The sequence below is a fragment of the Salvelinus fontinalis genome, chromosome 23 (assembly GCF_029448725.1).
Source record: "Salvelinus fontinalis isolate EN_2023a chromosome 23, ASM2944872v1, whole genome shotgun sequence".
NCBI classification, from domain to species: Eukaryota; Metazoa; Chordata; class Actinopteri; order Salmoniformes; family Salmonidae; genus Salvelinus; species Salvelinus fontinalis.
Genome location: NC_074687.1, coordinates 278,032 through 566,389, shown reverse-complemented (window position 1 = coordinate 566,389; position 288,358 = coordinate 278,032). Strand labels below are relative to the sequence as shown.

Genomic DNA, 288,358 nt, shown 5'->3' with positions numbered 1-288,358 from the left:
TAACATCCAGCCCATTCCATGGAGATTAAAGCCCAATCCCTAACATCCAGCATCTTCCATGGAGATTAAAGCCCAATCCCACTACTAACATCCAGCCTCTTCCATAGAGACTAAAGCCTTATCACACCCCTAACATCCAGCCTCTTCCACAGAGACTAAAGCCCCACCCCTAACATCCAGCCTCTTCCAAAGAGACTAAAGCCCCACACCCAACATCAAGCCTCATACATAGAGACTAAAGCCCTTGCTCCTGACCCCTCACAGTCTGTACATAAGCCTAGCATGAGGGGTAGGGTTATAACTAGGTTAGTTTTGTTGGTTTAGGTAGGTAGTGGTAGTTACCAGGTTGTATATGCCCAGCAGCAAGGCCTCTATGCAGCCGTTGCTCTGGCGGTCCCTGCTGGCGGTGATGCGGAGGTACACCCAGACCAGCTCTGGAAGGAACTGCAGTGTGAAGCGTCTCAGGCGGTCCTCAGAGCTCCGGTACATCTCAAACAGCTGGTGACAGACAGGCTCCAGGAGCTACAAGGATAGAGTAACATATAATACAACCATTAGACTACAGGGATAGAGTAACATAACAACCATTAGACTACAGGGATAGAGTAACATATAATACAACCATTAGACTACAGGGATAGAGTAACATATAATACAACCATTAGACTACAGGGATAGAGTAACATATAATACAACCATTAGACTACAGGGATAGAGTAACATAACAACCATTAGACTACAGGGATAGAGTAACATAACAACCATTAGACTCAAAGAGCTACAGGGACAACAGGATAAAATGGTGCCATGAAGCAGCTAGGGGAGAGACAGACAGATGCTTTAGTCTGAAAGATGGATTATCACTCAGGAAAATGTGAGGTCAACACACCAGACTGCCTGGCCTTGCCATCACCTACAGGGAGACAAAAAACTAAACATGGAGGGAGATGAATGACGGAATGTGGGCCAGAAGAGTGCTGCAGTGTGTTACGCCCTACCCTGACATGGCCGGCCTGTGAGTCTGTAATAACTAACCTACCAAGAGTTTGGGAGACTGGGGTTTGCTCTTCCACCTAATTCATCACAAAGCAACACAGCAGCAACCTCCTGGGTCATATTCACTGAGAACCAGATGGAGGAAAACCAACTGAAACAGGGAGGGAGAGAAAGATGGCGCCGACAGACATGGCAGCTCTGCTTTCAGCTCAACTCTGCAGTATTTTGTTGTTGTTATTTCTTGCATTATTATCCCAGATTTTTTATTGTGCTATTAAATACAGACGGAAATTTCTTTTGGATATCAGAGCGGCGGTAACTCACCACCATTCTGACCAGGAACGCGACTTTCCCAAATTTGATATTTCGTTCGTAACCCCCCAAGGCAATTTAACTTATCCCAGAGGCTGCTCCAAGACGCCGCTGGCGGAGAAGAGGTATTCGGAGAGGACTACTAGTCTGACTCAGGAGGCGGGCACACCATCCACCGCTTTCGAGGATATTACTATCTAATGTTCAGTATATTACTATCTAATGTTCAGTATATTACTATCTAATGTTCAGTATATTACTATCTAATGTTCAGTATATTACTATCTAATGCTCAGTATATAACTATCTAATGTTCAGTATATTACTATCTGATGTTCAGTATATTACTATCTAATGTTCAGTATATTACTATCTAATGTTCAGTATATTACTATCTAATGTTCAGTATATTACTATCTAATGTTCAGTATATTACTATCTAATGTTCAGTATATTACTATCTAATGTTCAGTATATTACTATCTAATGTTCAGTATATTACTATCTAATGTTCAGTATATTACTATCTAATGTTCAGTATATTACTATCTAATGTTCAGTATATTACTATCTAATGTTATCTAATGTTCAGTATATTATTCGAGAATGTTCAGTCCCTGAACAATACAGTAGACGAGCTCAGGGCGAGGATCTCCTTCCAGAGAGACATCAGGGACAGTAACATACTCCGTTTCAAGGAATCATGGCTCTCTCCGGGTATATTGTCCCCGTCCATACAGCCAGCTGGGTTCTCAGTACATCGCGCAGACAGGAATAAAGAACTCTCCGGGAAGAAGGAAGGCAGAGGTCTATGTTTCATGATTATACTAACAATCACGGCGTGATTGTGATAACGTACAGGAACTCAAGTCCTTTTGTTCACCAGACCAAGAATACCTCACAATGAAATGCCGATCGTATTAGAGAATTCTCTTCAGTTATAGTCACAGGCCTGTATTTTCCCCCTTAAGCCGATACCACAACGGCGCTCAAGGAACTACACTGGACTTTGTGCAAATTGGAAACCACATAACCTGAGACCGCATTTATTGTAGCTGGGGACTTTAACAAAGCAAATTTGAGGAAAAAGCTACCGAAGTTCTAACACATTGACTGTAGTACTCGTGCTTTAAATACTCTGGACGGGGATGGCTACAAGGCCCTCCCTCTGCCTCCCTGTGGCAGATGAGATCACCACTCCATTCGTCATCTCCCTTCCTATAAGCAAAACATCTAAAAGGAAATACCCGTGCTAAGGGCTAATCAACGCGGTCTGACCAATTGGAATCCATGCTTCAAGATTGTTTTGATCACGCAGACAGGGCTATGTTCCGGGTTGCCTTAGAATAACATCAATGTCAAATCCAACTTTATTTGCCACATGCGCTTAATACAACAAATGTAGACTTTACCGCGAAATGCTGAATACAACAAGTGTAGACTTTACCGTGAAATGCTGAATAAAACAGGTGTAGACTTTACCGTGAAATGCTGAATAAAACAGGTGTAGACTTTACCGTGAAATGCTGAATACAACAGGTGTAGACTTTACCGTGAAATGCTGAATACAACAGGTGTAGACTTTACCGTGAAATGCTGAATACAACAGGTGTAGACTTTACCGTGAAATGCTGAATACAACAAGTGTAGACTTTACCGTGAAATGCTGAATACAACAGGTGTAGACTTTACCGTGAAATGCTGAATACAACAAGTGTAGACTTTACCGTGAAATGCTGAATACAACAGGTGTAGACTTTACCGTGAAATGCTGAATACAACAAGTGTAGACTTTACCGTGAAATGCTGAATACAACAGGTGTAGACTTTACCGTGAAATGCTGAATACAACAAGTGTAGACTTTACTGTGAAATGCTGAATACAACAGGTGTAGTAGACCTTACAGTGAAATGCTGAGTACAACAGGTGTAGACTTTACCGTGAAATGCTGAATACAACAATTGTAGACTTTACCGTGAAATGTTTACTGACAAGCCCTTAACCAACAGATCTGTTCAAGAAGAAAATATTTACCAAGTAGACTACAATAAAAAGTAATAATAAAAAGTAACACAATAAGAATAACGAGGCTATATACAGGGGGCACCGGTACCGAGTCAGTGTGCAGGTGTACAGGCTAGCTGAGGTAATCTGTACATGTCGGTGGGGGCGAAGGAAGTGACTATGCATAGGTAACAAACAGCAAGTAGCAGCAGTGTACAGGGGGGGGGGGTGTCAATGTAAATAGTCCGGGTGGCCATTTGATTAATTGTTCAGCAGTTAATGGCTTGGGGTAGAAACTGTTAACTTCTACTTGCACACAATCCCGGATCCGGGAGCACCCCCATCAGTAAAAAAGATGACTAGCATAGCCTAGCATAGCGTCACAGGTAAATACTAGCATCTAAATATCATTAAATCACAAGTCCAAGACACCAGATGAAAGATACACATCTTGTGAATCCAGCCATCATTTCTGTTTTCTGTTTTACAGGGAAGACACAATATGTAAATCTATTAGCTAACCACCATAGCAAAAGACACAACTTTTTTTTCCCATCATTTTTTTCCAGCATAGGTAGCTATCACAATTTCAACCAAATAAAGATATAAATAGTCACTAACCAAGAAACAACTTCATCAGTTGACAGTCTGATAACATATTTATTGTATAGCATATGTTTTGTTAGAAAGATGTGCATATTTCAGGTATAAATCATAGTTTTACATTGCAGCCACCATCACAACTCTCACCAAAGCAACTAGAATAACTACAGAGACCAACGTGAATTACCTAATTACTCATCATAAACCATTTATGAAAAATACACAGCGTACAGCAAATGAAAGACAAAGATCTTGTGAATCCAGCCAATATTTCAGATTTTTTAAGTGTTTTAAAAACAGCGAAAACACAATAAAGCATTATATTAGGTTACTACAATAGCCTACCACACAACAGCATTGATTCAAGCCAACAATAGCGATAACGAATAAAACAGCAAAATATATTAATTTTTTCACTAACCTTCTCAAACTTCTTCAGATGACAGTCCTATAACATCATATTACACAATACATATAGAGTTTGTTCGAAAATGTGCATATTTAGCGGCACAAATCGTGGTTATACAATATGAATAGTAGCCAAAATGCAAACAAAATGTCGGGAGAAATCTTGGGAGAGGCACCTAATCTAATCAGTAACTAATCATAAACTTGACTATAAAATACAGGTTGGACAGCAAATGAAAGATACATTAGTTCTTAATGCAACCGCTGTGTTAGATTTTTTTAATTAACGTTACTACGTCATACAGCGTGCGTTAAAGCGAGACCGCACCGAAATTAATGGCAGAATAGTAGTTTGACATTTTTTAACAGAACAACGAATTAACTTCATAAATACTTCTTACTTTTTGATGAGCTCCCATCAGAATCTTGGGCAAGTTGTCCTTTGTCCAGAGGAATCGTTGCTCGGTTGTAAATTGTCGCCTTCAACTTTGGAATTAGCAGTAAACATTAGCCATGTGGCGAAGACGTGTCCAACTCTCTATAACGCAGCACAAAGAAATATCCGAAAATCGCAATATACTGATATAAACTGATATAACTCGGTTTAAAATAACGACATTATGATGTCTTTAACACCTATATCAAATAAAATCAGAGCCGGATATATCTAAGGTCTATAACGGGAGCTTTCCAGAACGCCATCCTGAGGTCTGTCTCGCGTCATGGCGAATGTTGAAAAGACTGCACCCCACGTTCCCAGACCCTTTATATGGCCTCAGATCTGCCTAGCAACTCCATTCCAATTCTCACTACTTGCTGACATCTAGGGGAAGGCGTATGCAGTGCATCTCGACCAATAGAAGACATGAAAATTAATAAACTGACCCTAGAACAGCCTGCCTTATTTCAGATTTCTCACAGGAAGTTTGCTCCAACTAGAGTTCTGTTTTACTCACAGATATAATTCAAACGGTTTTAGAAACTAGAGAGTGTTTTCTATCCAATAGTAATAATAATATGCATATTGTACGAGCAAGAATTGAGTACGAGGCAGTTTAATTTGGGAACGACATTTTTACAAAGTGAAAACAGCACCCCCTATTGAGAAAAGGTTAAGTAGCCTTTTGGACCTAGACTTTGCTCTCCGGTACCGCTTGCCGTTCGGTAGCAGAGAGAACAGTCTATGACTTGGGTGACTGGAGTCTTTGGCAATTTTATGGGCTTTCCTCTGACACCGCCTAGTGTATAGGTCCTGTGTGGCAGGAAGCTTGGCCCCAGCGATGTACTGGGCTATACGCTCTACCCTCTGTAGCGCCTTACGGTCAGATACAGAGCAGTTGCCATACCAGCCAGTGATTCAACCGGTCAGGATACTCTTGATGGTGTAGGGCAGGAGACTTGGAGATAGGTCCCCAGATCCTCAAAATGTTCTACAGCTGCACCAACAAGAGCATCCTGATCGGTTGCATCACCGCCTGACCACTAGGCTACCTGCCGCCCCAGTTGACATAGTCTGTGTCTCCTGTAGTCTAGTGGTTGACATGGTCTGCGTCTCCTGTACTCTAGTTAGCCACCTGATGCTCCTGCATGGAGTGGTGATGGCAGTGACAGGTACATGGTGGTTACCAGGTAACAAGGCTGGCACTGCCACACGGATGTCAATCACGTCCTGAGTCCTCCAGAGACAGAGCAGACCAGCTGGTGTGGGGGAGGGGTATGCAGATTCCCAGCTCTCTGCCAGCTCCGCCCACCTCGCCACAACAGATAAGTCATTTAGCAGACGCTCGTGTCATACTTGGTACTGGTCCCCCGTGGAAATCGACTGAGTCAGACGGGACATACAGTAGTCACCTTTCCGGTAATGAAACACCATGCTGCTACCTAGGTGGGGTGGAAACAGTCTGTAGTCCATCAGTCTCACCTCACTGCTGGTGTCCTGGATGACTCTGTAGAGAGCTGGCACCAGAGACTTCTTCAGGTGAAGGCTGCCTGCATAGGTGGAGATGTGGGTTTCTGGTAGAATCTGGAGAAATAGACACAGACAGGGTTTTGGTAGAGTCTGGAGAAATAGAAACAGACAGAGAGGGTTTCTGGTAGAGTCTGGAGAAATAGAAACAGACAGGGTTTCTGGTAGAATCTGGAGAAATAGAAACAGACAGAGAGGGTTTCTGGTAGAGTCTGGAGAAATAGAAACAGACAGGGTTTCTGGTAGAGTCTGGAGAAATAGAAACAGACAGGGTTTCTGGTAGAATCTGGAGAAATAGAAACAGACAGAGAGGGTTTCTGGTAGAGTCTGGAGAAATAGAAACAGACAGGGTTTCTGGTAGAGTCTGGAGAAATATAAACAGACAGACAGGGTTTCTGGTAGAGTCTGGAGAAATAGAAACAGACAGGGTTTCTGGTAGAGTCTGGAGAAATAGAAACAGACAGGGTTTCTGGTAGAGTCTGGAGAAATAGAAACAGACAGGGTTTCTGGTAGAGTCTGAAGAATAGAAACAGACAGGGTTTCTGGTAGAGTCTGGAGAAATAGAAACAGACAGACAGGGTTTCTGGTAGAGTGTGGAGAAATAGAAACAGACAGACAGGGTTTCTGGTAGAATCTGGAGAAATAGAAACAGACAGATAGGGTTTCTGGTAGAGTCTGGAGAAATAGAAACAGACAGGGTTTCTGGTAGAGTCTGGAGAAATAGAAACAGACAGGGTTTCTGGTAGAGTCTGGAGAAATAGAAACAGACAGATAGGGTTTCTGGTAGAGTCTGGAGAAATAGAAACAGACAGATAGGGTTTCTGGTAGAGTCTGGAGAAATAGAAACAGACAGACAGGGTTTCTGGTAGAGTCTGGAGAAATAGAAAGAGACAGGGTTTCTGGTAGAGTCTGGAGAAATAGAAACAGACAGGGTTTCTGGTAGAGTCTGGAGAAATAGAAACAGACAGGGTTTCTGGTAGAGTCTGGAGAAATAGAAACAGACAGGGTTTTTGGTAGAGTCTGGAGAAATAGAAACAGACAGGGTTTCTGGTAGAGTCTGGAGAAATAGAAACAGACAGGGTTTCTGGTAGAGTCTGGAGAAATAGAAACAGACAGGGTTTCTGGTAGAGTCTGGAGAAATAGAAACAGACAGGGTTTCTGGTAGAGTCTGGAGAAATAGAAACAGACAGGGTTTCTGGTAGAGTCTGGAGAAATAGAAACAGACAGGGTTTCTGGTAGAGTCTGGAGAAATAGAAACAGACAGGGTTTCTGGTAGAGTCTGGAGAAATAGAAACAGACAGGGTTTCTGGTAGAGTCTGGAGAAATAGAAACAGACAGGGTTTCTGGTAGAGTCTGGAGAAATAGAAACAGACAGGGTTTCTGGTAGAGTCTGGAGAAATAGAAACAGACAGGGTTTCTGGTAGAGTCTGGAGAAATAGAAAGAGATAAGAGTATAAACATCCCTTCACAGTATAAGTGTAGTCCAGTTGTCACGAGTTACTATTCATCTACTAGCGTAATCATGCTGAAAGAGCGACAGCCTTTAAAAAAGCAACAAATCCTTTTGAAAACGACCTGCGTGTCATCAATAAGAGTCAGAAAGTTATTCTAGTGTCAAACGTGAGTGTAAATATAGCGACAGGAGAATTCTGGTCATAAAGGCTGGTGTCAAACAGAGACTGGAACATCCGTGTGTCTCAACAGCTAAATGAAGGTTGGGTTTTGATTTGACGATGTCCACTAACATGGGGTGAACAGCTGTGGGGATGGCTCTCTATCCAATATCAGACATCGAGACAGACATGCTCAGCAGCTCCAACTGTTTCCATAAGACAACACATCACACACGTGTTAACTTGAGAAATACTGCATCAAACACCTTACATGTCAAACTGCTCAACTAAAACATCCTCAGCAAAAAACATCATTAATGACACATTTCTTGAATTATCTTCAATTGATTCTGTGGCTTTTGAGGAAGTGAAATAGGCTTTTGCGTCTACAGTGGCTCATGGGGACAAGCATCATCAAGCACACGCAAAATCGGTCAGGAAACACCTTCAAGACTGAAATCTAGTTTTCCTAATGAGCAACCGAAAAACACATATGTCAATCAGAATGTTCGGTGGAGAGAGAGAGGAGGCAGCCTTCACCCTCTGTACTGCCAGGCCACTAGAGTGAGAGGAGGCAGCCTTTACCCTCTGTACTGCCAGGCCAGCAGAGGGAGAGGAGGCAGCCTTCACCCTTTGTACTGCCAGGCCAGCAGAGAGACAGGAAGCAGCCTTCACCCTCTGTACTGCCAGGCCAGTAGAGGGAGAGGAGGCAGCCTTTACCATTTGTACTGCCAGGCCACTAGAGTGAGAGGAGGCAGCCTTTACCATTTGTACTGCCAGGCCACTAGAGTGAGAGGAGGCAGCCTTTACCCTATGTACTGCCAGGCCAGCAGAGGGAGAGGAGGCAGCCTCCACCCTTTGTACTGCCAGGCCAGCAGAGGGAGAGGAGGCAGCCTTCACCCTTTGTACTGCCAGGCCAGTAGAGGGAGAGGAGGCAGCCTTCACCCTTTGTACTGCCAGGCCAGTAGAGGGAGAGGAGGCAGCCTTCACCCTTTGTACTGCCAGGCCAGTAGAGGGAGAGGAGGCAGCCTTCACCCTTTGTACTGCCAGGCCAGTAGAGGGAGAGGAGGCAGCCTTCACCCTTTGTACTGCCAGGCCAGTAGAGGAGGCAGCCTTCACCCTTTGTACTGCCAGGCCAGTAGAGGAGGCAGCCTTCACCCTTTGTACTGCCAGGCCAGTAGAGGAGGCAGCCTTCACCCTTTGTACTGCCAGGCCAGTAGAGGAGGCAGCCTTCACCCTTTGTACTGCCAGGCCAGTAGAGGAGGCAGCCTTCACCCTTTGTACTGCCAGGCCAGTAGAGGAGGCAGCCTTCACCCTTTGTACTGCCAGGCCAGTAGAGGAGGCAGCCTTCACCCTTTGTACTGCCAGGCCAGTAGAGGAGGCAGCCTTCACCCTTTGTACTGCCAGGCCAGTAGAGGAGGCAGCCTTCACCCTTTGTACTGCCAGGCCAGTAGAGGAGGCAGCCTTCACCCTTTGTACTGCCAGGCCAGTAGAGGAGGCAGCCTTCACCCTTTGTACTGCCAGGCCAGTAGAGGAGGCAGCCTTCACCCTTTGTACTGCCAGGCCAGTAGAGGAGGCAGCCTTCACCCTTTGTACTGCCAGGCCAGTAGAGGAGGCAGCCTTCACCCTTTGTACTGCCAGGCCAGTAGAGGAGGCAGCCTTCACCCTTTGTACTGCCAGGCCAGTAGAGGAGGCAGCCTTCACCCTTTGTACTGCCAGGCCAGTAGAGGAGGCAGCCTTCACCCTTTGTACTGCCAGGCCAGTAGAGGAGGCAGCCTTCACCCTTTGTACTGCCAGGCCAGTAGAGGAGGCAGCCTTCACCCTTTGTACTGCCAGGCCAGTAGAGGAGGCAGCCTTCACCCTTTGTACTGCCAGGCCAGTAGAGGAGGCAGCCTTCACCCTTTGTACTGCCAGGCCAGTAGAGGAGGCAGCCTTCACCCTTTGTACTGCCAGGCCAGTAGAGGAGGCAGCCTTCACCCTTTGTACTGCCAGGCCAGTAGAGGAGGCAGCCTTCACCCTTTGTACTGCCAGGCCAGTAGAGGAGGCAGCCTTCACCCTTTGTACTGCCAGGCCAGTAGAGGAGGCAGCCTTCACCCTTTGTACTGCCAGGCCAGTAGAGGAGGCAGCCTTCACCCTTTGTACTGCCAGGCCAGTAGAGGAGGCAGCCTTCACCCTTTGTACTGCCAGGCCAGTAGAGGAGGCAGCCTTCACCCTTTGTACTGCCAGGCCAGTAGAGGAGGCAGCCTTCACCCTTTGTACTGCCAGGCCAGTAGAGGAGGCAGCCTTCACCCTTTGTACTGCCAGGCCAGTAGAGGAGGCAGCCTTCACCCTTTGTACTGCCAGGCCAGTAGAGGAGGCAGCCTTCACCCTTTGTACTGCCAGGCCAGTAGAGGCAGCCTTCACCCTTTGTACTGCCAGGCCAGTAGAGGAGGCAGCCTTCACCCTTTGTACTGCCAGGCCAGTAGAGGAGGCAGCCTTCACCCTTTGTACGGCCAGGCCAGTAGAGGAGGCAGCCTTCACCCTTTGTACGGCCAGGCCAGTAGAGGAGGAAGCCTTCACCCTCTGTACGGCCAGGCCAGCATAGGAGGCAGCCTTCACCCTTTGTACTGCCAGGCTAGTAGAGGGAGAGGAGGCAGCCTTCACCCTTTGTACTACCAGGCCAGCAGAGAGACAGGAAGCAGCCTTCACCCTCTGTACTGCCAGGCCAGTAGAGGGAGAGGAGGCAGCCTTTACCATTTGTACTGCCAGGCCACTAGAGTGAGAGGAGGCAGCCTTTACCCTCTGTACTGCCAGGCCAGCAGAGGGAGAGGAGGCAGCCTTCACCCTTTGTAGCCAGGCCAGTAGAGGAGGCAGCCTTCACCCTTTGTACTGCCAGGCCAGTAGAGGAGGTAGCCTTCACCCTTTGTACTGCCAGGCCAGTAGAGGAGGCAGCCTTCACCCTTTGTACTGCCAGGCCAGTAGAGGAGGCAGCCTTCACCCTTTGTACTGCCTGGCCAGTAGAGGAGGCAGCCTTCACCCTTTGTACTGCCAGGCCAGTAGAGGAGGCAGCCTTCACCCTTTGTACTGCCAGGCCAGTAGAGGAGGCAGCCTTCACCCTTTGTACGGCCAGGCCAGTAGAGGAGGAAGCCTTCACCCTTTGTACGGCCAGGCCAGTAGAGGAGGAAGCCTTCACCCTCTGTACGGCCAGGCCAGCATAGGAGGCAGCCTTCACCCTTTGTACTGCCAGGCTAGTAGAGGGAGAGGAGGCAGCCTTCACCCTTTGTACTGCCAGGCCAGCAGAGAGACAGGAAGCAGCCTTCACCCTCTGTACTGCCAGGCCAGTAGAGGGAGAGGAGGCAGCCTTTACCATTTGTACTGCCAGGCCACTAGAGTGAGAGGAGGCAGCCTTCACCCTCTGTACTGCCAGGCCAGTAGAGGGAGAGGAGGCAGCCTTTACCCTCTGTACTGCCAGGCCAGTAGAGGGAGAGGAGGCAGCCTTTACCCTCGTACTGCCAGGCCAGTAAGGGTCAGTAGAGGGAGAGGAGGCAGCCTTTACCCTCTGTACTGCCAGGCCAGTAAGGGTCAGTAGAGGGAGAGGAGGCAGCCTTTACCCTCTGTACTGCCAGGCCAGTAAGGGTCAGTAGAGGGAGAGGAGGCAGCCTTTACCCTCTGTACTGCCAGGCCAGTAGAGGGAGAGGAGGCAGCCTTCACCCTCTGTACTGCCAGGCCAGTAGAGGGAGAGGAAGCAGCCTTCACCCTCTGTACTGCCAGGCCAGTAGAGGGAGAGGAGGCAGCCTTCACCCTCTGTACTGCCAGGCCAGTAGAGGGAGAGGAGGCAGCCTTCACCCTCTGTACTGCCAGGCCAGTAGAGGAGGCAGCCTTCACCCTTTGTACTGCCAGGCCAGTAGAGGAGGCAGCCTTCACCCTCTGTACTGCCAGGCCAGTAGAGGAGGCAGCCTTCACCCTCTGTACTGCCAGGCCAGTAGAGGAGGCAGCCTTCACCCTCTGTACTGCCAGGCCAGTAAGGGTCAGTAGAGGGAGAGGAGGCAGCCTTCACCCTTTGTACTGCCAGGCCAGTAGAGGAGGCAGCCTTCACCCTCTGTACTGCCAGGCCAGTAGAGGAGGCAGCCTTCACCCTCTGTACTGCCAGGCCAGTAAGGGTCAGTAGAGGGAGAGGAGGCAGCCTTTACCCTCTGTACTGCCAGGCCAGTAGAGGAGGCAGCCTTCACCCTCTGTACTGCCAGGCCAGTAAGGGTCAGTAGAGGGAGAGGAGGCAGCCTTCACCCTCTGTACTGCCAGGCCAGTAGAGGAGGCAGCCTTCACCCTCTGTACTGCCAGGCCAGTAGAGGAGGCAGCCTTCACCCTCTGTACTGCCAGGCCAGTAGAGGAGGCAGCCTTCACCCTCTGTACTGCCAGGCCAGTAGAGGAGGCAGCCTTCACCCTCTGTACTGCCAGGCCAGTAAGGGTCAGTAGAGGGAGAGGAGGCAGCCTTCATGTAACTAGATGGACCCCCCCCATCACTGGTATGTATGGGGGGGGGGGGGGGGTCTGAGTCATGTCTGTGTGTATATAAATATTGTTCCATGTAACTAGATGGACCCCCCCATCACTGGTATGTATGGGGGGGGGGGGTCTGAGTCATGTCTGTGTATATATTTAATTTTTTTAATTTTTAATTTTACCGTTATTTTACCAGGTAAGTTGACTGAGAACACGTTCTCATTTGCAGCAACGACCTGGGGAATAGTTACAGGGGAGAGGAGGGGGATGAATGAGCCAATTGTAAACTGGGGATTATTAGGTGACCATGATGGTTTGAGGGCCAGATTGGGAATTTTAGCCAGGACACCGGGGTTAACACCCCTACTCTTACGATAAGTGCCATGGGATCTTTAATGACCTCAGAGAGTCAGGACACCCGTTTAACGTCCCATCCAAAAGACGGCACCCTACACAGGGCAGTGTCCCCAATCACTGCCCTGGGGCATTGGGATATTTTATTAGACCAGAGGAAAGAGTGCCTCCTACTGGCCCTCCAACACCACTTCCAGCAGCATCTGGTCTCCCATCCAGGGACTGACCAGGACCAACCCTGCTTAGCTTCAGAAGCAAGCCAGCAGTGGGATGCAGGGTGGTATGCTGCTGTTCCATGTAACTAGATGGACCCCCCCCCCCCATCACTGGTATGTATGGGGGGGGGGGGGGGGGTCTGAGTCATGTCTGTGTGTATATAAATATTGTTCCATGTAACTAGATGGACCCCCCCCCCCCCCCCCATCACTGGTATGTATGGGGGGGGTCTGAGTCATGTCTGTGTGTATATAAATATTGTTCCATTTAACTAGATGGACCCCCCCCCCATCACTGGTATGTATGGGGGGGGGGTCTGAGTCATGTCTGTGTGTATATAAATATTGTTCCATGTAACTAGATGGACCCCCCCATCACTGGTATGTATTGGGGGGGGGGGGGGGTCTGAGTCATGTCTGTGTGTATATAAATATTGTACCATGTAACTAGATGGACCCCCCCATCACTGGTATGTATGGGGGGGGGGTCTGAGTCATGTCTGTGTGTATATAAATATTGTTCCATGTAACTAGATGGACCCCCCCCCCCCCCATCACTGGTATGTATGGGGGGGTCTGAGTCATGTCTGTGTGTATATAAATATTGTACCATGTAACTAGATGGACCCCCCCCCCCCCCCCATCACTGGTATGTATGGGGGGGGGGGGGGGGGTCTGAGTCATGTCTGTGTATATAAATATTGTTCCATGTAACTAGATGGACCCCCCCATCACTGGTATGTATGGGGGGGGGGGGGGTCTGAGTCATGTCTGTGTGTATATAAATATTGTTCCATGTAACTAGATGGACCCCCCCATCACTGGTATGTATGGGGGGGGGGGGGGGGTCTGAGTCATGTCTGTGTGTATATAAATATTGTACCATGTAACTAGATGGACCCCCCCCCATCACTGGTATGTATGGGGGGGGGTCTGAGTCATGTCTGTGTATATAAATATTGTACCATGTAACTAGATGGACCCCCCCATCACTGGTATGTATGGGGGGGGGGTCTGAGTCATGTCTGTGTATATAAATATTGTACCATGTAACTAGATGGACCCCCCCCATCACTGGTATGTATGGGGGGGGTCTGAGTCATGTCTGTGTGTATATAAATATTGTTCCATGTAACTAGATGGACCCCCCCCATCACTGGTATGTATGGGGGGGTCTGAGTCATGTCTGTGACCCACCTTGAATTCTGACAGCCATTCCTCCACCACTCCTCCCTGCTCCGAGCCCAGCATCTTCCTCACACACCTAGAGCAAGAGAGGATTGAGGAGAAAGAGAGAGATAGGAGAGAGAAGACAGGAGAGAGGGGGGCGAGAGGAGAGGAGAGAGAGGGAAGAGAGGAGAGGAGAGAGAGGGAAGAGAGGAGAGGAGAGAGAGGGAAGAGAGGAGAGGAGAGAGAGGGAAGAGAGGAGAGGAGAGAGAGGGAAGAGAGGAGAGGAGAGAGAGGGAAGAGAGGAGAGGAGAGAGAGGGAAGAGAGGAGAGGAGAGAGAGGGAAGAGAGGAGAGGAGAGAGAGGGAAGAGAGGAGAGGAGAGAGAGGGAAGAGAGGAGAGGAGAGAGGGGGGCGAGAGGAGAGGAGAGAGAGGGAAGAGAGGAGAGAGATAGTAGAGAGGGGAGGGAAGAAGGGAGAGAGGGGAGAGATAGGAGAGAGGGGAGAGGAGAGACAACATGTTAACTCATTAGAACTGTTTACATTTACATTTTAGTCATTTAGCAGACGCTCTTATCCAGAGCGACTTACAGTAGAGTGCATACATTTTATTACATTTTACATACTGAGACAAGGATATCCCTACCGGCTAAACCCTCCCTAACCCGGACGACGCTATGCCAATTGTGCGTCGCCCCACGGACCTCCCGGTTGCGGCCGGCTGCGACAGAGCCTGGGCGCGAACCCAGCCCAGCCTGGGCGCGAACCCAGAGACTCTGGTGGCGCAGCTAGCCCTAGACCACTGCCCCACCCGGGAGGTACATGTCTGTGTGTCTGAACTGTTAACAGACTTGTTTTACTAACAATATGTGTCAATATCGCATAATCAACTTGTCTACAACCTGTTGTGGTATTCGCTTGACTGTTGTCATCAACGAGAAACCGTTGATGCTGTCATTTGACTTCATTACTTAAAATGACATCGCCGAAGCAGACATTACTTTTCACAGTGAAAGAGGCTTTATCTATGTTGGCTGGTGATAGGGATTCGGACACGGCCTTGCACTTTAAAAAGAGATGACGTTGAGGTGAGTGAAATAAGTAAACATCGGATATGTGTTTGGTGTTGTGGATGTTGGATGCTGTGAAACATGGGGAATAGCTCTCAGATCAGCAAGTCAACTTTGTTGGTACTGGTGAGCACATCAGCGGTGGAGCTCAAATGATTGTTCTCGGTCTAATAGCTGACTATATACAACTAAACACTGCAACTAACTAGTTGGTTGTTCGGTCTTGTTTCTGTTTTTGTTTGTGACCGATACAATTTGATTTGAGAGGTGTTATCTACATGTCTGGTCTGAATCTTATTGAGGTGTTATCTACATGTCTGGTCTGGTCTAAATCTTATTGAGGTGTTATCTACATGTCTGGTCTGGTCTAAATCTTATTGAGGTGTTATCTACATGTCTGGTCTGGTCTAAATCTTATTGAGGTGTTATCTACATGTCTGGTCTGGTCTAAATCTTATTGAGGTGTTATCTACATGTCTGGTCTGGTCTGGTCTAAATCTTATTGAGGTGTTATCTACATGTCTGGTCTGGTCTAAATCTTATTGAGGTGTTATCTACATGTCTGGTCTGGTCTAAATCTTATTGAGGTGTTATCTACATGTCTGGTCTGGTCTGAATCTTATTGAGGTGTTATCTACATGTCTGGTCTGGTCTAAATCTTATTGAGGTGTTATCTACATGTCTGGTCTGGTCTGGTCTAAATCTTATTGAGGTGTTATCTACATGTCTGGTCTGGTCTGGTCTAAATCTTATTGAGGTGTTATCTACATGTCTGGTCTGGTCTGAATCTTATTGAGGTGTTATCTACATGTCTGGTCTGGTCTAAATCTTATTGAGGTGTTATCTACATGTCTGGTCTGGTCTAAATCTTATTGAGGTGTTATCTACATGTCTGGTCTGGTCTAAATCTTATTGAGGTGTTATCTACATGTCTGGTCTGGTCTGAATCTTATTGAGGTGTTATCTACATGTCTGGTCTGGTCTAAATCTTATTGAGGTGTTATCTACATGTCTGGTCTGGTCTGGTCTAAATCTTATTGAGGTGTTATCTACATGTCTGGTCTGGTCTGAATCTTATTGAGGTGTTATCTACATGTCTGGTCTGGTCTGAATCTTATTGAGGTGTTATCTACATGTCTGGTCTGGTCTAAATCTTATTGAGGTGTTATCTACATGTTGTGTCTGGTCTGAATCTTATTGAGGTGTTATCTACATGTCTGGTCTGGTCTGAATCTTATTGAGGTGTTATCTACATGTCTGGTCTGGTCTGAATCTTATTGAGGTGTTATCTACATGTCTGGTCTGGTCTAAATCTTATTGAGGTGTTATCTACATGTCTGGTCTGGTCTAAATCTTATTGAGGTGTTATCTACATGTTGTGTCTGGTCTGGTCTGGTCTAAATCTTATTGAGGTGTTATCTACATGTCTGGTCTGGTCTAAATCTTATTGAGGTGTTATCTACATGTTGTGTCTGGTCTGGTCTGGTCTAAATCTTATTGAGGTGTTATAATTTGTCATTGTGATTTGTTCTTTGTTTTTGAGCTATGTCTGTTTGAAAAGTGAGAAAATGAGCTTCATCTTGAAAATTCTCAGTAATCTACAACAGCATTGTAGAATTGTATTGGGACCTAAAGGTTTAGAGTGCAACACAGCAACATGCCACGTTTCTCCATGATGCTTTGTCCTGATGTAAAGACGACTGTGTCTGGGTAGTATTAGCAGGTTCAAGGTGAGGTTCGTTCAAGGTGATGGCTAACAAATCATTACACATTAACTGACAGTCAGAGGCCCGTGAGAAGACGGGAGATTCACCACCTACATAAGCAGGCCCTCACCTGTCACTATAAATTTAACAATATGAATCTACTGTACACCAACCGTTAAAGCCTGCTGCCCTTGAACCGAGACAGTAGGGTGACTGACCAACAAACTGAACATTCCAGAACATGAAGCTGTAGATGGGGTTTATCATTAGGAGGATAACATGTTTTTGATAGATCTTTATTTTATCATTTTGTATCCTTGGATGTTTTAAAACATTTACTAAAATGTTATGCAAACCATCTAACCACCACCCCAGAACATCTCCCCCAGAACATCTAAGCACCACCCCAGAACATCTAAGCACCACCCCCAGAACATCTAAGCACCACCCCCAAAACATCTAAGCACCACCCCCAAAACATCTAAGCACCACCCCCAAAACATCTAAGCACCACCCCAAAACATCTAAGCACCACCCCAAAACATCTAAGCACCACCCCAAAACATCTAAGCACCACCCCAAAACATCTAAGCACCACCCCAAAACATCTAAGCACCACCCCAAAACATCTAAGCACCACCCCAAAACATCTAAGCACCACCCCAAAACATCTAAGCACCACCCCAAAACATCTAAGCACCACCCCAAAACATCTAAGCACCACCCCAAAACATCTAAGCACCACCCCAAAACATCTAAGCACCACCCCAAAACATCTAAGCACCACCCCAAAACATCTAAGCACCACCCCAAAACATCTAAGCACCACCCCAAAACATCTAAGCACCACCCCAAAACATCTAAGCACCACCCCAAAACATCTAAGCACCACCCCAAAACATCTAAGCACCACCCCAAAACATCTAAGCACCACCCCAAAACATCTAAGCACCACCCCCAAAACATCTAAGCACCACCCCCAAAACATCTAAGCACCACCCCAAAACATCTAAGCACCACCCCAAAACATCTAAGCACCACCCCAAAACATCTAAGCACCACCCCCAAAACATCTAAGCACCACCCCAAAACATCTAAGCACCACCCCCAGAACATCTAACCACCACCCCCAGAACATCTAACCACCACCCCCAGAACATCTAACCACCACCCCCAGAACATCTAACCACCACCCCCAGAACATCTAACCACCACCCCAGAACATCTAACCACCACCCCAGAACATCTAACCACCACCCCAGAACATCTAACCACCACCCCAGAACATCTAACCACCACCCCCCGAACATCTAACCACCAGCCCCAGAACATCTAACCACCACCCCCAGAACATCTAACCACCACCCCCCGAACATCTAACCACCACCCCCCGAACATCTAACCACCACCCCCAGAACATCTAACCACCACCCCAGAACATCTAACCACCACCCCCCGAACATCTAACCACCAGCCCCAGAACATCTAACCACCACCCCCAGAACATCTAACCACCACCCCCAGAACATCTAACCACCACCCCAGAACATCTAACCACCACCCCCAGAACATCTAACCACAACCCCCAGAACATCTAACCACCACCCCCAGAACATTTAACCACCACCCCCAGAACATCTAACCACCACCCCCAGAAAATCTAACCACCACCCCAGAACATTTAACCACCACCCCAGAACATTTCCCAGAACATCTAACCACCACCCCAGAACATCTAACCACCACCCCTAGAAAATCTAACCACCACCCCCAGAAAATCTAACCACCACCCCCAGAAAATCTAACCACCACCCCCAGAAAATCTAACCACCACCCCCAGAAAATCTAACCACCACCCCCAGAAAATCTAACCACCACCCCCAGAAAATCTAACCACCACCCCCAGAAAATCTAACCACCACCCCAAGAAAATCTAACCACCACCCCAGAACATTTAACCACCACCCCAGAACATTTCCCAGAACATCTAACCACCACCCCCAGAAAATCTAACCACCACCCCCAGAACATCTAACCACCACCCCCAGAACATCTAACCACCACCCCCAGAACATCTAACCACCACCCCCAGAAAATCTAACCACCACCCCCAGAAAATCTAACCACCACCCCCAGAAAATCTAACCACCACCCCCAGAAAATCTAACCACCACCCCCATAAAATCTAACCACCACCCCCAGAAAATCTAACCACCACCCCCAGAAAATCTAACCACCACCCCCAGAAAATCTAACCACCACCCCAGAACATCTAACCACCACCCCAGAACATCTAACCACCAGCCCCAGAACATCTAACCACCAGCCCCAGAACATCTAGCCACCACCCCCAGAACATCTAGCCACTACCCCAGAACATCTAACCACCACCCCAGAACATCTAACCACCACCCCAGAACATCTAACCACCACCCCAGAACATCTAGCCACCACCCCCAGAACATCTAGCCACTACCCCAGAACATCTAACCACCACCCCAGAACATCTAACCACCACCCCAGAACATCTAACCACCACCCCAGAACATCTAACCACCACCCCAGAACATCTAACCACCACCCCAGAACATCTAACCACCACCCCAGAACATTTCCCAGAACATCTAACCACCACCCCCAGAAAATCTAACCACCACCCCCGAACATTTAACCACCACCCCAGAACATTTCCCAGAAAATCTAACCACCACCCCCGAACATTTAACCACCACCCCAGAACATTTCCCAGAACATCTAACCACCACCCCCAGAAAATCTAACCACCACCCCCAGAAAATCTAACCACCACCCCCAGAAAATCTAACCACCACCCCCAGAAAATCTAACCACCACCCCCAGAAAATCTAACCACCACCCCCAGAAAATCTAACCACCACCCCCAGAAAATCTAACCACCACCCCCAGAAAATCTAACCACCACCCCAGAACATCTAACCACCAGCCCCAGAACATCTAACAACCAGCCCCAGAACATCTAACCACCAGCCCCAGAACATCTAACCACCAGCCCCAGAACATCTAGCCACCACCCCCAGAACATCTAGCCACTACCCAAGAACATCTAACCACCACCCCAGAACATCTAACCACCACCCCAGAACATCTAACCACCACCCCCAGAACATTTCCCAGAACATCTAACCACCACCCCCCGAACATCTAACCACCACCCCCAGAACATCTAACCACCACCCCCAGAACATCTAACCACCACCCCCAGAACATTTCCCAGAACATCTAACCACCACCCCAAAACAACTAACCACCACCCCAAAACAACTAACCACCACCCACGAACATCTAACCACCACCCCCGAACATCTAACCACCACCCCCAAACATCTAACCACCACCCCCAGAACATCTAACCACCACCCCCAGAACATCTAACCACCACCCCCAGAACATCTAACCACCACCCCCAGAACATCTAACCACCACCCCCAGAACATCTAACCACCACCCCCAGAACATCTAACCACCACCCCCAGAACATCTAACCACCACCCCCAGAACATCTAACCACCACCCCCAGAACATCTAACCACCACCCCCAGAACATCTAACCACCACCCACAGAACATCTAACCACCACCCTCAGAACATCTAACCACCACCCCTGAACATCTAACCACCACCCCAGAACATCTAAACACCACCCCAGAACATCTAACCACCACCCCAGAACATCTAACCACCACCCCAGAACATTTCCCAGAACATTTCCCAGAACATCTAACCACCACCCCAGAACATCTAAGCACCACCCCAGAACATCTAACCACCAGCCCCAGAACATCTAACCACCACCCCCAGAACATCTAACCACCACCCCCAGAACATCTAGCCACCACCCCAGAACATTTAACCACCACCCCAGAACATTTAACCACCAACCCAGAACATCTACCCACCACCCCCAGAACATCTAACCACCAGCCCCAGAACATCTAACCACCACCCCAGAACATCTAACCACCACCCCAGAACATCTAACCACCACCCCAGAACATCTAACCACCACCCCCAGAACATTTCCCAGAACATCTAACCACCACCCCCTAACCACCACCCCAGAACATTTCCCAGAACATCTAACCACCACCCCAGAACATCTAACCACCACCCCCAGAACATTTCCCAGAACATCTAACCACCACCCCAAAACATCTAACCACCACCCCCGAACATTTCCCAGAACATCTAAGCACCACCCCCAGAACAACTAAGCACCACCCCCAGAACATCTAACCACCACCCCCAGAACATTTCCCAGAACATCTAACCACCACCCCCCAAACATCTAACCACCACCCCAGAACATTTCCCAGAACATCTAACCACCACCCCAGAACATCTAACCACCACCCCAGAACATCTAACCACCACCCACGAACATCTAACCACCACCCCCAGAACATCTAACCACCACCCCCAGAACATCTAACCACCACCCACGAACATCTAACCACCACCCCAGAACATTTCCCAGAACATCTAAGCACCACCCCCAGAACATCTAAGCACCACCCCCAGAACATCTAAGCACCACCCCCAGAACATCTAAGCACCACCCCAAGAACATCTAAGCACCACCCCCAGAAAATCTAAGCACCACCCCCAGAACATCTAAGCACCACCCCCAGAACATTTCCCAGAACATCTAACCACCACCCCCGGAACATCTAACCACCACCCCCAGAACATCTAAGCACCCCCCCAGAACATCTAACCACCACCCCCCGAACATCTAACCACCACCCCCAAAACATCTAAGCACCACCCCCAAAACATCTAAGCACCACCCCCAAAACATCTAAGCACCACCCCAAAACATCTAAGCACCACCCCAAAACATCTAAGCACCACCCCAAAACATCTAAGCACCACCCCAAAACATCTAAGCACCACCCCAAAACATCTAAGCACCACCCCAAAACATCTAAGCACCACCCCAAAACATCTAAGCACCACCCCCAGAACATTCCCCAGAACATCTAAGCACCACCCCAAAACATCTAACCACCACCCCAAAACATCTAAGCACCACCCCAAAACATCTAAGCACCACCCCAAAACATCTAAGCACCACCCCAAAACATCTAAGCACCACCCCAAAACATCTAAGCACCCCCCCAAAACATCTAAGCACCCCCCCAAAACAACTAAGCACCACCCCAAAACACCTAAGCACCACCCCAAAACACCTAAGCACCACCCCAAAACACCTAAGCACCACCCCCAAAACATCTAAGCACCACCCCCAGAACAGCTAAGCACCACCCCCAAAACAGCTAAGCACCACCCCCAAAACAGCTAAGCACCACCCCCAGAACATCTAAGCACCACCCCCAGAACATCTAAGCACCACCCCCAGAACATTTCCCAGAACATCTAACCACCACCCCCAGAACATTTCCCAGAACATCTAACCACCAGCCCCAGAACATCTAACCACCAACCCCAGAACATCTAACCACCACCCCCAGAACATCTAACCACCACCCCCAGAACATCTAACCACCACCCCCAGAACATCTAACCACCACCCCAGAACATCTAACCACCACCCCCAGAACATCTAACCACCACCCCCAGAACATCTAACCACCACCCCCAGAACATCTAACCACCACCCCCAGAACATCTAACCACCACCCCCAGAACATCTAACCACCAACCCCAGAACATCTAACCACCACCCCAGAACATTTCCCAGAACATCTAACCACCACCCCCAGAACATCTAACCACCACCCCAAGAAAATCTAACCACCACCCCCAGAAAATCTAACCACCACCCCCAGAAAATCTAACCACCACCCCCAGAACATCTAACCACCACCCCAGAACATTTCCCAGAACATCTAACCACCACCCCAGAACATCTAACCACCACCCCCAGAACATCTAACCACCACCCCCAGAACATCTAACCACCAGCCCCAGAACATCTAACCACCACCCCCAGAACATCTAACCACCACCCCCAGAACATCTAACCACCACCCCCAGAACATCTAACCACCACCCCCAGAACATCTAACCACCACCCCAGAACATCTAACCACCACCCCAGAACATCTAACCACCACCCCAGAACATCTAACCACCACCCCAGAACATTTCCCAGAACATCTAACCACCACCCCCAGAACATCTAACCACCACCCCAGAACATCTAACCACCACCCCCCGAACATCTAACCACCACCCCCAGAACATCTAACCACCACCCCCAGAACATCTAACCACCACCCCAGAACATCTAACCACCACCCCCCGAACATCTAACCACCACCCCCAGAACATCTAACCACCACCCCCAGAACATCTAACCACCACCCCCAGAACATCTAACCACCAGCCCCAGAACATCTACCCACCACCCCCAGAACATCTAACCACCACCCCCAGAACATCTAACCACCACCCCAGAACATTTCCCAGAACATCTAACCACCACCCCCAGAACATCTAACCACCACCCCCAGAACATCTAACCACCACCCCCAGAACATCTAACCACCACCCCCAGAACATCTAACCACCACCCCAGAACATTTCCCAGAACATCTAACCACCACCCCAGAACATTTCCCAGAACATCTAACCACCACCCCCAGAACATCTAACCACCACCCCCAGAACATCTAACCACCACCCCCAGAACATCTAACCACCACCCCCAGAACATCTAACCACCACCCCCAGAAAATCTAACCACCACCCCCAGAAAATCTAACCACCACCCCCAGAACATCTAACCACCACCCAGAACATTTCCCAGAACATCTAACCACCACCCCCAGAACATCTAACCACCACCCCCAGAACATCTAACCACCACCCCCAGAACATCTAACCACCACCCCCAGAACATCTAACCACCACCCCCAGAACATCTAACCACCACCCCCAGAACATCTAACCACCACCCCAGAACATCTAACCACCACCCCAGAACATTTCCCAGAACATCTAACCACCACCCCCAGAACATCTAACCATCACCCCCAGAACATCTAACCACCACCCCCAGAACATCTAACCACCACCCCCAGAACATCTAGCCACCACCCCCAGAACATCTAGCCACTACCCCAGAACATCTAACCACCACCCCAGAACATCTAACCACCACCCCCAGAACATTTCCCAGAACATCTAACCACCACCCCCCGAACATCTAACCACCACCCCAGAACATTTCCCAGAACATCTAACCACCACCCCCAGAACATTTCCCAGAACATCTAACCACCACCCCAAAACAACTAACCACCACCCCCAGAACATCTAACCACCACCCCCAGAACATCTAACCACCACCCCCAGAACATCTAACCACCACCCCCAGAACATCTAACCACCACCCCCAGAACATCTAACCACCACCCCCAGAACATCTAACCACCACCCCCAGAACATCTAACCACCACCCCCAGAACATCTAACCACCACCCCCAGAACATCTAACCACCACCCCCAGAACATCTAACCACCACCCCCAGAACATCTACCCACCACCCCCAGAACATCTAACCACCACCCCCAGAACATCTAACCACCACCCCCAGAACATCTAACCACCACCCCCAGAACATCTAACCACCACCCCAGAACATCTAACCACCACCCCAGAACATCTAACCACCACCCCAGAACATTTCCCAGAACATTTCCCAGAACATCTAACCACCACCCCAGAACATCTAACCACCACCCCAGAACATCTAACCACCACCCCAGAACATCTAACCACCACCCCAGAACATCTAACCACCACCCCAGAACATTTCCCAGAACATTTCCCAGAACATCTAACCACCAGCCCCAGAACATCTAACCACCACCCCCAGAACATCTAACCACCACCCCCAGAACATTTAACCACCACCCCAGAACATTTAACCACCACCCCAGAACATCTACCCACCACCCCCAGAACATCTACCCACCACCCCCAGAACATTTCCTAGAACATCTAACCACCACCCCCCAAACATCTAACCACCACCCCAGAACATTTCCCAGAACATCTAACCACCACCCCAGAACATCTAACCACCACCCCCAGAACATTTCCCAGAACATCTAAGCACCACCCCCAGAACATCTAAGCACCACCCCCAGAACATCTAACCACCACCCCCAGAACATCTAACCACCACCCCCAGAACATTTCCTAGAACATCTAACCACCACCCCCCAAACATCTAACCACCACCCCAGAACATTTCCTAGAACATCTAACCACCACCCCCCAAACATCTAACCACCACCCCAGAACATTTCCCAGAACATCTGACCACCACCCCAGAACATCTAACCACCACCCCCAGAACATTTCCCAGAACATCTAAGCACCACCCCCAGAACATCTAAGCACCACCCCCAGAACATCTAACCACCACCCCCAGAACATCTAACCACCACCCCCAGAACATTTCCTAGAACATCTAACCACCACCCCCCAAACATCTAACCACCACCCCAGAACATTTCCCAGAACATCTAACCACCACCCCAGAACATCTAACCACCACCCCCAGAACATTTCCCAGAACATCTAACCACCACCCCAAAACATCTAACCACCACCCCCAGAACATCTAACCACCACCCCCAGAACATTTCCCAGAACATCTAAGCACCACCCCCAGGATATCTAAGCACCCCCCCCAGAACATCTAACCACCACCCCAAAACATCTAACCACCACCCCCAGAACATCTAACCACCAACCCCAGAACATTTCCCAGAACATCTAACCACCACCCCCAAAACATCTAACCACCACCCCAGAACATCTAACCACCACCCCCAAAACATCTAACCACCACCCCCAGAACATTTCCCAGAACATCTAACCACCACCCCCAGAACATCTAACCACCCCCCCCAGAACATCTAAGCACCCCCCCCAGAACATCTAACCACCACCCCCAAAACATCTAACCACCACCCCCAAAACATCTAACCACCACCCCCAAAACATCTAACCACCACCCCCAAAACATCTAACCACCACCCCCAAAACATCTAAGCACCGCCCCAGAACATCTAAGCACCGCCCCAAAACATCTAAGCACCGCCCCAAAATATCTAAGCACCGCCCCAAAACATCTAAGCACCGCCCCAAAACATCTAAGCACCGCCCCAAAACATCTAAGCACCGCCCCAAAACATCTAAGCACCGCCCCAAAACATCTAAGCACCGCCCCAAAACATCTAAGCACCGCCCCAAAACATCTAAGCACCGCCCCAAAACATCTAAGCACCACCCCCAGAACATCTAAGCACCACCCCCAGAACATCTAAGCACCACCCCCAGAACATTTCCCAGAACATCTAACCACCACCCCCAGAACATCTAAGCACCACCCCCAAAACATCTAAGCACCACCCCCAAAACATCTAAGCACCACCCCCAGAACAGCTAAGCACCGCCCCAGAACATCTAAGCACCGCCCCAAAACATCTAAGCACCGCCCCAAAATATCTAAGCACCGCCCCAAAACATCTAAGCACCGCCCCAAAACATCTAAGCACCGCCCCAAAACATCTAAGCACCGCCCCAAAACATCTAAGCACCGCCCCAAAACATCTAAGCACCGCCCCAAAACATCTAAGCACCGCCCCAAAACATCTAAGCACCGCCCCAAAACATCTAAGCACCGCCCCAAAACATCTAAGCACCACCCCCAGAACATCTAAGCACCACCCCCAGAACATCTAAGCACCACCCCCAGAACATTTCCCAGAACATCTAACCACCACCCCCAGAACATCTAAGCACCACCCCCAAAACATCTAAGCACCACCCCCAGAACATCTAAGCACCACCCCCAGAACAGCTAAGCACCACCCCCAGAACAGCTAAGCACCACCCCCAGAAAATCTAACCACCACCCCCAGAACATCTAACCACCACCCCCAGAACATCTAACCACCACCCCAGAACATTTCCCAGAACATCTAACCACCACCCCCAGAACATCTAACCACCACCCCCAGAACATCTAACCACCACCCCAGAACATTTCCCAGAACATCTAACCACCACCCCCAGAACATCTAACCACCAGCCCCAGAACATCTAACCACCACCCCCAGAACATCTAACCACCACCCCCAGAACATCTAACCACCACCCCCAGAACATCTAACCACCAACCCAGAACATCTAACCACCACCCCAGAACATCTAACCACCACCCCAGAACATCTAACCACCACCCCAGAACATCTAACCACCACCCCAGAACATTTCCCAGAACATCTAACCACCACCCCCAGAACATCTAACCACCACCCCAGAACATCTAACCACCAACCCCAGAACATCTAACCACCAACCCCAGAACATCTAACCACCAACCCCAGAACATCTAACCACCAACCCCAGAAAATCTAACCACCACCCCAGAACATTTCCCAGAACATCTAACCACCACCCCCAGAACATCTAGCCACCACCCCCAGAACATCTAACCACCACCCCCAGAACATCTAACCACCACCCCCAGAACATCTAACCACCACCCCCAGAACATCTAACCACCGCCCCCAGAACATCTAACCACCGCCCCCAGAACATCTAACCACAGCCACCAGAACATCTAACCACCACCCCAGAACATCTAACCACCGCCCCCGAACATCTAACCACCACCCCAGAACATCTAACCACCACCCCCAGAACATTTCCCAGAACATCTAACCACCACCCCAGAACATTTAACCACCACCCCAGAACATTTAACCACCACCCCAGAACATCTAACCACCACCCCAGAACATCTAACCACCAACCCCAGAACATCTAACCACCACCCCCAGAACATCTAACCACCACCCCCAGAAAATCTAACCACCACCCCAGAACATCTAACCACCAGCCCAGAACATCTAACCACCAGCCCCAGAACATCTAACCACCACCCCAGAACATCTAACCACCACCCCAGAACATCTAACCACCACCCCAGAACATCTAACCACCACCCCCAGAACATTTCCCAGAACATCTAACCACCACCCCAAAACATCTAACCACCACCCCCAGAACATCTAACCACCACCCACGAACATCTAACCACCACCCCAGAACATTTCCCTGAACATCTAAGCACCACCCCCAGAACATCTAAGCACCACCCCCAGAACATCTAAGCACCACCCCCAGAACATCTAAGCGCCACCCCCAGAACATCTAAGCACCACCCCCAGAACATTTCCCAGAACATCTAACGACCACCCCCGGAACATCTAACCACCACCCCCAGAACATCTAACCACCACCCCCAGAACATCTAACCACCACCCCCAGAACATCTAACCACCACCCGCAGAACATCTAACCACCACCCGCAGAACATCTAACCACCACACGCAGAACATCTAACCACCACCCCCAGAACATCTAACCACCACCCCCAGAACATCTAACCACCACCCCCAGAACATCTAACCACCACCCCCAGAACATCTAAGCACCACCCCCAGAACATCTAAGCACCACCCCCAGAACATCTAACCACCACCCCCAGAACATCTAACCACCACCCCCAGAACATCTAACCACCACCCCCAGAACATCTAACCACCACCCCCAGAACATCTAACCACAACCCCCAGAACATCTAACCACCACCCCCAGAACATCTAACCACCAGCCCCAGAACATCTAACCACCACCCCCAGAACATCTAACCACCACCCCAGAACATCTAACCACCACCCCAGAACATCTAACCACCACCCCAGAACATCTAACCACCACCCCAGAACATCTAACCACCAGCCCCAGAACATCTAACCACCACCCCCAGAACATCTAACCACCACCCCAGAACATCTAACCACCACCCCAGAACATTTAACCACCACCCCAGAACATCTAACCACCAGCCCCAGAACATTTAACCACCACCCCAGAACATCTAACCACCACCCCAGAACATTTAACCACCACCCCAGAACATCTAACCACCACCCCAGAACATCTAACCACCAGCCCCAGAACATCTAACCACCAGCCCCAGAACATCGAACCACCACCCCAGCACATCTAACCACCAGCCCCAGAACATCTAACCACCAGCCCCAGAACATCGAACCACCACCCCAGCACATCTAGCCACCACCCCAGAACATCTAACCACCACCCCAGAACATCTAACCACCACCCCAGAACATCTAACCACCACCCCAGAACATCTAACCACCACCCCAGAACATCTAACCACCACCCCAGAACATCTACCCACCACCCCCAGAACATCTAACCACCACCCCAGAACATCTAACCACCACCCCCAGAACATCTTACCAACACCCCCAGAACATTTCCCAGAACATCTACCCACCACCCCCCAAACATCTAACCACCAACCCCCGAACATCTAACCACCAACCCCCGAACATCTAACCACCACCCCCCGAACATCTAACCACCACCCCCCGAACATCTAACCACCACCCCCCGAACATCTAACCACCACCCCCCGAACATCTAACCACCACCCCAGCACATTTACCAGAACATCTAACCACCACCCCAGAACATCTAACCACCACCCCCAGAACATTTCCCAGAACATCTAACCACCACCCCAAAACATCTAACCACCACCCACGAACATCTAACCACCACCCACGAACATCTAACCACCACCCACGAACATCTAACCACCACCCCAGAACATTTCCCAGAACATCTAAGCACCACCCCCAGAACATCTAAGCATCACCCCCAGAACATCTAACCACCACCCCCAGAACATCTAACCACCACCCCCAGAACATCTAACCACCACCCCAGAACATTTCCCAGAACATCTAACCACCACCCCAAAACAGCAAAGCACCATCCCAAAACAGCAAAGCACCATCCCAAAACAGCAAAGCACCATCCCAAAACAGCAAAGCACCATCCCAAAACAGCAAAGCACCACCCCAAAACAGCAAAGCACCACCCCAAAACAGCAAAGCACCACCCCAAAACAGCTAAGCACCACCCCAAAACAGCTAAGCACCACCCCAAAACAGCTAAGCACCACCCCAAAACAGCTAAGCACCACCCCAAAACATCTAAGCACCACCCCAAAACATCTAAGCACCACCCCAAAACATCTAAGCACCACCCCAAAACATCTAAGCACCACCCCAAAACATCTAAGCACCACCCCAAAACATCTAAGCACCACCCCAAAACATCTAAGCACCACCCCAAAACATCTAAGCACCACCCCAAAACATCTAAGCACCACCCCAAAACATCTAAGCACCACCCCAAAACATCTAAGCACCACCCCAAAACATCTAAGCACCACCCAAAAACATCTAAGCACCACCCCAAAACATCTAAGCACCACCCCCAAAACATCTAAGCACCACCCCTAAAACATCTATGCATCACCCCCAAAACATCTAAGCACCACCCCCAAAACATCTATGCACCACCCCCAAAACATCTAAGCACCACCCCCAAAACATCTAAGCACCACCCCCAGAACATTTCCCAGAACATCTAACCACCACCCCTAGAACATCTAAGCACCACCCTCAGAACATCTAACCACCACCCCTAGAACATCTAACCACCACCCCTAGAACATCTAACCACCACCCCCAGAACATCTAACCACCACCCCCAGAACATCTAACCACCACCCCCAGAACATCTAACCACCAGCCCCAGAACATCTAACCACCAGCCCCAGAACATCTAACCACCAGCCCCAGAACATCTAACCACAAGCCCCAGAACATCTAACCACCAGCCCCAGAACATCTAACCACCAGCCCCAGAACATCTAACCACCAGCCCCAGAACATCTAACCACCAGCCCCAGAACATCTAACCACCAGCCCCAGAACATCTAACCACCAGCCCCAGAACATCTAACCACCAGCCCCAGAACATCTAACCACCAGCCCCAGAACATCTAACCACCACCCCAGAACATCTAACCACCACCCCAGAACATCTAACCACCACCCCAGAACATCTAACCACCACCCCCAGAACATTTCCCAGAACATCTAAGCACCACCCCCAGAACATCTAAGCGCCACCCCCAGAACATCTAAGCACCACCCCAGAACATCTAACCACCACCCCCAGAACATCTAACCACCACCCCCAGAACATCTAACCACCACCCCCAGAACATCTAACCACCACACCAGAACATCTAACCACCACCCCCAGAACATCTAACCACCACCCCAGAACATCTAACCACCACTCCAGAACATTTAACCACCACCCCAGAACATTTAACCACCACCCCAGAACATCTAACCACCACCCCCAGAAAATCTAACCACCACCCCAGAACATCTAACCACCAGCCCCAGAACATCTAACCACCACCCCAGAACATCTAACCACCACCCCAGAACATCTAACCACCACCCCAGAACATCTAACCACCACCCCAGAACATCTAACCACCACCCCCAGAACATCTAACCACGACCCCCAGAACATCTAACCACCACCCCCAGAACATCTAACCACCACCCCAGAACATCTAACCACCACCCCAGAACATCTAACCACCACCCCAGAACATTTCCCAGAACATCTAAGCGCCACCCCCAGAACATCTAAGTGCCACCCCCAGAACATCTAAGCGCCACCCCCAGAACATCTAAGCGCCACCCCCAGAACATCTAAGCGCCACCCCCAGAACATCTAAGCGCCACCCCCAGAACATCTAACCACCAGCCCCAGAACATCTAACCACCACCCCCAGAACATCTAACCACCACCCCAGAACATCTAACCACCAGCCCCAGAACATCTAACCACCAGCCCCAGAACATCTAACCACCAGCCCCAGAACATCTAACCACCAGCCCCAGAACATCTAACCACCAGCCCCAGAACATCTAACCACCAGCCCCAGAACATCTAACCACCAGCCCCAGAACATCTAACCACCAGCCCCAGAACATCTAACCACCACCCCCAGAACATCTAACCACCACCCCCAGAACATCTAACCACCACCCCCCGAACATCTAACCACCACCCCCCGAACATCTAACCACCACCCCCCGAACATCTAACCACCACCCACGAACATCTAACCACCACCCCCCGAACATCTAACCACCACCCCCCGAACATCTAACCACCACCCCCCGAACATCTAACCACCACCCACGAACATCTAACCACCACCCCCAGAACATTTCCCAGAACATCTAAGCACCACCCCCAGAACATCTAACCACCACCCCCAGAACATCTAACCACCACCCCCAGAACATCTAACCACCAGCCCCAGAACATCTAACCACCAGCCCCAGAACATCTAACCACCACCCCCAGAACATTTCCCAGAACATCTAAGCACCACCCCCAGAACATCTAAGCGCCACCCCCAGAACATTTCCCAGAACATCTAACCACCACCCCCAGAACATCTAAGCGCCACCCCCAGAACATCTAAGCGCCACCCCCAGAACATCTAAGCGCCACCCCCAGAACATCTAAGCGCCACCCCCAGAACATTTCCCAGAACATCTAACGACCACCCCCGGAACATCTAACCACCACCCCCAGAACATCTAACCACCACCCCCAGAACATCTAACCACCAGCCCCAGAACATCTAACCACCACCCCCAGAACATCTAACCACCACCCCCCGAACATCTAACCACCACCCACGAACATCTAACCACCACCCCCAGAACATTTCCCAGAACATCTAAGCACCACCCCCAGAACATCTAACCACCACCCCCAGAACATCTAACCACCACCCCCAGAACATCTAACCACCAGCCCCAGAACATCTAACCACCAGCCCCAGAACATCTAACCACCACCCCCAGAACATTTCCCAGAACATCTAAGCACCACCCCCAGAACATCTAAGCGCCACCCCCAGAACATTTCCCAGAACATCTAACCACCACCCCCAGAACATCTAAGCGCCACCCCCAGAACATCTAAGCGCCACCCCCAGAACATCTAAGCGCCACCCCCAGAACATCTAAGCGCCACCCCCAGAACATTTCCCAGAACATCTAACGACCACCCCCGGAACATCTAACCACCACCCCCAGAACATCTAACCACCACCCCCAGAACATCTAACCACCAGCCCCAGAACATCTAACCACCACCCCCAGAACATTTCCCAGAACATCTAAGCACCACCCCCAGAACATCTAAGCGCCACCCCCAGAACATCTAAGCGCCACCCCCAGAACATCTAAGCGCCACCCCCAGAACATCTAAGCGCCACCCCCAGAACATCTAAACACCAGCCCCAGAACATCTAACCACCAGCCCCAGAACATCTAACCACCAGCCCCAGAACATCTAACCACCAGCCCCAGAACATCTAACCACCAGCCCCAGAACATCTAACCACCAGCCCCAGAACATCTAACCACCAGCCCCAGAACATCTAACCACCAGCCCCAGAACATCTAACCACCAGCCCCAGAACATCTAACCACCACCCCAGAACATCTAACCACCACCCCAGAACATCTAACCACCACCCCCAGAACATTTCCCAGAACATCTAACCACCACCCCCCGAACATCTAACCACCACCCCCGAACATCTAACCACCACCCACGAACATCTAACCACCACCCCAGAACATCTAACCGCCACCCCCAGAACATCTAAGCGCCACCCCCAGAACATCTAAGCGCCACCCCCAGAACATCTAACCGCCACCCCCAGAACATCTAAGCGCCACCCCCAGAACATCTAAGCGCCACCCCCAGAACATCTAACCACCACCCCCAGAACATCTAACCACCACCCCCAGAACATCTAACCACCACCCCAGAACATCTAACCACCACCCCAGAACATCTAACCACCACCCCAGAACATCTAACCACCACCCCAGAACATCTAACCACCACCCCCAGAACATCTAACCACCACCCCCAGAACATCTAACCACCACCCCAGAACATCTAACCACCACCCCAGAACATCTAACCAACACCCCAGAACATCTAACCACCACCCCCAGAACATCTAACCACCACCCCCCGAACATCTAACCACCACCCCCCGAACATCTAACCACCACCCCCAGAACATTTCCCAGAACATCTAAGCACCACCCCCAGAACATCTAAGCACCACCCCCAGAACATCTAAGCGCCACCCCCAGAACATCTAAGCGCCACCCCCAGAACATCTAAGCGCCACCCCCAGAACATCTAAGCGCCACCCCCAGAACATCTAACCACCAGCCCCAGAACATCTAACCACCAGCCCCAGAACATCTAACCACCAGCCCCAGAACATCTAACCGCCAGCCCCAGAACATCTAAGCGCCACCCCCAGAACATCTAAGCGCCACCCCCAGAACATCTAAGCACCACCCCCAGAACATCTAACCACCAGCCCCAGAACATCTAACCACCAGCCCCAGAACATCTAACCACCAGCCCCAGAACATCTAACCACCAGCCCCAGAACATCTAACCACCAGCCCCAGAACATCTAACCACCAGCCCCAGAACATCTAACCACCAGCCCCAGAACATCTAACCACCAGCCCCAGAACATCTAACCACCAGCCCCAGAACATCTAACCACCAGCCCCAGAACATCTAACCACCAGCCCCAGAACATCTAACCACCAGCCCCAGAACATCTAACCACCAGCCCCAGAACATCTAACCACCAGCCCCAGAACATCTAACCACCAGCCCCAGAACATCTAACCACCAGCCCCAGAACATCTAACCACCAGCCCCAGAACATCTAACCACCAGCCCCAGAACATCTAACCACCAGCCCCAGAACATCTAACCACCAGCCCCAGAACATCTAACCACCAGCCCCAGAACATCTAACCACCAGCCCCAGAACATCTAACCACCAGCCCCAGAACATCTAACCACCAGCCCCAGAACATCTAACCACCAGCCCCAGAACATCTAACCACCAGCCCCAGAACATCTAACCACCAGCCCCAGAACATCTAACCACCAGCCCCAGAACATCTAACCACCAGCCCCAGAACATCTAACCACCAGCCCCAGAACATCTAACCACCAGCCCCAGAACATCTAACCACCAGCCCCAGAACATCTAACCACCAGCCCAGAACATCTAACCACCACCCCAGAACATCTAACCACCACCCTCAGAACATCTAACCACCACCCCAGAACATCTAACCACCACCCCAGAACATCTAACCACCACCCCCAGAACATCTAACCACCACCCCCAGAACATCTAACCACCAGCCCCAGAACATCTAACCACCACCCCCAGAACATTTCCCAGAACATCTAACCACCACCCCCAGAACATCTAACCACCACCCCCAGAACATCTAACCACCAGCCCCAGAACATCTAACCACCAGCCCCAGAACATCTAACCACCACCCCCAGAACATCTAACCACCACCCCCAGAACATCTAACCACCACCCCCAGAACATCTAACCACCACCCCCCGAACATCTAACCACCACCCCCCGAACATCTAACCACCACCCACGAACATCTAACCACCACCCCCAGAACATTTCCCAGAACATCTAAGCACCACCCCCAGAACATCTAAGCGCCACCCCCAGAACATCTAAGCGCCACCCCCAGAACATCTAAGCGCCACCCCCAGAACATCTAAGCGCCACCCCCAGAACATCTAAGCGCCACCCCCAGAACATTTCCCAGAACATCTAACGACCACCCCCGGAACATCTAACCACCACCCCCAGAACATCTAACCACCACCCCCAGAACATCTAACCACCAGCCCCAGAACATCTAACCACCAGCCCCAGAACATCTAACCACCACCCACGAACATCTAACCACCACCCCCAGAACATTTCCCAGAACATCTAACCACCACCCCCAGAACATCTAAGCGCCACCCCCAGAACATCTAAGCGCCACCCCCAGAACATCTAAGCGCCACCCCCAGAACATCTAAGCGCCACCCCCAGAACATCTAACCACCACCCCCCGAACATCTAACCACCACCCCCCGAACATCTAACCACCACCCACGAACATCTAACCACCACCCCCCGAACATCTAACCACCACCCCCCGAACATCTAACCACCACCCACGAACATCTAACCACCACCCCCAGAACATTTCCCAGAACATCTAAGCACCACCCCCAGAACATCTAACCACCACCCCCAGAACATCTAACCACCACCCCCAGAACATCTAACCACCAGCCCCAGAACATCTAACCACCAGCCCCAGAACATCTAACCACCACCCCCAGAACATTTCCCAGAACATCTAAGCACCACCCCCAGAACATCTAAGCGCCACCCCCAGAACATTTCCCAGAACATCTAACCACCACCCCCAGAACATCTAAGCGCCACCCCCAGAACATCTAAGCGCCACCCCCAGAACATCTAAGCGCCACCCCCAGAACATCTAAGCGCCACCCCCAGAACATTTCCCAGAACATCTAACGACCACCCCCGGAACATCTAACCACCACCCCCAGAACATCTAACCACCACCCCCAGAACATCTAACCACCAGCCCCAGAACATCTAACCACCACCCCCAGAACATTTCCCAGAACATCTAAGCACCACCCCCAGAACATCTAAGCGCCACCCCCAGAACATCTAAGCGCCACCCCCAGAACATCTAAGCGCCACCCCCAGAACATCTAAGCGCCACCCCCAGAACATCTAAACACCAGCCCCAGAACATCTAACCACCAGCCCCAGAACATCTAACCACCAGCCCCAGAACATCTAACCACCAGCCCCAGAACATCTAACCACCAGCCCCAGAACATCTAACCACCAGCCCCAGAACATCTAACCACCAGCCCCAGAACATCTAACCACCAGCCCCAGAACATCTAACCACCAGCCCCAGAACATCTAACCACCACCCCAGAACATCTAACCACCACCCCAGAACATCTAACCACCACCCCCAGAACATTTCCCAGAACATCTAAGCACCACCCCCAGAACATCTAAGCGCCACCCCCAGAACATTTCCCAGAACATCTAACCACCACCCCCAGAACATCTAAGCGCCACCCCCAGAACATCTAAGCGCCACCCCCAGAACATCTAAGCGCCACCCCCAGAACATCTAAGCGCCACCCCCAGAACATTTCCCAGAACATCTAACGACCACCCCCGGAACATCTAACCACCACCCCCAGAACATCTAACCACCACCCCCAGAACATCTAACCACCAGCCCCAGAACATCTAACCACCACCCCCAGAACATTTCCCAGAACATCTAAGCACCACCCCCAGAACATCTAAGCGCCACCCCCAGAACATCTAAGCGCCACCCCCAGAACATCTAAGCGCCACCCCCAGAACATCTAAGCGCCACCCCCAGAACATCTAAACACCAGCCCCAGAACATCTAACCACCAGCCCCAGAACATCTAACCACCAGCCCCAGAACATCTAACCACCAGCCCCAGAACATCTAACCACCAGCCCCAGAACATCTAACCACCAGCCCCAGAACATCTAACCACCAGCCCCAGAACATCTAACCACCAGCCCCAGAACATCTAACCACCACCCCAGAACATCTAACCACCACCCCAGAACATCTAACCACCACCCCCAGAACATTTCCCAGAACATCTAACCACCACCCCCCGAACATCTAACCACCACCCCCGAACATCTAACCACCACCCACGAACATCTAACCGCCACCCCAGAACATCTAACCGCCACCCCCAGAACATCTAAGCGCCACCCCCAGAACATCTAAGCGCCACCCCCAGAACATCTAACCGCCACCCCCAGAACATCTAAGCGCCACCCCCAGAACATCTAAGCGCCACCCCCAGAACATCTAACCACCACCCCCAGAACATCTAACCACCACCCCCAGAACATCTAACCACCACCCCAGAACATCTAACCACCACCCCAGAACATCTAACCACCACCCCAGAACATCTAACCACCACCCCAGAACATCTAACCACCACCCCCAGAACATCTAACCACCACCCCCAGAACATCTAACCACCACCCCAGAACATCTAACCAACACCCCAGAACATCTAACCACCACCCCCAGAACATCTAACCACCACCCCCCGAACATCTAACCACCACCCCCCGAACATCTAACCACCACCCCCAGAACATTTCCCAGAACATCTAAGCACCACCCCCAGAACATCTAAGCGCCACCCCCAGAACATCTAAGCGCCACCCCCAGAACATCTAAGCGCCACCCCCAGAACATCTAAGCGCCACCCCCAGAACATCTAAGCGCCACCCCCAGAACATCTAACCACCAGCCCCAGAACATCTAACCACCAGCCCCAGAACATCTAACCACCAGCCCCAGAACATCTAACCACCAGCCCCAGAACATCTAACCACCAGCCCCAGAACATCTAACCGCCAGCCCCAGAACATCTAACCGCCAGCCCCAGAACATCTAACCGCCAGCCCCAGAACATCTAACCGCCACCCCCAGAACATCTAAGCGCCACCCCCAGAACATCTAAGCGCCACCCCCAGAACATCTAACCACCAGCCCCAGAACATCTAACCACCAGCCCCAGAACATCTAACCACCAGCCCCAGAACATCTAACCACCAGCCCCAGAACATCTAACCACCAGCCCCAGAACATCTAACCACCAGCCCCAGAACATCTAACCACCAGCCCCAGAACATCTAACCACCAGCCCCAGAACATCTAACCACCAGCCCCAGAACATCTAACCACCAGCCCCAGAACATCTAACCACCAGCCCCAGAACATCTAACCACCAGCCCCAGAGCATCTAACCACCAGCCCCAGAGCATCTAACCACCAGCCCCAGAACATCTAACCACCAGCCCCAGAACATCTAACCACCAGCCCCAGAACATCTAACCACCAGCCCCAGAACATCTAACCACCAGCCCCAGAACATCTAACCACCAGCCCCAGAACATCTAACCACCAGCCCCAGAACATCTAACCACCAGCCCCAGAACATCTAACCACCAGCCCCAGAACATCTAACCACCAGCCCCAGAACATCTAACCACCAGCCCCAGAACATCTAACCACCAGCCCAGAACATCTAACCACCACCCCAGAACATCTAACCACCACCCTCAGAACATCTAACCACCACCCCAGAACATCTAACCACCACCCCAGAACATCTAACCACCACCCCCAGAACATCTAACCACCACCCCCAGAACATCTAACCACCAGCCCCAGAACATCTAACCACCACCCCCAGAACATTTCCCAGAACATCTAACCACCACCCCCAGAACATCTAACCACCACCCCCAGAACATCTAACCACCAGCCCCAGAACATCTAACCACCAGCCCCAGAACATCTAACCACCACCCCCAGAACATCTAACCACCACCCCCAGAACATCTAACCACCACCCCCCGAACATCTAACCACCACCCCCCGAACATCTAACCACCACCCACGAACATCTAACCACCACCCCCAGAACATTTCCCAGAACATCTAAGCACCACCCCCAGAACATCTAAGCGCCACCCCCAGAACATCTAAGCGCCACCCCCAGAACATCTAAGCGCCACCCCCAGAACATCTAAGCGCCACCCCCAGAACATCTAAGCGCCACCCCCAGAACATTTCCCAGAACATCTAACGACCACCCCCGGAACATCTAACCACCACCCCCAGAACATCTAACCACCACCCCCAGAACATCTAACCACCAGCCCCAGAACATCTAACCACCAGCCCCAGAACATCTAACCACCAGCCCCAGAACATCTAACCACCACCCACGAACATCTAACCACCACCCCCAGAACATTTCCCAGAACATCTAAGCACCACCCCCAGAACATCTAAGCGCCACCCCCAGAACATCTAAGCGCCACCCCCAGAACATCTAAGCGCCACCCCCAGAACATCTAAGCGCCACCCCCAGAACATCTAAGCGCCACCCCCAGAACATCTAACCGCCAGCCCCAGAACATCTAACCGCCAGCCCCAGAACATCTAACCACCAGCCCCAGAACATCTAACCACCAGCCCCAGAACATCTAACCACCAGCCCCAGAACATCTAACCACCAGCCCCAGAACATCTAACCACCAGCCCCAGAACATCTAACCACCAGCCCCAGAACATCTAACCACCACCCCCAGAACATCTAACCACCACCCCCCGAACATCTAACCACCACCCACGAACATCTAACCACCACCCCCAGAACATTTCCCAGAACATCTAAGCACCACCCCCAGAACATCTAAGCGCCACCCCCAGAACATCTAAGCGCCACCCCCAGAACATCTAAGCGCCACCCCCAGAACATCTAAGCGCCACCCCCAGAACATCTAAGCGCCACCCCCAGAACATTTCCCAGAACATCTAACGACCACCCCCGGAACATCTAACCACCACCCCCAGAACATCTAACCACCACCCCCAGAACATCTAACCACCAGCCCCAGAACATCTAACCACCAGCCCCAGAACATCTAACCACCACCCACGAACATCTAACCACCACCCCCAGAACATTTCCCAGAACATCTAAGCACCACCCCCAGAACATCTAAGCGCCACCCCCAGAACATCTAAGCGCCACCCCCAGAACATCTAAGCGCCACCCCCAGAACATCTAAGCGCCACCCCCAGAACATCTAAGCGCCACCCCCAGAACATCTAACCGCCAGCCCCAGAACATCTAACCGCCAGCCCCAGAACATCTAACCACCAGCCCCAGAACATCTAACCACCAGCCCCAGAACATCTAACCACCAGCCCCAGAACATCTAACCACCAGCCCCAGAACATCTAACCACCAGCCCCAGAACATCTAACCACCAGCCCCAGAACATCTAACCACCACCCCCAGAACATCTAACCACCACCCCCCGAACATCTAACCACCACCCCCCGAACATCTAACCACCACCCACGAACATCTAACCACCACCCCCAGAACATTTCCCAGAACATCTAAGCACCACCCCCAGAACATCTAAGCGCCACCCCCAGAACATCTAAGCGCCACCCCCAGAACATCTAAGCGCCACCCCCAGAACATCTAAGCGCCACCCCCAGAACATCTAAGCGCCACCCCCAGAACATTTCCCAGAACATCTAACCACCAGCCCCAGAACATCTAACCACCAGCCCCAGAACATCTAACCACCAGCCCCAGAACATCTAACCACCAGCCCCAGAACATCTAACCACCAGCCCCAGAACATCTAACCACCAGCCCCAGAACATCTAACCACCAGCCCCAGAACATCTAACCACCAGCCCCAGAACATCTAACCACCAGCCCCAGAACATCTAACCACCAGCCCCAGAACATCTAACCACCAGCCCCAGAACATCTAACCACCAGCCCCAGAACATCTAACCACCAGCCCCAGAACATCTAACCACCAGCCCCAGAACATCTAACCACCAGCCCCAGAACATCTAACCACCAGCCCCAGAACATCTAACCACCAGCCCCAGAACATCTAACCACCAGCCCCAGAACATCTAACCACCAGCCCCAGAACATCTAACCACCAGCCCCAGAACATCTAACCACCAGCCCCAGAACATCTAACCACCAGCCCCAGAACATCTAACCACCACCCCAGAACATCTAACCACCACCCCAGAACATCTAACCACCACCCCAGAACATCTAACCACCACCCCAGAACATTTAACCACCACCCCAGAACATTTAACCACCACCCCAGAACATTTAACCACCACCCCAGAACATCTAACCACCACCCCAGAACATCTAACCACCACCCCCAGAAAATCTAACCACCACCCCAGAACATCTAACCACCAGCCCCAGAACATCTAACCACCACCCCCAGAACATCTAACCACCACCCCCAGAACATCTAACCACCACCCCAGAACATCTAACCACCACCCCCAGAACATTTAACCACCAGCCCCAGAACATTTAACCACCACCCCAGAACATCTAACCACCAGCCCCAGAACATCTAACCACCACCCCAGAACATCTAACCACCACCCACAGAACATCTAACCACCACCCCCAGAACATTTAACCACCACCCCCCGAACATCTAACCACCACCCCCCGAACATCTAACCACCACCCACGAACATCTAACCACCACCCCCAGAACATTTCCCAGAACATCTAAGCACCACCCCCAGAACATCTAAGCGCCACCCCCAGAACATCTAAGCGCCACCCCCAGAACATCTAACCGCCACCCCCAGAACATCTAACCACCACCCCCAGAACATCTAACCACCACCCCCAGAACATCTAACCACCAGTCCCAGAACATCTAACCACCACCCCCAGAACATCTAACCACCACCCCCAGAACATCTAACCACCACCCCCAGAACATCTAACCACCACCCCAGAACATTTAACCACCACCCCAGAACATTTAACCACCACCCCAGAACATTTAACCACCACCCCAGAACATCTAACCACCAGCCCCAGAACATCTAACCACCACCCCAGAACATCTAACCACCACCCCAGAACATCTAACCACCACCCCAGAACATCTAACCACCACCCCCAGAACATTTCCCAGAACATCTAACCACCACCCCCAGAACATCTAACCACCACCCCCAGAACATCTAACCACCACCCCAGAACATCTAACCACCACCCCCAGAACATCTAACCACCACCCCCAGAACATCTAACCACCACCCCCAGAACATCTAACCACCACCCCCAGAACATCTAACCACCACCCCCAGAACATCTAACCACCACCCCCAGAACATCTAACCACCACCCCCAGAACATCTAACCACCACCCCCAGAACATCTAACCACCACCCCAGAACATCTAACCACCACCCCAGAACATCTAACCACCACCCCAGAACATCTAACCACCACCCCAGAACATCTAACCACCACCCCAGAACATCTAACCACCACCCCAGAACATCTAACCACCACCCCAGAACATCTAACCACCACCCCAGAACATCTAACCACCACCCCCAGAACATCTAACCACCACCCCCAGAAAATCTAACCACCACCCCAGAACATCTAACCACCACCCCAGAACATCTAACCACCAGCCCCAGAACATCTAACCACCACCCCAGAACATCTAACCACCACCCCAGAACATCTAACCACCACCCCAGAACATCTAACCACCACCCCCAGAACATTTCCCAGAACATCTAACCACCACCCCAAAACATCTAACCACCACCCCCAGAACATCTAACCACCACCCACGAACATCTAACCACCACCCCAGAACATTTCCCTGAACATCTAAGCACCACCCCCAGAACATCTAAGCACCACCCCCAGAACATCTAAGCACCACCCCCAGAACATCTAAGCGCCACCCCCAGAACATCTAAGCACCACCCCCAGAACATTTCCCAGAACATCTAACGACCACCCCCGGAACATCTAACCACCACCCCCAGAACATCTAACCACCACCCCCAGAACATCTAACCACCACCCCCAGAACATCTAACCACCACCCGCAGAACATCTAACCACCACCCGCAGAACATCTAACCACCACCCGCAGAACATCTAACCACCACCCGCAGAACATCTAACCACCACCCGCAGAACATCTAACCACCACACGCAGAACATCTAACCACCACCCCCAGAACATCTAACCACCACCCCCAGAACATCTAAGCACCACCCCCAGAACATCTAAGCACCACCCCCAGAACATCTAACCACCACCCCCAGAACATCTAACCACCACCCCCAGAACATCTAACCACCACCCCCAGAACATCTAACCACCACCCCCAGAACATCTAACCACCACCCCCAGAACATCTAACCACCACCCCCAGAACATCTAACCACCACCCCCAGAACATCTAACCACCACCCCAGAACATCTAACCACCACCCCCAGAACATCTAACCACAACCCCCAGAACATCTAACCACCACCCCCAGAACATCTAACCACCACCCCCAGAACATCTAACCACCACCCCCAGAACATCTAACCACCACCCCAGAACATCTAACCACCAGCCCCAGAACATCTAACCACCACCCCCAGAACATCTAACCACCACCCCAGAACATCTAACCACCACCCCAGAACATTTCCCAGAACATTTCCCAGAACATCTAACCACCAGCCCCAGAACATCTAACCACCACCCCCAGAACATCTAACCACCACCCCAGAACATCTAACCACCACCCCAGAACATTTAACCACCACCCCAGAACATCTAACCACCAGCCCCAGAACATTTAACCACCACCCCAGAACATCTAACCACCAACCCAGAACATTTAACCACCACCCCAGAACATCTAACCACCACCCCAGAACATTTCCCAGAACATTTCCCAGAACATCTAACCACCAGCCCCAGAACATCTAACCACCACCCCCAGAACATCTAACCACCACCCCAGAACATCTAACCACCACCCCAGAACATTTAACCACCACCCCAGAACATCTAACCACCAGCCCCAGAACATTTAACCACCACCCCAGAACATCTAACCACCAACCCAGAACATTTAACCACCACCCCAGAACATCTAACCACCACCCCAGAACATCTAACCACCAGCCCCAGAACATCTAACCACCAGCCCCAGAACATCGAACCACCACCCCAGCACATCTAGCCACCACCCCAGAACATCTAACCACCACCCCAGAACATCTAACCACCACCCCAGAACATCTAACCACCACCCCAGAACATCTACCCACCACCCCCAGAACATCTAACCACCACCCCCAGAACATCTAACCACCACCCCAGAACATCTAACCACCACCCCCAGAACATCTTACCAACACCCCCAGAACATTTCCCAGAACATCTAACCACCACCCCCCGAACATTTAACCACCAACCCCCGAACATCTAACCACCACCCCCCGAACATCTAACCACCACCCCCCGAACATCTAACCACCACCCCCCGAACATCTAACCACCACCCCAGCACATTTCCCAGAACATCTAACCACCACCCCAGAACATCTAACCACCACCCCCAGAACATTTCCCAGAACATCTAACCACCACCCCAAAACATCTAACCACCACCCACGAACATCTAACCACCACCCACGAACATCTAACCACCACCCCAGAACATTTCCCAGAACATCTAAGCACCACCCCCAGAACATCTAAGCATCACCCCCAGAACATCTAACCACCACCCCCAGAACATCTAACCACCACCCCCAGAACATCTAAGCACCACCCCCAGAACATCTAAGCACCACCCCCAGAACATTTCCCAGAACATCTAACCACTACCCCAGAACATCTAACCACCACCCCCAGAACATCTAACCACCACCCCAGAACATTTCCCAGAACATCTAACCACCACCCCCAAAACATCTAAGCACCACCCCAAAACATCTAAGCACCACCCCAAAACAGCAAAGCACCACCCCAAAACAGCAAAGCACCACCCCAAAACAGCAAAGCACCATCCCAAAACAGCAAAGCACCATCCCAAAACAGCAAAGCACCACCCCAAAACAGCAAAGCACCACCCCAAAACAGCAAAGCACCACCCCAAAACAGCAAAGCACCACCCCAAAACAGCTAAGCACCACCCCAAAACAGCTAAGCACCACCCCAAAACAGCTAAGCACCACCCCAAAACAGCTAAGCACCACCCCAACAGCTAAGCACCACCCCAAAACAGCTAAGCACCACCCCAAAACAGCTAAGCACCACCCCAAAACATCTAAGCACCACCCCAAAACATCTAAGCACCACCCCAAAACATCTAAGCACCACCCCAAAACATCTAAGCACCACCCCAAAACATCTAAGCACCACCCCAAAACATCTAAGCACCACCCCAAAACATCTAAGCACCACCCCAAAACATCTAAGCACCACCCCAAAACATCTAAGCACCACCCCAAAACATCTAAGCACCACCCCAAAACATCTAAGCACCACCCCAAAACATCTAAGCACCACCCCAAAACATCTAAGCACCACCGCAAAACATCTAAGCACCACCCCAAAACATCTAAGCACCACCCCAAAACATCTAAGCACCACCCCAAAACATCTAAGCACCACCCCAAAACATCTAAGCACCACCCCAAAACATCTAAGCACCACCCCAAAACATCTAAGCACCACCCCAAAACATCTAAGCACCACCCCAAAACATCTAAGCACCACCCCCAAAACATCTAAGCACCACCCCTAAAACATCTATGCATCACCCCCAAAACATCTAAGCACCACCCCTAAAACAACTATGCACCACCCCCAAAACATCTAAGCACCACCCCCAAAACATCTAAGCACCACCCCCAGAACATTTCCCAGAACATCTAACCACCACCCCCAGAACATTTCCCAGAACATCTAACCACCACCCCTAGAACATCTAACCACCACCCCTAGAACATCTAACCACCACCCCTAGAACATCTAACCACCACCCCTAGAACATCTAACCACCAGCCCCAGAACATCTAACCACCAGCCCCAGAACATCTAACCACCAGCCCCAGAACATCTAACCACCAGCCCCAGAACATCTAACCACCAGCCCCAGAACATCTAACCACCAGCCCCAGAACATCTAACCACCAGCCCCAGAACATCTAACCACCAGCCCCAGAACATCTAACCACCAGCCCCAGAACATCTAACCACCAGCCCCAGAACATCTAACCACCAGCCCCAGAACATCTAACCACCAGCCCCAGAACATCTAACCACCAGCCCCAGAACATCTAACCACCAGCCCCAGAACATCTAACCACCAGCCCCAGAACATCTAACCACCAGCCCCAGAACATCTAACCACCAGCCCCAGAACATCTAACCACCACCCCAGAACATCTAACCACCACCCCAGAACATCTAACCACCACCCCAGAACATCTAACCACCACCCCCAGAACATTTCCCAGAACATCTAACCACCACCCCCCGAACATCTAACCACCACCCCCGAACATCTAACCACCACCCACGAACATCTAACCACCACCCCCAGAACATTTCCCAGAACATCTAACCACCACCCCCCGAACATCTAACCACCACCCCCGAACATCTAACCACCACCCACGAACATCTAACCACCAATCCAGAACATTTCCCAGAACATCTAACCACCACCCCAGAACATCTAACCACCACCCCCAGAACATCTAACCACCACCCCAGAACATCTAACCACCACCCCAGAACATTTAACCACCACCCCAGAACATTTAACCACCACCCCAGAACATCTAACCACCACCCCCAGAACATCTAACCACCACCCCAGAACATCTAACCACCAGCCCCAGAACATCTAACCACCACCCCAGAACATCTAACCACCACCCCAGAACATCTAACCACCACCCCAGAACATCTAACCACCACCCCCAGAACATCTAACCACCACCCCCAGAACATCTAACCACCACCCCCCGAACATCTAACCACCACCCACGAACATCTAACCACCACCCCCAGAACATTTCCCAGAACATCTAAGCACCACCCCCAGAACATCTAAGCGCCACCCCCAGAACATCTAAGCGCCACCCCCAGAACATCTAAGCGCCACCCCCAGAACATCTAAGCGCCACCCCCAGAACATTTCCCAGAACATCTAACCACCAGCCCCGGAACATCTAACCACCAGCCCCAGAACATCTAACCACCAGCCCCAGAACATCTAACCACCAGCCCCAGAACATCTAACCACCAGCCCCAGAACATCTAACCACCAGCCCCAGAACATCTAACCACCAGCCCCAGAACATCTAACCACCAGCCCCAGAACATCTAACCACCAGCCCCAGAACATCTAACCACCAGCCCCAGAACATCTAACCACCAGCCCCAGAACATCTAACCACCAGCCCCAGAACATCTAACCACCAGCCCCAGAACATCTAACCACCAGCCCCAGAACATCTAACCACCAGCCCCAGAACATCTAACCACCAGCCCCAGAACATCTAACCACCAGCCCCAGAACATCTAACCACCAGCCCCAGAACATCTAACCACCAGCCCCAGAACATCTAACCACCAGCCCCAGAACATCTAACCACCAGCCCCAGAACATCTAACCACCAGCCCCAGAACATCTAACCACCACCCCAGAACATCTAACCACCACCCCAGAACATTTAACCACCACCCCAGAACATCTAACCACCACCCCAGAACATCTAACCACCACCCCAGAACATCTAACCACCACCCCCAGAAAATCTAACCACCACCCCAGAACATCTAACCACCAGCCCCAGAACATCTAACCACCACCCCAGAACATCTAACCACCACCCCAGAACATCTAACCACCACCCCCCGAACATCTAACCACCACCCCCCGAACATCTAACCACCACCCCCCGAACATCTAACCACCACCCACGAACATCTAACCACCACCCCAGAACATTTCCCAGAACATCTAAGCACCACCCCCAGAACATCTAAGCGCCACCCCCAGAACATCTAAGCGCCACCCCCAGAACATCTAAGCGCCACCCCAGAACATCTAACCACCACCCCCAGAACATCTAACCACCACCCCCAGAACATCTAACCACCAGTCCCAGAACATCTAACCACCACCCCCAGAACATCTAACCACCACCCCAGAACATTTAACCACCACCCCAGAACATTTAACCACCACCCCAGAACATTTAACCACCACCCCAGAACATTTAACCACCACCCCAGAACATCTAACCACCACCCCAGAACATCTAACCACCACCCCAGAACATCTAACCACCAGCCCCAGAACATCTAACCACCACCCCAGAACATCTAACCACCACCCCAGAACATTTAACCACCACCCCAGAACATCTAACCACCAGCCCCAGAACATCTAACCACCACCCCAGAACATCTAACCACCACCCCAGAACATCTAACCACCACCCCAGAACATCTAACCACCACCCCAGAACATCTAACCACCACCCCCAGAACATTTCCCAGAACATCTAACCACCACCCCCAGAACATCTAACCACCACCCTCAGAACATCTAACCACCACCCTCAGAACATCTAACCACCACCCTCAGAACATCTAACCACCACCCTCAGAACATCTAACCACCACCCTCAGAACATCTAACCACCACCCTCAGAACATCTAACCACCACCCCCAGAACATTTAACCACCACCCCAGAACATCTAACCACCACCCCAGAACATTTAACCACCACCCCAGAACATCTAACCACCACCCCCAGAACATCTAACCACCACCCCAGAACATCTAACCACCACCCCAGAACATCTAACCACCACCCCAGAACATTTCCCAGAAATTCTAACCACCACCCCAGAACATCTAACCACCACCCCCAGAAAATCTAACCACCACCCCCAGAAAATCTAACCACCACCCCCAGAAAATCTAACCACCACCCCAGAACATTTAACCACCACCCCAGAACATCTAACCACCACCCCAGAACATTTCCCAGAAATTCTAACCACCACCCCAGAACATCTAACCACCACCCCCAGAAAATCTAACCACCACCCCCAGAAAATCTAACCACCACCCCCAGAACATCTAACAACCAGCCCCAGAACATCTAACCACCAGCCCCAGAACATCTAACCACCAGCCCCAGAACATCTAACCACCAGCCCCAGTACATCTAACCACCACCCCAGAACATCTACCCACCACCCCAGAACATCTACCCACCACCCCAGAACATCTACCCACCACATCTACCCACCACCCCAGAACATCTACCCACCACCCCAGAACATCTACCCACCACCCCCAGAACATCTTACCACCACCACCAGAACATTTCCCAGAACATCTAACCACCACCCCCCAAACATCTAACCACCACCCCAGAACATCTAACCACCACCCCCAGAACATCTAACCACCACCCCCAGAACATCTAACCAACACCCCAGAACATTTCCCAGAACATCTAACCAACACCCCCAAAACATCTAAGCACCACCCCAAAACAGCTAAGCACCACCCCCAGAACAGCTAAGCACCACCCCCAGAACAGCTAAGCACCACCCCAAAACAGCTAAGCACCACCCCAAAACAGCTAAGCACCACCCCAAAACAGCTAAGCACCACCCCAAAACAGCTAAGCACCACCCCAAAACAGCTAAGCACCACCCCAAAACAGCTAAGCACCACCCCAAAACAGCTAAGCACCACCCCAAAACAGCTAAGCACCACCCCAAAACAGCTAAGCACCACCCCAAAACAGCTAAGCACCACCCCAAAACAGCTAAGCACCACCCCAAAACAGCTAAGCACCACCCCAAAACAGCTAAGCACCACCCCAAAACAGCTAAGCACCACCCCAAAACAGCTAAGCACCACCCCAAAACAGCTAAGCACCACCCCAAAACAGCTAAGCACCACCCCAAAACATCTAAGCACCACCCCAAAACATCTAAGCACCACCCCAAAACATCTAAGCACCACCCCCAGAACATTCCCCAGAACATCTAACCACCACCCCCAAAACATCTAACCACCACCCCAGAACATCTAACCACCACCCCCAGAACATCTTACCACCACCCCCAGAACATCTAACCACCACCCCCAGAACATCTAGCCACCACCCCCAGAACATCTAACCACCACCCCCAGAACATCTAACCACCACACCAGAACATCTAACCACCAGCCCCAGAACATCTAACCACCACCCCCCGAACATCTACCCAACACCCCAGAACATCTAACCACCACCCCAGAACATCTAACCACCACCCCCCGAACATCTAACCACCACCCCCCGAACATCTAACCACCACCCCCCGAACATCTAACCACCACCCCCCGAACATCTAACCACCACCCCAGAACATCTAACCACCACCCCCCGAACATCTAACCACCACCCCAGAACATTTCCCAGAACATCTAACCACCACCCCAGAACATCTAACCACCACCCCAGAACATCTAACCACCACCCCCAGAACATCTAACCACCACCCCCAGAACATCTAACCACCACCCCCAGAACATCTAACCACCACCCCAGAACATCTAACCACCACCCCCAGAACATTTCCCAGAACATCTAACCACCACCCCCCGAACATCTAACCACCACCCCCGAACATCTAACCACCACCCCCGAACATCTAACCACCACCCCCCGAACATCTAACCACCACCCCAGAACATTTCCCAGAACATCTAACCACCACCCCAGAACATTTCCCAGAACATCTAACCACCACCCCAGAACATTTCCCAGAACATCTAACCACCACCCCAGAACATCTAACCACCACCCCCAAAACATCTAAGCACCACCCCCAGAACATCTAAGCACCACCCCCAGAACATCTAAGCACCACCCCCCGAACATCTAAGCACCACCCCCCGAACATCTAACCACCACCCACGAACATCTAACCACCACCCCAGAACATTTCCCAGAACATCTAAGCACCACCCCCAGAACATCTAAGCACCACCCCCAGAACATCTAAGCACCACCCCCAGAACATCTAAGCACCACCCCCAGAACATCTAAGCACCACCCCCAGAACATCTAAGCACCACCCCAAAACATCTAAGCACCACCCCAAAACATCTAACCACCACCCCCAGAACATCTAACCACCACCCCCAGAACATCTAACCACCACCCCCAGAACATCTAACCACCACCCCAGAACATCTAACCACCACCCCCAGAACATCTAACCACCACCCCCAGAACATCTAACCACCACCCCCAGGACATCTAACCACCACCCCCAGAACATCTAACCACCACCCCCAGAACATCTAACCACCACCCCCAGAACATCTAACCACCACCCCCAGAACATCTAACCACCACCCCCAGAACATCTAACCACCACCCCCAGAACATCTAACCACCACCCCCAGAACATCTAACCACCACCCCCAGAACATCTAACCACCACCCCCAGAATATCTAACCACCACCCCAGAATATCTAACCACCACCCTCAGAACATCTAACCACCACCCTCAGAACATCTAACCACCACCCCAGAACATCTAGCCACCACCCCAGAACATCTAGCCACCACCCCCAGAACATCTAGCCACCACCCCCAGAACATCTAACCACCACCCCAGAACATCTAACCACCACCCCAGAACATCTTACCACCACCCCAGAACATTTAACCACCACCCCAGAACATCTAACCACCACCCCAGAACATCTAACCACCACCCCAGAACATTTCCCAGAACATCTAACCACCACCCCCCAAACATCTAACCACCACCCCCCGAACATTTCCCAGAACATCTAACCACCACCCCCAAAACAGCTAAGCACCACCCCCAAAACAGCTAAGCACCACCCCCAAAACAGCTAAGCACCACCCCAAAACAGCTAAGCACCCCCCCAAAACATCTAAGCACCCCCCCAAAACATCTAACCACCCCCCCAAAACATCTAACCACCCCCCCAAAACATCTAACCACCCCCCCAAAACATCTAACCACCCCCCCAAAACATCTAACCACCCCCCCCAGAACATCTAAGCACCACCCTCAGAACATCTAACCACCAGCCCCAGAACATCTAACCACCACCCCAGAACATCTAACCACCACCCCAGAACATCTAACCACCACCCCAGAACATCTAACCACCACCCCCAGAACATCTAACCACCACCCCAGAACATCTAACCACCACCCCCAGAACATCTAACCACCACCCCCAGAACATCTAACCACCACCCCCAGAACATCTAACCACCACCCCAGAACATCTAACCACCACCCCCAGAACATCTAACCACCACCCCCAGAACATCTAACCACCAGCCCCAGAACATCTAACCACCACCCCAAAACATCTAACCACCACCCCCAGAACATCTAACCACCACCCCCAGAATATCTAACCACCACCCCCCGAACATCTAACCACCAGCCCCAGAACATCTAACCACCACCCCAAAACATCTAACCACCACCCCAAAACATCTAACCACCACCCCCAAAACATCTAACCACCACCCCCAGAACATCTAACCACCAACCCCAGAACATCTAACCACCACCCCCAGAACATCTAAGCACCACCCCAGAACATCTAACCACCACCCCCAGAACATCTAACCACCACCCACAGAACATCTAACCACCAGCCCCAGAACATCTAACCACCATCCCCAGAACATCTAACCACCAGCCCCAGAACATCTAAACACCACCCCAGAACATTTCACAGAACATTTAACCACCACCCCCAGAACATTTCCCAGAACATCTAACCGCCACCCCAGAACATTTCCCAAAACATCTCATTCGATTTCCAGGTAATGTATAAATGCAACAAAAATATAAAATTCAACATGAAAAATTGCTAGTCCCATGTTTCATGAGCTGAAATATCACAGAAATGTTCCATATAGCCACAAAAAAAAGTATCTTTCAAATTTGGTGCACAAATAAGATAATCCATACACCTGACAGGTGTGGCATATCAAGCTGCTGATTAAACAGCATCATTACACAGGTGCACCTTGTGCTGGGGACAACACAATGCCACAGATGTCTCAAGTTGAGGGAGTGTGCAATTAGACATTCCTGCAGTCATCATTCTATCAGAGCTGTTGCCAGATAATAGAATTTTAATTTCTCTACCATATGGAGCATCCAACGTCGTTTTAGAGAATATGACAGTATGTCCAACATGCCTCACAACCGCAGACCACATGCAACCACGCCAGCCCAGGACCTTTACATTAGGCTTCTTCACATGGGTTAGCCCTAACCCTAACCCATCCACGCCAGCCCAGGACCTTCACATGGGTTAGCCCTAACCCTAACCCTACCACGCCAGCCCAGGACCTTCATATTAGGCTTCTTCACATGGGTTAGCCCTAGCCCTAACCCCAACACTAACCACGCCAGCCCAGGACCTTCACATTAGGCTTCTTCACATGGGTTAGCCCTAGCCCTAACACTAACACTAACCACGCCAGCCCAGGACCTTCACATTAGGCTTCTTCACATGGGTTAGCCCTAGCCCTAACCCCAACACTAACCACGCCAGCCCAGGACCTTCACATTAGGCTTCTTCACATGGGTTAGCCCTAACCCAACCACGCCAGCCCAGGACCTTCACATTAGGCTTCTTCACATGGGTTAGCCCTAACCCAACCACGCCAGCCCAGGACCTTCACATTAGGCTTCTTCACATGGGTTAGCCCTAACCCAACCACGCCAGCCCAGGACCTTCACATGGGTTAGCCCTAACCCTAACCCAACCACGCCAGCCCAGGATTTTCACATTAGGCTTCTTCACATGGGTTAGCCCTAACCCTAACCCTAATCCAACCACGCCAGCCCAGGACCTTCACATTAGGCTTCTTCACATGGGTTAGCCCTAACCCTAACCCTAATCCAACCACGCCAGCCCAGGACCTTCACATTAGGCTTCTTCACATGGGTTAGCCCTAACCCTAATCCAACCACGCCAACCCAGGACCTTCACATTAGGCTTCTTCACATGGGTTAGCCCTAACCCAACCACGCCAGCCCAGGACCTTCACATTAGGCTTCTTCACATGGGTTAGCCCTAACCCTAACCCTAATCCAACCACGCCAGCCCAGGACCTTCACATTAGGCTTCTTCACATGGGTTAGCCCTAACCACCCCACGCCAGCCCAGGACCTTCACATTAGGCTTCTTCACATGGGTTAGCCCTAACCACCCCACGCCAGCCCAGGACCTTCACATTAGGCTTCTTCACATGGGTTAGCCCTAACCCAACCCCGCCTGGGCCCTCCGTTTCCAATGTTTCAAGTTCTTTGCAGACGGGATAGATAAGTTTAATTTCAATTATAATAACATCTTCGTATCTCAAAATATAGGCGATTTTGTTAAAACACATGGGGTGTGGTGTGTCTGGTCAATTTTTAAACATGTATTTTTCCAATCGATTAATCGAAAGAACAGCCCACTCTAGGTCGACAAAGACTTTAAAAAATTGGGTCGGGGACAGCCCTAGTGCCCCCTACTGAGGCTACGGGACAGTGAAGAAATCTGTACAACATAAGCCCCCAAAACAGACTAACAGAGAAAGATCATTGGACACATGACCCAGACACTAAGTTTTTTTTTTTTTTTACTGAGTGGAGTGAGAAAAACATCAGTCTGGCCCTTCACCCCTGACCTCACCTCACTCTTCCAGAGTTCAGACGTCCACCAGGTGAAAAAGCTGGGTGCCCGTGATGTCACTCATCTGTCGCTTCGCTCAGTCACCTAGAAAAGGAGAGAAAAATCATTCAGGTTGGTTGGTATTGAGGGGATCTATGGTGTAAATGGATGCCAGTTCTGGTCTAGTAAAGCTACATTACATTACATTTACATTTAAGTCATTTAGCAGACGCTCTTATCCAGAGCGACTTACAAATTGGTGCATTCACCTTATGACATCCAGTGGAACAGCCACTTTACAATAGTGCATCTAGATCTTTTAAGGGGGGGGGGGGGGGGGGGGGGGGGGCAGAAGGATTGCTTTATCCTAGGTATTCCTTGAAGAGGTGGGGTTTCAGGTGTCTCCGGAAGGTGGTGATTGACTCCGCTGTCCTGGCGTCGTGAGGGAGTTTGTTCCACCATTGGGGTGCCAGAGCAGCGAACAGTTTTGACTGGGCTGAGCGGGAACTGTACTTCCTCAGTGGTAGGGAGGCGAGCAGGCCAGAGGTGGATGAACGCAGTGCCCTTGTTTGGGTGTAGGGCCTGATCAGAGCCTGAAGGTACTGAGGTGCCGTTCCCCTCACAGCTCCGTAGGCAAGCACCATGGTCTTGTAGCGGATGCGAGCTTCAACTGGAAGCCAGTGGAGAGAGCGGAGGAGCGGGGTGACGTGAGAGAACTTGGGAAGGTTGAACACCAGCCGGGCTGCGGCGTTCTGGATGAGTTGTAGGGGTTTAATGGCACAGGCAGGGAGCCCAGCCAACAGCGAGTTGCAGTAATCCAGACGGGAGATGACAAGTGCCTGGATTAGGACCTGCGCCGCTTCCTGTGTGAGGCAGGGTCGTACTCTGCGGATGTTGTAGAGCATGAACCTACAGGAACGGGCCACCGCCTTGATGTTGGTGGAGAACGACAGGGTGTTGTCCAGGATCACGCCAAGGTTCTTAGCGCTCTGGGAGGAGGACACAATGGAGTTGTCAACCGTGATGGCGAGATCATGGAACGGACAGTCCTTCCCCGGGAGGAAGAGCAGCTCCGTCTTGCCGAGGTTCAGCTTGAGGTGGTGATCCGTCATCCACACTGATATGTCTGCCAGACATGCAGAGATGCGATTCGCCACCTGGTCATCAGAAGGGGGAAAGGAGAAGATTAATTGTGTGTCGTCTGCATAGCAATGATAGGAGAGACCATGTGAGGTTATGACAGAGCCAAGTGACTTGGTGTATAGCGAGAATAGGAGAGGGCCTAGAACAGAGCCCTGGGGGACACCAGTGGTGAGAGCGCGTGGTGAGGAGACAGATTCTCGCCACGCCACCTGGTAGGAGCGACCTGTCAGGTAGGACGCAATCCAAGCGTGGGCCGCGCCGGAGATGCCCAACTCGGAGAGGGTGGAGAGGAGGATCTGATGGTTCACAGTATCGAAGGCAGCCGATAGGTCTAGAAGGATGAGAGCAGAGGAGAGAGAGTTAGCTTTAGCAGTGCGGAGCGCCTCCGTGATACAGAGAAGAGCAGTCTCAGTTGAGTGACTAGTCTTGAAACCTGACTGATTTGGATCAAGAAGGTCATTCTGAGAGAGATAGCAGGAGAGCTGGCCAAGGACGGCACGTTCAAGAGTTTTGGAGAGAAAAGAAAGAAGGGATACTGGTCTGTAGTTGTTGACATCGGAGGGATCGAGTGTAGGTTTTTTCAGAAGGGGTGCAACTCTCGCTCTCTTGAAGACGGAAGGGACGTAGCCAGCGGTCAAGGATGAGTTGATGAGCGAGGTGAGGTAAGGTAGAAGGTCTCCGGAAATGGTCTGGAGGAGAGAGGAGGGGATAGGGTCAAGCGGGCAGGTTGTTGGGCGGCCGGCCGTCACAAGACGCGAGATTTCATCTGGAGAGAGAGGGGAGAAAGAGGTCAAAGCACAGGGTTGGGCAGTGTGAGCAGAACCAGCGGTGTCGTTTGACTTAGCAAACGAGGATCGGATGTCGTCGACCTTCTTTTCAAAATGGTTGACGAAGTCGTCTGCAGAGAGGGAGGAGGGGGGGGGAGGGGGAGGAGGATTCAGGAGGGAGGAGAAGGTGGCAAAGAGCTTCCTAGGGTTAGAGGCAGATGCTTGGAATTTAGAGTGGTAGAAAGTGGCTTTAGCAGCAGAGACAGAAGAGGAAAATGTAGAGAGGAGGGAGTGAAAGGATGCCAGGTCCGCAGGGAGGCGAGTTTTCCTCCATTTCCGCTCGGCTGCCCGGAGCCCTGTTCTGTGAGCTCGCAATGAGTCGTCGAGCCACGGAGCGGGAGGGGAGGACCGAGCCGGCCTGGAGGATAGGGGACATAGAGAGTCAAAGGATGCAGAAAGGGAGGAGAGGAGGGTTGAGGAGGCAGAATCAGGAGATAGGTTGGAGAAGGTTTGGGCAGAGGGAAGAGATGATAGGATGGAAGAGGAGAGAGTAGCGGGGGAGAGAGAGCGGAGGTTGGGACGGCGCGATACCATCCGAGTAGGGGCAGTGTGGGAAGTGTTGGATGAGAGCGAGAGGGAAAAGGATACAAGGTAGTGGTCGGAGACTTGGAGGGGAGTTGCAATGAGGTTAGTGGAAGAACAGCATCTAGTAAAGATGAGGTCAAGCGTATTGCCAGCCTTGTGAGTAGGGGGGGAAGGTGAGAGGGTGAGGTCAAAAGAGGAGAGGAGTGGGAAGAAGGAGGCAGAGAGGAATGAGTCAAAGGTAGACATGGGGAGGTTAAAGTCACCCAGAACTGTGAGAGGTGAGCCGTCCTCAGGAAAGGAGCTTATCAAGGCATCAAGCTCATTGATGAACTCTCCAAGGGAACCTGGAGGGCGATAAATGATAAGGATGTTAAGCTTGAAAGGGCTGGTAACTGTGACAGCATGGAATTCAAAGGAGGCGATAGACAGATGGGTAAGGGGAGAAAGAGAGAATGACCACTTGGGAGAGATGAGGATCCCGGTGCCACCACCCCGCTGACCAGAAGGTCTCGGGGTGTGCGAGAACACATGGGCAGACGAAGAGAGAGCAGTAGGAGTAGCAGTGTTATCTGTGGTGAGCCATGTTTCCGTCAGTGCCAGGAAGTCGAGGGACTGGAGGGACGCATAGGCTGAGATGAGCTCTGCCTTGTTGGCCGCAGATCGGCAGTTCCAGAGGCCACCGGAGACCTGGAACTCCACGTGGGTCGTGCGGGCTGGGACCACCAGGTTAGGGTGGGCGCGGCCACGCGGTGTGAAGCGTTTGTATGGTCTGTGCAGAGAGGAGAGAACAGGGATAGACAGACACATGGTTGACAGGCTACAGAAGAGGCTACGCTAATGCAATGGAGATTAGAATGACAAGTGGGCTACACGTCTCGAATGTTCAGAAAGTTAAGCTTACGTTGCAAAAAGATAAAAATAAAATACAAGATCTTATTGACTAAAATGATATAGTACTGCTGGCTGGTGAAGTAGCCTGGCTAGCAGTGGCTACGTTGTTGAAAGTGAAGCTGGCTAGGTAACCTCGACAATTTCACTAAATTTCTCTAAACTACACAATTATCATGGATACAAGGACAGCAAAGACAACTAGCTAACACTACGCTAATCAAGTCGTCCCGTTGTAGTGTAAGTTTCTACAGTGCTGCTATTCGGTAGAAGTTGGCTAGCTAGCAGTGTTGGCTAGGTAGGAGGACGGCAGCGCGGCAGGCGAAAAATAGCTGGCTAGCTAACCGATAATTACTCAAAGCTACACAATTATCTTAGATAAAAAGATAGCAAAGAAAACTATGTAGCTAGCTAACACTACACAAGTCAAGTCGTTCCGTTGTAATGTAATCGTTTCTACCGTGCTGCTAATCGGTGGCTAGCTGGCTAGTTAGCAGGGTTGACTACGTTACGTTACGTTAGGGCGAGAATACCTGGCTAGCGAACCTCAGCGAACCTTGATAACTACACAAGTATCACCGATACAAAGACGGCTATGGAGCCAGCTAAGTAGCTAGCTAAGATCGAACAAATACAAATCAAAGATAGCAAAGACAACTGTGTAGTCAGCCAACACTACACTGATCAAGTCGTTCCGTTGTAATGCACTCGTTTCTACAATGCTGCTATTCGGTGGCAAGCTGGCTAGCTAGCAGTGTTTGCTACGTTGCGTTACGTTAGGGCGAAAATAGCTGGCTGGCGAACCTCAATAACTACACAATTATGCTAGTTAACATCGTTATCAGGAAGTATTCCAAAAGCATGGACATGTGCTGCCACTTCATTAGGGTTGGGATACAAATGATAACTATCACCCCATTTCAAGACTACCTTGTTAAGCTGAGATTCTTCAATCCTTGGTTAATGTACAACTTCATTCTTTTAAGTCTGTCAATTGTACTTTTAATATTAACCAATCAGGGTTTAGGCCTGGGCATAGTACTACCACAGCAACCACGCTAGTTGTTAATGATCTTGTCAATGCCTTGGATGCTAGAAAGAACTGTGCTGCCTTGTTCAAAAGGCGTTCAACACTGTTGGTTATTCTGTTTTGCTGAAGAAATGATCAAGAGTAGGCCTGGGATATACAGCCTGTTTATGGTTTCAGAATGATCTCAATGACAGAACTCAGGCCATCTTGATAGATGGGGTTAAATCAGAATGATCTCAATGACAGAACTCAGGCCATCTTGATAGATGGGGTTAAATCAGAATGATCTCAATGACAGAACTCAGGCCATCTTGATAGATGGGGTTAAATCAGAATGATCTCAATGACAGAACTCAGGCCATCTTGTTTGATGGGGTTTAATCTGAATGTCTTGAAAATCAAAAAGGTGTTCCTCAGGGTTCACGTTGTATATTAATGACATAGGGAACACTTAATACGTGTAACATTCATCTCTATGCCCCTCAGGGTTCACGTTGTATATTAATGACATAGGGAACACTGTTAATTCTCTTAGCATTCTATGCCCCTCAGGGTTCACGTTGTATATTAATGACATAGGGAACACTTAATACGTGTAACATTCATCTCTATGCCCCTCAGGGTTCACGTTGTATATTAATGACATAGGGAACACTGTTAATTCTCTTAGCATTCTATGCCCCTCAGGGTTCACGTTGTATATTAATGACATAGGGAACACTTAATACGTGTAACATTCATCTCTATGCAGATGACACAGTTTTGTGTTCCTGTGCCACCTCAGGGTTAGTATTAGGGTCAGGGTCAGGGTCAGGGTTAGTGTTAGGGTCAGGGTCAGGGTTAGTGTTAGGGTCAGGGTCAGGGTTAGTGTTAGGGTCAGGGTTAGTGTTAGGGTCAGGGTCAGGGTAATGGTCAGGGTCAGGGTCAGTGTTAGGGTCAGGGTCAGTGTTAGGGTCAGGGTCAGTGTTAGGGTCAGGGTCAGGGTAATGGTCAGGGTCAGGGTCAGTGTTAGGGTCAGGGTCAGTGTTAGGGTCAGGGTCAGTGTTAGGGTCAGGGTCAGTGTTAGGGTCAGGGTCAGGGTCATGGTCAGGGTCAGGGTCAGTGTCAGGGTCAGGGTCAGGGTCAGTGTTAGGGTCAGGGTCAGTGTTAGGGTCAGGGTCAGTGTTAGGGTCAGGGTCAGTGTTAGGGTCAGGGTCAGTGTTAGGGTCAGGGTCAGTGTTAGGGTCAGGGTCAGTGTTAGGGTCAGGGTCAGTGTTAGGGTCAGGGTCAGTGTTAGGGTCAGGGTCAGTGTTAGGGTCAGGGTCAGTGTTAGGGTCAGGGTCAGTGTTAGGGTCAGGGTCAGTGTTAGGGTCAGGGTCAGTGTTAGGGTCAGGGTCAGTGTTAGGGTCAGGGTCAGTGTTAGGGTCAGGGTCAGTGTTAGGGTCAGGGTCAGTGTTAGGGTCAGGGTCAGTGTTAGGGTCAGGGTCAGTGTTAGGGTCAGGGTCAGTGTTAGGGTCAGTGTTAGGGTCAGGGTCAGTGTTAGGGTCAGGGTCAGTGTTAGGGTCAGGGTCAGTGTTAGGGTCAGGGTCAGTGTTAGGGTCAGGGTCAGTGTTAGGGTCAGGGTCAGTGTTAGGGTCAGGGTCAGGGTCAGGGTCAGTGTTAGGGTCAGTGTCAGTGTTAGTGTCAGGGTCAGGGTCAGTGTTAGGGTCAGTGTTAGGGTCAGGGTCAGTGTCAGTGTCAGGGTCAGTGTCAGGGTCAGGGTCAGGGTCAGTGTTAGGGTCAGGGTCAGTGTTAGGGTCAGGGTCAGGGTCAGGGTCAGTGTTAGGGTCAGGGTCAGGGTAATGGTCAGGGTAATGGTCAGGGTAATGGTCAGGGTAATGGTCAGGGTCAGGGTCAGGGTCAGTGTTAGGGTCAGTGTTAGGGTCAGTGTTAGGGTCAGGGTTAGGGTCAGGGTTAGGGTCAGGGTCAGTGTTAGGGTCAGTGTTAGGGTCAGGGTCAGGGTCAGTGTTAGGGTCAGGGTCAGGGTCAGTGTTAGGGTCAGGGTCAGTGTTAGGGTCAGGGTCAGGGTCAGGGTCAGGGTCAGTGTTAGGGTCAGGGTCAGTGTTAGGGTCAGGGTCAGGGTCAGGGTCAGGGTCAGTGTTAGGGTCAGGGTCAGGGTAATGGTCAGGGTAATGGTCAGGGTAATGGTCAGGGTAATGGTCAGGGTCAGGGTCAGGGTCAGTGTTAGGGTCAGTGTTAGGGTCAGTGTTAGGGTCAGGGTTAGGGTCAGGGTTAGGGTCAGGGTCAGTGTTAGGGTCAGTGTTAGGGTCAGGGTCAGGGTCAGTGTTAGGGTCAGGGTCAGGGTCAGTGTTAGGGTCAGGGTCAGTGTTAGGGTCAGGGTCAGTGTTAGGGTCAGGGTCAGTGTTAGGGTCAGTGTTAGGGTCAGGGTCAGTGTCAGTGTTAGGGTCAGGGTCAGTGTTAGGGTCAGGGTCAGTGTTAGGGTCAGTGTTAGGGTCAGTGTTAGGGTCAGGGTCAGTGTTAGGGTCAGGGTCAGTGTTAGGGTCAGTGTTAGGGTCAGTGTTAGGGTCAGGGTCAGTGTTAGGGTCAGGGTCAGTGTCAGGGTCAGGGTCAGTGTTAGGGTCAGGGTCAGTGTCAGGGTCAGTGTCAGGGTCAGTGTCAGGGTCAGGGTCAGGGTCAGGGTCAGGGTCAGGGTCAGGGTTAGGGTCAGGGTCAGGGTCAGTGTTAGGGTCAGTGTTAGGGTCAGGGTCAGGGTCAGTGTCAGGGTCAGGGTAATGGTCAGGGTAATGGTCAGGGTCAGGGTCAGGGTCAGGGTCAGGGTCAGGGTCAGGGTCAGGGTCAGTGTTAGGGTCAGTGTTAGGGTCAGTGTTAGGGTCAGTGTTAGGGTCAGTGTTAGGGTCAGTGTTAGGGTCAGTGTCAGGGTCAGTGTCAGGGTCAGTGTTAGGGTCAGGGTCAGTGTTAGGGTCAGGGTCAGGGTCAGTGTTAGGGTCAGGGTCAGGGTCAGTGTTAGGGTCAGGGTCAGGGTCAGTGTTAGGGTCAGTGTTAGGGTCAGGGTCAGTGTTAGGGTCAGGGTCAGTGTTAGGGTCAGGGTCAGTGTTAGGGTCAGGGTTAGGGTCAGGGTCAGGGTCAGGGTCAGGGTCAGGGTCAGGGTCAGGGTCAGTGTTAGGGTCAGGGTCAGTGTTAGGGTCAGGGTCAGTGTTAGGGTCAGGGTCAGTGTTAGGGTCAGGGTCAGTGTTAGGGTCAGGGTCAGTGTTAGGGTCAGGGTCAGTGTTAGGGTCAGGGTCAGGGTCAGTGTTAGGGTCAGGGTCAGGGTCAGTGTTAGGGTCAGGGTCAGTGTTAGGGTCAGTGTTAGGGTCAGGGTCAGTGTTAGGGTCAGGGTCAGTGTTAGGGTCAGGGTCAGTGTTAGGGTCAGGGTCAGTGTTAGGGTCAGGGTCAGTGTTAGGGTCAGGGTCAGTGTTAGGGTCAGGGTCAGTGTTAGGGTCAGGGTCAGGGTCAGTGTTAGGGTCAGGGTCAGTGTTAGGGTCAGGGTCAGGGTAATGGTCAGGGTCAGGGTCAGTGTTAGGGTCAGGGTCAGGGTAATGGTCAGGGTCAGTGTTAGGGTCAGGGTCAGGGTAATGGTCAGGGTCAGGGTAATGGTCAGGGTAATGGTCAGGGTAATGGTCAGGGTAATGGTCAGGGTCAGTGTTAGGGTCAGGGTCAGTGTTAGGGTCAGGGTCAGTGTTAGGGTCAGGGTCAGTGTTAGGGTCAGGGTCAGTGTTAGGGTCAGGGTCAGTGTTAGGGTCAGGGTCAGTGTTAGGGTCAGGGTCAGTGTTAGGGTCAGGGTCAGTGTTAGGGTCAGGGTCAGTGTTAGGGTCAGGGTCAGGGTCAGGGTCAGTGTCAGGGTCAGGGTCAGTGTTAGGGTCAGGGTCAGTGTTAGGGTCAGGGTCAGTGTTAGGGTCAGGGTCAGGGTCAGTGTTAGGGTCAGGGTCAGTGTTAGGGTCAGGGTCAGTGTTAGGGTCAGTGTTAGGGTCAGGGTCAGTGTTAGGGTCAGGGTCAGGGTCAGTGTTAGGGTCAGTGTTAGGGTCAGTGTTAGGGTCAGGGTCAGTGTTAGGGTCAGTGTTAGGGTCAGGGTCAGTGTTAGGGTCAGGGTCAGTGTTAGGGTCAGGGTCAGTGTCAGGGTCAGTGTCAGGGTCAGGGTCAGTGTTAGGGTCAGTGTTAGGGTCAGGGTCAGGGTCAGGGTAATGGTCAGGGTAATGGTCAGGGTCAGGGTCAGGGTAATGGTCAGGGTAATGGTCAGGGTAATGGTCAGGGTAATGGTCAGGGTAATGGTCAGGGTAATGGTCAGGGTAATGGTCAGGGTTAGGGCTGACCCTCAGGCCATTCGTGGACTTCAGCATGACTTTGATTCTGTTCAGAAATCACTTACAGATCTTTAGTGTTAAATACAAGTAAAACCAAGCTCATGCTGTTCTCTAGGTCATGAAATGTTGACCCTGAGGAACTGCATATCTGCCCTATAAATGGATCCCAAACTGAGCTTGTTTCTCAATATAAGTACCTGGATTGATGACAAGGTGTACTTCGGAGAACATCTGACTAAGAAGCTAAGATCCAAGATTGTTTTTTTATATCGATATAAATCATGCCATAGTATTAAAAATATGAGAAAGACTGTTCAAACAACATTTCTCCATGTATTGGATTTCGGTGATATTGTTTGCATGCATGCGGAAACCCATAAATCAAAGTCTACCATTCAGCAATACGTTTTACCACAGGGGACAATTTTAGGACTCATTGTAGTCTGTATAAAATGTGGGATGGACCTCTGTAATAAGAAATCTTTCTCTTTTATTTATTTACAAAGCAATCTGACAGAAACTCCCTCGATATGTAACATCATTAACTAAGATAAGAATCATTAGTTACCAAACCCGTTCACAGGAATGGATGACACTAGAGATCCCTTTTGACCCTAAATTGTGGAACAATCTGCAGAGTTCACTGCAGTTAGATGTGCTGGTGCCACTCAGGAAGTTTACATTATTGATTGAAAACCTCTATGTAGTTGAATGGGATTGCTTTAATTAAATATGTTTATTTTTGCTTATTGTGCTGCATTATATTGTTTTATACGCATGAATGTTGTTTTAACATTCTGTTTTTATTGTAATGTGTACAGGGCTCTCTTGTAAGATATTTTTAATCTCAATATGACTCAATATGAGGTTAAATAAGAAATACCCACAAACCCCTTTGCTGCTATAACAGCCTCCACTCTTCTGGGAAGGCTTTCCACTAGATGTTGGAACATTGCTGCTATAACAGCCTCCACTCTTCTGGGAAGGCTTTCCACTAGATGTAGGAACATTGCTGCTATAACAGCCTCCACTCTTCTGGGAAGGCTTTCCACTAGATGTAGGAACATTGCTGCTATAACAGCCTCCACTCTTCTGGGAAGGCTTTCCACTAGATGTTGGAACATTACTGCAAGGACTTGCTTCCATTCAACCACAAGATCATTAGTGAGGTCTGGCACAGATGTTGGGCGATTAGGCCTAGCTCGCAGTCAGTGTTCCAATCCATCCCAAAGGTGTTTGATGGGGTTGAGGTCAGGGCTCTGTGCAGGCCAGTCAAGTTCTTCCTCACCGACCTATGAAAGGGGGAATCGTCATGCTGAAACAGGAAAGGGCCTTCCCCAAACTGCTTTGGCAACAGCTAATGGGGATCCGTAATAAATACAAACTGTTGCCACAAAGTTGGAAGCACAGAATCATCTAGAATGTCATTGTATGCTGTAGCGTTAAGGTTCTCTCTTCACTGGAACTAAAGGACCTAGCCCGTAACAATGAAAAACATCCCCAGACCATTATTCCTCCACCAAACTTTACAGTTGGCAGTACGCAGTCGGGCAGGTAACGTTATCCTGGCATCCACTAAACCCAGATTATTCCGTCGGACTGCCAGATGGTGAAGCGTGATTCATCACTCCAGAGAACACGTTTCCACTGGTCCAGAGTCCAATGGCGGCGAGCTTTACACCACTCCAGCTGACGCTTGGCATTGTGATCTTAGGCTTGTGTGCGGCTGCTCGGCCATGGAAACCGATTTCATGAAACTCCTGACGAACAGTTCATGTGCTGACGTTGCTTACAGGGGCAGTTTGGAATTTGGTAGTGAGTGTTGCAACCGAGGACAGACAATGTTTACTCACTACGTGCTTCAGCGGTCCTGTTCTGTGAGCTTGTGTGGTCTACCACTTCGCGGCTGAGCCGTTGCTGCTCCTAGACATTTCCACTTCACAATAACAGCACTTACAGTTGAATGGGGCAGCTTTAGCAGTGCAGACAATTGATGAATTGGCTTGTTGGAATGGTGGCATCCTATGACGGTGCCACGTTGAAAATCAGTGAGCTCTTCAGTAAGGGCATTCTACTGCCAATGTTTTTTAGATTGCTTGGCTGTGTACTACATTTTATACACCTGTCAGGAACGGGTGTGGCTGAAATAGCCGAATCTACAAATTTTTTACGTGTGTCCACATGCTTTGTATACATAGTGTAGGTGGACTCAACCCAGCCCCCCTCCTTCAGTCACAACAGACCAGACCCCCTCCTTCAGTCACAACAGACCAGACTCCCTCTGCTGCAACAGGCACGATAACAGGAGATAACAGGAGGGGGAAGCAGCGTGATTGTAACTGCTGTGTGTAGTGTACTGTCTATGTAGCGGTATGGAGTGGGCTGGAAGTCTTGTTGGCCTGATTGTGTAGGAGTCTGCTCTCTGCAGCGAACAAACTGAAGTCTCTGACATCACAGATCCACTCAGCATTGAGCAGGATGGGGACAGACTAGTCCTATTCTACTAGACAGAGAACATGCTAAATCAAATTGTAATTGTCACAGGCGCCGAATATAACAGGTGTAGACTGTACAAAAAAAATGCTAAATTAAAGAGCCCTTTCCCAACAATGCCGAGTACGGAGAAAAAGTATAACAATAACGAGGCTATATACAAGCGTACCGGTACGGAGTCAATGTGCAGGGGTATAAGGTAGTTGAGGTAATATGTACATATAGGTAGGGCTGTGAACTGAGTCAATGTGCAGGGGTAGAAGGTAGTTGAGGTAATATGTACATATAGGTAGGGCTGTGAACTGAGTCAATGTGCAGGGGTAGAAGGTAGTTGAGGTAATATGTACATGTAGGTAGGGCTGTGAACTGAGTCAATGTGCAGGGGTAGAAGGTAGTTGAGGTAATATGTCCATATAGGTAGGGCTGTGAAGGTGATTGAACCGTGACGGTTATGGATGAAGACTTTCATGAAAATAAAATAAATCAAAACCGTTTGAATAGGCCTTTTTTATTTAATAACTTGATTTTCATGTAGATCAACATAGCGAGAGTGTTTACTAATGGTTATAAACAGTTGTTTTGCTAACTTAGTCTACATCTCCTTCCAACTGTCGTTTGACATTGGAGAAGATCATTCGCTAGATGTGAGGGGGTGTAGAAGCGCTTGTCTATAGGCCAGGGATTATTAAACATTTAGCCTTAAAGAAGGCTTTTCCTGGGACCGAAGCTTATGAAAGCAATAGTTTATCCCCCTCATCAATCTACATCCCTCTCCTGCTGTCCATCCATCCATCCAAAAGGTTGCTGGATCGAATCCCTGAGATGACAAGGTACAAAATCTGTCGTTCTGCCCCTGAACAAGGCAGTTAACCCTCTGTTCCTAGGCCGTCATTGAAAATAAGAATTTGTTCTTAACTGACCTGCCTAGTTAAATAAAGGTTAAATACAAATTGTTTTTGGGTTATCACTTTACGATGATTATTTTTCACATCTTTTACTTCACTACTTCACTGTCAACTGTGGTACGTTATATAGACAGGTATGTGCCTTTCCAAATCATGTCCAATCACGCTTCAAGACTGCTTCGATCACGTGGATTGGGATATGTTCCGCATTACGTCCAACAACAACATTGATGAATACGCTGATTCTGTGAGCGAGTTCCTTAGAAAGTGCATCGGCGACATTATACCCACAGCAAGGATTAAAACATTCCCAAACCAGAAACCGTGGATTGATGGCAGCATTCGCACGAACCACTGCTTTTAACCAGGGCAAGGTGACCGGAAACATGACCGAATACAAACTGTGTAGCTATTCCCTCAGCAAGGCAATCAAACAATCTAAGTCCCAGTATAGAGACAAAGTGGAGGCGCAATTCAACAACTCAGACACAAGAGGTATGTGGCAGGGTCTACAGTCAATCACGGATTACAAAAAGAAAACCAGCCCCGTCGCGGACCAGGATGTCTTGCTCCCAGACAGACTAAATAACTTTTTTGCTCGCTTTGAGGACAATACAGTGCCACTGACACGGCCCGCCACCAAAACCTGCGGGCTCTCCTTCACTGCAGCCGAGGTGAGTAAAACATTTAAACGTGTTAACACTCGGAAGGCTGCCGGCCCAGACGGCATTCCCAGCCGCATCCTCAGAACATACGCAGACCAGCTGACTGGTGTGTTTACGGACATATTCAATCAATCCTTATCCCAGTCTGCTGTTCCCACATGCTTCAAGAGGGCCACCATTGTTCCTGTTCCCAAGAAAGCTAAGGTAACTGAGCTAAATGACTATCGCCCCGTAGCACTCACTTCCGTCATCATGAAGTGCTTTGAGATCCTAGTCAAGGACCATATCACCTCCACCCTACCTGACACCCTAGACCCACTCCAATTTGCTTACTGCCCCAATAGGTCCACAGACGACGCAATCGCAACCACACTGCCCTAACCCATCTGGACAAGAGGAATACCTATGTGAGAATGCTGTTCATCGACTACAGCTCAGCATTTAACACCATAGTACCCTTCAAACTCGTCATCAAGCTCGAGACCCTGGGTCTCGACCCCGCCCTGTGCAACTGGGTACTGGACTTCCTGACAGGCCGCCCGAAGGTGGTGAGGGTAGGTAACATCTCCACCCCGCTGATCCTCAACACTGGGGCCCCACAAGGGTGCGTTCTAGGCCCTCTCCTGTACTCCCTGTTCACCCACGACTGCGTGGCCATGCACGCCTCCAACTCAATCATCAAGTTTGCGGACGACACTACAGTGGTAGGCTTGATTACCAACAACGACGAGACGGCCTACAGAGAGGAGGTGAGGGCCCTCGGAGTGTGGTGTCAGGAAAATAACCTCACACTCAATGTCAACAAAACAAAGGAGATGATCGTGGACTTCAGGAAACAGCAGAGGGAGCACCCCCTTATCGACATCGACGGGACAGTAGTGGAGAGGGTAGAAAGTTAAGTTCCTCGGCGTACACATCACGGACAAACTGAATTGGTCCACCCACACAGACAGCGTTGTGAAGAAGGCGCAGCAGCGCCTCTTCAACCTCAGGAGGCTGAAGAAATTCGGCTTGTCACCAAAAACACTCACAAACTTCTACAGATGCACAATCGAGAGCATCCTGTCAGGCTGTATCACCGCCTGGTACGGCAACTGCTCCGCCCACAACCGTAAGGCTCTCCAGAGGGTGGTGAGGTCTGCACAACGCATCACCGGGGGCAAACTACCTGCCCTCCAGGACATTTACACCACCCGATGTCACAGGAAGGCCATAAAGATCATCAAGGACAACAACCACCCGAGCCACTGCCTGTTCACCCCGCTATAATCCAGAAGGCGAGGTCAGTACAGGTGCATCAAAGCAGGGACCGAGAGACTGAAAAACAGCTTCTATCTCAAGGCCATCAGACTGTTAAACAGCCACCACTAACATTTAGTGGCCGCTGCCAACATACTGACTCAACTCCAGCCACTTTAATAATGGGAATTGATGGAAATTATGTAAAAATGTATCACTAGCCACTTTAAACTATGTCACTTTATGTTTGCATACCCTACATTACTCATCTCATATGTATATATGGTACTCTATACCATCTACTGCATCTTGCCATCTTTATGTAATACATGTATCACTAGCCACTTTAAACTATGCCACTTTATGTTTACATACCCTACATTACTCATCTCATATGTATATACTGTACTCTATACCATCTACTGCATCTTGCCTATGCCGTTCTGTACCATCACTCATTCATATATCTTTATGTACATATTCTTTATCCCTTTACACTTGTGTGTGTATAAGGTAGTAGTTGTGGAATTGTTAGGTTAGATTACTTGTTGGTTATTACTGCATTGTCGGAACAGGAAGCACAAGTATTTCGCTACACTCGCATTAACATCTGCTAACCATGTGTATGTGACAAATAAAATGTGATTGGATTTGATCAATTGAATTTACCACAGGTAGACTTCAAATCAAGTTGTAGAAACATTTTAAGGATGATCAATGGAAACAGGACACACCTGAGCTCAATTTTGATTCTCATAGCAAAGGGTCTGAATACTTGTAAACAAGGTATGTTTTTTATTTTTAATACACTTGCAATAATTTCTAAAAACCTGTTTTCATTTCCTCATTATGGGGTATTGTGTGTAGATTGATGAGGATTTGTATTTATTTAATCCATTTTACAGTAAGGCCGTGACGTAACATAATGTGGAAAAAATCAAGGGGTCTGAATACTTTCCGAAGGCACTATGGTATGGGTCTATTTACATATATGCCTACTGCAGGTCTGATTATACAGACCGGTAAGGCATAAACAGAGTACAGGCTGAGTAGTGCGTGGCAATAGAATTCTACTCCAATGCGTTCTGCCTACAACAAAATCTGTTGCATTGTTTGTTTTGTTGCAGTATGTGGCCTTGAAAGTGGCTAATATTGTGTGTCACAATTGCCACACAAAAAGGGAAACGTTGGATAGGGGGAAGCATTCGGAATTTTGGATGAGAAGCGTGCCCAAATGAAACTAACTGCTACTCAGGCCCAGAAGCTAAGATATGCATATTATTAGTAGATTTGGATAGAAAACACTCTGAAGTTTCTAAAACGGTTTGAATCATGTGTGCGTATAACAGACCTTATTTGGCAGACGAAACCCCGAGGACAAACCATTCAGATTTCTTTTTTTTAGGTCACTCTTTTCAATGGGATTTCATTGGGAATCCAGATTTCTACTCAACTTTCTTGCAGTTCCTAATCGCTTCCACTGGATGTCAACAGTATTTAGAAATGAGTTAAGGTTTTTCCTTTGAGAAATGAAGAAGAGGTACTGTTGAGAACGCGGCTCGAGGGAAGTGTAATCTTTGTTAGAGGCTCGCTACACATTGTTTTACTCCGGTATTGAACACAGTATATCCCGTCTTTAATTTTATCAATTATTTACGTAAAGAAAATACATAAAGTTGTATTAGGAAGTAGTTTTTCTGGATCAAGCGCGCCAAATAAAAGGACATCTTGGATATATATCAACGGAATTAATCGAACAAAAGGACCATTTGGTATGTTTATGGGACATATTGGAGTGCCAATAGAAGAAGCCCGTCAAAGGTAAGGCATGAATTATATCTTTATTTCTGCGTTTTGTGTCGCGCCTGGAGGGTTGAAATATGGTCTGTTTGTGTTTGCTGGGGTGCTGTCCTCTGATAATAGCATTGTTTGCTTTCGCCGTAAAGCCTTTTTGAAATCTGACACGTTGGCTGGATTTACAACAAGTGTAGCTTTAATTTGGTGTATTGCATGTGTGATTTCATGAAAGTTTAATTTTTATAGTAATTTATTTGAATTTGGCGCTCTGCATCTTCACTGGATGTTGGCCAGGTGGGACGCTAGCGTATCCTAGAGAGGTTAACAGGGAAAACTCTATAACAGTGGTCACCAACCTTTTCTGAGTCAAGATCAAGGAGTCAAAATGCAAGTCAAGATCTACCTCAGTTTTTATTAAACATGACTTTAAAAAAAAAAAACATAGGCCTATGCCAAATTAACTAATTAAAAACAGTACTGTAGCAATGAGGTTTGAGAAGCAAGCTATAGGCCCAAAGCATTACCACCGCAAAATTTGAGCTAGGCTATATGATCGCACCAGTAATTGATCCGTTGTTGTATTACTTGTGAAACACAGCTGAGTGAACATACATTTAAATCATTTGCTGTTTACTTTTATTTTACAGGGCTGATGCCTGCATCTCAGCGGAGAGAGAGAGGAGCAGACTGAGGGTCCACCTCTCATTTGTGCCTCGTACAAATTCATGTTGTTACTCCCATAAAACAGAGAAAGTGAAATATTCCTCAACATTAAAAAAGACCCAATCCCCTAATAATAACGCAAGCCTATAGATACACGTTCCTACTCATTCATTACTGCTGCAGTGCTGGTTGTAGCACTGAGTGGAAATAGGAAGAATGCGCTTTTTATGGCTTATGAAAGTCAACACTTTGTACATTTACATTCAAGTCATTTAGCAGACGCTCTTATCCAGAGCGACTTACAAATTGTATTCTACACTAGGAACTTAAACATGAACTCACTCAAAGCAGCAGCACTTTGCTGTATTCATTGACAATCTCTCCCCAGTCATAGTTTTAAACCTATCAACTTCTCTGTAGCTTTTTTTTTATGCCCGCTACGTTACTGCAGACACGGTCATCTGAGCCATCCGATTGAACTTCATTGAGGCCTACCGCTGGCCAATCTCATGCTTCTCACTGTGGGCCGATATTTCTACGGGGCATTCAGGAGGCTGAGCGGCAGTCTCAGGGCTACAGCACGCAGCTTAGAGGGAACAATGCCATGGACATAACTACATTGTATGATATATACAGTAAATAGCAAAGGGATATAGGAGATTGACTTTATTAAGTCATTTAGACACCTTTTGTAAAATAGTCAACAAGCTGTTCGGTCGTCAATCAAAGAACATTAAATAGCCTATGTGCCCGACTCCGTGGCTGGCTATAGGCCTACGAAACACGCAAAATAAGAATAAATTAATGTGCCAACAAAACAATAAGGAAGTGGATTTCAACTCATTACATGGACATGTAAATCACTCACAGGCGATGAAGAAGCATCTCCCTCCTCCATGAAAATACATTTGACCGCAGTCAACCAAACTCTGCTCCAACTAGTGACAGAACTACATACAGAACCCGGTCCAACTAGTGACAGAACTACATACAGAACCTGCTCCAACTAGTGACAGAACTACATACAGAACCTGCTCCAACTAGTGACAGTACTACATACAGAACCTGCTCCAACTAGTGACAGTACTACATACAGAACCTGGTCCAACTAGTGACAGTACTACATACAGAACCTGCTCCAACTAGTGACAGTACTACATACAGAACCTGCTCCAACTAGTGACAGTACTACATACAGAACCTGGTCCAACTAGTGACAGTACTACATACAGAACCTGGTCCAACTAGTGACAGTACTACATACAGAACCTGGTCCAACTAGTGACAGTACTACATACAGAACCTGGTCCAACTAGTGACAGTACTACATACAGAACCTGGTCCAACTAGTGACAGTACTACATACAGAACCTGGTCCAACAAGTGACAGTACTACATACAGAACCTGGTCCAACTAGTGACAGTACTACATACAGAACCTGGTCCAACTAGTGACAGTACTACATACAGAACCTGGTCCAACTAGTGACAGTACTACATACAGAACCTGGTCCAACTAGTGACAGTACTACATACAGAACCCGGTCCAACTAGTGACAGTACTACATACAGAACCCGGTCCAACTAGTGACAGTACTACATACAGAACCCGGTCCAACTAGTGACAGTACTACATACAGAACCCGGTCCAACTAGTGACAGTACTACATACAGAACCTGCTCAAACTAATGACAGTACTACATACAGAACCTGCTCAAACTAATGACAGTACTATATACAGATATTACTTCCATGATGAATGGGAAGGAATTGGTTTCTGAGTCATTGTAAGCAGAATGTAATTTAGAGATAAGATGAATAGACCAGTTCTGCCCCCAAGGGACTCCATATGCACACAAAGCAGAAAGGAGTTAAAGTTACATTGTTTCTGGAGGTCTTGAAAAGCACAGAAATAGTACCCTTCAGTGATATGAGATAGAGGGATTCATACTGTCAGAACATTAATGAAAAGAGCCAGCTAGGTGGAGCGCATGGTTGTGAAATAAAATAATCAAATCAAATCGTATTTGTCACATGTGCCAAATACAACAGGTATAGACCTCAGTGAAAAGCTCACTTACAAGCCCTTAAACAATGCAGTTAGCTTCTTATTGCTGCATGGGGCAGTATTGAGTAGCTTGGATGAAAAGGTCCCAGAGGTCCCAGAGTAAACTGCCTGCTCCTCAGTCCCAGTTGCTAATATATGCAGATTATCAGTAGTATTTGATAGAAAACACTCCGAAGTTTCTAAAACTGTCTGAATGATGTCTGTGAGTATAACAGAACTCATATGGCAGGCGAAAACCTGAGAAAAAAATCCAACCAGGAAGTGGGAAATCTGAGTTGTAGGTTTTCAACTCATCGCCTATCGAATACACAGTGGGATATGGGTCAGTTTGCACTTCCTACGGCTTCCACTAGATGTCAACAGTCTTTAGCACCTTGTCTGATGCTTCTACTGTGAAGTGGGGCCGAAGGAGAGGGGAATGAGTAAGGTCTGCCATGAGCTGACCATGCACATTCACATGAGAGCGAGCTCTGTTCCATCACACTTCTGAAGTCAATGGAATTCTCCGGTTGGAACATTATTGAAGATTTATGTTAAAAACAGCCTAAAGATTGATTCAATACATCGTTTGACATGTTTCTACAGACTGTTACGAAACTTTTTGACATTTCATCTGCTTTTAGCGAACGCGCTTCGTGACTTTGGATTTGTTTACCAAACGCTTACCAAATGTTTACCAAACCAAAACCACTTTGTCAAAATTAGAAATGTGTAATATCTGAAAATGTAGCTAGCTATAATATCTTACCAGTATACATCATGGTTGATGTGTCTCTTGTCTGGTGCCATGCATGGTTGCCCTTAGTTTGAAGATGTACTCCAGACTGGTGTGTTCTCCATCTCCTTAACTATCATACTTCAATGCCACTGATTTCAAAACGTGGTCCTCCAGAAAGTGGAAAGCAGCCAGCTAACGTCAACTAACTAACAGTACACTAACTTGACAGGTTTATGCAGTTTTACTACACAAAAAAAAAGATTAAAAGCCGCATGTGACACGATTACCTAGACATACTGACCAGCTCAAATAGACAGGCGCGTGCTATATGGCAGACCAATCCAAACTCATCTCTTGGCATGTCCAACCCTCTCATTATCTCAGCCAATCATGGCTAGCGGGACAGTTGCTCACTTACTTTAACAAATGTATTTGTATTTACAGATGGTACATAAGTTTGATATTAAGGCACATGAAAGTGCACATGTTCGAGAAGGCATTTCTGCCAAAAAAGTCTTTAATGGCGTTCAAACAGCTCTCTTGTGAAGTCGTGACTTGCGACATACACCTAGTTTCCTGAAACAGGTCACAAAAATGCCGCAGAATTTTCCAGCCTACGTGACTCTTGCATTTCGTAACCCGACCGGGAGACGAAGGTAGGAAACCAAACCGTCAGGAGTGACAAAAGCAGACAACTATTTGGTGCGCTGAGTGAGAGGAACTTGCTAACATACTTAGCAGCGCCAACGCAGTGCACACAATGGATAGGATACAAGCCCGACAGTTTCCAAAAATGTTAAAACCGCATAGACCCATCCGCCTTAGGTACTAATATACAGGGAGAACTCCAGGGACTGTTGCCCTGTTGTGCAATGCTGTGCTCAAGCATTAACTCCACCTCACTGCGGAGCTTCACTCTAGTTTCAGGATTCACTCGATAGACATGTTTAATTGAGGCAGAGTGCCCAACGTCAATATCCTGCTATAGTACATTTGTCTGAGTTGGCACATTGATGAATAAACCCTGATATTGTTTCACTGCTTTTAGAATGTCGCCTTTTTCCTCCGGAGAAGGAAAAAAAAAAAAAAAAAAGTCTTTCTAGAATCTAAGTTATTCAGCTGTCCCACTGGCACAGGGTATATTGGGCTTTCCTCGTGCTCAACGGCGTCCGCAGTGGCTACAGGCAGAACATCACTACTGGTTTCCACTGACTTCTCCGCCCGATCGTAGTGGGTGAAATACAGTTTCAACATGTTGACAAGAGTTTTTCTTCCTGCGCTCTGGTGTGGCAATGTAATACAGATTACCAATTTATTTCACTACGGCGTAAGGGCCTGAAAAGTGAGCTTGCAACAGTGACCACAGAACAGGCAACAAACCAGGACACCGAAGTACGGTTTCGGGACTTTAGATCGTACTAAACTTTCATTTCCGTTTACGCCTTCTCCAGATTCTCACAGGTGCGATGCAATCTGTATCGTGAAGCACTAACGTACCCCAAGAGATTTGTTTTTAAGGTGTTGCCCTGCAACAACCTCTCTTGCAGCAAGCGCAAAGGACTTGTGACATGATGTCCAAACAAGCTCATTTGGACTAACAGAGATTCCTGAACAACCTACCGCGCTGCAAAAGGCACAAGACGGACTGGAATGAACGGGTCTTTCTCAATCAGTTTCTCTTCACCATCATGTGTGCTGCAATTCAATTCCCTGAAGCCATTCCACTGAGGAAAATAACAGCTCCCAGTATTATTAAGGCCCTGGTGAAATTATTTTCAACATTTGGGCTTCCACAGGTAATGCAATCAGACCAAGGTTTGAATTTCAACAGTTGAGTGTAACCCATTGCCCCTCTAGTACCTACCACCCAAGGTGCTCTTAGGAGATTTCAGACTTTGAAGTCTATGTTGAGAGCTACCTGCTTTGTTTGCCACTCGTGGCTTTGGAGGGATACAAGGTTAATGAAGGGTTAGAGGCTGGATAGATAGAGGAAGGATTAACACAGTTCACCAGAACCCTGCTGAAATGTTTCTAAAAAGCAGGAATCGGTCTTGAATGGTTTACCCATCCGCTGGCAAACGCAACAGGGTATCTTGAATGGTTTACCCATCCGCTGGCAAACGCAACAGGATATCTTGAATGGTTTACCCATCCGCTGGCAAACACAACAGGAACATCTTGAATGGTTTACCCATCCGCTGGCAAACGCAACAGGACATCTTGAATGGTTTACCCATCCGCTGGCAAACGCAACAGGACATCTTGAATGGTTTACCCATCCGCTGGCAAACGCAACAGGGTATCTTGAATGGTTTACCCATCCGCTGGCAAACGCAACAGGAACATCTTGAATGGTTTACCATCCGCTGGCAAACGCAACAGGATATCTTGAATGGTTTACCATCCGCTGGCAAACGCAACAGGATATCTTGAATGGTTTACCATCCGCTGGCAAACGCAACAGGATATCTTGAATGGTTTACCCATCCGCTGGCAAATGCAACAGGATTTACAGTAAGCCACATCTTGTTTCAGACCAGAAGAAGTTACGCAAAATGCAGTCATACGTCTTGTCGACCACAAGATGGCCTGCCATACTACCATCGTGAGCCAACCTCAGTATCTCGTCAAAGTGTAACTGGAACGATAAGAGACTCACTGGGCCAATTGCCCAAAAGTGTCGCGAGATTGCCATTTCCTCATTAGAACACCACCTCTGTCAAAGTAACCCACTTCACAAACCTCCTCCCAGGGATCTCAGCATAAACCTCCTCCCAGGGATCTCAGCATAAACCTCCTCCCAGGGATCTCAGCATAAACCTCCTCCCAGGGATCTCAGCATAAACCTCCTCCCAGGGATCTCAGCATAAACCTCCTCCCAGGGATCTCAGCATAAACCTCCTCCCAGGGATCTCAGCATAAACCTCCTCCCAGGGATCTCAGCATAAACCTCCTCCCAGGGATCTCAGCATAAACCTCCTCCCAGGGATCTCAGCATAAACCTCCTCCCAGGGATCTCAGCATAAACCTCCTCCCAGGGATCTCAGCATAAACCTCCTCCCAGGGATCTCAGCATAAACCTCCTCCCAGGGATCTCAGCATAAACCTCCTCCCAGGGATCTCAGCATAAACCTCCTCCCAGGGATCTCAGCATAAACCTCCTCCCAGGGATCTCAGCATAAACCTCCTCCCAGGGATCTCAGCATAAACCTCCTCCCAGGGATCTCAGCATAAACCTCCTCCCAGGGATCTCAGCATAAACCTCCTCCCAGGGATCTCAGCATAAACCTCCTCCCAGGGATCTCAGCATAAACCTCCTCCCAGGGATCTCAGCATAAACCTCCTCCCAGGGATCTCAGCATAAACCTCCTCCCAGGGATCTCAGCATAAAACTCCTCCCAGGGATCTCAGCATAACACTCCTCCCAGGGATCTCAGCATAACACTCCTCCCAGGGATCTCAGCATAAAACTCCTCCCAGGGATCTCAGCATAAAACTCCTCCCAGGGATCTCAGCATAAAACTCCTCCCAGGGATCTCAGCATAAAACTCCTCCCAGGGATCTCAGCATAAAACTCCTCCCAGGGATCTCAGCAAAAAGATGAGACGGAAACGTCTTTACTCCGTTCTTCAATCAGCTGCTTCCTAGGCATCAAAGTGTCAACAGTGGGAACCCTCACTTCCTTCAGTGGTCCTACACACTCGCTTACCTGTTTTCAAAGGAGAGGTCAACACAGGAGGTTCGCCCACAAACGACTCAGAGATTGACCATAGTGGGATCGCTGACATCCTCCTCAACACTAGAATTGCTCCCGGCGACTTTTAGACATAGCACGTGTAACGACAAACACTGGGAACACTCTAGGGTAGAGGTCGACCGATTAATCGGAATGGCCAATTAATTCGGTAATTTTAGTAATTTTGGATGCCGATTTAGTCCCCAAAAATGTTATTTAACCTTTAACTAGGCAAGTCAGTTAAGAACACTTTCTTATTTTCAATGACGGCCTAGGAACGGTGGTTTAACTGCCTTGTTCAGGGGCAGAACGACAGATTTTTACCTTGTCAGCTCGGGGATTCAATCTTGCAACCTTACAGTTAACTAGTCCAACGCTCTAACCACCTGCCTCACGAGGAGCCCGCCTGTTACGCGAATGCAGTAAGAAGCAAAGGTAAGTTGCTAGCTGGCATTAAACTTATCTTATAAAAAACAATCAATCAATCATAATCACTAGTAATAACTACACATGGTTGATGATATTACTAGTTATTCTAGCGTGTCCTGCGTTGCATATGATCGATGCAGTGCGCATTCGCGAAAAAGGACTGTCGTTGTGCCAACGTGTACCTAACCAAAAACATCAATGCCTTTCTTAAAAATGTATACTTCTGTGTATTGATTTTAAACCTACATAGTTAGCTAAAAGAAATCCAGGTTAGCAGGCAATATTAACCAGGTGAAATTGTGTCACTTCTCTTGCGTTCATTGCACACAGAGTCAGGGTATATGCAACAGTTTGGGCCGCCTGGCTCGTTGCGAACTAATTTGCCAGAATTTTAAGTAATTATGACATACCATTGAAGGTTGTGCAATGTAACAGGAATATTTAGACTTATGGATGCCACCCGTTAAATAAAATATGGAATGGTTCCGTATTTCACTAAAAGAATAAACTTTTTGTTTTCTAAATGATAGTTTCCGGATTCGACCATATTAATGACCAAAGGCTCGTATTTGTGCGTTTTTATGTTATAATTAAGTCTATGATTTGACAGTTGATAGAGAAATCTGACTGAGCGATGGTAGGCAGCAGCAGGCTCGTAAGCATTCATTCAAACAGCACTTTAGTGCGTTTTGCCAGCAGCTCTTCGCAATGCTTCAAGCATTGCGCTGTTTTTGACTTCAAGCCTATCAACTCCCGAGATTAGGCTAGTGTAACCGATGTGAACTGGCTAGCTAGTTAGCGGGGTGCCCGCTAATAGCGTTTCAAACATCACTCGCTCTGAGACTTGGAGTAGTTTTTCCCCTTGCTCTGCATGGGTAACGCTGCTTCGAGGGTGGCTGTTGTCGATGTGTTCCTGGTTCGAGCCCAGGTAGCAGCGAGGAGAGGGATGGAAGCTATACTGTTACACTGGCAATACTAAAGTGCCTATAAGAACATCCAATAGTCAAAGGTATATGAAATACAAATCGTATAGAGAAATAGTCCTATAATAACTACAACCTAAAACTTCTTACCTGGGAATATTGAAGTCTCATGTTAAAAGGAACCACCAGCTTTCATATGTTCTCATGTTCTGAGCAAGGAACTTAAACGTTAGCTTTCTGACATGGCACATATTGCACTTTTACTTTCTTCTCCAACACTTTGTTTTTGCATTATTTAAACCAAATTGAATATGTTTCATTATTTGAGGCTAAATTCATTTTATTGATGTATTATATTAAGTTAAAATAAGTGTTGATTCAGTATTGCTGTAATTGTCATTATTAATTTTAAAATTAAAATAAATGTAAAAAATTATTTATAAAAAAATTATGAATTTTAAAAAATATTAAAAAATAATAATAAAATACAAATTGGCCGATTAATCGGTATCGGCTTTTTTGGTCCTCCAATACTTGGTATCTGGGATTTTGGTCCTCCAATAATCGGTATCGGCGTTGAAAAATCATAACCGGTCGACCTCTACTCTAGGGTGCTTTTCTGATAACCAATCAGGTTCCTTACAAAAACGACATGATTTGGCACAACCTTCCCTCCAGCCAAATAGTTTCCCAAAATGAATGAGACCCCTTCACCAGTAGGCCAGGCATCAGTCCAACGACGACGGAACCAGAAATAAGATAAGGCAAAACCCCCTGCAATATTAAGGGCTGCCCGGTGTCTCGCAGTATCTTCACCGGCTGCTCAATTAGCAGCGTTGCCACTCTGCAGAGACACTAACCCGTCTGAATCAAAGGGTTCATACTAGTGCTCACTGGCGTGGGAAACTGAGTGCCCAGAATATTTTATACAATGTTGCTAATGCACTAGCACAAGCTTCAGGCTGGACCCAAGTTAATAGTTGAGTCAATGTTTCAAGTTCGTTGCAGACAGGCCATGCGTAGCCAATGTGATTTATAGGATATATATATATATATATATATATATATATATATATATATATATATATATATATATATATATATATATATTTGTTTTTAAAATCAGGATATTTTCTACCTGCAGGCTGCAATGTTTTTACTTGTTGGCTATGGAAATAGAAGTTACTTTCTAGGTTTGTGTCATTTAGATATACATTTTGATTTACCAAGTGACAATGATTTTGAGCAATGAATACATTATAAAAGAAATCAAACTGTTACAGGAAAATGTGCATATGAAAACCATAACTGGCACCCAGATGGGTATAAATGGTAAGATAAACTGGTATCCCACATGAGAAAGGTTGCCGACTCCTCGTGAAGCCTATTACCGGCAACTTCAGGAGAGTAATGGCAGAATATGTGAAAGCCAGCAGGAGGAGAAGGGTTGGGTCAGGTTAAGTCGGCGGCGGGAGAAGAATAGTTGGGTCAGGTTAAGTCGGCGGCGGGAGAAGAATAGTTGGGTCAGGTTAAGTCAGCAGGAGCGGGAGGAGAATGGTTGGGTCAGGTTAAGTCGGCAGGAGCGGGAGGAGAATGGTTGGGTCAGGTTAAGTCGGCAGGAGCGGGAGGAGAATGGTTGGGTCAGGTTAAGTCGGCAGGAGCGGGAGGAGAATGGTTGGGTCAGGTTAAGTCGGCAGGAGGGGGAGGAGAATGGTTGGGTCAGGTTAAGTCGGCAGGAGGGGGAGGAGAATGGTTGGGTCAGGTTAAGTCGGCAGGAGGGGGAGGAGAATGGTTGGGTCAGGTTAAGTCGGCAGGAGGGGGAGGAGAATGGTTGGGTCAGGTTAAGTCGGCAGGAGGGGGAGGAGAATGGTTGGGTCAGGTTAAGTCGGCAGGAGGGGGAGGAGAATGGTTGGGTCAGGTTAAGTCGGCAGGAGGAGAATGGTTGGGTCAGGTTAAGTCGGCAGGAGGAGAATGGTTGGGTCAGGTTAAGTCGGCAGGAGGAGAATGGTTGGGTCAGGTTAAGTCGGCAGGAGGAGAATGGTTGGGTCAGGTTAAGTCGGCAGGAGGAGAATGGTTGGGTCAGGTTAAGTCGGCAGGAGGAGAATGGTTGGGTCAGGTTAAGTCGGCAGGAGGAGAATGGTTGGGTCAGGTTAAGTCGGCAGGAGGAGAATGGTTGGGTCAGGTTAAGTCGGCAGGAGGAGAATGGTTGGGTCAGGTTAAGTCGGCAGGAGGAGAATGGTTGGGTCAGGTTAAGTCGGCAGGAGGAGAATGGTTGGGTCAGGTTAAGTCGGCAGGAGGAGAATGGTTGGGTCAGGTTAAGTCGGCAGGAGGAGAATGGTTGGGTCAGGTTAAGTCGGCAGGAGGAGAATGGTTGGGTCAGGTTAAGTCGGCAGGAGGAGAATGGTTGGGTCAGGTTAAGTCGGCAGGAGGAGAATGGTTGGGTCAGGTTAAGTCGGCAGGAGGAGAATGGTTGGGTCAGGTTAAGTCGGCAGGAGGAGAATGGTTGGGTCAGGTTAAGTCGGCAGGAGGAGAATGGTTGGGTCAGGTTAAGTCGGCAGGAGGAGAATGGTTGGGTCAGGTTAAGTCGGCAGGAGGAGAATGGTTGGGTCAGGTTAAGTCGGCAGGAGGAGAATGGTTGGGTCAGGTTAAGTCGGCAGGAGGAGAATGGTTGGGTCAGGTTAAGTCGGCAGGAGGAGAATGGTTGGGTCAGGTTAAGTCGGCAGGAGGAGAATGGTTGGGTCAGGTTAAGTCGGCAGGAGGAGAATGGTTGGGTCAGGTTAAGTCGGCAGGAGGAGAATGGTTGGGTCAGGTTAAGTCGGCAGGAGGAGAATGGTTGGGTCAGGTTAAGTCAGCAGGAGCGGGAGGAGAATGGTTGGGTTAGGTTAAGTCAGCAGGAGGAGAATGGTTGGGTTAAGTGAGCAGGAGGAGAATGGTTGGGTCAGGTTAAGTCAGCAGGAGCAGGAGGAGAATGGTTGGGTTAGGTTAAGTCAGCAGGAGGAGAATGGTTGGGTCAGGTTAAGTCAGCAGGAGCAGGAGGAGAATGGTTGGGTTAGGTTAAGTCAGCAGGAGGAGAATGGTTGGGTCAGGTTAAGTCAGCAGGAGGAGAATGGTTGGGTCAGGTTAAGTCAGCAGGAGGAGAATGGTTGGGTCAGGTTAAGTCAGCAGGAGGAGAATGGTTGGGTCAGGTTAAGTCAGCAGGAGGAGAATGGTTGGGTCAGGTTAAGTCGGCAGGAGCGGGAGGAGAATGGTTGGGTCAGGTTAAGTCAGCAGGAGCGGGAGGAGAATGGTTGGGTCAGGTTAACTTATTGCCACTAGGGGGGTGCCATTTCGACATAGCACAAATGTGTACCCAATGTAAACGGCCTCGTACTCAATTCTTGCTCGTACAATATGCATATTATTCTTACTATTGGATAGAAAACACTCTATAGTTTCTAAAACCGTTGGAATTATGTCTGTAAGTGAAACAGAACTCGACTTACACCACTTTTCCTATGTCTGTGTGAGAATGGCAAATTTTATCATCTGCTTTGAGACCTGTCTTTAACTTTGCCTGTCTTCTATTGGTTGAGATGCACTGCATACGCCTTCCCCTGGCTGTTAGCGAATAGGGAGAGTTGAAATGCCGTCTCTACGTAGTTCCCAAAGTTTATAAATTGATTGGAACCGAGGTGTCCAGCCTTTTGGGACTTCGCGCTGACGCAGAAAGGGTCTTGGCATGTCTTTTTAGAACGTCTGGTTTTAGCTCCTAGATGTATCCGGCTCTGTTTTTATTCGCTATAGGCTTTAAAGACATCAGAATCTTGTTATTTTGAACCGAATTATACCAGTTTAGGTCAGTATATTGCGATTTTCAGGTATTTATTTCCATGGCGCTGTAGAAACTTGGGTGTCTCTCTCTCGAATGCCATTCTGTACTGCTAATTGCAACGTGGAAGGAAACATTCTCCAACCCAGCAACGATTCTTTTGGCCAACGGACACCTTTCCCAAGATTCTGATGGGAGTTCAGCTAATAGTAAGTACTATTTATGCTGATAAAACGTTGTTCTGTTGAAAAAGAAAAATGTATTAGACGCCATTATTTTCCGTGTAGCGTTGCGCTATCGCACCCTGTATTGTACCCAGTATTGCGCAGTAAGGTTAATTTTAAAAATGTAATTCAGCGATTGCATTAAGAACTAATTTGTCTTTCAATTGCTGTCCAACCTGTATTTTTTTAGTCAAGTTTATGAATAGTTTGATAAGATTAGGTGCCTTTCCAAAATGGCGCCGGACAGATTGCTTGATTTTTTGCCCACTAATCACGGTGTGTAACCACGAATTGTGCGGCTAAATATGCACATTTTCGAACTAACTCTATATGAATTGTGTAATATGATGTTACAGGAGTGTCATCTGAAGAATTCTGAGAAGGTTAGTGAAAAAATTAATAGCGTTTGGTGGTTTATAACGTTATTGCTATTTTTGCCTTGAATCAATGCTGCTGTGTGACTGACTTGTAGTAAGCTAAGATAACGATATGTGTTTTTGCTGTAAAACACTTAGAAAATCTGAAATATTGTCTTGATTCACAAGATCTGTGTCTTTCAATTGCTGTACGCTGTGTATTTTTAAGAAATGTTTTATGATGAGTAATTAGCTAATACACGATGGTCTCTGTAGTTATTCTAGTCATTTTAGTGATAGTTGTGACAGGGGCTGCAATTGTAAACTATGATTTATACCTGAAATATGCACATTTTTCTAACAAAACCTATGCTATACAATAAATATGTTATCAGACTGTCATCTGATGAGGTTTGTTTCTTGGTTAGTGGCTAATTATCTTTATTTGGTCGAATTTGTGATAGCTACTGATGCAGTAAGAAAATGGTGGAGTAAGAAAATTGTTGTCTTTTGCTAAGGTGGTTAGCTAATAGATTTACATATTGTGCCTTCCCTGTAAAACATTTTAAAAATCAGAGATGATGGCTTGAATCACAAGATCTGTATTTCATTTGGTGTCTTGGACTTGTGATTTCATGAACATTTTATTTTATGATATCCCTGTAACTTTAGCTAGTCAGCTTTCGTGATGGGGGCGATCCCGGATCCGGGTTTGTGAGGTGTTAGAGGTTAAAGCATATCTATATATGGAAAAATACACCTTAAAACATTTTTGACCAATCGATTGGTTCGAAAGAACAGACTACTGTCAGTCGACCAAGATTTATTTATTTATATTTATTTTGTATTGTCAGGGACAGTCCTAGTTCATACACATCTGATTTAGGAGATACACCAGCCCCCACCAGAGACTTAATGTGCTGGAGTGTTCCCAGTCCCAACCAGAGACTTAATGGGCTGGAGTGTTCCCAGTCCCAACCAGAGACTTAATGGGCTGGAGTGTTCCCTACCAGAGACGTAATGGACTGGAGTGTTCCCAGTCCCAACCAGAGACTTAATGGGCTGGAGTGTTCCCAGTCCCAACCAGAGACGTAATGGGCTGGAGTGTTCCCAGTCCCAACCAGAGACTTAATGAGGGATGAGGAGGGAATGAGGGGAGGGACGGGAGGAGGGGAGAGGGTGGGAGGAAGGACAAGGGGGGGTGAGGGGAGGGACGAGCGAGGGTGGTGGGGAGGGACGAGGAGGGGGTGAGGAACAGATAAGGGGAAGGAGGGAGGAGCGAGGTGGGGACGGACAGAGGGAGAAGAGGGGGGAGGGAGGGATGAGAGGGATAAGGGAGGGATGAGAGGGGAGGAAGGGAGGGATGGGGGATGAGGGGAAGGATAACGGGAGGGGGGAAGAACGGGATGTTTTTGTATTTTTCGATCTGCATTGTTGCGAAGTCAGCATTTCACTGTTAGTCTACACCTGTTGTTAATGAAGCACGTCTCAAATAACATTTGAATTGAGTGGTTCATTTATGTATTCACTAAATGGCTTATGGGGGAGGGCAGCTCAAGAGGACAACACCAGGCTCCAGGCAGAACCTTGTTGCTGATAGAGCTCGGGTCACCCCCAGCATTAGAAACACGCTCAGTACTCTGAGCGTTGTCAATACCCTCCAGGGGAATACAATACTGGAGTTTTGCCACGTCACTCACTGGGACTCAATGAGCACATCTATTTCCACTCCGATAGTGAGCTAGACGTAGGCCACTTCTAACACACAGATGTAATACAGGGATATTTGGTTACGATGCCAGTCACAAAGGAGACCAGTCCCTCTCCGTTCTTCTCCTCAGCCAGCCAGGGCAACAGCCAGCCAGGGCAACAGCCAGCCAGGGCAACAGCCAGCCAGGGCAACAGCCAGCCAGGGCAACAGCCAGCCAGGGGAACAGCCAGCCAGGGGAACAGCCAGCCAGGGGAACAGCCAGCCAGGGGAACAGCCAGCCAGGGGAACAGCCAGCCAGGGGAACAGCCAGCCAGGGGAACAGCCAGCCAGGGGAACAGCCAGCCAGGGGAACAGCCAGCAGGAGAACCAGGCAGGGAAGGGAAGTGAGGCGGAGGGACACAGCAGCAGCGTCTATATTTAGCTCTGCTGCAGCTGCAGGGCCAGACAGACATGTTGGACCGGGCTAATAGAGAACGGACCATGAGGCAGAGGGATGCAGCAGCAGCAGAATGAGCGGAGTAACACACACACACTGGGGGTCAGGGAGAACAGACAGATGAGGCCCAGGAGCATAGCTCTGCCTGGAAACTGAAAGTTCTCTCATTGGTCTCCGTCTCAGTCCAAACACACCAACCAGGGTTTCCGTTTGCCGATAATAGCTGGCTTTTGGCTGATATCTTATTTTTTAAACGATCAAACTGGCGCCATAAAATGTTCCATTGCAAAATAATACTTTTTATCCAATACATTTGACCGGTCATGCTTGTCAGTCTTTAGGCTAATTTGCATAATTGTGTGGAATTACATTGCCACGGGTGTATATTCGCTATGCATTTATCACACGCTCACAGCACAGGAGATGATTGTGGACTACAAGAAAAGGAGGACTGAGCACGTCCCCCATTCTCATCGACGGGGCTGCAGTGGAAAAGGTTGAGAGCTTCAAGTGCCTTGGTGTCCACGTCAAACTATCATGGTCCAAACATACCAAGACAGTCGTGAAGAGGGCGTGACAAAGCCTATTCCCCCTCAGGAGACTGAAAAGATTTGGTATGGGTCCTCAGATCCTCCAAAGGATCTACAGCTGCACCATCGAGAGCATCCTGACTGGTTGCATCACTGCCTGGTACGGCAACAGCTCGGCCTCGGACCGCAAGGCACTACAGAAGGTAGTGCGTACGGCCCAGTAATTCACTGGGGCCAAGCTTCCTGCCATCCAGGACCTCTATACCAGGCGGTGTCAGAGGAAGGCCCTAAAAATGGTCAAAAACTCCAGCCACGCTAGTCAAACACTGTTCTCTCTGCTACCGCACGGCAAGGCAACAGCTTCTACCCCCAAGCTATAGGACTCCAGATGCTGCACTTGACACATTTATGAAATTGCTTATTCCAGTTACTAATAAGCACGCACCCATTAAGAAAATGACAAAAAAATTGTTAAAACACCTTAGATTGAAGAGAAATTGAAAAATTGTATGGTTGAGGCATGAGGCAAAAGTTATGGCAAATAAGTCTGGCAGCCCAACTGATTGGCAAACGTACTGCAAATGAAGAAGTCATGTGACTAAGCTAAATAAAAATAAACTGTACTATGAGACAAAGATAACTGATATAAAGAATGACAGTAAAAAGCTTTGGAGCACCTTAAATGACATTTTGGGGGAAAAGGCAAACTCAGCTCAATCATTCATTGAATCAGATGGCTAATTTATTACAAAACCCACTGATATTGGCAACTAATTGAATTACTTTTTCATTGGCAAGATAAACAAACTTAGGGATGACATGACAGCATTAAACGCTGACACTACACATCCAAGTATATCTGACCAAATTCTAAAAAGAGACGAATACTTTTGAAATCAGTGTGGAAGAGGGTAAAAAATAGTCTATCAACAATGACAAGCCACCGGGGTCTGACAATCTAGATGGAAAATTCCTGAGGATAATAGCGGACGATGTTTCCACATCTTCAATTTAAGCCTACTAGAAAGTGTGCCCCCTCAGGCCTGGAGGGAAGTTAACTTCTCTAGGGTAGGGGGCAGCATTCGGAATTTTGGATGAAAAGCATGCCCAAATTAAACTGCCTGCTTCTCGGGCCCAGAAGATATGCAATGCATATAACTGGTAGATTTGGATAGAAAACACTAAAGTTTGCAAAACTGTTAAAATAGTGTCTGAGTATAACAGAACTGATTTGGCAGGCAAAAACATGAGAAAAATCCCTTCAGGAAGTAGTTTTCTATTTCTATTCAATGCCATTACAGTATCCATTGACTTAGGACTCAAATTGCAGTTCCTATGCCTTCCTGTTTCAGGCGTGTATTCTGCAAAATTAGGAAGTAAGAGCAGTCTGAATGAGTGGACCCTAAAGTGTCACAGAGCTTTTTCATGCGCGACCGATAGAGTGACTTTCTTGTTTACCTTTTAAATTGACAACGTTATTGTCCGGTTGAAATATGATTTAATATTTAGGCTAAAAACAACCTGAAGATTGGATATAAACATCGTTTGACATGTTTCTATGAACTTTACGGATCCATTTTGGATTTCTTTGTCTGCCCGTTTTGACTGCGTTTGAGCCTGTGGATTACTGAAGAAAACGCGAACAAAACTGAGGTTTTTGGATAAAAAGAGACTATTGAACAAAAGGAACATTTGAGTAAATGAATGTCTGCTGAGTGCAACCATATGAAGATCATCAAAGGTAAGGGATTAATTTTATCTCTATTTCAGACTTGTGTAACTCTTCTACTTGGCTGGTTACTGTAATGATTTGTCTAGTGGGCTATGTTCTCAAATAATCGTACGGTATGCTTTTGCCGTAAGGCATTTTTCATAACAGACCCCTCAGCGCCGCTATAACAGACCCCTCAGCGCCGCTATAACAGACCCCTCAGCGCCGCTATAACAGACCCCTCAGCGCCGCTATAACAGACCCCTCAGCGCCGCTATAACAGACCCCTCAGCGCCGCTATAACAGACCCCTCAGCGCCGCTATAACAGACCCCTCAGCGCCGCTATAACAGACCCCTCAGCGCCGCTATAACAGACCCCTCAGCGCCGCTATAACAGACCCCTCAGCGCCGCTATAACAGACCCCTCAGCGCCGCTATAACAGACCCCTCAGCGCCGCTATAACAGACCCCTCAGCGCCGCTATAACAGACCCCTCAGCGCCGCTATAACAGACCCCTCAGCGCCGCTATAACAGACCCCTCAGCGCCGCTATAACAGACCCCTCAGCGCCGCTATAACAGACCCCTCAGCGCCGCTATAACAGACCCCTCAGCGCCGCTATAACAGACCCCTCAGCGCCGCTATAACAGACCCCTCAGCGCCGCTATAACAGACCCCTCAGCGCCGCTATAACAGACCCCTCAGCGCCGCTATAACAGACCCCTCAGCGCCGCTATAACAGACCCCTCAGCGCCGCTATAACAGACCCCTCAGCGCCGCTATAACAGACCCCTCAGCGCCGCTATAACAGACCCCTCAGCGCCGCTATAACAGACCCCTCAGCGCCGCTATAACAGACCCCTCAGCGCCGCTATAACAGACCCCTCAGCGCCGCTATAACAGACCCCTCAGCGCCGCTATAACAGACCCCTCAGCGCCGCTATAACAGACCCCTCAGCGCCGCTATAACAGACCCCTCAGCGCCGCTATAACAGACCCCTCAGCGCCGCTATAACAGACCCCTCAGCGCCGCTATAACAGACCCCTCAGCGCCGCTATAACAGACCCCTCAGCGCCGCTATAACAGACCCCTCAGCGCCGCTATAACAGACCCCTCAGCGCCGCTATAACAGACCCCTCAGCGCCGCTATAACAGACCCCTCAGCGCCGCTATAACAGACCCCTCAGCGCCGCTATAACAGACCCCTCAGCGCCGCTATAACAGACCCCTCAGCGCCGCTATAACAGACCCCTCAGCGCCGCTATAACAGACCCCTCAGCGCCGCTATAACAGACCCCTCAGCGCCGCTATAACAGACCCCTCAGCGCCGCTATAACAGACCCCTCAGCGCCGCTATAACAGACCCCTCAGCGCCGCTATAACAGACCCCTCAGCGCCGCTATAACAGACCCCTCAGCGCCGCTATAACAGACCCCTCAGCGCCGCTATAACAGACCCCTCAGCGCCGCTATAACAGACCCCTCAGCGCCGCTATAACAGACCCCTCAGCGCCGCTATAACAGACCCCTCAGCGCCGCTATAACAGACCCCTCAGCGCCGCTATAACAGACCCCTCAGCGCCGCTATAACAGACCCCTCAGCGCCGCTATAACAGACCCCTCAGCGCCGCTATAACAGACCCCTCAGCGCCGCTATAACAGACCCCTCAGCGCCGCTATAACAGACCCCTCAGCGCTGCTATAACAGACCCCTCAGCACTGCTATAACAGACCCCTCAGCACTGCTATAACGGGCCGGCGCTGAGCGAGGGATGGGGGGGTGAGGGTAAGGGGGGTCTGAGGAAGAAACAGGGACAGTGAAAGGGAGGGAGGCCTTGTTACTATGTTGCCCCAACTGATGCCAGCAGGGACCCCAAATAAAATGCTGATCACCAGCGAAACAGTGCCAGCTCACCTGCCTGCAGTACAAACTACAGAGGCCAGTTACACCCCTGAGACTGACTTTCAGCCATCTAATAATCAAATGGATATTAACTAACGCAGGCCGACTGGAAAATACGTTGTCTTCGTCCACCACAGCAGTGAAGTCGGACTGACCCTTCAAGACTACAGAGAAATGATAACAGCAACTCTGGAACGATTGCTGCTCTGAAATGAATGCTAAGGAATCACCACCTCCTCCTCTAACCCCTGATGCTTCCATCCTCAGTTGGAAATGAATTCCCAGCCTAGCGGGGAGCCCAGACCTGCTGTACAGCACAGCCTGGCTTTGTACCAAATGGCACCCTATTCCCTATATAGTGCACTATTAGCCGTATGGGCACTGGTTAAAAATAGTAGTGGAGCCATTTGTAGGGCAATACAAAATCTGCTTTGTGGAGAACGCGAACAGAATCCCAACTTTATTGACAAAGATAAAATACACTGATGCTATTTGTTTAATTTCCTTAGAGGCAACAGGAATTTCCCTGTTTCGGTGTGTGTACATGATGCTCATGTATTTAAAAATTGTTTTCTGGTAGATGGAAAGGCTTTCCCGAAAACATTTAATTTATTATGTTAACTACAAAGTAGCCTATGCCTATCTGGCAGAATGACATGATTATTTGCATAAATTCAGTGGCCATTACTTTTGCAAACTCTGCAATCACATGAGAGCTAGACACATCACTAGCCAAACAAAGGTCTCTGGCTGGTGTGCAGTTGAATTAAAGGGTAACTACAACTAAAAATGAAAAGCCATTCGATTTCTCAGACCTCCTGATGTAGTTGAAGCGTTGTTGTGGATTTAGAACAGCTAAAAAATATTTACATTTTTTAAAGTGGGAACTATAACCCTCAACAAAACAGAATCAGGCAACAAATAAAAATAGGACCCTACATTTGGGGCACAGGCCCTCTCTCAGCACCAACATAATCCAGTTAGAGTCAGGAATTCCCCAGGGCGGCTGTCTAGGCCCCTTACTTTTTTCAATCTTTACTAATGACATGCCACTGGCTTTGCATAAAGAATGTCTATGTATGTGGATGACTCAACACTATACACGTCAGCTACTACATCGACTGAAATAACTGCAACACTCAACAAAGAGTTGCAGTTGGTTTCAGAATGGGTGGCAAGGAAAACAGATATATACACACACACCTTATGGAACAGCGGGGACTGAAGCAACACATGTATAGACACACAATAACATACGCACTATACACACACACACATGGATTTTGTACTGTAAATATGTGGTAGTGGTGGAGTAGGGGCCTGAGGGCACACAGTGTGTTGTAGATATGTGGTAGTGGTGGAGTAGGGGCCTGAGGGCACACAGTGGGTTGTAGATATGTGGTAGTGGTGGAGTAGGGGCCTGAGGGCACACAGTGTGTTGTAGATATGTAGTAGTGGTGGAGTAGGGGCCTGAGGGCACACAGTGTGTTGTAGATATGTGGTAGTGGTGGAGTAGTGGCCTGAGGGCACACAGTGTGTTGTAGATATGTGGTAGTGGTGGAGTAGGGGCCTGAGGGCACACAGTGTGTTGTAGATATGTGGTAGTGGTGGAGTAGGGGCCTGAGGGCACACAGTGTGTTGTAGATATGTGGTAGTGGTGGAGTAGGGGCCTGAGGGCACACAGTGTGTTGTAGATATGTGGTAGTGGTGGAGTAGGGGCCTGAGGGCACACCGTGTGTTGTAGATATGTGGTAGTGGTGGAGTAGGGGCCTGAGGGCACACCGTGTGTTGTAGATATGTGGTAGTGGTGGAGTAGTGGCCTGAGGGCACACAGTGTGTTGTAGATATGTGGTAGTGGTGGAGTAGGGGCCTGAGGGCACACCGTGTGTTGTAGATATGCGGTAGTGGTGGAGTAGGGGCCTGAGGGCACACAGTGTGTTGTAGATATGTGGTGGAGTAGGGGCCTGAGGGCACACAGTGTGTTGTAGATATGTGGTAGGGGTGGAGAAGGGGCCTGAGGGCACACAGTGTGTAGTAGATATGTGGTAGTGGTGGAGTAGGGGCCTGAGGGCACACTGTTATACAATTTTAACACAATCAAATACATTCATAACTGCCTTGACCCAGTCAGCCAAAGCCTCAGATCCATCACTCCCCTGGAATCATCTAATTGGCAGCAGTTCAACTCTGGGCTCTGAGTCGTGACTGGCACAGTAAACAGGACAGGCCTCAGTTTAGACATAAAATACAGAGACATGGAGCTCTCAGGTACCTACCGTTATTGCACTGTGATGTACCTTGCTGGTCTGTGTCACAGTGGAAATACAGTGCATTCGGAAATGATTGATTCCCCATTTACTTTTTCCACAATGTGTTACGTTACAGCCTTTTTCTAAAATGGATTAAAAAAATGTAATCCCCCTCAACAATTTACACACAATACCCCATGACACAGCCAAAACAGGTTGATGGATGCCACCGATCTTGGGTTTCTATTTACATTTTTTTAAATAGATTTGCCACAATTTCTAACAACCTGTTTTTGCTTTGTCATTATGGGGTACAGTGTATATTTATTTCACTTACTTGCTGTTTCGTTCATTTGTTCAGTCGTTTCTTTATCAACCAGAATTTCATCATATATGTCAAGCAGTAAAAGTTTCAGCTCCGTGGCCTCTCTTCCTCGGCGCACACTGTCACTGTGTCCGTTTCCATCTTGTCCAGCTGTGTCTAACATTGCACATAAAGCCCGTTTGTCTGCATCGAAGTACCGGTCCTTGTACATAGCGTCGAGCACGGTGGAGACACAGCAAAGAGGCTCAGAGACAATGCCACCAAATCGCTTTTTCACAGCGTCTTGTAGAGTACTTTTCCAAGTTAACCCCACAGTCTGTGTCGGCAGTTTTGTTGAGCAGAGGGTATCACGTCTGCTGCAGACAGTTGATTCGCTTATTTCTCGAGTCAGTTGTTCAAATGGCACTAGGAGTGTGCTCATGTTTCAAACATGTTCTCAAATGCCATTGAAATGCAACGCAATACGGCTTTCCTCAGTACGAAATCCTCGTCGACCCACTGTGCTGTCAGACTCAGCATGCTCATGGGGCTGACGTCGCTGGTCCAAATATCAGTCGTGAAGCTAATAGCAGTGACGCCCATAGCAAGTAGCTCATGGATGTGAGTTTCAACAATACTGTTTAACTCCGGTAGGGCAACATCTGAAAAATAGCGCCTACTTGGTAGTGTGTACCGGGGCTCGAGGTGCTCGACCAGTCAGCGAAAGCCAACATCATCCACGACAGAGAACGGTTGATTGTCAAGGGCAATGAATTCCATTTTCTTGGCGTAAATGGATTTTGACTTGTCTCGCTGAAATTCTCTTTCAAATGACTGCAAAGTCCACAGAGCAGACATTGTGGGCTCGGAATGCTGTGTTGCACGTGTAGCGCTATATTTTTTGTGACGTCATTACGCCATCTACCTACGTTATACAGGTATGCACGTCAGCTTTGACATTACCTCATCTACCTACGTTATACAGCTATGCACGTCAGCTTTGACATTACCTCATCTACCTACGTTATACAGGTATGCACGTCAGCTTTGACATTACCTCATCTACCTACGTTATACAGGTATGCATGTCAGCTTTGACATCGGTTTTGCACATCTGTGTTAAACTAGACATCGGGCCGATGCCTTTGTTGGCATTTTTAGCTAATATCAGCCGATTCCGATATGCTTACCGATATATCATGCATCCCTAATGTATTGTCTACATTGGTTTTTGCCACGTTTATTCCATTACAGACACCTAATGCATACTTTTACATGATATGTGAGCTAAACGTAAATGGAAAAGACTTTAATCCACGTTAAGGACAAAACTACATTGAAATCAAATACTTCAGGATTCTACTCATTCCTATGGAGGACTGCCAATAAGCTGCTCCTGATCATTCCTATGGAGGACTGGCAATAAGCTGCTTCTGATCATTCATATGGAGGACTGGCAATAAGCTGCTTCTGATCATTCCTATGGAGGACTGGCAATAAGCTGCTCCTGATCATTCCTATGGAGGACTGCCAATAAGCTGCTTCTGATCATTCCTATGGAGGACTGCCAATAAGCAACTTCCCAAATGGCACCCTATTCCCTATGAACCCTGGTTCAAAAGTAGTGCACTATGTCAGGAATAGGGTGCCATTTGGGAAACAGGCCCTTCCCTGGTGAGTATAGGATGAAACCCACATAACTTACCCCAAAACCACTTCCCTGGGAATCACATCCGTCGCAGAAGGCTGTCTGTCTGTGTGTCCAGCTACTAGTCGTATTCCCAAACTGCGTCACATGAATCCAGAAATACCAGGCGAGTAATACGCTTCTGAAATCACTGATGCAACAGAATAATCAGGAGACATGTTGCTCTTCCTCAGTGCTGCTCTGACAGTGTAATCCAGAGAGAACCCTAGTGTGTCTCAATAGGGGTACAATCCTCACCATAGGAGGGAGATTATAACACACAGATGTGACAGAGCTGACAGCCAGGCCTCCTGCCCGTCTCTATCAGTGGGACTCAGCAGGCTGGACTCCGCTCCCTCTGTCTACGCACATGTTCAGCTGGCCCGGTCCGTTCAGTACCCTTCACATGACTTGTGTGATTAACCTGTTCAGTGCTTCCTCTAACGGATTCAGTCAGTTAGGAATCTCCCATTTCTGCAGTTTAAATCCTAAAATGACACAACAGCCTTAGATACAATCTAGGCCTAAAAGAGGACCTGTTAACCCACGACAGGGTAATTAAAGCACTGATCCCCTGGGCAGGTATCCCTCGGGTGGTGGAGGAGGGCATGATGTATGGTTGGGACTCTGCATAGCCCTGGGGATATAACTTCAGTAGGGTAAATCCATTTGAATTCAATCACTTTGACAGCATCACTTTAGATTTAAACCAAAACAACTTCCCATTCATGGTGGCCGATGGAAGAAGTGGTCAGAAAGGGACTTGTTTTTACTTGACTGCCAAAACATCCCGGAGATAAAGGTGCTCTGAGTAGTTCCGGAGATAAAGGTGCTCTGAGTAGTTCCGGAGATAAAGGTGCTCTGAGTAGTTCCGGAGATAAAGGTGCTCTGAGTAGTTCCAGAGATAAAGGTGCTCTGAGTAGTTCCAGAGATAAAGGTGCTCTGAGTAGTTCCGGAGATAAAGGTGCTCTGAGTAGTTCCGGAGATAAAGGTGCTCTGACCCATTTTGAAAACCCTTCTTCACCGGGAAATATAACTGGTTGAGGTTGGCATCATTTAAACACACACAAACAGTGCTGTCCAACTAGAATATTTATTGAAAAGAATATTGCATGCCAGCAGCATACCACCCTGCATACCACTGCTGGCTTGCTTCTGAAGCTAAGCAGGGTTGGTCCTGGTCAGTCCCTGGATGGGAGACCAGATGCTGCTGGAAGTGGTGTTGGAGGGCAATTTAGACCCCATTTCACATCTGAGAGTTTTGTGTTCATCAGTTGAGATAACATGCTCTTAAATACAGGGTGTGTGTCATTTCAACTACAGAAATCATAGACTGGACCTGTCCCTTCAGACCACTGCAATTTAGCTGGGAGACCATTACAAATTTACTTAAAATGTTAAAAAGGTACTACACAGGATTTTTTTTAATTGTAATTTCACAAAAATGTCCATAATATATCTGCAGTAATAGTGTAATGATAGCGTTGGCTGTGATTTTCACCTATTCATTTCTCCCACCGGAGTGGCAACTGTGGTCAAAATGGGAAATCGGTTTTGACAGTGTGGCTGTGTTATCTAGTGGAAATCAACTCAGTGACCAAAAATAATGCAACAATTTCACTGAGTTACAGTTCATGTCACCCACCACCGCTTTTTAGTCTAATGTAGCAACATTACAATTGTGCTTTTTACATTGGATAAAAGTAGAGACTCAGAGCTACAAATCATACTGCAAAGATGAGGAACAACAGGAAAGTAATTCTGATTTGAAAGTTGATAAACTTGTAACTTTTGAGAAAATGGCCCTTGAATGCTTGGGTACGTCTACTGTAGAAGTCTTCATTCCTAACGGCCCTGAATACCTCTGTTGATCCTACAGCTATTGCATGCAGAAATCATGTGCCTATGAACCAGAGTTACACTGTTAGCACTGAGGCAGAAGACCACTTACGCTTCGAACACACCGACTGCGTCATTGCATCACTGCTGCATAACATTTTGCGCAGCTAGGCAACAATACTGATGCAGGTACCTTTTGCAAATGGTCGCATGCGGTTGGACACATGGAGGAGAGAATCATTTTCGCAGTATCCTCAAAACCGTGTCTTTTTGACACAACTGCTGACAGCTACAGGGACATAAACACAAAAAATGCTGCTTGGAGACAAGTGTCCACGATAGTAAGATTGCCAGGTCAGTTTAGTAGTGAGCTTGTGCTAGATGTGGCTAGTTAGCGTTAGAAAGCTTTCGGCGGGGCTGTTCCCGGCCCAACAGCGTGATCAAGACCACCTTCCTCAACGTTGGTCTCATTGTTGAAAGAGCCTACTCTGCCTATCTTGACTATTTATTATTGCATTTCGCTCCAAAACTGCATTTGAGGGAAATTATATTATAGGCTCTCACAATTAATTTGAGGATGTCATCGAATAAATAATATACTTGGCAAATAAATAATTAAAAAATGTAAAGAAATTATGCAATCAAACTGTTTTTATGTAATCCCAATTTTTTTACTGAATGCGTGCAAAAAAAAATCTACATTCATATTTTGCTACTTTCTGTCAAGTCCACTCCTACAATTTGATGCATACGTTCGATTTATCGAAGGTATGCACCACGCAGAACGCACTGCAACTGCCTCTGCAACGCAATGCTGCAAGGCAAATGCAGCGTTCCATTGGAAATGAATGTCCTTCTGGTGTATCGAAACGCAATGACGCAGTCGGTGTGTTCGAAGCGTTAGTGCAGGGTGAGCAGCACAATCAGCTCCAATGTAAATAACATGAGGAAGTCTACCTCTGAAAAGCTTCCCAGTAAAGTATTCAAAACAATCAAGCAACCCAGAAAAGTGAAAAATAGCCCATATTAACACATGCAGCCTGAGAAACAAGGTCCATGAAGACAATAACTTGCTCGTAACAGATGACATTCATATTCTGACTATCTCTGAAACTCATTTAGATAATACCTTTGATGATACAGTGGTAGCAATACATGGTTATAACATCTACCGAAAAGACAGAAATGCCAACAGAGGCGGTGTTGCTGTCTATATTCAGAACCACATTCCTGTAAAGATTAGAGAGGATCTCATGTTAAATACTGTTGAAGTAATATGGCTACAGGTTCATCTGCCTCACCTAAAGCCCATTCTGGTGGGAAGCTGCTATAGACCACCAAGTGATAACAGGTTCATCTGCCTCACCTAAAGCCCATTCTGGTGGGAAGCTGCTATAGACCACCAAGTGTTAACAGGTTCATCTGCCTCACCTAAAGCCCATTCTGGTGGGAAGCTGCTATAGACCACCAAGTGATAACAGGTTCATCTGCCTCACCTAAAGCCCATTCTGGTGGGAAGCTGCTATAGACCACCAAGTGTTAACAGTAAGTATCTGGACAACATGTGTGAAATGGTTGATAATGTATGTGATGTCAACAGAGAGGTATATTTTCTGGGTGATTTAAATATTGCCTGGCTTTCATCAAGTTGCCCACTCAAGAAAAAGCTTCAAACTGTAACCAGTGTCTGCAACCTGGTTCAGGTTATCAGTCAACCTACCAGGGTAGCTACAAACAGCACAGGAGTTATCAGTCAACCTACCAGGGTCGTTACAAACAGCACAGGAGTTATCAGTCAACCTACCAGGGTCGTAACAAACAGCACAGGAGTTATCAGTCAACCTACCAGGGTCGTTACAAACAGCACGGGAGTTATCAGTCAACCTACCAGGGTCGTTACAAACAGCACGGGAGTTATCAGTCAACCTACCAGGGTCGTTACAAACAGCACGGGAGTTATCAGTCAACCTACCAGGGTCGTTACAAACAGCACGGGAGTTATCAGTCAACCTACCAGGGTCGTTACAAACAGCACGGGAGTTATCAGTCAACCTACCAGGGTTGTTACAAACAGCACGGGAATTATCAGTCAACCTACCAGGGTCGTTACAAACAGCACAGGAGTTATCAGTCAACCTACCAGGGTCGTTACAAACAGCACAGGAGTTATCAGTCAACCTACCAGGGTCGTTACAAACAGCACAGGAGTTATCAGTCAACCTACCAGGGTCGTTACAAACAGCACGGGAGTTATCAGTCAACCTACCAGGGTCGTTACAAACAGCACGGGAGTTATCAGTCAACCTACCAGGGTCGTTACAAACAGCACGGGAGTTATCAGTCAACCTACCAGGGTCGTTACAAACAGCACGGGAGTTATCAGTCAACCTACCAGGGTCGTTACAAACAGCACGGGAGTTATCAGTCAACCTACCAGGGTCGTTACAAACAGCACGGGAGTTATCAGTCAACCTACCAGGGTCGTTACAAACAGCACGGGAGTTATCAGTCAACCTACCAGGGTCGTTACAAACAGCACGGGAGTTATCAGTCAACCTACCAGGGTCGTTACAAACAGCACGGGAGTTATCAGTCAACCTACCAGGGTCGTTACAAACAGCACGGGAGTTATCAGTCAACCTACCAGGGTCGTTACAAACAGCACGGGAGTTATCAGTCAACCTACCAGGGTCGTTACAAACAGCACGGGAGTTATCAGTCAACCTACCAGGGTCGTTACAAACAGCACGGGAGTTATCAGTCAACCTACCAGGGTCGTTACAAACAGCACGGGAGTTATCAGTCAACCTACCAGGGTCGTTACAAACAGCACGGGAGTTATCAGTCAACCTACCAGGGTCGTTACAAACAGCACGGGAGTTATCAGTCAACCTACCAGGGTCGTTACAAACAGCACGGGAGTTATCAGTCAACCTACCAGGGTCGTTACAAACAGCACAGGAGTTATCAGTCAACCTACCAGGGTCGTTACAAACAGCACAGGAGTTATCAGTCAACCTACCAGGGTCGTTACAAACAGCACAGGAGTTATCAGTCAACCTACCAGGGTCGTTACAAACAGCACGGGAGTTATCAGTCAACCTACCAGGGTCGTTACAAACAGCACGGGAGTTATCAGTCAACCTACCAGGGTCGTTACAAACAGCACGGGAGTTATCAGTCAACCTACCAGGGTCGTTACAAACAGCACGGGAGTTATCAGTCAACCTACCAGGGTCGTTACAAACAGCACGGGAGTTATCAGTCAACCTACCAGGGTCGTTACAAACAGCACGGGAGTTATCAGTCAACCTACCAGGGTCGTTACAAACAGCACAGGAGTTATCAGTCAACCTACCAGGGTCGTTACAAACAGCACAGGAGTTATCAGTCAACCTACCAGGGTCGTTACAAACAGCACAGGAGTTATCAGTCAACCTACCAGGGTCGTTACAAACAGCACAGGAGTTATCAGTCAACCTACCAGGGTCGTTACAAACAGCACAGGAGTTATCAGTCAACCTACCAGGGTCGTTACAAACAGCACAGGAGTTATCAGTCAACCTACCAGGGTCGTTACAAACAGCACAGGAGTTATCAGTCAACCTACCAGGGTCGTTACAAACAGCACAGGAGTTATCAGTCAACCTACCAGGGTCGTTACAAACAGCACAGGAGTTATCAGTCAACCTACCAGGGTCGTTACAAACAGCACAGGAGTTATCAGTCAACCTACCAGGGTCATTACAAACAGCACAGGAGTTATCAGTCAACCTACCAGGGTATTTACAAACAGCACAGGAGTTAAATCATCAACATTTATTGATCACATCTTTACTAACGCTGCAGAAAGTTGCTTTAAAGCAGTATCCAGATGCATAGGATGTAGTGATCACAATATAGTAGCCATATCTAGGAAAACCAAAGGCTGGGCCTAATATAGTGTATAAGAGGTCAGGCTGGGCCTAATAGTGTATAAGAGGTCAGGCTGGGCCTAATATTGTGTATAAGAGGTCATACAATAAGTTTTGTAGTGATTCATATGTTTGTTGGTCCGTGGTGTGTAATAAGGAGCAAACAGACGCACGCTGAACTTGACATTTATGAATTTGCTTATCCCAGCTGCTAATAAGCATGCACCCATTACGAAAATGACTGCCTTCCGAGTGGCGCAGTGGTCTAAGGCACTGCATTGCAGCGCTAGCTGTGCCACTAGAGATCCTGGTTCGAGTCCGGGCTGGCAGGAACTCTAAGAAAACTTATGAGGACAGGGAGTACTTCTCAAGGTTTCCCTAATCTCGTGGGAATGGAACTGTCGGCTGGGCAGTGATACACAGTGGTGAGAACTACAGAGATAAAACTCACCTACTGTTTGCGTGGAAGTATGTGCGTAGGATACCTACCACTGACAATCAATAGCTCTGACCAATATCCATTTTTTAGCTGTGCACATACTTCCACACAAACAGTATGTGCGCAGCTAAAAAATGGATGTCTTTGTATAATGGACTTTAGTACAGTTTATTCAGAGAGCGTTCTATCTTTTTGCATAAGCTGAGTCTTTGACTAATTATTATTCAACCCATGGTCTTACAGATCTCGGGGATTGGTCAGAGGTATTGATTGTCAGTTATTATCATTGGGATTGAAAATTCTCTTGACAAAAACCGACTGATTTTGCCAAATACTTTAATGATTTTTTTCATTGCAAAGATTAGCAAAATTAGCAACAAACGCTTACACTACTTAGAGACATGGCAACATGGAACTCTATTCCACATCAGGTAACTGATGCAGCAGTAGAATCAGATTTAATAAACAGATATAAATACACCTTATGGAACACCGGGGACTGTGAAGACACACAAAAAGGTACCGACACGTATACGCACACAAGCGCTAACACACGCACTCTCTACACATACATTGTAATATTGTTGTATTATACATATGTAGTGGTGTAATAATGTTATATGATGTACTGTTTTATATGCAAGTACTTAATGTGTTTGGACACCAGGAAGAGTAGCTGCTGCCTTGGCAACAGCTAAAAGGGATCCTTAATAATTACAAAAAGATAAGGTGCAAAGGTACAGTGAAATGTTTACTTGCAAATTTTCATAGTAGCAATTAGAGGTCGACCGATTAGGATTTTTCAACGCCGATACCGATGCCGATTATTGGAGGACCAAAAAAGCCGATACCGATTAATCGGCCAATTTTTTTAAATGTATTTGTAATAATGACAATTACAACAATAGTGAATGCACACTTATTTTAACTTAATATAATACATCAATAAAATGAATTTAGCCTCAAAATGAAACATGTTCAATTTGGTTTAAATAATGCAAAAACAAAGTGTTGGAGAAGAAAATTTGCTTTCTTACATGGCACATATTGCACGCTAACGTTTAAGTTCCTTGCTCAGAACATGAGAACATATGAAAGCTGGTGGTTCCTTTTAACATGAGTCTTCAATATTCCCAGGTAATAAGTTTTAGGTTGTAGTTATTATAGGGATTATAGGACTATTTCTCTCTTTACCATTTGTATTTCATATACCTTTGACTATTGGATGTTCTTATAGGCACTTTAGTATTGCCAGTGTAACAGTATAGCTTCCATCCCTCTCCTCGCCGCTACCTGGGCTTGAACCAGGAACACATCGACAACAGCCACCCTCGAAAAAGCGTTACCCATGCAGAGCAAGGGGAACAACTACTCCAAGTCTCAGAGCGAGTGACGTTTGAAACGCTATTAGCGCGCACTCCGCTAACTAGCTAGTCATTTGACATCGGTTACACCAGCCTAATCTCGGGAGATGATAGGCTTGAAGTCATAAACAGCGCAATGCTTGAAGCATTGCGAAGAGCCGCTGGCAAAGGGCACTAAAGTGCTGTTTGAATGAATGCTTACGAGCCTGCTGCTGCCTACCATCGCTCAGTCAGACTGCTCTATCAAATATCAAATCATAGACTTAATTATAACATAAAAACACACAAATACGAGCCGTTGGTCATTAATATGGTCGAATCCGGAAACTATCATTACGAAAACAAAACGTTTATTCTTTCAGTGAAATACGGAACCGTTCCGTGTTTTATCTAACGGGTGGCATCCATAAGTCTAAATATTCCTGTTACATTGCACAACCTTCAATGTAATGTCATAATTACGTAAAATTCTGGCAAATTAGTTCGCAACAAGCCAGGCGGCCCAAACTGTTGCATATGCAATGAACGCAAGAGAAGTGACACAATTTCACCTGGTTAATATTGCATGCTAACCTGGATATCTTTTAGCTAAATATGCAGGTTTAAAAATATATACTTCTATGTATTGCTTTTAAGAAAGGCATTGATGTTTATGGTTAGGTACACGTTGGAGCAACGACAGTCCTTTTTCGCGAATGCGCACTGCATCGATTATATGCAACGCAGGACACGCTAGATAAACTAGTAATATCATCAACCATGTGTAGTTATTACTAGTGATCATGATTGATTTATTGTTTTTTATAAGATAAGTTTAATGTCTCAACTGATGGCGGGCACAGCACAAAAACCTTAGATTACGTAAATTAGTGTCTAAGCTACAAAAAAATAATACATTTGGGTTTACTGGTTTTTAGATAGACGTTAAAAGGTTAAAAAAATATATTTCCCCAGAAATTCAAAAAACTATTTTGACAACCCTGTTTGTAAGCTTTTAAATTAACCACATACGTTTACCCAATCCAGTGCTGAAGACATTGGTGCTGTGAAAAAGGGATTGGATTTACCCAGTAAGCACAACCCTTGCTCTGTCTAGCAACACACATATATATATATACACACATATAAAACCCAGACTACACGTCCTTATTGTCATTATTATTATTGCAATTGAGGCGAAAGGCACAATACATTCACATGATACAATACATTTACATTTTAAACAAGTTAAACAGCGCCGTCCAGGTGTGGCCGGGGGAGGCCGTCATTGTAAATAAGAATTTGTTCTTAACTGACTTGCCTAGTTAAATAAAGGTTAAATATTGTAAATAAACAAAATTAACACATCGCTTGCGGTAAGGTTTTGGAAGCATAAGGACCTTATCTTTCATGTCAGCGAGAAAAGGAAACCTTTATATAGGTTTAGGGCTCCCAACAGCCATATTTCCATGTTACAGCGCTTGTTTACAGAAAAGACGGCGTGGACTACCTGTGCTAATTACAGTATTGAAAATAAAATGTTTCAAGGACAAAATTACATGTATTTAAGTATTTTTTTGGTTGTAGTGGGGCCAGAAAAATAATTAAAAAAAACATTTGTATATTTGTTTCTTTTTAAAATTGCCATGTTTGGATCACATATTATAATTTTAAAGTATGCATTACGGTGTCTGTAATAGAATAAACGTGTCAAAACAAATGTAGACATTAATGCATTTCTATAGATTCCAAAATATATATTTTTTTTACAATTGAGTACCACCAAGATGGCTGCGTAGTGGCTTCAATAAAGCGCCCCCCATCAGTCAAGGGGTTATAAACATCATTGGTTAAAACAGTGTAAGTGTGTATTTCGCATTTGTTACATTATTTGGATGTGATATGAAAGTAACGTTAGAGGGATTTATGTTTCTAAAACTTTACCGTAATTGAGAATCGATTGACGTTTAGATGGGACTATTAGGCTGTTTCGGCTTCCAGAGCCAATTCACCTTTAAAACAGAACATGTAACGTTAAGGTTTTAGGACGAACGTTAGACTCCGTTAGTCAATTATTGCGCTAACCAGCGTACCTCAACCTCGTTAGCTAATTTCACCGACGACTCAGAGGAGCGCTAGCTAGCTAGCCGTTAGGTAACGTCAATGTTAGCAATGGGTGTGCTGCTTTTAATGGAGCTAGCTTGATGAAGGTTGGCTCCAAGTTTTATAGGTTTCAGTATTGCCCTCGGGCAGGCAACGTCACGGTTCAACAACATATCAACATATTCTGCGGTTTTAATTGTGTAATATAGCAGCTAGTAATAATGTCTGGCTTTGCAGCACGAACAAATCTGTTTGGTTTCATGCCCGGCTAACGTCACGATATGTTGACACGTAGCTGGCTGGGTAACGTTAGGATATACTAGCTAACCAAAACCACGAAGACATCCAGAAACTAGTGTTACAAACGATTCAAAAAGGTCAAATTAGCTTACCATCAAGTTAGCATCCAATGACAAGGTCGAGAAACTAGAAACCAGGCTCCTAGTTAACGTAACGTTACCTAGTTAAAACCGTAAAGGTGTTCACTCCTGCCTCGTTACAAAAAAATAATCCCAGTGTGAAATCCAACTAGCTACGTTGTTAGTCAGCGGTGCGTAGCTAGATAGAGAAATATAACTTACCCAATTTGTCATGCGTTAACAGCAGATATCACATGAATTCAGCCAACGAAGCTAGCAATTTCTGTAGTTTTCATTTAATCATTGCGTGTATGTCGTGTCCCCTGAACATTAAGCTGACTCCCCAACCTATTCTCCAATCACCTCGCCTCCCCGCTATGCTGCTGCACTTCTATTGGACAATCTCAGCCCAGAAATGCTTCACTATAGGTGAAGCAAATATTGCGGGTAGGATGTGTGGACTATCCGATGAGCTATAATTAGAACGAGACTATCCTATAAATCTATGGGAATTATTCTAAAGATTATTTTCCATCAAAAATGTGTACCATTCAATTTGAAGCAGTACTAGATAGGGCATTCATTTGCATTTTGCTGTGAGGCCTGGCCATTTGATTTGGTAGCACCAGACAGTACAGTATGTTCTTCCAGATACGTTGTGTATTTTCACCTCACCTGTGAAGAGGATTTTCAGCAGCTATTGGGCGCAGTGGAAATTCAGCAGGGTCTCACAGATTGGTAAATTAAAGAGGATTTTATACATTTCTATATAGCTTCCTATTGGTCAGACTTTTGCAACGAACTCATTTAACAACATGCTTTGTGTCGTATCCCATTATGATTGGTACCTGAGCCCATAGGAGGCCATTTCGAATATATAAAACCCTCCTCCATTATTATTAAAAGTCTAAACGGATTCCTCGGGACCTCCCAAGGCTGTAGTTATAATTTAAAACGGTTAGGGTTATGGTTAGGGACGGCCCACGGATCTCGTATAGCACCAACATTTACTTGTTCTGTCTGTAAAACCCTGGGCCCGATGAATGTTGTTGGGTGCACTTTTATCAACTTCCACAGTTCTCCAAGATTTCCTACATTTTCTCTTCACGAATTTTGCTCCTCATTTCATGCACCTTGATTGAAGAGTGAGGTAGTGACAGCCTTAATCCAGAATTTTTTTGTTGTTGTTTAAATTTAACCTTGATTTAACTTGGCAAGTCAGTTTGGTGGGGTAGGCCATCATTGTAAATAAGAATTTGCCTAGTTAAATGAAGGTTAAATAAAAGGTTAAATAAAATAACAAATTCTTATTTACAATGACGGCCTACACCGGCCAAACCCGGACAACGCTGGGCCAATTGTGCGCTGCCGATGGGACACCCAATCACGGCCGGTTGTGATACAGCCTGGAATTGAACCAGGGTGTCTGTAGTGACTTTCACTGGGGACAGGGGAGACATCCCCCCCCACATTCAAAAATTGCATTTTTGTATATATCAATCAATCAAATTTATTTATAAAGCCCTATTTACATATATATATATATAAACTCAGCAAAAAAGAAACGTCTCTTTTTCAGGACCCTGTCTTTCAATGATAATTCGTAAAAATCCAAATAATTTCACAGATCTTCATTGTAAAGGGTTTAAACACTGTTTCCCATGCTTGTTCAATGAACCATAAACAATTAATGAACATGCACCTGTAACAGTATAACTTTAAACCGTCCCCTCGCCCCGACACGGGTGCGAACCAGGGACCCTCTGCACACATCAACAACAGTCACCCACGAAGCATCGTTACCCATCGCTCCACAAAAGCCGCGGCCCTTGCAGAGCAAGGGGCAACAGTACATCTAGGTTTCAGAGCAAGTGACGTAACTGATTGAAACGCTACTAGCGCGTACCCGCTAACTAGCTAGCCATTTTACATCCGTTACACTCACCCCCCTTTCAACCTCCTCCTTTTCCGCAGCAACCAGTGATCCGGGTCAACAGCATCAATGTAACAGTACAACTTTAAACCGTCCCCTCGCCCCGACACGGGCGCGAACCAGGGACCCTCTGCACACATCAACAACGGTCGCCCACGAAGCACAGTCGTTACCCATCGCTCCACAAAAGCCGCGGCTCTTGCAAAGCAAGGGGCAACACTACTTAAGTCTCAGAGCAAGTGACGTAACTGATTGAAATGCTACTAGCGCGCACCCGCTAACTAGCTAGCCATTTCACATCCGTTACACTCACCCCCCTTTCAACCTCCTCCTTTTCCGCTGCAACCAGTGATCCGGGTCAACAGCATCAATGTAACAGTATAACTTTAAACCGTCCCCTCGCCCCGACACGGGCGCGAACCAGGGACCCTCTGCACACATCGACAACGGTCGCCCACGAAGCACGGTCGTTACCCATCGCTCCACAAAAGCCGCGGCCCTTGCAGAGCAAGGGGCAACAGTACATCTAGGTTTCAGAGCAAGTGACGTAACTGATTGAAACGCTACTAGCGCGTACCCGCTAACTAGCTAGCCATTTCACATCCGTTACACACCTGTGGAGGATCGTTAAGGCACTAACAGCTTACAGATGGTAAGCAATTAAGGTCACAGTTATGAAAACTTAGGACACTAAAGAGGCCTTTCTACTGACTCTGAAAAACACCAAAAGAAAGATGCCCAGGGTCTCTGCTCATCTGCGTGAACGTGCCTTAGGCATGCTGCAAGGAGGCATGAGGACTGCAGATATGGCCAGGGCAATAAATTGCAATGTCCATACTGTGAGACGCCTAAGACAGCGCTACAGGGAGACAGGACGGACAGCTGATCGTCCTCGCAGTGGCAGACCAGGTGTAGCAACACCTGCACAGGATCGGTACATCCGAACATCAAACCTGCGGGACAGGTACAGGATGGCAACAACAACTGCTCGAGTTACACCAGGAACGTACAATCCCTCCATCAGTGCTCAGACTGTCCGCAATAGGCTGAGAGAGGCTGGACTGAGGGCTTGTTGTAAGGCAGGTCCTCATCAGACATCACCGGCAACAACGTCGCCTATGGACACAAATCCACCATCGCTGGACCAGACAGGACTGGCAAAAAGTCGCAGTTTTGTCTCAACAGGGGTGATGGTCGGATTTGCGTTTATCGTCGAATGAATGAGCGTTACACCGAGGCCTGTACTCTGGAACGGGATCGATTTGGAGGTGGAGGGTCTGTCGGGGTCTGGGGCGGTGTGTCATCGGACTGAGCGTGTTGTCATTGCAGGCAATCTCAACGCTCTGCGTTACAGGGAAGACATCCTCCTCCCTTCCTGCAGGCTCATCCTGACATGACTCTCCAGCGTGACAATGCCACCAGCCATACTGCTCGTTTTGTGCGTGATTTCCTGCAAGACTGGAATGTGAGTGTTCTGCCATGGCCAGCGAAGAGCCCGGATCGCAATCCCATTGAGCACGTGGATCATTGGATTGGATTGGAGGGTGAGGGCTAGGGCCATTCCCCCCAGAAATGTCCGGGAACTTACTTGGTGACTTGGTGGAAGAGCGGGGTAACATCTCACAGCAAGAACTTGCAAATCTGGTGCAGTCCATGAGGAGGACATGCACTGCAGTACTTAATGCAGCTGGTGGCCACACCAGATACTGACTTTTGATTTTGACCCCCCCTTTGTTCAGGAACACATTATTCCATTTCTGTTAGTTACATGTCTGTGGAACTTTTTCAGTTTATTTCTCAGTTGTTGAATCTTGTTATATTCATACAAATATTTACACATGCTGAAAATAAACGCAGTTGATAGTGAGAGGACGTTTCTTTTTTTGCTGAGTATACACAGATGAAGTCCGAAGTTTACATACACCTTAGCCAAATACATTTAAACTCAGTTTCACAATTCCTGACATTTATTCCGAGTAAAGGTTCCCTGTCTTAGGTCAGTTAGGATCCCCGCTTTATTTTAAGAATGTGAAATGTCAGAATAATAGTATAGAGAAGGATTTATTTCAGATTTGATTTCTTTCATCACATTCCCAGTGGGTCAGAAGTTTACGTACACTCAATTAGTATTTGGTAGCATTGCCTTTAAATTCTTTAACTTGGGTCAAACGTTACGGGTGGCCTTCCACAAGCTTCCCACAATAAGTTGGGTGAATTTTGGCCCATTCCTCCTGACAGAGCTGGTGTAACCGAGTCAGGTTTGTAGGCCTCCTTGCTTGCACACGCTTTTTCAGTTCTGTCCACAAATGTTCTATAGGATTGAGATCAGGGCTTTGTGATGGCCACTCCAATACCTTGACTTTGTTGTCCTTAAGCCATTTTGCCACAACTTTGGAAGAATGCTTGGGGTCATTGTCCATTTGGCAGACCCATTTGCTACCAAGCTTTAACTTTCTGACTGATGTCTTGAGATGTTGCTTCAATATATCCACATCATTTTTCTGCCTCATGATGCCATCTATTTTGTGAAGTGCACCAGTACTTCCTGCAGCAAAGCACCCCCACAACATGATGCTGCCACCCCCGTGCTTCATGGTTGGGATGGTGTTCTTCGGCTTGCAAACATCCCCCTTTTTCCTCCAAACATAATGATCATTATGACCAAACAGTTCTATTTTTGTTTCATCAGTCCAGAGGACATTTCTCCAAAAAGTACGATCTTTGTCCCCATGTACAGTTGCAAACCGTAGTCTGGCTTTTTTATGGTAGTTTTGGAGCCTTGGCTTCTTCCTTGCTGAGTGGCCTTTCAGGTTGTGTTGATATAGGACTCGTTTTACTGTGGATATAGATACTTTTGTACCTGTTTCCTCCAGCATCTTCACAAGGTCCCTTGATGTTGTTCTGGGATTGATTTGTACTTTTCGCACCAAAGTACTTTCATCTCTAGGAGACAGAACGCGTCTCCTTCCTGAGCGCTATGACGGCTGTGTGGTCCCATGGTGTTTATACTTGCGTACTATTGTTTGTAAAGATGAACGTGGTACCTTCAGGTGTTTGGAAATTGCTCCCAAGGATTAACCAGACTTGTGGAGGTCGACAATTTGTTTTCTGAGGTCTTGGCTGATTTCTTTTGATTTCCTCATCATGTCAAGCAAAGAGGCACTGAGTTTGTAGGTAGGCCTTGAAATACATTCACAGGTATATCTCCAATTGACTCAAATGATGTCAATTAGCCTATCAGAAGCTTCTAAATCCACAACATCATTTTCTGGAATTTTCGAAGCTGTTGAAAGGCACAGTCAACTTAGTGTATGTAAACTTCTGACCCACTGGAATTATGATACAGTGAATTTTAAGTGAAATAATCTGTCTGTAAACAATTGTTGGAAAAATGACTTGTGTCATGCACAAAGTAGATGTCCTAACCGACTTTCCAAAACTATAGTTTGTTAACAAGAAATTGTTGAGTGGTTGAAAAACAAGTTTTAATGACTCCAACCTAAGTGTATGTAAACTTCCGACTTCAACTGTATGTATATGTATACTATATATATATATTTATTTATATAATAGAATATATATACATTTACCTCAAAAATATATGGGGGATTGGAAATGATGCAGACAATTACATTGATGGAAGCGACAATCTATCCGCAATATTAAAGCGGATCCACCCCTAAAAAAAAAAAAAGTATGGCATATCAAGGAGCTGACAAAAACAACATTATCATTACACAGGTGCACCTTGTGCTGGGGATGATAAAAGGCCACTCTAAAATGTGCAGTTTTGTCACACAACAATGCCACAGATGTATCAAGTTAAGGGAGCATGCAATTGGCATTCTGACTGCAGGAATGTCCACCACAGCTGTTGCCAGATAAATGAACATTAAATTATCTACAATAAGCTTCCTCCAAAGTCATTTTAGAGAATTTGGCAGCACGTCCAAACGGCCTCACAACCTCAGACAACGTGTATGGCGTTGTGTAGGTGAGCTGTTAACGTTGTGCACAGAATGCCCTATGGTGGCGGTGGGGTTATGGTATGGGCAGGCAAAAGATACCGACAACAAACACAATTGTATTTTATCAATGGCAATTTGAATGCACAGAGATACTGTGAAGAGCTCCTGAGGCCCATTGTTATACCGTTCATCCGCCACCAATCCCCTCATGCTTCATCATTATAATGCACAGCCCCATGTCGCAAGGATCTGTACACAAATTCCTGGAAGCTGAAAATGTCTTCCATGGCCTGCATACTCACCAGACATGTCACCCTGTCACGTTCCTGACCTATTTCTGTTAGTTTGTTGTATGTGTTAGTTGGTCAGGACGTGAGTTTGGGTGGGCATTCTATGTTGTCTGTTTCTATGTTGGTTTAAGGGTTGCCTGGTATGGCTCTTAATTAGAGGCAGGTGTTTGGCGTTCCTCTAATTGAGAGTCATATTTAGGTAGGTTGTTTCACTGTGTTCGTTGTGGGTGGTTGTCTCCCGTGTCAGTGTTTGTCGCACCATACGGGACTGTTCGGTTTGTTTTGTACATCGTCATTTTGTGTAGTCTATTTTCCTGTTCGTGCGTTCTTCGTGTTTAATGTAAGTTCGTCGTCCAGGTCTGTCTACTCCGTTTGTTGTTTTGTTAGTTATAGTGAAGTTCGTGTTTTTTCGTCTTTTCTTTTAATAAATTATGTGTTCACAACCCGCTGCGCCTTGGTTCCATCACTACTCCTCCTCTTCGGTTGAAGAGGAGGTGGACAACCGTTACACACCCATTGAGCATGTTTGGGATGCTCTTGATCAACGTGTACAACAGAGTGTTCCAGTTCCCGCCAATATCCAGCTACTTCACACAGACATTGAAGTGGGACAACATACCATAGGCCACAATTAACAGCCTGATCAATTCTATACGAATGAGTTGTGTCGCACCAAATTGTGGTCACACTAGATACTGACTGGTTTTCTGATCTATGCCTCTCTTTTTTTAAGGTACAAGTATTCAGACACCTTCACTTTTTCCACATTTTCTAATGTTGCAGCCGTATTCTAACATGCCGACTAGGCCGGGCACCATCCCACGCATGTTGATTTCATCCATCCACACCAGATGCAATCAGGACACACAGGTTAAAATATCAAAACCAACTCTGAACCAACTATATTAATTTGGGTACAGGTCAAAACGCATAAAACATTCATGGCAATTTAGCAAACTAGCTTGCTGTTGCTAGCTAATTTATCCTGGGATATAAACATTGGGTTGTTATTTTACCTGAAATGCACAAGGTCCTCTACTCTGACAATTAATCCACAGATTTAAAGGGTTAACCAAGTTAGTTTAGTAATCTAGTAAATTCCTGAGTGAGGCAGCAGTCTAAGGCACTGCATCTTAGTGCACAAGGTGTCACTGCAGTCCCTGGTTCAAATCTAAATCCAGGCTGCATTACATGCTGTGTTTGGAAGTCGCATGGAGTGATGCACAATTGGCCTAGTGTCATCTGGGGTAGGCTGTCATTGTAAATAAGAATTTGTTCTTAACTGATTTGCTTGGTTATTTAAATGACATATCTTCTTCTTTGGACTTTATATGCGGTTAGCAACCAATGTTAAGGTGCATTAACACCGCCAACTGGACAGGAGTGTGGACCTCAGTTCATCTTTCTTTTTTATTTATTTTTATTTTGTACTTTTTTTTGCCCCTTTTTCTTCCCAATTTTGTGGTATCCAATTAGTAGTAGTTACTGTCTTGTCTCATCGCTGCAACTCCCGTACGGACTCAGGAGAGGCAAGGTCGAGAGCCATGCGTCCTCCGAAACACAACCCAACCAAGCCGCGCTGCTTCTTGACACAATGCCCACTTAACCCGGTAGCCAGCCACACCAATGTGTTGGAAGAAACACCGTACACCTAGCGACCTGGTCAGCGTGCACTGCGCCAGGCCCGCCACAGGAGTCGCTAGTGTGCGATGAGACAAGGATATCCCTGCAGGCCAAACCCTCCCCTAACCCGGACGACGCTGAGCCAATTGTGCGTCGCCCCATGAGCCTCCCGGTTGCGGCCGAAACACAACCATCTCTGCAGCACTCTACCGATCAGGCCTTTATGGTAGAGAGGCCAGATGGAATCCTCAGTAAAAGGCACATGACAGCCCACTTGGAGTTTGCCAAAAGGCTCCTAAAGGGCTCTCAGACCATGAGAAACAAGATGCTCTGGTCTGATGAAATCAAGATTGAATTCTTTGACCTAAATGCCAAGAGTCACGTCTGGAGGAAACCAGGCAACGCTCATCACCTGGCCAATACCATCCCTACGGTAAAGCATGGTGGTGGCAGCATCATGCTGTGGGGATGTCTTTCAGCGGCAGGGACTGGGAGGCTAGTCAGAATCGAGGGAAATATGAATGGAGCAAAGTACAGAGAGATCCTTGATGAAAACCTGCTCCAGAGTGCTCAGGACCTCAGACTGGGGCGAAGGTTCACCTTCCAACAGGACAACGACCCTAAGCACAAAGCCAAGACAATGCAGGAGTGGCTAACGGAACAAGTCTCTGAATGTCCTTGAGTGGCCCAGCCAGAGCCCGGACTTGAACCCGATCAAACATCTCTGGAGAGACTTGAAAATAGCTTTGCGATGACGCTCCCCATCCAACCTGACAGAGCTTGAGAGGATCTGCTGAGAAGAATGGGAGAAACCTCCCAAATACAGGTGTCCTAAGCTTGTAGCGTCATACCTAAGAAGTCTCTAGGCTGTAAACGCTGTCAAAGGTGCTTCAACAAAGTACTGAGTAAAGGGTCTGAATACTTAAGAAATGCTCTTATGCACAATTTAGAAGGCCAGCATCCTGGAGTCACCTCTTCACTGTTGACATTGAGACTGGTGTTTTGCGGGTACTATTTAATGAAGCTGCCAGTTGAGGGCTTGTGAGGCATCTGTTTCTCAAACTAGACACATAATTGCAAAAGGGTTTTCTAATTATCAATTAGCCTTTTAAAATTATAAACTTGGACTAGCTAACACAACGTGCCATTGGAACACAGGAGTGATGGTTGCTGATAATGGGCCTCTGTACGCCCATGTAGATATTCCATAAAAAATCTGACGTTTCCAGCTACAATAGTCATTTGCAACATTAACAATGGACACTGTACTGTCTACACTCAGTTTGTTGTTTACATTAAAACAGTTTCATTAAATCAATTTTAATCGGAACTAAGGTTTTGTTACTAAGGATTCCACAACCTTTACGGCTGGGACTGCAAGTTTGTGTTCCTTATTCTTGTGTGGATTCCGCGAGTGCTAGCTGGCTGTACTACAGACACCTGTCATCGTTTTGGGAAAGACTCATTGTTATCTTATCGTAAAACAACTGGTTGCAGTATAGAGCCAATCTGGATACCAAGCAGATCCTGAAGGAAATCGCCGAGTACCAACAGCTTTACGCTATGGAGGAACAACATACTCCTTCGTGGAAAGATCCGACCACCTCACAAAATAACTTTAACGCGACAAAAAAAAGAAAAAAAGATGAATCTACAGACACGGACGATTTACTTACCATTGAGGTAGAGGCTAGTGCTCTGGCTGGAATCCATGCAACAACGGAAAAGTTGTGTGAGAAGGTAGCAGGGCTGAGGGGGAGTTTGGATTTCAGCCAGAGTGAAATTCTCAAGCTCCAAAGAGAAAACAAGACACTCACAGCCAAGGTAAAAATACACGATTCCAACATAGATGGTCTACTCAGGAAAACAGGTTGATGAAGGAGATGCTACTAGACATACAAAGTCGTAGCATGCGTGAAAATCAAATTTTTTCTGGTATTCCTGAGGACGCATCGAATAATCCAGGGGGTGCGATCAGAGAATTCATGCAATCCGTCTTGAAACTTCCTATAGAGACTGTAAACAAGATGGCTTTCCACCGAGTACACAGTCTTGGAGTTCGGATCGACAAGACCAAGGGTCCCCGACCGATCATTGCAAAATTTGAACACTACCAACAAAAGGAGCTGATCAAAAGCAGAGGAAGGGAGCTTATAAAGGGACCAAATTAATGACCAATTTCCAAGGGAGATAAACGAACGTTGTAAGAGACTGTATCCAGTACAGAGGCAACAAAGGGAGAAGGGTAAGCGATCCTTTCTCATTGTGGACCAACTCAGCTCCATAACACCGTGACTGTACAAATTATATAGCGACTTCAGGTTACGAAAAAAAAGAAGGTATGGCAACTGTAAAAATATCTGAACATTATGAAGTGGATATGAACACACACGTACTCAACTACTTGCTCGCTTACACATACAGACTTATACATACACACACCTGATCTCGCTCTCTTCTCTCACTCATTCTCTCTTTCTCTTCTCTCCCTCTCTCTATTGTCGAGAACTGTTTTATAATTTAATGTGTGTATTGTTTGTCTATCTTTTTTATGTATTTGTCTATAAGTTTATATACGTTTACAACAAGCAAGGGGAAGATATCAGAATAGGGGCATTGGGGAATAATAACATATTGTACGGAATACATTTGTACTGTAGTGAAGCCGTCTCTAAAGGTCTCTTTCATGGTCATGTGAAACGTCAATTGGTATGGAAATGCTGGGATGTGTTTTTCAATTATGTTAAAGGTAATTGAGTGCAACTATGGTGATACGATATGGATTACAATTATCATCATGAATATTTAGGCTATATGCACTACATGTTACACACATAGACACTCAACCATGCAAATTGGCAGAGTTATTATTTATTTGGACATCACACATTATAGTCTTACTCTTATACAGACATCATACACTCTCATTATATCACATCCAATATCATACACATCAACCTACTAAGATTTGTTCACACATAATATCTTGTCTCAATTTTCTAACATCTGTGACATTGGCTCACAGGCAAACAGGTAAGGGAATAAAACAAATATTGGAACCTATTTCTTGGAATCTAAATATAAGACATTTGAAAGCTCTAGTTTTGACCGTCATAATACCTCTGATGGCAGGAACTTTACAAGCACTAATTATGGTCAATTTAGCCTGAGAATAGTATCTAGTTATGGTAAGGGGTGAAATAAGTATAGCTAGTTATAATTGCAACGGTTTGGCAGATTATAAAAAAAGAAGTTCAGTCTTTACATGGCTAAAAGAAAAGGAATATAACAGCACCATCATGTGTCCAATAGGCAGAAATACAAGAAACAAGAGCTGAGTTAAAATAGTTATGGATCTATGTATTATTAGTTGATAATGTGTTAAGTACCTCAATGGACCGTAAAGGTAATCACTCTACAAACTATCATCACCGTGCCCTTAAGGAAATCACAAATATTATGGACACATTAGAAATAGTGGATATTTGGAGACTAAAAAATCCCGACCTAGTGAGATATACATGGAGGAGGTTTAATACCCTGACCTAGTGAGATATACATGGATGAGGTTTAATACCCTGACCTAGTGAGATATACATGGAGGAGGTTTAATACCCTGACCTAGTGAGATATACATGGAGGAGGTTTAATATCCTGACCTAGTGAGATATACATGGAGTAGGTTTAATACCCTGACCTAGTGAGATATACATGGAGGAGGTTTAATACCCTGACCTAGTGAGATATACATGGAGGAGACTTAATACCCCGACCTAGTGAGATATACATGGAGGAGGTTTAATATCCTGACCTAGTGAGATATACATGGAGGAGACTTAATACCCCGACCTAGTGAGATATACATGGAGGTTTAATATCCTGACCTAGTAAGATATACATGGAGGAGGTTTAATACCCTGACCTAGTGAGATATACATGGAGGAGACTTAATATCCTGACCTAGTGAGATATACATGGAGGAGACTAAAAAAACCTGACCTAGTGAGATATACATGGAGGAGGTTTAATACCCTGACCTAGTGAGATATACATGGAGGAGACTTAATATCCTGACCTAGTGAGATATACATGGAGGAGACTAAAAAAACCTGACCTAGTGAGATATACATGGAGGAGGTTTAATATTCCAACCTAGTGAGATATACATGGAAGAGACTTAATATCCTGACCTAGTGAGATATACATGGAGGAGGTTTAATACCCTGACCTAGTGAGATATACATGGAGGAGGTTTAATATCCTGACCTAGTGAGATATACATGGAGGAGGTTTAATACCTAGTGAGATATACATGGAGGAGACTTAATATCCTGACCTAGTGAGATATACATGGAGGAGGTTTAATATCCTGACCTAGTGAGATATATATGGAGGAGGTTTAATATCCTGACCTAGTGAGATATACATGGAGGAGGTTTAATATCCTGACCTAGTGAGATATACATGGAGGAGGTTTAATATCCTGACCTAGTGAGATATACATGGAGGAGACTTAATATCCTGACCTAGTGAGATATACATGGAAGAGGTTTAATATCCTGACCTAGTGAGATATACATGGAGGAGGTTTAATATCCTGACCTAGTGAGATATACATGGAGGAGGTTTAATACCTAGTGAGATATACATGGAGGAGACTTAATACCCTGACCTAGTGAGATATACATGGAGGAGGTTTAATACCCTGACCTAGTGAGATATACATGGAGGAGACTTAATATCCTGACCTAGTGAGATATACATGGAGGAGGTTTAATATCCTGACCTAGTGAGATATACATGGAGGAGGTTTAATATCCTGACCTAGTGAGATATACATGGAGGAGGTTTAATATCCTGACCTAGTGAGATATACATGGAGGAGGTTTAATATCCTGACCTAGTGAGATATACATGGAGGAGGTTTAATATCCTGACCTAGTGAGATATACATGGAGGAGGTTTAATATCCTGACCTAGTGAGATATACATGGAGGAGGTTTAATATCCTGACCTAGTGAGATATACATGGAGGAGGTTTAATATCCTGACCTAGTGAGATATACATGGAGGAGACTTAATATCCTGACCTAGTGAGATATACATGGAGGAGGTTTAATACCTAGTGAGATATACATGGAGGAGGTTTAATATCCTGACCTAGTGAGATATACATGGAGGAGACTTAATACCCCGACCTAGTGAGATATACATGGAGGAGACTTAATCAAGCTAGTCGTCTTGACTACTTGTCTCTTTCTCTCTTGCATCAAAGGTTACATTTTTTTAATAGGAGACAGAATGCGATCGGATCATCATCTAATTGGCAGTCACAAAACTCTTATAGATTTTCCACGTGGACGGGGATATTGGATATGTAATCACAGTTTATTGGAGGACAACTTATTTTTAACTAAGACAAAATAATTTATAACTGCATTTTTCCAGTATAATATAGGTTCAGCAAATCCCCTTATTGTTTGGGATACCTTTAAATGTACCTTCAGGGGTCATTCATTTCAATATTCATCAATAATAAAAAGCAGTTTCTGTCTAAAGAGACAAGACTAACAAGGGAAATCCATGAACTAATAGTACAGGTAGACGGCAATAAAAATGATACTACAGAGATACAAAATAAGTTAGAGGAAAAACAAAAAGAACTGGAGGAACATATTCAAGAACGATCTAATGTAATCTATTACAGAAATAAAGCAAACTGGATGGAATACGGAGAAAAATGCACAACATTCTTCCTGAATCTCCAATACAGGAACGCTAACATAAATAATTTGCAGAAACTCTTTACTGAAGACGGAGTCATCAAATCGATTTCAATCACCCTTCTTACATCAGCTGACATCTCAAAGTGCTGAAACCCAGCCTAAAACCCCCAACAGCAAGCAATGCAAGGGGTAGAAGCACCTAGAAAGTCCAAAACCTAGGAAGAAACCTAGAGAGGAACCAGGCTATGAGGGGTGGCCAGTCTTCTTCTGGCTGTGCCGGGTGGAGATTATAACAGAACATGGCAAAGATGTTCAAATGTTCATAAATTACCAGCATGGTCAAATATTAATAATCACAGTAGTTGTCTGAGAATTTATAGCACGACTTTTGATGCTACTTGGTTGGGGTCTGAGGAGATTATTTGTTGCGATTGCAAACGTAATAAAATGGTGGTCTGATAGTCCAGGATAATGAGGAAAAACATTAAGATCCACAACATTTATTCCATGGGACAAAACTAGGTCAGGAGTATGACTGTGACAGTGAGTAGGTCCAGAGACATGTTGGACAAAACCCACTGAGTCGATGATGGCTCCGAAAGCCTTTTGGAGTGGGTCTGTGGACTTTCCATGTGAATATTAAAGTCACCAAAAATGTGAATATTATCTGCTATGACTACAAGGTCTGATAGGAATTCAGGAAACTCAGTGAGGAACGCTGTATATGGCCCAGGAGGCCTGTAAACAGTAGCTATAAAAAGTGATTGAGTAGGCTGCATAGATTTCATGACTAGAAGCTCAAAAGACGAAAACGTCATTTTCTTTTTTGTAAATTGAAATTTGCTATCATAAATGTTAGCAACACCTCTGCTTTTGCGGGATGCGCGGGGGATATGGTCCCTAGTGTAACCAGGAGGTGAGGCCTCGTTTAACACAGTAAATTCATCAGGCTTAAGCCATGTGTCAGTCAGGCCAATCACATCAAGATTATGATCAGTGATTAGTTCATTGACTATAACTGCCTTGGAAGTGAGGGATCTAACATTAAGTAGCCCTATTTTGAGATGTGAGGTATCATGATCTCTTTCAATAATGGCAGGAATGGAGGAGGACTTTATCCTAATAAGATTGCTAAGGCGAACAACGCCATGTTTAGTTTTGCCCAACCTAGGTCGAGGCACAGACACAGTCTCAATGGGTATGGTTGAGCTGACTACACTGACTGTGCTAGTGGCAGACTCCACTAAGCTGGCAGGTTGGCTAACAGCCTGCTGCCTGGCCTGCACCCTATTTCATTGTGGAGCTAGAGGAGTTAAAGCCCTGTCTATGTTGGTAGATAAGATGAGAGCACCCCTCCAGCTAGGATGGAGTCCGTCACTCCTCAGCAGGTCAGGCTTGGTCCTGTTTGTGGGTGAGTCCCAGAAAGAGGGCCAATTATCTACAAATTCTATCTTTTGGGAGGGGCTGAAAACAGTTTTCAACCAGCGATTGAGTTGTGAGACTCTGCTGTAGAGCTCATCACCCCCCTAACTGGGAGGGAGCCAGAGACAATTACTCGATGCCGACACATCTTTCTAGCTGATTTACAGGCTGAAGCTATGTTGCGCTTGGTGACCTCTGACTGTTTCATCCTAACATCGTTGGTGCCGACGTGGATAACAATATGTTTATACTCGCCAGTTTTAGCTTTAGCCAGCACCATCTTCAGATTAGCCTTAACGTCGGTAGCCCTGTCCCCTGGTGAACAGTGTATGATCGCTGGATGATTCGTTTTAAGTCTAATACTGCGGGTAATGGAGTCGCCAATGACTAGGGTTTTCAATATGTCAGAGCTAATGGTGGGAGCCTTCGGCATCTCAGACCCCGTAACGGGAGGAGTAGAGACCAGAGAAGGCTCGGCCTCAGACTCCGACTCGCTGCTTAGTGGGGAAAACCGGTTGAACGCTTCTGTCGGCTGAATGAGCGACACCGGTTGAGTATTCCTACAGCATTTCCCTCCAGAAGCCATGATCTATGATTCTCCGAATGATACTTTAAAAGAGGAAGCTAATTATTTTAGGCAGATGTTCTCTTTTCCGTCTCGTCCTTTCCCACTGAATGAAGATTATGGTAAGGAATTCTTTCCAAATAATATAAAAAATGGAAAATTAACAAATGTACAGAAAGATCAGAGCGAAGGCCAAATTACAGAGGAACTTTTTGAGGCTATTAAATCATTTCAATCTGGAAAAACCCCAGGGCTTGTTGGCATACCAGTAGAGGTATATCAAGTATTTTTTGATATACTAAAAGCTCCATTATTAGATTGTTTTAACTACTCCTATAGAAATGGCAGTCTGTCAGGTACTCAGCAGGAAGGTCTGATTTCTCTATTATTTAAACAAGAACCAGATGGCAAATATAAAGACCCAGTCTATCTAAAAAACTGGAGGCCCCTTACACTTCAATGTTGTGATGCAAAAATACTAGCAAAATGCATAGCACTCAGAATTAAAAGGGTTTTTACCAGGTATTGTTCATCCTGATCAGACAGGTTTCTTACATGGATGACACATTGGAGATAATATACGACAACTACTAGAAATAATAGAACATCATGAAACATATAAGAAGTCAGGAATGGTATTCATAGCAGATTTTGAAAAGGCATTTGATAAAGTAGGATTGGATTTTATTTATAAATGCCTGGATTTTTTTTTTTTTTGTAATTCTCTTAGAAAATGGGTAAAAAATTATGTATAGCAACCCCAGATGTAAAATAGTAAATAACGGTTACTTCTCAGAGAGTTTTGAATTGTCAAGAGGAGTTAAACAAGGATGTCCGCTGTCACCATATCTATTCGTTATGGCCATCGAAATGCTAGCTGTTAAAATCAGATCCAATAACAACATTAGAGGATTAGAAATCCAAGGCTTAAAAACAAAGGTGTCCATGTATGTCGACGACTCAAGTTTTATGTTAAGTCCTCAAGCTAGATCCCTGCAATGTCTCATTAAAGATCTAGATAACTTTTCTATACTCTCTGGACTAAAACCTAATTATGATAAGTGTACAATATTACGTATTAATATTACAACTTTTACATTACCCTGCAGTTTACCTATAAAATGGGCTGATAGTGAAGTAGACATACTCGGTATTCATATCACAAAATATATAAATAAGCTCTAGAAAACTTGTAAAAATAGACAAGATCCTGCAACCATGGAGAGGTAAATACCTGTCTGTTTATGGAAAAATTGCCCTGATTAACTCCTTAGTCATATCTCAGTTTACTCACCTACTCCTGATGATTCGTTTTCAAATCATATGAGCAAACAACATTTCGCTTTATCTGGGACTGTTACAGCTCTCGTTGGTGGAATGATGAAGAATGAACCAAGGCGCAGGGTGGTAGGCGTACATCGTAACTTTATTGATGACACCAAACAAAATAACAAAATCAAAAAACGAAAGCGCACAGTTCTGTAAGGCTAAGAAACTATACAGAAAACAAGATCCCACAAAACCCAAAAGGCAAATGACAACTTATATATGATCCCCAATCAGAGACAACGATAGACAGCTGCCTCTGATTGGGAACCACACTCGGCCAAAAACAAAGAAAACATAGAGTTTCCCACCCGAGTCACACCCTGACCTAACCAAACATAGAGAATAATAAGGATCTCTAAGGTCAGGGCGTAACAGGGACGCTAAACCAGGCAAAATAAAACAAGCGTATCTATATCATGATTTGGGTTAAAACGAGCGTGTCTATATAATGATTTGGGTTAAAACGAGCGTGTCTATATAATGATTTGGGTTAAAACGAGCGTATCTATATAATGAATATGATTTGGGTTAAAACGAGCGTATCTATATAATGATTTGGGTTAAAACGAGCGTGTCCATATAATGATTTGGGTTAAAACGAGCGTGTCTATATAATGATTTGGGTTAAAACGAGCGTATCTATATAATGAATATGATTTGGGTTAAAACGAGCGTATCTATATAATGATTTGGGTTAAAACGAGCGTATCTATATAATGATTTGGGTTAAAACGAGCGTGTCTATATAATGATTTGGGTTAAAACGAGCGTATCTATATAATGATTTGGGTTAAAACGAGCGTATCTATATCATGATTTGGGTTAAAACGAGCGTGTCTATATAATGATTTGGGTTAAAACGAGCGTGTCTATATAATGAATATGATTTGGGTTAAAACGAGCGTGTCTATATAATGAATATGATTTGGGTTAAAACGAGCGTGTCTATATAATGATTTGGGTTAAAACGAACCTATCTATATAATGATTTGGGTGGGTTGAGATTATTAAATATAAAAGCACTAAACCTCTCTCTAAAAGCTTCACTCATTCAAAAGTTTTATTTGAACCCTAAATGATTCTCAAGTAGATTAATAAGAAAAGCTCATCCATTGTTTAAAAATGGCCTTTGTGCAGATTGCCATGTCTCATTTTCGATTAATTGAAAATTATACTTTTTTCAAAGTATCTGTCTTTTTCAAACAAGCATTGCAGAGCTGGCTACAATTTCGATTTCATCCCCCTGAAAAGATAAAACAAATATTACAACAAATATTATGGCTGAACTCAAATGTGCTGGTTGATAAAATACCTGTATTTATGGGAAAGATGTTTGAAAAGGGTATTTTGTTCTTAAAACCTGTTGAGGCTGGGGGCGCTGTTGTCACTATTTATGGTAATCGTGTAATTTTTTAAACGGCTTCCTACAAAATTCTTGATCGTACAATATGCATATTATTATTATTATTGGATAGAAAACAGTCTATAGTTTCTATAGGAGTTGAAATTTTGTCTCTAAGTGGAACAGAACCCATTCTACAGCAATTTCCGTGACATGGAGTCAGATTTCAGAAATGTTGGCACCTGATCTGGAGTCAGTTAAAAGGCCACTGTTATTGCTATGAGTATACGGACACTGCTTACGTCTTCCCCTGGATGCCTTTACGTGATGACGATTTGAATGGGGTCGATTGCGCGTTCACAGGCACTATAAATTAAAAAACCCTGTAGCTAGTAAGTCTTTTGGAGCTGCGTTATGCGCGTGGAGGACACCGACCCGCACCTGTTCCAAGCATTAGTGTTGGGAGTAATCTTTCTCCGGTCATGTTAAGACTCGTCATAGGAGTTAAAAACATCATAAGGTAGTTAATTTAAAGCGTTTTATAGCAATTTATATCCGTTTAGTGCGATTTTGGGACATTTATTTCTGAAACGCTGTGAATCGCTGGGCACGCTTCCAGTTCATGCTGAACGCAGTTGGCATTTCCACATGGCAAGAGGACAGCTTTCCACCAAAAGACGATTAGACCCAAGAAAGGATCCTTTGCCCAAGATACTGATGGAAGAACAGCTCAAAGTAGGACATTTTTATTATGATAAATCGTGTTTCTGTCGAAAAATGTTAGTGGCTTAGGACGCCATGTTTTTTGACGTAGCTTCGCTTGGCGCAAACTGTATTGAAAAGTAAGGATAATTTAAAAAATGTAATTCCGCGATTGTATTAAGAATTAAATTGTCTATCAATCGCTGTCCACCCTATATTTTTTAGTCACGTTTATGAGTATTTATGTATACGAGTAGATCACTGTCTAATGTGGCGCACGGACATTTTCTCACCAGCTGGGCTACTTTCCCCATTGTCTAACCATGATTTTGGTGGCTAAATATGCACATTTTCGAACAAACTGTATATGCATGTTGTAATGTGATGTTACAGGGGTGTCATCTGAAGAATTCTGAGAAGGTTAGTGAAAAAAATAATATATTTTGGCGATGTTTACGTTATCGCTCACTTTGGCTAGAATTAATGCTGGGGTAATGTTTGCACATGTGCTATGCTAATATAACGATTTATTGTGTTTTCGCTGTAAGACACTTAGAAAATCTGAAATATTGTCTGTATTCACAGGATCTGTGTCTTTCGATTAGTGTATGCTGTGTATTTTTACGAAATGTTTGATGATTAGTAAGTAGGTAAACACGTTGCTCTATGTAGTTATTCTAGTCCATTTGTGACGGTGGGTGCAATTGTAACCTATGCCATCTACCTGAAATATGCACATTTTTCTGACAAAACCTATCCCATACCATAAATATGTTATCAGTCTGTCATCTGATGAGTTTTTTTCTTGGTTAGGGGCTATAAATATCTTAGTTTAGCCGAATTGGTGATAGCTACTGGTGTTGGTGGACAAATAAAAGATGGTGGATTATGCTAATGTATTTTTAGGTAATAGATGTACATCTTTACATATTGTGTCTTCCCTGTAAAACATTTTAAAAATCGGACATGTTGGCTGGATTCACAAGATCTGTGTCTTTCATTAGCTGTATTGGACTTTAATGTGTAAAAGTTAAATATTTAAAACAAATATTTTTTTTGAATTTCGCGGCTCTGCCTTTTCAGTGGGGGTGGGGGGGGGAGTGCCGCTAGCGGCACCCTAGTCCTAGACAGGTTAAATGATATTATAAATTGTAATGGTAGAGTTATATCCTTCATGGAGTTATCAGAATTGCACAGGAAGGTCTGCTCAATCCAAGAGTACAACCAATTGATTATATTCAACAACCCAGGTCCCAGACACCATCCAGACATATTAAACAACCCAGGTCCCAGACACCATCCAGACATATTCAACAACCCAGGTCCCAGACACCATCCAGACATATTCAACAACCCAGGTCCCAGACACCATCCAGACATATTCAACAACCCAGGTCCCAGACACCATCCAGACATATTAAACAACCCAGGTCCCAGACACCATCCAGACATATTCAACAACCCAGGTCCCAGACACCATCCAGACATATTCAACAACCCAGGTCCCAGACACCATCCAGACATATTAAACAACCCAGGTCCCAGACACCATCCAGACATATTCAACAACCCAGGTCCCAGACACTATCCAGACATATTCAACAACCCAGGTCCCAGACACCATCCAGACATATTAAACAACCCAGGTCCCAGACACCATCCAGACATATTAAACAACCCAGGTCCCAGACACCATCCAGACATCAACCCAGGTCCCAGACACCATCCAGACATATTCAACAACCCAGGTCCCAGACACCATCCAGACATATTCACAGGAGATTTGTAGTTTTCTATCGCTTTCTTTCTTTTTCCAGTCATGATGGTAAATAAATTCCTCCTCTCCCTTCATCTCTTATCCCCAACATTCCAACACCAGACAGTACGAGAGCTTTCTACGCCCTCTAGTGGTGGGGTAGTATAATGTTGGTATATAATAAAGATATGAGAAAGTGTTTTATTCAACCTCATGGTGGTGCTGAAGACACACTCATTTCTAGTTTGGTGATGCAGTTTATTCAGAACTCTATCTCAATGGTTTACAGATAAGAGTGTATATGTATGAAGGCCTAAATAAAACAGTCATTGTGTCTGACAACATGTAAAACATACACTGCATGACCACGGTCCAAGTCCAAAAACTCTGCTGTGTAAAGAATAGCCTGGACCTACAATGTAATAGTCTAAGGCAGGGAGTGAGTGGGCTGGCAGGCTAACTGTAACAATGTAAAAAATAAATAATAATAATAATATTAATCCTCTATTATGATTAAAAATATATTTTTTTATCATAGCTTACTAGTACACCCTTGTGGTTGAATATATATATCTATTGGACGTCTTGTGAAACAACAATGAATAATGTTGAACTAACAAATATCATTAAAAAAACAAACAAGCATGTCATGAGTTGACATGCTCCTCACCCCTCCCTGTTCCTCCTAGGTACACCCTCTAACCCTAACCCTAACCCAGCTCCTCACCCCTCCCTGTTCCTCCTAGGTACACCCTCTAACCCTAACCCTAACCCAGCTCCTCACCCCCTCCCTGTTCCTCCTAGGTACACCCTCTAACCCTAACCCTAACCCAGCTCCTCACCCCTCCCTGTTCCTCCTAGGTATACCCTCTAACCCTAACCCAGCTCCTCACCCCTCCCTGTTCCTCCTAGGTACACCCTCTAACCCTAACCCAGCTCCTCACCCCTCCCTGTTCCCCTAGGTACACCCTCTAACCCTAACCCTAACCCAGCTCCACACCCCTCCCTGTTCCTCCTAGGTACACCCTCTAACCCTAACCCAGCTCCTCACCCCCTCCCTGTTCCTCCTAGGTACACCCTCTAACCCTAACCCAGCTCCTCACCCCTCCCTGTTCCTCCTAGGTACACCCTCTAACCCTAACCCAGCTCCTCACCCCTCCCTGTTCCTCCTAGGTACACCCTCTAACCCTAACCCAGCTCCTCACCCCTCCCTGTTCCTCCTAGGTACACCCTCTAACCCTAACCCAGCTCCTCACCCCTCCCTGTTCCTCCTAGGTACACCCTCTAACCCTAACCCAGCTCCTCACCCCTCCCTGTTCCTCCTAGGTACACCCTCTAACCCTAACCCTAACCCAGCTCCTCACCCCTCCCTGTTCCTCCTAGGTACACCCTCTAACCCTAACCCAGCTCCTCACCCCCTCCCTGTTCCTCCTAGGTACACCCTCTAACCCTAACCCAGCTCCTCACCCCTCCCTGTTCCTCCTAGGTACACCCTCTAACCCTAACCCTAACCCAGCTCCTCACCCCTCCCTGTTCCTCCTAGGTACACCCTCTAACCCTAACCCAGCTCCTCACCCCTCCCTGTTCCTCCTAGGTACACCCTCTAACCCTAACACAGCTCCTCACCCCTCCCTGTTCCTCCTAGGTATACCCTCTAACCCTAACCCAGCTCCTCACCCCTCCCTGTTCCTCCTAGGTACACCCTCTAACCCTAATCCAGCTCCTCACCCCTCCCTGTTCCTCCTAGGTACACCCTCTAACCCTAACCCAGCTCCTCACCCCTCCCTGTTCCTCCTAGGTACACCCTCTAACCCTAACCCAGCTCATCACCCCTCCCTGTTCCTCCTAGGTACACCCTCTAACCCTAACCCAGCTCCTCACCCCTCCCTGTTCCTCCTAGGTACACCCTCTAACCCTAACCCAGCTCCTCACCCCTCCCCGTTCCTCCTAGGTACACCCTCTAACCCTAACCCTAACCCAGCTCATCACCCCTCCCTGTTCCTCCTAGGTACACCCTCTAACCCTAACCCAGCTCCTCACCCCTCCCTGTTCCTCCTAGGTACACCCTCTAACCCTAACCCAGCTCCTCACCCCTCCCTGTTCCTCCTAGGTACACCCTCTAACCCTAACCCAGCTCCTCACCCCTCCCTGTTCCTCCTAGGTACACCCTCTAACCCTAACCCAGCTCCACGCCCCTCCCTGTTCCTCCTAGGTACACCCTCTAACCCTAACCCAGCTCCTCACCCCTCCCTGTTCCTCCTAGGTACACCCTCTAACCCTAACCCAGCTCCTCACCCCTCCCTGTTCCTCCTAGGTACACCCTCTAACCCTAACCCTAACCCAGCTCATCACCCCTCCCTGTTCCTCCTAGGTACACCCTCTAACCCTAACCCAGCTCCTCACCCCTCCCTGTTCCTCCTAGGTACACCCTCTAACCCTAACCCAGCTCCTCACCCCCTCCCTGTTCCTCCTAGGTACACCCTCTAACCCTAACCCAGCTCCTCACCCCTCCCTATTCCTCCTAGGTACACCCTCTAACCCTAACCCAGCTCCTCACCCCTCCCTATTCCTCCTAGGTACACCCTCTAACCCTAACCCAGCTCTTACCCCTCCCTGTTCCTCCTAGGTACACCCTCTAACCCTAACCCTAACACAGCTCCTCACCCCTCCCCGTTCCTCCTAGGTACACCCTCTAACCCTAACCCAGCTCCTCACCCCTCCCTGTTCCTCCTAGGTACACCCTCTAACCCTAACCCAGCTCCTCACCCCTCCCTGTTCCTCCTAGGTACACCCTCTAACCCTAACCCTAACCCAGCTCCTCACCCCTCCTCGTTCCTCCTAGGTACACCCTCTAACCCTAACCCTAACACAGCTCCTCACCCCTCCCTGTTCCTCCTAGGTACACCCTCTAACCCTAACCCAGCTCCTCACCCCTCCCTATTCCTCCTAGGTACACCCTCTAACCCTAACCCAGCTCCTCACCCCTCCCTATTCCTCCTAGGTACACCCTCTAACCCTAACCCAGCTCCTCACCCCTCCCTGTTCCTCCTAGGTACACCCTCTAACCCTAACCCTAACCCAGCTCCTCACCCCTCCCCGTTCCTCCTAGGTACACCCTCTAACCCTAACCCTAACCCAGCTCCTCACCCCTCCCTGTTCCTCCTAGGTACACCCTCTAACCCTAACCCAGCTCTCACCCCTCCCTGTTCCTCCTAGGTACACCCTCTAACCCTAACCCAGCTCCTCACCCCTCCCTGTTCCTCCTAGGTACACCCTCTAAACCTAACCCAGCTCCTCACCCCTCTCTGTTCCTCCTAGGTACACCCTCTAACCCTAACCCAGCTCCTCACCCCTCCCTGTTCCTCCTAGGTACACCCTCTAACCCTAACCCAGCTCCTCACCCCTCCCTGTTCCTCCTAGGTACACCCTCTAACCCTAACCCAGCTCCTCACCCCTCCCTGTTCCTCCTAGGTACACCCTCTAACCCTAACCCAGCTCCTCACCCCTCCCTGTTCCTCCTATGTACACCCTCTAACCCTAACCCAGCTCCTCACCCCTCCCTGTTCCTCCTAGGTACACCCTCTAACCCTAACCCAGCTCCACGCCCCTCCCTGTTCCTCCTAGGTACACCCTCTAACCCTAACCCAGCTCCTCACCCCTCCCTGTTCCTCCTAGGTACACCCTCTAACCCTAACCCAGCTCCTCACCCCTCCCTGTTCCTCCTAGGTACACCCTCTAACCCTAACCCAGCTCCTCACCCCTCCCTGTACCCCTAGGTACACCCTCTAACACTAACCCAGCTCCTCACCCCTCCCTGTTCCTCCTATGTACACCCTCTAACCCTAACCCAGCTCCTCACCCCTCCTTGTACCCCTAGGTACACCCTCTAACCCTAACCCTAACCCAGCTCCTCACCCCTCCCTGTTCCTCCTAGGTACACCCTCTAACCCTAACCCAGCTCCTCACCCCTCCCTGTTCCTCCTAGGTACACCCTCTAACCCTAACCCAGCTCCTCACCCCACCCTGTTCCTCCTAGGTACACCATCTAACCCTAACCCAGCTCCTCACCCCTCCTTGTTCCTCCTAGGTACATCCTCTAACCCTAACCCTAACCCAGCTCCTCACCCCTCCCTGTTCCTCCTAGGTACACCCTCTAACCCTAACCCAGCTCCTCACCCCTCCCTGTTCCCCTAGGTACACCCTCTAACCCTAACCCAGCTCCTCACCCCTCCCTGTTCCTCCTAGGTACACCCTCTAACCCTAACCCTAACCCAGCTCCTCACCCCTCCCCGTTCCTCCTAGGTACACCCTCTAACCCTAACCCTGCTCCTCACCCCTCCCTGTTCCCCTAGGTACACCCTCTAACCCTAACCCAGCTCCTCACCCCTCCCTGTTCCTCCTAGGTACACCCTCTAACCCTAACCCTAACCCAGCTCCTCACCCCTCCCTGTTCCTCCTAGGTACACCCTCTAACCCTAACCCAGCTCCTCACCCCTCCCTGTTCCTCCTAGGTACACCCTCTAACCCTAACCCAGCTCCTCACCCCTCCCTGTTCCTCCTAGGTACACCCTCTAACCCTAACCCAGCTCCTCACCCCTCCCTGTTCCTCCTAGGTACACCCTCTAACCCTAACCCAGCTCCTCACCCCTCCCTGTTCCTCCTAGGTACACCCTCTAACCCTAACCCAGCTCTCACCCCTCCCTGTTCCTCCTAGGTACACCCTCTAACCCTAACCCAGCTCCTCACCCCACCCTGTTCCCCTAGGTACACCCTCTAACCCTAACCCAGCTCATCACCCCTCCCTGTTCCTCCTAGGTACACCCTCTAACCCTAACCCTAACCCAGCTCCTCACCCCTCCCTGTTCCTCCTAGGTACACCCTCTAACCCTAACCCAGCTCCTCACCCCTCCCTGTTCCTCCTAGGTACACCCTCTAACCCTAACCCAGCTCCTCACCCCTCCCTGTTCCTCCTAGGTACACCCTCTAACCCTAACCCAGCTCATCACCCCTCCCTGTTCCTCCTAGGTACACCCTCTAAACCTAACCCAGCTCCTCACCCCACCCTGTTCCCCTAGGTACACCCTCTAACCCTAACCCAGCTCCTCACCCCTCCCTGTTCCTCCTAGGTACACCCTCTAACCCTAACCCAGCTCCTCACCCCACCCTGTTCCTCCTAGGTACACCCTCTAACCCTAACCCTAACCCAGCTCCTCACCAGCACCCTGTTCCCCTAGGTAGACTTTAAAGGAAAGTCTCTGTGTGCACAGACAGAGGAGCGGAATCTTTGAATGCGGGGCGGTTAATGCGCATTGAGACAAACTCTCAACTACTGAGAGGAGACTCTGCGCTGCACACTAGAGTAGGAGACTCTAATCTACAGCGTTCGCTGACAACATAGTGCATGCTCTGTTGCAAAACATCATTTAACCAAGACAATGTGTGTAATCGCTTTTTGAAATTGCTGCTCGTGAAAAAGTAAAAAAAAAAAAAAAAAGAGCAGACAGATGGGAAATAGGCTTTAAGGCTGGACTCACCGGAAGATTAAGTATTGTCTCAATCAAGACACCGAATGCAGTCACTGGAAATGAAATTCAACCCAATTCTCTGGTAGAATTAGCAGGTTTTTCCCCAATGAAAAAGAGGTATCTGCTTCGGAACAGTGAAACCAGTTGATACGTCGTCAGCGGTCTGGAACCTGGGCGGACTGCTCTCCTGAATTGCATGGATTCATGGTCCCGAAAAGGTATTGCGTTTGGGGGAAAAAGTTCAGGTGGATTTGAATGTGATTAGTAATGCATGTATTTTATTCATCCACAGTATTGTGAGGTTATGTAGCCTACTCTAAATGTATTTTTAATGAATGAAAAACGATTTTAGTGGAAGGTTTGGGCTTGACTGCTATTCTTCATATAACGGACAGTAACAGGGTGATTGATGCATTTGATCCATGTGTCGTGTGTACATACTTATTAATATTAGTAGGATACAGTACCTCTCTAATATGTTTGTGGTGTTTCTATTCTGTCCACAGCCGATCACCGCAATGACATCTGCACGTGCGTCCTCTTGTCCCAAAACGTTCCAAAGTGGATTTAATCGTCATTCCTCCTAAATAAAGTTATCAAACATGAGAACACCAAGCTCACTCCTGATCATTTTCCTCCTACACCAGGTGAGTGATTTCATGTTTAGTAAACTATTTTCTCTCTGCAGGTGTTAGGAATAAGATACAGTCGAAAATGCACAAAGACATTATTTTGTTAATTCAGTGTATTCATATCCAAGATATGACATGGTCAAATGTCATTGCAAGGTCATTTAGGCTCAGTAAGAATCTGGTTGCGATTTAATATATACTTTGTAAATCATGGCAAATATATACATAGATTGTCAGATAATAATTGTTTAGTTTAATATTACTGTATTAATAGCAAGTTAAACGTGGTAATATTGTCCTTTGATATTTGCAAGCCACCTACAAAAAAGTCTGTATTCAATGTATACATTTTACTTTACAGAAATAATTTGAAATAAATAAATTACAGAAATAGTTGAAAATTGGTCTCAATTGTCACTGTGTTGATGGTAAAGATAACAGTAATGATAATTGTAGCTTTACAGTAGAAGTCTATTTAATACAACTAATTATAATAACCATGTCATTATTTATAAATTGCAGAAATTATATAATACAAACTCTATATTCTCCATCTAGTAGAGTTTTCTATTAGAACCTCTATATTCTCCATCAGGTAGAGTTCTCTATTAGAACCTCTATATTCTCCATCTAGTAGAGTTCTCTATTAGAACCTCTATATTCTCCATCTAGTAGAGTTCTCTATTAGAACCTCTATATTCTCCATCAGGTAGAGTTCTCTATTAGAACCTCTATATTCTCCATTTAGTAGAGTTCTCTATTAGAACCTCTATATTCTCCATCTAGTAGAGTTCTCTATTTGAACCTCTATATTCTCCATCTAGTAGAGTTCTCTATTAGAACCTCTATATTCTCCATCAGGTAGAGTTCTTTATTAGAACCTCTATATTCTCCATTTAGTAGAGTTTTCTATTAGAACCTCTATATTCTCCATATAGAGAGTTCTCTATTAGAACCTCTATATTCTCCATCAGGTAGAGTTCTCTATTTGAACCTCTATATTCTTCATCTAGTAGAGTTTTCTATTAGAACGTCTATATTCTCCATCTAGTAGAGTTTTCTATTAGAACCTCTATATTCTCCATCTAGTAGAGTTCTCTATTAGAACCTCTATATTCTCCATCTAGTAGAGTTCTCTATTAGAACCTCTATATTCTCCACCAGGTAGAGTTCTCTATTAGAACCTCTATATTTTCCATCTAGTAGAGTTCTCTATTAGAACCTCTATATCTAGTAGAGTTCTCTATTAGAACCTCTATATTCTCCATCAGGTAGAGTTCTCTATTAGAACCTATATATCTAGTAGAGTTCTCTATTAGAACCTCTATATTCTCCATCAGTTAGAGTTCTCTATTAGAACCTCTATATTTTCCATCTAGTAGAGTTCTCTATTAGAACCTCTATATTTTCCATCTAGTAGAGTTTTCTATTGCTACTCATCGTAAAGCATCCCATCCATATGGTGTATACAGAGGAAATATATACAGAGGAAATATCACAATATGCTGGTGCTTGTTAGCACATGATATTCTGCGTTCATGAGTTATTAATGTTAATTTTACAGTACAATGTGATAATAGTAAGAATCTCCAGAACATACAGAGCTAATTAGTGAAGGTGCTGGAAGCAAAACGCTAAACTGGAGAAAAAGGAAAAAGTCACCACACATGGGTCATGTCTCAGAACAGCTTCAGTGTTAATGGGTCATGTCTCAGAACATCTTCAGTGTTAATGGGTCATGTCTCAGTGTTAATGGGTCATGTCTCAGTGTTAATGGGTCATGTCTCAGAACATCTTCAGTGTTAATGGGTCATGTCTCAGTGTTAATGGGTCATGTCTCAGTGTTAATGGGTCATGTCTCAGAACATCTTCAGTGTTAATGGGTCATGTCTCAGTGTTAATGGGTCATGTCTCAGAACAGCTTCAGTGTTAATGGGTCATGTCTCAGAACATCTTCAGTGTTAATGGGTCATGTCTCAGAACATCTTCAGTGTTAATGGGTCATGTCTCAGAACATCTTCAGTGTTAATGGGTCTAGATGCTTCAACATTCTATGGTTATAATTTACATTCCATATTACCAGCTCTTTGTGGGTTGCACTGCAGATGCATGGATGATTTATTTACAGGTTCTGGGGCAATATCTTCCAGCAACACCAATGAGATAAGGATGGCTGTTAACCCTCTGCTAAAGACATGCAATTAATATAATTGTTTTAATTTAATGGATTTGAACAAGACTTAACCCTTGGATGTAATCCTTAATGATCGGCCTGTTCAGACGAAAGTCAAGTGTTTGTGTTATTTTATAATACTGAGAGACACGCATCACATCAATCGACTGACACACAACAGAGCCTGCTCAAATAATAATCATATTTGACCACAAGGGCTTTCTGAACCTTACAGTTCATCTTCTCTTCTAGAATATATGATTTGAAGATAAATCTGTGTAAATCCAGGGAATTTATTCCTGTATTTACCAGAGATTGTTCATCTTAATCTGAGTAAAGCCCTCTGTGACCCGATGCTGTTTTCCCTGCAGGACGCTTTAATCTCTCCAAAGATAGATCAGAAGATTTAAAGAAATAAAACTCCACATTATTCACTGTTAGTATTTAAATGTTGCTTTGCAGTAGCAGTACAGATGTCGGATTTTAATTTTACCTGTTTCATTGCAGGAAGAAAATAATCCTGCAGCCCAAGGTTTCAAATATCTGAATAAATATTTAGAATCTGTGTGTCAGGACCCGGTGCGAGAAACAGTCACTAATAATCGGCAGAACCCAGAAGATGAGGCAGACACAGCAGTACTAGAGATGGTGGTTTAATAAAAGAACAAGATCTTCAGGCAAAGAATAAAAATCCACAACATCCAAAATAAAGCCAAGAGGCAAAAAATGGATATCTTCCAAAATACAAAGAAAATCCACAAAGTGGTAAGAACAGCAAGGGAAAAATCAAACCTCAAAAGACTAATCCAAAATACACAAGAACAAAACCAGAGAACCCCTGGAAAATCCAACAAGAGAAAATATATGTTCACAACAAGGCTTGGGCTGGGGCTGGGTGCTAACATACAAACATTGAGCAAAGAACTGAGGAACACACAGGGTTTAAATACCAACAAGGGAACGACACACAGGTGCAAACAATAATTAGAGCAAGGAAAAAACAAAAGGTTCAAAAAAGGTGCAATGGGGACATCTAGTGACCAAAAACCAGAACAGTCCTGGCCAAAACCTGACACTGTGTTCGTATACAATGCAGTACCGTACCTACATTATGTACAGTGCATTCGGAAAGTATTCAGACTCCTTGACTTTTTCCACATTATGTTACGTTACAGCCTTATTCTAAAATGTATGAAATAGTTTTTTCCCCTCATCAATTTACACACAATACCCCATATTGACAAAGAAAAAACTTTTTTTTTTTTCATTTTTTTTCAGACCCTTTACTCAGCACTTTGTTGAAGAACATTTGGCAGCGATTACAGCCTCGAGTGTTCTTGGGTATGTCGCTACAAGCTTGGCCCACCTGTATTTGGGGGGCTCCTGAGTGGCTCAGCGGTCTAAGGCACTGCATCTCAGTGCTAGAGGCTTCACTACAGACCCGTGTTCGATCCCGGGCTGCATCACAACTGGCAGTGATCGTAGGGCGGCGCACAATTGGCCCAGCATCGACTTGGTTAGGGAAGGGTTTGGCTGTCATTGTGAAATAAGAATTTGTTGTTAACTGGCTTGCCTAGTAAAATAAAGGTTAAATAAAAAAATATATATTTGGGGAGTTTCTCCCATTCTTCTCTGCAGATCCTCTCGAGCTCTATCAGGTTGGATGGGGAGCTTTGCTGCACAGCTATTTTCAGGACTCTCCAGAGATGTTTGATCAGGTTCAAGCCCGGGTTCTGGCTGGGCCAATCAAGGATATTCAGAGACTTGTCCCCAAACCACTTCTGCGTTGTTATGGCTGTGTGCTTAGGGTCGTTGTCCTGTTGGAAGGTGAACCTTCGCCCCAGTCTGAGGTCCTGAACACTCTGGAGTAGGTTTTCATCAAGTATCTCTCTGTACTTTGCTCTGTTCATCTTTCTCTCGATCCTAACTAGTCTCCCAGTCCCTGCCACTGAAAAAAATCCCCACAACGTGATGCTGCCACCACCATGCTTCACCGTAGGGATTGTACCAAGTTTCCTCCAGACGTGACGCTTGGCATTCAGGCCAAGAGTTCAATCTTGGTTTCATCAGACCAGAGAATCTTTTCTCAACGTCTGAAAGTCCTTTAGGTGCCTTTTGGCAAACTCCTAGGGGCTGTCATGTATCGTTTACTGAGGAGTGGCTTCCCTCAGGCCTGATTTGGTTTTAAATGTACTTAAGTATCAAAAGTAAAAGTATATATAATTTATAATGTCTTATATTAAGAAAACCAGAGAACATGAATTTCTTGTTTTTAAATTTACAGATAGCCAGGGGCACAGTTCAACACTCAGACACAATTTACAAACAAAGCATTTGTGTTTAGTGAGTCTGCCAGGTCAGAGGCAATAGGAATGACGAGGGATGTTCTCTTGATAAATGTGTTAATTAGACAGTTTTCCTGTCCTGCTAAGCATTCAAAATGTAACGAGTACTTTTGGCTGTTAGGGAAAATGTAAGGAGTAAAAAGTATATTATTTTCTTTAGGAATATAGTGGAGTAAAAGTAAAAGTTGTCAAAAATAATAATAGTGAAGTACAGATACCCCAAAAACCGACTTAAGTAGTGCTTAAAAGTATTTTTCTTAAGTACTTTACACCACTGACTGTGGGACCTTATATAGACCTTATATAGAAAGGTGTGTGCCTTTTCCAAACCATGGCCAATCAATTTACCACAGGAGTTGTAGAAACATCTCGAGGATGATCAATGGAAACAGGAGCTCCATTTCGAGTCTCATAGCAAAACGTCTGCTTAAGGTATATATATATATGTGTTACAATCAATGAGGACAATTGTAAGGAGTCAGGCGCAGAGAGCAAAGGTAATGGGGAAAACCACTCTTTAATGTCCAACCAGATGAACAACTGGTAACGTCAAAAACATTGGCGTAAAAATCCGACTTGAATAAAGTACAAACTGGAAAATAAATCCAGACTGTGGAAAAACCCCAATGTGAAAATAACAACCTCATATACAAAACAGAGAGACAAGCCCGCACAAACAGGAACGGGCTAAACGAACTTAAATAACACCACCCTAACAACCAAACAATAAACAGGTGAAATCAATTAGTCAAAACCAAACGAAAAGGAAAAAGGGATCGGTGGCAGCTAGTAGGCCGGCGACGACGACCGCCGAGCGCCACTCGAACAGGAAGGGAGGCCACCTTCGGTAATACTCGTTACAGTACCCCCCTCCTGACGCGCAGCTCCCGCAGCGCGCCGACGCCGGCCTCGAGGACGACCTGGGGGCCGAGGCGCAGGGCGATCCGGATGGAGGCGATGGAACTCTCTCAGCATAGATGGATCCAATATATCCCCCACCGGGACCCAGCACCTCTCCTCCGGACCGTACCCCTCCCAGTCCACGAGGTACTGCAGGCCCCTCACCCGGCGTCTGGAATCCAGAATGGACCTTATCCTGTACGCCGGGGACCCCTCTATATCCAGAGGGGGTGGAGGGACCTCCGGCACCTCACCTTCCTGCATGGGACCAGCTACCACCGGCCTGAGGAGAGACACATGAAATGAGGGGTTAATACGATAATAAGAAGGAAGTAACAATCGGTAACACACCTCATTTATTCTCCTCAGGACTTTAAATGGCCCTACACACTGCGGACCCAGCTTCCGGCAGGGCAAGCGGAGGGGCAGGTTTCGGGTCGAGAGCCAGACCCTATCCCCCGGTGCAAACACGGGGGCCTCACTGCAGTGACGGTCAGCGCTCTTCTTCTGCCGTCTACTCGCCTGACGCAGAGACTCCTGGACGGCTCTCCAAGTCTCCTTAGAGCGCTGTACCCACTCCTCCACCGCAGGAGCCTCGGTCTGACTCTGATGCCATGGTGCCAGAACCGGCTGATACCCCAACACACACTCAAATGGTGACATGTTGGTAGAGGAGTGGCTTAGTGAGTTCTGAGCAATCTCTGCCCAGGGGATGTATCTTGACCACTCCCCTGGCCGGTCCTGGCAATACGACCGCAGAAACCTACCCACCTCCTGGTTCACTCTCTCCACCTGCCCATTACTCTCCGGGTGATACCCCGATGTAAGGCTGACCGAGACCCCCAAATGCTCCATAAACGCCTTCCATATTCTGGAAGTGAACTGGGGACCCCGATCAGAAACAATATCCTCGGGCACCCCGTAGTGCCGGAAGACATGGGTAAATAATGCCTCCGCAGTCTGCAGGGCCGTAGGGAGACCGGGCAACGGGATAAGACGGCAGGACTTAGAGAACCGATCCACAACGACCAGGATCGTAGTGTTCCCCTGAGATGGAGGTAAGTCAGTCAGAAAATCTACCGAAAGATGAGACCATGGCCGTTGTGGAACGGGGAGGGGTTGTAACTTCCCTCGAGGCAGGTGCATAGGAGCCTTACTCTGAGCGCACACCGAACAGGAAGAGACATAGAATCGCACATCCCTCTCCAAGGTGGGCCACCAGTACTTCCCCCTAAGACCTCGCACTGTCCTCGAAATACCCGGGTGACCTGACGAGAGTATACCATGAGCCCATCGAATCAATTGATCACGAACAGCGAGCGGTACATACCTACGCCCCTCCGGGCACTGTGGAGGCGCAGGTTCCTCCCTTAATGCCCGCTCGATGTCCGCGTCCACCTCCCATACTATCGGTGCCACCAACTTGGCCGCCGGAATGATGGGAGTAGGATCGATGGACCGCTCCTCTGAGTCATAGAGGCGAGACAGCGCGTCGGCCTTAGTGTTAAGGGAACCTGGTCGATACGAGATCGTAAAACGAAATCTGGTGAAATACATGGCCCACCTTGCCTGACGCGGATTCAGTCTCTTAGCTGATCGGATATACTCCAGGTTACGGTGGTCAGTCCAGATGAGGAAAGGGTGCTTAGCCCCCTCAAGCCAGTGTCTCCACACCTTCAGGGCTTTAACCATAGCCAACAACTCCCTATCCCCCACATCATAATTCCGCTCCGCTGGCCCGAGTTTTTTCGAAAAAAAAGCACAAGGGCGGAGTTTTGGTGGCACACCCGAGCGCTGTGAGAGCACCGCTCCAACCCCAGCCTCGGATGCGTCCACCTCTACTATAAACGCCAAAGAAGGGTCCGGATGCGCCAACACTTGCGCCTCGGTAAACAGCACCTTCAACCTACAGAAGGCCCTGTCTGCCTCTACCGACCACTGCAAACGCACCGGCCCCCCCTTCAGCAGTGAGGTAATAGGGGCTGCTACCTGACCAAAACCCCGGATAAACCTCCGGTAGTAATTGGCAAACCCTAAGAACCGCTGCACCTCTTTTACCGTGGTCGGAGTCGGCCAATTACGCACGGCTTTTACGCGGTCACCCCCTATATCCACCCCCGAGCTGGAAATGCGATAACCCAGGAAGGAAACGGCTTGTTTAGAAAACTCACATTTCTCCGCCTTCACGTACAGGTCATGCTCCAGCAGTCGCCCAAGAACCTTGAGCACCAGAGACACATGCGCGGCGTGTGTAGCGGAGTAGATCAAAATATCGTCAATATACACCACCACATCCTGTCCGTGCAGGTCTCTGAGAATCTCGTCAACAAAGGATTGAAAGACAGCTGGAGCATTCTTTAACCCGTACGGCATGACGAGGTACTCATAATGGCCCGATGTAGTACTAAACGCGGTTTTCCACTCATCTCCCTCCCGAATACGCACCAGATTATACGCGCTCCTGAGATCTAGTTTCGTGAAGAACCGTGCTCCGTGGAATGATTCCATCGCCGTAGCGATGAGAGGTAGTGGGTAACTAAAACCCACCGTGATGGAATTGAGACCTTGATAATCAATACACGGACGCAACCCACCATCCTTTTTCTTCACAAAAAAGAAACTCGAGAAAACGGGTGACATGGAGGGCCGAATGAATCCCTGTCCCAGAGCTTCCGTGACATATGTCTCCATAGCCAACGTCTCCTCCTGGGACAAAGGATACACATGACTCCTGGGAAGTGCAGCGTTTACCTGGAGGTTTATCACGCAATCCCCCTGTCGATGGGGAGGTAATTGGGTCGCCTTCTTTTTACTGAAAGCGATAGCCAAATCGGCATACTCAGCGGGAATGCGCACGGTGGAAACCTGGTCTGGACTCTCCACCGTTGTCGCACCGATGGAAACTCCTACACACCTGCCTGAACACTCATCAGACCACCCCTGTAGAGCTCCCTGTTTCCACGAAATCGTCGGATTGTGAATAGCCAGCCAGGGAATCCCCAGCACCACCGGAAACGCAGGTGAATCGATAAGAAACAGACTAATTCGTTCCTTATGATTCCCCTGCGTAATCATCTCCAAAGGAATTGTGGCCTCCCTGACCAGCCCTGACCCTAACGGTCGACTATCTAAGGAGTGCACAGGGAAAGGGGGGTCTACCTTAACTAACGGAATCCTCAACCTCTGAGCGAGTCCGCGATCTATAAAGTTCCCAGCTGCGCCTGAATCGACTAGCGCCTTATGCTGGAGAGAGGGAAAAAATTGAAGGAAACATATTAACAAAAACATGTGACCAACAGGAAGCTCTGGGAGAGTGTGGTGCTGACTCACCTGAGGTGACCGAGGAGTGTTCTGCCTGCCCTCTCGATTCCCAGATGAACTCCTCCAGCACCGACCGGAAGTGTGCCCTCTTCGGCCACAACTGGTACAGGAGGAGCCTCCTCCCATCTCCCTAGATGCTGCCCCTCCTAGCTCCATCGGGATGGGAGCAGGAGGGTCAGGAGATGGAACGGACAGGACCCTTTCAGAACGTCCACGAGCAGCTAGCAGATGGTCTAACCGGATAGACATGTCTATTAGTTCATCCAAACTTAGCGTAGTGTCCCGACAAGCCAGCTCTCTGCGGACGTCCTCTCTCAGGCTACACCTGTAATGGTCTATCAGGGCCCTGTCGTTCCACCTTGCTCCAGCGGCCAAGGTCCGGAAATCCAGCGCGAAGTCCTGCGCGCTCCTCGTCTCCTGTCGTAGATAGAACAATCTCTCACCCGCCGCTCGGCCATCTGGAGGGTGATCGAACACGGCCCGAAAACGGCGGGTGAACTCCGGGTAGTGGCCCCTCGCTGAGTCGGCCCCGTTCCAGACCGCATTGGCCCACTCTAGGGCTCTACCCGTCAGGCAGGAGACGAGGACACTCACGCTCTCTTCGTCCGAGGGAGCTGGTCGGACGGTGGCCAGGTACAGATCTAATTGTAGCAGGAATCCCTGGCACCCCGCCACCGCTCCATCGTACTGGCTTGGAGGCGTAATACGCAAGGCGCTGGTACCGGGTCCCGCTGGAGGAGATGGTATAGTTGCTGGAGGGAGGGTAGGTGGGTTAGTAGGGAGACCACTCCTCTCCCAACGATCCATCCTCTCCATCATAAGATCCATAGCTGATCCGATGCGATGGAGGATGGACGTGTGATGAAGGACTCTCTCCTCCATCGTGGGGAGAGGGGTGGTCGCTGCTCCTGCTGGCTCCATAATTAGGGTGCGGGCTTCTGTTACAATCAATGAGGACAATTGTAAGGAGTCAGGCGCAGAGAGCAAAGGTAATGGGGAAAACCACTCTTTAATGTCCAACCAGATGAACAACTGGTAACGTCAAAACAATTGGCGTAAAAATCCGACTTGAATAAAGTACAAACTGGAAAATAAATCCAGACTGTGGAAAAACCCCAATGTGAAAATAACAACCTCATATACAAAACAGAGAGACAAGCCCGCACAAACATAAACGGGCTAAACGAACTTAAATAACACCACCCTAACAACCAAACAATAAACAGGTGAAATCAATTAGTCAAAACCAAACGAAAAGGAAAAAGGGATCGGTGGCAGCTAGTAGGCCGGCGACGACGACCGCCGAGTGCCACTCGAACAGGAAGGGAGGCCACCTTCGGTAATACTCGTTACAATATGTTTTATTATAAATTCGCTAACATTTCTAATAACCGGTTTTGTCTTTGTCTTTATGGGCTATGGTGTGTAGATTGATGAGAGAAATAGTAATTTAATACATTTTAGAATAAGGCTGTAACGTAAGAAAATGTGGAAAAAGTCAAGGGGTCTGAATTTCCGAATGCCCTGTGTACAATGATGAAAAATACACTGCTCAAAAAAATAAAGGGAACACTTAAACAACACAATGTAACTCCAAGTCAATCACACTTCTGTGAAATCAAACTGTCCACTTAGAAAGCAACACTGATTGACAATAAATTGCACATGCTGTTGTGCAAATGGAATAGACAAAAGGTGGAAATTATAGGCAATTAGCAAGACACCCCCAAAAAAGGAGTGATTCTGCAGGTGGTGACCACAGACCACTTCTCAGTTCCTATGCTTCCTGGCTGATGTTTTGGTCACTTTTGAATGCTGGCGGTGCTCTCTCTCAAGTGGTAGCATGAGACGGAGTCTACAACCCACACAAGTGGCTCAGGTAGTGCAGTTCATCCAGGATGGCACATCAATGCGAGCTGTGGCAAAAAGGTTTGCTGTGTCTGTCAGCGTAGTGTCCAGAGCATGCAGGCGCTACCAGGAGACAGGCCAGTACATCAGGAGACGTGGAGGAGGCCGTAGGAGGGCAACAACCCAGCAGCAGGACCGGTACCTCCGCCTTTGTGCAAGGAGGTGCACTGCCAGCGCCCTGCAAAATGACCTCCAGCAGGCCACAAATGTGCATGTGTCTGCTCAAACGGACAGAAACAGACTCCATGAGGGTGGCATGAGGGCCCGACGTCCACAGGTGGGGGTTGTGCTTACAGCCCAACACCGTGCAGGACGTTTGGCATTTGCCAGAGAACACCAAGATTGGCAAATTCGCCACTGGCGCCCTGTGCTCTTCACAGATGAAAGCAGGTTCACACTGAGCACATGAGCACATGTGACAGACGTGACAGAGTCTGGAGACGCCGTGGAGAATGTTCTGCTGCCTGCAACATCCTCCAGCATGACCGGTTTGGCGATGGGTCAGTCATGGTGTGGGGTGGCATTTCTTTGTGGGGCCGCACAGCCCTCCACGTGCTCGCCAGAGGTAGCCTGACTGCCATTAGGTACCGAGATGAGATCCTCAGACCCCTTGTGAGACCATATGCTGACACATGCACATTTGTGGCCTGCTGGAGGTCATTTTGCAGGGCGCTGGCAGTGCACCTCCTTGCACAAAGGCGGAGGTAGCGGTCCTGCTGCTGGGTTGTTGCCCTCCTACGGCCTCCTCCACGTCTCCTGATGTACTGGCCTGTCTCCTGGTAGCGCCTCCATGCTCTGGACACTACGCTGACAGACACAGGAAACCTTTTTGCCACAGCTCGCATTGATGTGCCATCCTGGATGAACTGCACTACCTGAGCCACTTGTGTGGGTTGTAGACTCCGTCTCATGCTACCACTAGAGTGAGAGCACCGCCAGCATTCAAAAGTGACCAAAACATCAGCCAGGAAGCATAGGAACTGAGAAGTGGTCTGTGGTCACCACCTGCAGAATCACTCCTTTTTTGGGGGTGTCTTGCTAATTGCCTATAATTTCCACCTTTTGTCTATTCCATTTGCACAACAGCATGTGCAATTTATTGTCAATCAGTGTTGCTTCCTAAGTGGACAGTTTGATTTCACAGAAGTGTGATTGGCTTGGAGTTACATTGTGTTGTTTAAGTGTTCCCTTTATTTTTTTGAGCAGTGTATATACGCAACATGCAACAATTTCAAAGATTTTAATGAGTTACAGTTAATATAAGGAAGTCAGTCAAATTAGATAAATAAATAACGCCATAATCGATAGATTTCACATGACTGGGCAGGGATCCAGCCATGGATGGGCCTTGGAAGGCATAGGCAGTAGGAAGGCCTTGGAAGGCATAGCAGTAGGAAGGCATAGCAGTAGGAAGGCCTTGGAAGACATAGCAGTAGGAAGGTCTTGGAAGACATAGCAGTAGGAAGGTCTTGGAAGGCATAGCAGTAGGAAGGCCTTGGAAGGCATGGCAGTTGGAAGGCATAGCAGTAGGAAGGCCTTGGAAGGCATAGCAGTAGGAAGGTCTGGGAAGACATAGCTTTAGGAAGGTCTTGGAAGACATAGCAGTAGGAAGGTCTTGGAAGACATAGCAGTAGGAAGGCCTTGGAAGACATAGCAGTAGGAAGGCATAGCAGTAGGAAGGCCTTGGAAGGCATAGCAGTAGGAAGGCCTTGGAGGGCATAGCAGTAGGAAGGCATAGCAGTAGGAAGGTCTTGGAAGGCATAGCAGTAGGAAGGCCTTGGAAGGCATAGCAGTAGGAAGGCCTTGGAAGCAATAGCAGTAGGAAGGTCTTGGAAGGCATAGCAGTAGGAAGGCCTTGGAAGACATAGCAGTAGGAAGGTCTTGGAAGACATAGCAGTAGGAAGGCCTTGGAAGACATAGCAGTAGGAAGGCCTTGGAAGGCATAGCAGTAGGAAGGTCTTGGAAGACATAGCAGTAGGAAGGCATAGCAGTAGGAAGGCCTTGGAAGGCATAGCAGTTGGAAGGCATAGCAGTAGGAAGGCCTTGGAAGGCATAGCAGTAGGAAGGTCTTGGAAGACATAGCAGTAGGAAGGCATAGCAGTAGGAAGGTCTTGGAAGACATAGCAGTAGGAAGGCATAGCAGTAGGAAGGCCTTGGAAGGCATAGCAGTTGGAAGGCATAGCAGTAGGAAGGCCTTGGAAGGCATAGCAGTAGGAAGGTCTGGGAAGACATAGCTTTAGGAAGGTCTTGGAAGGCATAGCAGTAGGAAGGCCTTGGAGGGCATAGCAGTTGGAAGGCATAGCAGTAGGAAGGTCTTGGAAGACATAGCAGTAGGAAGGCATAGCAGTAGGAAGGCCTTGGAAGGCATAGCAGTAGGAAGGCCTTGGAGGGCATAGCAGTAGGAAGGCATAGCAGTAGGAAGGTCTTGGAAGGCATAGCAGTAGGAAGGCCTTGGAAGGCATAGCAGTAGGAAGGTCTTGGAAGGCATAGCAGTAGGAAGGCATAGCAGTAGGAAGGTCTTGGAAGGCATAGCAGTAGGAAGGCCTTGGAAGGCATAGCAGTAGGAATGTCTTGGAAGGCATAGCAGTAGGAAGGCCTTGGAGGGCATAGCAGTAGGAAGGCATAGCAGTAGGAAGGTCTTGGAAGACATAGCAGTAGGAAGGCATAGCAGTAGGAAGGCCTTGGAAGGCATAGCAGTAGGAAGGCCTTGGAACGCATAGCAGTAGGAAGGCATAGCAGTAGGAAGGCCTTGGAAGGCATAGCAGTAGGAAGGCCTTGGAGGGCATAGCAGTAGGAAGGCATAGCAGTAGGAAGGTCTTGGAAGACATAGCAGTAGGAAGGCATAGCAGTAGGAAGGCCTTGGAAGGCATAGCAGTTGGAAGGCATAGCAGTAGGAAGGCCTTGGAAGGCATAGCAGTAGGAAGGTCTGGGAAGACATAGCAGTAGGAAGGTCTTGGAAGGCATAGCAGTAGGAAGGTCTTGGAAGACATAGCAGTAGGAAGGCCTTGGAAGACATAGCAGTAGGAATGTCTTGGAAGACATAGCAGTAGGAAGGCATAGCAGTAGGAAGGCCTTGGAAGGCATAGCAGTAGGAAGGCCTTGGAAGGCATAGCAGTAGGAAGAAATAGTAGTAGGAAGACATAGCAGTAGGAAGGCCTTGGAAGGCATAGCAGTAGGAAGGCCTTGGAAGACATAGCAGTAGGAAGGCCTTGGAAGACATAGCAGTAGGAATGTCTTGGAGGACATAGCAGTAGGAAGGCATAGCAGTAGGAAGACATAGCAGTAGGAAGGCCTTGGAAGGCATAGCAGTAGGAAGGCCTTGGAAGGCATAGCAGTAGGAAGGCATAGTAGTAGGAAGACATAGCAGTAGGAAGGCCTTGGAAGGCATAGCAGTAGGAAGGCCTTGGGAAACATAGCAGTAGGAAGGCCTTGGAAGACATAGCAGTAGGAAGGCCTTGGAAGACATAGCAGTAGGAAGGCCTTGGAAGATATAGCTTTACGAAGGCCTTGGAAGGCATAGCAGTAGGATGGCCTTGGAAGGCATAGCAGTAGGAAGGCCTTGGAAGGCATAGCAGTAGGAAGGCCTTGGAAGGCATAGCAGTAGGAAGGCCTTGGAAGACATAGCAGTAGGAAGGCCTTGGAAGGCATAGCAGTAGGATGGCCTTGGAAGACATAGCAGTAGGAAGGCCTTGGAAGGCATAGCAGTAGGAAGGCCTTGGAAGACATAGCAGTAGGAAGGCCTTGGAAGGCATAGCAGTAGGAAGGCCTTGGAAGGCATAGCAGTAGGAAGGCCTTGGAAGGCATAGCAGTAGGAAGGCATAGCAGTAGGAAGGCCTTGGAAGGCATAGCAGTAGGAAGGCCTTGGAAGGCATAGCAGTAGGAAGGTCTTGGAAGGCATAGCAGTAGGAAGACATAGCAGTAGGAAGGCCTTGGAAGGCATAGCAGTAGGAAGGCCTTGGAGGGCATAGCAGTAGGAAGGCATAGCAGTAGGAAGGTCTTGGAAGGCATAGCAGTAGGAAGGCCTTGGAAGACATAGCAGTAGGAAGGTCTTGGAAGGCATAGCAGTAGGAAGGCCTTGGAAGACATAGCAGTAGGAAGGTCTTGGAAGGCATAGCAGTAGGAAGGCCTTGGAAGACATAGCAGTAGGAGGGCCTTGGAAGGCATAGCAGTAGGAAGGCATAGCAGTAGGAAGGCATAGCAGTAGGAAGGCCTTGGAAGACATAGCAGTAGGAAGGCCTTGGAAGGCATAGCAGTAGGAAGGCATAGCAGTAGGAAGGCCTTGGAAGGCATAGCAGTAGGAAGGCCTTGGAAGGCATAGCAGTAGGAAGGCCTTGGAAGGCATAGCGTTAGGAATGCCTTGGAAGGCATAGCAGTAGGAAGGTCTTGGAAGGCATAGCAGTAGGAAGGCCTTGGAAGGCATAGCAGTAGGATGGCCTTGGAAGGCATAGCAGTAGGAAGGTCTTGGAAGACATAACAGTAGGAAGGCCTTGGAAGACATAGCAGTAGGAAGGTATAGCAGTAGGAAGGCCTTGGAAGGCATAGCAGTAGGAAGGCATAGCAGTAGGAAGGTCTTGGAAGACATAGCAGTAGGAAGGCCTTGGAAGACATAGCAGTAGGAATGTCTTGGAAGACATAGCAGTAGGAAGGCATAGCAGTAGGAAGACATAGCAGTAGGAAGGCCTTGGAAGGCCAAGCAGTAGGAAGGCCTTGGAAGGCATAGCAGTAGGAAGGCATAGTAGTAGGAAGACATAGCAGTAGGAAGGCCTTGGAAGGCATAGCAGTAGGAAGGCCTTGGGAAACATAGCAGTAGGAAGTCCTTGGAAGACATAGCAGTAGGAAGGCCTTGGAAGACATAGCAGTAGGAAGGCCTTGGAAGACATAGCAGTAGGAAGGCCTTGGAAGACATAGCAGTAGGAAGGCCTTGGAAGACATAGCAGTAGGAAGGCCTTGGAAGGCATAGCAGTAGGAAGGCCTTGGAAGACATAGCAGTAGGAAGGCCTTGGAAGGCATAGCAGTAGGAAGGCCTTGGAAGACATAGCAGTAGGAAGGCCTTGGAAGGCATAGCAGTAGGAAGGCCTTGGAAGGCATAGCAGTAGGAAGGCCTTGGAAGACATAGCAGTAGGAAGGCCTTGGAAGGCATAGCAGTAGGAAGGCCTTGGAAGACATAGCAGTAGGAAGGCCTTGGAAGACATAGCAGTAGGAAGGCCTTGGAAGACATAGCAGTAGGAAGACATAGCAGTAGGAAGGCATAGCAGTAGGAAGGCCTTGGAAGGCATAGCAGTAGGAAGGCCTTGGAAGGCATAGCAGTAGGAAGGCCTTGGAAGACATAGCAGTAGGAAGGCCTTGGAACGCATAGCAGTAGGAAGGCATAGCAGTAGGAAGGCCTTGGAAGGCATAGCAGTAGGAAGGCCTTGGAAGGCATAGCAGTAGGAAGGCCTTGGAAGACATAGCAGTAGGAAGGCATAGCAGTAGGAAGACATAGCAGTAGGAAGGCCTTGGAAGGCATAGCAGTAGGAAGGCATAGCAGTAGGAAGGCCTTGGAAGACATAGCAGTAGGAAGGCATAGCAGTAGGATGGCCTTGGAAGGCATAGCAGTAGGAAGGCCTTGGAAGGCATAGCAGTAGTTAAGTAGTAAAGGTAAAGTATTAATGTAGTGTTGTTGTAGCAGCAGTAATGTTGTAAAATAGTAATGTAGCGTAGTGGTAGCAGTAGTAATGGTGTAAAGTAGTAATGTATCATATTGGTAGCAGTTGCAGTAGTAATGTTGTAAAGAAGCAATGTTGTGCAGTGGTAGCAGTAGCAATGCTGTAAGGTAGTATTGTAGCGTAATGGTACTGTAGCAGTAGTAATGTTGTAAGATTGTAATGGAGCATAGTGGTAGCAGTAGCACTAGTAATGTTGTAAAATAGTAATATAGCGTAGTGGAAGTAGTAGTAGTAGTAAAGTAGTAATGTAGCATAGTAGTAGCAGTATTACTGTAGCATAGTGGTAGCATTAGTAATGTTTTAAAGTAATAATGTAGTGTAGTGGTAGCAGTAGCAATGTTATAAAATAGATATGTAGCGTAGTGGTAGCAGTAGTAATGTTGTAAAGTAGTAATGTAGCATAGCATTAGCAGTATTAATGTAGCATAGTAGTAGCAACAGTAATGTTCTAAATTAGTAATGTAGCATAGAGGTAGCAGTATTAATATAGCATAGTGGTAGCAACAGTAATGTTCTAAATTAGTAATGTAGCATAGTGGTAGCAGTATTAATGTAGCATAGTGGTAGCAACAGTAATGTTCTAAATTAGTAATGTAGCATAGTGGTAGCAGTATTAATGTAGCATAGTGGTAGCAACAGTAATGTTCTAAATTAGTAATGTAGCATAGTGGTAGCGGTAGTAATGTTCTAAATTAGTAATGTAGCATAGTGGTAGCAGTATTAATGTAGCATAGTGGTAGCGGTATTAATGTAGCATAGTGGTAGCAACAGTAATGTTCTAAATTAGTAATGTAGCATAGTGGTAGCAGTATTAATGTAGCATAGTGGTAGCAACAGTAATGTTCTAAATTAGTAATGTAGCATAGTGGTAGCGGTAGTAGAGTTCTAAAGTAAAACTGTACCATATTGCAGTAGTAATGTTGTAAAATAGTAATGTAATGTAGTAGTAGCAGTAGTAATGTTGTAAAGTATTAATGTAGCATAGTGGTAACAGAGGACTGTAGCAGAGGACTGCAGCAGAGGACTGATTTACAATGCTATCACATTAATTATTCACAGGTTACACTTGTGTAGGGCTGTAAAGATATTTAAACTGCATTAAAGTTGCTTTCGATGCCCTGTGCAGCGCTATGTGTGGCTATGGCCCTATTCTCACTTCCCATCCTCCCCGTAGCCCCAACTAGCCTCCCTGTGGGCCTCCTGTCCCCTGGCTCCCTCCCTGCGTACCCTCGCTGTCTATGGACATATTGTCTGTGCCCCACACACACACGCACACACACACACGCGCACGCGCGCGCACACACACACACACACACACACACACACACACACACACACACACACACACACACACACACACACACACACACACACACACACACACACACACACACACACACACACACACACACACACACACACACACACACACACACAGTGTAGCCACAGCATCTGTGCAGTCCCCTAGGGAGAGATAGGGGGTCAGAGTCTTCACAGGAACCCTTCTCTCTGTGACATCTGCTGCAGTCCCCTAGGGAGAGATAGGGGGTCAGAGTCTTCACAGGAACCCTTCTCTCTGTGACATCTGCTGCAGTCCCCTAGGGAGAGATAGGGGGGTCAGAGTCTTCACAGGAACCATTCTCTCTGTGACATCTGCTGCAGTCAGTGCCTGATCATCTGACAGCACAACAATGTATCGGAGGACAAAACCACTTGAGCTCTGCTCTCTAATGTTCTACTGTATTAGTAGATCATGTATCACTGTTCTAGTTCTATAGTGTACATGATGTGTCATGGAATGTTGGGACAAAAAGGTTTACTGTTCAGGATTACTAATGAGAAGATGACGACATTCACCATGTCTTAATGGAGTATCTCACTACGAAGCTCGGTGATGCTTTATGTCACAACCCAAACATCCACAACGCAGCTGGATGCACGTAACTGAGCTATGGTACAGTCTCTACTATAAACTATTACGACTCATTCTGGTGTGCACAGAGTCATGGGATGAACTCCCTGCTGGAGATGTAGTATTCTATAAAGAGATGTAGTATTCTATAAAGAGATGCTGTGTTCTGTAAAGAGATGTAGTATTCTATTAAGAGATGCTGTGTTCTGTAAAGAGATGTAGTATTCTATAAAGAAATGTAGTATTCTATAAAGAAATGTAGTATTCTATAAATGTAACGATTTTCCTCCTCCTCTCCATTTTCGGAGAAGGAGGAGTATTGAGGGAACCAAGGCGCAGCGAAGGTTGAACACATAATGATTTATTAAACATAAGACGAAAACACGAACTTCACTATAAACTAACAAAATAACAAAACGAAAGTAGACAGACCTGAACGACGAACTTACATACAACGTGAAGAACGAAATGAACAAACCGTATACAGTCCCGTATGGTGCAAACATAGACACAGACACAGGAGACAACCACCCACAAACACACAGTGATAATGCCCTACCTAAATATGACTCTTGATTAGAGGAAAATGCAAACCACCTGCCTCTAATCAAGAGCCATACCAGGCAAACCGAAACCCACATAGAAACAGATAACATAGACTGCCCACCCAAAACACATGCCCTGACCATAAACACATAAAAAACAACATAAAACAGGTCAGGACTGTTACAGTACCCCCCCCTCAAGATGCGCACGCCGGGCGCACAAGCACAAAGTCCAGGGGAGGGTCCGGGTGGGCAGTTGACCACGGTGGTGGTTCCGGCTCAGGACGCTGTCCCCTTACCACCTTAGTCACTCCCCTCTTCTGTCTACCCCTTCTAATGACCACCCAAACATTAGCTTCCCCTAAATAAACAGCTAGCACCGGGACAAAGGGCAGCACCGGGACAAGGGGTAGCACCGGGACAAGGGGCAGCACCAGAACAAGGGGCAGCACCAGGATAAGGACCATCACTGGAATAAGGGGCAGCACCGGGACAAGGGGCAGCACCGGGACAAGGGGCAGCACCGGGACAAGGGGCAGCACCGGGACAAGGGGCAGCACCGGGACAAGGGGCAGCACCGGGACAAGGGGCAGCACCGGGACAAGGGGCAGCACCGGGACAAGGGGCAGCACCGGGACAAGGGGCAGCACCGGGACAAGGGGCAGCACCGGGACAAGGGGCAGCACCGGGACAAGGGGCAGCACCGGGACAAGGGGCAGCACCGGGACCAGGGGCAGCACCGGGACAAGGGGCAGCACCGGGACAAGGGGCAGCACCGGGACAAGGGGCAACACCGGGACAAGGGGCAGATCCCGGCTGAAGGACTCTGGCAGGTCCTGTTTGGACGGCTCTGGCAGGTCCATGCTGGCTGACGGCTCTCGACGCTCATGGCAGACTGACGGCTCTCGACGCTCATGGCAGGCTGACGGCTCTCGACGCTCATGGCAGACTGACGGCTCTCGACGCTCATGGCAGGCTGACGGCTCTCGACGCTCATGGCAGGCTGACGGCTCTCGACGCTCATGGCGCTCTGACGGCTCTGGCTGCTCATGGCTCACTGACGGCTCTGGCTGCTCATGGCTCACTGACGGCTCTGGCTGCTCATGGCTCACTGACGGCTCTGGCTGCTCATGGCTCGCTGGCGGCTCTGGCAGATCCTGTCTGGTTGGCGGCTCTGGCAGATCCTGTCTGGTTGGCGGCTCTGGCAGATCCTGTCTGGTTGGCGGCTCTGGCAGATCCTGTCTGGTTGGCGGCTCTGGCAGATCCTGTCTGGTTGGCGGCTCTGGCAGATCCTGTCTGGTTGGCGGCTCTGGCAGATCCTGTCTGGCTGACGGCTCTAGCGGCTCCTGTCTGGCTGATGGCTCTAGCGGCTCCTGTCTGGCTGACGGCTCTGTAGGCACATGGCAGACGGGCGGCTTTGCAGGCTCATGGCAGACGGGCGGCTTTGCAGGCTCCTGGCAGACGGATGGCTCAGATGGCGCTGGGGAGACGGATGGCTCAGATGGCGCTGGAGAGACGGATGGCTCAGATGGCGCTGGGGAGACGGATGGCTCAGATGGCGCTGGGGAGACGGATGGCTCTGGCCGGATATGGCGCACTGTAGACCTGGTGCGTGGTGCCGGAACTGGAGGCACCGTGCTACTGACAAGCACCTTCCTACTAGTGCGGGGAGCAGGGACAGGGCACACTGTATTCTCAAAGCCTACTCTATCCCTGATGCGTGGTACCGGCACTGGTGACGCCGGGCTGAGGACAAGCACATCAGGATTAGTAGGGGGAGAATATACAGTGTGTACAGGGCTCTGGAGACGCACTGGTAGCTTAGTGCGTGGGCCCGGAACTGGAGGCACCGGGCTAAATACACGCACCACAGGGAGAGTGCGTGGAGGAGGAACAGGGCTCAGGATACGCACTGGTAGCCTAGTGCATAGTGTAGACACTGTAGGTACTAGGCTGGGGCGGGGAGGTGGTGCCGGAAATACCGGACCGTGGAGGCGTACTGGCACTCTTGAGCATTGAACCTGCCCAACCTTACCTGGTTGAATGCTCCCGGTTGCCCGACCAGTGCGGGGAGGTGGAATAACCCGCACCGGCCTATGTAGGCGAACCGGGGAAACCATGCGTAAGGCAGGTGCCATGTATGCCGGCCCGAGGAGACGCACTGGAGACCAGACGCGTTGAGCCGGCCTCATGACACCTGGCTCAATGCCCAATCTAGCCCTCCCAGTGCGGGGAGGTGGAATAACCCGCACCGGGCTATGCACTCGTACAGGAGACACCGTGCGCTCTACTGCGTAACACGGCGCCTGCCCGTACTCCCGCTCTCCACGGTAAGCCCGGGAAGTGGGCGCAGGTCTCCTACCTGCCCTTGGCCCACTACCCTTTAGCCCCCCCCCAAGAAATTTTTGGGAGTTACTCACGGGCTTTTTCGGCTTCCGTGCCAGACGCGTTCCCTCATAGCTCCGGTTCCTCTCTCCGGTAGCCTCTGCTCTCCGCAGTGCCTCCAGCTGTTCCCATGGGAGGCGATCTCTACCAGCTAGGATCTCCTCCCATGTGTAGACACCCTTTCCATCCAGAACATCGTCCCATGTCCATTGCTCCTTCTTTTCCTGTCCCTTTCTCCTTTGACTCCGCTGCTTGGCTCTGGAGAGGTGGGTGGTTCTGTAACGATTTTCCTCCTCCTCTCCATTTTCGGAGAAGGAGGAGTATTGAGGGAACCAAGGCGCAGCGAAGGTTGAACACATAATGATTTATTAAACATAAGACGAAAACACGAACTTCACTATAAACTAACAAAATAACAAAACGAAAGTAGACAGACCTGAACGACGAACTTACATACAACGTGAAGAACGAAATGAACAAACCGTATACAGTCCCGTATGGTGCAAACATAGACACAGACACAGGAGACAACCACCCACAAACACACAGTGATAATGCCCTACCTAAATATGACTCTTGATTAGAGGAAAATGCAAACCACCTGCCTCTAATCAAGAGCCATACCAGGCAAACCGAAACCCACATAGAAACAGATAACATAGACTGCCCACCCAAAACACATGCCCTGACCATAAACACATAAAAAACAACATAAAACAGGTCAGGACTGTTACAATAAAGATATGTAGTATTCTATAAAGAGATGCTGTGCTCTGTAAAGAGATGTAGTATTCTATAAAGAGATGTAGTATTCTATAAAGAAATGTAGTATTCTATAAAGAAATGTAGTATTCTATAAAGAAATGTAGTATTCTATAAAGAGATGCTGTGTTCTGTAAAGAGATGAAGTATTCTATAAAGAAATGTAGTATTCTATAAAGAAATGTAGTATTCTATAAAGATATGTAGTATTCTATAAAGAGATGCTGTGTTCTGTAAAGATATATAGTATTCTATAAAGAGATGTAGTATTCTGTAAAGTAATGTAGTCTTCTATTAAGAAATGTACTATTCTATAAAGAGATGTAGTACTCTATAAGGAGATGTAATGTCCTATAAAGCAATACAAGTATTCTATAAAGAGATATAGTATTCTATAACGAGATGTAGTATTCTATAAAGAGATGTAGTGTCCTATAAAGATATGTCGTATTCTATAAAGAGATGTAATGTCCTATAGAGATGTAGTATTCTGTAAAGTAATGTCGTATTCTATAAAGAGATGTAGTATTCTATATAGAGATGTAGTACTCTATAAAGAGATGTAGTATTCTATAAAGAGATGTATTATTCTATAAAGAGATGTAGTGTCCTATAAAGAGATGTAGTGTCCTATAGAGATGTAGTTTTCTAGAAAGAGATGTAGTGTTCTATAAAATATCTAATGTTCTATAAAGAGATGTAGTATTCGATAAAGAGATGTAGTGTTCTATAGAGATGTAGTATTCAATAAAGAGATGTAGTATTCTATAAAATATAGAATGTTCTATAAAGAGATGTAGTATTCTATAAAGAGATGTAGTGTCCTATAAAGAGATGTAGTGTCCTATAAAGAGATGTAGTGTCCTATAGAGATGTAGTTTTCTAGAAAGAGATGTAGTGTTCTATAAAGAGATGTATTATTCTATAAAGAGATGTAGTATTCTATAAAGAGATGTAGTGTCCTATAAAGAGATGTAGTGTCCTATAGACATGTAGTTTTCTAGAAAGAGATGTAGTGTTCTATAAAGAGATGTATTATTCTATAAAGAGATGTAGTGTCCTATAAAGAGATGTAGTGTCCTATAGAGATGTAGTTTTCTATAAAGAGATGTAGTATTCTATAACGAGATGTAGTGTTCTATAAAGACATGTAGTATTCTATAACGAGATGTAGTGTTCTATAAAGAGATGTAGTATTCTATATAGAGATGTAGTATTCTATAAAGAGATGTAGTATTCTATAAAGAGATGTAGTATTCAATAAAGATATGTAGTGTCCTATAAAGAGATGTAGTGTCCTATAGAGATGTAGTTTTCTAGAAAGAGATGTAGTGTTCTATAAAGAGATGTGTTATTCTATAAAGAGATGTAGTGTCCTATAAAGAGATGTAGTGTCCTATAGAGATGTAGTGTTCTATAAAGAGATGTAGTATTCTATAACGAGATGTAATGTCCTATAGAGATGTAGTATTCAATAAATAGATGTAGTGTTCTATAAAATATCGAATGTTCTATAAAGAGATGTAGTATTCTATAACGAGATGTAATGTCCTATAGAGATGTAGTGTTCTATAAAATATCGAATGTTCTATAAAGAGATGTAGTATTCTATAAAGAGATGTAGATTTCTGTAAAGATATGTAGTATTCTATAAAATATCTAATGTTCTATAAAGAGATGTAGTATTCTAGAAAGAGATGTAGATTTCTGTAAAGACATGTAGTGTTCTATAAAATATCTAATGTTCTATAAAGAGATGTAGTATTCTATAAAGAGATGTAGTGTTCTATAAAGAGATGTAGTATTCTATAAAAATATGTAGTGTTCTATAAAGAGATGTAGTGTCCTATAGAGATGTAGTGTTCCATAAAGCGATGTAGTATTCTATAAAGAGATGTATTATTCTATAAAGAGATGTAGTGTTATATAAAGCGATGTAGTGTCCTATAGAGATGTAGGTTTCTAGAAAGAGATGTAGTGTTCTATAAAATATCTAATATTCTATAAAGAGATGTAGTGTTCTATAAAATATCGAATGTTCTATAAAGAGATGTAGTATTCTATAAAGAGATGTAGTGTTCTATAAAGAGATGTAGTGTTCTATAGAGATGTAGTATTCTATAAAGAGATGTAGTGTTCTATTAAATATCTAATGTTCTATAAAGAGATGTAGTATTCTATAAATAGATGTCGTGTTCTTTAGAGATGTAGTATTCCATAAAGAGATGTAGTGTTCTATAAAATAGTGAATGTTCTATAAAGTGATGTAGTGTTATATAAAGAGATGTAGTGTCCTATAGAGATGTAGTTTACTGTAAAGATATGTAGTGTTCTATAATGTGTCTAATGTTCTATAAAGAGATGTAGTATTCTATAAAGAGATGTAGTTTTCTGTAAAGATATGCAGTGTTCTATAAAATATCTAATGTTCTATAAAGAGATATAGTATTCTATAAAGAGATGTTGTGTTCTATAAAATATCTAATGTTCTATAAAGAGATGTAGTATTCTATAAAATATGTAGTGTTCTATAAAGAGATGTAGTGTCCTATAAAGAGATGTAGTATTCTATAAAAATATGTAGTGTTCTATAAAGAGATGTAGTGTCCTATAGAGATGTAGTGTTCCATAAAGCGATGTAGTATTCTATAAAGAGATGTATTATTCTATAAAGAGATGTATTATTCTATAAAGAGATGTAGTGTTATATAAAGCGATGTAGTGTCCTATAGAGATGTAGGTTTCTAGAAAGAGATGTAGTGTTCTATAAAATATCTAATATTCTATAAAGAGATGTAGTATTCTATAAAGAGATGTAGTGTTCTGTAGAGATGTAGTATTCTATAAAGAGATGTAGTGTTCTATTAAATATCTAATGTTCTATAAAGAGATGTAGTATTCTATAAATAGATGTAGTGTTCTATAGAGATGTAGTATTCCATAAAGAGATGTAGTATTCTATAAAAAATATGTAGTGTTCTATAAAGAGATGTAGTGTCCTATAGAGATGTAGTGTTCCATAAAGCGATGTAGTATTCTATAAAGAGATGTATTATTCTATAAAGAGATGTAGTGTTATATAAAGCGATGTAGTGTCCTATAGAGATGTAGGTTTCTAGAAAGAGATGTAGTGTTCTATAAAATATCTAATATTCTATAAAGAGATGTAGTGTTCTATAAAGTGTCTAATGTTCTATAAAGAGATGTAGTTTTCTGTAAAGATATGTAGTGTTCTATAAAATATCTAATGTTCTATAAAGAGATGTAGTATTCTATAAAGAGATGTAGTGTTCTATAAAATATCTAATGTTCTATAAAGTGATGTAGTATTCTATAAAGATATGTAGTGTCCTATAAAGAGATGTAGTCTTCTATAAAGAGATGTAGTGTGCTATAAAGAGATGTAGTACTCTATAAAGAGATGTAATGTCCTATAAAGAGATGTAGTATTCTATAAAGAGATGTAGTGTTCTTTAGAGAGATGTAGTGTCCTATAAAGATATGTAGTATTCTATAAAGAGATGTAGTATTCTATAAAGACATGTAGTATTCTATAAAGAGATGCAGTATTCTATAAAGAGATGTAGTATTCTATAAGAAATGTAGTATTCTATAAAGAGATGTAGTATTCTATAAGAAATGTAGTATTCTATAAAGAGATGTAGTATTCTATAAAGAGATGTAGTATTCTATAAAGAGATGTAGTGTTATATAAAGAGATGTAATGTCCTATAGAGATGTAGTGTCCTATAGAGATGTAGTGTTCCATAAAGCGATGTAGTATTCTATAAAGAGATGTAGTATTCTATATAGAGATGTAGTATTCTATAAAGAGATGTAGTGTTATATAAAGAGATGTAATGTCCTATAGAGATGTAGTGTCCTATAAAGATATGCAGTGTTTTATAAATGTATGTAGTATTACATATATAATATGTAATTATATATATAATTACCTTTTATTGTGGCATTAATTCAACCTGTCGTGTTTTCATCTGATTGTCAATAAATCACTTCAAAGGTCTCCTTTACTAGGCTATATGTTCATCCACTCGCAACATATTTCCAGCCTCCAAACAGTGGTGAATGGAAAGAGACATATTTCACACAAAACACCAGAAAGTGCAGGTCTAATGACATTTGGCTGACTGTCATTGGCCCGGAATGTATGCGTCCACTGCTGTCCGTGCGTGTCTCGGTTCAGCTACTCATCTCTACCTTGGCAAAATGTCACTGTTCTTGTCTAACCACATCGCATTTTGGAGTGTAGGCTTTACCACCCGTTTTCAAGTCCATTCGCTAATGTGTCATGCCTCTGTCATGCCTCTGTCATGTTTTACCAGTACGGTGTACCCCCACAATTTATTTTGCCATTACGCCATACCGCCTTACTTTCACCCTGGTTGCACACGCCCTTTTGCCCTCAGAACAGCCTCAATTCGTTGGGGCATTGACTCTACAAGGTGTTGAAAGCGTTCCACAGGGATGCTGGCCCATGTTGACTCCAACGCTTCCCACAGTTGTCAAGTTGTCTGGATGTCCTTTGGGTGGTGGACCATTCTTGATACACACAGGAAACTGTTGAGTGTGAAAAACACAGCAGCTTTGCAGTTCTTGACACAAACCGGTGCACCTGGCACCTACTACCATACCCTGTTAAAATGCACTTAAATCTTTTGTCTTGCCCTTCACCCTCTGAATGGCACACATACACAATCCATGTCTTAATTGTCTCAAGGCTTAAAAATACTTTCTTTAAAACCTGTCTCCTCCCCTTAATCTACATTGATTGAAGTGGATTTAACAAGTGACATCAATAAGGGATCATAGCTTTCATCTGGATTCACCTGGTCAGTCTATGTCATGGAAAGAGCAGGTATTTCTTAATGTTTTGTGTGTATGTACAGATTTATTGCATTACGCCATAAAGTATACTGCGAATGGTTTACTTAAAATGGACCATTTTTGCTTAAATGTTGCAAGAAAATGGAAGCCAGTGTTAGACAGAGACAGTGGAAGTGAAAGTTGAAGGGGTTCGTCAAGGACACCAGTTTGAGTCCCGTCTTCATAATAAACCATACATTGTATCTAAACTAAAGTCTCTCCAGGGCATGCTCAGCTCTCCTCTTCAGCCCTCTTCCCTTCCCTGGGCACAATTAGCTCTGCTTTCATTCTTTATTTATTGTATATTTAAAGGCAACTAACAGTGGCAGTGTAATAACTGTACTCTTGAGGATTAGGAGCTGCAGCTTTAATCTCATGCTTCTAATAATGCTGCATGGACTGATTGATTAGTTTTTCAGGAAGCTTATGTCAGAAAAACTAATCCGTCTTTGGATTGTGCCAGGCTTGTACGGTTTTCCGCTCCGCCACTTTATCATTGCAGTGAATTCCAGAGCTGCTGGGCTGTGATAAGGCTGGTTTCTTTCTCAGTCCCTTCCCCACGGACAATCAAAATACTGTTTATATTCTTGTGAAGTGGCTGTAGCATCGACGGCAGCCCCGGCTTCACATCACCCTCTCCCAGGACTGGCCTTCTGAGGCACGGCAACTTTTCCTCTCCATAACGTCCGACAAGCCAAATGGGAGAGAAATATATTGGAGGAAACGGTAGTTGGTCAAGCCAGCAACCCAGGAATGGCTCTTTTAAAAGTGATTAAATTAGGATTTGAGTGAGTTTGTAAAGACGAGAGGCTTATAAGGTGCTGATGTGTATCAGAGCTCATATTGGGGTCACAGTGTTGTAGCTAGAAGGCCTGACTAAATCCCTCATAAACAGTCACCGTGTTGTAGCTAGAGAGCCTGACTAAACCCCTCATAAACAGTCACAGTGATGGAGCCAGAGAGCCTGACTAAACCCCTCATAAACAGTCACAGTGTTGTAGCTAGAGAGCCTGACTAAACCCCTAATAAACAGTCACAGTGTTGTAGCTAGAGAGCCTGACTAAACCCCTCATAAACAGTCACAGTGTTGGAGCTAGATGGCCTGACTAAACCCCTAATAAACAGTCACAGTGTTGTAGCCAGAGAGCCTGACTAAACCCCTCATAAACAGTCACAGTGTTGTAGCTAGAGAGCCTGACTAAATCCCTCATAAACAGTCACAGTGTTGTAGCCAGAGAGCCTGACTAAACCCCTCATAAACAGACAGTGTTGTAGCTAGAGAGCCTGACTAAACCCCTCATAAACAGTCACAGTGTTGTAGCTAGAGCGCCTGACTAAACCCCTCATAAACAGTCACAGTGATGGAGCCAGAGAGCCTGACTAAACCGCTCATAAACAGTCACAGTGTTGTAGCAAGAAGGCCTGACTAAACCCCTCATAAACAGACACAGTGATGGAGCCAGAGAGCCTGACTAAACCCCTCATAAACAGTCACAGTGATGGAGCTAGATGGCCTGACTAAACCCCTCATAAACAGTCACAGTGTTGTAGCTAGAGGGCCTGACTAAACCCCTCATAAACAGTCACAGTGATGGAGCCAGAGAGCCTGACTAAACCCCTCATAAACAGTCACAGTGTTGTAGCTAGAGAGCCTGACTAAACCCCTCATAAACAGTCACAGTGTTGTAGCTAGAGAGCCTGACTAAACCCCTCATAAACAGTCACAGTGTTGGAGCTAGATGGCCTGACTAAATCCCTAATAAACAGTCACAGTGTTGTAGCCAGAGAGCCTGACTAAACCCCTCATAAACAGTCACAGTGTTGTAGCTAGAGAGCCTGACTAAATCACACATAAACAGTCACAGTGTTGTAGCCAGAGAGCCTGACTAAACCCCTCATAAACAGACAGTGTTGTAGCTAGAGAGCCTGACTAAACCCCTCATAAACAGTCACAGTGTTGTAGCTAGAGAGCCTGACTAAATCCCTCATAAACAGTCACAGTGATGGAGCCAGAGAGCCTGAATAAACCCCTCATAAACAGTCACAGTTTTGTAGCTAGAGCGCCTGACTAAACCCCTCATAAACAGTCACAGTGTTGTAGCCAGAGAGCCTGACTAAACCGCTCATAAACAGTCACAGTGTTGTAGCAAGAAGGCCTGACTAAACCCCTCATAAACAGACACAGTGATGGAGCCAGAGAGCCTGACTAAACCCCTCATAAACAGTCACAGTGATGGAGCTAGATGGCCTGACTAAACCCCTCATAAACAGTCACAGTGTTGTAGCTAGAGGGCCTGACTAAACCCCTCATAAACAGTCACAGTGATGGAGCCAGAGAGCCTGACTAAACCCCTCATAAACAGTCACAGTGTTGTAGCTAGAGAGCCTGACTAAACCCCTCATAAACAGTCACAGTGTTGTAGCTAGAGAGCCTGACTAAACCCCTCATAAACAGTCACAGTGTTGTAGCTAGAGAGCCTGACTAAACCCCTCATAAACGTTCACAGTGATGGAGCCAGAGAGCCTGACTAAACCCCTCATAAACAGTCACAGTGTTGTAGCTAGAGGGCCTGACTAAACCCCTCATAAACAGTCACAGTGTTTTAGCTAGATGGCCTGACTAAACCCCTCATAAACAGTCACAGTGTTGTAGCTAGAGGGCCTGACTAAATCCCTCATAAACAGTCACAGTGTTGTAGCTAGACAGCCTGACTAAACCCCTCATAAACAGTCACAGTGTTGTAGCTAGAGAGCCTGATTAAACCCTTCATAAACAGTCACAGTGTTGTAGCCAGAGAGCCTGACTAAACCCCTCATAAACAGTCACAGTGTTGTAGCTAGAGGGCCTGACTAAACCCTTCATAAACAGTCACAGTGATGGAGCCAGAGAGCCTGACTAAACCACCTCATAAACAGTCACAGTGTTGTAGCTAGAGAGCCTGATTAAACCCCTCATAAACAGACACAGTGATAGAGCCAGAGAGCCTGACTAAACCCCTCATAAACAGTCACCGTGTTGTAACTAGAAAGAATGACTAAACCCCTCATAAACAGTCACAGTGTTGTAGCTAGAGGGCCTGACTAAACCCCTCATAAACAGTCACAGTGTTGTAGCCAGAGAGCCTGACTAAACGCTTCATAAACAGTCACAGTGTTGTAGCCAGAGAGCCTGACTAAACCCCTCATAAACAGTCATAGTGTTGTAGCTAGAGAGCCTGACTAAACCCCTTATAAACAGTCACAGTGTTGTAGCCAGAGAGCCTGACTAAACCCCTCATAAACAGTCACAGTGATGGAGCAAGAGAGCCTGACTAAACCCCTCATAAACAGTCACAGTGTTGTAGCTAGAGAGCCTGACTAAACCCCTTATAAACAGTCACAGTGATGGAGCCAGAGAGCCTGACTAAACCCCTAATAAACAGTCACAGTGTTGTAGCCAGAGAGCCTGACTAAACCCCTCATAAACAGTCACAGTGTTGTAGCTAGAGAGCCTGACTAAACCCCTCATAAACAGTCACAGTGTTGTAGCTAGAGAGCCTGACTAAACCCCTCATAAACAGTCACAGTGTTGTAGCTAGAGAGCCTGACTAAACCCCTCATAAACAGTCACAGTGATGTAGCCAGAGAACCTGACTAAACCCCTCATAAACAGTCACAGTGTTGGAGCTAGATGGCCTGACTAAACCCCTCATAAACAGTCACAGTGTTGTAGCTAGAGAGCCTGACTAAACCCCTCATAAACAGTCACAGTGATGGAGCCAGAGAGCTTGACTAAACCCCTAATAAACAGTCACAGTGTTGTAGCCAGAGAGCCTGACTAAACCCCTCATAAACAGTCACAGTGTTGTAGCCAGAGAGCCTGACTAAACCCCTCATAAACAGTCACAGTGTTGTAGCTAGAGAGCCTGACTAAACCCCTCATAAACAGTCACAGTGTTGTAGCTAGAGAGCCTGACTAAACCCCTCATAAACAGTCACAGTGTTGGAGCTAGATGGCCTGACTAAACCCCTAATAAACAGTCACAGTGTTGTAGCCAGAGAGCCTGACTAAACCCCTCAGAAACAGTCACAGTGTTGTAGCTAGAGAGCCTGACTAAACCCCTCATAAACAGTTACAGTGTTGTAGCCAGAGAGCCTGACTAAACCCCTCATAAACAGTCACAGTGTTGTAACTAGAGAGCCTGACTAAACCCCTCATAAACAGTCACAGTGTTGTAGCCAGAGAGCCTGACTAAACCCCTCATAAACAGTCACAGTGATGGAGCAAGAGAGCCTGACTAAACCCCTCATAAACAGTCACAGTGTTGTAGCTAGAGAGCCTGACTAAACCCCTCATAAACAGTCACAGTGATGGAGCCAGAGAGCCTGACTAAACCCCTAATAAACAGTCACAGTGTTGTAGCCAGAGAGCCTGACTAACCCCCTCATAAACAGTCACAGTGTTGTAGCTAGAGAGCCTGACTAAACCCCTCATAAACAGTCACAGTGTTGTAGCTAGAGAGCCTGACTAAACCCCTCATAAACAGTCACAGTGTTGTAGCTAGAGAGCCTGACTAAACCCCTCATAAACAGTCACAGTGATGGAGCCAGATAGCCTGACTAAACCCCTCATAAACAGTCACAGTGTTGGAGCTAGATGGCCTGACTAAACCCCTCATAAACAGTCACAGTGTTGTAGCCAGAGAGCCTGACTAAACCCCTCATAAACAGTCACAGTGTTGTAGCTAGAGAGCCTGACTAAACCCCTCATAAACAGTCACAGTGTTGTAGCCAGAGAGCCTGACTAAACCCCTCATAAACAGTCACAGTGATGGAGCAAGAGAGCCTGACTAAACCCCTCATAAACAGTCACAGTGTTGTAGCTAGAGAGCCTGACTAAACCCCTCATAAACAGTCACAGTGATGGAGCCAGAGAGCCTGACTAAACCCCTAATAAACAGTCACAGTGTTGTAGCCAGAGAGTCTGACTAAACCCCTCATAAACAGTCACAGTGTTGTAGCTAGAGAGCCTGACTAAACCCCTCATAAACAGTCACAGTGTTGTAGCCAGAGAGCCTGACTAAACCCCTCATAAACAGTCACAGTGTTGTAGCTAGAGAGCCTGACTAAACCCCTCATAAACAGTCACAGTGTTGTAGCTAGAGAGCCTGACTAAACCCCTCATAAACAGTCACAGTGTTGGAGCTAGAAGGCCTGACTAAACCCCTAATAAACAGTCACAGTGTTGTAGCCAGAGAGCCTGACTAAACCCCTCAGAAACAGTCACAGTGTTGTAGCTAGAGAGCCTGACTAAACCCCTCATAAACAGTCACAGTGTTGTAGCCAGAGAGCCTGACTAAACCCCTCATAAACAGTCACAGTGTTGTAGCTAGAGAGCCTGACTAAACCCCTCATAAACAGTCACAGTGTTGTAGCTAGAGAGCCTGACTAAACCCCTCATAAACAGTCACAGTGTTGTAGCTAGAGAGCCTGACTAAATCCCTCATAAACAGTCACAGTGATGGAGCCAGAGAGCCTGAATAAACCCCTCATAAACAGTCACAGTGTTGTAGCTAGAGCGCCTGACTAAACCCCTCATAAACAGTCACAGTGATGGAGCCAGAGAGCCTGACTAAACCGCTCATAAACAGTCACAGTGTTGTAGCAAGAAGGCCTGACTAAACCCCTCATAAACAGACACAGTGATGGAGCCAGAGAGCCTGACTAAACCCCTCATAAACAGTCACAGTGATGGAGCTAGATGGCCTGACTAAACCCCTCATAAACAGTCACAGTGTTGTAGCTAGAGGGCCTGACTAAACCCCTCATAAACAGTCACAGTGATGGAGCCAGGAGCCTGACTAAACCCCTCATAAACAGTCACAGTGTTGTAGCTAGAGAGCCTGACTAAACCCCTCATAAACAGTCACAGTGTTGTAGCTAGAGAGCCTGACTAAACCCCTCATAAACAGTCACAGTGTTTTAGCTAGAGAGCCTGACTAAACCCCTCATAAACATTCACAGTGATGGAGCCAGAGAGCCTGACTAAACCCCTCATAAACAGTCACAGTGTTGTAGCTAGAGGGCCTGACTAAACCCCTCATAAACAGTCACAGTGTTGTAGCTAGATGGCCTGACTAAACCCCTCATAAACAGTCACAGTGTTGTAGCTAGAGGGCCTGACTAAATCCCTCATAAACAGTCACAGTGTTGTAGCTAGAGAGCCTGACTAAACCCCTCATAAACAGTCACAGTGTTGTAGCTAGAGAGCCTGACTAAACCCTTCATAAACAGTCACAGTGTTGTAGCCAGAGAGCCTGACTAAACCCCTCATAAACAGTCACAGTGTTGTAGCTAGAGGGCCTGACTAAACCCTTCATAAACAGTCACAGTGATGGAGCCAGAGAGCCTGACTAAACCACCTCATAAACAGTCACAGTGTTGTAGCTAGAGAGCCTGACTAAACCCCTCATGAACAGACACAGTGATAGAGCCAGAGAGCCTGACTAAACCCCTCATAAACAGTCACCGTGTTGTAACTAGAAAGAATGACTAAACCCCTCATAAACAGTCACAGTGTTGTAGCTAGAGGGCCTGACTAAACCCCTCATAAACAGTCACAGTGTTGTAGCCAGAGAGCCTGACTAAACGCTTCATAAACAGTCACAGTGTTGTAGCCAGAGAGCCTGACTAAACCCCTCATAAACAGTCATAGTGTTGTAGCTAGAGAGCCTGACTAAACCCCTTATAAACAGTCACAGTGTTGTAGCCAGAGAGCCTGACTAAACCCCTCATAAACAGTCACAGTGATGGAGCAAGAGAGCCTGACTAAACCCCTCATAAACAGTCACAGTGTTGTAGCTAGAGAGCCTGACTAAACCCCTCATAAACAGTCACAGTGATGGAGCCAGAGAGCCTGACTAAACCCCTAATAAACAGTCACAGTGTTGTAGCCAGAGAGCCTGACTAAACCCCTCATAAACAGTCACAGTGTTGTAGATAGAGAGCCTGACTAAACCCCTCATAAACAGTCACAGTGTTGGAGCTAGATGGCCTGACTAAACCCCTCATGAACAGACAGTGTTGTAGCTAGAGAGCCTGACTAAACCCCTCATAAACAGACAGTGTTGTAGCCAGAGAGCCTGACTAAACCCCTCATAAACAGTCACAGTGTTGTAGCTAGAGAGCCTGACTAAACCCCTCATAAACAGTCACAGTGTTGTAGCTAGAGAGCCTGACTAAACCCCTCATAAACGTTCACAGTGATGGAGCCAGAGAGCCTGACTAAACCCCTCATAAACAGTCACAGTGTTGTAGCTAGAGGGCCTGACTAAACCCCTCATAAACAGTCACAGTGTTTTAGCTAGATGGCCTGACTAAACCCCTCATAAACAGTCACAGTGTTGTAGCTAGAGGGCCTGACTAAATCCCTCATAAACAGTCACAGTGTTGTAGCTAGACAGCCTGACTAAACCCCTCATAAACAGTCACAGTGTTGTAGCTAGAGAGCCTGATTAAACCCTTCATAAACAGTCACAGTGTTGTAGCCAGAGAGCCTGACTAAACCCCTCATAAACAGTCACAGTGTTGTAGCTAGAGGGCCTGACTAAACCCTTCATAAACAGTCACAGTGATGGAGCCAGAGAGCCTGACTAAACCACCTCATAAACAGTCACAGTGTTGTAGCTAGAGAGCCTGATTAAACCCCTCATAAACAGACACAGTGATAGAGCCAGAGAGCCTGACTAAACCCCTCATAAACAGTCACCGTGTTGTAACTAGAAAGAATGACTAAACCCCTCATAAACAGTCACAGTGTTGTAGCTAGAGGGCCTGACTAAACCCCTCATAAACAGTCACAGTGTTGTAGCCAGAGAGCCTGACTAAACGCTTCATAAACAGTCACAGTGTTGTAGCCAGAGAGCCTGACTAAACCCCTCATAAACAGTCATAGTGTTGTAGCTAGAGAGCCTGACTAAACCCCTTATAAACAGTCACAGTGTTGTAGCCAGAGAGCCTGACTAAACCCCTCATAAACAGTCACAGTGATGGAGCAAGAGAGCCTGACTAAACCCCTCATAAACAGTCACAGTGTTGTAGCTAGAGAGCCTGACTAAACCCCTTATAAACAGTCACAGTGATGGAGCCAGAGAGCCTGACTAAACCCCTAATAAACAGTCACAGTGTTGTAGCCAGAGAGCCTGACTAAACCCCTCATAAACAGTCACAGTGTTGTAGCTAGAGAGCCTGACTAAACCCCTCATAAACAGTCACAGTGTTGTAGCTAGAGAGCCTGACTAAACCCCTCATAAACAGTCACAGTGTTGTAGCTAGAGAGCCTGACTAAACCCCTCATAAACAGTCACAGTGATGTAGCCAGAGAACCTGACTAAACCCCTCATAAACAGTCACAGTGTTGGAGCTAGATGGCCTGACTAAACCCCTCATAAACAGTCACAGTGTTGTAGCTAGAGAGCCTGACTAAACCCCTCATAAACAGTCACAGTGAGGGAGCCAGAGAGCTTGACTAAACCCCTAATAAACAGTCACAGTGTTGTAGCCAGAGAGCCTGACTAAACCCCTCATAAACAGTCACAGTGTTGTAGCCAGAGAGCCTGACTAAACCCCTCATAAACAGTCACAGTGTTGTAGCTAGAGAGCCTGACTAAACCCCTCATAAACAGTCACAGTGTTGTAGCTAGAGAGCCTGACTAAACCCCTCATAAACAGTCACAGTGTTGGAGCTAGATGGCCTGACTAAACCCCTAATAAACAGTCACAGTGTTGTAGCCAGAGAGCCTGACTAAACCCCTCAGAAACAGTCACAGTGTTGTAGCTAGAGAGCCTGACTAAACCCCTCATAAACAGTTACAGTGTTGTAGCCAGAGAGCCTGACTAAACCCCTCATAAACAGTCACAGTGTTGTAACTAGAGAGCCTGACTAAACCCCTCATAAACAGTCACAGTGTTGTAGCCAGAGAGCCTGACTAAACCCCTCATAAACAGTCACAGTGATGGAGCAAGAGAGCCTGACTAAACCCCTCATAAACAGTCACAGTGTTGTAGCTAGAGAGCCTGACTAAACCCCTCATAAACAGTCACAGTGATGGAGCCAGAGAGCCTGACTAAACCCCTAATAAACAGTCACAGTGTTGTAGCCAGAGAGCCTGACTAAACCCCTCATAAACAGTCACAGTGTTGTAGCTAGAGAGCCTGACTAAACCCCTCATAAACAGTCACAGTGTTGTAGCTAGAGAGCCTGACTAAACCCCTCATAAACAGTCACAGTGTTGTAGCTAGAGAGCCTGACTAAACCCCTCATAAACAGTCACAGTGATGGAGCCAGATAGCCTGACTAAACCCCTCATAAACAGTCACAGTGTTGGAGCTAGATGGCCTGACTAAACCCCTCATAAACAGTCACAGTGTTGTAGCCAGAGAGCCTGACTAAACCCCTCATAAACAGTCACAGTGTTGTAGCTAGAGAGCCTGACTAAACCCCTCATAAACAGTCACAGTGTTGTAGCCAGAGAGCCTGACTAAACCCCTCATAAACAGTCACAGTGATGGAGCAAGAGAGCCTGACTAAACCCCTCATAAACAGTCACAGTGTTGTAGCTAGAGAGCCTGACTAAACCCCTCATAAACAGTCACAGTGATGGAGCCAGAGAGCCTGACTAAACCCCTAATAAACAGTCACAGTGTTGTAGCCAGAGAGTCTGACTAAACCCCTCATAAACAGTCACAGTGTTGTAGCTAGAGAGCCTGACTAAACCCCTCATAAACAGTCACAGTGTTGTAGCCAGAGAGCCTGACTAAACCCCTCATAAACAGTCACAGTGTTGTAGCTAGAGAGCCTGACTAAACCCCTCATAAACAGTCACAGTGTTGTAGCTAGAGAGCCTGACTAAACCCCTCATAAACAGTCACAGTGTTGGAGCTAGATGGCCTGACTAAACCCCTAATAAACAGTCACAGTGTTGTAGCCAGAGAGCCTGACTAAACCCCTCAGAAACAGTCACAGTGTTGTAGCTAGAGAGCCTGACTAAACCCCTCATAAACAGTCACAGTGTTGTAGCCAGAGAGCCTGACTAAACCCCTCATAAACAGTCACAGTGTTGTAGCTAGAGAGCCTGACTAAACCCCTCATAAACAGTCACAGTGTTGTAGCTAGAGAGCCTGACTAAACCCCTCATAAACAGTCACAGTGTTGTAGCTAGAGAGCCTGACTAAATCCCTCATAAACAGTCACAGTGATGGAGCCAGAGAGCCTGAATAAACCCCTCATAAACAGTCACAGTGTTGTAGCTAGAGCGCCTGACTAAACCCCTCATAAACAGTCACAGTGATGGAGCCAGAGAGCCTGACTAAACCGCTCATAAACAGTCACAGTGTTGTAGCAAGAAGGCCTGACTAAACCCCTCATAAACAGACACAGTGATGGAGCCAGAGAGCCTGACTAAACCCCTCATAAACAGTCACAGTGATGGAGCTAGATGGCCTGACTTTACCCCTCATAAACAGTCACAGTGTTGTAGCTAGAGGGCCTGACTAAACCCCTCATAAACAGTCACAGTGATGGAGCCAGAGAGCCTGACTAAACCCCTCATAAACAGTCACAGTGTTGTAGCTAGAGAGCCTGACTAAACCCCTCATAAACAGTCACAGTGTTGTAGCTAGAGAGCCTGACTAAACCCCTCATAAACAGTCACAGTGTTTTAGCTAGAGAGCCTGACTAAACCCCTCATAAACATTCACAGTGATGGAGCCAGAGAGCCTGACTAAACCCCTCATAAACAGTCACAGTGTTGTAGCTAGAGGGCCTGACTAAACCCCTCATAAACAGTCACAGTGTTGTAGCTAGATGGCCTGACTAAACCCCTCATAAACAGTCACAGTGTTGTAGCTAGAGGGCCTGACTAAATCCCTCATAAACAGTCACAGTGTTGTAGCTAGAGAGCCTGACTAAACCCCTCATAAACAGTCACAGTGTTGTAGCTAGAGAGCCTGACTAAACCCTTCATAAACAGTCACAGTGTTGTAGCCAGAGAGCCTGACTAAACCCCTCATAAACAGTCACAGTGTTGTAGCTAGAGGGCCTGACTAAACCCTTCATAAACAGTCACAGTGATGGAGCCAGAGAGCCTGACTAAACCACCTCATAAACAGTCACAGTGTTGTAGCTAGAGAGCCTGACTAAACCCCTCATGAACAGACACAGTGATAGAGCCAGAGAGCCTGACTAAACCCCTCATAAACAGTCACCGTGTTGTAACTAGAAAGAATGACTAAACCCCTCATAAACAGTCACAGTGTTGTAGCTAGAGGGCCTGACTAAACCCCTCATAAACAGTCACAGTGTTGTAGCCAGAGAGCCTGACTAAACGCTTCATAAACAGTCACAGTGTTGTAGCCAGAGAGCCTGACTAAACCCCTCATAAACAGTCATAGTGTTGTAGCTAGAGAGCCTGACTAAACCCCTTATAAACAGTCACAGTGTTGTAGCCAGAGAGCCTGACTAAACCCCTCATAAACAGTCACAGTGATGGAGCAAGAGAGCCTGACTAAACCCCTCATAAACAGTCACAGTGTTGTAGCTAGAGAGCCTGACTAAACCCCTCATAAACAGTCACAGTGATGGAGCCAGAGAGCCTGACTAAACCCCTAATAAACAGTCACAGTGTTGTAGCCAGAGAGCCTGACTAAACCCCTCATAAACAGTCACAGTGTTGTAGATAGAGAGCCTGACTAAACCGCTCATAAACAGTCACAGTGTTGTAGCTAGAGAGCCTGACTAAACCCCTCATAAACAGTCACAGTGATGGAGCCAGATAGCCTGACTAAACCCCTCATAAACAGTCACAGTGTTGGAGCTAGATGGCCTGACTAAACCCCTCATAAACAGTCACAGTGTTGTAGCCAGAGAGCCTGACTAAACCCCTCATAAACAGTCACAGTGATGGAGCAAGAGAGCCTGACTAAACCCCTCATAAACAGTCACAGTGTTGTAGCTAGAGAGCCTGACTAAACCCCTCATAAACAGTCACAGTGATGGAGCCAGAGAGCCTGACTAAACCCCTAATAAACAGTCACAGTGTTGTAGCCAGAGAGCCTGACTAAACCCCTCATAAACAGTCACAGTGTTGTAGCTAGAGAGCCTGACTAAACCCCTCATAAACAGTCACAGTGTTGGAGCTAGATGGCCTGACTAAACCCCTCATGAACAGACAGTGTTGTAGCTAGAGAGCCTGACTAAACCCCTCATAAACAGACAGTGTTGTAGCCAGAGAGCCTGACTAAACCCCTCATAAACAGTCACAGTGTTGTAGCCAGAGAGCCTGACTAAACCCTTTATAGACAGTCACAGTGATGGAGCTAGATGGCCTGACACAACCCCTCATAAACAATCACAGTGATGTAGCTAGAGAGCCTGACTAAACCCCTCATAAACAGTCACAGTGATGGAGCCAGAGAGCCTGACTAAACCCCTCATAAACAGACAGTGTTGTAGCTAGAGAGCCTGACTAAATCCCCCATAAACAGTCACAGTGTTGTAGCTAGAGGGCCTGACTAAATCCCCCATAAACAGACAGTGTTGTAGCTAGAGAGCCTGACTAAACCCCTCATAAACAGTCACAGTGATGGAGCCAGAGAGCCTGACTAAAGCCCCCATAAGCAGTCACAGTGTTGTAGCTAGATGGCCTGACTAAACCCCTCATAAACAGTCACAGTGTTGTAGCTAGAGAGCCTGACTAAACCCCTCATAAACAGTCACAGTGTTGTAGCCAGAGAGCCTGACTAAACCCCTCATAAACAGTCACAGTGTTGTAGCTAGAGAGCCTGACTAAACCCCTCATAAACAGTCACAGTGTTGTAGCTAGAGAGCCTGACTAAACCCCTCATAAACAGTCACAGTGTTGTAGCTAGAGAGCCTGACTAAATCCCTCATAAACAGTCACAGTGATGGAGCCAGAGAGCCTGAATAAACCCCTCATAAACAGTCACAGTGTTGTAGCTAGAGCGCCTGACTAAACCCCTCATAAACAGTCACAGTGATGGAGCCAGAGAGCCTGACTAAACCGCTCATAAACAGTCACAGTGTTGTAGCAAGAAGGCCTGACTAAACCCCTCATAAACAGACACAGTGATGGAGCCAGAGAGCCTGACTAAACCCCTCATAAACAGTCACAGTGATGGAGCTAGATGGCCTGACTAAACCCCTCATAAACAGTCACAGTGTTGTAGCTAGAGGGCCTGACTAAACCCCTCATAAACAGTCACAGTGATGGAGCCAGAGAGCCTGACTAAACCCCTCATAAACAGTCACAGTGTTGTAGCTAGAGAGCCTGACTAAACCCCTCATAAACAGTCACAGTGTTGTAGCTAGAGAGCCTGACTAAACCCCTCATAAACAGTCACAGTGTTTTAGCTAGAGAGCCTGACTAAACCCCTCATAAACATTCACAGTGATGGAGCCAGAGAGCCTGACTAAACCCCTCATAAACAGTCACAGTGTTGTAGCTAGAGGGCCTGACTAAACCCCTCATAAACAGTCACAGTGTTGTAGCTAGATGGCCTGACTAAACCCCTCATAAACAGTCACAGTGTTGTAGCTAGAGGGCCTGACTAAATCCCTCATAAACAGTCACAGTGTTGTAGCTAGAGAGCCTGACTAAACCCCTCATAAACAGTCACAGTGTTGTAGCTAGAGAGCCTGACTAAACCCTTCATAAACAGTCACAGTGTTGTAGCCAGAGAGCCTGACTAAACCCCTCATAAACAGTCACAGTGTTGTAGCTAGAGGGCCTGACTAAACCCTTCATAAACAGTCACAGTGATGGAGCCAGAGAGCCTGACTAAACCACCTCATAAACAGTCACAGTGTTGTAGCTAGAGAGCCTGACTAAACCCCTCATGAACAGACACAGTGATAGAGCCAGAGAGCCTGACTAAACCCCTCATAAACAGTCACCGTGTTGTAACTAGAAAGAATGACTAAACCCCTCATAAACAGTCACAGTGTTGTAGCTAGAGGGCCTGACTAAACCCCTCATAAACAGTCACAGTGTTGTAGCCAGAGAGCCTGACTAAACGCTTCATAAACAGTCACAGTGTTGTAGCCAGAGAGCCTGACTAAACCCCTCATAAACAGTCATAGTGTTGTAGCTAGAGAGCCTGACTAAACCCCTTATAAACAGTCACAGTGTTGTAGCCAGAGAGCCTGACTAAACCCCTCATAAACAGTCACAGTGATGGAGCAAGAGAGCCTGACTAAACCCCTCATAAACAGTCACAGTGTTGTAGCTAGAGAGCCTGACTAAACCCCTCATAAACAGTCACAGTGATGGAGCCAGAGAGCCTGACTAAACCCCTAATAAACAGTCACAGTGTTGTAGCCAGAGAGCCTGACTAAACCCCTCATAAACAGTCACAGTGTTGTAGCTAGAGAGCCTGACTAAACCGCTCATAAACAGTCACAGTGTTGTAGCTAGAGAGCCTGACTAAACCCCTCATAAACAGTCACAGTGATGGAGCCAGATAGCCTGACTAAACCCCTCATAAACAGTCACAGTGTTGGAGCTAGATGGCCTGACTAAACCCCTCATAAACAGTCACAGTGTTGTAGCCAGAGAGCCTGACTAAACCCCTCATAAACAGTCACAGTGATGGAGCAAGAGAGCCTGACTAAACCCCTCATAAACAGTCACAGTGTTGTAGCTAGAGAGCCTGACTAAACCCCTCATAAACAGTCACAGTGATGGAGCCAGAGAGCCTGACTAAACCCCTAATAAACAGTCACAGTGTTGTAGCCAGAGAGCCTGACTAAACCCCTCATAAACAGTCACAGTGTTGTAGCTAGAGAGCCTGACTAAACCCCTCATAAACAGTCACAGTGTTGGAGCTAGATGGCCTGACTAAACCCCTCATGAACAGACAGTGTTGTAGCTAGAGAGCCTGACTAAACCCCTCATAAACAGACAGTGTTGTAGCCAGAGAGCCTGACTAAACCCCTCATAAACAGTCACAGTGTTGTAGCCAGAGAGCCTGACTAAACCCTTTATAGACAGTCACAGTGATGGAGCTAGATGGCCTGACACAACCCCTCATAAACAATCACAGTGATGTAGCTAGAGAGCCTGACTAAACCCCTCATAAACAGTCACAGTGATGGAGCCAGAGAGCCTGACTAAACCCCTCATAAACAGACAGTGTTGTAGCTAGAGAGCCTGACTAAATCCCCCATAAACAGTCACAGTGTTGTAGCTAGAGGGCCTGACTAAATCCCCCATAAACAGACAGTGTTGTAGCTAGACAGCCTGACTAAACCCCTCATAAACAGTCACAGTGATGGAGCCAGAGAGCCTGACTAAAGCCCCCATAAGCAGTCACAGTGTTGTAGCTAGATGGCCTGACTAAACCCCTCATAAACAGTCACAGTGTTGTAGCTAGAGGGCCTGACTAAACCCCTCATAAACAGTCACAGTGATGGAGCCAGAGAGCCTGACTAAACCCTTCATAAACAGTCACAGTGTTGTAGCCAGAGAGCCTGACTAAACCCCTCATAAACAGTCACAGTGATGGAGCCATAGAGCCTGACTAAACCCTTCATAAACAGTCACAGTGTTGTAGCCAGAGAGCCTGACTAAACCCCTCATAAACAGTCACAGTGTTGTAGCCAGAGAGCCTGACTAAACCCCTAATAAACAGTCACAGTGTTGTAGCTAGAGAGCCTGACTAAACCCCTCATAAACAGACACAGTGATAGAGCCAGAGAGCCTGACTAAACCCCTCATAAACAGTCACAGTGTTGTAGCTAGAGAGCCTGACTAAACCCCTCATAAACAGTCACAGTGATGGAGCCAGAGAACCTGACTAAACCCCTCATAAACAGTCACAGTGTTTGAGCTAGATGGCCTGACTAAACCCCTCATAAACAGTCACAGTGTTGTAGCCAGAGAGCCTGACTAAACCCCTCATAAACAGTCACAGTGTTGTAGCTAGAGAGCCTGACTAAACCCCTCATAAACAGTCACAGTGTTGTAGCCAGAGAGCCTGACTAAACCCCTCATAAACAGTCACAGTGATGGAGCAAGAGAGCCTGACTAAACCCCTCATAAACAGTCACAGTGTTGTAGCTAGAGAGCCTGACTAAACCCCTCATAAACAGTCACAGTGATGGAGCCAGAGAGCCTGACTAAACCCCTAATAAACAGTCACAGTGTTGTAGCCAGAGAGTCTGACTAAACCCCTCATAAACAGTCACAGTGTTGTAGCTAGAGAGCCTGACTAAACCCCTCATAAACAGTCACAGTGTTGTAGCCAGAGAGCCTGACTAAACCCCTCATAAACAGTCACAGTGTTGTAGCTAGAGAGCCTGACTAAACCCCTCATAAACAGTCACAGTGTTGTAGCTAGAGAGCCTGACTAAACCCCTCATAAACAGTCACAGTGTTGGAGCTAGATGGCCTGACTAAACCCCTAATAAACAGTCACAGTGTTGTAGCCAGAGAGCCTGACTAAACCCCTCAGAAACAGTCACAGTGTTGTAGCTAGAGAGCCTGACTAAACCCCTCATAAACAGTCACAGTGTTGTAGCCAGAGAGCCTGACTAAACCCCTCATAAACAGTCACAGTGTTGTAGCTAGAGAGCCTGACTAAACCCCTCATAAACAGTCACAGTGTTGTAGCTAGAGAGCCTGACTAAACCCCTCATAAACAGTCACAGTGTTGTAGCTAGAGAGCCTGACTAAATCCCTCATAAACAGTCACAGTGTTGGAGCTAGATGGCCTGACTAAACCCCTCATAAACAGTCACAGTGTTGTAGCCAGAGAGCCTGACTAAACCCCTCATAAACAGTCACAGTGATGGAGCAAGAGAGCCTGACTAAACCCCTCATAAACAGTCACAGTGTTGTAGCTAGAGAGCCTGACTAAACCCCTCATAAACAGTCACAGTGATGGAGCCAGAGAGCCTGACTAAACCCCTAATAAACAGTCACAGTGTTGTAGCCAGAGAGCCTGACTAAACCCCTCATAAACAGTCACAGTGTTGTAGCTAGAGAGCCTGACTAAACCCCTCATAAACAGTCACAGTGTTGGAGCTAGATGGCCTGACTAAACCCCTCATGAACAGACAGTGTTGTAGCTAGAGAGCCTGACTAAACCCCTCATAAACAGACAGTGTTGTAGCCAGAGAGCCTGACTAAACCCCTCATAAACAGTCACAGTGTTGTAGCCAGAGAGCCTGACTAAACCCTTTATAGACAGTCACAGTGATGGAGCTAGATGGCCTGACACAACCCCTCATAAACAATCACAGTGATGTAGCTAGAGAGCCTGACTAAACCCCTCATAAACAGTCACAGTGATGGAGTCAGAGAGCCTGACTAAACCCCTCATAAACAGACAGTGTTGTAGCTAGAGAGCCTGACTAAATCCCCCATAAACAGTCACAGTGTTGTAGCTAGAGGGCCTGACTAAATCCCCCATAAACAGACAGTGTTGTAGCTAGAGAGCCTGACTAAACCCCTCATAAACAGTCACAGTGATGGAGCCAGAGAGCCTGACTAAAGCCCCCATAAGCAGTCACAGTGTTGTAGCTAGATGGCCTGACTAAACCCCTCATAAACAGTCACAGTGTTGTAGCTAGAGGGCCTGACTAAACCCCTCATAAACAGTCACAGTGATGGAGCCAGAGAGCCTGACTAAACCCTTCATAAACAGTCACAGTGTTGTAGCCAGAGAGCCTGACTAAACCCCTCATAAACAGTCACAGTGATGGAGCCATAGAGCCTGACTAAACCCTTCATAAACAGTCACAGTGTTGTAGCCAGAGAGCCTGACGAAACCCCTCATAAACAGTCACAGTGTTGTAGCCAGAGAGCCTGACTAAACCCCTAATAAACAGTCACAGTGTTGTAGCTAGAGAGCCTGACTAAACCCCTCATAAACAGACACAGTGATAGAGCCAGAGAGCCTGACTAAACCCCTCATAAACAGTCACAGTGTTGTAGCTAGAGAGCCTGACTAAACCCCTCATAAACAGTCACAGTGATGGAGCCAGAGAACCTGACTAAACCCCTCATAAACAGTCACAGTGTTGGAGCTAGATGGCCTGACTAAACCCCTCATAAACAGTCACAGTGTTGTAGCCAGAGAGCCTGACTAAACCCCTCATAAACAGTCACAGTGTTGTAGCTAGAGAGCCTGACTAAACCCCTCATAAACAGTCACAGTGTTGTAGCCAGAGAGCCTGACTAAACCCCTCATAAACAGTCACAGTGATGGAGCAAGAGAGCCTGACTAAACCCCTCATAAACAGTCACAGTGTTGTAGCTAGAGAGCCTGACTAAACCCCTCATAAACAGTCACAGTGATGGAGCCAGAGAGCCTGACTAAACCCCTAATAAACAGTCACAGTGTTGTAGCCAGAGAGTCTGACTAAACCCCTCATAAACAGTCACAGTGTTGTAGCTAGAGAGCCTGACTAAACCCCTCATAAACAGTCACAGTGTTGTAGCCAGAGAGCCTGACTAAACCCCTCATAAACAGTCACAGTGTTGTAGCTAGAGAGCCTGACTAAACCCCTCATAAACAGTCACAGTGTTGTAGCTAGAGAGCCTGACTAAACCCCTCATAAACAGTCACAGTGTTGGAGCTAGATGGCCTGACTAAACCCCTAATAAACAGTCACAGTGTTGTAGCCAGAGAGCCTGACTAAACCCCTCAGAAACAGTCACAGTGTTGTAGCTAGAGAGCCTGACTAAACCCCTCATAAACAGTCACAGTGTTGTAGCCAGAGAGCCTGACTAAACCCCTCATAAACAGTCACAGTGTTGTAGCTAGAGAGCCTGACTAAACCCCTCATAAACAGTCACAGTGTTGTAGCTAGAGAGCCTGACTAAACCCCTCATAAACAGTCACAGTGTTGTAGCTAGAGAGCCTGACTAAATCCCTCATAAACAGTCACAGTGATGGAGCCAGAGAGCCTGACTAAACCCCTCATAAACAGTCACAGTGTTGTAGCTAGAGCTCCTGACTAAACCCCTCATAAACAGTCACAGTGATGGAGCCAGAGAGCCTGACTAAACCGCTCATAAACAGTCACAGTGTTGTAGCAAGAAGGCCTGACTAAACCCCTCATAAACAGACACAGTGATGGAGCCAGAGAGCCTGACTAAACCCCTCATAAACAGTCACAGTGATGGAGCTAGATGGCCTGACTAAACCCCTCATAAACAGTCACAGTGTTGTAGCTAGAGGGCCTGACTAAACCCCTCATAAACAGTCACAGTGATGGAGCCAGAGAGCCTGACTAAACCCCTCATAAACAGTCACAGTGTTGTAGCTAGAGAGCCTGACTAAACCCCTCATAAACAGTCACAGTGTTGTAGCTAGAGAGCCTGACTAAACCCCTCATAAACAGTCACAGTGTTTTAGCTAGAGAGCCTGACTAAACCCCTCATAAACATTCACAGTGATGGAGCCAGAGAGCCTGACTAAACCCCTCATAAACAGTCACAGTGTTGTAGCTAGAGGGCCTGACTAAACCCCTCATAAACAGTCACAGTGTTGTAGCTAGATGGCCTGACTAAACCCCTCATAAACAGTCACAGTGTTGTAGCTAGAGGGCCTGACTAAATCCCTCATAAACAGTCACAGTGTTGTAGCTAGAGAGCCTGACTAAACCCCTCATAAACAGTCACAGTGTTGTAGCTAGAGAGCCTGACTAAACCCTTCATAAACAGTCACAGTGTTGTAGCCAGAGAGCCTGACTAAACCCCTCATAAACAGTCACAGTGTTGTAGCTAGAGGGCCTGACTAAACCCTTCATAAACAGTCACAGTGATGGAGCCAGAGAGCCTGACTAAACCACCTCATAAACAGTCACAGTGTTGTAGCTAGAGAGCCTGACTAAACCCCTCATGAACAGACACAGTGATAGAGCCAGAGAGCCTGACTAAACCCCTCATAAACAGTCACCGTGTTGTAACTAGAAAGAATGACTAAACCCCTCATAAACAGTCACAGTGTTGTAGCTAGAGGGCCTGACTAAACCCCTCATAAACAGTCACAGTGTTGTAGCCAGAGAGCCTGACTAAACGCTTCATAAACAGTCACAGTGTTGTAGCCAGAGAGCCTGACTAAACCCCTCATAAACAGTCATAGTGTTGTAGCTAGAGAGCCTGACTAAACCCCTTATAAACAGTCACAGTGTTGTAGCCAGAGAGCCTGACTAAACCCCCCATAAACAGTCACAGTGATGGAGCAAGAGAGCCTGACTAAACCCCTCATAAACAGTCACAGTGTTGTAGCTAGAGAGCCTGACTAAACCCCTCATAAACAGTCACAGTGATGGAGCCAGAGAGCCTGACTAAACCCCTAATAAACAGTCACAGTGTTGTAGCCAGAGAGCCTGACTAAACCCCTCATAAACAGTCACAGTGTTGTAGCTAGAGAGCCTGACTAAACCCCTCATAAACAGTCACAGTGTTGTAGCTAGAGAGCCTGACTAAACCCCTCATAAACAGTCACAGTGAAGGAGCCAGATAGCCTGACTAAACCCCTCATAAACAGTCACAGTGTTGGAGCTAGATGGCCTGACTAAACCCCTCATAAACAGTCACAGTGTTGTAGCCAGAGAGCCTGACTAAACCCCTCATAAACAGTCACAGTGATGGAGCAAGAGAGCCTGACTAAACCCCTCATAAACAGTCACAGTGTTGTAGCTAGAGAGCCTGACTAAACCCCTCATAAACAGTCACAGTGATGGAGCCAGAGAGCCTGACTAAACCCCTAATAAACAGTCACAGTGTTGTAGCCAGAGAGCCTGACTAAACCCCTCATAAACAGTCACAGTGTTGTAGCTAGAGAGCCTGACTAAACCCCTCATAAACAGTCACAGTGTTGGAGCTAGATGGCCTGACTAAACCACTCATGAACAGACAGTGTTGTAGCTAGAGAGCCTGACTAAACCCCTCATAAACAGACAGTGTTGTAGCCAGAGAGCCTGACTAAACCCCTCATAAACAGTCACAGTGTTGTAGCCAGAGAGCCTGAATAAACCCTTTATAGACAGTCACAGTGATGGAGCTAGATGGCCTGACACAACCCCTCATAAACAATCACAGTGATGTAGCTAGAGAGCCTGACTAAACCCCTCATAAACAGTCACAGTGATGGAGCCAGAGAGCCTGACTAAACCCCTCATAAACAGACAGTGTTGTAGCTAGAGAGCCTGACTAAATCCCCCATAAACAGTCACAGTGTTGTAGCTAGAGGGCCTGACTAAATCCCCCATAAACAGACAGTGTTGTAGCTAGAGAGCCTGACTAAACCCCTCATAAACAGTCACAGTGATGGAGCCAGAGAGCCTGACTAAAGCCCCCATAAGCAGTCACAGTGTTGTAGCTAGATGGCCTGACTAAACCCCTCATAAACAGTCACAGTGTTGTAGCTAGAGGGCCTGACTAAACCCCTCATAAACAGTCACAGTGATGGAGCCAGAGAGCCTGACTAAACCCTTCATAAACAGTCACAGTGTTGTAGCCAGAGAGCCTGACTAAACCCCTCATAAACAGTCACAGTGATGGAGCCATAGAGCCTGACTAAACCCTTCATAAACAGTCACAGTGTTGTAGCCAGAGAGCCTGACTAAACCCCTCATAAACAGTCACAGTGTTGTAGCCAGAGAGCCTGACTAAACCCCTAATAAACAGTCACAGTGTTGTAGCTAGAGAGCCTGACTAAACCCCTCATATACAGACACAGTGATAGAGCCAGAGAGCCTGACTAAACCCCTCAAAAACAGTCACAGTGTTGGAGCTAGATGGCCTGACTAAACCCCTCATAAACAGTCACAGTGTTGTAGCCAGAGAGCCTGACTAAACCCCTCATAAACAGTCACAGTGTTGTAGCTAGAGAGCCTGACTAAACCCCTCATAAACAGTCATAGTGTTGTAGCCAGAGAGCCTGACTAAACCCCTCATAAACAGTCACAGTGATGGAGCAAGAGAGCCTGACTAAACCCCTCATAAACAGTCACAGTGTTGTAGCTAGAGAGCCTGACTAAACCCCTCATAAACAGTCACAGTGATGGAGCCAGAGAGCCTGACTAAACCCCTAATAAACAGTCACAGTGTTGTAGCCAGAGAGCCTGACTAAACCCCTCATAAACAGTCACAGTGTTGTAGCTAGAGAGCCTGACTAAACCCCTCATAAACAGTCACAGTGTTGGAGCTAGATGGCCTGACTAAACCCCTCATGAACAGACAGTGTTGTAGCTAGAGAGCCTGACTAAACCCCTCATAAACAGACAGTGTTGTAGCCAGAGAGCCTGACTAAACCCCTCATAAACAGTCACAGTGTTGTAGCCAGAGAGCCTGACTAAACCCTTTATAGACAGTCACAGTGATGGAGCTAGATGGCCTGACACAACCCCTCATAAACAATCACAGTGATGTAGCTAGAGAGCCTGACTAAACCCCTCATAAACAGTCACAGTGATGGAGCCAGAGAGCCTGACTAAACCCCTCATAAACAGACAGTGTTGTAGCTAGAGAGCCTGACTAAATCCCCCATAAACAGTCACAGTGTTGTAGCTAGAGGGCCTGACTAAATCCCCCATAAACAGACAGTGTTGTAGCTAGAGAGCCTGACTAAACCCCTCATAAACAGTCACAGTGATGGAGCCAGAGAGCCTGACTAAAGCCCCCATAAGCAGTCACAGTGTTGTAGCTAGATGGCCTGACTAAACCCCTCATAAACAGTCACAGTGTTGTAGCTAGAGGGCCTGACTAAACCCCTCATAAACAGTCACAGTGATGGAGCCAGAGAGCCTGACTAAACCCTTCATAAACAGTCACAGTGTTGTAGCCAGAGAGCCTGACTAAACCCCTCATAAACAGTCACAGTGTTGTAGCTAGAGGGCCTGACTAAACCCTTCATAAACAGTCACAGTGATGGAGCCAGAGAGCCTGACTAAACCCCTAATAAACAGTCACAGTGTTGTAGCTAGAGAGCCTGACTAAACCCCTCATAAACAGACAAAGTGATAGAGCCAGAGAGCCTGACTAAACCCCTCATAAACAGTCACCGTGTTGTAACTAGAAGGAATGACTAAACCCCTCATAAACAGTCACAGTGTTGTAGCTAGAGGGCCTGACTAAACCCCTCATAAACAGTCACAGTGTTGTAGCCAGAGAGCCTGACTAAACCCCTCATAAACAGTCACAGTGTTGGAGCTAGAGAGCCTGACTAAACCCCTCATAAACAGTCACAGTGTTGTAGCCAGAGAGCCTGACTAAACCCCTCATAAACAGTCACAGTGATGGAGCAAGAGAGCCTGACTAAACCCCTAATAAACAGTCACAGTGTTGTAGCCAGAGAGCCTGACTAAACCCCTCATAAACAGTCACAGTGTTGTAGCTAGAGAGCCTGACTAAACCCCTCATAAACAGTCACAGTGTTGTAGCCAGAGAGCCTGACTAAACCCCTCATAAACAGTCACAGTGTTGTAGCTAGAGAGCCTGACTAAACCCCTCATAAACAGTCACAGTGATGGAGCCAGAGAGCCTGACTAAACCCCTCATAAACAGTCACAGTGTTGGAGCTAGATGGCCTGACTAAACCCCTCATAAACAGTCACAGTGTTGTAGCCAGAGAGCCTGACTAAACCCCTCATAAACAGACAGTGTTGTAGCTAGAGAGCCTGACTAAACCCCTCATAAACAGTCACAGTGTTGTAGCTAGAGAGCCTGACTAAACCCCTCATAAACAGTCACAGTGATGGAGCCAGAGAGCCTGACTAAACCCCTCATAAACAGTCACAGTGTTGTAACTAGAGGGCCTGACTAAACCCCTCATAAACAGTCACAGTGATGGAGCTAGAGAGCCTGACTAAACCCCTCATAAACAGTCAGAGTGTTGTAGGCAGAGGGGCTGACTAAATCCCTCAGAAACTGGGGATGTAACAGTAGGTATTAGTGGTATAATATATTAGTGATGTAACAGTAGGTTTTAGTGGTATAATATATTAGTGATGTAACAGTAGGTATTAGTGGTGTAACAGTAGGTATTAGTGGTATAATATATTAGTGATGTAACAGTAGGTATTAGTGGTATAATATATTAGTGATGTAACAGTAGGTATTAGTGGTATAATATATTAGTGATGTAACAGTAGGTATTAGTGGTATAATATATTAGTGATGTAACAGTAGGTATTAGTGTCATAATATATTAGTGATGTAACAGTAGGTATTAGTGGTATAATATATTAGTGATGTAACTGTAGGTATTAGTGGTATAATATATTAGTGGTGTAACAGTAGGTATTAGTGATGTAACATTAGGTATTAGTGGAGTAATATATTAGTGATGTAACAGTAGGTATTAGTGGTATAATATATTAGTGATGTAACAGTAGGTATTAGTGGTATAATATATTAGTGATGTAACAGTAAGTATTAGTGGTGTAACAGTAGGTATTAGTGGAGGAATATATTAGTGGTGTAACAGTAGGTATTAGTGGTATAATATATTAGTGATGTAACAGTAGGTATTAGTGGTATAATATATTAGTGATGTAACAGTAGGTATTAGTGGTATAATATATTAGTGATGTAACAGTAAGTATTAGTGGTGTAACAGTAGGTATTAGTGGAGGAATATATTAGTGATGTAACAGTAGGTATTAGTGGTATAATATATTAGTGATGTAACAGTAGGTATTAGTGGTATAATATATTAGTGATGTAACAGTAAGTATTAGTGGTGTAACAGTAGGTATTAGTGGTATAATATATTAGTGATGTAACAGTAAGTATTAGTGATGTAACAGTAGGTATTAGTGATGTAACAGTAGGTATTAGTGGTATAATATATTAGTGATGTAACAGTAGGTATTAGTGGTGTAACAGTAGGTATTAGTGGTATAATATATTAGCGATGTAACAGTAGGTATTAGTGGTATAATACATTAGTGATGTAACAGTAGGTATTAGTGTTATAATATATTAGTGATGTAACAGTAGGTATTAGTGGTATAATATATTAGTGATGTAACAGTAGGTATTAGTGGTATAATATATTAGTGATGTAACAGTAGGTATTAGTGGTATAATATATTAGTGATGTAACAGTAGGTATTAGTGGTATAATATATTAGTGATGTAACAGTAGGTATTAGTGGTATAATATATTAGTGATGTAACAGTAGGTATTAGTGGTATAATATATTAGTGATGTAACAGTAGGTATTAGTGGTATAATATATTAGTGATGTAACAGTAGGTATTAGTGGTATAATATATTAGTGATGTAACAGTAGGTATTAGTGATGTAACAGTAGGTATTAGTGATGTAACAGTAGGTATTAGTGATATAATATATTAGTGATGTAACAGTAGGTTTTAGTGGTATAATATATTAGTGATGTAACAGTAGGTATTAGTGATGTAACAGCAGGTATTAGTGGTATAATATATTAGTGATGTAACATTAGGTATTAGTGATGTAACAGTAGGTATTAGTGTTATAATATATTAGTGGTGTAACAGTAGGTATTAGTGGTATAATATATTAGTGATGTAACAGTAGGTATTAGTGGTATAATATATTAGTGATGTAACAGTAGGTATTAGTGGTATAATATATTAGTGATGTAACATTCGGTATTAGTGTTATAATATAGTAGTGGTGTAACAGTAGGTATTAGTGGTATAATATATTAGTGATGTAACTGTAGGTATTAGTGGTATAATATATTAGTGATGTAACAGTAGGTATTAGTGGTATAATATATTAGTGATGTAACAGTAGGTATTAGTGGTATAATATATTAGTGATGTAACAGTAGGTATTAGTGGTATAATATATTAGTGATGTAACAGTAGGTATTAGTGTCATAATATATTAGTGATGTAACAGTAGGTATTAGTGGTATAATATATTAGTGATGTAACAGTAGGTATTAGTGGTATTATATATTAGTGATGTAACAGTAGGTATTAGTGGTATAATATAGTAGTGGTGTAACAGTAGGTATTAGTGGTATAATATATTAGTGATATAACTGTAGGTATTAGTGGTATAATATATTAGTGATGTAACAGTAGGTATTAGTGATGTAACATTAGGTATTAGTGTTATAATATATTAGTGATGTAACAGTAGGTATTAGTGGTATAATATATTAGTGATGTAACAGTAGGTATTAGTGGTATAATATATTAGTGATGTAACAGTAGGTATTAGTGGTATAATATATTAGTGATGTAACAGTAGGTATTAGTGTCATAATATATTAGTGATGTAACAGTAGGTATTAGTGGTATAATATATTAGTGATGTAACAGTAGGTATTAGTGGTATAATATATTAGTGATGTAACTGTAGGTATTAGTGGTATAATATAGTAGTGGTGTAACAGTAGGTATTAGTGGTATAATATATTAGTGATGTAACTGTAGGTATTAGTGGTATAATATATTAGTGATGTAACAGTAGGTATTAGTGATGTAACATTAGGTATTAGTGTTATAATATATTAGTGATGTAACAGTAGGTATTAGTGGTATAATATATTAGTGATGTAACAGTAGTTATTAGTGGTATAATATATTAGTGATGTAACAGTAGGTATTAGTGGTATAATATATTAGTGATGTAACAGTAGGTATTAGTGGTATAATATATTAGTGATGTAACAGTAAGTATTAGTGGTATAATATATTAGTGATGTAACAGTAGGTATTAGTGTTATAATATATTAGTGATGTAACAGTAGGTATTAGTGGTATAATATATTAGTGATGTAACAGTAGGTATTAGTGGTATAATATATTAGTGATGTAACAGTAGGTATTAGTGGTATAATATATTAGTGATGTAACAGTAGGTATTAGTGGTATAATATATTAGTGATGTAACAGTAGGTATTAGTGGTATAATATATTAGTGATGTAACAGTAGGTATTAGTGGTATAATATATTAGTGATGTAACAGTAGGTATTAGTGGTATAATATATTAGTGATGTAACAGTAGGTATTAGTGATGTAACAGTAGGTATTAGTGATGTAACAGTAGGTATTAGTGATATAATATATTAGTGTTGTAACAGTAGGTATTAGTGGTATAATATATTAGTGATGTAACAGTAGGTATTAGTGATATAATATATTAGTGATGTAACAGTAGGTATTAGTGGTATAATATATTAGTGATGTAACAGTAGGTATTAGTGATGTAACAGTAGGTATTAGTGGTATAATATATTAGTGATGTAACAGTAGGTATTAGTGATGTAACAGTAGGTATTAGTGGTATAATATATTAGTGATGTAACAGTAGGTATTAGTGGTATAATATATTAGTGGTGTAACAGTAGGTATTAGTGGTATAATATATTAGTCATGTAACAGTAGGTATTAGTGATGTAACAGTACGTATTAGTGGTATAATATATTAGTGGTGTAATATATTAGTGGTATCATATATTAGTGATGTAACAGTAGGTATTAGTGATGTAACAGTAGGTATTAGTGGTATAATATATTAATGATGTAACAGTAGGTATTAGTGGTATAATATATTAGTAATGTAATATATTAGTGCTATAATATATTAGTGATGTAACAGTAGTTATTAGTGGTATAATATATTAGTGGTGTAATATATTAGTGGTATAATATATTAGTGATGTAACAGTAGGTATTAGTGATGTAACAGTAGGTATTAGTGGTATAATATATTAGTGATGTAACAGCAGGTATTAGTGGTATAATATATTAGTGATGTAACAGTAGGTATTAGTGGTATAATATATTAGTGATGTAACAGTAGGTATTAGTGGTATAATATATTAGTGATGTAACAGTAGGTATTAGTGGTATAATATATTAGTGATGTAACAGTAGGTATTAGTGGTATAATATATTAGTGATGTAACAGTAGGTATTAGTGTTATAATATATTAGTGATGTAACAGTAGATATTAGTGGTATAATATTTTAGTGATGTAACAGTAGGTATTAGTGGTATAATATATTAGTGATGTAACAGTAGGTATTAGTGGTATAATATATTAGTGATGTAACAGTAGGTATTAGTGGTATAATATATTAGTGATGCAACAGTAGGTATTAGTGGTATAATATATTAGTGATGTAACAGTAGGTATTAGTGGTATAATATGTTAGTGATGTAACAGTAGGTATTAGTGGTATAATATGTTAGTGGTGTAACAGTAGGTATTAGTGGTATAATATATTAGTGATGTAACAGTATGTATTAGTGGTATAATATTTTAGTGATGTAACAGTAGGTATTAGTGGTATAATATATTAGTGATGTAACATTAGGTATTAGTGATGTAACAGTAGGTATTAGTGGTATAATATATTAGTGATGTAACAGTAGGTATTAGTGGTATAATATATTAGTGATGTAACAGTAGGTATTAGTGGTATAATATATTAGTGATGTAACAGTAGGTATTAGTGGTGTAACAGTAGGTATTAGTGGTATAATATATTAGTGATGTAACAGTAGGTATTAGTGGTATAATATATTAGTGATGTAACAGTAGGTGTTAGTGGTATAATATATTAGTGATGTAACAGTAGGTATTAGTGTTATAATATATTAGTGGTGTAACAGTAGGTATTAGTGGTATAATATATTAGTGATGTAACAGTAGGTATTAGTGGTATAATATATTAGTGATGTAACAGTAGGTATAAGTGGAGTAATATATTAGTGATGTAACGGTAGGTATTAGTGGTATAATATATTAGTGATGTAACAGTAGGTATTAGTGGTATAATATATTAGTGATGTAACAGTAGGTATTAGTGGTATAATATGTTGGTGATGTAACAGTAGGTATTAGTGGTATAATATATTAGTGATGTAACAGTAGGTATTAGTGGTATAATATGTTGGTGATGTAACAGTAGGTATTAGTGGTATAATATATTAGTGATGTAACAGTAGGTATTAGTGGTATAATATATTAGTGATGTAACAGTAGGTATTAGTGGTATAATATATTAGTGATGTAACAGTAGGTATTAGTGGTATAATATATTAGTGATGTAACAGTAGGTATTAGTAGTATAATATATTAGTGATGTAACAGTAGGTATTAGTGGTATAATATATTAGTGATGTAACAGTAGGTATTAGTGGTATAATATATTAGTGATGTAACAGTAGGTATTAGTGGTATAATATATTAGTGATGTAACAGTAGGTATTAGTGGTATAATATATTAGTGATGTAACAGTAGGTATTAGTGGTATAATATATTAGTGATGTAACAGTAGGTATTAGTGGTATAATATATTAGTGATGTAACAGTAGGTATTAGTGATGTAACAGTAGGTATTAGTGATGTAACAGTAGGTATTAGTGGTATAATATATTAGTGATGTAACAGTAGGTATTAGTGGTATAATATATTAGTGATGTAACAGTAGGTATTAGTGATATAATATATTAGTGATGTAACAGTAGGTATTAGTGGTATAATATATTAGTGATGTAACAGTAGGTATTAGTGATGTAACAGTAGGTATTAGTGGTATAATATATTAGTGATGTAACAGTAGGTATTAGTGATGTAACAGTAGGTATTAGTGGTATAATATATTAGTGATGTAACAGTAGGTATTAGTGGTATAATATATTAGTGGTGTAACAGTAGGTATTAGTGGTATAATATATTAGTCATGTAACAGTAGGTATTAGTGATGTAACAGTACGTATTAGTGGTATAATATATTAGTGGTGTAATATATTAGTGGTATCATATATTAGTGATTTAACAGTAGGTATTAGTGATGTAACAGTAGGTATTAGTGGTATAGTATATTAGTGATGTAACAGTAGGTATTAGTGGTATAATATATTAGTGATGTAATATATTAGTGCTGTAATATATTAGTGATGTAACAGTAGTTATTAGTGGTATAATATATTAGTGGTGTAATATATTAGTGGTATAATATATTAGTGATGTAACAGTAGGTATTAGTGATGTAACAGTAGGTATTAGTTGTATAATATATTAGTGATGTAACAGCAGGTATTAGTGGTATAATATATTAGTGATGTAACAGTAGGTATTAGTGGTATAATATATTAGTGATGTAACAGTAGGTATTAGTGGTATAATATATTAGTGATGTAACAGTAGGTATTAGTGGTATAATATATTAGTGATGTAACAGTAGGTATTAGTGGTATAATATATTAGTGATGTAACAGTAGGTATTAGTGGTGTAATATATTAGTGATGTAACAGTAGGTATTAGTGGTGTAACAGTAGGTATTAGTGGTATAATATATTAGTGATGCAACAGTAGGTATTAGTGGTATAATATATTAGTGATGTAACAGTAGGTATTAGTGGTATAATATATTAGTGATGTAACAGTAGGTATTAGTGGTATAATATATTAGTGATGTAACAGTAGGTATTAGTGGTATAATATATTAGTGATGTAACAGTAGGTATTAGTGGTATAATATATTAGTGATGTAACAGTAGGTATTAGTGGTATAATATATTAGTGATGTAACAGTAGGTATTAGTGGTATAATATATTAGTGATGTAACAGTAGGTATTAGTGATGTAACAGTAGGTATTAGTGATGTAACAGTAGGTATTAGTGGTATAATATATTAGTGATGTAACAGTAGGTATTAGTGGTATAATATATTAGTGATGTAACAGTAGGTATTAGTGGTATAATATATTAGTGATGTAACAGTAGGTATTAGTGGTATAATATATTAGTGATGTAACAGTAGGTATTAGTGGTATAATATATTAGTGATGTAACAGTAGGTATTAGTGATGTAACAGTAGGTATTAGTGATGTAACAGTAGGTATTAGTGATATAATATATTAGTGATGTAACAGTAGGTATTAGTGGTATAATATATTAGTGATGTAACAGTAGGTATTAGTGATGTAACAGTAGGTATTAGTGGTATAATATATTAGTGATGTAACAGTAGGTATTAGTGATGTAACAGTAGGTATTAGTGGTATAATATATTAGTGATGTAACAGTAGGTATTAGTGGTATAATATATTAGTGGTGTAACAGTAGGTATTAGTGGTATAATATATTAGTCATGTAACAGTAGGTATTAGTGATGTAACAGTACGTATTAGTGGTATAATATATTAGTGGTGTAATATATTAGTGGTATCATATATTAGTGATGTAACAGTAGGTATTAGTGATTTAACAGTAGGTATTAGTGGTATAATATATTAGTGATGTAACAGTAGGTATTAGTGGTATAATATATTAGTGATGTAATATATTAGTGCTATAATATATTAGTGATGTAACAGTAGTTATTAGTGGTATAATATATTAGTGGTGTAATATATTAGTGGTATAATATATTAGTGATGTAACAGTAGGTATTAGTGATGTAACAGTAGGTATTAGTGGTATAATATATTAGTGATGTAACAGCAGGTATTAGTGGTATAATATATTAGTGATGTAACAGTAGGTATTAGTGGTATAATATATTAGTGATGTAACAGTAGGTATTAGTGGTATAATATATTAGTGATGTAACAGTAGGTATTAGTGGTATAATATATTAGTGATGTAACAGTAGGTATTAGTGGTATAATATATTAGTGATGTAACAGTAGGTATTAGTGGTATAATATATTAGTGATGTAACAGTAGGTATTAGTGGTATAATATTTTAGTGATGTAACAGTAGGTATTAGTGGTATAATATATTAGTGATGTAACAGTAGGTATTAGTGGTATAATATATTAGTGATGTAACAGTAGGTATTAGTGGTATAATATATTAGTGATGTAACAGTAGGTATTAGTGGTATAATATATTAGTGATGTAACAGTAGGTATTAGTGGTATAATATATTAGTGATGTAACAGTAGGTATTAGTGGTATAATATATTAGTGATGTAACAGTAGGTATTAGTGGTATAATATATTAGTGATGTAACAGTAGGTATTAGTGGTATAATATATTAGTGATGTAACAGTAGGTATTAGTGGTATAATATATTAGTGATGTAACATTAGGTATTAGTGATGTAACAGTAGGTATTAGTGGTATAATATATTAGTGATGTAACAGTAGGTATTAGTGGTATAATATATTAGTGATGTAACAGTAGGTATTAGTGGTATAATATATTAGTGATGTAACAGTAGGTATTAGTGGTGTAACAGTAGGTATTAGTGGTATAATATATTAGTGATGTAACAGTAGGTATTAGTGGTATAATATATTAGTGATGTAACAGTAGGTATTAGTGGTATAATATATTAGTGATGTAACAGTAGGTATTAGTGGTATAATATGTTAGTGGTGTAACAGTAGGTATTAGTGGTATAATATATTAGTGATGTAACAGTAGGTATTAGTGGTATAATATATTAGTGATGTAACAGTAGGTATTAGTGGTATAATATATTAGTGATGTAACAGTAGGTATTAGTGGTATAATATATTAGTGATGTAACAGTAGGTATTAGTGGTATAATATATTAGTGATGTAACAGTAGGTATTAGTGGTATAATATATTAGTGATGTAACAGTAGGTATTAGTGGTATAATATATTAGTGATGTAACAGTAGGTATTAGTGGTATAATATATTAGTGATGTAACAGTAGGTATTAGTGGTATAATATATTAGTGATGTAACAGTAGGTATTAGTGGTATAATATATTAGTGATGTAACAGTAGGTATTAGTGGTATAATATATTAGTGATGTAACAGTAGGTATTAGTGGTATAATATATTAGTGATGTAACAGTAGGTATTAGTGGTATAATATATTAGTGATGTAACAGTAGGTATTAGTGGTATAATATATTAGTGATGTAACAGTAGGTATTAGTGGTATAATATATTAGTGATGTAACAGTAGGTATTAGTGGTATAATATATTAGTGATGTAACAGTAGGTATTAGTGGTATAATATATTAGTGATGTAACAGTAGGTATTAGTGGTATAATATATTAGTGATGTAACAGTAGGTATTAGTGGTATAATATATTAGTGATGTAACAGTAGGTATTAGTGGTATAATATATTAGTGATGTAACAGTAGGTATTAGTGGTATAATATATTAGTGATGTAACAGTAGGTATTAGTGATGTAACAGTAGGTATTAGTGGTATAATATATTAGTGATGTAACAGTAGGTATTAGTGGTATAATATATTAGTGATGTAACAGTAGGTATTAGTGGTATAATATATTAGTGATGTAACAGTAGGTATTAGTGGTATAATATATTAGTGATGTAACAGTAGGTATTAGTGGTATAATATATTAGTGATGTAACAGTAGGTATTAGTGGTATAATATATTAGTGATGTAACAGTAGGTATTAGTGGTATAATATATTAGTGATGTAACAGTAGGTATTAGTGGTATAATATATTAGTGATGTAACAGTAGGTATTAGTGGTATAATATATTAGTGATGTAACAGTAGGTATTAGTGGTATAATATATTAGTGATGTAACAGTAGGTATTAGTGGTATAATATATTAGTGATGTAACAGTAGGTATTAGTGATGTAACAGTAGGTATTAGTGGTATAATATATTAGTGATGTAACAGTAGGTATTAGTGGTATAATATATTAGTGATGTAACAGTAGGTATTAGTGGTATAATATATTAGTGATGTAACAGTAGGTATTAGTGATGTAACAGTAGGTATTAGTGGTATAATATATTAGTGATGTAACAGTAGGTATTAGTGGTATAATATATTAGTGATGTAACAGTAGGTATTAGTGGTATAATATATTAGTGATGTAACAGTAGGTATTAGTGATGTAACAGTAGGTATTAGTGGTATAATATATTAGTGGTGTAATATATTAGTGGTATAATATATTAGTGATGTAACAGTAGGTATTAGTGATGTAACAGTAGGTATTAGTGGTATAATATATTAGTGATGTAACAGTAGGTATTAGTGGTATAATATATTAGTGATGTAACTAGTATTAGTGGTATAATATATTAGTGATGTAACAGTAGGTATTAGTGGTATAATATATTAGTGATGTAACAGTAGGTATTAGTGGTATAATATATTAGTGATGTAACAGTAGGTATTAGTGATGTAACAGTAGGTATTAGTGGTATAATATATTAGTGATGTAACAGTAGGTATTAGTGGTATAATATATTAGTGATGTAACAGTAGGTATTAGTGGTATAATATATTAGTGATGTAACAGTAGGTATTAGTGGTATAATATATTAGTGATGTAACAGTAGGTATTAGTGGTATAATATATTAGTGATGTAACAGTAGGTATTAGTGGTATAATATATTAGTGATGTAACAGTAGGTATTAGTGGTATAATATATTAGTGATGTAACAGTAGGTATTAGTGGTATAATATATTAGTGATGTAACAGTAGGTATTAGTGGTATAATATATTAGTGATGTAACAGTAGGTATTAGTGGTATAATATATTAGTGATGTAACAGTAGGTATTAGTGGTATAATATATTAGTGATGTAACAGTAGGTATTAGTGGTATAATATATTAGTGATGTAACAGTAGGTATTAGTGATGTAACAGTAGGTATTAGTGGTATAATATATTAGTGATGTAACAGTAGGTATTAGTGGTATAATATATTAGTGATGTAACAGTAGGTATTAGTGGTATAATATATTAGTGATGTAACAGTAGGTATTAGTGGTATAATATATTAGTGATGTAACAGTAGGTATTAGTGGTATAATATATTAGTGATGTAACAGTAGGTATTAGTGGTATAATATATTAGTGATGTAACAGTAGGTATTAGTGGTATAATATATTAGTGATGTAACAGTAGGTATTAGTGGTATAATATATTAGTGATGTAACAGTAGGTATTAGTGATGTAACAGTAGGTATTAGTGGTATAATATATTAGTGATGTAACAGTAGGTATTAGTGGTATAATATATTAGTGATGTAACAGTAGGTATTAGTGGTATAATATATTAGTGATGTAACAGTAGGTATTAGTGGTATAATATATTAGTGATGTAACAGTAGGTATTAGTGGTATAATATATTAGTGATGTAACAGTAGGTATTAGTGGTATAATATATTAGTGATGTAACAGTAGGTATTAGTGGTATAATATATTAGTGATGTAACAGTAGGTATTAGTGGTATAATATATTAGTGATGTAACAGTAGGTATTAGTGGTATAATATATTAGTGATGTAACAGTAGGTATTAGTGGTATAATATATTAGTGATGTAACAGTAGGTATTAGTGGTATAATATATTAGTGATGTAACAGTAGGTATTAGTGATGTAACAGTAGGTATTAGTGGTATAATATATTAGTGATGTAACAGTAGGTATTAGTGGTATAATATATTAGTGATGTAACAGTAGGTATTAGTGGTATAATATATTAGTGATGTAACAGTAGGTATTAGTGATGTAACAGTAGGTATTAGTGGTATAATATATTAGTGATGTAACAGTAGGTATTAGTGGTATAATATATTAGTGATGTAACAGTAGGTATTAGTGGTATAATATATTAGTGATGTAACAGTAGGTATTAGTGATGTAACAGTAGGTATTAGTGGTATAATATATTAGTGGTGTACAGTAGTATTAGTGGTATAATATATTAGTGATGTAACAGTAGGTATTAGTGATGTAACAGTAGGTATTAGTGGTATAATATATTAGTGATGTAACAGTAGGTATTAGTGGTATAATATATTAGTGATGTAACAGTAGGTATTAGTGGTATAATATATTAGTGATGTAACAGTAGGTATTAGTGGTATAATATATTAGTGATGTAACAGTAGGTATTAGTGGTATAATATATTAGTGATGTAACAGTAGGTATTAGTGATGTAACAGTAGGTATTAGTGGTATAATATATTAGTGATGTAACAGTAGGTATTAGTGGTATAATATATTAGTGATGTAACAGTAGGTATTAGTGGTATAATATATTAGTGATGTAACAGTAGGTATTAGTGGTATAATATATTAGTGATGTAACAGTAGGTATTAGTGGTATAATATATTAGTGATGTAACAGTAGGTATTAGTGGTATAATATATTAGTGATGTAACAGTAGGTATTAGTGGTATAATATATTAGTGATGTAACAGTAGGTATTAGTGGTATAATATATTAGTGATGTAACAGTAGGTATTAGTGGTATAATATATTAGTGATGTAACAGTAGGTATTAGTGATGTAACAGTAGGTATTAGTGGTATAATATATTAGTGATGTAACAGTAGGTATTAGTGGTATAATATATTAGTGATGTAACAGTAGGTATTAGTGGTATAATATATTAGTGATGTAACAGTAGGTATTAGTGGTATAATATATTAGTGATGTAACAGTAGGTATTAGTGGTATAATATATTAGTGATGTAACAGTAGGTATTAGTGGTATAATATATTAGTGATGTAACAGTAGGTATTAGTGGTATAATATATTAGTGATGTAACAGTAGGTATTAGTGGTATAATATATTAGTGATGTAACAGTAGGTATTAGTGGTATAATATATTAGTGATGTAACAGTAGGTATTAGTGGTATAATATATTAGTGATGTAACAGTAGGTATTAGTGGTATAATATATTAGTGATGTAACAGTAGGTATTAGTGGTATAATATATTAGTGATGTAACAGTAGGTATTAGTGGTATAATATATTAGTGATGTAACAGTAGGTATTAGTGGTATAATATATTAGTGATGTAACAGTAGGTATTAGTGGTATAATATATTAGTGATGTAACAGTAGGTATTAGTGGTATAATATATTAGTGTGTAACAGTAGGTATTAGTGGTATAATATATTAGTGATGTAACAGTAGGTATTAGTGGTATAATATATTAGTGATGTAACAGTAGGTATTAGTGGTATAATATATTAGTGATGTAACAGTAGGTATTAGTGGTATAATATATTAGTGATGTAACAGTAGGTATTAGTGGTATAATATATTAGTGATGTAACAGTAGGTATTAGTGGTATAATATATTAGTGATGTAACAGTAGGTATTAGTGGTATAATATATTAGTGATGTAACAGTAGGTATTAGTGATGTAACAGTAGGTATTAGTGGTATAATATATTAGTGATGTAACAGTAGGTATTAGTGATGTAACAGTAGGTATTAGTGGTATAATATATTAGTGATGTAACAGTAGGTATTAGTGGTATAATATATTAGTGATGTAACAGTAGGTATTAGTGGTATAATATATTAGTGATGTAACAGTAGGTATTAGTGGTATAATATATTAGTGATGTAACAGTAGGTATTAGTGGTATAATATATTAGTGATGTAACAGTAGGTATTAGTGGTATAATATATTAGTGATGTAACAGTAGGTATTAGTGGTATAATATATTAGTGATGTAACAGTAGGTATTAGTGGTATAATATATTAGTGATGTAACAGTAGGTATTAGTGATGTAACAGTAGGTATTAGTGGTATAATATATTAGTGATGTAACAGTAGGTATTAGTGGTATAATATATTAGTGATGTAACAGTAGGTATTAGTGGTATAATATATTAGTGATGTAACAGTAGGTATTAGTGATGTAACAGTAGGTATTAGTGGTATAATATATTAGTGATGTAACAGTAGGTATTAGTGGTATAATATATTAGTGATGTAACAGTAGGTATTAGTGGTATAATATATTAGTGATGTAATATGTTAGTGATATAATATATTAGTGATGTAACAGTAGGTATTAGTGGTATAATATATTAGTGATGTAACAGTAGGTATTAGTGGTATAATATATTAGTGATGTAACAGTAGGTATTAGTGATGTAACAGTAGGTATTAGTGGTATAATATATTAGTGATGTAACAGTAGGTATTAGTGGTATAATATATTAGTGATGTAACAGTAGGTATTAGTGGTATAATATATTAGTGATGTAACAGTAGGTATTAGTGGTATAATATATTAGTGATGTAACAGTAGGTATTAGTGGTATAATATATTAGTGATGTAACAGTAGGTATTAGTGGTATAATATATTAGTGATGTAACAGTAGGTATTAGTGGTATAATATATTAGTGATGTAACAGTAGGTATTAGTGGTATAATATATTAGTGATGTAACAGTAGGTATTAGTGGTATAATATATTAGTGATGTAACAGTAGGTATTAGTGGTATAATATATTAGTGATGTAACAGTAGGTATTAGTGATGTAACAGTAGGTATTAGTGGTATAATATATTAGTGATGTAACAGTAGGTATTAGTGGTATAATATATTAGTGATGTAACAGTAGGTATTAGTGGTATAATATATTAGTGATGTAACAGTAGGTATTAGTGGTATAATATATTAGTGATGTAACAGTAGGTATTAGTGGTATAATATATTAGTGATGTAACAGTAGGTATTAGTGGTATAATATATTAGTGATGTAACAGTAGGTATTAGTGGTATAATATATTAGTGATGTAACAGTAGGTATTAGTGGTATAATATATTAGTGATGTAACAGTAGGTATTAGTGATGTAACAGTAGGTATTAGTGGTATAATATATTAGTGATGTAACAGTAGGTATTAGTGGTATAATATATTAGTGATGTAACAGTAGGTATTAGTGGTATAATATATTAGTGATGTAACAGTAGGTATTAGTGGTATAATATATTAGTGATGTAACAGTAGGTATTAGTGGTATAATATATTAGTGATGTAACAGTAGGTATTAGTGGTATAATATATTAGTGATGTAACAGTAGGTATTAGTGGTATAATATATTAGTGATGTAACAGTAGGTATTAGTGGTATAATATATTAGTGATGTAACAGTAGGTATTAGTGGTATAATATATTAGTGATGTAACAGTAGGTATTAGTGGTATAATATATTAGTGATGTAACAGTAGGTATTAGTGGTATAATATATTAGTGATGTAACAGTAGGTATTAGTGGTATAATATATTAGTGATGTAACAGTAGGTATTAGTGGTATAATATATTAGTGATGTAACAGTAGGTATTAGTGGTATAATATATTAGTGATGTAACAGTAGGTATTAGTGGTATAATATATTAGTGATGTAACAGTAGGTATTAGTGGTATAATATATTAGTGATGTAACAGTAGGTATTAGTGGTATAATATATTAGTGATGTAACAGTAGGTATTAGTGGTATAATATATTAGTGATGTAACAGTAGGTATTAGTGGTATAATATATTAGTGATGTAACATTAGGTATTAGTGATGTAACAGTAGGTATTAGTGGTATAATATATTAGTGATGTAACAGTAGGTATTAGTGGTATAATATATTAGTGATGTAACAGTAGGTATTAGTGGTATAATATATTAGTGATGTAACAGTAGGTATTAGTGGTATAATATATTAGTGATGTAACAGTAGGTATTAGTGGTATAATATATTAGTGATGTAACAGTAGGTATTAGTGGTATAATATATTAGTGATGTAACAGTAGGTATTAGTGGTATAATATATTAGTGATGTAACAGTAGGTATTAGTGGTATAATATATTAGTGATGTAACAGTAGGTATTAGTGGTATAATATATTAGTGATGTAACAGTAGGTATTAGTGGTATAATATATTAGTGATGTAACAGTAGGTATTAGTGGTATAATATATTAGTGATGTAACAGTAGGTATTAGTGGAGTAATATATTAGTGATGATACAGTAGGTATTAGCGGTATAATATATTAGTGATGTAACAGTAGGTATTAGTGGTATAATATATTAGTGATGTAACAGTAGGTATTAGTGGTATAATATATTAGTGATGTAACAGTAGGTATTAGTGGTATAATATATTAGTGATGAAACAGTAGGTTTTAGTGGTATAATATATTAGTGATGTAACAGTAGGTATTAGTGGTGTAACAGTAGGTATTAGTGGTATAATATATTAGTGATGTAACAGTAGGTATTAGTGGTATAGTATATTAGTGATGTAACAGTAGGTATTAGTGGTATAATATATTAGTGATGTAACAGTAGGTATTAGTGGAGTAATATATTAGTGATGTAACAGTAGGTATTAGTGGTATAATATATTAGTGATGTAACAGTAGGTATTAGTGATGTAACAGTAGGTATTAGTGGTATAATATATTAGTGATGTAACAGTAGGTATTAGTGGAGTAATATATGAGTGGTGTAACAGTAGGTATTAGTGGTATAATATATTAGTGGTATAATATATTAGTGATGTAACAGTAGGTATTAGTGTTGTAACAGTAGGTATTAGTGGTATAATATATTAGTGATGTAACAGTAGGTATTAGTGATGTAACAGTAGGTATTAGTGGTATAATATATTAGTGATGTAGCAGTAGGTTTTAGTGGTATAATATATTAGTGATGTAAAAGTAGGTATTAGTGGTGTAACAGTAGGTATTAGTGGTATAATATATTAGTGATGTAACAGTAGGTATTAGTGGTATAATATATTAGTGATGTAACAGTAGGTATTAGTGGTATAATATATTAGTGATGTAACAGTAGGTATTAGTGGTATAATATATTAGTGATGTAACAGTAGGTATTAGTGGAGTAATATATTAGTGATGTAACAGTAGGTATTAGTGGTATAATATATTAGTGATGTAACAGTAGGTATTAGTGGTATAATATATTAGTGATGTAACAGTAGGTATTAGTGGTATAATATATTAGTGATGTAACAGTAGGTATTAGTGGTATAATATATTAGTGATGTAACAGTAGGTATTAGTGGTATAATATATTAGTGATGTAGCAGTAGGTTTTAGTGGTATAATATATTAGTGATGTAACAGTAGGTATTAGTGGTGTAACAGTAGGTATTAGTGGTATAATATATTAGTGATGTAACAGTAGGTATTAGTGGTATAATATATTAGTGATGTAACAGTAGGTATTAGTGGTATAATATATTAGTGATGTAACAGTAGGTATTAGTGGTATAATATATTAGTGATGTAACAGTAGGTATTAGTGGTATAATATATTAGTGATGTAACATTAGGTATTAGTGGTATAATATATTAGTGATGTAACAGTAGGTATTAGTGGTATAATATATTAGTGATGTAACAGTAGGTATTAGTGGTATAATATATTAGTGAAATAACAGTAGGTATTAGTGGTGTAACAGTAGGTATTAGTGGTATAATATATTAGTGATGTAACAGTAGGTATTAGTGGTATAATATATTAGTGATGTAACAGTAGGTATTAGTGGTATAATATATTAGTGATGTAACAGTAGGTATTAGTGGAGTAATATATTAGTGATGTAACAGTAGGTATTAGTGGTATAATATATTAGTGATGTAACAGTAGGTATTAGTGGAGTAATATATGAGTGGTGTAACAGTAGGTATTAGTGCTATAATATATTAGTGATGTAACAGTAGGTATTAGTGGTATAGTATATTAGTGATGTAACAGTAGGTATTAGTGGTATAATATATTAGTGATGTAACAGTAGGTATTAGTGGTGTAATATATTAGTGATGTAACAGTAGCTATTAGTGGAGTAATATATTAGTGATGTAACAGTAGGTATTAGTGGTATAATATATTAGTGATGTAACAGTAGGTATTAGTGGTATAATATATTAGTGATGTAACAGTAGGTATTAGTGGTATAATATATTAGTGATGTAACAGTAGGTATTAGTGGTATAAGATATTAGTGATGTAACAGTAGGTATTAGTGGAGTAATATATTAGTGATGTAACAGTAGGTATTAGTGGTATAATATATTAGTGATGTAACAGTAGGTATTAGTGGTATAATATATTAGTGATGTAACAGTAGGTATTAGTGGTATAATATATTAGTGATGTAACAGTAGGTATTAGTGGTATAATATATTAGTGATGTAACAGTAGGTATTAGTGGTATAATATATTAGTGGTGTAACAGTAGGTATTAGTGGAGTAATATATTAGTGATGTAACAGTAGGTATTAGTGGTATAATATATTAGTGATGTAACAGTAGGTATTAGTGATGTAACAGTAGGTATTAGTGGTATAATATATTAGTGATGTAACAGTAGGTATTAGTGGAGTAATATATTAGTGATGTAACAGTAGGTTTTAGTGATATAATATATTAGTGATGTAACAGTAGGTATTAGTGGAGTAATATATTAGTGATGTAACAGTAGGTATTAGTGGTATAATATATTAGTAATGTAACAGTAGGTATTAGTGATGTAACAGTAGGTATTAGTGGTATAATATATTAGTGATGTAACATTAGGTATTAGTGGTGTAATATATTAGTGATGTAACAGTAGGTTTTAGTGGTATAATATATTAGTGATGTAACAGTAGGTTTTAGTGATATAATATATTAGTGATGTAACAGTAGGTATTAGTGATGTAACAGCTGGTATTAGTGGTATAATATATTAGTGATGTAACAGTAGGTATTAGTGGTATAATATATTAGTGATGTAACAGTAGGTATTAGTGGTGTAACAGTAGGTATTAGTGGTATAATATATTAGTGGTATAATATATTAGTGATGTAACAGTAGGTATTAGTGTTGTAACAGTAGGTATTAGTGGTATAATATATTAGTGATGTAACAGTAGGTATTAGCGATGTAACAGTAGGTATTAGTGGTATAATATATTAGTGATGTAGCAGTAGGTTTTAGTGGTATAATATATTAGTGATGTAAAAGTAGGTATTAGTGGTGTAACAGTAGGTATTAGTGGTATAATATATTAGTGATGTAACAGTAGGTATTAGTGGTATAATATATTAGTGATGTAACAGTAGGTATTAGTGGTATAATATATTAGTGATGTAACAGTAGGTATTAGTGGTATAATATATTAGTGATGTAACAGTAGGTATTAGTGGAGAAATATATTAGTGATGTAACAGTAGGTATTAGTTGTATAATATATTAGTGATGTAACAGTAGGTATTAGTGGTATAATATATTAGTGATGTAACAGTAGGTATTAGTGGTATAATATATTAGTGATGTAACAGTAGGTATTAGTGGTATAATATATTAGTGATGTAACAGTAGGTATTAGTGGTATAATATATTAGTGATGTAGCAGTAGGTTTTAGTGGTATAATATATTAGTGATGTAACAGTAGGTATTAGTGGTGTAACAGTAGGTATTAGTGGTATAATATATTAGTGATGTAACAGTAGGTATTAGTGGTATAATATATTAGTGATGTAACAGTAGGTATTAGTGGTATAATATATTAGTGATGTAACAGTAGGTATTAGTGGTATAATATATTAGTGATGTAACAGTAGGTATTAGTGGTATAATATATTAGTGATGTAACATTAGGTATTAGTGGTATAATATATTAGTGATGTAACAGTAGGTATTAGTGGTATAATATATTAGTGATGTAACAGTAGGTATTAGTGGTATAATATATTAGTGAAATAACAGTAGGTATTAGTGGTGTAACAGTAGGTATTAGTGGTATAATATATTAGTGATGTAACAGTAGGTATTAGTGGTATAATATATTAGTGATGTAACAGTAGGTATTAGTGGTATAATATATTAGTGATGTAACAGTAGGTATTAGTGGAGTAATATATTAGTGATGTAACAGTAGGTATTAGTGGTATAATATATTAGTGATGTAACAGTAGGTATTAGTGGAGTAATATATGAGTGGTGTAACAGTAGGTAATAGTGCTATAATATATTAGTGATGTAACAGTAGGTATTAGTGGTATAGTATATTAGTGATGTAACAGTAGGTATTAGTGGTATAATATATTAGTGATGTAACAGTAGGTATTAGTGGTATAATATATTAGTGATGTAACAGTAGCTATTAGTGGAGTAATATATTAGTGATGTAACAGTAGGTATTAGTGGTATAATATATTAGTGATGTAACAGTAGGTATTAGTGGTATAATATATTAGTGATGTAACAGTAGGTATTAGTGGTATAATATATTAGTGATGTAACAGTAGGTATTAGTGGTATAATATATTAGTGATGTAACAGTAGGTATTAGTGGAGTAATATATTAGTGATGTAACAGTAGGTATTAGTGGTATAATATATTAGTGATGTAACAGTAGGCATTAGTGGTATAATATATTAGTGATGTAACAGTAGGTATTAGTGGTATAATATATTAGTGATGTAACATTAGGTATTAGTGGTATAATATATTAGTGATGTAACTGTAGGTATTAGTGGTATAATATATTAGTGGTGTAACAGTAGGTATTAGTGGAGTAATATATTAGTGATGTAACAGTAGGTATTAGTGGTATAATATATTAGTGATGTAACAGTAGGTATTAGTGATGTAACAGTAGGTATTAGTGGTATAATATATTAGTGATGTAACAGTAGGTATTAGTGGAGTAATATATTAGTGATGTAACAGTAGGTTTTAGTGATATAATATATTAGTGATGTAACAGTAGGTATTAGTGGAGTAATATATTAGTGATGTAACAGTAGGTATTAGTGGTATAATATATTAGTGATGTAACAGTAGGTATTAGTGATGTAACAGTAGGTATTAGTGGTATAATATATTAGTGATGTAACATTAGGTATTAGTGGTGTAATATATTAGTGATGTAACAGTAGGTATTAGTGATGTAACAGCTGGTATTAGTGGTATAATATATTAGTGATGTAACAGTAGGTATTAGTGGTATAATATATTAGTGATGTAACAGTAGGTATTAGCGGTGTAACAGTAGGTATTAGTGGTATAATATATTAGTGATGTAACAGTAGGTATTAGTGGGATAGTATATTAGTGATGTAACAGTAGGTATTAGTGCTATAATATATTAGTGATGTAACAGTAGGTATTAGTGGTATAATATATTAGTGATGTAACAGTAGGTATTAGTGGTATAATATATTAGTGATGTAACAGTAGGTATTAGTGTTGTAACAGTAGGTATTAGTGGTATAATATATTAGTGGTGTAACAGTAGGTATTAGTGGTATAGTATATTAGTGATGTAACAGTAGGTATTAGTGGTATAATATATTAGTGATGTAACAGTAGGTATTAGTGGTATAATATATTAGTGATGTAACAGTAGGTATTAGTGGTATAATATATGAGTGGTGTAACAGTAGGTATTAGTGATGTAACAGTAGGTATTAGTGGTGTAATATATTAGTGATGTAACAGTAGGTATTAGTGGTGTAATATATTAGTGATGTAACAGTAGGTATTAGTGGTATAATATATCAGTGGTATAATATATTAGTGATGTAACAGTAGGCATTAGTTCTATAATATGTTAGTGATGTAACAGTAGGCATTAGTGGTATAATATATTAGTGATGAAACAGTAGGTATTAGTGATGTAACAGTAGGTATTAGTGGTATAATATATTAGTGATGTAGCAGTAGGTTTTAGTGGTATAATATATTAGTGATGTAACAGTAGGTATTAGTGGTGTAACAGTAGGTATTAGTGGTATAATATATTAGTGATGTAACAGTAGGTATTAGTGGTATAATATATTAGTGATGTAACAGTAGGTATTAGTGGTATAATATATTAGTGATGTAACAGTAGGTATTAGTGGAGTAATATATTAGTGATGTAACAGTAGGTATTAGTGGTATAATATATTAGTGATGTAACAGTAGGTATTAGTGGTATAATATATTAGTGATGTAACAGTAGGTATTAGTGGTATAATATATTAGTGATGTAACAGTAGGTATTAGTGGTATAATATATTAGTGATGTAGCAGTAGGTATTAGTGGTATAATATATTAGTGATGTAACAGTAGGTATTAGTGGTGTAACAATAGGTATTAGTGGTATAATATATTAGTGATGTAACAGTAGGTATTAGTGGTATAGTATATTAGTGATGTAACAGTAGGTATTAGTGGTATAATATATTAGTGATGTAACAGTAGGTATTAGTGGAGTAATATATTAGTGATGTAACAGTAGGTAATAGTGGTATAATATATTAGTGATGTAGCAGTAGGTTTTAGTGGTATAATATATTAGTGATGTAACAGTAGGTATTAGTGGTGTAACAGTAGGTATTAGTGGTATAATATATTAGTGATGTAACAGTAGGTATTAGTGGTATAATATATTAGTGATGTAACAGTAGGTATTAGTGGTATAATATATTAGTGATGTAACAGTAGGTATTAGTGGTATAATATATTAGTGATGTAGCAGTAGGTATTAGTGGTATAATATATTAGTGATGTAACAGTAGGTATTAGTGGTGTAACAGTAGGTATTAGTGGTATAATATATTAGTGATGTAACAGTAGGTATTAGTGGTATAGTATATTAGTGATGTAACAGTAGGTATTAGTGGTATAATATATTAGTGATGTAACAGTAGGTATTAGTGGAGTAATATATTAGTGATGTAACAGTAGGTATTAGTGGTGTAATATATTAGTGATGTAGCAGTAGGTTTTAGTGGTATAATATATTAGTGATGTAACAGTAGGTATTAGTGGTGTAACAGTAGGTATTAGTGGTATAATATATTAGTGATGTAACAGTAGGTATTAGTGGTATAATATATTAGTGATGTAACAGTAGGTATTAGTGGTATAATATATTAGTGATGTAACAGTAGGTATTAGTGGTATAATATATTAGTGATGTAACAGTAGGTATTAGTGGTATAATATATTAGTGATGTAACAGTAAGTATTAGTGGTATAATATATTAGTGATGTAACAGTAGGTATTAGTGGTATAATATATTAGTGATGTAACAGTAGGTATTAGTGGTATAATATATTAGTGATGTAACAGTAGGTATTAGTGGAGTAATATATTAGTGATGTAACAGTAGGTATTAGTGGTATAATATATTAGTGATGTAACAGTAGGTATTAGTGGTATAATATATTAGTGATGTAACAGTAGGTATTAGTGGTATAATATATTAGTGATGTAACAGTAGGTATTAGTGGTATAATATATTAGTGATGTAGCAGTAGGTTTTAGTGGTATAATATATTAGTGATGTAACAGTAGGTATTAGTGGTGTAACAGTAGGTATTAGTGGTATAATATATTAGTGATGTAACAGTAGGTATTAGTGGTATAGTATATTAGTGATGTAACAGTAGGTATTAGTGGTATAATATATTAGTGATGTAACAGTAGGTATTAGTGGAGTAATATATTAGTGATGTAACAGTAGGTATTAGTGGTATAATATATTAGTGATGTAACAGTAGGTATTAGTGATGTAACAGTAGGTATTAGTGGTATAATATATTAGTGATGTAACAGTAGGTATTAGTGGAGTAATATATGAGTGGTGTAACAGTAGGTATTAGTGGTATAATATATTAGTGGTATAATATATTAGTGATGTAACAGTAGGTATTAGTGTTGTAACAGTAGGTATTAGTGGTATAATATATTAGTGATGTAACAGTAGGTATTAGTGGTGTAACAGTAGGTATTAGTGGTATAATATATTAGTGATGTAACAGTAAGTATTAGTGGAGTAATATATGAGTGGTGTAACAGTAGGTATTAGTGGTATAATATATTAGTGGTATAATATATTAGTGATGTAACAGTAGGTATTAGTTCTATAATATGTTAGTGATGTAACAGTAGGTATTAGTGGTATAATATATTAGTGATGTAACAGTAGGTATTAGTGGTATAATATATTAGTGATGTAACAGTAGGTATTAGTGGTATAATATATTAGTGATGTAACAGTAGGTATTAGTGGTATAATATATTAGTGATGTAACAGTAGGTATTAGTGATGTAACAGTAGGTATTAGTGGTATAATATATTAGTGATGTAGCAGTAGGTTTTAGTGGTATAATATATTAGTAATGTAACAGTAGGTATTAGTGGTGTAACAGTAGGTATTAGTGGTATAATATATTAGTGATGTAACAGTAGGTATTAGTGGTATAATATATTAGTGATGTAACAGTAGGTATTAGTGGTATAATATATTAGTGATGTAACAGTAGGTATTAGTGGTATAATACATTAGTGATGTAACAGTAGGTATTAGTGGAGTAATATATTAGTGATGTAACAGTAGGTATTAGTGGTATAATATATTAGTGATGTAACAGTAGGTATTAGTGGTATAATATATTAGTGATGTAACAGTAGGTATTAGTGGTATAATATATTAGTGATGTAACAGTAGGTATTAGTGGTATAATATATTAGTGATGTAACAGTAGGTATTAGTGGTATAATATATTAGTGATGTAGCAGTAGGTTTTAGTGGTATAATATATTAGTGATGTAACAGTAGGTATTAGTGGTGTAACAGTAGGTATTAGTGGTATAATATATTAGTGATGTAACAGTAGGTATTAGTGGTATAATATATTAGTGATGTAACAGTAGGTATTAGTGGTATAATATATTAGTGATGTAACAGTAGGTATTAGTGGTATAATATATTAGTGATGTAACATTAGGTATTAGTGGTATAATATATTAGTGATGTAACATTAGGTATTAGTGGTATAATATATTAGTGATGTAACAGTAGGTATTAGTGGTATAATATATTAGTGATGTAACAGTAGGTATTAGTGGTATAATATATTAGTGATGTAACAGTAGGTATTAGTGGTGTAACAGTAGGTATTAGTGGTATAATATATTAGTGATGTAACAGTAGGTATTAGTGGTATAATATATTAGTGATGTAACAGTAGGTATTAGTGGTATAATATATTAGTGATGTAACAGTAGGTATTAGTGGAGTAATATATTAGTGATGTAACAGTAGGTATTAGTGGTATAATATATTAGTGATGTAACAGTAGGTATTAGTGGAGTAATATATGAGTGGTGTAACAGTAGGTATTAGTGCTATGATATATTTGTGATGTAACAGTAGGTATTAGTGGTATAATATATTAGTGATGTAACAGTAGGTATTAGTGGTATAATATATTAGTGATGTAACAGTAGGTATTAGTGGTGTAACAGTAGGTATTAGTGGTATGATATATTAGTGATGTAACAGTAGGTATTAGTGGTATAATATATTAGTGATGTGACAGTAGGTATTAGTGGTATAATATATTAGTGATGTAACAGTAGGTATTAGTGGTATAATATATTAGTGATGTAACAGTAGGTATTAGTGGTATAATATATTAGTTATGTAACAGTAGGTATTAGTGGTGTAACAGTAGGTATTAGTGGTATAATATATTAGTGATGTAACAGTAGGTATTAGTGGTATAGTATATTAGTGATGTAACATTAGGTGTTAGTGGTATAATATATTAGTGATGTAACAGTAGGGATTAGTGGAGTAATATATTAGTGATGTAACAGTAGGTATTAGTGGTATAATATATTAGTGATGTAACAGTAGGTATTAGTGGTATAATATATTAGTGATGTAACAGTAGGTATTAGTGGTATAATATATTAGTGATGTAACAGTAGGTATTAGTGATGTAACAGTAGGTATTAGTGGTATAATATATTAGTGATGTAACAGTAGGTATTAGTGGTATAATATATTAGTGATGTAACAGTAGGTATTAGTGGTATAATATATTAGTGATGTAACAGTAGGTATTAGTGGTATAATATATTAGTGATGTAACAGTAGGTATTAGTGGTATAATATATTAGTGATGTAACAGTAGGTATTAGTGGTATAATATATTAGTGATGTAACAGTAGGTATTAGTGGTATAATATATTAGTGATGTAACAGTAGGTATTAGTGGTATAATATATGAGTGGTGTAACAGTAGGTATTAGTGATGTAACAGTAGGTATTAGTGGTGTAATATATTAGTGATGTAACAGTAGGTATTAGTGGTGTAATATATTAGTGATGTAACAGTAGGTATTAGTGGTGTAACAGTAGGTATTAGTGGTATAATATATTAGTGATGTAACAGTAGGTATTAGTGGTATAATATATTAGTGATGTAACAGTAGGTATTAGTTCTATAATATGTTAGCGGTGTAACATTAGGTATTAGTGGTATAATATATTAGTGATGTAACAGTAGGTATTAGTGGTATAATATATTAGTGATGTAACAGTAGGTATTAGTGGTATAATATATTAGTGATGTAACAGTAGGTATTAGTGGTATAATATATTAGTGATGTAACAGTAGGTATTAGTTCTATAATATGTTAGTGGTGTAACATTAGGTATTAGTGGTATAATATATTAGTGATGTAACAGTAGGTATTAGTGGTATAATATATTAGTGATGTAACAGTAGGTATTAGTGGAGGAATATATTAGTGATGTAACAGTAGGTATTAGTGGTATAATATATTAGTGATGTAACAGTAGGTATTAGTGGTATAATATATTAGTGATGTAACAGTAGGCATTAGTGGTATAATATATTAGTGATGTAACAGTAGGTATAAGTGATGTAACAGTAGGTATTAGTGGTATAATATATTAGTGATGTAGCAGTAGGTTTTAGTGGTATAATATATTAGTGATGTAACAGTAGGTATTAGTGGTATAATATAGTAGTGATGTAACAGTAGGTATTAGTGGTATAATATATTAGTGATGTAACAGTAGGTATTAGTGATGTAACAGTAGGTATTAGTGGTATAATATATTAGTGATGTAACAGTAGGTATTAGTGGTATAATATATTAGTGATGTAACAGTAGGTATTAGTGGTATAATATATTAGTGATGTAACAGTAGGTATTAGTGGTATAATATATTAGTGATGTAACATTAGGTATTAGTGGTATAATATATTAGTGATGTAACAGTAGGTATTAGTGGTGTAACAGTAGGTATTAGTGGTATAATATATTAGTGGTGTAACAGTAGGTATTAGTGATGTAACAGTAGGTATTAGTGGAGTAATATATTAGTGATGTAACATTAGGTATTAGTGGTATAATATATTAGTGATGTAACAGTAGGTATTAGTGATGTAACAGTAGGTATTAGTGGAGTAATATATTAGTGATGTAACAGTAGGTATTAGTGATGTAACAGTAGGTATTAGTGGTATAATATATTAGTGATGTAACAGTAGGTATTAGTGGTATAATATATTAGTGATGTAACAGTAGGTATTAGTGGTATAATATATTAGTGATGTAACAGTAGGTATTAGTGGTATAATATATTAGTGATGTAACATTAGGTATTAGTGGTATAATATATTAGTGATGTAACAGTAGGTATTAGTGGTATAATATATTAGTGATGTAACAGTAGGTATTAGTGGTATAATATATTAGTGATGTAACATTAGGTATTAGTGGTATAATATATTAGTGATGTAACAGTAGGTATTAGTGGTATAATATAGTAGTGGTGTAACAGTAGGTATTAGTGGTATAATATATTAGTGATGTAACAGTATGTATTAGTGGTGTAACAGTAGCCCTGTTCCTCCTCCATGCACTCTCCCTATGGTGCGTGTCTCCAGCCCAGTGCCTCCAGTTTCGGCACGCATATAGTTTACAGCTGTGGGAACACAGTCTTCCTTCCCTGATATAGGTTACAGCTGTGGGAACACAGTCTTCCTTCCCTGATATAGGTTACAGCTGTGGGAACACAGTCTTCCTTCTCTGATATAGGCTACAGCTGTGGGAACAGTCTTCCTTCCCTGATATAGGTTACAGCTGTGGGAACACAGTCTTCCTTCCCTGATATAGGTTACAGCTGTGGGAACACAGTCTTCCTTTTTCACTGATATAGGTTATAGCTGTGGGAACACAGTCTTCCTTCCCTGATATAGGTTACAGCTGTGGGAACAGTCTTCCTTCCCTGATATAGGTTATAGCTGTGGGAACACAGTCTTCCTTCCCTGATATAGGTTACAGCTGTGGGAACGCAGTCTTCCTTCCCTAATATAGGTTACAGCTGTGGGAACACAGTCTTCCTTCCCTGATATAGGTTACAGCTGTGGGAACACATTCTTCCTTCCCTGATATAGGCTTCAGCTGTGGGAACACAGTCTTCCTTCCCTGATATAGGTTACAGCTGTGGGAACACATTCTTCCTTCCCTGATATAGGTTACAGATGTGGGAACACAGTCTTCCTTCCCTGATATAGGTTACAGCTGTGGGAACACAGTCTTCCTTCCCTGATATAGGCTTCAGCTGTGGGAACACAGTCTTCCTTCCCTGATATAGGTTACAGCTGTGGGAACAAAATCTTCCTTCCCTGATTTGGTTACAGCTGTGGGAACACAGTCTTCCTTCCCTGATATAGGTTACAGCTGTGGGAACACAGTCTTCCTTCCCTGATATAGGTTACAGCTGTGGGAACACAGTTTTAGGGGGGATTTTCGACTCTAACTAAGCGTGTGGTAAATGGAAATTCATTTTCTTTTTATGCACTTTTTTCCTACGCGTATTCTGACCTTTATTTTAAGCATGAGAATAGCATGCCATTAATTTGGGGTGGATATCAAAGAAATGAAGGTGTGTCTGCAGATACACTGTATTCTGACCTCATTATTCCACCACGTTTACGCTTGATGAAATGATCAATAAGGTGGAGCAACCTTTCGGTTCCAAGTGGAACAGCAACTTCTTTATTTTTTCTGACACTGTAATTTACAACTTGATAAGAGCTATTGATTAGAGCTGGGTAAATTAGTAAGCCGCTTGGATCAGGGAATTGTAAATATAAATGACAATTGTTTTAGATCTATTTGACCTTATAATCGCTGGAGACAAATGTGAAACCAGTCACATGGCAGCAAACTGAAGCATATCAACATGTCACCTTTCCCACAGTGAAGTTTATGAAATGCGGGTCTTACAATTTGCAAGGATGACATTTGGAGACCAAAGCTGTAGGCTTCTGTAGCCATGCGCAAATGACAGTGTAGTGCCAAACCTACCGAGTTGATTTAATCTAGAATGGAGGGTTTTCAGGGAAGCACAAGGGAACCGCACCTGTAAAGCCCATTACGCACCTGCAGAAGGTAAATCTGAATACCAACCCCTGAGAAGTGCGTACATTTCCTAAGGCTGAATCGTGCCATTACTGCACATCATCATCCAATGCAAATTGTCACATTGTCAAGAAACAACATTTTTCATTTATTTCTAAATCCTCTTTGTAACCTCTTGCTGCCAATTTCAAATAACACAAAGCTTATTGATCTTGCAGTCCAATACATGTGAGACGGTGTTGATATTTCTCTAGAGATTGTTACCAATGTGAGCTCTATTGGGGTGTGTGTCAACCACAGTGAGATTCGGTGAAACACGTTGATAGCCTTTTCAATCACACCTCTGATCTATTGATGTGTGCTAGCAACGAATATGTGCTAGGTATTCACAGTGCTATGTGCTAGCTGGGTATTCATAGTGCAGTGTGCTAGCTGAATGCAGGCGCTGTGCTAGCGGTGTGCTAGTTGTGTGCTAGCTGTGTGGTAGCAGGGTACTAGCTGTGTGCTATCTGTGTGTTAGCAGGGTACTAGTGATGTGCTAGCTGTGTGTTAGCAGGGTACTAGCGGTGTGCTAGCTGTGTGTTAGCTGTGTGCTAGCGGTGTGCTAGCTGTGTGTTAGCAGGGTACCAGCGATGTGCGTGCTAGCCGTGTGCTAGCGGTGTGCTAGCTGTGTGTTAGCAGGGTACTTGGGGTGTGTGTGCTAGCGGTGTGCTAGCTGTGTGCTAGCTGTGTTAGCAGGGTACCAGCGATGTGCGTGCTAGCTGTGTGCTAGCGGTGTGCTAGCTGTGTGTTAGCAGGGTACTTGGGGTGTGTGTGCTAGCGGTGTGCTAGCTGTGTGTTAGCAGGGTACTTGGGGGGTGTGTGCTAGCGGTGTGCTAGCTGTGTGCTAGCTGTGTGTTAGCAGGGTACCAGCGATGTGCGTGTTAACTGTGTGCTAGCGGTGTGCTAGCTGTGTGTTAGCAGGGTACTTGGGGTGTGTGTGCTAGTGGTGTGCTAGCTGTGTGCTAGCTGTGTGTTAGCAGGGTACCAGCGATGTGCGTGCTAGCTGTGTGCTAGCGGTGTGCTAGCTGTGTGTTAGCAGGGTACTTGGGGTGTGTGCTAGCGGTGTGCTAGCTGTGTGCTAGCTGTGTTAGCAGGGTACCAGCGATGTGCGTGCTAGCTGTGTGCTAGCGGTGTGCTAGCTGTGTGTTAGCAGGGTACTTGGGGTGTGTGTGCTAGCGGTGTGCTAGCTGTGTGCTAGCTGTGTGTTAGCAGGGTACCAGCGATGTGCGTGCTAGCTGTGTGCTAGCGGTGTGCTAGCTGTGTGCTAGCTGTGTGTTAGCAGGGTACTTGGGGGGTGTGTGCTAGCGGTGTGCTAGCTGTGTGCTAGCTGTGTGTTAGCAGGGTACCAGCGATGTGCGTGTTAGCTGTGTGCTGGCGGTGTGCTAGCTGTGTGTTAGCAGGGTACTTGGGGTGTGTGTGCTAGCGGTGTGCTAGCTGTGTGCTAGCTGTGTGTTAGCAGGGTACCAGCGATGTGCGTGCTAGCTGTGTGCTAGCTGTGTGCTAGCTGTGTGTTAGCAGTGTACATGGGGTGTGTGTGCAAGCGGTGTGCTAGTGTAACGGATGTGAAATGGCTAGCTAGTTAGCGGGTACGCGCTAGTAGCATTTCAATCAGTTACGTCACTTGCTCTGAGACTTAAGTAGTGTTGCCCCTTGCTTTGCAAGGGCCTCGGCCTTTGTGGAGCGATGGGTAACGACCGTGCTTCGTGGGCAACCGTTGTTGATGTGTGCAGAGGGTCCCTGGTTCGCGCCCGGGTCGGGGCGAGGGGACGGTTTAAAGTTATACTGTTACATTGATGCTGTTGACCCGGATCACTGGTTGCTGCGGAAAAGGAGGAGGTTGAAAGGGGGGTGAGTGTAACGGATGTGAAATGGCTAGCTAGTTAGCGGGTACGCGCTAGTAGCATTTCAATCAGTTACGTCACTTGCTCTGAGACTTAAGTAGTGTTGCCCCTTGCTTTGCAAGAGCCGTGGCTTTTGTGGAGCGATGGGTAACGCTGCTTCGTGGGTGACTGTTGTCGATGTGTGCAGAGGGTCCCTGGTTCGCGCCCGTGTCGGGGCGAGGGGACGGTTTAAAGTTATACTGTTACACTAGCTGTGTGCTAGCTGTGTGTTAGCAGGGTACCAGCGATGTGCGTGCTAGCTGTGTGCTAGCTAAGTGCCACCAGGCTCTTCACAGTGCGCTCATATGGCTCATACCTTCACCAGACTGTGGTAATAATTACCACCTGATGTTAGGGAAGGGCAGCCTATCACAATGCATGTCAGAGCTTTGTAAAATGATTGACCTTTTTAATTACGTCACTATTGCGTTCTTCTACGAGACAGCTTTATAATAACAGGATAGCAGCTTTAGAATAAGAATGATAAATCTCAGCTGATTATTGTCTGTTTTCATTTTTCTCTTCTCTGTGGTTTCTTTGAGGGTTCTCTTTCAGCTTGTCATTCCCAGCCTAACAAAGCGCTTTCAGCTCCTCTCTGTCTGTGCATATTTCTTCTGAAGTACCTACCTGTCTACATACAGCAGAGAGAAATGGAAGTTGTGCCTCTCTTCTGTCTCTGTCTTCAAAGGAACTGTCTCTCCTGTCTGAGTCAAGGTGCTATCAGCTCAAAGAGCAGGAACATAAGTTTTATCAGACTGGGCTCATCCAGGGTTAGGGAATCAAGGAAACCTAATTTCACCCACATTTCAATATGGCAAAATGTTTACGCTGGGTTTTTGAAAAGAACAAAAATAACTTTAAATTGCAGTTGAAATTGCAGTGAGAAATACTTGTCTAAAAAAAAAAGTAAATGTAATTTTAGATTTGCAAAAGAAGAGAAACTAACATGTAGCCTTGAATGATAAAATGATTGTGGGGGCTGTCTCGTTAGACTTCTGTGCAGCTTTTGACATTATCGATCATAGTCTGCTGCTGGAAAAACTTATGTGTTTTGACTTTATTGTGGATAAAGAGTTACTTGTCTAACTTAATGGAAGCCTCTCAAACGCAATCCAGGTAGAATCAGGAATTCCCCAGGGTAGCTGTTTAGGCCCCTTGCTTTTTTCAATCTTTACTAACGACGTGCCACTGACTTTGATTAAAGTGTCTATGTTTGCGGATCAACACTATACACCTCAGCTACTACAGCGACTGAAATGACTGCAACACTTAACAAAGAGTTGCAGTCAGTTTCAGAGTGGGTGGCAAGGAATAAGTTAGCCCTAAATATTTCTGAAACTAAAAGCATTGTATTTGTGACAAATCATTCACTCAATGTGGAAATTGTAAATTGAGCAAGTTGAGATGACTAAACTGCTTGGAGTAACCCTGGATTGTAAACTGTCATGGTCAAAACATATTGATACAACAGGAGCTAAGATGGGGTGAAGTCTGTCTATAATACAGCGCTGCTCTGCCTTCACTATCAACAAGGAAGGTCCTACAGGCCCTAGTTTTGTTGCACATTGACTACTGTTCAGTCGTGTGGTTAGGTGCCACAAAAAAAAGACTTTGCAAAATTGCAATTGATTCAGAACAGGGCAGCACGGCTGGCCCTTGGATGTACAGAGAGAGCTAATATTAATAATATGCATGTCAATCTCTCCTGGCTCAAAGTGGAGGAGAGACTGACTTCATCACTACTTGTGATGTTGAATGCACCGAACTGTCTGTTTGAACTACTGGCACACAGCTTGGAAACCCATGCATACCCCACAAGACATGTCACAAGAGGTCTCTTCACAGTCCCCAAGTCCAGAACAGACTATGGGAGGCACACAGTACTACATAGAGCTATGATTACATGGATCTCTATTCCACATCAAGTAACTGATGCAGCAGTAAAATTTGATTTAAAAAACAGATATAAATACACCTTACGGAACACCCGGGACAGTAAAATTAGATTTAAAATACAGGTATAAATACACTGCATGGAACAGTGGGAACTGTGAAGCAACACAAAAATTGGCACAGACACATGCATACACACACACGATAACATACACACTATACACACACATACACATGTATTTAGTACTGTAGATATGTGACCCGAATCAGGAAACTAGGCATATGTCGCAAGTCACGACTTCACAGGAGAGTCATTTGAAAGTAAAACAATTTTTAAAAATCAAAATGCATTTTTTTGGGCAGAAATGCCTTCTCGAACATATGAACTTTCATGTGCCTTAAAAATAAACTTGCAATCTATAAATATGAATAAAATTGTTAAATTACAAGCCTTGTTGTTTCAGCCACAGAAAATAGTGGTGCAACCTTCACACTAGCCGTGATTGGCTGAGATAATGAGTGGGCTGGACATTCCGAGAGAGGTTTTCGGATTGGTCTGCCATATAGACGGCTTCTCTCTATTTGAGCTCGTCAGTCTGTGTTGGTAATCCTGTTGAACACAGCTTTTTAAAAATGTATTGTGTAGTGGAGCTGCATAGGTGTTCCTCTCCACTTTCTAGAGGATCAAGTTTTGAAATCAGTGGAATTAGAGTATGATAGCTAAAGAGATTAAGTAAACACCTGTCTCTGGATTACATCGTCAAACTAAGGGCAACCGTGGTATGGCATTCCTGACAGGGAGACGTGTCCATCATGCATGATGATGTATACAGGTAAGATAGTCTAGAGTTAGCTAGCTACATTTTCAGATATTACACGTTTCTAATTTTGACATAAAGTGGTTTCATTTCAAGCTAAAGTGTACTGCTAGCTAGCTAACATTATCTGGCTGGCTCCCTAGCTGACATTATTATTTGTTTCCCAGAGCTGTTTGCTTTTCTAGTTATAGCCTAATGTTAGCTAGCTAACATTGAACCTGGTTGGTTAGCTCCCAGCACTGTGGCATTGTTGGCACTTTTTTCATTGTTGTTTAACTAGCTAACGTTAGCTGGCTGGCTCATTAGCTAATGTTACATGATGTGTGCGATCTTAATTGTTGTTTACCTGGCAAGGTTCATTGTTTACCAAGCTAGCTATATGTCTTAAGCTAAAGTGTACTGTTAGCTAGCTAGCTAACTTTAGCTGGCTGGTTCCCTAGCTGACATTATTCGTTTCCCAGAGCCATTTGCTGTTCTAGTTAGAGCCTAATGTTAGCTAGCTAACAATGAACCTGGTTGGTTAGCTCCCAGTACTCTGGCATTGTTGGCACTGTTCATTGTTGTTTAACTAGCTAACGTTAGCTGGCTAGCTTAGCTGTTACGTGATGTGTGTACAACACCCGTTGAATATGGCCGGTGTCAGTAAACATCTGCAAAAAAAAGCATAATGAAGTTGTTGCCAGCAGAGCTGGTTAGGTTGTTTTCATGTTAGGTAAACAAATCATCGTCCAGAGCATCAAGTGTGCGCTCCGAGAGCGAAACGAAATGGGTGGGGCTAAAGCTTAAGAGGGTGTGAGCGATGCTGAATGGGTGTAGACAAAGAGGAGCTCTTCACTAGATAGATGAGTCACGTATAGTTGAAGTCGGATTTACATACACTTAGGTTGGAGTCATTAAAACTTGTTTTTCAACCACTCCACAAATTTCTTGCTATAGTTTTGGCAAGTCGGTTAGGACATCTATTTTGTGTATGACAAGTCATTTTTCCAACAATAGTTTACAGACAGATTATTTCACTTATAATTCATTGTATCACAATTCCAGTATGTCAGAAGTTTACATTCACTAAGTTTAAACTGCTTGGAAAATTCCAGAAAATGATGTCATGGCTTTAGAGGCTTCTGATAGGCAAATTGACACAATTTGAGTCGATTGGAGGTGTACCTGTGGATGTATTTCAAGGCCTACCTTCTCAGTTTCTCTTTGCTTGACAAATCAATCCCAGAACAACAGCAAAGGACCTAGTGAAGATGCTGGAGGAAACAGGTACAAAAGTATCTACACTGCTCAAAAAAATAAAGGGAACACTTAAACAACACAATGTAACTCCAAGTCAATCACACTTCTGTGAAATCAAACTGTCCACTTAGGAAGCAACACTGATTGACAATAAATTTCACATGCTGTTGTGCAAATGGAATAGACAACAGGTGGAAATTATAGGCAATTAGCAAGACACCCCCAATAAAGGAGTGGTTCTGCAGGTGGTGACCACAGACCACTTCTCAGTTCCTATGCTTCCTAGCTGATGTTTTGGTCACTTTTGAATGCTGGCGGTGCTTTCACTCTAGTGGTAGCATGAGACAGAGTCTACAACCCACACAAGTGGCTCAGGTAGTGCAGCTCATCCAGGATGGCACATCAATGCGAGCTGTGGCAAGAAGGTTTGCTGTGTCTGTCAGCGTAGTGTCCAGAGCATGGAGGCGCTACCAGGAGACAGGCCAGTACATCAGGAGACGTGGAGGAGGCCGTAGGAGGGCAACAACCCAGCAGCAGGACCGCTACCTCCGCCTTTGTGCAAGGAGGAGCACTGCCAGAGCCCTGCAAAATGACCTCCAGCAGGCCACAAATGTGCATGTGTCTGCTCAAACGGTCAGAAACAGACTCCATGAGGGTGGTATGAGGGCCCGACGTCCACAGGTGGGGGTTGTGCTTACAGCCCAACACCGTGCAGGACGTTTGGCATTTGCCAGAGAACACCAAGATTGGCAAATTCGCCACTGTGCTCTTCACAGATGAAAGCAGGTTCACACTGAGCACATGTGACAGACGTGACAGAGTCTGGAGACGCCGTGGAGAACGTTCTGCTGCCTGCAACATCCTCCAGCATGACCGGTTTGGCGGTGGGTCAGTCATGGTGTGGGGTGGCATTTCTTTGGGGGGCCGCACAGCCCTCCATGTGCTCGCCAGAGGTAGCCTGACTGCCATTAGGTACCGAGATGAGATCCTCAGACCCCTTTTGAGACCATATGCTGGTGCGGTTGGCCCTGGGTTCCTCCTAATGCAAGACAATGCTAGACCTCATGTGACTGGAGTGTGTCAGCAGTTCCTGCAAGAGGAAGGCATTGATGCTATGGACTGGCCCGCCCGTTCCCCAGACCTGAATCCAATTGAGCACATCTGGGACATCATGTCTCGCTCCATCCACCAACGCCACGTTGCACCACAGACTGTCCAGGAGTTGGCGGATGCTTTAGTCCAGGTCTGGGAGGAGATCCCTCAGGAGACCATCCGCCACCTCATCAGGAGCATGCCCAGGCGTTGTAGGGAGGTCATACAGGCACGTGGAGGCCACACACACTACTGAGCCTCATTTTGACTTGTTTTAAGGACATTACATCAAAGTTGGATCAGCCTGTAGTGTGGTTTTCCACTTTAATTTTGAGTGTGACTCCAAATCCAGACCTCCATGGGTTGATAAATTTGATTTCCATTGATCATTTTTGTGTGATTTTGGTGACAGCACATTCAACTATGTAAAGAAAAAAGTATTTAATAAGAATATTTCATTCATTCAGATCTAGGATGTGTTATTTTAGTGTTCCCTTTATTTTTTTGAGCAGTGTATATCCACATTAAAACGAGTCCTATATCGACATAACCTGAAAGGCCGCTCAGCAAGGAAGAAGCCACTGCTCCAAAACTGCCATAAAAAAGCCAGACTATGGTTTGCAACTGCACATGGGGACAAATATCGTACTTTTTGGAGAAATGTCCTCTGGTCTGATGAAGCAAAAATAGAACTGTTTGGCCATAATGACCATCGTTATGTTTGGAGGAAAAATGGGGAGGCTTGCAAACCGAAGAACACCATCCTAACCGTGAAGCACGGGGCAGGCAGCATCATGTTGTGGGGGTGCTTTGCTGCAGGAGGGACTGGTGCACTTCACAAAATAGATGGCATCATGAGGCAGGAAAATTATGTGGACATATTGAGCAACATCTCAAAACATCAAATCAAATCAATGTTTATTTGTCACGTGCGCTGAATACAACAGGTGTAGTTGAAATAAAACAGTGAAATGCTTACTTACAGGCTCTAACCAATTGTGCATAAAAGGTATTAAATGAACAATAGGTAGGTAAAGAAATAAAACAACAGTAAAAAGACAGGCTACATACAGACACCGGTTAGTCAGGCTGCTTGAGGTAGTACGTACATGTAGATATGGTTAACGTGACTATGCATATATGATAAACAGAGAGTAGCAGTAGCGTAAAAGAGGGGTTGGCGGGTGGTGGGTGGGACACAATGCAGATAGCCTGGTTGGCCAATGTGCGGGAGCACTGGTTGGTCGGCCCAATTGAGGTAGTATGTACATGACTGTATAGTTAAGGTGACGATACATATATGATTAACAGAGAGTAGTAGCAGCTTAAAAAGAGGGGTTGGGGGGGCACACAATTCAAATAGTTCGGGTAGCCATTTGATTACCTCTTCACGACTGTCTTGGTGTGTTTGGACCATTCTAGTTTGTTGTTGACGTGGACACCAAGGAACTTGAAGCTCTCAACCTGCTCCACTACAGCCCTGTCGATGAGAATGGGGGCGTGTTCGGCCCTCCTTTTCCTGTAGTCCACAATCATCTCCTTAGTCTTGGTTACATTAAGGGATAGGTTGTTATTCTGGCACCACCCAGCCAGGTCTCTGACTTCCTCCCTATAGGCTGTCTCGTCGTTGTCGGTGATCAAGCCTACCACTGTTGTGTCATCTGCAAACTTAATGATGGTGTTGGAGTCGTGCCTGGCCATGCAGTCGTGGGTGAACAGGGAGTACCGGAGGGGACTAAGCACGCACCCCTGGGGAGCTCCAGTGTTGAGGATCAGCGTTGCAGATGTGTTGCTACCTACCCTCACCGCCTGGGGGAGGAAGTTAATGCTTGGTTGCAAATGATCTTTCAAATGGACAATGACCCCAAGCATACTTCCAAAGTTGTGGCAAAATGGCTTAAGGACAACAAAGTCAAGGTATTGGAGTGGCCATCACAAAGCCCTGACCTCAATCCAATAGAACATTTGTGAGCAGAACTGAAAAAGCGTGCGCAAGCAAGGATGCCTACAAACCTAACTCAGTTACACCAGCTCTGTCAGGAGGAATGGGCCAAAATTCACCCAACTTATTGTGGGAAGCTTGTGGAAGGCTACCCATAACGTTTGACCCAAGTTAAACCATTTAAAGGCAATGCTACCAAATACTAATTGAGTGTATGTAAACTTCTGACCCACTGGGAATGTGATGAAAGCTGAAATAAATAATTCTCTCTACTATTATTCTGACATTTCACATTCTTAAAATAAGGTGGTGATCCTAACTGACCTAAGAGAGGGAATGTTGACTAGGATTAAATGTCAGGAAATGTTAAAAACTGAGTTTAAATGTATTTAGCTAAGGTGTATGTTAACTTCCGACTTCAACTGTATGTGGTAATTTGTGGAGTAGGGGCCTGAGGGCACACAGTGTGTTGGGAAATCGGTGAATGTATTGTAATGTTTTTAAAATTGTATTAACTGCCTTAATTTTGCTTGAGCAGCTAATGGGATCGATAATATATTCAAATACAAATACTGTAGCAACTTTTTCTGTGATCATGAATGAAGATATTATGAAATTCCAACAATTTCACAAATACAGTATATCTTTTACAGTTTGATAATTTTTGTACATCATTTTTTGTTGTGGTTGATCATCTCCCCAGTCAGCCGTAATGGAGTTGGAGTCAGATGGAGTGAGAAGGCATTGTAAATTAGGGTATAGAGGAGGTTCTCAGGATAGTTTAGGGTGTAGAAAAGGGAGGTTAGAAGGGGGTGTAGTGAAGGGAGAGTAGAGAGGGGTAGAGAAGGGAGGGTAAAGGCGGAAAAAGAATACAGAGGGCAGCTGTGCAGCCATGCTTCTAGCCCCTAGGCAACTTTGCAGTATTTTGTTTTTTTATGTGTTATTTCTTACATTATTCGGCCAGAATTTTTTTTGTGTTATTACATACAGCCGGGAAGAACTTTTGGATATCAGAGCGCTGGTTACTCACCAGCATTACGACCAGGAATACGACTTTCCGAAATCGGATCCTTTGTTCGTACGCCCCAGGGCAATTGAACTGATTCTGGAGGCTGCTCCAAAACATTGCAGGCAGAGAAGAGGTATTCAGAGTGACTTCTAGTCCACCACTTCCGAGTTTATTATTCGCTAATGTTCAGTTTCTGGATAATAAAGTTGACGAGCTCAGGGTGAGGATTTCCTTCCAGAGAGACATCAGGGATTGTAACATACTCTGTTTCACGGAAACATGGCTCTCTCGGGATATGTTGGCTGAGTCCGTACAGCCAGTTGGGTTCTCAGTTCATCACGCAGTAATAAATATCGTAATAACGTAATAACGTTATTACCTAACGTAATAAATATCTGTCCGGGAAGAAGAAGGGCGGGGGTGTTTCATGATGAACTACTCGTGGTATGATTGTGATAACATACAGGAACTCAAGTCCTTTTGTTCACCCGACCTAGAATACCTCACAATCAAATGCCGACCCTATTACCCACCAAGAGAATTCTCTTCAGCTATAGTCAGCCGTGTATATTCCCCCTCAAGCCGATACCAGAACGGCCCTCAAAGACCTTCACTGGACTTTATGCAAACTGGAAACCACATATCCTGAGGCCGCATTTACTGTAGCTGGGGATTTGAACTTCTCTGGGATATGTGGGACGCTAACGTCCCACTTGGCCAAAAGCCAGTAAAAATGCAGAGCGCCAAATTCAAATAAATTACTATAAAAATCTAACTTTCATGAAATCACGCATGCAATATACCAAATTAAAGCTACACTGGTTGTGAATCCAGCCAACATGTCAGAATTCAAATAGGCTTTTCGGCGAAAGCAAACGATGCTATTATCTGAGGATAGCACCATAGTAAACAAAGAGAGAGAAGCATATTTCAACCCTGCATGCGCGACACAAAACGCAGAAATAAAAATATAATTCATGCCTTACCTTTGACGAGCTTCTGTTGTTGGCACTCCAATATGTCCCATAAACATCACAAATGGTTCTTTTGTTCGATTAATTCCGTCGATATATATCCAAAATGTCCATTTATTTGGCGCGTTTGATCCAGAAAAACACTGGTTCCAACTTGTGCAACGTGATAACAAAATATCTCAAACGTTACCTGTAAACTTTGCCAAAATATTTCAAACTACATTTGTAATACAACTTTAGGTATTTTCTAACGTAAATAATCGATCAAATTTAAGACGGGATAATCTGTGTTCAATACAGGATTAAAACAAACTGTAGCTAGCTTTCTGGTCACGTGCCTCTATCTAACAGTACACTTCAAGTGACCCTCATTCAAGATGGCCGTACTTCTTCATTACACAAAGGAAAAAAACCTAAACCAATTTCTAAAGACTCTTGACATCCAGTGGAAGCGGTAGGAACTGCAAGAAGGTCAATTAGAAATCTGGATTCCCAATGAGATTGAAAAGAGAGTGACCTAAAAAAAAAAGATTCTGAATGGTTTATCCTCGGGGTTTCGCCTGCTAAATAAGTTCTGTTATACTCACAGATATGATTCAAACAGTTTTAGAAACTTCAGAGTGTTTTCTATCCAAATCTACTAATGATATGCATATCTTATCTTCTGGGGATGAGTTGCTGGCAGTTGAATTTGGGTATGCTTTTCATCCAAACGTGAAAATGCTGCCCCCTATCCTTGAGAAGTTTTAACAAAGCAAATTTGAGGAAAGTGCTACCAATGTTCTATCAAATCAAATCAAATCGAATGTATTTATATAGCCCTTCTTACATCAGCTGATATCTCAAAGTGATGTACAGAAACCCAGCCTAAAACCCCAAACAGCAAGCAACGCAGGTGTAGAAGCACAGTGGCTTGGAAAAACTCCCTAGAAAGACCAAAACATTTGAGGAACCAGGCTATGAGGGGTGGCCAGTCCTCTTCTGGCTGTGCCGGGTGGAGATTAAAACAGAACATGGCCAAGATGTTCAAATGTTCATAAATGACCAGCATGGTCAAATAATAATAATCACAGTAGTTGTCGAGGGTGCAGCAAGTCAGCGCCTCAGGAGTAAATGTCAGTTGGCTTTTCATAGCCGATCATTAAGAGTATCTTGACAACTCCTGCTGTCTCTAGAGAGTTGAAAACAGCACGGTTTGGCTGTCAGATCTGCCAGGATGAGATAACAACAAGAATTCTCCTTCCTTACCTGATTACCTGACGTCTCTCCACCTCTCCTCTTTCCTCCACCCCTTATGGTTCATTGTAACCATTGTTAGCATGTAGTAGCCCTGACCCCAAACCGAAACGCCTGACACTAAACCCACACCCTTGACCCTAAACCATACCCCTGACCCTAAACCCACACCCCCGACCCTAAACCCACACCCCTGGCCCTAAACCCACACCTCTGACCCTAAACCCTAAACCCACACCTCTGACCCTAAACCCACACCTCTGAACCTAAACCCACACCTCTGACCCTAAACCCAAACCTCTGACCCTGAACCCACACCTCTGGCCTTAAACCCTAAACCCACACCTCTGACCCTAAACCCACACCTCTGACCCTAAACCCACACCTCTGACCCTAAACCCACACCTCTGACCCTAAACCCACACCTCTGGCCCTAAACCCACACCTCTGACCCTAAACCCACACCTCTGACCCTAAACCCAGACCTCTGGCCCTAAACCCACACCTCTGACCCTAAACCGACACCTCTGACCCTAAACCCTAAACCCACACCTCTGACCCTAAACCCACACCTCTGGCTCTAAACCCACACCTCTGGCCCTAAACCCACACCTCTGACCCTAAACCCTAAACCCACACCTCTGGTCCTAAACCCTAAACCCACACCTCGGGCCCTAAACCCTAAACCCACACCTCTGACCCTAAACCCACACCTCTGGCCCTAAACCCTAAACCCACACCTCTGACCCTAAACCCTAAACCCACACCTCTGGCCCTAAACCCACACCTCTGACCCTAAACCCACACCTCTGACCCTAAACCCACACCTCTGACCCTAAACCCTAAACCCACACCTCTGGCCCTAAACCCACACCCCTGGCCCTAAACCCTAAACCCACACCTCGGGCCCTAAACCCTAAACCCAAACCTCTGACCCTAAACCCTAAACCCACACCTCTGAACCTAAACCCACACCTCTGACCCTAAACCCACACCTCTGACCCTAAACCCTAAACCCACACCTCTGACCCTAAACCCTAAACCCACACCTCTGACCCTAAACCCACACCTCTGGCTCTAAACCCACACCTCTGGCCCTAAACCCACACCTCTGACCCTAAACCCACACCTCTGACCCTAAACCCACACCTCTGACCCTAAACCCTAAACCCACACCTCGGGCCCTAAACCCTAAACCCACACCTCTGACCCTAAACCCTAAACCCACACCTCTGGCCCTAAACCCACACCTCTGACCCTAAACCCTAAACCACACCCCTGACCCTAAACCAACACCTCTGACCCTAAACCCTAAACAAACACCTCTGACCCTAAACCCTAAACCCACACCTCTGACCCTAAACCCTAAACCCACACCTCTGACCCTAAACCCTAAACCCACACCTCTGGCCCTAAACCCACACCTCTGACCCTAAACCCTAAACCCACACCTCTGACCCTAAACCCACACCTCTGACCCTAAACCCACACCTCTGACCCTAAACCCACACCTCTGACCCTAAACCCACACCTCTGGCCCCAAACCCTAAACCCACACCTCTGGCCCTAAACCCTAAACCCACACCTCTGGCCCTAAACCCTAAACCCACACCTCTGTCCCTAAACCCTAAACCCACACCTCTGACCCTAAACCCACACCTCTGACCCTAAACCCTAAACCCACACCTCTGGCCCTAAACCCTAAACCCACACCTCTGGCCCTAAACCCACACCTCTGGCCCTAAACCCACACCTCTGCCCCTAAACCCGCACCTCTGACCCTAAACCCTAAACCCTAAACCCACACCTCTGGCCCTAAACCCACACCTCTGACCCTAAACCCTAAACCCTAAACCCACACCTCTGGCCCTAAACCCTAAACCCACACCTCTGGCCCTAAACCCACACCTCTGACCCTAAACCCACACCTCTGGCCCTAAACCAACACCTCTGGCCCTAAACCAACACCTCTGGCCCTAAACCCACACCTCTGACCCTAAACCCTAAACCCACACCTCTGGCCCTAAACCCTAAACCCACACCTCTGACCCTAAACCCACACCTCTGGCCCTAAACCCACACCTCTGGCCCTAAACCCACACCTCTGGCCCTAAACCCACACCTCTGGCCCTAAACCCGCACCTCTGGCCCTAAACCCTAAACCCACACCTCTGGCCCTAAACTCACACCTCTGACCCTAAACCCACACCTCTGGCCCTAAACCCACACCTCTGGCCCTAAACCCACACCTCTGACCCTAAACCCTAAACCCACACCTCTGGCCCTAAACCCACACCTCTGACCCTAAACCCACACCTCTGGCTCTAAACCCACACCTCTGGCCCTAAACCCTAAACCCACACCTCTGGCCCTAAACCCTAAACCCACACCTCTGACCCTAAACCCTAAACCCACACCTCTGGCCCTAAACCCTAAACCCACACCTCTGGCCCTAAACCCACACCTCTGGCCCTAAACCCACACCTCTGGCCCAGACCTCTGGCCCTAAACCCACACCTCTGACCCTAAACCCACACCTCTGGCCCCAAACCCTAAACCCACACCTCTGGCCCTAAACCCTAAACCCACACCTCTGTCCCTAAACCCTAAACCCACACCTCTGACCCTAAACCCACACCTCTGACCCTAAACCCTAAACCCACACCTCTGACCCTAAACCCTAAACCCACACCTCTGGCCCTAAACCCACACCTCTGGCCCTAAACCCACACCTCTGGCCCTAAACCCACACCTCTGGCCCTAAACCCGCACCTCTGACCCTAAACCCTAAACCCTAAACCCACACCTCTGGCCCTAAACCCACACCTCTGACCCTAAACCCTAAACCCTAAACCCACACCTCTGGCCCTAAACCCTAAACCCACACCTCTGGCCCTAAACCCACACCTCTGACCCTAAACCCACACCTCTGGCCCTAAACCAACACCTCTGGCCCTAAACCCACACCTCTGACCCTAAACCCTAAACCCACACCTCTGGCCCTAAACCCTAAACCCACACCTCTGACCCTAAACCCACACCTCTGGCCCTAAACCCACACCTCTGGCCCTAAACCCACACCTCTGGCCCTAAACCCACACCTCTGACCCTAAACCCACACCTCTGGCCCTAAACCCACACCTCTGGCCCTAAACCCACACCTCTGACCCTAAACCCTAAACCCACACCTCTGGCCCTAAACCCACACCTCTGACCCTAAACCCACACCTCTGGCTCTAAACCCACACCTCTGGCCCTAAACCCTAAACCCACACCTCTGGCCCTAAACCCACACCTCTGACCCTAAACCCTAAACCCACACCTCTGGCCCTAAACCCTAAACCCACACCTCTGGCCCTAAACCCACACCTCTGGCCCTAAACCCACACCTCTGGCCCAGACCTCTGGCCCTAAACCCACATCTCTGACCCTAAACCCACACCTCTGGCCCTAAACCCACACCTCTGACCCTAAACCCACACCTCTGACCCTAAACCCAAACCTCTGACCCTGAACCCACACCTCTGGCCTTAAACCTTAAACCCACACCTCTGACCTTAAACCTTAAACCCCAGACCTCTGGCCCTAAACCCACACCTCTGACCCTAAACCCACACCTCTGACCCTAAACCCACACCTCTGACCCTAAACCCACACCTCTGGCCCTAAACCCACACCTCTGACCCTAAACCCTAAACCCACACCTCTGACCCTAAACCCACACCTCTGACCCTAAACCCTAAACCCACACCTCTGACCCTAAACACTAAACCCACACCTCTGGCCCTAAAACCACACTCCTGACTCTAAACCCACACCTCTGACCCTAAACCCTAAACCCACACCTCTGACCATAAACCCACACCTCTGGCCCTAAACCCTAAACCCACACCTCTGACCCTAAACCCACACCTCTGACCCTAAACCCACACCTCTGGCCCTAAACCCTAAACCCACACCTCTGGCCCTAAACCCTAAACCCACACCTCTGGCCCTAAACCCACACCTCTGACCCTAAACCCACACCTCTGGCCCTAAACCCACACCTCTGGCCCTAAACCCGCACTCCTGACCCTAAACCCACACTCCTGACCCTAAACCCACACCTCTGGCCCTAAACCCACACCTCTGGCCTTAAACCCTAAACCCACACCTCTGACCTTAAACCCACACCTCTGGCCCTAAACCCTAAACCCACACCTCTGACCCTAAAGACACATCTCTGGCTCTAAACCCACACCTCTGGCCCTAAACCCACACCTCTGGCCCTAAACCCACACCTCTGGCCCTAAACCCACACCTCTGACCCTAAACCCTAAACCCACACCTCTGACCCTAAACCCACACCTCTGACCCTAAACCCACACCTCTGGCCCTAAACCCAGATCTCTGGCCCTAAACCCACACCTCTGGCCCTAAACCCACACCTCTGGCCCTAAACCCACACCTCTGACCCTAAACCCTGAACCCACACCTCTGACCCTAAACCCACACCTCTGACCCTAAACCCTAAACCCACACCTCTGACCCTAAACCCACACCTCTGACCTTAAACCCTAAACCCACACCTCTGGCCCTAAACCCACACCTCTGACCCTAAACCCACACCTCTGGCCTTAAACCCTAAACCCACACCTCTGACCCTAAACCCACACCTCTGGCCTTAAACCCTAAACCCACACCTCTGGCCCTAAACCCGCACTCCTGACCCTAAACCCACACCTCTGACCCTAAACACACACCCCTGGCCCTAAACCCACACCTCTGACCCTAAACCCACACCTCTGGCCCTAAACCCTAAATCCACACTCCTGACCCTAAACCCACACCTCTGGCCCTAAACCCTAAACCCACACCTCTGGCCCTAAACCCTAAACCCACACCTCTGACCCTAAACCCACACCTCTGACCCTAAACCCACATCTCTGGCCCTAAACCCTAAACCCACACCTCTGGCCCTAAACCCTAAACCCACACCTCTGGCCCTAAACCCACACCTCTGACCCTAAACCCACACCTCTGGCCCTAAACCCACACCTCTGGCCCTAAACCCGCACTCCTGACCCTAAACCCACACCTCTGGCCCTAAACCCACACCTCTGGCCCTAAACCCACACCTCTGACCCTAAACCCTAAACCCACACCTCTGACCCTAAACCCACACCTCTGACCTTAAACCCTAAACCCACACCTCTGGCCCTAAACCCACACCTCTGGCCCTAAACCCACACCTCTGGCCCTAAACCCACACCTCTGGCCCTAAACCCACACCTCTGGCCCTAAACCCACACCTCTGACCCTAAACCCTAAACCCACACCTCTGACCCTAAACCCACACCTCTGACCCTAAACCCTAAACCCACACCTCTGACCCTAAACCCACACCTCTGACCTTAAACCCTAAACCCACACCTCTGGCCCTAAACCCACACCTCTGGCCCTAAACCCACACCTCTGACCCTAAACCCACACCTCTGGCCTTAAACCCTAAACCCACACCTCTGGCCCTAAACCCTAAACCCACACCTCTGACCCTAAAGACACACCTCTGGCTCTAAACCCACACCTCTGGCCCTAAACCCACACCTCTGGCCCTAAACCCACACCTCTGACCCTAAACCCTAAACCCACACCTCTGACCCTAAACCCACACCTCTGGCCTTAAACCCTAAACCCACACCTCTGTCCCTAAACCCTAAACCCACACCTCTGGCCCTAAACCCACACCTCTGGCCCTAAACCCACACCTCTGGCCCTAAACCCACACCTCTGGCCCTAAACCCACACCTCTGGCCCTAAACCCACACCTCTGACCCTAAACCCTAAACCCACACCTCTGACCCTAAACCCACACCTCTGACCCTAAACCCTAAACCCACACCTCTGACCCTAAACCCACACCTCTGACCTTAAACCCTAAACCCACACCTCTGGCCCTAAACCCACACCTCTGGCCCTAAACCCACACCTCTGACCCTAAACCCACACCTCTGACCCTAAACCCACACCTCTGGCCTTAAACCCTAAACCCACACCTCTGACCCTAAACCCACACCTCTGGCCCTAAACCAACACCTCTGGCCTTAAACCCTAAACCCACACCTCTGACCCTAAACCCACACCTCTGGCCTTAAACCCTAAACCCACACCTCTGACCCTAAACCCACACCTCTGGCCCTAAACCCACACCTCTGGTCCTAAACCCACACCTCTGGCCCTAAACCCGCACTCCTGACCCTAAACCCACACATCTGACCCTAAATACACACCCCTGGCCCTAAACCCACACCTCTGACCCTAAACCCACACCTCTGGCCCTAAACCCTAAACCCACACTCCTGACCCTAAACCCACACCTCTGGCCCTAAACCCTAAACCCACACCTCTGGCTCTAAACCCACACCTCTGGCCCTAAACCCGCACTCCTGACCCTAAACCCACACCTCTGGCTCTAAACCCACACCTCTGGCCCTAAACCCGCACTCCTGACCCTAAACCCTAAACCCACACCTCTGACCTTAAACCCACACCTCTGACCCTAAACCCTAAACCCACACCTCTGGCCCTAAACCCACACCTCTGGCCCTAAACCCACACCTCTGGCCCTAAACCCACACCTCTGGCCCCAAACCCACACCTCTGACCCTAAACCCACACCCCCAACCCTAAACCCACACCTCTGACCCTAAACCCACACCTCTGACCCTAAACCCTAAACCCACACCTCTGACCCTAAACCCTAAACCCACACCTCTGGCCCAGACCTCTGGCCCTAAACCCACACCTCTGACCCAGACCTCTGACCCTAAACCCACACCTCTGGCCCTAAACCCGCACCTCTGACCCTAAACCCACACCTCTGGCTCTAAACCCACACCTCTGGCTCTAAACCCACACCTCTGGCCCTAAACCCTAAACCCGCACCTCTGACCCTAAACCCACACCTCTGGCTCTAAACCCGCACCTCTGGCCCTAAACCCACACCTCTGGCCCTAAACCCGCACTCCTGGCTCTAAACCCACACCTCTGGCTCTAAACCCACACCTCTGGCCCTAAACCCGCACTCCTGGCTCTAAACCCACACCTCTGACCCTAAACACACCCCCCGGTCCCAATATATGTATATATATATACACTGCTCAAAAAAATAAAGGGAACACTAAAATAACACATCCTAGATCTGAATGAATGAAATATTCTTATTAAATACTTTTTTCTTTACATAGTTGAATGTGCTGACAACAAAATCACACAAAAAGTATCAATGGAAATCAAATTTATCAACCCATGGAGGTCTGGATTTAGAGTCACACTCAAAATTAAAGTGGAAAACCACATTACAGGCTGATCCAACTTTGATGTAATGTCAAAATGAGGCCTCCACGTGCCTGTATGACCTCCCTACAACGCCTGGGCATGCTCCTGATGAGGTGGCGGATGGTCTCCCGAGGGATCTCCTCCCAGACCTGGACTAAAGCATCCGCCAACTCCTGGACAGTCTGTGGTGCAACGTGGCGTTGGTGGATGGAGCGAGACATGATGTCCCAGATGTGCTCAATTGGATTCAGGTCTGGGGAACGGGCGGGCCAGTCCATAGCTTCAATGCCTTCCTCTTGCAGGAACTGCTGACACACTCCAGCCACATGAGGTCTAGTATTGTCTTGCATTAGGAGGAACCCAGGGCCAACCGCACCAGCATATGGTCCAGAGCATAGAGCACTGCCGGGCCCTCATACCACCCTCATGGAGTCTGTTTCTGACCGTTTGAGCAGACACATGCACATTTGTGGCCTACTGGAGGTCATTTTGCAGGGATCTGGCAGTGCTCCTCCTTGCACAAAGGCGGAGGTAGCGGTCCTGCTGCTGGGTTGTTGCCCTCCTACGGCCTCCTCCACGTCTCCTGATGTACTGGCCTGTCTCCTGGTAGTGCCTCCATGCTCTGGACACTACGCTGACAGACACAGCAAACCTTCTTGCCACAGCTCGCATTGATGTGCCATCCTGGATGAACTGCACTACCTGAGCCACTTGTGTGGGTTGTAGACTCCGTCTCATGCTACCACTAGAGTGAAAGCACCGCCAGCATTCAAAAATGACCGAAACATCAGCCAGGAAGCATAGGAACTGAGAAGTGGTCTGTGGTCACCACCTGCAGAATCACTTATTTATTTGGGGTGTCTTGTTAATTGCCTATAATTTCCACCTTTTGTCTATTCCATTTGCACAACAGCATGTGCAATTTATTGTCAATCAGTGTTGCTTCCTAAGTGGACAGTTTGATTTCACAGAAATGTGATTGACTTGGAGTTACATTGTGTTGTTTAAGTGTTCCCTTTATTTTTTTGAGCAGTGTATATATATATATATACAGATGAAGTCAGAAATTGACATACACCTGAGCAAAATACATTTAAACTCAGTTTTTCACAATTCCTGACATTTAATCTTCGTAAAAATTCCCTGTCTTAGGTCAGTTAGGATCACCACTTTATTTTAAGAATGTGAAATGTCAGAATAATAGTAGAGAGAATGATTTATTTAAGCTTTTATTTCATTCATCACATTCCCAGTGGGTCTGAAGTTTACATACACTCAATTAGTATTTGGTAGCATTGCCTTTAATTTGTTTAACTTGTGTCAAACGTTTCGGGTAGCCTTCCACAAGCTTCCCACAATAAGTTGGGTGAATTTTGGCCCATTCCTCCTGACAGAGCTGGTGTAACTGAGTCAGATTTGTAGGCCTCCTTGCTCGCACACGCTTTTTCAGTTCTGCCCACAAATTTTCTATAGGATTGAGGTCAGGGCTTTGTGATGGCCACTCCAATACCTTGACTTTGTTGTTCTGAAGCCATTTTGCCACAACTTTGGAAGTATGTTTGGGATCATTGTCCATTTGGAATACCCATTTGCGACCAAGCTTTAACTTCCTGACTGATGTCTTGAGATGTTGCTTCAATATATCCACATAATTTTCCTGCCTCATGATGCCATCTATTTTGTGAAGTGTACCAGTACTTCCTGCAGCAAAGCACCCCCACAACATGATGCTGCCACCCCCGTACTTCACGGTTGGGATGGTGTTCTTCGGTTTGCAAGCCTCCCCCTTTTCCCTCCAAACATAACGATGGTCATTATGGCCAAACAGTTCTATTTTTGTTTCATCAGACCAGAGGACATTTCTCCAAAAAGTACGATATTTGTCCCCATGTGCAGTTGCAAACTGTAGTCTGGCTTTTTTATGGCGGTTTTGGAGCAGTGGCTTCTTCCTTGCTGAGCGGCCTTTCAGGTTATGTCGGTATCGGACTCGTTTTACTGTGGATATAGATACTTTTGTACCTGTTTCCTCCAGCATCTTCACAAAGTCGTTTGCTGTTGTTCTTGGATTCATTTGCACTTTTCGTACCAAAGTATGTTCATCTCTAGGAGACAGAACGCGTCTCCTTCCTGGGCGGTATGACGGCTGTGTGGTCCCATGGTGTTTATACTTGCATACTATTGTTTGTACAGATGGACGTGGTACCTTTAGGTGTTTGGAAATTGATCCAAAGATGAACCAGACTTGTGGTGGTCCACAATTTGTTATCTGAGGTCTTGGCTGATTTCTTTTTGATTTTCCCATGATGTCAAGCAAAGAGGCACTGAGTTTGAAGGTAGGCCTTGAAGTACATCCACAGGTACACCTCCAGTTGACTTAAATTATGTCAATTTGCCTATCAGAAGCTTCTAAAGCCATTACATCATTTTCTGGAATTTTCCAAGCTGTTGAAAGGCACAGTCAACTTAGTGTATGTAAACTTTTGACCCACTGGAATTGTGATACAGTGAATTATAAGAGAAATAATCTGTAAACAATAGTTGAAAAAATGACTTGTGTCATGCTCAAAGTAGTTGTCCTAACCGACTTGCCAAAACTATAGTTTGTTAACAAGAAATTTGTGGAGTGGTTGAAAAACGAGTTTTAATGACTCCAACCTAAGTGTATGTAAACTTCCAACTTCAACTGTGAACAGAGACAGTCAAAAGTTTGGACACACCTACTCATTCCAGGGGTTTTCTTTATTTTTTCTATGTTCTACATTGTAGAATAATAGTGAAGACATCAAAACTTTTAAATAACACATATGGAATCATGTAGTAACCAAAAAGGTGTTAAACAAATAGCCACCCAAATAGTGGATTTGCCTTGATGACAGCTTAGCACACTCTTGGCATTCTCTCAACCAGCTTCATGAGGTAGTTACCTGGAATGCATTTCAATTAACAGGTGTGCGTTGTTAAACATTGACTTGTGGAATTATTTCCTTCTTAATGAGTTTGAGCCAATTATTTGTGTTGTGACAAGGTAGGGGTGGTATACAGAAGATAGCCCTATTTGGTAAAATACCAAGTCCATATTATGGCAAGAACAGCTGAAATAAGCAAAGAGAAACGACAGTCCATCATTACTTTAGGGTGAGGAGAATGGGGGAGAGTGGGGGGTGAGGGGTGAGGAGGATGGGGAGAGTGGGGGTGAGGAGGATGGGGGAGAGTGGGGGGTGAGGAGGATGGGGGGAGTGGGGGGTGAGGGGTGAGGAGGATGGGGAGAGTGGGGGTGAGGGGTGCGGAGAATGGGGGAGAGTGAGGGGTGAGGAGGATGGGGGAGAGTGGGGGGTGAGGGGTGAGGAGAATGGGGGAGAGTGAGGGGTGAGGAGGATGGGGAGAGTGGGGGTGAGGAGGATGGGGAGAGTGGGGGTGAGGAGGATAGGGGAGAGTGGGGGGTGAGGAGGATGGGGGAGAGAGGGGGTGAGGAGGATGGGGAGAGTGAGGGTGAGGAGGATGGGGGAGAGAGGGGGTGAGGAGGATGGGGAGAGAGGGGGTGAGGAGGATGGGGAGAGTGGGGGTGAGGAGGATAGGGGAGAGTGGGGGGTGAGGAGGATGGGGGAGAGAGGGGGTGAGGAGGATGGGGAGAGTGGGGGTGAGGAGGATGGGGGAGAGAGGGGGTGAGGAGGATGGGGGAGAGAGGGGGTGAGGAGGATGGGGAGAGTGGGGTTGAGGAGGATGGGGATTCATGTACGGTCGTGGCCAAAAGTTTTGAGAATTACACAAATATTAATTTTCACAAAGTTTGCTGCTTCAGTGTCTTTAGATATTTTTGTCAGATGTTACTATGGAATACTGAAGTATAATTACAAGCATTTCATAAGTGTCAAAGGCTTTTATTGACAATTACATGAAGTTGATGCAAAGAGTCAATATTTGCAGTGTTGACCCTTCTTTTTCAAGACCTCTGCAATCCGCCCTGGCATGCTGTCAATTAACTTCTGGGCCACATCCTGACTGATGGCAGCCCATTCTTGCATAATCAATGCTTGGAGTTTGTCAGAATTTGTGGGTTTTTGTTTGTCCACCCGCCTCTTGAGGATTGACCACAAGTTCTCAATGGGATTAAGGTCTGGGGAGTTTCCTGGCCATGGACCCAAAATATCAATGTTTTGTTCCCCAAGCCACTGTCATAAGGTGAATGCACCAATTTGTGATGTCATAAGGTGAATGCACCAATTTGTAAGTCGCTCTGGATAAGAGCGTCTGCTAAATGACTTAAATGTAAATGTAAATGTTAGTTATCACTTTTGCCTTATGGCAAGGTGCTCTATCATGCTGGAAAGGCAGTTCGTCACCAAACTGTTCCTGGATGGTTGGGAGAAGTTGCTCTCGGAGGATGTGTTGGTACCATTCTTTATTCATGGCTGTGTTCTTAGACAAAATTGTGAGTGAGCCCACTCCCTTGGCTGAGAAGCAACCCCACACATGAATGGTCTCGGGATGCTTTACTGTTGGCATGACACAGGACTGATGGTAGCGCTCACCTTGTCTTCTCCGGACAAGCTTTTTTCCGGATGCCCCAAAAATGACTTTACCCCAGTCCTCAGCAGTCTAATCCCTGTACCTTTTGCAGAATATCAGTCTGTCCCTGATGTTTTTCCTGGAGAGAAGTGGCTTCTTTGCTGCCCATCCTCCAAAAGTCTTGGCCTCACTGTGCGTGCAGATGCACTCACACCTGCCTGCTGCCATTCCTGAGCAAGCTCTGTACTGGTGGTGCACCGATCCCGCAGCTGAATCAACTTTGGGAGACGGTCTTGGCGCTTGCTGGACTTTCTTGGGCGTCCTGAAGCCTTCTTCACAACAATTGAACCGCTCTCCTTGAAGTTCTTGATGATCCGATAAATTATTGATTTAGGTGCAATCTTACTGGCAGCAATATCCTTGCCTGTGAAGCCCTTTTTGTGCAAAGCAATGATGCCGGCACGTGTTTCCTTGCAGGTAACCATGTTTGACAGAGGAAGAACAATGATTCCAAGCACCGCCCTCCTTTTGAAGCTTCCAGTCTGTTATTCGAACTCAATCAGCATGACAGAGTGATCTCCAGCCTTGTCCTCGTCAACACTCACACCTGTGTTAACGAGAGAATCACTGACATGATGTCAGCTGGTCCTTTTGTGGCAGGGCTGAAATGCAGTGGAAATGTTTTTGGGGGATTCAGTTAATTTGCATGGCAAAGAGGGACTTTGCAATCAATTGCAATTCATCTGATCACTCTTCATAACATTCTGGAATATATGCAAATTGCCACCATACAAACTGAGGCAGCAGACTTTGTGAAAATTAATATTTGTGTCATTCTCAAAACTTTTGGCCACGACTGTAGTTAGCCTGTCATGTTGGGTTCTTCAAAACAGGAGTCAGCAGAACCTGTGAATCCAGTCCAGTATGACCACTGTTCATTGACTATGCGAGTCTGGTCTATACTGTTCACTGACTGTGGAACTGAGGACATAGTTACTGTGTGACGACACCATTTCCTATGTCCAGCGTTTCCCTATAAAGACAGGAAGTAAGTTAATAAAGATTCAGGCACAGAGACTTAGCAGGGAAATGGATTGCAGCAAAGAAGTCAGGTCCATTTCCATCCTTTAGATAAATCCATGCAGCACAGAAGTCAGGTCAATTTCCATCCTGTAGATAAATCCATGCAGCACAGAAGTCAGGTCAATTTCCATCCTGTAGATAAGTCCATGAGAAACAGAAGTCAGGTCAATTTCCATCCTGTAGATAAATCCATGCAGCACAGAAGTCAGGTCAATTTCCATCCTGTAGATAAGTGCATGAGAAACAGTTCAGTGCTTCACTGGAGCCAGAACCCCCGGCCAGCCTGCTTCTCTCTGCTGCTCTGATACTCAGGTTCATTAGTCGTTATATTGTAGAGAGAAAATAGGTCTGGAGCTACTGAACAAATTATCTACAGAAACACAACTATCTGCAAACAGTGTTACACTCTAGCAATACAGCAGCAGCTTTTATGTTAGCTAGAGTGTGTAAGGACGCAAACCCTGTCACAACCTGGTCTGAAAAAATATATATAAAAATCGGACAATAAGCAGGTGCCATGCTGTCTCTAGAACACTATTAGTCAATGAAAAGAGAGAGGGAGGCCATAAAAAGGACAAAAAAAGGACAGAAGCGAGGGATGGAGGTAGAGAAATAGAGGAGAGGGAGTTGAAGAAAAGAGAACAGAATGGAATGAAACAGACTCCATCCTGCCAGGGCAGCCTGCGCCAGGAGAGTGGGCAGCCTGCGGCAGAGAACCATCACTGTGGCACCGCTCACCACCCTGCCAGGAGAGTGGGCAGCCTGCGGCAGAGAACCATCACTGTGGCACCGCTCACCACCCTGCCAGGAGAGTGGGCAGCCTGCGGCAGAGAACCATCACTGTGGCACCGCTCACCACCCTGCCAGGAGAGTGGGCAGCCTGCGGCAGAGAACCATCACTGTGGCACCGCTCACCACCCTGCCAGGAGAGTGGGCAGCCTGCGGCAGAGAACCATCACTGTGGCACCGCTCACCACCCTGCCAGGAGAGTGGGCAGCCTGCGGCAGAGAACCATCACCTTGGCACCGCTCACCACCCTGCCAGGAGAGTGGGCAGCCTGCGGCAGAGAACCATCACTGTGGCACCGCTCACCACCCTGCCAGGAGAGTGGGCAGCCTGCGGCAGAGAACCATCACTGTGGCACCGCTCACCACCCTGCCAGGAGAGTGGGCAGCCTGCGGTAGAGAACCATCACTGTGGCACCGCTCACCACCCTGCCAGGAGAGTGGGCAGCCTGCGGCAGAGAACCATCACTGTGGCACCGCTCACCACCCTGCCACCCTGCCAGACAACACTAACACCCCTCATATCTCTCTGACAACACTAACACCCCTCATATCTCTCTGACAACACTAACACCCCTCATATCTCTCTGACAACACTAACACCCCTCATATCTCTCTGACAACACTAACACCCCTCATATCTCTGGCAACACTAACACCCCTCATATCTCTATGGCAACACTAACACCCCTTATATTTCTCTGGCAACATTAACACCCCTCATATCTCTCTGACAACACTAACACCCCTCATATCTCTATGGCAACACTAACACCCCTCATATCTCTGGCAACACTAACACCCCTCATATCTCTCTGGCAACACTAACACCCCTCATATCTCTATGGCAACACTTACTAACACCCCTCATATCTCTATGGCAACACTAACACCCATCATATCACTATGGCAACACTAACACCCCTCATATCTCTCTGACAACACTAACACCCCTCATATCTCTCTGACAACACTAACACCCCTCATATCTCTCTGACAACACTAGCGCCTCTGGAAGCTCCGGACTGAAGGGCGCCTCTGGAAGCTCCGGACTGAAGGGCGCCTCTGGAAGCTCCGGACTGAAGGGCACCTCTGGAAGCTCCGGACTGAAGGGCACCTCTGGAAGCTCCGGGCTGGAGGGCGAATCTGGAGACTCCGGGCTGGAGGGCGACTCTGGAGGCTCCGGACTGGAGGCCGTTTCTGGAGGCTCCGGGCTGGAGACCGTCGCTGGAGGCTCCGGACTGGAGACCCCCGTTGGAGGCTTTGTGCCATGTCTCACCCCTGGAGGCTTCGTACCATGGATCGTCACTGGAGGCTTCGTGCCATGGATCATCACTGGAGGCTTCGTGCCATGGATCATCCCTGGAGGCTTCGTGCCATGGATCATCACTGGAGGCTTCGTGCCATGGATCATCACTGGAGGTTTCGTGCCATGGATCATCACTGGAAGCTTCTTGCCATGGATCACCACTGGCGGCTTCGTGCCATGGATCATCACTGGAGGCTTCGTGCCATGGATCACCACTGGCGGCTTCGTGCCATGGATCATCACTGGAGGCTTCTTGCCATGAATCATCACTGGAGTGGAGAGACTCACAGGAGGCCTGGCTCTGGGAGCAGGCACAGGACTCACCAGGCTGGGGAGACATGCAGGACGATTAGTTCTTAGCACAGGCACGGGACTCACCAGGCTGGGGAGACATGCAAGAGGCCCTGTCCTTGGCCGAGGCACGGATACACTGGGCCGTGGAGGCGCACTGGAGGTCTCGAGCTAAGAGCCTGCACAACCCGTCCTGGCTGGATGGTTACTTTCGTACAGGACGAACTGGGCTGTGCAGACGCACTGGAGACACAGTGCGCAGAGCCGGCGTAGGATATCCTGGGCCGTAGAGACGTACTGGAGGTCTGGAGAGCAGGGCTGGCACAATCCTTCCTGGCTAGATGCTCACCCTAGCCCAGCAGATGCGGGGAGCTGGGATGTAGCGCACTGGGCTAAGAACGCGTACCGGAGACACCGTGCGCTCCACCGCATAACACGGTGCCTGACCAGTACGACGCCCGCCACGGTAAGCACGGGGAGTTGGCTCAGGTCTCCCACCTGACTCCGCCACACTCCCCGTGTGCTGCCTCTCGGGCTTCCTTGCCAGCCGTGTTCCCTCATAACGCCGGTTCCCTTTTCCTGCTGCCTCCTCTCTCCTGGCTGCCTCCACCTGTCCCCATGGGAGGCGATCCCTTCCAGCCAGGATCTCCTCCCATGTGTAGGATCCCTTGGCATCCAGGATGTCTTCCCGTGTCCAGTCCTCTCTTCCACGCTGCTTGGTCCTTTGGTGTTGGGTAGTTCTGTCATGCTTCTCGTGGGCTGAAGGAAGAGTGGACCAAGGTGCAGCGTTTAAAGTGTTCATGATTTAATTAAAAAAACACCAATCGAACAAAAACAACAAACAGGAGAATGAAAGCGAAACAGTTCTGTCATGCAAACAAAACAGCTAAACAGAAAATAACTACCCACAAAAACCATGTGGGAAAAAGATACCTAAGTATGGTTCTCAATCAGAGACAACGATAGACAGCTGCCTCTGAGAACCACACCCGGCCAAACACACAGAAATACAAATCATAGAAAAAGGAACATAGAATGCCCACCCAAATCCCACACACCAAACCAAAATAGAGACATAAAAGCTCTCTACGGTCAGTGCGTGACAATGTTATTAGTCACATGCGCCGAATACAACAGATGTAGACCTTACAGGGAAATGCTGAATACAACAGATGTAGACCTTACAGGGAAATGCTGAATACAACAGGTGTAGACCTTACAGGGAAATGCTGAATACAACAGATGTAGACCTTACAGGGAAATACTGAATACAACAGGTGTAGTAGACCTCACAGTGAAATGCTGAATACAACAGGTGTAGTAGACCTCACAGTGAAATGCTGAATACAACAGGTGTAGTAAACCTTACAGTGAAATGCTGAATACAACAGGTGTAGACCTTACAGTGAAATGCTGAATACAACAGGTGTAGTAGACCTCACAGTGAAATGCTGAATACAACAGGTGTAGTAGACCTTACAGTGAAATGCTGAATACAACAGGTGTAGTAGACCTCACAGTGAAATGCTGAATACAACAGGTGTAGTAGACCTCACAGTGAAATGCTGAATACAACAGGTGTAGACCTCACAGTGAAATGCTGAATACAACAGGTGTAGTAGACCTCACAGTGAAATGCTGAATACAACAGGTGTAGTAGACCTCACAGTGAAATGCTGAATACAACAGGTGTAGTAGACCTCACAGTGAAATGCTGAATACAACAGGTGTAGTAGACCTCACAGTGAAATGCTGAATACAACAGGTGTAGTAGACCTCACAGTGAAATGCTGAATACAACAGGTGTAGTAGACCTCACAGTGAAATGCTGAATACAACAGGTGTAGACCTCACAGTGAAATGCTGAATACAACAGGTGTAGTAGACCTCACAGTGAAATGCTGAATACAACAGGTGTAGTAGACCTCACAGTGAAATGCTGAATACAACAGGTGTAGTAGACCTCACAGTGAAATGCTGAATACAACAGGTGTAGTAGACCTCACAGTGAAATGCTGAATACAACAGGTGTAGACCTCACAGTGAAATGCTGAATGCAACAGGTGTAGTAGACCTCACAGTGAAATGCTGAATAGAACAGGTGTAGTAGACCTTACAGTGAAATGCTGAATACAACAGGTGTAGACCTCACAGTGAAATGCTGAATAGAACAGGTGTAGTAGACCTTACAGTGAAATGCTGAATACAACAGGTGTAGACCTCACAGTGAAATGCTGAATACAACAGGTGTAGACCTCACAGTGAAATGCTGAATACAACAGGTGTAGTAGACCTCACAGTGAAATGCTGAATACAACAGGTGTAGTAGACCTCACAGTGAAATGCTGAATACAACAGGTGTAGTAGACCTCACAGTGAAATGCTGAATACAACAGGTGTAGTAGACCTCACAGTGAAATGCTGAATACAACAGGTGTAGTAGACCTTACAGTGAAATGCTGAATACAACAGGTGTAGTAGACCTCACAGTGAAATGCTGAATACAACAGGTGTAGTAGACCTTACAGTGAAATGCTGAATACAACAGGTGTAGTAGACCTCACAGTGAAATGCTGAATACAACAGGTGTAGTAGACCTCACAGTGAAATGCTGAATACAACAGGTGTAGTAGACCTTACAGTGAAATGCTGAATACAACAGGTGTAGTAGACCTCACAGTGAAATGCTGAATACAACAGGTGTAGTAGACCTTACAGTGAAATGCTGAATACAACAGGTGTAGTAGACCTTACAGTGAAATGCTGAATACAACAGGTGTAGTAGACCTTACAGTGAAATGCTGAATACAACAGGTGTAGTAGACCTTACAGTGAAATGCTGAATACAACAGGTGTAGTAGTCCCCACAGTGAAATGCTGAATACAACAGGTGTAGTAGACCTCACAGTGAAATGCTGAATACAACAGGTGTAGTAGACCTTACAGTGAAATGCTGAATACAACAGGTGTAGTAGACCTCACAGTGAAATGCTGAATACAACAGGTGTAGTAGACCTCACAGTGAAATGCTGAATACAACAGGTGTAGTAGACCTCACAGTGAAATGCTGAATACAACAGGTGTAGTAGACCTTACAGTGAAATGCTGAATACAACAGGTGTAGTAGACCTTACAGTGAAATGCTGAATACAACAGGTGTAGTAGACCTTACAGTGAAATGCTGAATACAACAGGTGTAGTAGACCTCACAGTGAAATGCTGAATACAACAGGTGTAGTAGACCTCACAGTGAAATGCTGAATACAACAGGTGTAGTAGACCTTACAGTGAAATGCTGAATACAACAGGTGTAGTAGACCTCACAGTGAAATGCTGAATACAACAGGTGTAGTAGTCCTCACAGTGAAATGCTGAATACAACAGGTGTAGTAGACCTCACAGTGAAATGCTGAATACAACAGGTGTAGTAGTCCTCACAGTGAAATGCTGAATACAACAGGTGTAGTAGTCCTCACAGTGAAATGCTGAATACAACAGGTGTAGTAGACCTCACAGTGAAATGCTGAATACAACAGGTGTAGTAGACCTCACAGTGAAATGCTGAATACAACAGGTGTAGTAGACCTTACAGTGAAATGCTGAATACAACAGGTGTAGTAGTCCTCACAGTGAAATGCTGAATACAACAGGTGTAGTAAACCTCACAGTGAAATGCTGAATACAACAGGTGTAGTAAACCTCACAGTGAAATGCTGAATACAACAGGTGTAGTAGTCCTCACAGTGAAATGCTGAATACAACAGGTGTAGTAGACCTCACAGTGAAATACTGAATACAACAGGTGTAGTAGACCTTACAGTGAAATGCTGAATACAACAGGTGTAGACCTCACAGTGAAATGCTGAATACAACAGGTGTAGTAGACCTCACAGTGAAATGCTGAATACAACAGGTGTAGTAGTCCTCACAGTGAAATGCTGAATACAACAGGTGTAGTAGACCTTACAGTGAAATGCTGAATACAACAGGTGTAGTAGACCTTACAGTGAAATGCTGAATACAACAGGTGTAGTAGACCTTACAGTGAAATGCTGAATACAACAGGTGTAGTAGACCTTACAGTGAAATGCTGAATACAACAGGTGTAGTAGACCTTACAGTGAAATGCTGAATACAACAGGTGTAGTAGACCTCACAGTGAAATGCTGAATACAACAGGTGTAGTAGACCTTACAGTGAAATGCTGAATACAACAGGTGTAGTAGACCTTACAGTGAAATGCTGAATACAACAGGTGTAGTAGTCCTCACAGTGAAATGCTGAATACAACAGGTGTAGTAGACCTTACAGTGAAATGCTGAATACAACAGGTGTAGTAGACCTTACAGTGAAATGCTGAATACAACAGGTGTAGTAGTCCTCACAGTGAAATGCTGAATACAACAGGTGTAGTAGACCTTACAGTGAAATGCTGAATACAACAGGTGTAGTAGACCTTACAGTGAAATGCTGAATACAACAGGTGTAGTAGACCTCACAGTGAAATGCTGAATACAACAGGTGTAGTAGACCTTACAGTGAAATGCTGAATACAACAGGTGTAGACCTCACAGTGAAATGCTGAATACAACAGGTGTAGTAGACCTCACAGTGAAATGCTGAATTCAACAGATGTAGTAGACCTTACAGTGAAATGCTGAATACAACAGGTGTAGTAGACCTTACAGTGAAATGCTGAATACAACAGGTGTAGTAGACCTCACAGTGAAATGCTGAATACAACAGGTGTAGTAGACCTCACAGTGAAATGCTGAATACAACAGGTGTAGTAGTCCTCACAGTGAAATACTGAATACAACAGGTGTAGTAGACCTTACAGTGAAATGCTGAATACAACAGGTGTAGTAGACCTTACAGTGAAATGCTGAATACAACAGGTGTAGTAGACCTTACAGTGAAATGCTGAATACAACAGGTGTAGTAGACCTTACAGTGAAATGCTGAATACAACAGGTGTAGTAGACCTTACAGTGAAATGCTGAATACAACAGGTGTAGTAGACCTCACAGTGAAATGCTGAATACAACAGGTGTAGTAGACCTTACAGTGAAATGCTGAATACAACAGGTGTAGTAGACCTTACAGTGAAATGCTGAATACAACAGGTGTAGTAGTCCTCACAGTGAAATGCTGAATACAACAGGTGTAGTAGACCTTACAGTGAAATGCTGAATACAACAGGTGTAGTAGACCTCACAGTGAAATGCTGAATACAACAGGTGTAGTAGACCTCACAGTGAAATGCTGAATACAACAGGTGTAGTAGACCTCACAGTGAAATGCTGAATACAACAGGTGTAGTAGTCCTCACAGTGAAATGCTGAATACAACAGGTGTAGTAGACCTTACAGTGAAATGCTGAATACAACAGGTGTAGTAGACCTTACAGTGAAATGCTGAATACAGCAGGTGTAGTAGACCTTACAGTGAAATGCCGAATACAACAGGTGTAGTAGACCTTACAGTGAAATGCTGAATACAACAGGTGTAGTAGACCTCACAGTGAAATGCTGAATACAACAGGTGTAGTAGACCTCACAGTGAAATATTTACGAGCCCCTAACCAACAATGCAGTTAAAAAAAATATGGATAAGAAATACAAGTAACAAGTAATTAAAGAGCAGCAGTATAATAACAATAGCGAGACTACTGTATATACAGGGGGTACCGGTACAGAGTCAATGTGGAGGCTATATACAGGGTGTTACGGTACAGAGTCAATGTGGAGGCTATATACAGGGTGTTACGGTACAGAGTCAATGTGGAGGCTATATACAGGGGGTACCGGTACAGAGTCAATGTGGAGGCTATATACAGGGTGTTACGGTACAGAGTCAATGTGGAGGCTATATACAGGGTGTTACGGTACAGAGTCAATGTGGAGGCTATATACAGGGGGTACCGGTACAGAGTCAATGTGGAGGCTATATACAGGGGGTACCGGTACAGAGTCAATGTGGAGGCTATATACAGGGGGTACCGGTACAGAGTCAATGTGGAGGCTATATACAGGGGGTACCGGTACAGAGTCAATGTGGAGGCTATATACAGGGGGTACCGGTACAGAGTCAATGTGGAGGCTATATACAGGGTGTTACGGTACAGAGTCAATGTGGAGGCTATATACAGGGTGTTACGGTACAGAGTCAATGTGGAGGCTATATACAGGGTGTTACGGTACAGAGTCAATGTGGAGCCTATATACAGGGTGTTACGGTACAGAGTCAATGTGGAGGCTATATACAGGGGGTACCGGTACAGAGTCAATGTGGAGGCTATATACAGGGGGTACCGGTACAGAGTCAATGTGGAGGCTATATACAGGGGGTACCGGTACAGAGTCAATGTGGAGGCTATATACAGGGTGTTACGGTACAGAGTCAATGTGGAGGCTATATACAGGGTGTTACGGTACAGAGTCAATGTGGAGGCTATATACAGGGTGTTACGGTACAGAGTCAATGTGGAGCCTATATACAGGGTGTTACGGTACAGAGTCAATGTGGAGGCTATATACAGGGGGTACCGGTACAGAGTCAATGTGGAGGCTATATACAGGGTGTTACAGTACAGAGTCAATGTGGAGGCTATATACAGGGGGTACCGGTACAGAGTCAATGTGGAGGCTATATACAGGATGTTACGGTACAGAGTCAGTGTGGAGGCTATATACAGGGTGTTACGGTACAGAGTCAATGTGGAGGCTATATACAGGGAGTACCGGTACAGAGTCAATGTGGAGGCTATATACAGGATGTTACGGTACAGAGTCAATGTGGAGGCTATATACAGGGTGTTACGGTACAGAGTCAATGTGGAGGCTATATACAGGGGGTACCGGTACAGAGTCAATGTGGAGGCTATATACAGGGGGTACCGGTACAGAGTCAATGTGGAGGCTATATACAGGGGGTACCGGTACAGAGTCAATGTGGAGGCTATATACAGGGTGTTAACGGTACAGAGTCAATGTGGAGACTATATACAGGGTGTTACAGTACAGAGTCAATGTGGAGACTATATACAGGGGGTACCGGTACAGAGTCAATGTGGAGACTATATACAGGGTGTTACGGTACAGAGTCAATGTGGAGACTATATACAGGGGGTACCGGTACAGAGTCAATGTGGAGGCTATATACAGGGTGTTACAGTACAGAGTCAATGTGGAGGCTATATACAGGGGGTACCGGTACAGAGTCAATGTGGAGGCTATTTACAAGGGGTACCGGTACAGAGTCAATATGGAGGCTATATACAGGGGGTACCGGTACAGAGTCAATGTGGAGACTATATACAGGGGGTACCGGTACAGAGTCAATGTGGAGGCTATATACAGGGGGTACCGGTACAGAGTCAATGTGGAGGCTATATACAGGGGGTACCGGTACAGAGTCAATGTGGAGGCTATATACAGGGGGTACCGGTACAGAGTCAATGTGGAGGCTATATACAGGGGGTACCGGTACAGAGTCAATGTGGAGGCTATATACAGGGTGTTACGGTACAGAGTCAATGTGGAGGCTATATACAGGGTGTTACGGTACAGAGTCAATGTGGAGGCTATATACAGGGTGTTACGGTACAGAGTCAATGTGGAGCCTATATACAGGGTGTTACGGTACAGAGTCAATGTGGAGGCTATATACAGGGGGTACCGGTACAGAGTCAATGTGGAGGCTATATACAGGGTGTTACAGTACAGAGTCAATGTGGAGGCTATATACAGGGGGTACCGGTACAGAGTCAATGTGGAGGCTATATACAGGATGTTACGGTACAGAGTCTGTGTGGAGGCTATATACAGGGTGTTACGGTACAGAGTCAATGTGGAGGCTATATACAGGGAGTACCGGTACAGAGTCAATGTGGAGGCTATATACAGGATGTTACGGTACAGAGTCAATGTGGAGGCTATATACAGGGTGTTACGGTACAGAGTCAATGTGGAGGCTATATACAGGGGGTACCGGTACAGAGTCAATGTGGAGGCTATATACAGGGGGTACCGGTACAGAGTCAATGTGGAGGCTATATACAGGGGGTACCGGTACAGAGTCAATGTGGAGGCTATATACAGGGTGTTAACGGTACAGAGTCAATGTGGAGACTATATACAGGGTGTTACAGTACAGAGTCAATGTGGAGACTATATACAGGGGGTACCGGTACAGAGTCAATGTGGAGGCTATATACAGGATGTTACGGTACAGAGTCAATGTGGAGGCTATATACAGGGTGTTACGGTACAGAGTCAATGTGGAGGCTATATACAGGGGGTACCGGTACAGAGTCAATGTGGAGGCTATATACAGGGGGTACCGGTACAGAGTCAATGTGGAGGCTATATACAGGGGGTACCGGTACAGAGTCAATGTGGAGGCTATATACAGGGTGTTAACGGTACAGAGTCAATGTGGAGACTATATACAGGGTGTTACAGTACAGAGTCAATGTGGAGACTATATACAGGGGGTACCGGTACAGAGTCAATGTGGAGACTATATACAGGGTGTTACGGTACAGAGTCAATGTGGAGACTATATACAGGGGGTACCGGTACAGAGTCAATGTGGAGGCTATATACAGGGTGTTACAGTACAGAGTCAATGTGGAGGCTATATACAGGGGGTACCGGTACAGAGTCAATGTGGAGGCTATTTACAAGGGGTACCGGTACAGAGTCAATATGGAGGCTATATACAGGGGGTACCGGTACAGAGTCAATGTGGAGACTATATACAGGGGGTACCGGTACAGAGTCAATGTGGAGGCTATATACAGGGGGTACCGGTACAGAGTCAATGTGGAGGCTATATACAGGGGGTACCGGTACAGAGTCAATGTGGAGGCTATATACAGGGGGTACCGGTACAGAGTCAATGTGGAGGCTATATACAGGGGGTACCGGTACAGAGTCAATGTGGAGGCTATATACAGGGTGTTACGGTACAGAGTCAATGTGGAGGCTATATACAGGGTGTTACGGTACAGAGTCAATGTGGAGGCTATATACAGGGTGTTACGGTACAGAGTCAATGTGGAGCCTATATACAGGGTGTTACGGTACAGAGTCAATGTGGAGGCTATATACAGGGGGTACCGGTACAGAGTCAATGTGGAGGCTATATACAGGGTGTTACAGTACAGAGTCAATGTGGAGGCTATATACAGGGGGTACCGGTACAGAGTCAATGTGGAGGCTATATACAGGATGTTACGGTACAGAGTCTGTGTGGAGGCTATATACAGGGTGTTACGGTACAGAGTCAATGTGGAGGCTATATACAGGGAGTACCGGTACAGAGTCAATGTGGAGGCTATATACAGGATGTTACGGTACAGAGTCAATGTGGAGGCTATATACAGGGTGTTACGGTACAGAGTCAATGTGGAGGCTATATACAGGGGGTACCGGTACAGAGTCAATGTGGAGGCTATATACAGGGGGTACCGGTACAGAGTCAATGTGGAGGCTATATACAGGGGGTACCGGTACAGAGTCAATGTGGAGGCTATATACAGGGTGTTAACGGTACAGAGTCAATGTGGAGACTATATACAGGGTGTTACAGTACAGAGTCAATGTGGAGACTATATACAGGGGGTACCGGTACAGAGTCAATGTGGAGACTATATACAGGGTGTTACGGTACAGAGTCAATGTGGAGACTATATACAGGGGGTACCGGTACAGAGTCAATGTGGAGGCTATATACAGGGTGTTACGGTACAGAGTCAATGTGGAGGCTATATACAGGGGGTACCGGTACAGAGTCAATGTGGAGGCTATTTACAAGGGGTACCGGTACAGAGTCAATATGGAGGCTATATACAGGGGGTACCGGTACAGAGTCAATGTGGAGACTATATACAGGGGGTACCGGTACAGAGTCAATGTGGAGGCTATATACAGGGGGTACCGGTACAGAGTCAATGTGGAGGCTATATACAGGGGGTACCGGTACAGAGTCAATGTGGAGACTATATACAGGGGGTACCGGTACAGAGTCAATATGGAGGCTATATACAGGGGGTACCGGTACAGAGTCAATGTGGAGGCTATATACAGGGGGTACCGGTACAGAGTCAATGTGGAGACTATATACAGGGGGTACCGGTACAGAGTCAATGTGGAGGCTATATACAGGGGGTACCGGTACAGAGTCAATGTGGAGGCTATATACAGGGGGTACCGGTACAGAGTCAATGTGGAGGCTATATACAGGGTGTTACGGTACAGAGTCAATGTGGAGACTATATACAGGGTGTTACAGTACAGAGTCAATGTGGAGACTATATACAGGGGGTACCGGTACAGAGTCAATGTGGAGACTATATACAGGGTGTTACGGTACAGAGTCAATGTGGAGACTATATACAGGGGGTACCGGTACAGAGTCAATGTGGAGGCTATATACAGGGGCTACCGGTACAGAGTCAATGTGGAGGCTATATACAGGGGGTACCGGTACAGAGTCAATGTGGAGACTATATACAGGGGGTGCCGGTACAGAGTCAATGTGGAGGCTATATACAGGGGGTACCGGTACAGAGTCAATGTGGAGGCTATATACAGGGGGTACCGGTACAGAGTCAATGTGGAGGCTATATACACGGGGTACCGGTACAGAGTCAATGTGGAGACTATATACAGGGGGTACCGGTACAGAGTCAATGTGGAGGCTATATACAGGGGGTACCGGTACAGAGTCAATGTGGAGGCTATATACAGGGGGTACCAGTACAGAGTCAATGTGGAGGCTATATACAGGGGGTACCGGTACAGAGTCAATGTGGAGACTATATACAGGGGGTACCGGTACAGAGTCAATGTGGAGGCTATATACACGGGGTACCGGTACAGAGTCAATGTGGAGGCTATATACAGGGGGTACCGGTACAGAGTCAATGTGGAGGCTATATACAGGGGGTACCGGTACAGAGTCAATGTGGAGACTATATACAGGGGGTACCGGTACAGAGTCAATGTGGAGGCTATATACAGGGGGTACCGGTACAGAGTCAATGTGGAGGCTATATACAGGGGGTACCGGTACAGAGTCAATGTGGAGGCTATATACAGGGGGTACCGGTACAGAGTCAATGTGGAGGCTATATACAGGGTGTTACGGTACAGAGTCAATGTGGAGGCTATATACAGGGTGTTACGGTACAGAGTCAATGTGGAGGCTATATACAGGGTGTTACGGTACAGAGTCAATGTGGAGCCTATATACAGGGTGTTACGGTACAGAGTCAATGTGGAGGCTATATACAGGGGGTACCGGTACAGAGTCAATGTGGAGGCTATATACAGGGTGTTACAGTACAGAGTCAATGTGGAGGCTATATACAGGGGGTACCGGTACAGAGTCAATGTGGAGGCTATATACAGGATGTTACGGTACAGAGTCAGTGTGGAGGCTATATACAGGGTGTTACGGTACAGAGTCAATGTGGAGGCTATATACAGGGAGTACCGGTACAGAGTCAATGTGGAGGCTATATACAGGATGTTACGGTACAGAGTCAATGTGGAGGCTATATACAGGGTGTTACGGTACAGAGTCAATGTGGAGGCTATATACAGGGGGTACCGGTACAGAGTCAATGTGGAGGCTATATACAGGGGGTACCGGTACAGAGTCAATGTGGAGGCTATATACAGGGGGTACCGGTACAGAGTCAATGTGGAGGCTATATACAGGGTGTTAACGGTACAGAGTCAATGTGGAGACTATATACAGGGTGTTACAGTACAGAGTCAATGTGGAGACTATATACAGGGGGTACCGGTACAGAGTCAATGTGGAGACTATATACAGGGTGTTACGGTACAGAGTCAATGTGGAGACTATATACAGGGGGTACCGGTACAGAGTCAATGTGGAGGCTATATACAGGGTGTTACGGTACAGAGTCAATGTGGAGGCTATATACAGGGGGTACCGGTACAGAGTCAATGTGGAGGCTATTTACAAGGGGTACCGGTACAGAGTCAATATGGAGGCTATATACAGGGGGTACCGGTACAGAGTCAATGTGGAGACTATATACAGGGGGTACCGGTACAGAGTCAATGTGGAGGCTATATACAGGGGGTACCGGTACAGAGTCAATGTGGAGGCTATATACAGGGGGTACCGGTACAGAGTCAATGTGGAGACTATATACAGGGGGTACCGGTACAGAGTCAATGTGGAGGCTATATACAGGGGGTACCGGTACAGAGTCAATGTGGAGGCTATATACAGGGGGTACCGGTACAGAGTCAATGTGGAGACTATATACAGGGGGTACCGGTACAGAGTCAATGTGGAGGCTATATACAGGGGGTACCGGTACAGAGTCAATGTGGAGGCTATATACAGGGGGTACCGGTACAGAGTCAATGTGGAGGCTATATACAGGGTGTTACGGTACAGAGTCAATGTGGAGACTATATACAGGGTGTTACAGTACAGAGTCAATGTGGAGACTATATACAGGGGGTACCGGTACAGAGTCAATGTGGAGACTATATACAGGGTGTTACGGTACAGAGTCAATGTGGAGACTATATACAGGGGGTACCGGTACAGAGTCAATGTGGAGGCTATATACAGGGGCTACCGGTACAGAGTCAATGTGGAGGCTATATACAGGGGGTACCGGTACAGAGTCAATGTGGAGACTATATACAGGGGGTGCCGGTACAGAGTCAATGTGGAGGCTATATACAGGGGGTACCGGTACAGAGTCAATGTGGAGGCTATATACAGGGGGTACCGGTACAGAGTCAATGTGGAGGCTATATACACGGGGTACCGGTACAGAGTCAATGTGGAGACTATATACAGGGGGTACCGGTACAGAGTCAATGTGGAGGCTATATACAGGGGGTACCGGTACAGAGTCAATGTGGAGGCTATATACAGGGGGTACCAGTACAGAGTCAATGTGGAGGCTATATACAGGGGGTACCGGTACAGAGTCAATGTGGAGACTATATACAGGGGGTACCGGTACAGAGTCAATGTGGAGGCTATATACACGGGGTACCGGTACAGAGTCAATGTGGAGACTATATACAGGGGGTACCGGTACAGAGTCAATGTGGAGGCTATATACAGGGTGTTTCGGTACAGAGTCAATGTGGAGGCTATATACAGGGGGTACCGGTACAGAGTCAATGTGGAGGCTATATACAGGGTGTTACAGTACAGAGTCAATGTGGAGGCTATATACAGGGGGTACCGGTACAGAGTCAATGTGGAGGCTATATACAGGATGTTACGGTACAGAGTCAGTGTGGAGGCTATATACAGGGTGTTACGGTACAGAGTCAATGTGGAGGCTATATACAGGGAGTACCGGTACAGAGTCAATGTGGAGGCTATATACAGGATGTTACGGTACAGAGTCAATGTGGAGGCTATATACAGGGTGTTACGGTACAGAGTCAATGTGGAGGCTATATACAGGGGGTACCGGTACAGAGTCAATGTGGAGGCTATATACAGGGTGTTACGGTACAGAGTCAATGTGGAGACTATATACAGGGGGTACCGGTACAGAGTCAATGTGGAGGCTATATACAGGGGGTACCGGTACAGAGTCAATGTGGAGGCTATATACAGGGGGTACCGGTACAGAGTCAATGTGGAGGCTATATACAGGGTGTTAACGGTACAGAGTCAATGTGGAGACTATATACAGGGTGTTACAGTACAGAGTCAATTTGGAGACTATATACAGGGGGTACCGGTACAGAGTCAATGTGGAGACTATATACAGGGTGTTACGGTACAGAGTCAATGTGGAGACTATATACAGGGGGTACCGGTACAGAGTCAATGTGGAGGCTATATACAGGGTGTTACGGTACAGAGTCAATGTGGAGGCTATATACAGGGGGTACCGGTACAGAGTCAATGTGGAGGCTATTTACAAGGGGTACCGGTACAGAGTCAATATGGAGGCTATATACAGGGGGTACCGGTACAGAGTCAATGTGGAGACTATATACAGGGGGTACCGGTACAGAGTCAATGTGGAGGCTATATACAGGGGGTACCGGTACAGAGTCAATGTGGAGGCTATATACAGGGGGTACCGGTACAGAGTCAATGTGGAGACTATATACAGGGGGTACCGGTACAGAGTCAATGTGGAGGCTATATACAGGGGGTACCGGTACAGAGTCAATGTGGAGGCTATATACAGGGGGTACCGGTACAGAGTCAATGTGGAGACTATATACAGGGGGTACCGGTACAGAGTCAATGTGGAGGCTATATACAGGGGGTACCGGTACAGAGTCAATGTGGAGGCTATTTACAAGGGGTACCGGTACAGAGTCAATATGGAGGCTATATACAGGGGGTACCGGTACAGAGTCAATGTGGAGACTATATACAGGGGGTACCGGTACAGAGTCAATGTGGAGGCTATATACAGGGGGTACCGGTACAGAGTCAATGTGGAGGTTTTTATACAGGGGGTACCGGTACAGAGTCAATGTGGAGGCTGTATACAGGGGGTACCGGTACAGAGTCAATGTGGAGGCTATATACAGGGGGTACCGGTACAATGTGGAGGCTATATACAGGGGGTACCGGTACAGAGTCAATGTGGAGGCTATATACAGGGGGTACCGGTACAGAGTCAATGTGGAGGCTATATACAGGGGGTACCGGTACAGAGTCAATGTGGAGGCTATATACAGGGGGTACCGGTACAGAGTCAATGTGGAGGCTATATACAGGGGGTACCGGTACAGAGTCAATGTGGAGGCTATATACAGGGGTACCGGTACAGAGTCAATGTGCGGGGGCACCAGTTAGTCGAGGTAATTGAGGTAATATGTACATGTATGTAAAGTTATTAAAGTGAATATGCATAGATTTATACATGTTTTATTTATTAATTCACCTTTATTTAACCAGGTAGGGCATTTGAGAACAAGTTCTCATTTACAACCGCGACCGACTATGCATATATAATAACAGAGAGTAGTAGTGGTGTAAAAGAGGGGAGGGGGGGATGGTGCAATGCAAATAGTCTGGCTAGCCATTTGATTGGATGTTCAGGAGTCTTATGGCTTGGGGGTAGGAGCTGTTTAGAAGCCTCTTGGATCTAGATTTGGCGCTCCGGTTCCACATGCCGTGCGGTAGCAGAGAAAACAGTCTAGGGTGAATAGGGTGGCTGGAGTCTTTGACAATTTTTAGGGCCTTCCTCTGACACCTCCTGGTACAGAGGTCCTGGATGGTATAAAGCTTGGCCTGGGCCGTACGCACTACCCTATGTAGTGTCTTGTGGTCAGAGGCCGAGCAGTTGCCATACCAGGCAGTGATGCAACCAGTCAGGATGCTCTCGATGGTGCAGCTGTAGAACCTTTTGAGGATCTGAGGATCCATGCCAAATCTTTTCAGTCTCCTGAGGAGGAATAGGTTTTGTCGTGTCCTCTTCACAACTGTCTCGGTGTGCTTGGACCGTGTTAGTTTGTTGGTGATGTGGACACCAAGGGACTTGAAGCTCTCAACCTGCTCCACTGCAGCTCCATCGATGAGAATGGGGGCGTGCTCGGTCCTCCTTTTCCTGTAATCCACAATCATCTCCTTTGTTTTGATCAGGTTGAGGGGGAGGTTGTTGTCCTTGCACCACACGGTCAGGTCTCTGACCTCCTCCCTATAGGCTGTCTCGTTGTTGGTGATTAGGTCTACCACTGTTGTGTCATCAGAAAACTTAATGATGGTGTTGGAGTTGTGCCTGGCCGTGCAGTCATGAGTGAACAGTGAGTACAGGAGGGAACTGAGCATGCACCCCTGAGGGACCCCTGTGTTGAGGATCAGTGTGGCAGATGTGTTGTTACCTATCCTTACGACCTGGGGGCACCCCGTCAGGAAGTCCAGGATCCAGTTGCAGAAGGAGGTGTTTAGTCCCAGGGTCCTTAGCTTATTGTTGAGCTTTAAGGGCACTATGGTGTTGAATGCTGAGCTGTAGTCAATTAATAGCATTCTCACATAGGTGTTCCTTTTGTCCAGGTGGGAAAGGGCAGTGTGGAGTGCAATAGAGATTCTGGATCTGGCAGTATGCAAATTGGAGTGGGTCTAGGGTTTCTGGGATAATGATATTGATGTGAGCCATGACCAGCCTTTCAAAGCATTTCATGGCTAGAGACATGAGTGCTACGGGTTGTTAGTCATTTAGGCAGGTTATCTTAGTGTTCTTGGGCACAGGGACTATGGTGGTCTGCTTTAAACATTTTGGTGTTATAGACTCGGACAGGGAGAGGTTGAAAATGTCAGTGAAGACACTTGCCAGTTGATCAGCGCATGCTCGCAGTGCATGTCCTGTTAATCCGTCTGGCCCTGCGGCCTTGTGAGTGCTGACCTGTTTAAAGGACTTACTCACATCGGCTGCGGAGAGAGTGATCACACAGTCGTCCAGAACAGCTGGTGCTCTCATGCATGTATCAGTGTTATTTGCCTCGAAGCGTGCATAGAAGGCAGGTGAGCTTTTGAGAGCGAGGGAGAGCGAGGGAGAACTTGTCTTACGCTGTTCTATCCTGCCGATACAGCGTATAACCAGCCAGCTGTATGTTGATAATGTCGTCGTTCTGCCCCGACTCCATGAAGCATAAGATATTACAGTTTTAATGTCCAGTTGGTAGTTTAATCTTCCTCGAAGGTCATCAATTTTATTTTCCAATGATTGCACATTAGCTAGTAGAACGGAGGGCAGTGGGGGTTTATTTGACCACCTACAAAAGGCAGCCCGACCTCCGCCCTCTTTTTCTCCTTCTCTTCACGCAAATGAGGGAGATTTGGGCCTGTTCCCGGGAAAGCAGTATGTCTTTTACGTTGGGCTCATCGGACTCGTTAAAGAAAAAAAAAACGCGCCTCTTCAACCTCAGTAGGCTGAAGAAATTTGGCTTGTCACAGAAAAAACTCACAAACTTTGACAGATGCACAATCGAGAGCATCCTGTCGGGCTGTATCACCGCCTGGTACGGCAACTGCTCCGCCCACAACCGCAAGGTTCTCCAGAGGGTAGTGAGATCTGCACAACGCATCACCGGGGGCAAACTACCTGCCCTCCAGGACACCTACACCACCCACTGTCACAGGAAGGCCAAAAAGATCATCAAGGACAACAACCACCCGAGCCACTGCCTGTTCACCCCACTATCATCCAGAAGGCGAGGTCAGTACAGGTGCATCAAAGCTGGGACCGAGAGACTGAAAAACAGCTTCTATCTCAAGGCCATCAGATTGTTAAACAGGCAGCTTCATGGTTGGGATGGTGTTCTTCAGCTTGCAAGCGTCCCCCTTTTTCCTCCAAACATAATGATGGTCATTGTGGCCAAACAGTCATATTTTTGTTTCATCAGACCAGTGGACATTTCTCCAAAAATTACAATCTTTGTCCCCATGTGCAGTTGCAGACAGCAGTCTGGATTTTTTGGGGGGCGGTTTTGGAGCAGTGGCTTCTTCCTTGCTGAGCGGCCATTAAGGTTACGATTTTGGACTCGTTTACCACACAATCTATATCACACAACCTATATCACACCACCTATATCACACAATTTAAATCACACCACCTATATCACACCATCTTATCACACAATCTATATCACACCACCTATATCACACAATCTATATCACACCACCTATATCACACCACCTATATCACACCACCTATATCACACCATCTTATCACACAATCTATATCACACCACCTATATCACACAATCTATATCACACAACATATATCACACCACCTATATCACACAATCTATATCACACAACATATATCACACCACCTATATCACACAATCTATATCACACAACCAAATCCACACAATCTATAGTGAAATCGGAAGTTTACATACACTTAGGTTGGAGTCATTAAAACTAGTTTTTTCAACCACTCCACAAATTTCTTGTTAACAAACTATAGTTTTGGTAAGTCAGTTAGGACATCGACTTTGTGCATGACACAAGTAATGTTTGCAACAATTGTTTACAGACAGATTATTTCACTTATAATTCACTGTATCACAATTCCAGTGGGTCAGAAGTTTACATACACTAAGTTGACTGTGCCTTTCAAAAGCTTGGAAAATTCCTGCAAATGATGTCATGGCTTTAGAAGCTTCTGAAATGCTAATTGACATCATTTGAGTCAATTGGAGGTGTACCTGTGGATGTATTTCAAGGCCTACCTTCAAACTCGGTGCCTCTTTGCTTGACATCATGGGAAAATCAAAAGAAATCAGCCAAGACCTCAGAATTTTTTTTGTAGACCTCCACAAGTCTGGTTCATCCTTGGGAGCAATTTCCAAATGCCTGAAGGTACCACGTCCATCTGTACAAACAATAGTTCGCAAGTATAAACACCATGGGACCACGCAGCTGTCATACCGCCCAGGAAGGAGACGCGTTCTGTCTCCTAGAGATTAACGTACTTTGGTGCGAAAAGTGCAAATCAATCCCAGAACAACAGCAAACGACCTTGTGAAGATACTGGAGGAAACAGGTACAAAAGTATCTATATCCACAGCAAAACGAGTCCTATATTGACATAACCTGAAAGGCCGCTCAGCAAGGAAGAAGCCACTGCTCCAAAACCACCATAAAAAAGCCCGACTACGGTTTGCAACTGCACATGGGGACAAAGATCGTACTTTTTGAAGAAATGTCCTCTGATCTGATGAAACAAAAATAGAACTGTTTGGCCATAATGGCCATCGTTATGTTTGGAGGAAAAAGGGTGAGGCTTGCAAACCGAAGAACACCATCCCAACCGTGAAGCACGGGGGTGGCAGCATCATGTTGTGGGGGTGCTTTGCTGCAGGAGGGACTGGTGTACTTCACAAAATAGATGGCATCATGAGGATGGACAATTATGTGGATATATTGAGCAACATCTCAAGACATCAGTCAGGAAGTTAAAGCTTGGTCGCAAATGGGTCTCCCAAATGGACAATGACCCCAAGCATACTTCCAAAGTTGTGGCAAAATGGCTTAAGGACAACAAAGTCAAGGTATTGGAGTGGCCATCACAAAGCCCTGACCTCAATCCTATAGAAAATTTGTGGGCAGAACTGAAAAAGCGTGTGCGAGCAAGGAGGCCTACAAACCTGACTCAGTTACACCAGCTCTGTCAGTAGGAATGGGCCAGAATTCAAGCTTGTGGAAGGCTACCTGAAACGTTTGACCCAAGTTAAACAATTTTAAGGCAATGCTACTAAATACTAATTGAGTGTACGTAAACATCTGACCTACTGGGAATGTGATGAAAGAAATAAATGCTGAAATAAATCAGTCTCTATACTATTATCTACTATTATTATGCTGACATTTCACATTCTTAAAATAAAGTGGTGATCCTAACTGACCTAAGACCATTTAACTTTTACTAGGATTAAATGTCAGGAATTGTGAAAAACTGAGTTTAAATGTATTTGGCTAAGGTGTATGTGAACTTCAGACTTCAACTGTAGGTTGTGTGGTATAGGTTGTGTGATAAGATGGAGGGGTATAGATGGTGTGGCATAGGTTGTATGATAAGATGGAGGGGTATAGATTGTGTGGTATAGGTTGTGTGATAAGATTGTGTGGTATAGATTGTGTGGTATAGATTGTGTGGTATAGGTTGTGTGATAAGATGGTATGGTATAGATTGTGTGGTATAGATTGTGTGGTATAGGTTGTATGATAAGATGGAGGGGTATAGATTGTGTGATAAGATGGAGAGGTATAGATTGTTTGATAAGATGGAGGGGTATAGGTTGTGTGATAAGATGGAGTGGTATAGGTTGTATGATAAGATGGAGGGGTATAGGTTGTGTGATAAGATGGAGAGGTATAGATTGTTTGATAAGATGGAGGGGTATAGGTTGTGTGATAAGATGGAGAGGTATAGATTGTGTGATAAGATGGAGAGGTATAGATTGTGTGATAAGATGGAGAGGTATAGATTGTTTGATAAGATGGAGGGGTATAGGTTGTGTGATAAGATGGAGTGGTATAGGTTGTATGATAAGATGGAGGGGTATAGGTTGTGTGATAAGATGGAGAGGTATAGATTGTTTGATAAGATGGAGGGGTATAGGTTGTGTGATAAGATGGAGTGGTATAGATTGTGTGGTATAGATTGTGTGATAAGATGGCGTGGTATAGATCGTGTGGTATAGATTGTGTGATAAGATGGCGTGGTATAGATCGTGTGGTATAGGTTGTGTGATAAGACGGAGTGGTATAGAGTGTGATAAGATGGTGTGGTATAGATTGTGTGATAAGATGGAGCGGTATCAATTGTGTGATAAGATGGAGTGGTATAGATTGTGTGGTATAGGTTGTATGATAAGATGGAGGGGTATAGATTGTGTGGTATAGGTTGTATGATAAGATGGAGGGGTATAGGTTGTGTGATAAGATGGAGGGGTATAGATTGTGTGGTATATGTTGTGTGATAAGATGGTGTGGTATAGATTGTGTGGTATAGGTTGTGTGATAAGATGGTGTGGTATAGATTGTGTGATAAGATGGAGGGGTATAGATTGTGTGATAAGATGGTGTGGTATAGATTGTGTGATAAGATGGAGGGGTATAGATTGTGTGATAAGATGGTGTGGTATAGGTTGTGTGATAAGATGGTGTGGTATAGATTGTGTGATAAGATGGTGTGGTATAGATTGTGTGATAAGATGGCATGGTATATATTCTGTGGTATAGGTTGTTTGATAAGATGGAGTGGTATAGAGTGTGATAAGATGGAGGGGTATAGATTGTGTGATAAGATGGAGTGGTATAGAGTGTGTGATAAGATTGGGTGGTATAGGTTGTGTGATAAGATGGTGTGGTATAGATGGTGTGGTATAGGTTGTGTGATAAGATGGTGTGGTATATATTGTGTGATAAGATGGTGTGGTATAGATGGTGTGGTATAGGTTGTGTGATAAGATGGCATGTTATAGATTGTGTGGTAAGATGGTGTGGTATAGGTTGTGTGATAAGATGGCATGGTATAGGTTGTGTGATAAGATGGCATGGTATAGATTGTGTGGTAAGATGGTGTGGTATAGGTTGTGTGATAAGATGGCATGGTATAGATTCTGTGGTATAGGTTGTGTGATAAGATGGTGTGGTATAGATTGTGTGGTATAGGTTGTGTGATAAGATGGCATGTTATAGATTGTGTGGTATAGATTGTGTGATAAGATGGTGTGGTATAGATTGTGTGGTATAGGTTGTGTGATAAGATGGTGTGGTATAGATTGTGTGATAAGATGGTGTGGTATAGGTTGTTTGATAAGATGGAGTGGTATAGAGTGTGATAAGATGGAGGGGTATAGATTGTGTGATAAGATGGAGTGGTATAGAGTGTGTGATAAGATTGGGTGGTATAGGTTGTGTGATAAGATGGTGTGGTATAGATGGTGTGGTATAGGTTGTGTGATAAGATGGTGTGGTATATATTGTGTGATAAGATGGTGTGGTATAGATGGTGTGGTATAGGTTGTGTGATAAGATGGCATGTTATAGATTGTGTGGTAAGATGGTGTGGTATAGGTTGTGTGATAAGATGGCATGGTATAGAGTGTGATAAGATGGTGTGGTATAGGTTGTGTGATAAGATGGCATGGTATTGGTTGTGTGATAAGATGGTGTGGTATAGATTGTGTGGTATAGGTTGTATGATAAGATGGCGTGGTATAGGTTGTGTGATAAGATGGCATGGTATATGTTGTGTGATAAGATGGTGTGGTATAGTTTGTGTGATAAGATGGTGTGTTATAGGTTGTGTGATAAGATGGTGTGGTATAGGTTGTGTGATAAGATGGTGTGGTATAGGTTGTGTGATAAGATGGTGTGGTATAGGTTGTGTGATAAGATGGTGTGGTATAGGTTATGTGATAAGATGGTGTGGTATAGATTGTGTGGTATAGGTTGTGTGATAAGATGGTGTGGTATAGGTTGTGTGATAAGATGGTGTGGTATAGGTTGTGTGATAAGATGGTGTGTTATAGGTTGTGTGATAAGATGGTGTGTTATAGTTTGTGTGATAAGATGGTGTGTTATAGGTTGTATGATATAGTTTGTGTTACATTAGGTTCTTATAGTAACATATAAAGAGAACAGTGAGAAGAAAGTCAGTCAGAGATGACTGCCAACACTGGCAGTCATCTCTGAGCTTTGAACACTTGGAATTAGGTCTTGTTTCCATGGTCTCTTCCACAGGCACATCCCAACCCTGGCAGTTAATCTCTGAGCTTTGAACACTTGGAATGAGGTCTTGTGTTTTCAACTTCATAAATCGGGGCTTATTATGATAATAGTGTCTGTTTTAAGCCACGTCGCCCTGGAATGCCTGGAGCATAGCGGCTTCCTCTGCTTAACCAATCAGCATAGCAGCTCCGATTAACCAATCTTAATTAAGAAGCTTTTGTGTTTCTCCTTCATCAGACCTTGCCTGGCAGTTTTTTTTTTCTTTCTCAGTTTTGAAGTCTAAATGATTGCCTCTTCTTTCCATGTGACTGTTCAGGGCTTCACAGCTTCACCAACACATTATACAACAGCATGTTGTGTCTCATACAGCGCCAAGAGAAGGGAGAGAGAGAGGAGAGGGAGAGAGAAGGGGGAGAAAGAGAGGGAGAGAGAGAGGAGAGGGAGAGAGAGGGAGAGAGAGAGGGGAGAAAGAGGGGGAGAGAGAGAGGAGAGGGAGAGAGAGGGGGAGAAAGAAAGGGAGAGAGAGAAGGGGGAGAAAGAGAGGGAGAGTGAGAGGAGAGGGAGAGAGAGGGAGAGAGAGGGAGAGAAATAAGGGAGAGAGAGAGGAGAGGGAGAGAGAGGGAGAGAGAGAAATAAGGGAGAGAGAGAAGTGAGAGGGAGAAAGATTGGAGAGGGAGAGGGAAGGGAGAAGGAGGGAGAGAGAGAAGGGAGAGAGAGAAGTGAGAGGGAGAGAGGAGAGGGAGAGAGAGAAGGGGGAGAAAGAGAGGGAGAGAGAGGGAGAGAAATAAGGGAGAGAGAGAAGGAAGAGGGAGAAATATTGGAGAGGGAAGGGAGAGGGAGAAGGAGGGAGAGAGAGAAGGGAGAGAGAGAATAGAGAGGGAGAGAGGAGAGGGAGAGAAAGAAGGAAGATAGAGAGGAGAGGGAGATATATTGTGTCAACGCAGGCTTTCAAGTTCACATTTCTCTCTGTATTTGCTATCCTCCTTGTTGTCACAGCAATTTCCCCAGTTGTTCATCAGCCTTAGATGTTTCTCTCATTTCCATGATGCTAATCTTGTCCAATCCTCACCTGAGCATTTTACTGAACATGAAGAATACATTTAGTTTCCTCTCAAGTCAGAGTACAGTATGTTCAATAAAAATAGGCAAAACAATAAATATTTTCCTGCTGCTATATATTATATGAAACGCTCTACAATATCATTGTAGACATTTTATTTTCTGAAAGATAACCAGACAACGTTTTAACACTGTGTAATGGTCGTAGACAACGTGTCTAGTTTGTTCGCTGTGAACACATAGGCTTCAATTGAGCTTACAGCTGAAGTTATAATTAGGTCGAAATACAGTAGAGCTCGTGTTAGATTTGAAACAGCCTTTTTAAAGCTTCACATCTGGTGCAACCAGCCAGTGAGTCCAGGCCTCCGGTCCCTGCTAGCTAATTACTGCTAACACCTAACAGCTTATTACAATGTCTTATGATTAAACTGTATCTAGACTGGACCAGGGAACCACTCCTGAAGCAGAGGCTGTGAGGTAGAGAGGATCACTGCTGAGTAAAGTGTTATGTCTAGATTAGGACGAATACTTACAGCGGAACACTTTAAATCCAATAATATATAGGAGGACATATCATAGTGGATTTAGTTTAATTTTCTGTAAGTGGTGATATAGTAGGTCATAAAGTGGAATAGTAGTGGAAAAATAGACAAACATCCACATAATTGCAACCTTTCGGTGTATGCAGATTGTGCCCCTATTTTTAAATAACTGAAGAAATTACAGAATGTGGCTTTAATGTGTTTTATATTATTTTATGCATCCAGTCGCTCTGATGTTTGAATATTACAGTAGTGGTATAGTACATTGTATAGGTCATGTCCTCTAACTTTCTCTTCCTGTATCTCTCTGTGTTTCCTCTGTAGGTGTGGTGCAGGAAGGTCCAGATGCAGTTCCCAGAGACAGAGCTGATAGAGTGGGAGGAGGGGGACCATGAGGAGAAGTTCTCCCCCAGCGGAGCCAGTCCCAGAGTCCTCAACCCCCTGAGGCTATTCGCTAGGGGGGTCCCTGGAGCCGTCGGGCCCCCCAGCCTTAAACACAACCCCATCAGGGACATGACATACCTAGAGAACATGGAGGACTTCTGGGATTGGTTATCCAACCAGACAGATGTTCAGGCCAGCCAGGTCAGAGCCAAGCGACGACCCATCGTCAAGACAGGCAAGTTCAAGAAGATGTTTGGCTGGGGAGACTTCCACTCCAACATTAAGACCATCAAGCTTAACCTGCTGATCACCGGGAAGATCGTGGACCACGGTAACGGAACGTTCAGTGTCTACTTCCGCCATAACTCCACCGGCCTGGGGAACGTGTCGGTGAGTCTGGTGCCGCCGTCTAAAGTGGTGGAGTTTGAGATGGCTCAGCAGTCCACACTGGAGACAAAAGACTCTAAAGCTTTCAACTGTCGTATCGAGTATGAGAAGACGGACCGCAACAAGAAGACGGCTCTGTGCAGCTTCGACTCCTCCAAGGTGTGTTACCAGGAACAGACACAAAGCCACGTCTCCTGGCTCTGCTCCAAGCCCTTTAAAGTCATCTGCATCTACATCGCCTTCTACAGCGTGGACTACAAACTGGTGCAGAAGGTCTGCCCGGACTACAACTACCATAGTGACACTCCCTACTCCTCCACTGGCTGAAGGTCTGCTGGACTACAACTACCATAATGACACTCCCTACTCCTCCACTGGCTGAAGGTCTGCTGGACTACAACTACCATAATGACACTCCCTACTCCTCCACTGGCTGAAGGTCTGCTGGACTACAACTACCATAATGACACTCCCTACTCCTCCACTGGCTGAAGGTCTGCTGGACTACAACTACCATAATGACACTCCCTACTCCTCCACTGGCTGAAGGTCTGCTGGACTACAACTACCATAATGACACTCCCTACTCCTCCACTGGCTGAAGGTCTGCTGGACTACAACTACCATAATGACACTCCCTACTCCTCCACTGGCTGAAGGTCTGCCCGGACTACAACTACCATAATGACACTCCCTACTCCTCCACTGGCTGAAGGTCTGCTGGACTACAACTACCATAATGACACTCCCTACTCCTCCACTGGCTGAAGGTCTGCTGGACTACAACTACCATAATGACACTCCCTACTCCTCCACTGGCTGAAGGTCTGCCCGGACTACAACTACCATAATGACACTCCCTACTCCTCCACTGGCTGAAGGTCTGCTGGACTACAACTACCATAATGACACTCCCTACTCCTCCACTGGCTGAAGGTCTGCTGGACTACAACTACCATAATGACACTCCCTACTCCTCCACTGGCTGAAGGTCTGCCCGGACTACAACTACCATAATGACACTCCCTACTCTTCCACTGGCTGAAGGTCTGCTGGACTACAACTACCATAATGACACTCCCTACTCCTCCACTGGCTGAAGGTCTGCTGGACTACAACTACCATAATGACACTCCCTACTCCTCCACTGGCTGAAGGTCTGCCCGGACTACAACTACCATAATGACACTCCCTACTCTTCCACTGGCTGAAGGTCTGCTGGACTACAACTACCATAATGACACTCCCTACTCCTCCACTGGCTGAAGGTCTGCTGGACTACAACTACCATAATGACACTCCCTACTCCTCCACTGGCTGAAGGTCTGCTGGACTACAACTACCATAATGACACTCCCTACTCCTCCACTGGCTGAAGGTCTGCCCGGACTACAACTACCATAATGACACTCCCTACTCCTCCACTGGCTGAAGGTCTGCTGGACTACAACTACCATAGTGACACTCCCTACTCCTCCACTGGCTGAAGGTCTGCTGGACTACAACTACCACAATGACACTCCCTACTCTCCCACTGGCTGAAGGTCTGCTGGACTACAACTACCATAATGACACTCCCTACTCTTCCACTGGCTGAAGGTCTGCCGGACTACAACTACCATAATGACACTCCCTACTCCTCCACTGGCTGAAGGTCTGCTGGACTACAACTACCATAATGACACTCCCTACTCCTCCAATGGCTGAAGGTCTGCTGGACTACAACTACCATAATGACACTCCCTACTCCTCCACTGGCTGAAGGTCTGCTGGACTACAACTACCATAATGACACTCCCTACTCCTCCACTGGCTGAAGGTCTGCTGGACTACAACTACCATAATGACACTCCCTACTCCTCCACTGGCTGAAGGTCTGCTGGACTACAACTACCATAATGACACTCCCTACTCCTCCACTGGCTGAAGGTCTGCTGGACTACAACTACCATAATGACACTCCCTACTCCTCCACTGGCTGAAGGTCTGCCCGGACTACAACTACCATAATGACACTCCCTACTCCTCCACTGGCTGAAGGTCTGCTGGACTACAACTACCATAATGACACTCCCTACTCCTCCACTGGCTGAAGGTCTGCTGGACTACAACTACCATAATGACACTCCCTACTCCTCCACTGGCTGAAGGTCTGCCCGGACTACAACTACCATAATGACACTCCCTACTCCTCCACTGGCTGAAGGTCTGCTGGACTACAACTACCATAATGACACTCCCTACTCCTCCACTGGCTGAAGGTCTGCTGGACTACAACTACCATAATGACACTCCCTACTCCTCCACTGGCTGAAGGTCTGCCCGGACTACAACTACCATAATGACACTCCCTACTCCTCCACTGGCTGAAGGTCTGCTGGACTACAACTACCATAATGACACTCCCTACTCCTCCACTGGCTGAAGGTCTGCTGGACTACAACTACCATAATGACACTCCCTACTCCTCCACTGGCTGAAGGTCTGCTGGACTACAACTACCATAATGACACTCCCTACTCCTCCACTGGCTGAAGGTCTGCTGGACTACAACTACCATAGTGACACTCCCTACTCCTCCACTGGCTGAAGGTCTGCTGGACTACAACTACCACAATGACACTCCCTACTCTCCCACTGGCTGAAGGTCTGCTGGACTACAACTACCATAATGACACTCCCTACTCTTCCACTGGCTGAAGGTCTGCCGGACTACAACTACCATAATGACACTCCCTACTCCTCCACTGGCTGAAGGTCTGCTGGACTACAACTACCATAATGACACTCCCTACTCCTCCAATGGCTGAAGGTCTGCTGGACTACAACTACCATAATGACACTCCCTACTCCTCCACTGGCTGAAGGTCTGCTGGACTACAACTACCATAATGACACTCCCTACTCCTCCACTGGCTGAAGGTCTGCTGGACTACAACTACCATAATGACACTCCCTACTCCTCCACTGGCTGAAGGTCTGCTGGACTACAACTACCATAATGACACTCCCTACTCCTCCACTGGCTGAAGGTCTGCTGGACTACAACTACCATAATGACACTCCCTACTCCTCCACTGGCTGAAGGTCTGCCCGGACTACAACTACCATAATGACACTCCCTACTCCTCCACTGGCTGAAGGTCTGCTGGACTACAACTACCATAATGACACTCCCTACTCCTCCACTGGCTGAAGGTCTGCTGGACTACAACTACCATAATGACACTCCCTACTCCTCCACTGGCTGAAGGTCTGCCCGGACTACAACTACCATAATGACACTCCCTACTCCTCCACTGGCTGAAGGTCTGCTGGACTACAACTACCATAATGACACTCCCTACTCCTCCACTGGCTGAAGGTCTGCTGGACTACAACTACCATAATGACACTCCCTACTCCTCCACTGGCTGAAGGTCTGCCCGGACTACAACTACCATAATGACACTCCCTACTCCTCCACTGGCTGAAGGTCTGCTGGACTACAACTACCATAATGACACTCCCTACTCCTCCACTGGCTGAAGGTCTGCTGGACTACAACTACCATAATGACACTCCCTACTCCTCCACTGGCTGAAGGTCTGCTGGACTACAACTACCATAATGACACTCCCTACTCTCCCACTGGCTGAAGGTCTGCCCGGACTACAACTACCATAATGACACTCCCTACTCCTCCACAGGCTGAAGGTCTGCTGGACTACAACTACCATAATGACACTCCCTACTCCTCCACTGGCTGAAGGTCTGCTGGACTACAACTACCATAATGACACTCCCTACTCCTCCACTGGCTGAAGGTCTGCTGGACTACAACTACCATAATGACACTCCCTACTCCTCCACTGGCTGAAGGTCTGCTGGACTACAACTACCATAATGACACTCCCTACTCCTCCACTGGCTGAAGGTCTGCTGGACTACAACTACCATAATGACACTCCCTACTCCTCCACTGGCTGAAGGTCTGCTGGACTACAACTACCATAATGACACTCCCTACTCTTCCACTGGCTGAAGGTCTGCTGGACTACAACTACCATAATGACGCTCCCTACTCCTCCACTGGCTGAAGGTCTGCTGGACTACAACTACCATAATGACACTCCCTACTCCTCCACTGGCTGAAGGTCTGCTGGACTACAACTACCATAATGACACTCCCTACTCCTCCACTGGCTGAAGGTCTGCCCGGACTACAACTACCATAATGACACTCCCTACTCCTCCACTGGCTGAAGGTCTGTTGGACTACAACTACCATAGTGACACTCCCTACTCCTCCACTGGCTGAAGGTCTGCTGGACTACAACTACCACAATGACACTCCCTACTCTCCCACTGGCTGAAGGTCTGCTGGACTACAACTACCATAATGACACTCCCTACTCTTCCACTGGCTGAAGGTCTGCCGGACTACAACTACCATAATGACACTCCCTACTCCTCCACTGGCTGAAGGTCTGCTGGACTACAACTACCATAATGACACTCCCTACTCCTCCAATGGCTGAAGGTCTGCTGGACTACAACTACCATAATGACACTCCCTACTCCTCCACTGGCTGAAGGTCTGCCCGGACTACAACTACCATAATGACACTCCCTACTCCTCCACTGGCTGAAGGTCTGCTGGACTACAACTACCATAATGACACTCCCTACTCCTCCAATGGCTGAAGGTCTGCTGGACTACAACTACCATAATGACACTCCCTACTCCTCCACTGGCTGAAGGTCTGCTGGACTACAACTACCATAATGACACTCCCTACTCCTCCACTGGCTGAAGGTCTGCTGGACTACAACTACCATAATGACACTCCCTACTCCTCCACTGGCTGAAGGTCTGCCCGGACTACAACTACCATAATGACACTCCCTACTCCTCCACTGGCTGAAGGTCTGCCCGGACTACAACTACCATAATGACACTCCCTACTCCTCCACTGGCTGAAGGTCTGCTGGACTACAACTACCATAATGACACTCCCTACTCCTCCACTGGCTGAAGGTCTGCTGGACTACAACTACCATAATGACACTCCCTACTCCTCCAATGGCTGAAGGTCTGCTGGACTACAACTACCATAATGACACTCCCTACTCCTCCACTGGCTGAAGGTCTGCCCGGACTACAACTACCATAATGACACTCCCTACTCCTCCACTGGCTGAAGGTCTGCTGGACTACAACTACCATAATGACACTCCCTACTCCTCCAATGGCTGAAGGTCTGCTGGACTACAACTACCATAATGACACTCCCTACTCCTCCACTGGCTGAAGGTCTGCTGGACTACAACTACCATAATGACACTCCCTACTCCTCCACTGGCTGAAGGTCTGCTGGACTACAACTACCATAATGACACTCCCTACTCCTCCACTGGCTGAAGGTCTGCCCGGACTACAACTACCATAATGACACTCCCTACTCCTCCACTGGCTGAAGGTCTGCTGGACTACAACTACCATAATGACGCTCCCTACTCCTCCACTGGCTGAAGGTCTGCTGGACTACAACTACCATAATGACACTCCCTACTCCTCCACTGGCTGAAGGTCTGCTGGACTACAACTACCATAATGACACTCCCTACTCTTCCACTGGCTGAAGGTCTGCTGGACTACAACTACCATAATGACACTCCCTACTCCTCCACTGGCTGATCCAGTCTGTAAGCATGTCAATGGATCTCCCTTAGAGTTAGTCTGATCAGAATATCACCAACCCTGTTTACAATATCACTAGCCCTGGTTACAATATCACTAACCCCGGTTACAATATCACCAACCCTGGTTACAATATCACTAACCCTGGTTACAATATCACTAACCCTGGTTACAATATCACCAACCCTGGTTACAATATCACTAACCCTGGTTACAATATCACTAACCCTGGTTACAATATCACCAACCCTGGTTACAATATCACCAACCCTGGTTACAATATCACCAACCCTGGTTACAATATCACCAACCCTGGTTACAATATCACCAACCCTGGTTACAATATCCAATATCCAGGGTTGGTCATACTAACAGAACCAGGGTTGGTCATACTAACAGAACCAGGGTTGGTCATACTAACAGAACCAGGGTTGGTCATACTAACAGAACCAGGGTTGGTCATACTAACAGAACCAGGGTTATGATGACCAACCCAGGTTCTGTTATGACGACCAACCCAGGTTCTGTTATGACGACCAACCCTGGTTCTGTTATGATGACCAACCCAGGTTCTGTTATGACGACCAACCCAGGTTCTGTTATGACGACCAACCCAGGTTCTGTTATGACGACCAACCCTGGTTCTGTTATGACGACCAACCCAGGTTCTGTTATGACGACCAACCCTGGTTCTGTTATGACGACCAACCCAGGTTCTGTCATGACGACCAACCCAGGTTCTGTTATGACGACCAACCCAGGTCCTGTTAGTATGACCAACCCAGGTTCTGTTATGACGACCAACCCAGGTTCTGTTATGACGACCAACCCAGGTTCTGTTATGACGACCAACCCAGGTTCTGTTATGACGACCAACTCTGGTTCTGTTATGACGACCAACCCTGGTTCTGTTATGACGACCAACCCAGGTTCTGTTATGACGACCAACCCTGGTTCTGTTATGACGACCAACCCAGGTTCTGTTATGACGACCAACCCTGGTTCTGTTATGACGACCAACCCAGGTTCTGTTATGACGACCAACCCAGGTTCTGTTATGACGACCAACCCTGGTTCTGTTATGACGACCAACCCAGGTTCTGTTATGATGACCAACCCAGGTTCTGTTATGACGACCAACCCAGGTTCTGTTATGACGACCAACCCAGGTTCTGTTATGACGACCAACCCTGGTTCTGTTATGACGACCAACCCAGGTCCTGTTAGTATGACCAACCCAGGTTCTGTTATGACGACCAACCCAGGTTCTGTTATGACGACCAACCCAGGTTCTGTTATGACGACCAACCCTGGTTCTGTTATGACGACCAACTCTGGTTCTGTTATGACGACCAACTCTGGTTGACCACATGACGACCCCTCTGTTCCTCCTCATCACCTCCACGTGTTCTCAGTAAATCCCAGCCAATTAGAACAGTCCAGATGTGTGGTATTGGGGTAGACCACGGGCTCTCACGACCACATGACACCCTGCAGACCTATACAACAATGCTAACATCAAATCACTTCCTAGGCTTGTTAAATATCTAAATATTCTATCATCTCGAAGGCATTTCAAAAAAAGGGAATTTTGATTCTCTTAGGAGAATTTCAAGTTCAAGCAAACATTTGCTAGTTTTTTGTTCCTATTTCTTCTTTAATACACCATGCTGACTGTTTGGGTAAAATGATACCATTGTATCAATCCTGGACAGGTGCCTGATAACAGAAGGGACAGATACAGTGAGCTCCAAACGTTTTGGGACAGTGCTGGTGTTTTGGCTCTTCAGGACTTTGGATTTGAAACGATACAATGACTATGATGTTAAAATATAGACTATCATCTTTCATTTCTATTGTCATCCATATTGGTTGAATCTTTTAGAAATTACAGCACTTTTTGTACATAGTCCCCCCCCCCCATTTTAGGTGACCAAAAGTATTGGGACAAATTCACTTTATGTATAAAAGTAGTAAAATGTTAAGTATTTGGTACATTAAGCTTGTGACTACACATTTGCTGTTTGCTTTGGATGTGTTTCATATTATGTTGTGGCCAATAGAAATGAACAGTTAAATAATGGCGTTTTGGAGTCCATTTTATTTTAAATAAGAATAGAATTTGTTTCTAAACACTTTGTTTATTAATTTTTATCTATTTTTAGAACAAATTCTTATTTACAATGACGGCCTACTAAAAGGCAAAAGGCTGGTGACAGTGGCTGGTATTAAACATAAATAAATAAAATATAGGACAAAACACACATCACGACTAGAGAGACAACACTACATATAGAGAAACCCAAGACAACCACATAGCAAGGCAAGCAACATATAACACAGCATGGTATCAACACAACATGACAACAACATGGTAGCAAAACAACATGGCTGCAGCACAACATGGTAGCAGCACAAAACATGGTACAAACATTATTGGGCACAGACAACAGCACAAAGGGCAAGAAGGTAGAACCAACAATACATCACGCAAAGCAGCCACAACTGTCAGTAGGAGTGTCCATGATTGAGTCTTTGAATGAAGAGATGGACATAAAACTGTCCAGTTTGAGTGTTTGTTGCAGCTCGTTCCAGTCGCTAGCTGCAGCAAACTGAAAAGACGAGCGGCCCAGGGATGTGTGTGCTTTGGGGACCTTTAACAGAATGTGACTGGCAGAACGGGTGTTGTATGTGGAGGATGAGGGCTGCAGTAGATATCTCAGATAGGGGGGAGTGAGGCCTAAGAGGGTTTTATAAATAAGCATCAACCAGTGGGACTTGCGACGGGTATACAGAGATGACCAGTTTACTTGACAAACACTTGAGTGAGAAAGTTAGGGGCATAAATAGAATAACCACAAAAAATGCTAACGTCTCCTGTTATTGTAATGGTGAGAGGTTAGCATATCTTGGGGGTATGATATTTGTACTTTCTTACTCCTCATTAATCACGATTCTATCAGGATTATTCGTAATCATGGTAACATCCACATTAATGTAGGTGTTTAGAAACAGATTCTATTCTTCTTTACAATAAAAGTTACTCCAAAATAACACAATATATTATTGACCATTAATTTCTAGTCTACACTTTAACCTCAGAGTCATTGTATCATTTCAAATCCAAAAATGCTGGAGTACAGAGACAAAACAACGAAACGTGTCACTGTCCCAATACTGTTGGAGCTCACTGTAGATAATCCATTAGGCCAGCATCCTGGAGTCGCCTCTTCACTGTTGACGTTGAGACTGGTGTTTTGCGGGTACTATTTAATGAAGCTGCCAGTTGAGGACTTGTGAGGTGTCTGTTTCTAAAACTAGACACTCGAATGTACTTGTCTTCTTGCTCAGTTGTGCACCGGGGCCTCCCACTCTTTCTATTCTGGTTAGAGCCAGTTTGCGCTGTTCTGTGAAGGGAGTAGTACACAGCGTTGTACGAGATCTTCAGTTTCTTGGCAATTTCTCGCATGGAATAGCCTTCCTTTCTCAGAACAAGAATAGACTGAGGAGTTTCAGAAGAAAGGTCTTTGTTTGAAGCCATTTTGAGCCTATAATCGAACCCACAAATGCAGATGCTCCAGATACTCATCTAGTCTAAAGAAGGCCAGTTTTATTGCTTCTTTAATCAAAACAACAGTTTTCAGCTGTGCTAACATAATTGCAAAAGGGTTTTCTAATGATCAATTAGCCTTTTAAAATGATAAACTTTGATTAGCTAACACAACGTGCCATTGGAACACAGGAGTGATGGTTGCTGATAATGGGCCTCTGTACGCCCATGTAGATATTCCATAAAAAATCAGCCGTTTCCAGCTACAATAGTCATTTACAACATTAACAATGTCTACACTGTATTTCTGATCAAATTTATGTTATTTTAATGGACAAAAAATGTGCTTTTCTTTCAAAAACAAGGACATTTCTAAGTGACCCCAAACTTTTGAACGGTAGTGTATATAACAATAGGAGTTATAGGAGAGGTGTCTGATAACAATAGAAGATAAAGGACAGATATATAGAAACAGGAGTGTTTAGTGAAGCTGGCAGGCTGTTAACATCACTTTGTCACGGTCCGGACACCTCCTGGCTCTTCCTGACACTCAGCCTGACTCTTCATGGCTTCCATTAACATTAATTAGAGAGGATAATTATCATTTACTCTATGTGACAGAGAAAACTCAAATGCTCAAAGTTAAAATTCTCCTCTTCTGGAATGATAACATGCTAGTGATCATGGAGCAGAGATAAACTGGAGATATTGTGAGATATTACAGGAGTTGTGTGGGGTAGTCCTGATGTTAAACTGCTGCTCTTAAGGACACACATGCACTTGACAGGTAATTCTCCAAACTCAAAACACGCTGAAAATAATCACAAAGACAGATCCTCGCTCTCTTAACCCATCTGATAAAAACACAAGCGCCAACTCTTCCTCAATGTCCGTCTGACAATTCAGACGCTCCAAAGTGTTCTGGTTTTTAATTGGATGTTTAGATCATGTGGTTAGAATGTTTAGGGGTCGTTCCATCAATTGGGTTCCTTTTGAAAAGTGTAAAAAAAGTACATTTTGTTTCACCTAATTTTAACATTCTGTCATTAATTAACATTCTGTTAATTTAAAAAAACACGTTTTCCCATCTCAAGAGGTTAAAGAAAAAAATACTAAGCTAACATATGGAATTGTTTTAAGATGTTCATACAATGGATCATTTAGCTATTTCATTTTGAATTGTAGGACCCCTTTAGGTATCAAAATGAAATATTTACTGCTATAGCCCATAGAAATGTATTGAGTTACGCATTCATAAATGGAAAAAAGACAGTCCAAAAATAAATCAGAAGGAATAAGATTATGAAGTGTTTGTCCTACGTCTAGGAGATATAAGAAAGCTCAGGACATATTTAACCCCTTAGTTTTGTGCCAACAAAAGTATCTTCATACTTCCATTGGTTTGTATGGGTTACCTTCAGAGTCTCCCATTTCCATAGAGGAGTCATGTATGGGTTACCTTCAGAGTCTCCCCTTTCCATAGAGGAGTCATGTATGGGTTACCTTCAGGGTCTCCCCTTTCCATAGAGGAGTCATGTATGGGTTACCTTCAGAGTCTCCCCTTTCCATAGAGGAGTCATAACCTTCAGAGTCTCCCCTTTCCATAGAGGAGTCATAACCTTCAGAGTCTCCCCTTTCCATAGAGGAGTCATAACCTTCAGAGTCTCCCCTTTCCATAGAGGAGTCATAACCTTCAGAGTCTCCCCTTTCCATAGAGGAGTCATACTAGTTTTGTAGGCCAAACCGTTCAGACGCTTCAGGGTGGCTCATGGTGTGAGCAACACAGCTGAAGAGGTCGACATAGGCGGATGGGTGGACTGAGAGCGGATGGGTGGACTGAGAGCGGATGGGGGGACTCAGAGCGGATGGGTGGACTGAGAGCGGATGGGTGGACTGAGAGCGGATGGGTGGACTGAGAGCGGATGGGTGGACTGAGAGCAGATGGGTGGACTGAGAGCAGATGGGTGGACTGAGAGCAGATGGGTGGACTGAGAGCAGATGGGTGGACTGAGAGCAGATGGGTGGACTGAGAGCAGATGGGTGGACTGAGAGCAGATGGGTGGACTGAGAGCGGATGGGTGGACTGAGAGCAGATGGGTGGACTGAGAGCAGATGGGTGGACTGAGAGCGGATGGGTGGACTGAGAGCAGATGGGTGGACTGAGAGCAGATGGGTGGACTGAGAGCGGATGGGTGGACTGAGAGCGGATGGGTGGACTGAGAGCAGATGGGTGGACTGAGAGCGGATGGGTGGACTGAGAGCGGATGACAACAACCTGATGTCTCCAGTTTAAACTGACAGATTTTGATGGGTTTTATTATGTTACTTAGATTTACGCACGGATGTGTCAACAGACTTAAGGATTAAAACGAGAGTTCAGTCCACGTAACAGGGTTGACCTTAAAATTAGGGACTTTTTTTTAAACCTTGAAATGAATCACTAATCACATTAAATAATACATCAGCAGAAATGACTGTCAAAGCAACATAAAATAACTAGGGCTTTACGATGATGCTGAACATTTAGACATTTTGGGGATAGTGGGGTGACATCTTCCTAGAAGTCACAGAAGGCGTACAGAGGGACATCACTGGCACTTTAGGGTTAGGGTGAGGGTGAGGGTGAGGGTGAGGGTGAGGGTTAGGGTTAGGGTTAGGTAACCCTCGAAGTTACAGAAGGCGTACAGAGGGACATCACTGGCACTTTAGGGTTAGGGTTAGGGTTAGGGTGAGGGTTAGGGTTAGGGTTAGGGTTAGGGTTAGGTAACCCTCGAAGTTACAGAAGGCGTACAGAGGGACATCACTGGCACTTTAGGGTTAGCGTTAGGGTTAGGGTTAGGTAACCCTCGAAGTTACAGAAGGCGTACAGAGGGACATCACTGGCACTTTAGGGTTAGGGTTAGGGTTAGGGTTAGGTAACCCTCGAAGTTACAGAAGGCGTACAGAGGGACATGTCACTGGCACTTTAGGGTTAGGGTTAGGGTTAGGGTTAGGTAACCCTCGAAGTTACAGAAGGCGTACAGAGGGACATGTCACTGGCACTTTAGGGTGAGGGTTAGGGTGAGGGTTAGGGTTAGGGTTAGGGTTAGGTAACCCTCGAAGTTACAGAAGGCGTACAGAGGGACATGTCACTGGCACTTTAGCAAGTCTTTATTCATATATTTAAAAAAAATCAGATGTATTGAATTTCCATGTGGTTTCCAACTGGGTGTACACTGGCTGAATCAACTCACTTTCCACATCATTTCAGTGAAATTACATTCAAACAATGTGGAATAGACATTGAATAGACGTCTGTGCCCAGCGGGTTTTATTAAAGGGCACTTCATTTAATAAAACAGGCTTTTAAAATTCGATATTTCCACACGATTTCTACTTAAAATAATCACAGGGCACTCATTTAATGGAACGACCCTTAGACTGGCTAGAATGTTTAGAATGGTTAGAATATGTTATCAATAAAACGTCACAATCAGGTGCAGAGCGTTCGGGATCATCACCTCTGGAAGAGCATAGAAACACAAAATGTCAGATAATTCTACATTCTGCTGTATCAGTTATACAGCAGTAACTGTTCATGGTCGTTTCAGATACGTAAGGGTAGGCTGACCATATCTCTCAATATTGGCCACCAATGATTGGATATTTGAGTGATATAAAATAAAAGTTACCTATTCCCGACAAGAATGAGTGGTTTAGGTTCATTTCCCGTCTTTTGTGGGCTCTTCCTGTCAAGCAGCAGAAGGACTCATTTTACCGATGTAGTTAGCTGATAATATTTACAAGCTACCGGTATAAACTTGTTACAGGCTAAACAGAGGTAAATAGACCTACTGTACTTCTTTCTCCAACCAACGTAGGCCTACCTAGCAAAGTTAGCTAACATGATCCACTTTTCAACATTGTTTTTTAAGTGTTTAGTCACGATTGCTGCTGACAGACATGATAGGCATCATTGATTGATGTATCACGTCAAATTGGCTAGCTAGCTAATAACAGATCGGATCAATATGGCTGGTTAACGAGCTAACGTTCTGGGGATAAACTTGAACTTGATTTGCTTGCCATCTATAGTGGTGATGACAGAAGTCCGACTGACAACTTTACCAGGACGAGGACTTGCTGATGTCAAGGTCTTTCCAAAAGCCTAATCTCTGAGTTAGCTACATTCTTAGTTAGCTACATGCCAAATGGATAGGCTACCCTCAGGTATCTGAAACTACATGATCAACTGATGTTACTGATCACGAACAGCATGCAGATACTTACAGTATAACTCTGAGAGAGCTAAATGTGGAATAATCAGACGGGTAGTTGATTATTGGGGCGGGAGGTAGCCTAGTGGTTAGAGCAGCAGGTAGCCTAGTGGTTAGAGCCTTGGGGCGGGAGGTAGCTTAGTGGTTAGAGCAGCAGGTAGCCTAGTGGTTAGAGCGTTGGGGTGGGAGGTAACCTAGTGGTTAGAGAGTTGGGGAGGCAGATAATCTAGTGGTTAGAGCGTTGGGGCGGGAGGTAGCCTAGTGGTTAGAGCGTTGGGGTGGGAGGTAACCTAGTTTTTAGAGAGTTGGGGAGGCAGATAATCTAGTGGTTAGAGCGTTGGGGCGGGAGGTAGCCTAGTGGTTAGAGCGTTTGGGAGGCAGGTAGCCTAGTGGTTAGAGCGTTGGTGCGGCAGGTAGCCTAGTGGTTAGAGTGTTGGGGCGGCAGGTAGCCTAGTGGTTAGAGCGTTGGGGAGGCACGTAGCCTAGTGGTTAGAGCGGCAGGTAGCCTAGTGGTTAGAGCGTTGGGGAGGCACGTAGCCTAGTGGTTAGAGCGTTGGGCCAGTACCCGAAAGGTTGCTAAATTGAATCCCCGAGCTGACAAGGTAAAAATGTGTCGTTCTACTCTTGAACAAGGCAGTTAACCCACTGTTCCTAGGCCGTAATTGTAAATAAGAATTTGTTCTTTAACTGACTTGCCGTGTTAAATAAAGGTCTTAAAAAATGTTTAACAATCCCTTGAAAACGGAACACAGTTGTCAATGGTTTAAGCAGAGCTGGCGGTCTTCTTGCTCTCCAGCAGCCAAATGGAATGCTCTGCTCCGTACTGTGATGTTTTAAGACCTATGAGGACATTTGGAACAGATCATTAGGATTCTATGGTTCCAAATATATGAAATGTCCAGTCATGTTGGCTCATATCCAGAGGCTGCTACAGCCTCTCACCTCATGTAATGTATGTCAATCACTGGAGTCAAAGACATGTAGGTTGAGTTGGAAAGAAAGCATTATGTTTCTGATGTCTTAACTGTAATTTAAACTATAATATTTTACAAATGACAAGAACTGTATTATGAGCGAACTGAATCTAAGTTAATCTATGTTAATGTTTTAGTTCTAATCCATGTGAATTGTTCAATATGTGTATGTTTCAGCAAAGATAAAACTGTACGAGTTTACATATGGCTTAAAAATAAATGTCAATTTCTTTCTATTTTCCATTAATGTATAATATAGATATTCATTGTTCCTTAGTTTTGGTGTTTGCCAGTAACATCTAGTAGATGTAGCAACGTTGCTATTTGTTGCAGAGATTAAATGATTAGACTATTGATTATTTGCTTTCTCTGGTTTCTAGTTAGTTATTGTTCTGTAAGTTATGTTATGTGCATTGGGTAACTGAAATGTTAATTTAAAACTATTTACTTTAATAGGGATTATTTAATTAAAATTAAATGTAAAAATTGTTTGTAAAATTTACTTCGGTTTTTATGACATTAAACATGAATTGAACTTGGTACACAGAGTGCGATGGAATTGGTTCTGCTTACTATAAACTATGAAGATTTGTATTAATGGTATGAATGTTTTTAAAGTATACATTTCTATGATTTGCTAGATGTGTCCAGAAGAGAGGTGATAGCCTCAATACATTATATCTCCCGTGCAGGAACCCTCTACACTACCATGTTCTGTTCTGTCCATCAGGAACCCTCTCTACACTACCATGTTCTATTCATCAGGAACCCTCTCTACACTACCATGTTCTGTTCTGTCCATCAGGAACCCCCTACACTACCATGTTCTGTTCTGTCCATCAGGAACCCTCTCTACACTACCATGTTCTGTTCTGTCCATCAGGAACCCTCTACACTACCATGTTCTGTCCATCAGGAACCCTCTCTACACTACCATGTTCTGTTCTGTCCATCAGGAACCCCCTACACTACCATGTTCTGTTCTGTCCATCAGGAACCCTCTCTACACTACCATGTTCTGTTCTGTCCATCAGGAACCCCCTACACTACCATGTTCTGTTCTGTCCATCAGGAACCCTCTCTACACTACCATGTTCTGTTCTGTTCATCAGGAACCCTCTCTACACTACCATGTTCTGTTCTGTCCATCAGGAACCCTCTCTACACTACCATGTTCTATTCATCAGGAACCCTCTCTACACTACCATGTCCCGTTCTGTCCATCAGGAACCCTCTACACTACCATGTTCTGTTCTGTCCATCAGGAACCCTCTCTACACTACCATGTTCTGTTCTGTTCATCAGGAACCCTCTCTACACTACCATGTTCTGTTCTGTCCATCAGGAACCCCCGCTACACTACCATGTTCTGTTCTGTCCATCAGGAACCCTCTCTACACTACCATGTCCCGTTCTGTCCATCAGGAACCCTCTACACTACCATGTTCTGTTCTGTTCATCAGGAACCCTCGCTACACTACCATGTTCTGTTCTGTTCATCAGGAACCCTCTACACTACCATGTTCTGTCCATCAGGAACCCCCTCTACACTACCATGTTCTGTTCTGTTCATCAGGAACCCTCTCTACACTACCATGTTCTGTTCTGTTCATCAGGAACCCTCTCTACACTACCATGTTCTGTTCTGTTCATCAGGAACCCTCTCTACACTACCATGTTCTGTTCTGTTCATCAGGAACCCCCTCTACACTACCATGTTCTGTTCTGTCCATCAGGAACCCTCTCTACACTACCATGTTCTGTTCTGTCCATCAGGAACCCTCTACACTACCATGTTCTGTCCATCAGGAACCCTCTACACTACCATGTTCTGTTCATCAGGAACCCTCTACACTACCATGTTCTGTTCTGTCCATCAGGAACCCTCTCTACACTACCATGTTCTGTTCTGTCCATCAGGAACCCTCTCTACACTACCATGTTCTGTTCTGTTCATCAGGAACCCTCTCTACACTACCATGTTCTGTTCTGTCCATCAGGAACCCTCTCTACACTACCATGTTCTGTTCTGTCCATCAGGAACCCTCTCTACACTACCATGTTCTGTTCATCAGGAACCCTCTACACTACCATGTTCTGTTCTGTCCATCAGGAACCCTCTCTACACTACCATGTTCTGTCCATCAGGAACCCTCTCTACACTACCATGTTCTGTTCATCAGGAACCCTCTACACTACCATGTTCTGTTCTGTCCATCAGGAACCCCCTCTACACTACCATGTTCTGTTCATCAGGAACCCTCTACACTACCATGTCCTGTTCTGTCCATCAGGAACCCTCTACACTACCATGTTCTGTTCTGTTCATCAGGAACCCTCTCTACACTACCATGTTCTGTTCTGTCTATCAGGAACCCTCTACACTACCATGTTCTGTTCTGTCCATCAGGAACCCTCTCTACACTACCATGTTCTGTCCATCAGGAACCCTCTACACTACCATGTCCTGTTCTGTCCATCAGGAACCCTCTCTACACTACCATGTCCTGTTCTGTCCATCAGGAACCCTCTCTACACTACCATGTCCTGTTCATCAGGAACCCTCACTACACTACCATGTCCTGTTCATCAGGAACCCTCTCTACACTACCATGTTCTGTTCTGTCCATCAGGAACCCCCTCTACACTACCATGTCCTGTCCATCAGGAACCCCCTACACTACCATGTTCTGTCCATCAGGAACCCTCACTACACTACCATGTCCTGTTCTGTCCATCAGGAACCCTCTCTACACTACCATGTTCTGTTCTGTCCATCAGGAACCCTCTCTACACTACCATGTTCTGTTCTGTCCATCAGGAACCCCCTCTACACTACCATGTTCTGTCCATCAGGAACCCTCTACACTACCATGTCCTGTTCTGTCCATCAGGAACCCTCTCTACACTACCATGTTCTGTTCTGTCCATCAGGAACCCTCTACACTACCATGTTCTGTTCTGTCCATCAGGAACCCTCTACACTACCATGTTCTGTTCATCAGGAACCCTCTCTACACTACCATGTCCTGTCCATCAGGAACCCCCTACACTACCATGTTCTGTCCATCAGGAACCCTCTCTACACTACCATGTTCTGTTCATCAGGAACCCTCTCTACACTACCATGTCCTGTTCTGTCCATCAGGAACCCTCTCTACACTACCATGTTCTGTCCATCAGGAACCCCCTACACTACCATGTTCTGTTCTGTCCATCAGGAACCCTCTCTACACTACCATGTTCTGTCCTGTCCATCAGGAACCCTCTCTACACTACCATGTTCTGTTCTGTCCATCAGGAACCCTCACTACACTACCATGTTCTGTTCATCAGGAACCCTCTCTACACTACCATGTTCTGTTCATCAGGAACCCTCACTACACTACCATGTTCTGTTCATCAGGAACCCTCACTACACTACCATGTTCTGTTCATCAGGAACCCTCTCTACACTACCATGTTCTGTCCTGTCCATCAGGAACCCTCTCTACACTACCATGTTCTGTTCTGTCCATCAGGAACCCTCACTACACTACCATGTTCTGTTCATCAGGAACCCTCTCTACACTACCATGTTCTGTCCATCAGGAACCCTCTCTACACTACCATGTTCTGTTCTGTCCATCAGGAACCCTCTCTACACTACCATGTTCTGTTCTGTCCATCAGGAACCCTCTCTACACTACCATGTTCTGTTCTGTCCATCAGGAACCCTCTACACTACCATGTTCTGTTCTGTCCATCAGGAACCCTCTACACTACCATGTCCTGTTCTGTCCATCAGGAACCCTCTCTACACTACCATGTTCTGTTCTGTCCATCAGGAACCCTCTCTACACTACCATGTTCTGTTCTGTCCATCAGGAACCCTCTACACTACCATGTTCTGTTCTGTCCATCAGGAACCCCCTCTACACTACCATGTTCTGTCCTGTCCATCAGGAACCCTCTCTACACTACCATGTTCTGTTCTGTTCATCAGGAACCCTCTCTACACTACCATGTTCTGTCCATCAGGAACCCTCTACACTACCATGTCCTGTTCTGTCCATCAGGAACCCTCTCTACACTACCATGTTCTGTCCTGTCCATCAGGAACCCTCTCTACACTACCATGTTCTGTTCTGTCCATCAGGAACCCTCTACACTACCATGTTCTGTCCATCAGGAACCCTCTACACTACCATGTTCTGTTCTGTCCATCAGGAACCCTCTACAAATTGTAAATAATAATTTGTTCTTAACTTACTTGCCTGGTTAAATAAAAAAAGGTTTAAAAAAGTAGTGTACAGTAAATAAAGTAAAGTAGTGCACTCAGGTAAGTAAAGTAGTGTATTCAGCTAAGTAAAGTAGTGTATTCAGCTAAGTAAAGTAGTGTATTCAGCTAAGTAAAGTAGTGTATTCAGCTAAGTAAAGTAGTGTATTCAGCTAAGTAAAGTAGTGTATTCAGCTAAGTAAAGTAGTGTATTCAGCTAAGTAAAGTAGTGTATTCAGCTAAGTAAAGTAGTGTATTCAGCTAAGTAAAGTAGTGTATTCAGCTAAGTAGTGTATTCAGCTAAGTAGTGTATTCAGCTAACTAAAGTAGTGTATTCAGCTAAGTAAAGTAGTGTATTCAGCTAAGTAAAGTAGTGTATTCAGCTAAGTAAAGTAGTGTATTCAGGTCAAGAAAGTAATGTCAGGTAAATAAAAGTAGCGTACTCAGGTAAATAAAGTACCAACTGCTGTAAAACATTTTTAATGGGTTAATGCAGGCATTTTTGCAGACACTTTTTTCAACATCGCAACACATCATGACTGTACCAACATGTGACCCATTCATACAACACATCATGACTGTACCAACATGTGACCCATACAACACATCATGACTGTACCAACATGTGACCCATTCATACAAAACATCATGACTGTACCAACATGTGACCCATTCATACAACACATCATGACTGTACCAACATGTGACCCATTCATACAACACATCATGACTGTACCAACATGTGACCCATTCATACAACACATCATGACTGTACCAACATGTGACCCATACAACACATCATGACTGTACCAACATGTGACCCATTCATACAAAACATCATGACTGTACCAACATGTGACCCATTCATACAACACATCATGACTGTACCAACATGTGACCCATTCATACAACACATCATGACTGTACCAACATGTGACCCATTCATACAACACATCATGACTGTACCAACATGTGACCCATTCATACAAAACATCATGACTGTACCAACATGTGACCCATTCATACAACACATCATGACTGTACCAACATGTGACCCATACATACATCATGACTGTACCAACATGTGACCCATCATGACTGTACCAACATGTGACCCATCCATACAACACATCATGACATTTTTTCATTGATGAATTGAATCAGTTTCAGGTCCTGACTGGTTAGAATGTGAAGCTGGTCCGACCCCTACAACACAGACTGGTTAGAATGTGAAGCTGGTCCGACCCCAACAACACAGACTGGTTAGAATGTGAAGCTGGTCCGACCCCAACAACACAGACTGGTTAGAATGTGAAGCTGGTCCGACCCCAACAACACAGACTGGTTAGAATGTGAAGCTGGTCCGACCCCAACAACACAGACTGGTTAGAATGTGAAGCTGGTCCGACCCCTACAACACAGACTGGTTAGAATGTGAAGCTGGTCTGACCCCTACAACACAGACTGGTTAGAATGTGAAGCTGGTCCGACCCCTACAACACAGACTGGTTAGAATGTGAAGCTGGTCTGACCCCTACAACACAGACTGGTTAGAATGTGAAGCTGGTCTGACCCCTACAACACAGACTGGTTAGAATGTGAAGCTGGTCTGACCCCTACAACACAGACTGGTTAGAATGTGAAGCTGGTCTGACCCCTACAACACAGACTGGTTAGAATGTGAAGCTGGTCTGACCCCTACAACACAGACTGGTTAGAATGTGAAGCTGGTCTGACCCCAACAACACAGACTGGTTAGAATGTGAAGCTGGTCTGACCCCTACAACACAGACTGGTTAGAATGTGAAGCTGGTCTGACCCCAACAACACAGACTGGTTAGAATGTGAAGCTGGTCTGACCCCTACAACACAGACTGGTTAGAATGTGAAGCTGGTCTGACCCCTACAACACAGACTGGTTAGAATGTGAAGCTGGTCTGACCCCTACAACACAGACTGGTTAGAATGTGAAGCTGGTCTGACCCCTACAACACAGACTGGTTAGAATGTGAAGCTGGTCTGACCCCTACAACACAGACTGGTTAGAATGTGAAGCTGGTCTGACTCCTACAACACAGACTGTAAAAATGCCAAGGGGACAGCATGCTTAACAGCTTCATATGCAACACTGGTTGAGCTTCATGCATCTGGACAGGACTCATTTAAATCCTTAACAGATACTTTTAGATATTTGCACCCCCCAAAAAATGTAATTGTTGATGCCAGAATGTTAACCTGAACAGTTGTTTTCAACAATACAGGACCATGCATTAGTCTCCCCAACATTTCCTTTTGTTAACAACATATTGACAATATAGAAATATCTGCAAGTTGGTCGTAACATGGAAAGCTAAATCTCTGGAAGTTGAATCTATACAGTGCCTTGAAGTATTCAGACCCCTTGACTTATTCCACATGCTGGGTTACAGCCGGAATTCACCCATCTATCTACACAATAACCCGTAATGACAAAGTGAAAACATGTTTTTAGAAAATATTGCATATTTATTGAAAATCAAATACGGAAATCTCATTTACATAAGTATTCACACTGACACTCCAAATTGAGCTCAGGTGCATCCAATTTCCCTTGATCATCCTCGAGATGTCACTACAACTTGGAGTCCATCTGCGGCCAATTCAGTTGTTTGGACATGATTTGGCTGTCTATACATGGTCCCACAGTTGACAGTGCATGTCAGAGCAGAAATTAAGGAACTACGATCCATTATTGATGTCGCTTGTTGAATCCACTTCAAATCAGCATAGATTAAGGGGAGGAGTCAGGTTAAAGAAGAAGTTTTAAGCCTTGATACAAATTGTGACAGATTGTGAATGGGAAAGACAAAATATTGAAGTGCCTTTGAACAGGGTATGGTGGTAGGTGCCCGGAGAACTGGTTTGTGTCAAGAACTGTAACGCTGCTGGGTTTTTCAAACTCAACAGTTTCCTGTGTGTATCAAGAATGGTCCACCACCCAATGGACATCCAGCCAACTGGACAAGTGTGGGAAGCATTGGAGTCAACATGAGCCAGCATCCCCATTGAACGCTTTCCACACCTTGTAGAGTCTATGTCCCGACAAATTGAGTCTGTTCTGAGGGCAAAAGCCGGGGTTGCAACTCAATATTGGGAAGGTGTTGCTAATGTGTGATACACTGAGTATATCTGGGAAAGAGAATAAAACCATTTCTAGAGTGTTGAAAGGTTGAAGAGCACAGTGGTCTCAATCATTGGGAAATAAAAACTATATATGGAACTACCCAGACTCTGCCTAGAGCTGGCCGTCCGACCAAACTGAGCAACAATGCAAGGAGGACCTTGGTCAGGGAAGTGACCACTCTGACAGAACTACCGATTTCCTTGGCTGACATGGGAGAACCTGCCAGAAGGATAAGTCGCATCAGCACTTCACCAATCTGGACTTTATGGGAGAGTGGCCAGATGGAAGACACTCCTGAAAAAAGGCACATGACAACACACCTGGAGTTTGCAAAAAGGCATGTGAAAGACTCAGAGCATAAGGCAAATGATTATGTGGTCTGATGAGACAAAAAATGTAACTCTTTGGCCTGAATGCAAAGCTCTATGTCTGGAGAAAACCAGACACATAACCCGTCTTACACCATCCCTACCGTGAAGCAGGGTGGTGGCAGCCTCACCATCCCTACCGTGAAGCATGGTGGTGACAGCATCACCATCCCTACCGTGAAGCATGGTGGTGGCAGCATCCCCATCCCTACCGTGAAGCATGGTGGTGACAGCATCACCATCCCTACCGTGAAGCATGGTGGTGACAGCATCACCATCCCTACCGTGAAGCAGGGTGGTGGCAGCATCCCCATCCCTACCGTGAAGCATGGTGGTGGCAGCATCACCATCCCTACCGTGAAGCATGGTGGTGGCAGCATCACCATCCCTACCGTGAAGCATGGTGGTGGCAGCATCACCATCCCTACCGTGAAGCAGGGTGGTGGCAGCATCCCCATCCCTACCGTGAAGCATGGTGGTGGCAGCATCACCATCCCTACCGTGAAGCATGGTGGTGACAGCATCACCATCCCTACCGTGAAGCATGGTGGTGGCAGCATCACCATCCCTACCGTGAAGCATGGTGGTGACAGCATCACCATCCCTACCGTGAAGCATGGTGGTGACAGCATCACCATCCCTACCGTGAAGCATGGTGGTGGCAGCATCCCCATCCCTACCGTGAAGCATGGTGGTGGCAGCATCACCATCCCTACCGTGAAGCATGGTGGTGACAGCATCACCATCCCTACCGTGAAGCATGGTGGTGGCAGCATCCCCATCCCTACCGTGAAGCATGGTGGTGACAGCATCACCATCCCTACCATGAAGCATGGTGGTGGCAGCATCCCCATCCCTACCGTGAAGCATGGTGGTGGCAGCATCCCCATCCCTACCGTGAAGCATGGTGGTGGCAGCATCACCATCCCTACCGTGAAGCATGGTGGTGGCAGCATCACCATCCCTACCGTGAAGCATGGTGGTGGCAGCATCCCCATCCCTACCGTGAAGCATGGTGGTGGCAGCATCCCCATCCCTACCGTGAAGCATGGTGGTGGCAGCATCACCATCCCTACCATGAAGCATGGTGGTGGCAACATCATGCTATGGGGATGCTTTTCAACAGAAGGGACTGGGAGGGAACAATGAATGGAGGCAAATCCTTGATGAGAACCTGTTTCAGAGTGCAAAATACCTTACACTGGGGGCAAAGATTAGTTCCAACAGGACAATGACCTCAAGCATAGAGCCAAAGCAACACTGGAATGGCTTCAGAACGAGAAATGTGAAAGTCTGTCAGTAGCCCAACCAAAGACCAGACTTGAATCCCATTGAAAACCTGTGGAAAGATGATTCCTGTTCCCCAACACTCCCCATTTACTTTAAGAGCTTGAGACGACTCCAAGCCGATCCAGACATACTGAAGACGACTCCAAGCCGATCCAGACATACTGAAGACGACTCCCAAGCTGATCCAGACATACTGAAGACGACTCCCAAGCTGATCCAGACATACTGAAGACGACTCCCAAGCCGATCCAGACATACTGAAGACGACTCCCAAGCCGATCCAGACATACCGAAGACGACTCCCAAGCCGATCCAGACATACCGAAGACGACTCCCAAGCCGATCCAGACATACTGAAGACGACTCCCAAGCCGATCCAGACATACCGAAGACGACTCCCAAGCCGATCCAGACATACTGAGACGACTCCCAAGCCGATCCAGACATACTGAAGACGACTCCCAAGCTGATCCAGACATACCCAAAGGTGCTTCTTCAAAGTATTGACTCAGGGGTGTGAATACTTATGTAAATTATATATTTCCATATTTAATTTAATACATTAACAAACATTTCTAAAAACAAAATTTTCACTTGGTTATTATGGGGTATTGTGACTAGATGGGTGAGAAAAACCCCAATTGATTTAATCCATGTTGAATGCAGCCTGTAACAACATGTGGAATAAGGGGTATGAAGGGGTATGAAGGGGTGTGAAGGGGTGTGAAGGGGTGTGAAGGGGTATGAAGGGGTATGAAGGGGTCTGAAGGGGTATGAAGGGGTCTGAAGGGGTATGAAGGGGTCTGAAGGGGTATGAAGGGGTCTGAAGGGGTCTGAAGGGGTATGAAGGGGTATGAAGGGGTGTGAAGGGGTATGAAGGGGTCTGAAGGGGTGTGAAGGGGCGTGAAGGGGCATGAAGGGGTGTGAAGGGGCGTGAAGGGGCGTGAAGGGGCGTGAAGGGTCTGAAGGGGTCTGAAGGGGTGTGAAGGGGTATGAAGGGGTGTGAAGGGGTGTGAAGGGGCGTGAAGGGTCTGAAGGGGTATGAAGGGGTGTGAAGGGGTGTGAAGGGGTGTGAAGGGGTGTGAAGGGGTCTGAAGGGGTGTGAAGGGGCGTGAAGGGGTGTGAAGGGGTGTGAAGGGGCGTGAAGGGTCTGAAGGGGTCTGAAGGGGTGTGAAGGGGCGTGAAGGGGTGTGAAGGGGCGTGAAGGGGTGTGAAGGGGCGTGAAGGGGTCTGAAGGGGTATGAAGGGGTGTGAAGGGGTATGAAGGGGTGTGAAGGGGTATGAAGGGGTCTGAAGGGGTATGAAGGGGCATGAAGGGGTATGAAGGGGTGTGAAGGGGCGTGAAGGGGCGTGAAGGGTCTGAAGGGGTCTGAAGGGGTGTGAAGGGGCGTGAAGGGGCGTGAAGGGGCGTGAAGGGGCATGAAGGGGTATGAAGGGGTGTGAAGGGGCGTGAAGGGGCGTGAAGGGGCGTGAAGGGTCTGAAGGGGTCTGAAGGGGTATGAAGGGGCATGAAGGGGTATGAAGGGGTGTGAAGGGGCATGAAGGGGCATGAAGGGTATGAAGGGGTCTGAAGGGGTATGAAGGGGTCTGATGGGGTATGATGGGGTATGAAGGGGGTGTGAAGGGGTATGAAGGGGTGTGAAGGGGTATGAAGGGGTATGAAGGGGTATGAAGGGGTGTGAAGGGGTGTGAAGGGGTGTGAAGGGGTGTGAAGGGGTGTGAAGGGGTGTGAA

General features: G+C 45.2%; 3 protein-coding genes across 8 annotated transcripts in view; 1 reads left to right on the top strand and 2 right to left on the bottom strand.

Moving 5' to 3' along the window:
* The window catches only part of LOC129820673 (hyccin 2-like), a 154,358-nt gene extending 49,581 nt beyond the window's left edge, over positions 1-104,777 (bottom strand). Inside the window, exons 1-5 of one of the 2 annotated variants that reach the window (XM_055877511.1) lie at positions 104,610-104,777; positions 55,126-55,209; positions 14,149-14,215; positions 6,246-6,347; positions 343-522 (exon numbers count right to left, since the gene is read on the bottom strand). In XM_055877511.1, coding sequence (XP_055733486.1) covers positions 343-522; positions 6,246-6,347; positions 14,149-14,202 — 336 coding nt within the window. In that variant the 5' untranslated portion in view covers positions 14,203-14,215; positions 55,126-55,209; positions 104,610-104,777. Of the gene's footprint in view, positions 1-342; positions 523-6,245; positions 6,348-14,148; positions 14,216-55,125; positions 55,210-104,420; positions 104,563-104,609 lie in introns of those variants that run through there. The other variant, XM_055877512.1, reaches the window with a different exon arrangement.
* Positions 104,778-130,306: 25,529 nt separating this feature from the next.
* On the top strand, positions 130,307-278,086 carry LOC129820672 (neurexophilin-2-like). Its single transcript, XM_055877509.1, has 3 exons — positions 130,307-130,786; positions 131,075-131,215; positions 262,637-278,086. Exons 2-3 carry the CDS (start codon positions 131,171-131,173, stop codon positions 263,408-263,410), a joined length of 819 nt encoding a protein of 272 aa, XP_055733484.1. The 5' UTR covers positions 130,307-130,786; positions 131,075-131,170; the 3' UTR covers positions 263,411-278,086.
* A 4,170-nt stretch (positions 278,087-282,256) lies between these two features.
* Positions 282,257-288,358, bottom strand: part of LOC129820671 (speckle-type POZ protein-like A) — a 33,450-nt gene continuing 27,348 nt past the window's right edge. For all 5 annotated transcript variants that reach the window (XM_055877504.1, XM_055877506.1, XM_055877505.1 and 2 more), the window contains one exon: positions 282,257-288,358. This exon is cut by the window's right edge and continues 1,981 nt beyond it. The gene's annotated coding sequence lies outside the window, so the exon portion shown is untranslated.

Excerpts from the sequence above, each read along its gene's own strand:
- LOC129820672 (XM_055877509.1), top strand. The coding sequence starts at position 131,171 with ATGAGAACACCAAGCTCACTCCTGATCATTTTCCTCCTACACCAG. Across the intron at positions 131,216-262,636 it reads TCATTTTCCTCCTACACCAG|GTGTGGTGCAGGAAGGTCCA; the intron begins GTGAGTGATTTC and ends TTTCCTCTGTAG.